The sequence below is a fragment of the Patagioenas fasciata genome, chromosome 1 (assembly GCF_037038585.1).
Source record: "Patagioenas fasciata isolate bPatFas1 chromosome 1, bPatFas1.hap1, whole genome shotgun sequence".
In the NCBI taxonomy this organism is placed as follows: Eukaryota; Metazoa; Chordata; class Aves; order Columbiformes; family Columbidae; genus Patagioenas; species Patagioenas fasciata.
The window spans coordinates 70,760,351-71,048,708 of record NC_092520.1 but is presented as its reverse complement, the minus strand read 5'-3'; the positions used below and the strand labels follow the sequence as shown (position 1 = coordinate 71,048,708).

General features: G+C 40.3%; 1 protein-coding gene and 1 long non-coding RNA gene across 4 annotated transcripts; one reads left to right on the top strand and one right to left on the bottom strand.

The window, feature by feature from the left end:
• Positions 1-141,141: 141,141 nt before the first annotated feature.
• Positions 141,142-269,499, top strand: ALCAM (activated leukocyte cell adhesion molecule). Of its 3 annotated transcripts, none has more exons than XM_071808581.1 (17): positions 141,142-141,513; positions 233,260-233,360; positions 236,114-236,333; positions 240,377-240,441; positions 240,861-240,948; positions 241,791-241,973; positions 246,657-246,784; positions 248,421-248,550; positions 254,423-254,535; positions 255,363-255,498; positions 255,574-255,707; positions 257,139-257,271; positions 258,019-258,057; positions 258,361-258,478; positions 260,413-260,469; positions 265,401-265,515; positions 267,212-269,499. In XM_071808581.1, exons 1-16 carry the CDS (start codon positions 141,408-141,410, stop codon positions 265,486-265,488), a joined length of 1,839 nt encoding a protein of 612 aa, XP_071664682.1. In that variant the 5' UTR covers positions 141,142-141,407; the 3' UTR covers positions 265,489-265,515; positions 267,212-269,499. The 3 variants fall into 3 exon arrangements, with proteins under 3 accessions (XP_071664682.1, XP_071664679.1, XP_071664687.1); XM_071808578.1 differs by having other exon boundaries at positions 260,344-260,469; XM_071808586.1 differs by lacking the exon at positions 260,413-260,469 and having other exon boundaries at positions 141,143-141,513.
• LOC139827976 (uncharacterized) lies at positions 237,009-250,621 on the bottom strand. Its single transcript, XR_011739124.1, has 3 exons — positions 250,501-250,621; positions 238,564-238,764; positions 237,009-237,472 (listed from the first exon to the last, which is right to left on the bottom strand). It is a non-coding gene; the product is annotated as an uncharacterized lncRNA (long non-coding RNA).
• Positions 269,500-288,358: the final 18,859 nt, after the last annotated feature.

Below are 288,358 nucleotides of genomic sequence, written 5' to 3'. Positions count from 1 at the left end.
ATTGTTCTCCATTTTCTCTGACTGCCGGCCTAAAACTAGCCCTATGACTGGTCTCCTACTTGGCTTCATGATGTTAGTTCTGGCAGTTGTGTCTAAAATGGGCTGATATATTCAGTGTGCTGGAGGTGGTCTGCATTAACCTGAGATGCCATACAGCTGGCAGGACATAAAGGAACACAGCATTGCCATCTTATTCCCAGCTTGACTGAGTGTTGGTTGTAAGAAAAGAATCTCAGAAACACAAAAGCAGTAAAATTTTGCTTTCCATCTCTCCATATACCTCAGCATTTCATTAATATCAGTACTCATGCTGTTAATGCTAGCATTATCTGTAAAACATAGCTACTTTTACCACTTTTTTAACCCCTTTAAATACAGGGAAATTATGTTTTTATGGATTAGTGCAATGAATATAAATCAGGGATTGTCAGAAAATGGAAATAAACCCCTTGATCTTCTCTGTTGTAGTTTATATTCTGAGTATAGTTAAATACATTTAAGAGTCTAGCTAGGGAAAAATAGCAACTAGAAACCTGAACCCTTCTGGCATTTACATTTATAAACTCAGTGGAAGGTAATGTTGTTGAATTTTTTCCTTCTTTCTTTCATTCTTAGCACAAAACAATAAAAAAAAAAAAATAAAACAATAACAACAACTAGAAGCACTGAATCCTGCATGAAGTAGAATCATACAATCATACAATCATTTTGGTTGGAAGAGACCCTCATGATCGTCGAGTCCAACCATAACCTAACTCTGGCCCTAAACCATATCCCTAAGAACCTCCTCTAAATGCCTTTTAAACACCTCCAGGGATGGTGACTCCACAACTCCCCTGGGCAACCTGCACCAACGCCTGACAACCCTTTCCATGAAGAATTTTTTCCTAATATCCAATCTAAACCTCCTCTGGCATAACTTGGATACATCTCTGCCTCAAGAAAAGGCATGCAGAAGCAGAAAGAGACTGTTAAGTGCCTAACTCCTATCAACTTTAAGTAGGATTTGGGCGTGTCTGAAAGTTTTTCCCTGTATACGTGATCTAACGCTCCTCCCTTACGGCAAATGCTCTTCTGCCAACTTCTAATAATGTCTGGTCCAACAAAGGCTCTCAGTTTTGCAATAAGCAGCTTGTTCAATTATAACAAATACCTGCTGTCAGAGCGCGGCTTGTATTCTGCACTTCTGGGGACCACAGGCTGAAAGAAGGTGGCTGGCTGAGGAGCACTTAAGTGAAAAGGTGTACAGACTTTCTTCTGGGCACCCCAGCTAACAGCAATTTCTTCAAGCAGGCTCTGGAGGTGAAGGGAGGAGAGAAGCAACCTTTGAGAAATACTGACAGATGTGTGCCTTCCCTCATATTGGAAAAGATCTGATGCATTTGGTTGAGCTTCAAAACATATTTCCTTTCTTCTTGACCTAAAACTGGTGGCTCTGCTGATCAATTTAGTTGGCTAAAAAACTGAAGAATAACTCTTGGTTTTGAAATAAAAGAGGAGAAAACCACCACTTGCAGTTCAAGAATATGAATTCCTCCCCATTTGCCACTGGAGGACACATGACTCATTCCTGCAGCTCTCCTGAGACCACTGCTGCTACATAGCTGTCAAGATCCAGAGCACTTTTAACCTTACCTGAAAGCAGAATGGATAGTCAAAAATACCTGTAATGGTACGATCTGTAAATGAGAGAACTGAGGGTATAAATCAAAGACTTTTGATTCTCATTTTGGTGAAGTGGAAAATAGATTTGTACAGTTTGAAAACAGAGAAAAAGAAGAACAGAGGATTTGGTATAAAGGAGTTGGACAATAGATTACTTTAAGGATTTAGAGAATCATCTCAGGAGCTCAAACATATGGCTTTATAGTATACCTGAGCATGCTCAGAGACATATCCAACTGCCTGAGTATACCCTGCCCCAGCTTTCAATAGTGCAAGGATGAAAATAATAAAGGGTTCAGATTTGAAGACAAAAAGATTGTGCTGAGAGAAGCAAATCATGTTCTTTCTGAGTACTAATTTCTCCTTCTGCCATTCCATCAGCCAAGAAACAGACACAGCCTTTAACCTCATTAAAAACCGGTATTGTATAAAGAATATCAAACATGTACTTCACATTTTAAAAAAGTGTAAGAACAAAATGTTTCTTTTATATTACATCAACACTGATATAAGTTTTTAAAACTCAATGAAAAGCTGATAAGTTTTTCAAAAACAACTTAAATACAGTTATACAGTAACACATTCTTACATATAGAATCACAGAATGTTAGGGATCAGGAGGGACCTCGAAAGATCATCTAGTCCAATGCCCCTGACAGAGCAGGAACACCTGGACGAGGTTACACAGGAAGGCATTCAGACGGGTTTTGAATGTCTCCAGAGTAGGAGACTCCACAACCTCCCTGGTAGCATGTTCCAGTGCTCCATCACCCTCACTGTGAAGAAATTTCTTCTCAAATTTTAATGGAACCTCCTGTGTTCCAGTTTATACCCATTTCCCATTGTCTTATCATTGGTTGTCACTGAGAAGAGCCTGGTTCCATCCTCATGACACTCACCCTTTACATATTTGTAAACATTAATGAGGTCATCCCTCAGTCTCCTCCAGGCTAAAGAGACCCAGCTCCTTCAATCTTTCTTCATAACGGAGGTGCTCCACTCCCTTAATCATCTTTGTTGCCCTGCACTGGACTCTTTCCAGCAGTTCCCTGTCCTTCTTGAACTGAGGGACCCAGAACTGGACACAATATTCCTGATATGGTCTCACCAGGGCAGAGTAGAAGGGGAGGAGAACCTCTCTTGACATACTAACCACCTGCCTTCTAATACGCCCAAGGATGTCATTGGCCTTCCTGGCCACAAGGGCACATTGCTGGCTCATGGTCATCTTGCCGTCCACCAGGACCCACAGGTCCCCTTCCTCTACGCTGCTCTCCAACGGGTCATTCCCCAACTTTTACTGGAGCCTGGAGTTGTTCCTGCCCAGGTGTAAGGCTCTACACTTTCCCTTGTTATATTTCATTAAATTTTTCCCCGCCCCACTCTCCAGCCTGTCCAGGTCTCGCTGGATGGCAGCACAGCCTTCTGGCGTGTCAGCCACTCCTCCCAGCTTGGTGTCATCAGCAAACTTGCTGACAGTGCACTCTATTCCCTCATCCGAGTCGTTGACTAATATATTGAATAGTACTGGTCCCAGTACTGACCCTTGAAGCACTCCACTAGATACAGGCCTCCAACTAGACTCTGCCCCATCAGACCACAACTCTCTGGCTTCTTTCCTTCAGCCAGTTCACAGTCCACTTCGCTACCCGATCATCCAGACCACATTCCCTCAACTTAGCTGTAAGGATGTTGTGGGAGACTGTCAAATGCTTTACTGAAATCAAGATAGATGACATCCACCTCTCTGCCATCATCTATCCACCTGGTTATATCTTCATAAAAGGCTATGAGGGCGGTTAAGCACGACTTCCCCTTGGTGAAGCCCTGTTCACTGCCCCTAATGACCCTCTTATCCTTGATATGCCTTGACATGGCACCAAGGATAAGTTGTTCCATCACCTTTCCAGGGATGGAGCTGAGGCTGACCGGTCTATGGTTACCTGGGTCCTCCTTCTTGCCCTTTTTGAAGACTGGAGTGACATTTACTTTCCTCCAGTCCTCAGGCACCTTTCCCATTTCCAACAACTTCGCAAAGATGATGGAGAGTGGTCTAACAAAGATTTCAGCCAGCTCCCTCAGCACCTGCAGCTGCATCCCATCAGGACCCATGCATTTATGAATGTCCAGATTGCTTAACTGGTCCATAATCCAGTCCTCATCAACCAAGACAAACTCCAACATTGTCCTGACTTCCTCTGGGGTCTCAGGTTAGGGTCCTCTTCAGAACAGCTTCCAGCAGTATTGCAATTACACTTTTTATGGCATTAAAATTATAATAACAGAATACACTGTTTTTTTTCCAGTAAAACCTTCAGAAGGTGTCATCGTTTAACCTGAACTAGCAATACAACCATGATAGCCGCTCACCCACCCACCTCCCCAGCCCCTGAACAGGGGAGAGAATCAAAAGGGAAAGGAGAAACTTGGATTAAGATAAACACAGTTTAATAAAATAACAAAATACTAATGCACTACTAGTAAATACATAAATAAAAATATAATATAAAAGATACTCAACGTAATTCCTCACGAGCTCGATCCGTACTGAACAGCCAGTCCCAGGAAGCAGCACCCTGGTCCTGAACAGCTGATCCCAGAGAGGGAAAAAAGGAAAAAAAGGCAGAAATACCCATAGATGTGTGAAAACCAGCAGGACGGCAAAAAGGCCGAACTAAACGCCATGAACAGAACTCCCCCAAACAGGCCAACAAGAAGAAAAAACAGAGACTCGCCAGAAAATCCCAACTCTCCTTAAATATGAAGCATGACACTAATGGGACACAATACTCCTATTGATCAGTCTGGATGTCACTCAAGCTCTGCCCTATCCATGGTCCTCTCCCTGGCTGCCTCACACCTGTGGGTGGAGCACTCAGAATGTCCTTGGCTCTCAGACCAGAGCAATTAAAAACATTAACTCTGTTCTGGGGTGTTATCTCTTGTTCTCAAACTCAGTTCAAATAAGGACCATGCTAGCTATGAAAAAGAAAAGTTTCTAACTGCATTAAGAAAATCAAATTGTTTTCAGTCAAACCGGCACAACCAGAAATTCCTAGCATTCAATGCCTTTACTGGGATCATTTTGCTCCATATGAAAATCTATTACCAAATTCTTGATGTTGCAGCTTAAAAAAAGCCCCAGAAGGTAAGGCAGCATCAAAGCAGGAAGGTGGGCATGGAAACAGAAAGTTTCCAAAAAAAGCCTCCGAGTCAAGAGACCAGAAGGTGTCACAGGAGAGTGCAGATGCAGGCACCACAGTGCCAAATAAGAGAGGACAAAAGCATTTTTATTCTTTGATGTCATTTATTCTCCGGTCACAAATCTGCGGCGGCCAGGCCGGCGGTAGGGAGCCGGTCGTGCGTTCCTGCGACGCTGTTTGGCACCATGTCGCGCAACGGAGCCTGGATGGCTGGGGAAGTGATAGGTCATCCCTCTGGCAGGTGGACCAAGTGCCATGCATGGTTGTTCTTGAGGTGGGTCCACCTCCATGGATTCCATGCTGCTGTTGGGTGGATGAACAGCCATTGTCCCCATGCCGTGCCCCGGTACATGTACCTCCATGGGCTTCATGTTGGCCTTTGGTGGACTGGCAGGCCTGGGCCTCACACCGTGCCCCAGCAGATGGACATGGCGGCGCACTGTGCTGCTGCCCCGTGTGCCCACAGCTGCGCAATGGACGACATCCATCACATGAGTGCGGGCCATGGCTCTCATGGTGCGAGAGGGGATGATGTTCCTCTTCCTCCTCTGCTCCTTCGTCTTCTTCAGGCTCCCGTGAGGTGTCTTAGTCTTGGTTCGTCGCAGGAACCGTCTGCGTCCCGTCCCACACCAAGGTGGGCAGCCGTCCACTTTGCTACTCAGGCTGCTCCCTGGCAGGCAGACAGGCTTGGGCTCCACGCCGGTCTTCGGTGGGCTAAGAGTCATACGCTCCATGGCGGCGATCAGAGAATCGAGGCTGATCGCGGTCGTGGTACGAGGGGTAAAGCTGCAGTTCCTCCTTCTTCTCCGCCTCCGGTGCCTCCGCCTCCTCCTCCTGCGCTGGGTCTTGCTCCTTTGCCGGTACGCGGGGCGGCTCTGCGGTGTCCCAGTCCAAGGTGGGCAGCCACCCACCTGGCTGCTCTGGCTGCTCCCCGGCAGGCAGACCCGCTTGGGCTCCACAGCATGGCACGGTGGGCCTATAGACATGCGCTGCATGCCATCGATCAGAGCATCGATGTCAATGGCGCTCGTGGCCTGAGGGCTGATGTTGCTCCTCTCGGGAGCTGCCTCCCCACTCTGTGCTCTTGGCACGCTGCTCTGTGGCGTCCCACCCTGAGGTGGGCAGCCACCCGCCTCGCTGCTCAGCTTCCTCTTCCTCCCAAGCATGCTTGGCGTCCGAGGGCCTCGCACTGGGGGCCAGCGGCAGAGGCCCCTGCTTTTATAGGGCTGGAACAAAGGGCAGTGAGGTGACCGCTGACAGCACGAGGCCACTGTGATGGCGATTGTGACTGTGGTCGATGGGTGTGGTCCTGGACTGAGGGTCTGGGCGTGGGGGCCTGTGGCCCGAAAGATGCCCAAACGTGGGAGGAGGAGGAGGATGGCGGGGTCTGAGGACCTGTTTCCTGGGGCTCGCTCCTACCTGCCATGTTGCTTGCCTGAGAGAAAGGCTGCCTCTTGGGCACCGGGGCCGCTCTCCACCTCCCCTCGCGAGGCCAGGGCTCCAGCCCCTCCTCATCCCCCCTCAGCCTGGGATCCCTTCAATGAGATGGTGGCAAGGAAGTTCCAGGAGGGTTGGGGGTCCTCAGTGATGCCCCATTGACTTATGCTGGAACCTGGAGTTGTTCCTGCCCAGGTGCAAGACTCTACCCTTGCCCTTGTTATATTTCATTAAGTTTTTCACTGCTCAACTCTTCAGCCTGTCTAGGTCTTGCTGGATGGCAGCACAGCCTTCTGGCATATCAGCCACTCCTCCCAGTTTGAAAGGAAGGAACTATGATACCTTATACACCCTCAGAACTACAGTAAAGAGGTATTTTTCTTTGGTCCAGCAATAGCATTCTGATGGGCTTGTGGTAGACTATAATTAATGCATAAGTCCTGTTTCCAACTACACATATTCATGACCAGGCTTTTTTTGAATCATTATATTTCTGAACCTTCTCAAGAAGAAAAGACAATAAGACATGAAGTCTTCCTGTGCCTCCTTTGGCTTCTGAGCTCATGTCTTTGTACTAGGTATTTTGAATTTTGTAAATCTGACTACCAAGAGTCGTCTTCATTAACCCTTCAAGATAAGTTAGAATATACATTATTAATTGGTTGTATCAGGGTAATTTGCTCCATTAGTTCATGTATATGAATAGAAAAAAACTTCTGTTCTGAAGTAAAAAAAAAGGGGCAGGGAATAAAATTTCAGTGTACATGGACGTGCATGTGTTAGGCTTAGAAATTAAGTTTAGCTGTCGCCAAAGCCTGGGCATTGATTCCTTATAGACGTTGTGGTAAAGGTATTCAAGAAAAAAAGATACAAAATTGTCTGAACAAACCCAAGCAGAATTTCTTTCCCTTCAAGATTTATCTTTCTCAAGCATCACTTATCACTCGTGAAATATTACTTATGACTTAAATCTGAAGACTACTTTGAATCTCCATTGTCAGCATGAGTCATGTTTCATCAAGAAAATAGCTCCATTTTTAATAACTGCTCAATTTGTTCCCTCATTTTTTCCTCCGTTTAGAAGTCGTAGTAATACCACTCATGAAGTCCATTCATTGAGGACACAGAAGGTGGAAGGGTTCCAGTGTCAAGACTTGAAAATTAATTGCAGGATTCATGATGTCTGTTGTTGCAGCCAGAGCATTCTATGCCTTGCTCAGTTGATTCAGAGCTTTCCTTAAAAACTTGTAGCTGTCATGTTTGTGAAGAAAGTTATAAGAAATTACTAAAGTCTACCCTAAATTCTCGCAAACTTTTAAAAATACGAATAAAAATTAAAGCAAGGGAAAATGAGGACACAAAATTGCCTGTCTTAAGGAACCTCTATTACGTTTTGGAAAAATGAGCATTACAGACAGGTTAGAGAGAGCAAGGTTTTAGCTCCATCTTGTACAAGGCGAAGGAGACTGGAAGTATCAGGCAACCCCTTCTTGGTCTGATTCACCTTCAGATCTGGCCCATAATGACACATGATGATATGGTGAAGAATTTTCAACTGGACATACACGATCATAATAAAAACAAACTATACTTGAGTATATAAGATTGAATACAGACTTTTCTTTATTGAAGATCACTGAACCTATTAAAGGACTTTGTCTCTTGTTAAATGAATGTTTGTGATGTTTATTGTAGGATTTTAATTGTTCTTCTGAAATTATAATAGATCCTCAGGACTCTTGGACTGATAAACAAGCATACTGGACACTTCTAAAATGTGTTTGCTAAGCTTTAGGCTTGACTTGTCACTTGAAGGAAAATAATGCTTCCAGCATATAACACAGTTTTTATACTGCCTAATATCAATGTAGTTCTAGGATGGCTTTTTTAATTCAGTCTCTAAGGAACCGAGCTAGGAGGGTTTTTCTGGCTCACTTGTCAATATAATGGTACTCAACCATGCTATAATACATCTAGGGATTAATTTATTGGTATTAGCAGATCCACCAGGGAAACACAGGTGGCTAGGAAAAAAAATTACCTATCAGAAAAGGAAGAATACCAAAACCTTTTCAAGTAATGAAAGAAGAAAATATATTGTAACTGAAAATGACAATACTGCTAGAGAAGACTGTCTATTACAGGTGACTGCTGATGAGCAGAAGCACTATCCAGCCAGTGATGAAGCAAAACTAGAGATATACCTCTGATTTAAGGGACGAAATCATACCAATATAACACAAGAAATCTCTAGGGAGAGTAAATATGTCTATACTGGAGTGATCTCAACTTGTGTAACCACACATAAGTTAAATTTAAGATAGCTAGGCCAGGTATTTATAGTAATGTAGCCATGGCAGCATAAAACACAGCTCAGACTGAAAAAAGCCCCACCTGCTCAAGGAGTTGCATAAACACTCACCATTTGGCCCCACAGAGCCCTGTACTACCATAGTTACACCTCTAATAATATCCAAGTTAGATATGCTGTACATAATAAAGACAGTATAGATGCTTCTTCAGATGAAAACTCCCTTAAAATGATCCAAAGCCCTTTGGTATCCCTAGCAGATTTTCCATTGATTTCAGTGAACTTTGGTTCAGGTCTTTGAACGTTAAAGATTAATGTAACACAGTAAATTAGAGAACAAAGTACTTGGTCTTAATAAGAACAAATTATTTCTTCAGGGTAATAAAACTGATACAGTTTTAGTGAGACAACTGAGAAAACAGACTCAGGGAGAACTAATTAAAACAACTTTAGTGCCAGAACTAAGTTTCACCCTTCCTGACATAAGAAATTATTTTCAGAACTTTTGTAAAACATTTATTCTCATATAAAGTAGGCAATAAAAGTGATGTACGGTAGCTTTCTCTCTAACTAAGATCAAACTACCCACCTTCTATGAAAGGGAGCAAATTGCCTGGGATGTATCTCTTGAACAAAGAAAAAATTGTTTGCTATTGAAATGTGAAAACCTATTGAGTGCTGAGCTGTGATTGTTTTCCAATTAGCTTTTACAAAGTTCTAAGGAAAAAAAAAGAAGAGATGGTTCCCCAGCTTGCAAGACAGCTATTAGATTTCTACTCAAACAAGGGTCACCAGAAGATTGTGCTTTGTTTCATGTTGTAGACAGTTCTCTGTTAAGGACAGAAGGATTTCTCAGAGAAATCACAGGGCAAAGCTAAAGGTGAGATGTTCTTTAATTAGGAAAAGCCGTGCTGGCTTTACTGAGGGTCAGCTTTCCCCAGCAATAAACAGGCTTTTGCAATAAATCTGTGTGGGTATCAAGAAGGTGTTTGATTGTGTTGAATAGAGCTGTTTGGATGCCAGATTGGGAGGAAAGAGTCTGGACTGGGGAAGCTTTTGGGCCTGAACCAGAGCATTGCATGGCAAGACAAATGTCAGGGTCTTTGTTGGACGGGAAAAGTAACTTGTTAACATGATCACCAGAAAAACAGAACAAGCCCCCCCCTTCCCATGACTGTCGTGGATACTTCAAGCCTTGAAGCAGATGGGTTAGATTTAAATAATCATTTATGCTGGTATTTAACTGCAAATACATGAGAAGCCCTGTTGACATTGCCAGGCTAGTTTCAAAGTGAAGAACAGATTTAAGTGTTTTGCTGGATGAGGGCCAGAGGCAGTTGAAGTGAGCACTAAGACCACTTTGGAGACTTATCTTTACGTCTGAATCCTCAGAACACGCAGACCTCTTCCTGGATAGTCTTGGAAAGGATTACCAAGGTAAAACAGATCTAAAATAGTTTTAAAATAACCTGGAACAGAACTTGAGACACTAGCTGAACTTCTTTCCACACCAAAGAGGGAAATTTTCTTTAACCCTTTAAGAGAATTTTTTATTAGGCTTTCAGACAGCTTTTGAGGCTGTTTATTTAAAGGTTATTTGTTGATTGAGACTTTTAAAACAAAATACCAGGTTCAGTTTTTAGTTCTCTCATTGGAATTGCTTTATTCTCTTCCTGAGCTTATTTTTCAGGTCAGAAAAAGAACTATGTCCAAAAGCATTTGCGCAGAAACTGAATTGTATCAAAAGATGTCAGCCACATATACCAGATCTCCACTTTTTTTCAGATGCCATCCTATTGTGTTTTCAGGTGACATTTGAAATAAGTTACCAAACTGGGAAGGACTGTAAAGTGTGTCAGAAGGTGGCCTCCAATTCAACATAATTGGCTTTGGTGCTTTCTAATCCCTGGAAGAGAAATTTTCTCTTTAGTTTTATAAAGCTTTCTATCAGGGTGCTGCTATTTGCATCTAGTTCATTTAGATAATCAGGAAAATTCCACTTCAGCCATGGCTGACTACAAAAGTCCTAATGAATTCACAAGAGTCAACATTTTTCTCCGGTAGGGCCACTTCCTAACCCCTGGCTCAAACTGATAGGAAAGGACAAATTCCCAAACTCTAAAGAGATTGAAACTGTTATGGATAAGCAGTTTACAACCAAAGGCTCTATTATTCGTACAGATTCGTAATGATGCACAGTTACAGTCTACTAATTTTTGCAATTTCAGAACATAATGCAGTGCTAGAACATCTTTGTTACCATTCATATTTACTTCTCAGGTCTTACTTGGAAGTGATAATTATATGACTTTTGCTCTTTTTGCCTCCACTTCTTAAAAAATAGGCTATGTTCCTGCTGAAAATGAAGCATTCAATACAGACTTCACAAATCAATTTTTGTTCACGACTTAACAACAAGTACAGGTTTACAGAAGATTTCTTCAGTGCCATAATGGAGCACTCTCTGTTTAGTCCTACAGTTTATGGAGAGTTCGGGACATGGATAGTGCACATGTTCAAAACAAACTCTTGCACAGAAAAATACAGCCCTCCTGTTCTACAATACAGATTTAGAATATATTGAAGTCTATCCTCCGTCGTTTCTTAGCTGGGACTTTGGGAATCCTTAGCTGATTGATAGTGAAGATTAGAAAGAATAACGTTCTTTCATGTTTAGGGGAGCTACAAAAATCCAGGCAGTATGCCTCAGCATTCCTGTGACATCTGCGTGCATAAATAGGGACAACATACAAAGTGTGGTTCTGGGGACTTATGATTGAGGGGAAAGGTTTTGACTTAGATTTACCCCTGTGTAAAGATGAAAAGCTGAATAATTCAGCTGATATTCTTGTTGGGACATTATTTCTCTTTGCTTGTTGCTGCCATAAGTGTTCAGTGTCCCAGCAATGGCACAAGGGAGACATCTTTCTGCAGGCACATCAGGGATCTTCCTCTCAGTGTGCATTAGCCATCCTCAGTACCAATGTCTGCATGGAAGCTAGACCTTCTGTGCTCAACAGAAAGAAATAGACACTCAGCACACAAATCATTTGATCATATGTTGACTTCTAGATGAGATAAACCGTATTATAAAGCTGACTGGTTTTCTTCATTGACTATGAAAAGGGCATGGAAGTTGTTTCTTCTGGTCAGGTGAATTCCCACAGGTATCAGTAAAGTCAATGGAGAAGTACTACCCGGTTTGCCCAGAGATTAAATTAAGATAAATCTGTTTGCGATATTTCTATTAATGTGGTTTCACATTAACAATTAAGCTATAAAAGAAAGACTTTGATTTGAGGACATGTCTCTCTGGCACAAAAAAACTTTGCATCCTGCCAAAGATCTTAGCTGCAAATACACTAAAATCCATGTTCCTTCCTGATTTAACATCTGAAGTTTGGCTGTGATTTATCCCTAACAGACTCAACACCTGCCAGTGTTTCTTATTGCCTTGCAATTTACAAATGTTTCTGACAAACATTATTTCCTCCCTCTGAAATATGTAAAAAATATTCAAGATAGGCATTTATTTTAATTAGTATTTTTAATACACAATTTTTAATTAATTTTTTTGTGTTACTTGGTTGACATTTTCAGTGAGTTTCCTTTGAAACCATTCATTTGGAATATTTGCTTCTCTGAAGTGTGTTCTTCCCCACACTCCTGTGGCTCTCAGCTCATGTCTATGGGCAAGAGTAGTGCACGTACATCTTCTCGACACCTTGGGAGGCTGGCTTACACAATTGTTGTTCATCACTCAGATCTGTGCTCCAGCTGGGGATTCTTAATCAATTCAATCTCCAAGATTTTCCTTCCTCACAGAGCTTCTCTAAGCCTGGGCCACTTCAGTGTTTATGCTCTTTAAAAAATTAAAAAATAACATTTTTTTAAAGATTAAGGTCTCAGTTGAAAGTGAGTGCTGAGCTTTATGCAGAGTTTGATATGTTGCAACTATTTTTGTGAAGTATTATGACCTACAGTGACACATCACCTTTAAAAACACACAAAAAATGCTTTATTTTCAAAAGTCCTGGGCACTTCTTGACTCCAGCAGCTTTGATGGGAATGTTGGGTCAGCTCTGGACTCCACTGTAGTCAGGAGGATTTTTATCAGAGAGTGAGTTTTGACCTATACATTTCAGCAGTACGATCAAATGACTTTCTTTTTTAGCCTAGATATGGATTTCAGTTCCTCAGTTTAATACATTCTAGTCTGAAACAATTGGTTTTTGCAACTGTGAAAAAAGAAAATGTTCAGGGGAGAGTTGTACTTTATGCTGAAGTTGAACTTCATCTCCTAAGAGGTCTTTTATTTGTCTGTTAAGCAGAATGCACATTTATGGTGCTGTTTAAATAATTATAATAATAATGCTATCAACTCTCTGTATTCTGTTTATTGTAATCTCTATTTTGCAAAACTCAGCAATGAAAGTAAAAACAGCCTCGATATGTTTTCATTGAAGATCCATAGCCATTTTTATTTCATACAAATTTGTTCTTTCTTCCACAATGAAAAAGCAGCTTGTACTTAAAGGTATCAAAGGAAAATAAAACTAAAAACAAACAAAACCAAACTAAACAAACAAACAAACAAAAAATATCAAGTCTGGCATCATTAAGTAACTCAACTCCATAAAAATATGAGGCCGTATCATCCAATAATGCTTCTAAGTACTTCCCAAATCAAATCAGTGAAGAGTTCTACCTAAAAATTAGCAGTGATCGATGGCCCAATGTATTTAAAAGTTGAAGTGAAACCATACAACTCAAGGAATTAGTCATAAGACAGAGAATCTTTTTCCTATAAATCTCAGTTTGAAACCATCTTTATTTCAGTAAGTAGTAACACTAATTCGGGATTGATGGCCTGTAGGGATCGACATTAAAAGACAATAGCTACTACATTGTGGTATACAAGATATTAAAGCTATTTCCCGTATCTAAAAGAGGAAATCAACAAAGTATTCAGATATTAATGTTGGCCATGGTTTGTGAAATGAATAGGTTTGACCTCAGTCCTTCCTCTTTTGTAGCAAAAAGGCGACACTGCAAAAGGTGTCTCCTTATTTGTGACCTTGAAACCACCAGCCCTGTGGATGATTAACTTAGTGTGGAGGGAGAAGGAAGACAAGTACTTTGGTAAAGGGGAGAAACACAGAGGAGTCTTTTAAAGTCTGCTGCTCATAACTACACCTTTTCCATGGATAAATAGTTTTTCAAGCTCTTAGGCTACCAATCTTGCTCTTTTATCACCTACAAATATATTTATGGCATATAAAAAAAGTCTTGAAATAATTAAGGGAGAAAATATGAACTGACAGTCTATGCATTAATCAAGCTATTTTATATTAATCTAGTATGAAACTCACCACTTTTAGGAATTTTCAGTTATCACACTTCCCTGTTTAAGCAGTTCACAAAGGATTTGCAACAGTTTCCTCATTTCAAGGCTACGGAATTATGACAAATGCAATAATAAACATTGGAAATCCCTAACAGTGCAATTTTAAAAGCAATAAATGCATACTATAGCACAAGTTGCATGTAATGCAGTTTCTCACCTGCAGTATCTTTTTTTCCTTCCTTATTTTTCCTCTGTAAGCTAAACATAGTAAAACCACATCCTCCCATGTGACTAAGGCTGGTTGCTGCATATTCTAGCATCTATCCAAATCCAATACTTGCATCACTTCCGATAGCTTTTGCTACAAAACCTTCTGATACATTTTTGTTCCATTTAAGACCTGTCAGTCTTTTGTTCCTGTCTAGCCCTTCCCGGCCCTGGGTTGAAGAATCTTATTAAAAATTCCTTACAGACCTACATTAGTATAATTTAAGAGGTAGAGGACATTATCCTGCATAAAGTGTGACTTTTTATTCAAATAATTCTATTAGCATAATTATCTTTCTGAGAAATTAAATGTACATTATTACACTTGATGTGCTACAAATTATAAAAGCAAAATTTCACTTGTAAGGTTGTATAGTTCTCAAGCAATTAGCCATATTGCACCCAGCAAACCAAAATTAAAGACATAAATTAAAACAGCAGGGGAGATAATAATGTTAGAAAGGGGGTGTAGACTTTATGCGGTTTGTTGCTTCCGAAGCTCCAACTAAAGATAGTTCTGACAGGAACAGGTCAGACAAGTGGGGTTAACAGGTTTCCCCACATTTTTCTAACTTGCGATGTAAAAAACTTACTTGACAGAACAATTATGTGAACTACTTTCATCAAGGATAATAGCATAATCTAAGCAAGTCATTTACTTGTGTGCTCCGTATATAATCTTGCAATATGCCCCTGATTTTTACAATATCTAGCTGTTATTGACATTTTAGTCAATAGGTACATTGGGTCTGAATTCAGCATTCATATTCTTTCTATTATTATTGAATGCCTGCGGTTGCATCTATATGCAACACAAAAACATGCAACACTTTTTAGACACACCGTCTATCCAGCAGGCATTAATTATTACAACTACTAAAATTTGTCAACACACATAAATATTTCCAGGGTGTCTAAGACATTTAGATAACAGCAGTAAATTAAATAGCATGGAGAAACACATGAATGCTGCTGAACGGGCTCAAAAGGTCTCTTTCACTCACTAAGCTCACGGAAATTCTTCTAGACAAGCTTCAACACAGAAAATGCCTCATGTTTGAAAAAATAAATGTTTGCCTTGCCATGTAAAGCTAAATTAAGGCTGAGGAAATGCTGGAAACCAGGAAAGAAGTTGCAATGGCTGTCCTAGACCCCGCCAGCTAAAGGGCCCAGCCTGTCCATTGCTGTGCAAGTGCACACTACGATGATGTAGAAGAGCCTTACTCCTTTGCTATCCAGTGGGTCACAGGTAACAGGTACCAAGAGAACTTACAGCACGTTCTTCTGTCTGTCTCAGAGGAAATGTTCATTCAGTCCAAGCCTGCGAGTTGATTATCCTCTGCATTTTATACAGTTCTTCCCTGAAAAACTGTAAGAATTCCCTCTTTTTCCTGCCTTTTTCATAGGGCTTCTAAGAGGAAACAGATGACATGCGTTTATCATTAAATGTTCTGGGGTTAGGGTAGTTTTCTAGCATAATTTAGGCTATTTGCTTTGACCTGAAGAATACTGAACTGTTTGGATGCTGACTGTTTTAGGGAGCATCTGTCTCCTCATGGTGCTGCAGTACCATGGTGATACAGAAGGGATTTGCCAGTTAGGGGAGATTTCAAGAGAGAGACCTTTGACTTGCTTTTTCCTCACTCCTCCGTCTTTTAGCATACCAGGGTTTCTACTTGTTCAATTGTTCAATTCCTTATATGTATTTAAAATAACTTAAGGTTTTTTGCACTAGCTGATGAGAGAAAGGGGCAAAATTAGTGCTTTCCAGTGTCTGTTATAACAAAAGGAAGGAAGGAAGGAAGGAAGGAAGGAAGGAAGGAAGGAAGGAAGGAAGGAAGGAAGGAAGGAAGGAAGGAAGGAAGGAAGGAAGGAAGGAAGGAAGGAAGGAAGGAAGGAAGGAAGGAAGGAAGGAAGGAAGGAAGGAAGGAAGGAAGGAAGGAAGGAAGGAAGGAAGGAAGGAAGGAAGGAAGGAAGGAAGGAAGGAAGGAAGGAAGGAAGGAAGGAAGGAAGGAAGGAAGGAAGGAAGGAACTCTCAGAAACTATAAGGTTCAGCATCTTAGACCTTTCTAGGTGTGAATAGGTGACAACTGACTACCCTTTCTAGTCTTGGGGAAACTGGATGTCTTCTACAAGCAGTGATGCCCAAATGAGAGGTTTCAAGATTTCAAAGCTTATTGCATTGGTTAAAACACCAGTCTTTTTTCCTCCTATTGATGTAACTTTTCCATAATTGTTGCAGATGCCACAGTTTAGTATCTTGTTCTTCACCACTCTATCCACCAAGTACCAGAGATTGTGACATATGGAAAGAACAAACATATGAACAACATATATCTCAGTCCCTTTCTTCAGGAGTGACACCTATTTTACCTTCTCTCTTCAGTGGCAGTAATACCTCCCTGGACTAATACCTCCCACTAGCCTCCTTCCATGTCTGCTGCATGAAACACAAGACTAAAAAGCATAATAATATAGAAAAAAAGAAAAAAAAAAAAGAGAGGAAACAAGGGGAAAAATTTTCACAACAGAGGGAGGAAGTTGCCTGAGGGATGAGTTGGAAGTTGTCTAGATTGAACTAGAAGGAAGAGACAGGGAAGGCAGCAGGGGTAGGGAAAGGACAAAACAACTGTCAGGTTATCAAGTGAAGTTGCACCAGAGAGAGTGGAACCTTTTTCAATACTGGATACAAGAAAGGGCTCTGCAGCTGTTCTGTAAAGAAACAACAGTCGCAATGAGAAAACAGAGGTGGCGTGATTTGTCTAGAGAGTGTCACATACATATAGACAAAATAATCAGAAATGCTCACATAAATCAATGTTAAAATCTTCACCTTTCTGCAATGTTATATGCAGATTCAACTTGCAGACCTTTAAATATTTTTGCAAAGAAACCAGTGTGATGCCATGTTGTGATCTATGCATAGAAGAACATACCTCAGAATGTTTGGGGGCTCTTTCTCCTCTCGCTATTTGGAGAAGAATTCTTTAAAATCAGTCTGAAAACTATGTATAAACTATGTTTTTGATTATTATAGCATTAACAGGAATAGGTGCTATAAGTTCAATAAAACAGGATTTCTGTGTTTCTCTAACGTTTTTTAGTTATTTAGTACAACAAAGAAATAAATGGTTTTGTTTGGAAAGCATGCAAGGGAGCTTGCCAAAACTGTTGAGTCCAAGTCATGTAACTAATATTTAGGAGCTATGATAAGGAAATGGAGAGCTGCAAAATAGTGCATACCATATATAGATGTCTCACAACACCTTGTCAAGTATAAATCCTACATCACATATAAAGAAGCTGTGATACAGAGCTTACATGATTTTCTGATGGAATTTTTGTCAGATGCAGATTTTCCTGTCTACTATTACCTTGACCAGTAAAGTATGCTAACTTAAAAATTATTGTGATCTACTGAGATCTAACTGGCCTTTATCAATTTTTTTTTTTAAATTAATATTTTAAATAAATAAATGGAGTGTATTAGTGATATGTTAATACAATTGTTGCCCAGGGCAGCTAGAACTGGAGCAGGAATCAAGAGAAAACTTCAGAGTAAAGATAGAGGTGAAATGAAAATGAAAAAGATTAAAACCAAAAGCCTTAGATAATCATATGGCTTTTAAAATATCAGGATAGCTGGGAAGGGGGAGTCTTCTAAAAGCTTGTCTCACGCTTGTGATTAAAACATTTAGGGCATTTACCCGGTAAGGGAATTGCAAGAAGTCTGTGGGTGGCTGTGAAGACAACCCCTCAAGGTCCCTTTTGATTGCAAGCTAAAGGTAAGCAGGAGGAGGAGTGTGTTAGACTCTGGGATTAGCATCTAAATTGGAGTGGCTGAAGAGGTGAAATACCGTGTACTTATGGCTCAGATGGATAATATGGGCAAGAAGAAGTAGCAGCTCCCAACAAATGAAAACAATGATTGCATTGCCCCACTTCTCATATCCTTGAAGGGACATTCTTCCCTCACCCTACATGGTTGTGTGGGGTTAGACTTTTGGTAGTTTAGCTGCCTGTGCCCTAGCCACGGTCAGGCAAGTATGGCCTGTGAAGATGGGAAAAAGTTGTAACTGGTCTTTTTAACTACAAGTAGAGAGTTCTACTCTTAGCCTTTCACTCACCCTCTTAGCTGTTGGAAAATTCTTAGCTTCTTTCAGACTTGTTTTATCCACTCTGGTCATACAAAGCATTTCTAGTGGCTTCAGCACCAATGCTGGATCATTGTCCTTAGCCTGACCCTGTGGAGGTGAGCCAGGTGCACCAGGCTGGACTTGCAAATGCATCTTGGAGTGTCACGGTGAGTCAGGTGTCTATTTACCCATGAGGATCTGGGCCTTTCCATTTTTAGAACTTGGGAACATGACTGATCTATGAAGGTTTAACAAATAGAGGCTGAAGGTCCTCAGAAGCAAGTGCAAATATAAGGAATGAACAGGCAGACTCTTGTTTAAACAAATTGCCTGGACCATGCATTCTCCCTCAGGTGTTAATTTTAGGGAGAAGAAGTATGAAATGCTGTGGTCTTGCATCTGTAATTTCGGAGCAAATTGTGTCTTTACAGGAATGAGATATAATGTCTTTGACATGCCCATCTTTCTTTGCCAGTGCTTGGTGTCAGATTAGATTTGTCCAGGGGTGAACTGATTAAAAGCAGCAAGTCTAATTATCTGTGTGACACTCGACCTTCTCAAAGCAATTCAGTACTAAGGCTACATTTGAAGATACATTCATTAATTTTCAACAAAATTCAGTGCTCAGAAGATGGCAGAAGTACAAGTTTGCCCAAAAGAGCTAGAAAAGAGTAAAGCACTTCCTGCAACTTGATAAAGTTATTTTAAAAGCTATCTTGGGTGTTTCTTAATATATAGATTCAAGAGACCTTTTTAAAATTATTGTCTCTAGAACAATGAAAATCAGTATTATATGAAAGATTGGACTCCCTTATTAGCTAATTATTGTTCCTATCATTAACTGAGAGCAACAAATCACACTGATAAATCTTTAGAATAATTGACTGATTGAAATAATGACTAGCTTTCAAACATATTTGTCACTAATTTGTAGCTCACATAGGTGAAAATATGCAATAATTTCAATGGCTGCTTGGATTCTGAAGTAAGAGGACAATGCTCTTTCTATTCATGTCCATGTCACACTGCTGTGATGAAGCAGCTTTTTAAGTGCTCCTTGGGGGAGTTTGCACATTTAACATTTTGTCTCTAGTATACTCAACTTTTCCCACAGAGGAGATCAGCAGAACAAGAAAGAAGAAGGCCGAGTCAGCATCCTAAAAAGGGGAAGATACTCCTCTGTTTATTTGAAATGTTATTCATATACTCTCTAAATTACAAGCTGGTTAAAGATGCCAAGTTAACAGCCTGGGAGACTGGAATTTGTGTTCATTCAAAGACTATGGGAAAAACAGAAACTACCTTATTTTAATCTATAGCTGGTTTCAATCTTGAGTGTTTTTCCAGCAGAATGGTTGCTTTGCTAGAAAACACTGCTCCAAAGGCTATGTTCAGGCTATTAAATCTTGGGGATTAAAGAAAATTTGCATTTTCAAATCATGCAACACAATGCTTTTTCTACAGATCTGAATTATGATATACAAGGGCCAGCCACTGCCTGGTAGAGAACTTTCCACAGGTTTCAGATTTGGATTTGCAACCACAAAGTTAGAGGCTACTCTTCTCTGAGGACACAGAAATGAAAAAATGGGATGAATATGGGGTTATTGCTAATCTAGAAAGAGAAGCAAACATTAATCAGGAAAAACTTAAGAGGTGGTTTCCTTATTTTGGTGTTTCACTCCAAAGACAAACTCAAATTCACAACAGAAACATCCCTTGTAGAGTTGCCTTCCAAAGCTGGTTGAAGAAGAAAGGTGAAGAAGAAAGGCAAGGAATTTAGACCTGAGATCCAGCTAACTCTCAGCACTATGCTGACTTCAATGGCATGCTCATGAGTAACACCAGAAAATAAGATTAAGATTTGGCCTGGAAACAATTTCCATATTTGCACAGGGTGCTCTGATTTGGGACTGCAGATACACAACTTGGCCAGACGTCAGGCCTGACTGCATAAGGTTTTTTTCCCCCTTCCCTTTCTGCAGTGGCCAGGATGGTTTTTGTGCACAGCCTCAGGGTTTCCATCAGCACTGTCACACTGCAGGCTGCAGACTCAGTGGCTCCTGAGCATGATGAAGGCAAACACCCAAAGGCTGACAATAGCCCTCACCACCACTGAATGCTGGGTCCTGCAGCCCAGAAACAAACACATTCAACTACTCAGCTGCCCAGACAGGACATTTTTAGCCCATATCTGGTCTAGACTTCCCATTCCTCATGGCAAGTGCTGTTTAGCCCTCACTGTTCTTCCGCATTTTGTCTGCCTTTGTGACGCTGGAATAGTGCAACCTCTCTCTCAAGTCTGCAGTCTGAGCAGTCCTACCAGATGTCAAATCAGTTTTCAAAATATAAGATCCAACTTATAAGGATCAGAGAAAAATAACAAAACCCCATCTGTGTGACCAGGCATCAATCACTGTATTATTTGACGACCTCACAAATAAAGAATGTCATTCAGAACATTTGTTGCCATTTATCTCACGGATGTTGTTTGCAAAATACCTAAAGACATTTGAATCAAGGCACAGAGAACAAGGTGAGCAGTAGCAGTAGTTATTCAGACCTCATGACACTTTCCACAACTGTCAAATAACAATGTCAACTAATGAGATAGTCCATACCTGTGAAAGGATTCATAAAGAAAAAGAACTGTAACTTCTCTTCCTACACTAACCTTTCAGTTAATTGTTGAAAGGCTCCAGCTAACCATCACAGAAAGTCAATTCTGTGCATGTAATTGTACCTAAAGCAAAAAAGCCCAGCACACCATAAAGAAAAGATATAAGCCTGCAAGAGAGGATAAACACTTCTCTCTGTCTAACCCACCACAGTAGAATTCAAGCACACCAGACCAGCCTCAGCCCTGTTACAACCCTGCGTCCAGAGGATCCTAATTCCATTTTTTCCTCCATATCTCCACCTTGAAAACGGGGATAACTTCACTCATTTGACTCACCCTGCACATTGTGAAGAATTTTTAAAAATCACTTTCAGAAACATGACAGTTGACATTTCTGAGTTTTAACTGATCAGAATTTTTTTTTTATTTATTTCAGATAACAGGACAAATATGATGCAAAAGCAGTAGGTGGCTGAAAATGTTTCAAGTTTGGATTAAAAGTACGTAGGATGCAGACCACTAGGATGAGCCCTCCTGCGGGAGGTGTTGCAGAAATATTTCCACTTCCAGGCAACATGCTGTACTAGTGCAGAAAATTTCATTCCTTAGTCAAACACTGACCCTTTTTTTGTCTCTCTCTGACTAAGTTGCACCCCAAGGGGCCAGAATTCTAAGTGTTTTTTCAAGCAATTATACATAATTACATAGTGATGCAAAGTGCCATAAAATGAATGAGAAAAGACATTTGCAAAGAAGTGCTTTTATAATCACTGTCATGGTGTACATGGAACATTTTATCCACATTCATTTTTCATATTTCCTTAAATTTACATTATACATCATAGTCATGTTATAGGCAATACAATCTATTGAAATATGCATTAATTACCTTGGCTTTGCTTCTAGGCAGAGGTCATATAGCTAATTATCAAGCAGTTGAAGGAGTCAGAGAAGTCCATTCTTATCATGTTCTGCTCTATAATATTCATTGTGGAATTTCTTCCAAGGAAGGTGCAAGGACTAATCTTAAAGGAAACAGATACACATACCATTATTCTCTAAAAATTACCATCTGGGTAGGTCATACAGCTGTGAGCCAAAGAAGCTTACACTAAACAAGATCTGAAGCTGTCCCATCTATTCAAATGGGGCAAGCTCCAGTGATATTGTTGGTACTTTATATGGCGACACTGTTGAGCTCTGCAAAAAAGACAAAGGATTAAAACTGTCATCATGCAAAGGAGACAAATTACTTATCCTGTAGGTTTGGCTACTCCTTGAAGTAGGAAGCATAAGGATATTAATTTATATAGCCTGACCTACCTCACATTAGCTGTATAGCCACATTTTCTTACTTGTGGTAAATGCAAGATAAATTTATAAATCCACATTCCATCATAACTGATGGAGTCTTGTTTGTACACAATTCCCCAAATGCCTGTTCCTTAGAGGAATCCTTTCACCCTACATGGTAAATTGCCGGGGGCTGTGACTCTTTCTGGGGATTCTTCTCCATGCCAAAGACATGCACATCTCAGTACTTTAGGGAAAAAAAAAAAAAAACACAACATTACAGGCAGAAAATTTATGTTTCGTTCAGAAAAGAAAAGAAACGAAAAAGGAAAAATCAACAACTGAATCACAATTTATGACTTGTTAAATGTTTTTCTTCATAACCACAATCTGTTTACATGAATTGCTTCAATGTAAGAGTCAGAAAGTTAATTGCTCAGTTGCAGGAACCTTAGATAAAAGCTTGTACAGTAACTATAATTCACTACAGCCTACCAGAACTCTGGAAGTAAATAACTTCACACAAAAGTAATTCTACTGCCCTCTGATGATTCGCAAGTAACAGAAGGAGTTTGAACTAAAAGAAGAGAAGATTGCCTCACAAGAGGGTATGTTACTGATTGCAATTTATTCCAATCAAACCTCCCAAGTAGCATTATTTCTGTGCTCTTTCACATCTCTGAGTGTCCATTTCAAGAACATCCTAAAGCTTGGCTCAAAACTTAAAAAAAAAAAAGTACCTGTGCTGCTCTGCTCCCCAGCCATATTCAGTACTGATAACACCTAAATGCCACAGCTGTACTTCTAAAAGTGTACATTTTGCTATATTCAGTGGCAGTCTAGGAGTCTTTAAGATAACATTCAGAAGTGATTACATCATGTTCTTCCTTATGCTTCCCATAAACTGAAATGTCATCTCTCTAAACTTCTACTTCCTTCACACCCTCTGGGCAGCATCTCACTCACTTCCCTTGAGACCAAGGGTCTGCAGAAGCAGTAACTCCCCAACAGCTGTTTGCACTTCAGCAGTTGTTGTTGCCCAGCTGGACGAGGACTTTGGGGAAGATGCAGGCTGCACCCCTTGAGGGCTATATTGACACATTAGATAGCATGTTGATAGAGCCCAAGCCCAAGCATCACAGTATCACAGTATGTTTGGGATTGGAAGGGACCTCAAAAGATCATCTAGTCCAATCCCCCAAGCATAAGCAAGCGATCTTGACACTCAGTTTCCTTCTCTCCCTGTTGCATGATTAGGCAACTTTTTCTTTTCTGCCCAAGATCGGTCTTTTGAGGGATTGCAAATCTGTGGGACTGAAGACTCCATAGGGTGAGATTCCAGCTTCCGCAGCATCCCCTCTGGAAGCACATCTCAGAAAGTGCATCCCTGTGCACTTGCAAGAGCTCGTGGAGGGGCCTTGGATTAGCAGGTTACAAAGTTGTCACTTATATCCTCTTTGCCTTTGTAGCATGTATGGGCTGTGAATCAATCCAGGCAACTGATTTGTCACCTTGAGCTGGCGCACTTTTGTCCCTTTACAAATCCCAGTCACCTCTGCCCTGGCACCAATGTGAAATGCAACAACTGTATTGCAGATCTTAAAAATAACAGTCTAGGCTTGTTCATGAATGCCTGTTGTGGACATTGAACTCAGAAAATAAGTAACTCTCACTTGTATTTGCCCTTTCTCCGTCTCCTTTACTTTGACAGACACATTCCCAATATCCCATTATCTTACATGTTTGTACTACAGTAAGTAGGCATAACTGATTTACCTTTTCTCTAGCATTCATTGCTCTCTATACTTCCATCCTGCCCCTACTTATTCGTCTTTTCTTCTGAACTGAACAAAGGAGTTTGTTAGAAAAAGGAGAACAAGATTACCACTGAAAACTACCATGAATCTTTCTTCTCTTCACTGCAAAGGCTCTGCCTAAAATTCTTCCTCAGCTTTCTATCATCTCTCATTTAAAGGAACAGCAGCTTCCTAACCAGGACTTTTTCCTGTTCTTTCCCCACATGGGCTCTATCAGTGCACAGGGCCAGATGACTTTCCAGCACCTTCATCTTCATAGTGACATCCCACATCAGCCCTGTCCCTGCTGTAATAGCCTTCAGCCAAGGGGAGCAAAAGACAGCACAGCAGAGTTATATCAGAGAATTATTCATTAAATGCTTTCATCTTTTTAGTGCACTTTAGCAACTAAAAATCAGAAAAAGTGTAAGTACCGTGTCACCAGCAAGGTCTGCCAAGCCATAAGTGTGTCCCACTTAAAATGATAAGCTGTCTATGGGGCCACAGCTTTAGGAAGCCACATGTTGGCGAGGGAATTGTATTATGCACATGACGCTTCCTACTTGTTATAAAGAGATTTTTTTTTTTTAAATTTCTCTAAAGAAAGAAAATTACCAAACAGGAAGCAAAGAAGTTTAAGAGATAGAGAGGGTTATAATCACAGAATTACAACCTGCACAGAAGTCTTCAAGAGCAACTGCACTTAGGAAAAAATTATTCAGTAAACATACAAATCTCTGCCAACCTAAGAATATGATTCATTAGGTACCAACTGACTGCCAGTGACTACTCTTTGTTTGTTCTTGATTTTTATTTATTTCTTCTATCTCAGGTAAATAAATCTTGTTTCGACCCTAATGTGTCACTCACTGTTCTGTAAAAAAAGCAGGTTAGTAGCAGCAGTTGCCTCAACTGGGAAGCATCAGGGCACCTCTCTCTATCTCTCACCTCTTTTGTAAGACTAACTCCTTGGTGTGGTGATGATAAGAGAAGTGCCATTCAAGAGTTCAAATGCTCCCAGTGAAACTAAAAATTAGTGCCAAGAACAGCCCCAAATTGAAGAGCAGATGTCAAAAAGTTCCCCTCAAACTATATGAAGGTGTAGGAAAGAAGCAGAGGAAATGAGAGATAGGAGGATGACCTGCTTTTTCTGTGCTTTTTCACAGAATTATTCCAATAAACCTAAAGCTTTCCTTTTTTTGACAGTAAATAGAATGTTACTTCAATGAAGCCCTTCACCTACAGCCATTGCATTCATTCGCTTAAAAAAAAAAAGAAATCCTTTTGCCAACCTATAAAGGTGAAGGAAATTAACGTTACAGGGATTAGGCCTGCTGTGCCATTTCTGCATTCATTCACCTCCTGATTGAACTTCAGTCCTGCTGCAGGGCATGGCTTGGCATAAAATTGGGAACCAGGATAAGGGGCAAATTTGTCCCTCAGTTTATTGCCTGTAGGCAGCATGGGGCTAGAAAGAGTACCAGTACTGCTCCTGGTGACCAGAGATGTAAATGCTAAAACCTGAGGCTGTTGAAGAAGATTGTATTGCCCACAACTTGATTGCTTTGGTTATGTGCAGAACAGCTCAGGTTTAGTAGCCCTATCTGGATCCCAACAATCTCACTGGACTCACACAGGTACACTCCATTTGCTCACGAAAATATTTTTTCGCATTAAGGATGTTTCCTTCTGTGAAGGAAATGAAAAGAGGGTGTACAAGTTCCTGTCACTACATCAGGATTTCAGCTTTCCAGTGCTGACACTGTTTCTGCAGAGACTTCTACTCTGGAACTGAGGTACTGCCTAATATAAACATCAGCATTGGCCTCGATAAGCATGTAACTAAGGAAATAATATTTATATGACTGCATCTAGTAAGGGATGCAAAGTCTTCCAGGATTTAAAATTGACTTAGTTAATGATGCAAATCTGTGTGTACATGCGTATTTCTTTTCTATGGTCAGATGTGGCTTCTTCTAATTTAATCAAACCTCTTTTTCATGTGCATTTGTATGTGTGTGTATGTGTATGTATATATAACTGAAGTAAATTGCTCTCACAGAGAAAGAATATGTCCTCTGTCCCCACAGAAGCTGAAAACTATTTTATTGGTTGAAAGAAAATGAACAACAAATTGAGAGGTAGCAACTTTACACATATGTGATGCTTTCGTGTTTTGCAACCTTGAAACTACATCTTCATGGACAATGCACTTTGAAATTTCAGAAATCCATTTATAGATGGAAAAGCTCTTGAGGTCTTTTCTTATTTTCATGTCATCCACAGTATTGCACACAAAAAGAAAATATGCAGAAATGTATTGAGAGTGAAGTGGGAGATGCTTCAGACTGTTCACCCAAGAGAACTACATTTGAGGCCCATATAGATTTGTCATTCTTTTCTGGCAGTTCGTTTCCTGCTTGCTGTATCTTTATCATGGGAAGGTAGGATGCATAAGCAGTTCTAGATATTGTTCTAGGTGATCTGGAGATCATGAATTATCCTAAGTCTCTTCTCCACACCAGGCATCTTTGTGAGACTACAAGTATTTAGGTGGAAGTATTCACTGTTAATTTTTTGTTATTGTTGCTGATTAGTGGGGTTCTTTATTTTGGGGAAATATAATTATTCTTTATCTGAGAATCAAATTAGGGGAAAATACAACGTTTTCTATTTTTCCCCTTTCTTTTTTTTTTTTGCGCTTTCTCCTAACCTCACTTTGAAAAGCACCAGCATTCTCATATTTCAGAGAAACTGTGGTCATCCTGTCCAGAATGTACCTTTTCCTCTCTCAATGAATAAAATTCCCTAATTTCATTTCATTGTAGTCCATTGAAAGAGAAAAAGTATCTCTGAGTTCATACATGCAGGAAAAATTTAAGTAAATGCCCAGGTTTCAGGACTTTGTTTTCTCAGATGCCTGCCCTGTTGTACATGAGCCAGTCCAGGACTGAGGTGAGTTTCTTGCAATTAAATCACTGAGAAAGCAGTGTAGTTCAAATGCCAAAAAGACTACAGGCAAATCTTAGATGAGTTGTTTTGGGGGAAAAACGTGTTTGTAAAATAGAATGGAGATGAAACTGCAGAACCAGAGGATAATTCAGTAGGAAAAAGATTTAGGCAGTTCCCTAGTCCAACCTCCTGCTGCAAGCAGGGACGCTCAGGAAATCAGACCAAGCTTATCAGAGCTTTATCCAGTTAACCTCCTTGAAAATGTGCAAGAATGGATCCTGCACAGTCTCTCAGCAACCAGCTCCACAGGTTGGCTGTTCTCACAGGGAAATGTTTTTCTTTATATGCAGGCTGATCTGCTTTCACTAAACCACCTGCCCCATTCAGCAACAGTGCCATATTTTTCTTGTTTGGCCCTTTACTGATAACATAGCAGGGAAGCTCTTCTTGTCTTCCTTGACATCCCTCACAAGTATCAACCCCACCTGAGCTTTGACTTTCCTAACATCATGTCTTGCTACCCAGGCAAAGTTTATAAATTCCTCTTTTGAACCCATTCCTGCTGTCCAGCCTTTGCATACTACCTTTTTACATTGTCCAGCCACCTCATGGCTGTGCCTGACCCTGGTTTCCCTCACTGGGCCTGAGTGGAGGAGGTGGGGCAGCAGAGATGGGAGAAGTGGTCAGGGAATGGACCAGACAAGATGTCAGAAACAGCAAAAAACAAACTTTCTCTAAGCAGAAAGTGATTCTTCGTATTTTATTTTCTGGGTATCTGACTTCATGCCCTGGGCCCTGATTTGCTGAAATGCTGAGTATTGCAGCTGCAACAGAGCTCAATAGGACCTGAACTCTGCTTTAAACAGATAAAGCTGAGCACACCGGAAAAAATCTGGTCATAGGTGCCTCAGACTGGAAGATCAAATTTTTGTCTGTGTGAATTGGTAAAGTAGGGCTAATAATATCCCTTATTCTCACAAGGGTCTCATATAAATAAATGCATTCATTGAGAAGTGCTCAGATACCATAGGGATGAGCTCAATAGAAAAGCCCAGGAGGCAACTGAAAATTCTGTCTTTAGAGAAAATGTGAATAGTGTGCATTAAATAAGGCTTGGGGCCTCTCATCTTATAATAAGGAGTAAACAAGAGGCTGAATAACTGCTGATTAGGTAAGCAGAAACCATCCTGTGTGATGAATGAGGTAGGGTCCTTTGGAAAAAAAATCAATTGGCAACTATGTCATTAACAACTACGTCATAATACATAGGCACAATTGAGGGGGCAGATTTATCTCCTATATGATTTTAATTCTGACATTTCCTGGGCTTTTTGCTAACGTGTCTCTGCAGTCATAAACCTAATCTTTTAACATCATTTCTGCACACATTTGTATGTATGTTTATTTAAAAAAGTGTGGTCTATTTTTGGCATACAGTCTCTTTCCCATAATGTTGATAAAGCAAGAAATACTGTCACAGTTTACATTTTCTATTTGTTGTACTAGTTTCTCCTAGTGCACATGAATCCTTCTAGCCTTATGAGTGACTGGGAATTCATTTCTTGTATGGTTTTGTAGTTCCTATATTTAATCCATTGCATCAATAATTGTATTACAAATGTCTGTGCTAAACGTGTATCTAGCATAAAACTGGCAATCCCATTAGTTAAGGAAGCTATGTTCATGTCTTTGTATACAGAAAAATCCTGGATGATGTGTTTGTCATAAACACTTGTAATGAGAAAGGAAAATTGGGTTGTGGGTTGCTAAAAGGAGTTTAAATAAATTTTTTATTGCTATTGAAAATCTCAAAACTAAGAGGCTTTCTAAAGCAAGGTGCAGCACTGCTCTCAGGAAGTAATTTAATTTTTTTTTCTGTTAAGCCATTTTTTTTATTCCATTCTAATTTGGTGATGCACCTGCATTCCAAATGTCTCCTACTACAGAAACAGAGGAATTCATGGGTTGCTTGCAGTTTGGCTAGGCTTACTATTAACTGTACTATCCTCATACAACTTATTTCTGTAGAAGGCAACTCACTGCTAGGGATTTACCGATCGGTTCTTGGGCCACCTTCTCTAAACACATTAACCAGTTTTCAGCAAGGATTTTTTCTCCCCTTCCTATTCATAGGTGCCAGAACTAAGCTCTGCTTGTTTTGTCTACCACCTGGGAACAATGCAAACTGACTGCCAAAGCATCAGGAGAGCATACTGCTGCATCTAAGGTCCACGAAAACCCTTTCAGAAAATATGCAAAAAATTCGAACCAATCCATAGCATCTGTTACTGTGTATTAATTACAACATCACTAAAGCAAATGAGGTTCTACAAGGGAAAGGAAAAGCATGATTACATGAAGATAAAGTGTCTGAAGACACAAATAAGTGGCACCTACAAGAAGGGCTTTAAAGTTCATGTCCGGTCACATCTAGCATGAAGAAGAGCAGATGGTATGTCAGCACCAGAAACAGCATCGATATTTTGGGATTAACCTGGCTTTTCTATAGCCAACAAAGTACAGAGATTATCAGCTTTCAAGACTTTGTTTTCCTCCCTGTACTTTAATATCTCACAATTTCACAGCAGCTAAATATGACAGACAATGCTGCTATCCCTGTTTTGGATTTCATATTGGAATGTTATTGGAAAATTCAGGAAAGAGCTGAAGATGGCTTAAGCTTTCAACATCGTCCTTGTCATCAGACCAAGAACTTGTGCATGCACAAGGAGGAAAGAAACGTTACAATTAAGGGGGAACATGTATACAAATATTTTGATGTCCTATAGTTTTCATTCCTTGGGAGGCTTTAAGAATCTTGCCACACATTTACAGTCAGATTAAAATCCTGCTTCTAAAGTGACCTCTGCTCCCTCACTGTACACTCCACCATCTCTGAAAGCTTCTGCCCCTGTTGCTGAGGTGGCTAGGTGGTTTTTGAGTCACCTCTTAAACATCATTGCTCAAGCAGAAGAGGCGAGTTTACAGGTCATGGAAGCAAGGGCTGGCCACTTGGGAGGAATATAAGGCTGCTGTTAGAGGATGTAGGAAGGCAGCTAGGGTAGCCAAGGCCTCCTTAGAATTACAGCTGGCGAGAGGGGTCAAGGACAGCAAAAAGAACTTTTTCAAATACATAGCAGATAAAACTAATACCAGAGGCAATGTAGGCCCACTGATGAATGGGGTGGGTGCCCTGGTGGCAGAAGATACAGAGAAGGCAGAATTGCTGAATGCCTTCTTTGTCTCTGTCTACTCTGCTGGAGGCTGTCCTGGGGACCCCTGTACCCCTGAGGACCCAGAGGAAGTCAGGACAATGGAGCAGTTTGCTTTAGTCAATGAGGACTGGGTTAGGGAGAAATTAAATAGTCTGGACATCCATAAATCCATGGGTCCAGATGGGATGCATCCGCGGGTGCTGAGGGAGCTGGCTGAAGTCATTGCTGGACCGCTCTCCATCATCTTTGCCAAGTCTTGGGAGATGGGAAAGGTGCCCGAGGATTGGAGGAAAGCAAATGTCACTCCAGTCTTCAAAAAGGGCAAGAAGGAGGACCCGGGTAATTATAGACCGATCAGCCTCACCTCTGTCCCTGGGAAAGTAATGGAACAGCTTATCCTTGGTGCCATCTCAAGGCATATCAGGGATAAGAGGGTCATTAGGGGCAGTCAGCATGGCTTTACCAAGGGTAAGTCATGCTTGACCAAGCTCATAGCCTTTATGAGAATGTAACAAGGAGGATGGATGATGGCAGGGTGGTGGATGTGGTCTACCTTGACTTCAGTAAAGCCTTTGACACAGTCTCCCACAGCATCCTCACAGCTAAGTTGAGGAGGTGTGGTCTAGACAATAGAGTAGTGAGGTGGGTTGCAAACTGGCTTAAGGAGAGAAGCCAGAGAGTGGTAGTCAATGGTGCAGAGTCTAGTTGGAGGCCAGTATCTAGTGGAGTGCCTCAGCAGTCAGTACTGGGGCAAATATTATTCAATATATTCATTAACGATTTGGACGAGGGAATTGAGTGTACTATCAGCAAGTTTGCTGATGACACTAAGCTGGGAGGAGTGGCTGACACGCCAGAAGGCTGTGCTGCCATCCAGCAAGATCTGGACAGGCTGGAGAGTTGGGCGGGGAATAACCTGATGAAATTTAACAAGGGAAAGTGTAGAGTCCTGCATCTGGGCAGGAACAACCCCAGGTTCCAGTATAGGTTGGGAAATTACATATTAGAGAGCAGTGTAGGGGAAAGGGACCTGGGGGTCCTGGTGGACAACAGGATGACCATGAGCCAGCACTGTGCCCTTGTGGCCAGGAAGGCCAATGGCATCCTTGGGTGTATTACAAGGGGGGTGGTCAGTAGATCGAGAGAGGTCCTCCTTCCCCTCTACTCCGCCCCGGTGAGACCCCATCTAGAATATTGTGTCCAGTTCTGGGCCCCTCAGTTCAAGAAGGACAGGGAACTATTGGAGAGGGTCCAGCGTAGGGCAACAAAGATGATTAAGGGAGTGGAGCATCTCCCTTATGAAGAAAGGCTGAGGGAGCTGGGTCTCTTTAGTTTGGAGGAGACTGAGGGGTGACCTTATTAATGTTTATAAATATATAAAGGGTGAGTGCCACAAGGATGGAGCCAGGCTCTTCTCGATGGCAAACAATGATAGGACAAGGGGTGATGGAATCAAGTTGGAACACAAGAGGTTCCACTTGAATTTGAGAAAAAACTTCTCAGTGAGGATAACAGAGCACTGGAACAGGCTGCCCAGGGAGGTTGTGGAGTCTCCTTCCCTGGAGACATTCAAAACCTGCCTGGAAATGTTCCTGTGTGACCTCACTTTGGCCTTCCTGCTCCGGTAGGGGGATTGGACTAGATGATCTTTTGGGGTCCCTTCCAATCCCAAACATACTATGATACTGTGATACTGTGATCATATTTTGCGGGGCGGTAGGTTGCCATGGATCAAAATGGATTTACATTAACATTAATAAGCCTGGCTGTTGAGTGCTCGGGTTCAGGAGAAGCCCCACAGTCCATACTGTGGGGACAGAAGTTTCCCAGAAATGGGTAAGGCAGAAACTAGAGATGAAAATTGCTTTGCCTTTCACAGTTCAATCTGCTGCTGAACATATGTCAAAGCCTTCAATGGAATATGATGAAAACTTAAAAAAAAATAAAACAAAAAAATAAAAAAGGAACCTATCCAGAATAATAAGATTCATGTGGTAACTCAAGACTCATAACCTAACCCACAAGCTCTTATCCCTCCCAAGAATTATGTCTCTTTTCCCAGTGACACGGATCACATAAGAAGTCATCGCTTTTGTGAACATGGAAATGTCATCTAAATCTAAGTGCCTAACCTTTGAAGGGAGCTTCCTAGGCAGCGGTTAAAATTAAAAGGAGGATAAAAAGGTTGAATGACTTTGTTTTATTAAAACTAAACATAATCGTGGATAGTCTAAATATTAATTTCCAGTTTAAAAAATAAAAATAAAACAACAAACAAAATACAAACAAAGAAGTGAACCAACCCCAGATAACATCTTCCTTCCTCCCTCCCTTGTCTTTAGGCTGGATCAACAGAAAAGAGGGAGAAATATTTAAGCTAATAGGAGGTAATTACAGCAGTCTAGCTTTTCACACCCACCTTTCATTCCCTCCCTATGGTGTATTTGCCACCCAGACAATATCAAGGCAAGATATGCAATCCATTGTTTCAGTAATGATACAGGTGGGTGGAACAGGGCTGTTCTCATGATCCCACGACTGAGAAAAACCCCCTCTCACTACAGTGAGCTTGAAATGCTGTGTCTGACAACTCTGCCTTGTCCCATCCCTTCCTGCTTCAACATCTCCCTCCCAGTGCTGGACCCCAGGGACAAGGCACCAACTCTGCTTGATTTCCCCTGCGATCTCTCAGCTGCTTGGCATCAGGCTTTGTGCACTCCTTCATGTGGCACCCCCAGTCTGGCACCAGTGCATCTGGACGGAGGAAAAGGGGTCACTTTCCAGCTTGTGGATGTGTTTCTAATTCCAAACATCCTCCCGCTGCCAGGCCCAAAGTGCCGCCTTCTGTGCTGGTCTGAAGCTTTCAGCCATGCGAGGCTGTCTTGTCCCAAATGTATCCCAGAGGTGTGAAAATGGTTTAAACTCTGCAGTCCTTTGCGTGATCAGTGATGCCCTGGTCTTAGCTGAACAAGAGGGATGAGAATCTCCTAACTGGAGCGTACCTATGCTCCAAACACCACATAAGGTTTGCTTTCATTTATAGTAATTTTATTTCACCAATGCAATGATAGAGCCCTAACAAACCTCTTGCTGTTGTATCCCACTGCTTGGACTGCAGCAAGGAGAAACTGAGCTGTAAGGACAGCGTTGGAGGTCTGGGGATCCCAAATACACAGCCAGAACCTGTGGCACCAGAGTACCCAGACTTTTGGGGGAGCTTTGTGTTGACCACGCTGCATGATTGCTGTGAGCAGACCACCTCCCAACACTAGGCAGCAGCAGTCCTGCATGGCTTAGCAGAGACTATTGAGATATGTGCCACGGAAAACATATTTGTATCGTAAGGAAAGGCAGTAAAATCAGTAGAATAAAGAGCAGATGGTTTCAACTTTGTTTTCTCAAGTTGTATATTCTCCCACTCCATAAACTAGAGGCAAAGAAAAGTAAATGGTGACTACTAGATAGCAGTTTTAAAACATACTAATACATACACTTTAGAATGACCTAAGTTCTTCAATTGACATCTTATTCTAAAAAGCAGTACCCTTTTCCCTTGCATTGTAGGGGATCTGAAAAAGCAGTCTTCTTATCAGATATATTAATCCTAAAATAAGGAACATGTAGAGCCATAGACTTACATAGGGTTATTGGAATGGAAAACGGCACCTACTTCTTGAAAACAGATATCTTTGTTGTTGCCGGTCTGTAATAGAAAACCACATCTGGAACCCCTGCTCTTGTGGCAAAGTCTAAAAGGAAGCTTTATTTCTTCAGTAATGAGAGGCAAAGCCATGCGGCTTTCAAGCCGTTGCAAATTTTGCGTGCTCTGTGCAGAGGCTGCTTTTAGAAGGCACTTCACCTATACCGAACATTGCCACAGGGCAACAGCATAATGGAAATTTCAAGTCCTCTGCCCCTTGCAGGACCTTTCTGGCTGCCCAGTACAGGGTTCAGTAAGCAAAGATGCAATCCAATAACAAAAGAGAAAATGCTTTTATTTATTTTTCCCCAATCTCTAGGGTTTCAGTGACACTCAGTACATATTTCCCAAATGAATAATTTAAATCTTCATGGCTCATTCAATTTCAGTTTACACACTGTGTTTTATCTAGCTCAGGCTATGTCAGTATAGTGCAAGAGAGAGCCATCCAAGATACTGAGTTACTATTCTCCATATATGTAACATTGGCTAGTATTCAAGCCCGGAGACATAACAGAGGCTTTTGTGCAGATATTTTTGGCTGATATTGGGAACTGCTATGATAAAGAGGGATGCAAGCCATCTGCAGAAAACACACACACTCATACACAAAAGCAGTTTTACTGGTCAAGGAATCCAAGATCAATGCTACACTTGAGCTCTGGATATTATCAGAGCTATGCAGGAGCCAGAAATTCTGTCCCAGAGACAGCCCAGGATTTTGAATCTTTCCATATTAGATCAGAACAGAATGTTTATTTTCAGAATTTGCCCTACAAATGTTTTTAATTAAAATATTACTTTCTATTTTGACACTTGTTGTTTATAATTTTTCATTTAAAAGAAAAATTTGCAGTGAAAGCCTCTCCAAAATGGAGCCAAGGGGTTCCAGTCTGATCAGTTTCAGTCTTTTCAAAACACTGTGTTACAGAAAGTAAGGAGGTTGCTTTATTACTTTCCATTTTGTTCAAAATGAAATATCAGGATAATCAATATTTTCTGCAAAATGTCCCAGTTATAACAATCTGATACTATCTAACATAAGGCTGCTTCCACCATACATTTTTGACCATATCTACTAACAAGTACTTATCTACACAGGGATAATTTAAACACCTGATATCACTTCTATGCAATCGTTCTTGTTTCTGCCTTCCTCAACCTTGTTTCTTATTAAAGCCGCAAGAGGAAGCAAGTTAAAAAAGCTGCAGGGGAAGGGGAAAAGACCTAGTGGGAGAAGCAACACCTGATAGAATAGAAAGAAATGCCTTATTCAGGGACACCACTAAAGCCAGCAAGCACTCCATTGCACACATTCCCAAAGGGCTGGGGTAGTATGGCTTACGTGGGAGGGATGAGCTGAGGTGAGTCAGTCGTCTCACTCATGCAGGCTGTGTTCAAGGGCTCTGGATCCAGTCTGACTGAGCCCTGAACTTGGTTGAAATGAAATATTTAGTACGAGAGTCAAGAGAATCATCTCTGCACCAGGCACAGACTCTGGCATTTTGCTCATCCTTGCCCTCGTTATGCGCTCTTAGAAGCAGAAGCAGAGGCACTGTGCTGATAACACATTCCACAGGACACATCCAGCCAGGCTCCCTAAGACATGGCAGGGACACCCTTGTCTGGAAAGAGGCATCAGCTCAGCTTTCAGCATAACAAGGACTCAGCTCCTCCACAGCAATTTTGTGTGGGATCAGTCCCTGCTTCCCTCTGCCCAGCATCACCAGCAGCGATGCTGAAAGGGTCAGATGTCTAGAAGGTGCTGCTTAAAATTAATTAAGATGCAAGCTCAAATCCTCTCAAGAAGCACAAGAAAATTAGACCCTACAGAAAAGCGTACATATTTAGAACTGGAAAATTACTGTAGGGAAAAAAGCAAAACATTAATTTTAGAAACAATGATAAACACAATTATTTATGTCCTAGTAAAGTGAAAGACTTAGCCCACACACCGCAGGAGAATTGAAGCACAGCTTTCCTCCTGCTACTGTGTCCTCTGGACAATTGACTTCAATCTCTTTTTTCCTTCCCCAGTCTCCACCCCTAGTCAGGCTGCCCTGCGGGCCTGGGAAGCTCTGGGGGATGTAGGACAAAGCCCAGCTATCCTTACCCTGCCTGTGGCGCAAGCTCTGCCTGGCTTCTCTGCCTAGCTACACACACCTGGATGGTGGCTTAAGGCATGACTTGACGGCAGTGAGTTTGTGGCTACTTCCATGCTTCTTCCTTCTTTCCTCTCCTCTCTTTTCCACACCCTGCATGGGGACTGCATAGATGGCACCATAGTGTGCTTCACACATGCAGTAATAGATATTTTTACATCAGCCACAGTGAGGTGGGTGATGACTCAGGGATGTCTCTCGCTGCGCCAGTGCTTCTGTCTGCAACAGAGTGCAGTGACAGTTTGATTCAGAAACTTACAGTGTAATTATTGTTTATGTATTGCATCTCTATGAGTTCATTCTGCACTGTAGCAATCTTCGAGAAATTCAGGGCCGACTTACAATTTTTCCAACTAAAGATACCACAATCAGGGTTCCAGCTGTGACGTTGCACTGTACAAGGGCAGTCTGATCTTAACTCCCAATTCACGCCACAAGTACCTCAACCTTTCAACGTAAGAGGTCTCCAGTGTGCATTCAGGACATGTTTAGTTCTTCTTGGTAGGACAAGTGTAAAATATCAGCGTAATGGAGAATCTGGAGCAATATTGTCTTTGGCTTTACTTTTAAGTAGAATATTTCTTCTTGCTTTTAAAACAAAACATGAGGACTGTTTCCTCCCTATCTGAGGTTTGTTTTGTAGTGTTTCAGCACAGACTGGGACTCGTATGGTGTATTATTAATACATGCGATTAATAGGAGTTAATAATGGAAGCACAGACACCTTAGGGAGTGAGATCATTACAATTAAGAATAAGAGGAGCCTACACAAGAAAATGAAACCTTACATTGCTTAAACAGCTTATCTAATAACCAGTGGGTTTCTACTCATTAAAATTACGTATCTGCATCAGAGAGATGGTCAAAGAAAATATATTCAGAGATAAACTGAAGAATAAAACAGGGCAATGAAAGGAGAATGAGATCACACTTCTTTCTAAATATGCAAATAGATAAACATCAGAACAATAGATTTTCTTCTGTTGCATTCACAAAGGTGCAGTTTGCTTATCTGAGATCACTCTGAGGCTGGTAAGGACACAATGCTTAATACAAAATCTCCCAGAGGCAGACAAACAGTTTGGTCAGGCTGGTTTTGTTGTAGTAGAATTCTTTTTATATATGTACACCTACACATACACACACATATGTATGTGCATATGTGAAAAGCTCACACTTATTTTTCCCTTCCACTACTGTTCCCTTTATACAGAAATATAATTACACAGCTAGAAGAGTGGAAACAGGGAAACAGCTATTCTTTAGCTTAATGGGATTTACACAGCCATATAAGGATGTAATCTGTGTGACATGTATAACTAAGTTTACAGACCTTCAAAGTCTTCAAGTAGCTTTCATGTGTCGTCTTACCTGTGGTCATGATAAGCAAGTACACATTTCTTTGCAAATCCAAGAGTACAGGTAGTAGCTAAACCCTAAACAGAAATAGCATCCATCTGCTAGAGGTTTATATCCTTCCAAACATGCTGGTCTTCTGCTGTGGTTTTAGAAGGTCTGAAATGATGTTTTTGCAGGAGAGCTTTGATGGAAGACTTTGTTCCCAGGCTTTCCTCTTGGCTGATAACACTTCAAAACCTGAATGTGAGCTGGCTAGTTGGATCTCCCCCTTTTCTTTCCATCTACTCTCTACGTCCATTGTCCTTTCATTCAGAAAAGATCATTCCTGCAAGTTTTGTCCACAGCTCACTGCAGCCCAGGGGTTCCTTCCTCTTGGTTTGCAGGGGCTAGCAAGTTTAGGTATTGAGCCTGTGTGGAAGAAAACTCAAGCAGCACCATATAAAAGAGCAATGTGTGAGGGTTGCTGGTGGTGACAGAAGGTCTTGCAGCCAAGGTCCATGAAATTGGCATAAGCTCCACACTTCTCAAAACTGAAGTCTAAGGCGCCTTATTTTTGTTAAAACTTGATGGAAGCTGCATGCTGAGTTTCTCACATGCCTTTGAAAATCCAGGTCTTGGCTGTTTCTTTCCATCATATTCTCAGAGGCAGAGTGCCCACGCAGAAGCAGGGCCTGTTCTGTGTGACATGCACTTGGATTTAGTGTCATTTCACTGCCTCTGAGGGTGACAGGGAAATGCATGCTGGGAATGGTCAGACCACTCATATATCCTGTCACCTATTTACAGCTGGTAACAGCTTCTCCCCCATGTATGATCACCTACAGGACCCATGCAGTGAAGACAGGGTGACATGGGCTTTGCTGTGATCTGGATAAAGCTTCCAGGACCCATTTGGTTCTGAGGTCTGGACTACCACGTCTCCATTGCCATTTGCTCCTGTTCTAGCTAGACTGAAGGTTGTTCAAGTGTGAATGCCCATTCTGGGGTCATCCCTTCAGTTACAACACATAAAATTCACACAGTTGTGATCCCAAGTTTGCCATTTGGTTTAATGAAATAGGATAAATGGTCCCTTCTCATACTCTTTTCATGCTAAGTTTACTTCAGAAATTTTTCTTAGTACATACCACATTCAGATCCTGAAAAAGCATAAGATACAACCATACAGCAAACCTGTGGTTGCCTTTTAAAACTACACTCAAATCCATGTTGCCATCCAGATGCTGAAAGCAGGACTATTATTCACCTTTTTGCCTTCCTCGTTACTTTACCTTCCCTTACAAGAACAGGGAATTAGAGGAAGTTACAATACAAAACAGCGTGGCAATCTTTTCAAAGCAGCAAAAAAATAAGTTATCATGTCTTCCGGGTTTTCAGTATCTTTTACCACCATTAACTAAACCTGTTTCAATTTTTGAATGAAAAGTTCAAACACTCAGATTGTGCTAGTGTCAAAGACTGGAATGGGAACTGATGACTCTGTGTCTGTCTCACAAAAGTTAATTCATAGGAGTCATCTGTGTGAAAAATAAACCGCAACAGTATTCATAAAATATATTGTCCGTGAACAAACTCGTGGCAAATGTAGCCTGAATAAGTTTTCACCACCACTGTTTCCTTAGAAAGATATGTCAGTCCTTGAGAAGGATGCATGGTAAGTGGTGCTGAGAGCTGCAAAGCAAACGCACAGTGACTGGGTGCCAACAGCTCTACCAAAAAAATATTCCCCAGACAAAAGAGGAGTTGTCATCCAGAAAACAGCAGTCAGTACAGATAAAAAGACTGTTTTAACTAGAGAATCAGTGTCAGTAGAAAACAACAATAAAAAATGAGCAAAGATATACATATAAATGTGGAAAAATTCATATTACATCATTCTGTGTTACTGGAGCAATGATATACATAGTCAAAAGGTTTGGGGGGCGGGAAATGGCCAGAACAACCAAGAGGGGAGAACTGTATTCAACTTAGAATGTCAGTAGTGAAAAAGAGGCATAAAAATCTGAGACTGGAGGGACCTACATAAATTAGTATCTCTGGTATTTCATCCATATGCTTTTCTTTTTTCTTTTTCTGTAGATATCTCTATCCTTTGCACTAATTAAAAACTTCATTTACATGTACTTTGTCTCCCTCTTTCTCTTTGCTACATCACTCTGTTCTGTTATTTTTTTTTTTTCTCTATCATCTTTTATCTTTCCAGATACCTTTTAAATTAATTTGTCTTGAAGGTCTTTTTTTTTCTTTCCAGTGGTTGTCCTTCATTCTTCTTCTTTCTTTTCCTATCTCATTTATCGTTTTTTGCTTTCACTCTTCACATTTTATCACTCCCTGTGTTTGATCCCTGGATGCTCCACTCCATCTTCTCTTCTACCCTATCTCCTCTCTTACCAAAATTTTCACATAATCCTTTTCCATAGCCACAAAAATGTTGATTCCAGCCTCTCATCAAACACGCTCTCCCCTCTTTGCAGCCTTTTCTTCTCTAAACATCTCCTAAATGCATTACTGCTTTGTCCCAGAATCTACCCACAGCTGCAAACTTCCTTTCCATCAAATTTACTCAAACACATACATGATGTGTGCATAGTCAGACTCATATCTTTTTACTCTCTGTCTACAAATAGAAATAGGGATGAAGTATTCTATCCTCTGCTATTGCAATTCCACACCCAGCTAAGATTCTCAGAATTGGAGGTTTCTTTTCTGACCATCTGAGCCTCTGCTGACTGGGCTAAAAAGTCCAGGTCTGTTAGGTGAGACATGAGGAATATGGGCCTGTGTGTCCTGCTCCTCCTGAGATACATACTGAACAGACGATACAGGAATATGTAGAGAGACAGGTCTTACCTATGTTGCTGTTTATATGAGTCTTATTGTCAAAGCCCTTTGAAGACCGCATAATCTTGGATGAATATATCTTGGCCCAACAGCTCCACAAAATAGGGACATCAGAAGCGGTAAAGTATTGAGAAAACAACTAAACAATGTGCCAAGAGCCTATAAAAGAGCCAGGAACTCAGTTTATGTCTGCTACTTTACCCAGCTGTCCTTCCTCAGTCTCCCACCCTAGGCCATACAAACCTTCTCCAGCTCTCTCCATGCAATCCAGATCTTCAAACACATATAAGCAGCCTCCTGTTTTTCTCAGGAAGACATGCAGCTCTCCACTCCTCAAACACATCTAGTCTTCTTTGCTCATTCTTACATACTCCTCTCTTATATAAACTCTTCCCTGCTTCTTGTCCTTTTCTGCACTCATGTTCCTCCAAATTTTTGAGTGCCTTCCTAAATTCACACTCAATTTCTAGACCTCTTTTCTCACTTCCAGCTTTTTATACTACCACTAGCATCCAGTAACAGCTCAGTCTAGTTAAGGGAGCTAAATGCAGGGCCAAAAAGAAAAGCATAACCTTTCCCGGCGCTGTGAGCATTGGGACCTTGTCAAGTTGGACAGGAGGCTGATAGAAGCCACCAAAAATAAGGAAAAGTGACCCACGCTGGATTCAGAAGAAGAAGTGGGATAAGCTCCTGAATTTATGATGGAGCAAGGGGTGATGTTTTTAAACTAAAGGAGGGGAGATTCAAGCTAGACATGAGGAAACAATTTTTTACAGTGAGGGTCATAAAATACTGCCCCAGGTTGCCCAGAGAGGTGGTAGATGTCTCATCCCTGCAGACACTCAAGGCCAGGCTGGACAGGGCTCTGAGCAACCTGATCTAGTCCATGCTCATGGTAGGGGGTTAGGACTAGATGACCTTTGAAGGTCCCTTCCAACCCAAACTATTCTATGATTTTATGTTTTTTTTTTCCTACTGACTTTGGTAGATTTGAAGACAGCAGTATCACCAGGTTGAGGAAAAACACAAGATAGTAGCGTTTCTATGTCAATTTACCAAATGCTACATGGGCAGGAACCATGTGCTGAGGTCAGGTCAGCAACCTCTGGCATCACCGTACTTGCAGAGGCTCCTGTATATGTGTTCTTTTAGCATGGCTTTCTGGGCCATTTAAATATGCAGTCAGACGTAGCATAACACAATGTAGTCTGTTTTCAGCCAGCTGCTTTTTGATCTAGAAGCAGCCTGTTGAATAGTCAGTGTGAAACAATTTTGTGTCTTTTCATGACACACCTCTGCTCACTCACTTCACCCAGATACTGGCACGTGTTTGGCCGCTAAAAATGTGTCTGAATAAAAAGAACTGGAACTTTAAGGGAGTGATTAAGAAAATCTCTGATGGTTTCTAACATACCTTTATTACCTCTGCAATGAATTTTTATTGATTTGACACAAGCAGGTCATTATGAGTGTTTTTAAATCAATTTGCAGCCCAGAAATACTCATGGAGTTGGCACAATGACAGAGCGTTGGAGAGCCACATGAGGCAGTGCTGCCATGGACAACGGCCCATGTTGTGGTATCACACCAGACGTACTCATCGAGTGGTGGCTGCTCCTCGTTAGCTGGCTGCAGAAAGTTACAGACAATCAGAAAGACCTACAACTATTTTAAATGAGAAACTAATCCTATTCCCTCTTTCATAACACTGATAGTTTCAAGCTTGCGGTAGATGTTCAGGTAATATAGGCGTTTTAACTGGTTAGGTAATATGAACATTTATTTTCCTTGCTGCTTTTCTCCCCTTGGTGCTTCGATCTGTAGAGGATTAGTTTCTTCCATTTCACATACCAGCAGCTAAGTGATGGTTGTTGTTTCTTGCTATTAGACACCACAGTTTACCAAATGACCTAGCGTATTTTTTCACTTGTCTGTCTTGCGCACTATGGCCCTGTTTTTCACCTTTTTTTTTCCTTTTCCAGTGAAACATTTGCTTAATTCATGAGTACAAGGTTAATTTCAGCTGCTCACTTCCTCTATAGAAATCTTCATCCACAACAATAGGTCTGGAAAGATGAGGGGAAGCAAGAAAAGAGCCCTGATGCAGTACATAAATCAGAACATTAGCAAACCAGCCAGGTTTTGTTTGTTCTTTCTCATTACCATTTTTTCTTCACCGGTTCAGTAGCGAATTTTAGCTAACTGTTCCTTTTGAGATGAGGCCCCTAAAACCTTTTCTCCTCCCAGTGTCACATTACTTTCATAGTTTTTTAATCTCTATTTATCTAAACTGCTTTTAAAATGTTTTTGAAGGGATCAGCAACCCCTGAAGTCAGACCTCTCACACACACTGTCTTCATGTTCATTCACACCTAAAATTCATCCTTGAAAATATTTGTTAGCTCAGGAAAAACATATATATATATGTATGAAAGCAGTCTAAGTGCTAAATGGAACCTGACCCCAGGGGAATTGAAAGCTTGGAGCCATGCTGCTGTCCACACTAAAGCTAAATCATACCTCCCTCATTTATTTTTTTTTTCATTCACAATTATTATGGATATTATTCTCTGTTTACACTGTGGCAGCATCTAAACCTCAATTCAGGATAGACGCAACTGCTGTGCAACAATCCTGCACCCAAAAAAAAACCTAGAGCTACTAGAAATATCCAGAGGGAACACAATGATCCATTGAACTTGACAGGTTGTGAAGAAGACTTTTGATTTGAGGGGAAAAAAAAAAAAAAAAAAAAAACAGAAAAAGTAGAAGGTTTCAGTTTTCCCAGAACTAAATGTCTTGATGCTTTGTTTCAACATAAGTTTGTATTTCAAAATATATTACATATTACCATATGTTAAAAAGTGTAAAATAAGCTAAAATTAAAAGGTCCAAATTCATTCACAGTGCTTCAGTTTTAGCATAAAAAACCAGATCCATGCCTAACTTAACATCAAACTCTGTGCAAGCATCCCTTTTCATCAGGGATTTTGAATTTTCAGCATTTTACTGCAGTTTGGAGTAGAATTATAAAAATATAGGCTTTTGGGTGTAGGGATGTAAAGTTTCTACATTTCAGGAAGTGAAAAATGCTTTGTGATCATGAGTGACATTTATTGCTCAGAAAAAGAATACTGCAGAGCTATAAAGGAGCCAGTTATGAACTGAGTGATGTGCTATTTTGTGTCATGTTTGCTGAATTAATATTTTGCTCCGATACATATGTTTGATTTGAAGAGTTCACTGCTCTGGAGATTTCATAATTACTCAGATATAAAGATCCAGATTGAAAAAAGTGATATTTCTAACATTCAGCCACAGTCAGACAGAGTTTGTCACCAGCCATAGGGAACACAGCCTCTAGAAAAAGTCCCATTATTTAGTAGATAAGGACAGAAACTCACAATTATTATACTTTCTTTCAATGTTTTAATTTCCATTCTGTGTTTCAGTGAAATTGAAAGTAACAGTGAAGATAAACCAACCCTGAGCAACAGCTCCTTGCCATTGCTCCCTAATAAAAGGAAATGTATCACTCTCTACTGCTTTGACCTTTTGCAATGAGATGTAATGAAGTGACATAAAGAGAAGGGGATATGCAGCTACCAAGTTTGCACTTGAAAGACTTTATAGCAATGCTCAATTGACATCTGAAACTTCCTTCTAAACAATGTGTTTGCTGAGGTCAGTGAAGGATGTTCTCTTGACTTCAATAGATTCTGGTGAGGCTTTTCAAAATTATTGCACTGGCTACCTGAGTACCCACTGTATCGAACACTGAATAAATACAGAAAATGGATGAATGCAATAGCTATGTGAAGAAAGGGGAAAAAAAAAAAAATAAGAGTTTGAAATAAGAAAAGGCAGAAAGTTAAAAAAAAAAAGGGCAAAAAACAGAGACCAACACTTTGACGGGTGTTTTCTTAATTAAAGATTCCTGTTTAATCCTACAAAACTGTTGTATTTTAGCTGCATCAAACAAGCAATGTAATGAAAATACTTGTTAATCCTGTATTGTTCATCTTCTCTACTGTTAAAACTACCCAGAGTCTAGGTCTATTTAGCAGACAGAATTATTGATTGGTTCTGTTTTGCATTTAAGAAGGACAAAAACACCAATTTGGAATTATTTAGCAAACTGTCTGACTTTTAATGAATGTATAAAAAGGTAAGAAAAAGGAGATAAACTGAAAAACTAGTCTAGGCACCTTAGAAATAAAGAAACTCTCCTATCTTCAAACAGCTTTTGGCAATAACAGTTGGCACATAACTCTTCTAGCTGCTTGTTCTTGCCATATTGATCACAATTTGTAGTGAACCAACAAATTCAAAAATAAAAATTTTCACTTGACAAAATGTTTCATTTACCTAAATCACAATTTTTAAATTCAAATCTGAAAACTTTATAAAATATTGTTGTTACTTCTATGTCAATCAGATAAATATTTCTAAATGAAAATTTAATGGAAATTAAATTTTTTTAGATTTTAAAAAAAGTGTTGATTAAGTAATGTCACAAATAAATGTGTAGATTTTTTTGATGTGCTCATTTTCATTATTGACGTTCAAAAATATTTCCAGTTTTGATGGCATAAAATGAGACCACTCTACCTAAAAAAAAAAAAAAAAAAAAAATGTTTAATACTTCAGCAGAATTGCCAAGTCAGCTTGAGTCAGCTACTAACTGAAAAACACAGGACAGATTTTTTCACTGATTTCCTTGAATTAAAAGACACGGTACTGATGGATGTCGTCTATGTCTCCATATGCATATCTGTAGTATGTATGTAGAGGTCATCCATAATTACCTTCTAGGTTGGACTTGCAGTAGGATACAAGGGAGAAAGCTGAATTTGACTTCATTATTTACAGCTCTGTTGTCTGTTAATTTCCTGTAGAAAGCTTCAGGTGCTATTGGTACAGTTTACTGCTGCTCTTCTCTCTTTACCATTGAGGTGCCTGCAGTGGCTAGATAACTAGGAGAACATGTGATAAATAAGTGGAAAAATGATCAAGTTTGAAAGCGCATCAACATTAAGTCCTTACAGAAAAGTCTTTAAAATTACACAGAAATCCTACAGGATCAGAGGACTTCTGCACACTGAATCGGGATTCATGCAGAGGGGTTTAAGTTTTGTTTGGTTGTTTGGGTTTTTTTTAAGACACAAAGTCCATTAGTTTGCTGAAAAGCTGTGTAACGGTGTGGACACTATAGTTCTGGGACACATCAACATGGAAGGTAGGGGATCCTGGAGGTGCTCAGGCCCTATAATGATAGGTCGTATAGCAATGGTTGCTGACACAGGGCAGCTGCATCACATTCTGGACCTCACTGTCTCTCTACACTGAATACAGAGAGCTCCTGTATGACCCAAATGACCAAAGGTAGCTGGGATGAATCTAGAGCTGAAGGTCATTACTTCCATGCACTAATGCAAATAAACCCAGGCTATTATCATAATGTAATTAATTCCGTAAGATTACCCTAGCAGTATTTAAGACGATGTAAAATAACAGAAAAATGGTACACAGGTGCTCATTTATATAAACTTCCCTATTTCCTTCCTTTGGACAATGTAGATGTACAGCAGAATACATGTACAGATGTGCCTATCATGCACTTGATATTCAAATACTAGGAGATTATCTATAGTGACCAATATGGCTGTAGAAAGCATGTAGATTAGTATCATATGAAAGTTTTTTTCCCCTTGATTGTTTCTGAGCCTCAGTAATCGCAAGCAGGATCCAGGAAGAGTTTAAAATTGTCTCCAAGTTGTATATGTAGTGTTTTAATAGGTTTTCAAACAATCCAAATAGATGGTCATTTTAAAATAGTTCCTCTGTTTTGCTGTGGCTTGGGACGACTGCAGGAGAGAACTGACTGGTAATACATGGACATCTACTCTGGGAAAACTTCAAATAAAAAAGCAGGAAACAATATGTAAACAAACAGCAGATCATTTGCCAGCATTTTGTGCTTTTCCCCTACTGAGATCGCAGGTTTTAGAATGAAATGAGATTATTTTCCCAGCTTTGCTTGGAGTGGATTTCTCACTGAAGTCACACTCCAGGGTTTACAACAACAGAGACCAATAACACAGGATGGAATCCATGAGCCAAATCTCTCTTCCTGCAGAAAAAACCTTGGGAGATAGAGAAGATGTAAAATAATAAAAGGAAGTAGAACAAAAGCACTGGGAAGAATAAATAGTCAAGGGATAATTTCTTCTAACAATGAAGAAGTTGCCACAGCCTTCACAATGCTGTACACAGACAAACAATGCTGCTTGGGGAAAAAAGTGCCTGTTTTCTTTCAAAACCTTTCAGTAGAAAACAGTGTGCATTTGTGCACACTTCAGGACGTGCCATAGGCTCCTACCAGAACCACTAGGACATTATTGAGGATGACTTTTTGAAGAACAGATTTATTCAAAGCATCCTATGTCTACCTTGTCAAAAACTTATATTCTGGATCTTTTCACATGCACCATGCATAAAATAATTCCCCTTCTTCCATTGTGACCTTGGAAAAGGTAGCTCCGACCTCTTCATTTTTTCCCTGTGCATCAGATCAGTCACAGAAAGTTCAGACCTCTAGTGTCCTATTTTCCCAGCTTTGCAGATGTCTTGCTCACTATTCCTCCCCTGTCAGAACTGAGCTGCAGCTTTCTAGTGGCTATGGCACAAATTCCACAGCAGTGGAGGGTGCTAAGGAAAGGAAAGGACTAACTTTCAACCTGGGGAAAATCAGATGTGGCGAAAGCAGAGGTGTTTGTCTGGCCTGGCCCAGGAGTTTAAGTAGAACCCATGGATCAAATCAGCCACTGGGAGGTGTGGAGGTTGTTTAGACACAGACACAAGACTGCTCCTTCCAGAAAAAAAAAAAAAATAGCTTGTTTGGCTTAGATGAAGACCACTTTCCCTTTTCTAGAATTATCTTCCTTTTTCTTAGTTTTCTTTTCTAATTTCCCGCGTGATGCTGGCAGCTGAACTCCCCTAAGTTTTTCAGAGCTGAAAAGCTTCTCACCTTGACCACTCACTGCTTCAGGAAATTGGGCTCATCTCACCTCAGTGTAAGCTGAAATGACATCAGATATATAAGCTTCACTGCCTCTTACCTAGGGGTTGCCTTTGGAGACTGGTAGGCTGAGAGAAAAAATTGAAATGAAACATTTAATATTCTCTAAAAAGTTACCAGATCATTGTTTCCACTGTAGTGCCTTATTAAGGGAAGGCTGCTCCTGTCCATCAGCAGTAACAGGCAGTGCACCACTCATACGCTGATGCTCAGAAATCTCAGGTAAGTAGGTAAAAATAGAGGGGAAAATGCCAAGTGAAAGTAGTCAATTCATGACTCTGCCTTTCCATATTTGTTGGTTTAGTTAATTGAATGTTCAATTACCCAAACACTTTGCCTTCTGTTCTAATGATGTTTCAAATAATAGATGAAAAAAAAAAAAAGTCCAGCTAAGATAAGGAAGCAAACAGAGAGAAAAATATCTTTTGGGGTAGGAGATAGAAAAAAATCAGATATTCATTGAGGAAATATTTCCTCAGGTAACATCCAATTTCACATATGATTATTCATAGAAGACATATGGTTGCAATTGAAATGTAAACACTGTTTTTCATCACTGGTTTAGATAAACAGGGTACTGTCATTAAATCATAATGGCCTCTATTTAAGGGCTGCCTGTGTTAAATACTAGCAAAAATTTTACTTATTTGTCTGCCCAGTGTTAAGAGAAGATTGTTTGTTGACTTTGAACCTTAGCACAAGGAATTCCTTTTTAGAATTTTAAAATAATACCTTCTTTATTATTCTTTATTAAAATTTAAGCAGATTGAATAATTTAGTGAAGAGAATAATCCTCTGATTTCACTTTAATGGAGGTTTTGTAAGTTGAACCCTGCAGAGTTTTCAAAATTGTGTCATGAAATACACAGATATTAAAATCAGGGCCTGGGCATTAAATACAGCAATGATGTGGTTGTCAAGGCACTTCACTTTCAGTTAACTAAACCATGGGCAAGTCACAAAAAGAGCTTCAGTGAAACCAGTTCCAAAGTCAGTGAGACGTCTGTAAGGTTAGGCCTGAAGAGTGAAACTACCCAGATCCTAAAGCACTCCTGCCAAAAGCAAGAGGAGATTCAGCACTTACTACATGACAACTGACTGGAAGTGTTCAGTCCCAGGAAGCCAGCAAAACTCTGCTCAATAGGAGGCTGTACTGAGGCTCTGGTCCCAGTACAATCCCTGTTTATCCATACATACAGCACATGAATTGAGGTCAGTAGACTCCAACTTTACATTGAACATTAAGCACACACCAATGAGTGTACAGAGAGGTACTGAATGAGTACATCTAAGCTCATATTCTGTCAGGTCATAAAATAACCAAGTACACTTGGAATTTTGGGCCTGGTCGTACATAACTTTCCTAAGCACAACCCAAACAAAAAAAAACAAAAAAAAAAGCCGACCCACCCCCCAAACCTACTTTCCCAGACCATATAATGACATGCATTCCAGCATAGTTCTGCAAATCTGTTATGCAAGAACTGTGTTCCCAAAAACAGCCTCTGGTTATAGCGGTCCTGAAAATATGTTGTTGTCTTTTTTATCAACCAGAACAAGGGGAAAAAAACCCTTATTTATAAAAATAAATGTCCAGGTTTTCATTTATACAGGAATGACTTTGTTGTGTGGTATGCCCTTCAATAAAATTATAGCTTAGGTCCACAAGTGTGTGCATGTTTTGAGGTCTTACATTCACTCTTATCCTTTCTTCATTTTAAAGGTATTCAATATTGTTATCAACCAGGAATGTAAATTACACACATACATGCTCATGTACATTGCCTACCTAATTTTACAACTTCCTATTAAGTGCTTTAATTACATAAAATGGGTTATAACTAATGAGCCAGAAATACATGCAAATATTTTTTTACAGCAACACCAGAAGCTATGAAACTCCTTAGAATAGGAAAGGTCCTCACTGAAAAATTGCTTTCAAAATTTACAAATGAAAAGTCTTAGAGAATTCATACCCTTAGGTAGGATCGCAATTTTTTTACAACTTTTAATCTCACTTTGTATTACATTAACAGAATTTTAAAAGGCCTATGTTTTAAGGGTCTTGCTGTTCTGTTAGTGTGCTCGCATATTAAAAACTACAGTAGAAAGCTATTTCTTTTACCTAATTATGAAGAGAACCAAATTAATATACTTCCTCATAATAACTCAGCACTCCTCCAAATGCACGTATTTTCATTATTTGATTGTACATTGCTTATTTCTATCCCTTTGACCTTATTTCTTATAAATATGTTCTAACTTCTTCAAGAGTATGGAAAGAATACTTAATACAAAGAAAAGTAATTACAATCTGAAGGTTCCGAAATATAAATTAAGTGTATCCCTAGGGTTATTTCCTGATAATTAGGTATGACATAAATAATCATGATTAATTATGTTTCTGGATAGTCATCTGCCTCCAATGAAATATTGTAATCTCTGATAATGCTTAACATAAAAAAACCCAACAACTAAGTGTGTTTAAATTGAATATATTCTTAAACCTTATATTCAACTCAGCTATGCAGGCTATAAATGGCTTTGATGTTGCTCTGATATATTGTGCCACTGGAATAAAAATTCTCCATTTCTGACCACATTAAATAATATTGTCTGGTAATAAATCAAAATCCAGGAGACCACAATTACAGCAAATAATTTTATTTGATGAGTTTTTGTTAAATTGGTTTTGAATATGGTCTTGATTTTTTTTCATCTAGTTTATTAAAGATGTGATAAATTGTTTTTATCTCTTTGTAACATACCTCTGTTTGCAGATATACCAAGAAACAGTACAGGCAGATATGTGGACCAGAGAGCTTAGACAACTGAAGATGATTTTAAAGAAAATGCCATTGATTTTTTTACAATAATTTTTATGAGTACCAAATGTGTTTCTGGATCAAGAACAGAATTATTCTTTGAAAGAATGCCAAGGCCTTTTCTGTTTATGTCCAGCACCTCCATGTAGTATTATTAATACACCAAGAGTGACTTGAATCTCATATTAAACTGTACAAGACAGTGTTCTGCCAAAGGAGTCTGGAAATAAAAATGAAAAGTGAAGAGTATGATTAGCAGCACTCTGCACATGAAAAAACAAGGCTCAGGGGGTGCTTCAGAGCTTGACCTTCAGAACCAGACTTCAGGTGAGTACTGACCCTACCAAGAGAAGCTGGGCTGGACTCGAGCATGCCCAGCAGCACACCTGGGTTGACCCCTGGCGAACACCAGCAAAGTCAGCCCCAGAAGCTTGCTCACTGGCCTCCCTGGCTGTCCTCAAAACGGGAGCATGGGCATGAGGCAGACACCGTCCTGCTTCTGGGGAAGATTCAGAGAGACTCCTGGGCCCCACAGAGGGCTGGGCTTACCCTGCATTCTCCAGGAGGGTCATATTCCCATAAACAGGCATAGACTTCTGAAAACCCAGAAACTTAAGCACATGTCACTTCAAGACTTTGTTGGCCAGTCCTTTATTCCTTCTTTTCATTGGCTGTCATAGCCTTGACTAGGTTAGCCCCCTCTTTGACGGGGACAAAGGACGCAGAGTCACCTTCAAGCTGTAAGCAGCACAGTTGACATGAGCAAATGTAAAGACAACTGGTAATGCAGCAGGGTGATCCCTGGAGATCCACTGCTTCAGCAGGCCTGCAGCTGGATGCACAGATCCCTAACGTTAAGGCAGATGAGGTGGCGGAAAAATGAAGAGCACTCAGGTTTAAAGCAGTAGTCTCAACAAGCCCCAAGGTGGAAGCAGAAAACCAGAGGGGATAGCAGCTGTCAAGATGAGAAACAAAATGGCTAAAAAGGATACTCAGTTGGAAAAAAAATAAAAATAAAAAATAAAATTAAAAAAAAAAAAAAGCAGGAAAGAAGGGGGCATATTCTTAAAATACTGCCATGGACCTAAAGAGGGGAGACAAGGACTAAAAGAAGGTAAAATAAGAAAAAGCTAATACAACACTCACCTGCCAAGACTGTCAACAAAATGATAGGAGCAAAGGCAAAGGACTAAAGGACTTTCTCTTGGCAGCAAGAAGCACATATGGTCAAATATAAAAAACATGAGAAACATGAGCCTATATGGGTTTTTGATCTGTGTTACATTTCCCATGAATGAGTGCACAGGAAAAATGTGTACCTGGATTATGTTCAGTGTCAGTAAACTATGGATCTGTATTCATGAATATTCTCACCATAAAGCTATGTTAAATATTTTTAAATCCTGTTCAGTTAGGTATGATAGAAGAAACATAGAGTAGCAATGTATTTGGTGAGGTGAATTCATACAAAGTGGGAATGGAATTGTGAAGAATTCTGAAGAGATTTATTTTAAACATACTTGCACTTAACGTATCTACATGTCAGGAGTTGGGTAAAATAGTACCTAAGCTAAGCTGGAAGCAAATCACAGAATTAGAAGGCATTACTAGTCACTCTGTGATTTTGCTAGAAGGCATTCCTGTGTTTAACATACAAATGTGTACTATTGTCACTCACATAATCCCTGCTTGTGCAAATATTCAACAAATATGCTACAAAGTTTCTGCCAACAGCTAGTTGCCAAGGTGCAGCTGAACTCTGTCCATGTGCTTAGTGAGAGTATTCTATTTTTAAAGCTGCTTGAAAAATAATTTACATTGCAGATATAACAAAGCCACACAAGTCTACCTGCCTTCTTCAACCGTACCTTAAAGCCTAGTTACATCATTTGAAGAAGCATCTTTCAAAGAGACAAATTTCTGAGGACAATGAAATCCCAGCAGAATAGAAACTGGTGAAGGGACCATTTCTGCAGCCTCTAAAAGTGAGGAAGAATTGGGAAGTCTCTGCTGTCTTTGGGAAGTGCAGAACGGTGCAAATCCTAGCCCTTTTGTCAGACAGTGAGCCTGGACTTGTGTCCTTATCAATGCTTTAGAAGTAGCCCGGCCAAAAGCCCTTTCCACATCTTTAAAATGATGCTGAAGAAAACTATTTTCTCGGTTTTGTTTGCATTCCTTTTCAAGAGGAACAAACTGTTTTGAGGCTAGGAAGGCTTCCAGAGCACCCACAGCTTAGGACTGAAGCGTAGAGTCAATCAAAGTGATGCTGTAAATATGCAAATATGAACCCAGACCAAGTTAGAAAAAGGAAGTATCAAAACCTATCTCCATTCCAACATTGATGTGGTCATTAGAAGTAAGTTATACACTTTTTTCAGCCATGGGCCATATACAGCCTTGCAATATGTTTAAGCATTGTGCATTAATTTAAAAAAAAAAAAAGTTGTGCAACTACACCTATGATCTGAAGTTGTCCCTTGAAGGCAGCCAGAGCTCTCTTTTAGCACAGAATTTTCCCTGATCATTTTTTCTTTTGTTGTGCCTCTGTACTAGTTGGTTTGGTCAGCATATACCTCCTCCCTTCTTTGTCATGTTGTTTTGTAATGAACTCCTATTTCAGCATGGGGCCGCTTCTCATTCTGCCTTATAACACAGGCGTGTGGTAATTGGCTCCAGGAAGGAGCCAAAACATATGTTTCCTTATGACACTAATTAATTAATCATACACACACTCAATACTTAATTGCTATTGTACATTCTGGCCTGTGTGACTTCTGTGAAAATAACTGACTTCACACCTATCTCAGTCAGAAACACATGCAAAAGTGAAAAGTGCCTGTAGTTTCTACAAGCGAGAGAAGCAAAATTTTACTAGTCACACCATTAATTCCTAGCACATCACTTTAAAAAAAAAGTACTCTGTGCTGTGCTCAATATATCTTCTAATGTAACCAAGCCTGGAAGCATAAAGCATCTGCACTCTGCTTAAAACTGCTGATACGACGAAGAAAAACCTCTTCCTCAGGACTACTGCTCCTCTACTGTAGCATAACAAGTGCTAGTCAACCACAAGTGCTCCTACGAATGGCTACTTTTAGTGCTTTTTACCAATAACAGGCAGAGGTTTTGCCCATTAAGGGTTTTATTTTCCATCCTACAATAGTGATGATCATTTGGAGTTTTGCCCATACCTCTCTGTGCTGGATTTTTAGGTATTTATAACATTTCTATGGTACTTACTGCCATATTACTGAAGTCCCTCACACTCATTAATCTCCAGTATAAATTGTTCCTTTGTTCATTTTGTAGATTACTTAGATCAAGACCACAGCCTCTTAAGTAGATCTAGCAAGAAAAAAGAAATTGAAAGTAAATTAGATATTCTTATTTTTCACATTACTTTTCCTGAAATAGCTAGAATGATTAAAACAAACAAAAAAAGCCACAAGGCTAGAATTTATGCTTAAAAACGTGAATTTGGAGCTACTGGAGAGACTCCAGTGGAAGGCCATGGAGATTAGTAAGAGACTGGAGTATCTCTCCTATGAGCAAAGGTTGAGAGACCTGGGGCTGTTCAGTCTGAAGAAGACTCAGGAGGATCTCATCAAATACCTGAAGGGAAGGTGCAAAGAGGATGGAGTCAGGTTCTTCTCAGTGATGTCCAGTGACAAGACCAGAGGTAATGGGCACAAACTGAAACACAGGAGGTTCTCTCTGAAACACTTTTTTCCTGTGAGGGTGACTGGGCACTGGCACAGATTGCCCAGAGAGGGGGTGGAGTCTCCATTCTTCAAAGGGAGACATGGTCCTGGGCAGCCAGCTCTAGGTGGCCCTGCTTGAGCAAGGGGGTTGGACCAGATAACCTCTAGAAGTCCCTTCCAACTTCAATCATTCTGTGATCTTGTGAACTCTATAGGACCCAGATTTGAATGTGTCTTCAAACACAGAATGCAGATCATTCTATTTTAAAAACAGGGTAAAACACTGCATGCCTTTCAGGTCGTTGTGCAGGGTTATTCTTACATATTGAAAGTGCATGGTTAAAGATAATTCTGAGAGTTTGTAGGTTATTTGGTGTAATAACACTAGTAATAAACTAAACCAAATAAATAAACCAAAACTTTTAGATGCACTGGATTTGTGAATGGAAACCTAGATGGGCAGAATAACTAATGAACCCAAAATATACCCACACACAGGGACCTGATATGCAAGCAGAATGAATTACGAAGGAAGACTAGTGATGCTTGCCATCCTTAGCTGTCCACCTTCTTGTCTCTGAGGTCCCAGTCCTCCATGGCCACACAATCCTCAGCTGTTCTTGAAGCAGTTGCTGGGTGACCTCAGTTTCTAAGCCAGAATAGTAAACAGGCTCCCACTTTTCTTAATATGTCAGGGTGCTATTTCTATAGCTCAGAAACGGGTAGGCAAACAAATGGATGACCTTGTAATGAGGGAAGAATGGCCAGCTGATGCGCCAGTTAGAAACTACGCATACCAGGACGCAAACAGAGTTTCACGCAGAGGCAGAGATCTTGTTCAGGAAGAGCCTGGCCAAGCAGAGAGCTGACCTAGGCCGCCCTCTTTATTCACCATTGACAATTTATCGGAATTACAGGTACGGGCCTGGACTAAGATGTTTACAAAAGGTGTTTTTTCCACTAATTGTTATTAAAAACACACTAAACTCATGTGATGTTTGTCTCACTTGTTTTTCCACTCATTCACAGACCAGGCCAAGGACATTCACACATCCCATACACTTGGGGGCAGTTATCCGGCCCGAGATACCATTCTCATGAGTCTGGGCTATAACTCTTTACAATTATGAGAAACGTACTGCAAAATAATCTGTCCAAGGCCCTTTATATATTATTGTGTTAGTATTATGTCTTTGACTGTCCAGATGGTCATGTTAAGATTGATCTTCCTTTATCATCCAGGTGGCTGGAACCCCACATATTGCTTTCCCACATTTTACTTTCCAACAAGCTGAAGTGAAAACTTTTTCATACCAACAATACTAACCTATGCCTGGGAACCTACAGAAGACTGAATTGTTTACAAGCAAAAGAATATGTACAGAGTAGCATGATTTTTTGCAGCAAAAACCCGATAACTCAAAGACAATATTGCTCAGTTCAGGGGTCATAAACCTGCATCTAAATTCAGGTTTGTTCAGGATTTGCTACAGCACAAAAATATGTAGCAACTTTGGATCAAAGTAAGATTTTACACTATTCCATACCATTGCACCACTGCACAACATGAAAATTGACAGTTCCCAGTGTTTTCTGAACCTCAAATTGCAAGCATAACTCAATGCCTGAGTAGCCCGAGCTGGGCCTAATTCCTGACAATCTCATATCATGTCATCTACACCTGTGCAATGACAGGAGCAAATGGAACACTGAAGGGTGATATTTTTCTCCCACTCCTTACAGAGATGTAAATGAGTTCAACAAAGTGAAGGGCAGTGAAGGCAGCATTGCAAACTCAGGAAAAATGAGTCAGGAATATAAACCCCCTATATTCCTGCAGAAGGAAAATTATCTAACAGAAGCAAATCAACAGGCAAGTGTACAGAAATGGCAGTGAGAAAAGAAGAGAAAGTACTGCAATTTCAAAACAACCACAGCAAAAGTTCCTTATGAGTCAGAGGACCAAATGAAGAGCAACAACTAGTGAGTGGAACAACCTACTCTCTCACTGACAATAAACATCACAGCTGTGGCTGCTGGGGTACAACATCTGAAACAAATGTAGCCTATAGCATTTTTCGATAGAAAGTTGATTGCAGCATTTCTGCTACTTAGGAAAAAGAAACTGGAAACATATTTTGTGAAAGATCATTTGGGAGTGTTACTGTTTAAAGAAGATACATCCCAAAGAAATATGTATAGGAAGCCTGATTATCTAAAGTGATGGGAAAGAGGGACTTACCAACGACCTTAAGTGATACCGACTTCATACAAAAACCTGTCATCATCACGTTGGCCACTCTGCCCCTTTATTGACCCAAACAGTAAAATCAAAGTTTAATTTTAGAAGGTGATATGTCCTAAGAAAGTGAGATTATGAGATTTGAAAAGGCTCTGTTTTTTCTACACTGAAAAACTGTGCTGTCTGGAATTTCATTTTACATCTCTGGCAACAGTGCTCCAATGCATGAGCTAATCAGGTTGGTGAATAACACAAGTCTGGCAACATCAGTGGTGGTATGTCTTTACATCCTACCATATAGCATGAGGATTTGAACTGGCACATCTTCTATATATATATTTTTTTTTAATAAAAGTTAATTATAGATCATGTTTGAAGACCCCTCTGCCCATGTTTTTGTTTTAATTTTTCAGCAGATCTTGAAGTCAATAGATCTACAGTGCCTGAGTAGCTGAGCCTCTGTGTTCACTTCTATTGTTCTTATATTGAATGGATAATAAGGACACTGGGAGCAATTAAGTAGCTAGTTTCAGCTGAAATAGTAGTAACTTCCTACATGTCTTGGAAAACGTCCTTCCCAAAAACTCAGACTACTCCTATGTGCCCATTAATTTGGTTGGAATAGTCAGTTCTCATAGTTCTTTCTGAACTCAACCACTTCACTTATTGCAGATTCAGGGCTTAAACACCATTCACACTGCCAGAGGACAGAGATTCAGAGGGGACAAAATTTCATGAATGAGGAATGCACTGCTCTTAATCTGATTGAAAGAACTTGCTTCATGTCAATGACTCTCTCAGTAAGAATATGCCTGGGGTCTGACTCTCCTGTGGGCACAGTCTATGCAAAGAGCTCTCAAAGGATGCCAGTAAAGTGAATTGCCCTGTGAGGGACCACCACGACCATGCTCTCAAATCTAGGTGTGTTGCTAAATTAGTATTTCCTCAAAGTGATTGTATTGCGATGTTCCAAAGGGCTGATAATCTGCTCAACTCATGAATGTCTCCTTAAGATGCTCATTACCCCAATGCAAAATAATCAAGTTTTGAGGGCATTTCAGCACTAACATGAAGATGAAAAACATATGCAAATTCACAGATCAAAAGATTACGGATATTTATGACTTAAAACTATGATGACTTGGTGTAGAATGAAAACAGCTCATCTCCTTCCTGAGTCTATTTGCCTTGGGAGATAATCAAAAGTTCTCAGAAGAGTTAATATCTAAGGAGGAACTAACACTGAGTTTAGGGTTAGGAAGGTATAATTCTATCTTTCCCCCTTTCTGCATTTCCTTACTCAAGTATCCATATCCGCAGCTACTTGCTTGGAGGCTACAGGTGATGGATGCTTCGTACAGGATTCCTTACTATGCTGTGGAAGAGACCACAAAGGCCAAAAGTCTGCTTTCTTTTACACTTATAACTCACTTCACAGAAATTTAGCATCAAATACTGTGAGGGTAACAGAGGACCAGAAAATAACTGTCTGAAGTCCTGTTTTGGACATTTAGTAATGTTTACTGGTTTAGTTCTTCCAACTTTTCAGTTTCATTAACATAATACAACACTGCCTGCTGTTCAGGCAGAACTCTCTCTTTATTGTTCCCCTGTTGAATCAGTCTCACAATAATTATGTGCAAAGACTCAAAGTGAAATTACTGTAGCAAAGGTGCAAATTCAACCCAGAATGAAAAGGGGCATCAATTTCAAAGTCTGTAACTAGGTACACTTCAATATCAAATGCTCAGCAGGAGGCCAAGAACTTCAATATTTATTGAGCACATTGTGCTTTCTCATTACATAAATACAGTCCTGTGCTACAATACAAACACTTTGTTTTTACAAGAGACTTCAGATGATCGTATTTGAAATGTTGCATTAACATTCAGTTTAGCTTTAATAGCCAGAACAAATGGATTAACTCACAGACCCTAAGGTCACAAGCTCTCCTAGAAAACACTTACATTTACTATAGCTGTATATATATATATACATATATATATAAAATATTTCTAACAAAAAGTAATTTAATATTTACATTTCAAGAATGGATAAATTGGCAAAATAAATGTTATCATATGATCTGCTAACCTCTGCTGAGTGTGCCAATTGCCCTTTGCAGAAGTAATTAAAATAATTTGCAGCAATGGAGAATGAATATGAAATTCATTTCCATCGCATGGTCATTGATCAGTGGTAAAGTAGTTGCACTTGAAAAGGATATTCTGAACATGGTAAAAATGAGAATTTTCATCATATGGAGCAATTTAGCTTTTCTGGTATGTTAAATTGATCAATTAATGTTACATTTAGCATTTTTACACTTGCCCAGACTTGACAAGGAATTTATGGTAAGCTGACACACCATTTGTTTTTGGCAGATGTTGATCACTCCTGTCATTATTTTAAAACAGAAAAGAAATTACAATTGCAAGAAACAGAGATTACACCATTTTCAATCCAAATCAAAATACATTCATGATTACCTTTATGATGCTGTTGGCTGTTTTTCTCATATGTTGTTTACATTATTTACTGAGAAAGTTTTTGTTGCTGTTCTGGCAACTTTCTGGGGATAAAAAATGCAGGAGATAAAATATTTTCCTTTATGTCTCTGACTAAAGGATGCAATGTTTGAATGTACATTTCCCTGACTCCCTGAACATCTGATGGTAAATACTAATAAACATTCACACTAATTATAGTAATTCAGGTCACTCTAGATATAATACCAAGTTATACCAACTCAATGAAGAGTTTTGGTGATAATTGTGGAGATTTGTCATATTGCTGTGAGCAGACATATTTCACTCTTCCCATGAATGGGGACAGGAATCAAGATATGAGGCAGCTCTGAATTAGAAGCTATTTAATTAAAATTATCACCATGCTGAACCCAAATTAGCAAGGTTTACCAAGAGGCAGCATATATTATCTTGAGCTCAGCATGGTGATAGGGCTATGCGCTTCTAGACAAGTTTGCATAGACAATGATCTCCTACAGCACAATGTCTTCTGGAGGACCCAGTTGATCAAAGAATGAGCAAGGCTGAAAGAGTTAAAAGGAAGAGTCTATTACCTCTTTCTTCTGTATCACAATTTTGAAAAAAGTAAAACAAAAACAAACAAAAACAAACAACAACAAAAACAAAAACAAACAAACCCAAACAAACAAAAAACCCCAAACAAACAAAGCCCAAACCTACAGCCCAATTATTACATACAGCATTTAGTATTCAAACCCTGTTATATTTAGAAACACGATTTTAGTGTTATTGGACAATCTATGCAATTGAAGATCAGAGGAGCAGCAGTCTCAACAACTTTCTTTTTCAGCCCAGTCTTTACTGGGGATACTGATGATTCTCCTAATGGACAGAATTCACTGACCATCAAGATCTATTTCAGTTGTTACAGAAAGAAAGTCATCTCATACGGGAATATCTTTATACCCCAAATATCCACTACAGTATGGCTACAGGTACCAGTTCTTTTAAGTTCATGCATTCCAAGCAGAGGAAAAGAAATGACTTATGGGAAGCTGAAGAAAGCATCCTTTCTCATCCCAGAAGAAGTATGCAAAAATTGTGGTCTTACACTGCTTTGATATGCAGGCCAGGGTATTGCCATTAAACTACCACGTATGGCTGAAATACTTAGCATATAGACAATCCTAATTATCTGTTAAGCGCTGTATAAACATCAGAAACAGCCATGATATTCCTACTATACAAAGCAGTAAATCAAGGAAACAAAAGGTTATTGCTGTTCTAATACAGCAGGGAACTATTTAGATTTTGATTGCTCTTCTTGATCATTCTCTTTTGGTTTATTTCTTTTCATCTGCTTTGCAACTTGTTTAGGGAAGAACTATATCTAGACGCCACCTCTAAAGTCATTTAAATTTCATTCAAATCAGCAATCCAAGTTTGAAACTTGATCCAAAATTTATAATTGTTGTTTTTCTAAGGGTCCAAACTTTTTCCCAAATCTAAGTAGCTTCAAACATTGGGACCTCCCTAGTTAGATACTCATTTTTTGTTATGGTATAGATTCTCTTCCTGATGAAAAGGAATATGTTATGAAAGTACAACCTGGATGGGAAGATAAGCTTGAGGAAGAGAATGGTGTATGTCAAAAGGTTAATTTACATCTTTTACTAAGGACCAAGGTGAAGCAGTCTAATCAAAATATTTTTATTTGAAACCATTTGTAGTTGTGGAGTTTTCTTAAATTAAAATCAAAATTGTCCTCAGAAACTTTATGTTAAAAAATATATATATATATACACAACACAGTCACTCACAGTAATAATAAGAATATTTCAGGCTAGAGAAGTACTTCCAAAGCATTTAACAGGAATGAGCATTTTGTCTTCAAGTTTGCCAAAGTATTTTGTCATTCACATTTCTAAAGTGAAATGGAAAATATGCATCAGACTTGGATCTTTAAAAATAAACTTCCTCACAGGGAATTTCAGCTGCATAATCTAATGCTTCCTATTTGAATTTCCACAGGGAAAAAAAAAAAAGAAAAAGGTGAGGAATGAACACAGAATTAGTTGTGTCAAAGGAGACTTACGGGTTTTCATAGCAATGACACATGACATGCAATTTTCCCATTGCAGAGATAACAGAAGACATTAAATTAGCAAGAAAATCAAAATAGCATCTTCTTTAAAATGTAGAGTACAAATGAGTATCCAAGACTACAGTACATTGGACTTCTACCTGAGTGAGTTCAAGTCTTCAATCTCAACTCAGGTTGTGTGAGGAGTTGTGAATACCACTGAATTCCACCATTCAGTATTGAAAATGTTATTTTTTTTCTGCAGGACTAGTGATGCACATTAAAAAAAAAAAAAAAAAGGATGTTAATTATCAGTGGTAACAATTATACATGTAACAAGTTATCATTATACTCCAAAAAGTTCACACTAATATGTGAATAATTATTGGCCTAAGCAAGCATCTGATATTGCATCTACACACAAAAAGCAAACATTAGTCAAGAGTGTGACAGTGTTTTTCACGTTAGATAAAAGGAAGAGGTAATTTGGATAACTAATGCCCAGACTGAATTTATTGCACACAGCTCAAAAAGCAGGTAATTTCTATCCTTCAAAACATTTTTGGAGTATGTTTTGCCCTTCCGTCTCTCTTTTCAATGTAGTTTTCAGCTGCACACACACACACATATATATATGTATTTATTATTTTTTTTAGTTCACAGAGGTGAAATCAAAGAAGAAACCTCAGGAACTCCAGAAAACAGAGGGGTTTGTTGTTGTTTTTTTTTGTGAGTGGGAGAGGTCTTATACAGTCCCCCTGTTCTGAGAATCCATCAGGTTTTGTGTGCTAGAACACAAGGTGCCTTATGGTATTTCGAACTATTGGAGCTGACGAAATCATACACCAAACAAAAACATCTCTCACTTAGAAACAGAGATATATGATTGTAAACATTTCATGAAAATCAGTTTAGGATGCAGCACTTCACAAAGAATGGCTATTGTTACAATGGCTTTCATCGGTTTTTTGCTTCTGTATTAATTTTCCTTCTACCATTGCACAAGGTATATAAAGCCAGGTCCTGAAATAACAACCATTTATAATATCCACATTGTCATTTGGTCCTCAGCAATGGAGGGTAAACTGCAGGAAGGAAGACAAAGCCTCTCTAATATCCTGAAAATGCCATCATTTCACAGTTTTCCATTTTTATTATCATCTGAATTAATTCCTTGGGCCAAGATTACTACATTTGATCAAACATAGCACTAAGTCACCTTTGGTTGAACATCCCCCTGTCACTGGCCAATGACAGAAAATTATACAAGCAGCCTATTATATCAGCAGCCTATTTCTATGACATTTTCCCAACTGAGCTTTGCCCCTTTTCTCCCCACTCATGACAGAGTTCCCTTCATGCTAGACAGGCTGCATAGTTGCTTCTGCCATAGAGCCATGGAGCCTATGGAAAATAACACTGTCCCTTTTACTGTAGCTTTTCAGGAATACATAAAGCTTTAGGACAACTTATTTGAACAGAAATGCAAAATAGTATATAAACCCATTCCTGAGGCTGCCAAGCCCTGGCCCAGCTGCATAGCTTTGTATCAGTCTGTGCATCTCGTATCTTTCTGTGTGTGCAAGACCTTGAGAGAAACATCAGGATTTGCAACATTCCAAAGTGAAGCTACTCTAAATTTACCACTGACGATTAACTCCTTGTACTTTGGTTCAAAAAATGGCATCTATACCACAGCTCTGAACCTCTGAATCACCTGCTGCTCCCCCCATATCTAGCCACAAGACTTCAGTATGTGCATATTCAAGTCTGTTTTAAAACCTCTTTGAAAAGCAGAATGGAAGCTTTCTAAAGTTTCCATTTTAGAGCTTGCAGGACCAATACACAGACTACATGCAACCTCAGGTACATTTGTTGTACAAATCCCTATATGCACACATTACCCTCATACCAGTGTCTAGTAGGAATCATTTTCCATCAGTTTCTAAAATGAAAGGGTATTGGAAAGACTGAGAACTGTACTCTCCCTTGCACTCTTGGCAACTCTGTTACACGCTGAATAACTGAAATAACATCCTTAACAGCTGAAATTGAATCCTTCTATACTTGTACATACAGATTCTATCAATAAAAAACATCAAAATTTTTAACTAACTTGCTTTTCTTACACCCTCCTTCTGTCTTCTGATTATTAAGTATCTTTCACGAACCCCAAGGATGCTCTCGAAATTTCTCTCTTAACTCCATATGAGGAGCTTGTTTGTGGTAGCGATTAGAAGTGCCTGGAGACAGTCTTCTGAAATGCAGAGAACCTGGAGAGAAACAAGGCTCTATATACTACAGCCCAAGAAAGGTGGAAAATTGCATGTACCTGCTGGAATGTACTTAAAAAACTTCTTCAAATCCCTGTGCAAAATCTAAAGTAAAGTACGGCAAAGATTGCATCCCCTGTATTGCTTTCACCTGAACACTGCCCCATCCATGCTATGGGTACATTAGAGCACTGTGGAATGAACAAATGAATGACCCCACTTCAGCAAATGCTCTAAATAAGGGTCCAATACTCTTCCTTGGATACCAGTGCACTTTACATCAGCCCATATTTGCTTCATGCTGATCAGTTTGGATGCACCCTTTCTATTCACATTAGTACAACTTGACCGTAGCTTTCAAGTTGAGCACAAACTTACATTTTGAGCATAGGGACAGGCTTTATTAAACACATAGTATAAGCTTAAGCACAGAATCTAAAATGTTTTTTGGAATCAGAGAGTAATCAATAGTGGGGGCATGTTACCTAATATGTTTTCTTGTGCCTACATTTTTATTATGTATTCCTCTGTCTCTTGAAAAAATCATGTCATGTTTCCATGTTTTTAAGTTGGGTTAGGGATAACAATGGAAACATCACAGAATCACAGAATGTTAGGGATTGGAAGGGACCTCAAAAGATTATCTAGTCCAATTCCCCTGTTGGAGCAGAAACACCTAGATGAGGTTACACAGGAATGTGTCCAGGCAGGTTTTGAATGTCTCCAGAGAAGGAGACTCCACAACCTCCCTGGGCAGCCTGTTCCAGTGCTCTGTCACCTTCACTGTGAAGAAGTTTCTTCTCATATTTAAGTGAACCTCCTGTGTTCCAGTTTGCACCCAATGCTCCTTTTCTTATCAAAGGTTGTCAACGAGAAGAGCCTGGCTCCATCCTTGTGACTCTTTACATATTTATGAACATTAAGGAGGTCACCCCTCAGTATGCTCCAAGCTAAAGAGACCCAGCTCCCTCAGCCTTTCCTCATAAGGGAGATGTTCCACTCCCTTAATCATCTTCGTGGCTCTTCACTGGACCCTCTCAAGCAGTTCCCTGTCCTTCTTGAACTGAGGGGCCCAGAACTGGACACAATACTCCAGATGTGGTCTCACCAGGGCAGAGTGGAGGGGGAGGAGGACCTCTCTCGATCTACTAACCCTTCTAATACGCCCCAGGATGCCATTGGCCTCCCTAGCCACCAAGGGCACAGTGCTGGCTCATGGTCATCCTGCTGTCCACCAGGACCCACAGGTCCCTTTTCTCTATGCTACTCTCCAACAGGTCATTCCCCAACTTATACTGGAACCTGGAGTTGACCTTGCCCAGATGCAAGACTATACACTTTCCCTTGTTATATTTCACTAAATTTTTCCCCGCCCAACTCTCCAGCCTGTTCAGGTCTCGCTGGATGGCAGCACAGCCTTCTGGCGTGTCAGCAACTCCTCCCAGCTTGGTGTCATCAGCAAACTTGCTGACAGTGCACTCTATTCCCTCATCCAAGTCGTTGACTAATATATTGAATAGTACTGGTCCCAGTACTGACCCTGGAGGCACTCTACTAGATACAGGTCTCCAAGTAGACTCTGCCCCATTAGACCACAACTCTCTGGTTTCTTTCCTTCAGCCAGTTCACAGTCCACTTCACCACCCGATTGTCCAGACCGCACTCCCTCAGTTTAGCTGTAAGGATGCTGTGGGAGACTGTGTCAAATGCTTTACTGAAATCAAGATAGACCACATCCACGTCTCTGCCATCATCTATCCACCTGGTTATGTCTTCATAAAAGGCTATGAGGGTGGTTAAGCACAACTTCCCCTTGGTGAAGCCCTGTTCACTGCCCCTAATGACCCTCCTATCCTTGATATGCCTTGACATGGCACCAAGGATAAGTTGTTCCATCACCTTTCCAGGGATGGAGCTGAGGCTGACCTGTCTACAGTTACCCGGGTCCTCCTTCTTGCTCTTTTTGAAGACTGGAGTGACATTTGCTTTCCTCCAGTCCTCAGGCACCTCTCCCATTTCCCACAACTTAGCAAAGATGATGGAGAGTGGTCTAGCAAAGATTTCAGCCAGCTCCCTCAGCATCTGCAGGTGCATCCCACCAGGACCCATGGATTTATGGATGTCCAGATTGCTTAATTGGTCCGTAATCCAGTCCTCATCAACCAAGACAAACTCCAGCATTGTCCTGACTTCCTCTGGGGTCTCAGGTTAGGGTCCTCTTCAAAACAGCTTCTGGCACTATTGCAATTACGCTTCTTATGGCATTAAAATTATAATAAAAGAATACACTGTTTTTTCCCAGTAAAACCTTCAGAAGGTGTCATCGTTTAACCTGAGCTAGCAATACAACCACGATAGCTACTCACACACCCACCTCCCCAACTCAAGCTTAACTCCGTTCTGGGGAGTAGGGGAAGGCAGGATGGAGGAGCACTACCTTGTGCTCAGCAGGACAAATCGCAGCCGTGGGCAGCTGGTGGGGGTGGTGTGACTGGGGCTGATGCTGGTGACGGTCTGAAGGAAGGGCCTGGGTGGTGCTGAGACAGGCTAACTTTGGCAAGGTTGTGGGTGTCGCCTCCCACCTGACAAAGGCAGGGCAGCTGATGGAATTGTCCTTTGCCATCTGGGGAAGGCAGCAGCTCGATGCAGGCCAGGCCCTCTCCTTCCCTCTCCCTTGGGGCTGAGTGCAGGAGAGACGGCAGATCTTCAAGAGGGGTAGTGGTGGGGGATGGGAAGGAAGGGTCCACACAACCCTTGACAGTCAAGAAAATACCTGTTTATTGCTGGGAGGTGTTGCAGCTGAGCCTGCACCAAGTACATAGGGTTGCTTTTCAGTTCAACAACACTCTCCCCCTTTTTCTCCTGTGTTGAGCAATGACTGCTTATGACCTACCATGACCAATGACTGCCTCGTCTCTCAAGCGTTTTTCAAGAACTACCAGAATGACCGCCGTAATTTTACCTGGCACTGAAGTGAGATGTATAATTTGAAAACAATGGTCATGGTTTAACCCGTGTGATCAATGTAACCTCGATATCTGCTTGCTCACTTCCCCCTTCCCACCCTGAACAGCGGAGAGAATTGGAAGGGAAGGGAGAAACTTGTAGATCGATATAAACACAGTTTAGTAAAATAACTAAAGAAGACTAATACACTACGACTACTGCTTATATACGTAAAATGGAAATAGAGTATAAAATAAGAGATACTCAATGCATTTCCTCACGAGCTCAATTCGTACCGAGCAGCCAGTCCCAGGAAGCAGCACCCTGGTCCCGAACAGCCGATCCCGGAGAAAGAAAAAGGCAGAAAGCCCCAGAGGCCTCTGCAAACAGCAGGATGAAAAAAGGCCAAACTAAAGAAAGTCCCAAACAGGTCTCCGTCCAGACCCCAACAGAGACTAGCCAGAAAATCCCAACTCTCCTTAAATATGAAGCATGACACTAATGGGACACAATACTCCTATTGATCAGTCTGGATGTCACTCAAGCTCTGCCCTATCCATGGTCCTCTCCCTGGCTGCCTCACACCTGTGGGCAGAGCAGTCAGAACGTCCTTGGCTCTCAGACCAGAGCAATTAAAAACATTAACTCAGTTCTGGGGTGTTATCTCTGGTTCTCAAACTCAGTTCAAATAAGGACCATGTTAGCTATGAAAAAGAAAAGTTTCTAACTGCATTAAGAAAATCAAATTGTTTTCAGTCAAACTGGCACAACCAGAAATTCCTAGCATTCAATGCCTTTACTGGGATCATTTTACTCCATGTGAAAATCTATTACCAAATTCTTGATGTTGCAGCTTAAAAAAAGCCCCAGAAGGTAAGGTAGCACCAAAGCAGGAAGGTGGGCATGGAAACAGAAAGTTTCCAAAAAGAGCCTCCGAGTCAAGAGACCAGAAGGTGTCACAGGAGAGTGCAGATGCAGGCACCACAGTGCCAAATAAGAGAGGACAAAAGCATTTTTATTCTTTGGTGTCATTTATTCTCCAGTCACAAAGCTGCGGCGGGCGGGCCGGCGGTAAGGAGCCGGTCGTGCATTCCTGCGACGCTGTTTGGCACCATGTCGCGCAACGGAGCCTGGATGGCTGGGGAAGTGATAGGTCATCCCTCTGGCAGGTGGACCAAGTGCCATGCATGGTTGTTCTTGAGGTGGGTCCACCTCCATGGATTCCATGCTGCTGTTGGGTGGATGAACAGCCATTGTCCCCATGCTGTGCCCTGGTAGATGCACCTCCATGGGCTTCATGTTGGCCTTTGGTGGGCTGGCAGGCCTGGGCCTCACACCGTGCCCCAGCAGATGGACATGGCGGCGCACTGTGCTGCTGCCCCGTGTGCCCACAGCTGCGCAATGGACGACATCTGTCACATGAGTGCGGGCCATGGCTCTCATGGTGCGAGAGGGGATGATGTTCCTCTTCCTCCTCTGCTCCTTCGTCTTCTTCAGGCTCCCGTGAGGTGTCTTAGTCTTGGTTCGTCGCAGGAACCGTCTGTGTCCCATCCCACGCCAAGGTGGGCAGCCATCCGCTTTGCTACTCAGGCTGCTCCCTGGCAGGCAGACAGGCTTGGGCTCCACGCCGGTCTTCGGTGGGCTAAGAGTCATACGCTCCATGGCGGCGATCAGAGAATCGAGGCTGATCGCGGTCGTGGCACGAGGAGTGAAGCTGTAGTTCCTCCTTCTTCTCCGCCTCCGGTGCCTCCGCCTCCTCCTCCTGCGCTGGGTCTTGCTCCTTTGCCGGTACGCGGGGCGGCTCTGCTGTGTCCCAGTCCAAGGTGGGCAGCCACCCACCTGGCTGCTCGGGCTGCTCCCCGGCAGGCAGACCCGCTTGGGCTCCACAGCATGGCACGGTGGGCCTATAGACATGCGCTGCATGCCATCGATCAGAGAATCGATGTCAATGGCGCTCATGGCCTGAAGGCTGATGTTGCTCCTCCCGGGAGCTGCCTCCCTCCTCTGTGCTCTTGGCACGCTGCTCTGTGGCGTCCCACCCTGAGGTGGGCAGCCACCCGCCTCGCTGCTCAGCTTCCTCTTCCTCCCAAGCATGCTTGGCGTCCGAGGGCCTCGCACTGGGGGCCAGCGGCAGAGGCCCCTGCTTTTATAGGGCCGGAACAAAGGGCAGTGAGGTGACCGCTGACAGCACGAGGCCACTGTGATGGCGATTGTGACTGTGGTCGATGGGTGTGGTCCTGGACTGAGGGTCTGGGCGTGGGGGCCTGTGGCCCAAAAGATGCCCAAACGTGGGAGGAAAAGGAGGATGGCAGGGTCTGAGGACCTGTTTCCTGGGGCTCGCTCCTACCTGCCATGTTGCTTGCCTGAGAGAAAGGCTGCCTCTTGGGCACCGGGGCCACTCTCCACCTCCCCTCGTGAGTCCTGGGCTCCAGCCCCTCCTCATCCCCTGCATGGGATCCCTTCAACGAGACGGTGGCAAGAAAGTTCCAGGAGGGTTGGGGGTCCTCAGTGATGCCTCATTGACCCGGAGCCCTGCAAGCAGCACAGCCCCCCACACTTAGCAGCGGCTGAGAGGGGGCAAAGCATCCAGACATCCTGCCGCGGGCAAACGGAGATCCCAGACACCTGCACGGGGTCTCCCATCATGCCATAAAAGAATTGCTGACTGCCAAGTGTTGTGTGGACTCTTCTTCCCTGGAGTCTCCTTCCCCTGAAGCTTGGTGAGGTGCCACTTCTGGTGCACAGACCCCCAGGGAGAGGGGAGGAGGGGGCCTGGCGTCCTTTGGGCTGCTGTGCCAGCACCACGCGAGGAGCTTGAGTGAGGCCACAGAGGAAAGCCCTGGGGGCCCGGAGATGGCAGTGGGTCATTTCGAGGTGCACCCTCTGTCTGGTGGTCGGTATGAAGGACCAAGCTTCTCACAGTTTTTGCAGTCTCTTGCTTCCCCATTCTGAACAAGAACTCTCCCATTTTGTTGGAAGAATCAAAGGCAGCTCCAGAACTGGAGTCTGCCAGCAGATTTCCAGGAAGAGGCTCTTATCCAGCTCAGCCCGCTGCCAGAAGATGACACGGAGGCACATGAAGGTGACAAGGTGACATCAGGCCATGGGCAGCACAGCTTCAACAAGAACAATGTGTGCTGGGATCAGCACAGAAGCCTTGCTTTGAGGAGGTGACTCACCTGGCGGGAGAAGGGGAGAGCACTGACTGCCATTGACTGTGCCTTGAGCGAGTGCCGTGACACAGCCTCTCACAGGCTCCAGATGTGTGAGATGTGGAGAGGAGAAGGGAACCACATGGATGGAGGAGCACTGCCTTGTGCTCAGCAGGACAAATCGCAGCCGCGGGCAGCTGGCGGGGGTGGTGTGACTGGGGCTGATGCTGGTGACGGTCTGAAGGAAGGGCCTGGGTGGTGCTGAGACAGGCTAACTTTGGCAAGGTTGAGGGTGTCACCTTCCACCTGGGGAAGGCAAGACAGCTGATGGAATTGTCCTTTGCCATCTGGGGAAGGCAGCAGCTTGATGCAGGCCAGGCCCTCTCCTTCCCTCTCCCTTGGGGCTGGGTGCAGGAGAGATGACAGATCTTCAAGAGGGGTACTGGAAGAAATATTCTCTCTGAATTTCAGGATGAGTTCGCAATACCTGCAGGTTTATTGACATTGGGCTTTACAGAGGTTGCTTTTGCTTAAGCCTTTAGCACCATTAAATTGCTTCTCTTCATTTCACATTGTATATAGCTGATGGGAATTATGGGGAAAGGCAGTCTTCAAGGCATTAACCCTTTCTCTCCTCAGGAGGTTTTTTATGCTTGAAAGGAATTTGATTATTTCAGCTTTCTTCTCCTTCTTAGCTTTGCCTCCATTAGGATTGCTTGAATGAATAAAAGGTTGCAGAAACTGGCCCTTATATTGTAATGTAATCACAGATTGATTCAGCTCTGCAATCAGCCTCTCATTGGTGATCATTTCAGGGTCCTGCCAGGAGTTTCTGGAAGGTTCTATGCTAGCTCTCTACTGATCACATAAACCACTAAAAAAGTTCCTTGTATATTACTTTGCAGTAGTTCATATATGTTGTTCTGAGGGGAGGGAGAAAGAAGCAGAAGTAATCATAAAGAAAACTGCTTCTGAATATTAATAAAATACCTGTGCATGCCAGCCCCAACAAAAACAAACACTAAAAATCTGCAGATGCAAATAAAATCTGTTGGGAAAAAAAAGGAAAAAAAGAAAAAGAAAGACTGGAAGAAGACAGAAAAATAATAAAATTTAAGACAGGAAGTGGTTAAATGGTTTGTGGTTTGGAATGTGCATTTGGGGAGAAAAAGGATATCCAAAGATCAGCATGTCTGAGAACAGCACATTTAGCAATGTCTAAACAGCTAATAACTGAATGTACAAGTGCCTTCTCGACCTAATAAAAATGTACTATTATATTATTTACTACAACATAAACTTTTAAACATTAACATGAAGAAGGTAAGCAGAAAACTGAGTATTTCCTGTGTCAAAGGCTAACATTACTTTCCAAATTTTGAGCCAAATATTGCTACTAATAATACTGACAAGAATATTTCCAGTGACATGAGTGGAGTTATGCTCAGTTAAAGAGAGTATACCAAAGCACTGAATTTTGCCATTTGTTCCTTGCTTTTTGACGTCCATCTCCACTGACTCCCTCATGCTTTGGACACCTGGATAGACCAATTGACTCTGGTATTAGCTAATGGCTAGGACTCTCAGTTCTGTATATGGGGTGCCACAACATCCTTTTATTTCTGGTACACCTACTGCCCTGGAAGTGCCACTGCTATTTTCTTGTTCAACAGTTTGTATCTGGTACTTTCAACAAATGCTGCCCTCACTCTCCATATCCTAAAATGGTAAGTACATCACGTGGAGGCTGTATTCAACAGTTCATGCTTGGCCCTTCTCTCTTGAAAGATGACATAACACTTCAGAAGTGGGAAATAAACATCCATAAGGAATTCTGAAGAGGGAAGGACACATGCAAGTGCAAACATGCAGTATTTGCATCTTTAACCACAAAAATGTCAACATCCACTTAAAATACAGGTCAACCCTACAATGAGTCATGAGCTAAATAACTTAATATAAAGCACACAAAGCCACCAGTGGTAGAAATTCTTTGTATCTGCTCAGTTGTTAATAGTTTTTCTCCAAATTGGAATAGTTTTCCATGGTGCCAATAGAATGCTTTCCAGATGCCTGCAGTGTGGCTGCAACACTGATAATTGACCTTCCCTTATCAACATACACAGTCCAGACACTTTTACACCTGACACCTCTCTTTCCTAGGGAATGTCTGCTCCACCACATACGAGTATAATTTGCTCCATTCATGGTGGAGAAGACTTGCTGCAGCTGTGTGCTGATTTGTCACTCAACCTGTGTTACTAACTTCACCAAAAGATAGATGTATTGTTAGTGCAAACCTGGAAGGTGACAACGTAATTTTCATAGAGTATTCTATGATTCTCTGGCTGTCTTGGGAACATTTTTTGGGCCAAAGAATCTAGACTGGGATTCATCCCGGAAGTCTAGAAATTCCTGACATGACAAGTTGGGTCTTGCATGACTGGAAAAGGACACAAAAATCCTTTAGAAGACACACCTTACACTGCTTACTACAACATCTGGACACAGAATTTTGTACCAGTGGTCAGAAGTGTACCTCCTCAAGTAAGAATATCTGTTTTATAGCCAGGGGCATGATATGATATAATTATTAAAGGGCAGAAGAGGTCTCAGCTCCCCTTTGTGAGCAGTATCACTGACAATTCATGTGAATTACTGCTTCTCAGCAAGGAGGCCAAAACACTTACAATCCCTTTTTATCTCCAAAGCAAATAGCAAGCTCTCATATCCAACAAATTTCCAGTCGTATTTTCATTATGAATAATTTGACCTGGTTTTCCTCAAAATGGGAAATACCAATAATTCTCAGACTCTGAAAAGCTTTTCACAATTAACCCATTTAATTGCTGTAAGGCCAGACTTTGAAAATCTAAGTTGCATTTTACTACCCAAGTCTTTCCACTGATCCTATGGGACTGCTCTTAGCATGTGTTATCATTTAGTGTGAGTGAATCAATATCAAGTTGGCCATGAATTGTACTAATAGATCAGATTTTACAGTGGTAGTTCAGAGGTGAATTGCATGGGGAAGCTTATCCAGTTTTGAAAACTGAAGCAAGATATAAAGGTATTAAAATACAAGACTCCTTCTTACTACCTTAAAAAAGGTCTGAAATTATTAAAACTTTCAGTAATTTCTCATTATTTCTGTAGATTGCTCATAATTGGATCCAAGAATAAAGAGGAAAAAAAATCAAGCCAGTACTTAACTTGAAGTATTAACTACACGTTGTTCTCCTGTAAGCACTCAACAGATCTCTTCTTGTTAAAATTATGGCAAATTGGAACAGTAGTCCCCTTCTGAATCAACATTCATTTGTTTCTCCTTCCCTTCTGAAGACTGTTACATTTTGAAGTCACAAATGATTATTTATTTATTCCACTATAAAATGCCTGCATGGTCCCAAAAGCCAGAATATAACATTCTGTGTACTCACAAATGCCATACTCATTATTACAAATTATTAGATCACTTAATCTTCTTTGCCAGTTCCTTCTTTGAAAAGAGAAAAAAAATATCACAATCCTCCAATGCAAGCCTAAAACACAAACCAATAAAAATAATAGCAATAATAATGATATGTTTGCTTGGTCTTTTATGGCGCAGAAAACAAATGACTGCTGACTTGTGTTGCAGGGATATGCACATTACAAGTTGATACATGGCTGAGTCAGTCAGTTCCTTACCCTGAGGATGCTAAGTCTGGGTAGAAAACGCTCACTTGTTTTTTAGGATCTAGAAACAACTATAGGAACCAGAGGATGGAGTAACATTTTTTTCTGCTTTGAATTCTTCCCTTTATGATGAAATAAAAGTCTCAGATCTTTGGTTCTGAAGACCTCTGTACTGAGAGTTGGATCATTTGGCTGCACCTGTTTTCTTTGTACAACCGACCATACATTGCCTGGAACAGTGAAACAGTGAAACATCAGCCTCCAGGCTGACACCAAATTCCACTCGGGATGTTCTCCTTGCCCTGGCTTTGTAGCTTGTTTTATTCTGTTCTCAAACATAGCTTCTGTTCCAAAGATCTATTCATTCACTTGACCTTTCCTATTAGTCCTTTCTTGTGTGTCAAGGGCTGTTTTCTTTCCATTACAGTCAATGAGAGTAAATGTCTGATAACAAAGGGAATTTCTGAGCAAGAACAGACAAAAGCAAAGGCGTGCTCTGCATTCTCAATCACCCAAATCATGATACAAGTAACAAAATAAAATCCAAATTCTTCTCATTCTCCTGGAAAGAGGTTGTGATCAGAGGTGATGTAAAAAGAATATGGACTGTGCACGTCCTCAGAAATCCTTACAATGGTGATGAAATCAATCTCCTAAGACTTCGTGAAGTGAAATCACTTTATTTATTTTCACTACCAGTCAGATGAATCAGGTGAGCTCCAAAGACTTCATACTTCAGCTCTGTACACCAACTGAAAGTAACAAATTTCTGGTAGATGTAAATCATAGAAATCATAGAATATATTGGGCTGGAAAGGACCCATAGAAACAATTAGGCCCAACTCCCTGCTCCTCACAGAACTACTTAAAACTAAACCATATGACTAAGTGCATTGTCCAAACACCTCTTGAACTCTGATAGGGAAGATGCTATGATCACTTCCCTGGGGAGCCTGTTCCAGTGACCGACCACTCTCTCAATGAAGAGCCTTTTTCTAATGTCCAATCTGAATTTCCCCTGATGCAGCTTCATTCTATTTTCTCATGTCCTATTGCTGGTCGACACAGAGGAGATTAGCACCTCCCCCTCCCCTACCCTCCTTGAGAAGTTGTAGACTGTGTTGACGTCACCCCTCAGCCTTCTCTTCTGCAAGCTGAACATGCCAAGTGACCTCAGCCGCTCCTTGTAAGTCTTGCCCTCGAGATCCTTCACCATCTTGGTTGCCCTCCTCTGGATACCCTCTAATGGTCTGATGTTCTTCTTATACTGAAGTGCCTAAAACTGCACACAGTACTTGAGGTTGGGCCACACATGCAGTGTAGAGTGGGACAATCACCTCCTTCAACCAGCTAGCTATGCTGTGCTTGATGCACCCCATGACATGGTTGGCCCTTTTGGCTGCCAGGGCACACTGTTGGCTCATGCTCAACTTGCCATCAACCCAAACCCCCAGATCTCTTTCTATGGAGCTGCTCGCCAGTGTCTCATTCTCCAACTTGCGTGTATGACCAGGATTACCCTGTCTCCATTATAGAATCTCACATTTGCTCTTGTTAAATTTCATTCAGTTGGTGATTGACCAAGCCTCTAGTCTATCCAGAACGGTATCCTCCAACCCTTTGGCCCAGTTTAGATACCAGAGAATTCCTTGCATGCAAGGAAAGAATGTTCAAATAAGAAAACACATCTTCATATCTCAGATCTCAGGAAACTCTACTGCAACTGATGTGGTGATGATGGAAACTAACTCACAATCCAATTGATTCTTGGGTTGGATATCTCTAGAAAAAAAAAGAACCATGGAAATTATAAATTGGGCATTCCTTCACTTTTAAAAAGTCTTTGAGTTCCTGCAGTTTTGTCAGTGTTACTGTAACATTGAGTATAATTAGGTCAGATAATCATAGAATTTGTTATGATTTGTATTGGTTGTGGCAATAAGAGTACACCCATGCACAATAGTCATTGGCAGCAGTAATCATTATTTTATTGTGTCATTGTACTATTTATTCCCACACCTGAGGGAGTCAAAGTCAAGACCAATGTCTAATATGGGAACACAAACTTGCAGGTTTTTACAGTATGGGAAATGCAGGTTCTGTCTCAGAGTCTCTGTACTTACATTCTGGGAGAAGACCCTGTCAGGAGCAACATCTTCTAGAAATAATCTTTAAAAGACACTCTAATTAGTCACCTGTTCTGACTTTATTTTACTACAAAATGGAGTAAACCTCAGGATCTCAGCACAGTTTATCACAGTATCACAGTATGTTTGGGATTGGGAGGGACTTCAAAAAATCATCTAGTCCAATCCCCCTGCCGGAGCAGGAACGCCTAGGTGAGGGCACACAGGAACATGTCCAGGCAGGTTTTGAATGTCTCCAGAGAAGGAGACTCCACAACCTCCCTGGGTAGCCTGTTCCAGTGTTCTGTTACCCTCACTGAGAAGAAGTTTTTTCTCAAATTTAAGTGGAACCTCTTGTGTTCCAGCTTGATCCCATAACCCCTTGTCCTATCATTGTTTGCCACCGAGAAGAGCCTGGCTCCATCCTCGTGGCACTCACCCTTTATATATTTATAAACATTAATAAGGTCACCCCTCAGTCTCCTCCAAACTAAAGAGACCCAGCTCCCGCAGCCTTTCTTCATAAGGGAGGTGCTCCACTCCCTTAATCATCTTTGTTGCCCTATGCTGGACCCTCTCCAGCAGTTCCCTGTCCTTCTTGAACTGAGGGGCCCAGAACTGGACACAATATTCTAGATGGGGTCTCATCGGGCCGGAGTAGAGGGGAAGGAGGACCTCTCTCGAACTACTAACCACCCCCCTTGTAATACATCCGAGGATGTCATTGGCCTTCCTGGTCACAAGGGCACAGTGCTGGCTCATGGTCATCCTGCTGTCCACCAGGACCCCCAGGTCCCTTTCCCCTACACTGCTCTCTAATATATAATTTCCCAACCTATACTGGAACCTGGGGTTGTTCCTGCCCAGATGCAAGACTCTACACTTTCCCTTGTTAAATTTCATCAGGTTATTCCCCGCCCAACTCTCCAGCCTGTCCAGGTGTCACTGGATGGCAGCACAGCCTTCTGGCGTGTCAGCCGCTCCTCCCAGCTTAGTGTCATCAGCAAACTTGCTGACAGTGCACTCTATTCCCTCGTCCAAATTGTTAATGAATATATTGAATAATATTGGCCCCAGTACTGACCCCTGAGGCACTCCACTAGATACTGGCCTCCAACTAGACTCAGCACCATTGACTACCACTCTCTGGCTTCTCTCCTTAAGCCAGTTTGTATCCCACTTCACTACTCTATTGTCTAGACCACACCTCCTCAACTTAGCTGTGAGGATGCTGTGGGAGACTGTGTCAAAGGCTTTACTGAAGTCAAGGTAGACCACATCCACCGCTCTGCCATCATCCATCCACCTTGTTACATTCTCATAAAAGGCTACGAGGTTGGTCAAGCATGACTTACCCTTGGTAAAGCCATGCTGACTGCCCCCAATAACCCTCTTATCCTCGATATGCCTTGAGATGGCACCAAGGATAAGCTGTTCCATTACTTTCCCAGGGACAGAGGTGAGGCTGACCGGTCTATAATTACCCGGGTCCTCCTTCTTGCCCTTTTTGAAGACTTGAGTGACATTTGCTTTCCTCCAATCCTCGGGCACCTCTCCCATTTCCCAAGACTTGGCAAAGATGATGGAGAGCGGTCCAGCAATGACTTCAGCCAGCTCCCTCAGCACCCGCGGATGCATCCCATCTGGACCCATGGATTTATGGATGTCCAGACTATTTAATTGCTCCCTAGCCCAGTCCTCATCGACTAAAGCAAACTGCTCCATTGACCTGGCTTCATCCGGGGTCTCAGGGGTACAGGGCTCCCCAGGACAGCCTCCAGCAGAGTAGACAGAGACAAAGAAGGCATTCAGCAATTCTGCCTTCTCTGTATCTTCTGTCACCAGGGCACCCACCCCATTCATCAGTGGGCCTACACTGCCTCTGGTATTAGTTATATCTGCTATGTATTTGAAAAAGTTCTTCTTGCTGTCCTTGACCCCTCTCGCCAGCTGTAATTCTAAGGAGGCCTTGGCTATCCTAGCTGCCTTCCTACATCCTCTAACAGCAGCCTTATATTCCTCCCAAGTGGCCAGCCCCTGCTTCCATGACCTGTAAACTCTCCTCTTCTGCTTGAGCATACCCAACAGATCCCTATTCAACAACACAGGCCTCCTGGCTCTCTTCCTTGACTTCCTGCGTGTGGGGGTGCTCTGATCCTGAGCGTAGAAGAAGCAATCTCTGAATGCAATCCAGCTCTCTTGGGCCCCTTTTCCTTCAAGCAGTCTTGCCCATGGGATTTCCCCCAGCAATTGCTTGAAAAGGCCGAAGTTAGCCCTGCTAAAGTCCAGGGTTGCAATTCTACTTGCTATTCTGTTCCTGCCACACGAGATGCTGAACTCCACCATCTCGTGGTCACTGCAACCCAGACAGCCCTCAACTTTTACTGCTTCGACCAGACCCTCTTTGTTAGTGAGGATGAGATCCAGCAGCGCACCTCTCCTAGTCGGCTCCTCCACCATCTGCATGAGGAAGTTATCATCAATGCACTGGAGGAACCTCCTGGACTGTGGCTGGCTGGCTGAATGGTCCTTCCAGCAAACATCAGGGAAGTTAAAATCACCCACAACAACCACAGCCTGTGACTGTGAGGCCACTCTCAGCTGCCCATAGAAGGCCTCATCAACTTCCTCAGTCTGATCTGGTGGCCTGTAATAGACACCTACAACGGTATCACCCCTGCCAGCCTGTCCCTTGATCCTGACCCATACACTCTCGACTCGCTCCTCATCCGCTCCTGGGCAGAATTTAGTACATTGCAGTTGCTCTCTCACATAGAGAGCAACTCCACCACCACGCCTGGCTGGCCTGTCTTTCCTGAAAAGGGCGTAGCCATCCATGACCACATTCCAGTCATGTGAACTGTCCCACCACGTTTCTGTAATTGCCAACAGAACATAATCTCCCAACCGAACATAGGATTCTAACTCCTCCTGCTTATTCCCCATGCAGCACGCATTGGTGTACAGGCATTTCAGAGAGCGAGCAGAGCACACCAATTTCTCCCTAGGGGCATAGGAGGCCACCCAGTCCTCATCAGTTTTAGAATGCTGCCCCACTGGGACAAGCCCAGCTACAACCCCTTCGAGCCCAGTTTAAAGCTCTCCAAATGAGCCCAGCTAATTCCTGCCCCAGCATCCTTTTTCCCCTGCGAGATAAACCTTTCCTGCATAACGCTGTCCGGACTGGAGTCTTATAAAACCAGCCATTATCAAAAAATCCAAAGCCCTTCCTGTAGTACCAGTCTTGGAGCCAACCACTTAGAGACTGAATTTTCCTATTCCATCCCACATCGTCACTTGAAGATGGAAGGAGTGAAGATAAGATCACTTGAGCCCCTGAGTCTTTCACCATCCTTCCCAAGACCTTGAAATCATTCTTCATTCCCCTCAGACTACAGGAAGCAGCTTCCTCCCCATCTGTCTGGAAGACCAGCAGCGGGTAGCAGTCTGTCGGGTGCACCAGTTTGGGGAGCTCTCTAGCGATATCCTTGATCTGGGCTTCAGGTAGACTACAAACTTCCCTAAGATGAGGGTCAACTCTGCATATTGGGCCCTCTGTTCCTATATATATTCTGACAGAACTCTGCTGCAGAATCACATATGAAAAATAGGTAAGTCAGGTTTGAAAGCCAGAATCTGAAACACCAGATCAGCCTCATGAAACTAGAACAAGGTAGGTGGCTTGATTTATAGGTAGCATTTGTGATAGAACCTCTCCTTCTACCTCCTTTGTCAGGCAAAGGCAAAAACAACCTTTTAAATAGGCTGAAATTCCTAACCCATTCTTTCACTCCCACAATTTCAGTACCGGTTAGTGCATCAAACAATTATGCAGGGACTCTAACACAGGCTATGTAACATATGTTGGGGGCATACAGTAAAATAATCTTATTAGCTGGATCTATTAGCTGAAATGAGCAGGAGCAAAATAGTAAGCTGAATTTTAGGTGTGGGGCATTACACATCCCACTGAGATGAACAGAGAAAATTCACACCTCCTAAATGCTGCAGGAGTGTAGGCTGGAGAGGGCAATACAGCACTGAGTTACACAAAGATGAGGCACTGTGCAACCAGGAAAGCTGGAAACTTAAGCAATACCACAAAAGCTGAATTTCTGAAGCTAAATTTTGCAACAGGGTCAGATTTCCATGTCACTAGGTAGCTGGAGAATTCCAGAAGATAGACAGCCATGCACAGTGCAGTACATTGCAGGTCTTCAAAACCTTCCCACAGAAATCTGCACGGAACAGGGAGACTTTGGCCCTTGCACACCTCTATATTTCTTGTACCTGTTCCTCATATCCAAAACCAAATAGTAACAGTTATGAAGGACCAACCACAGAGATGGCATCCATCCTTGTCCCATTTGCTATTTAAGTCAGAAAACCACTGAAATCCACAAGTGCCACAGGTTCCTTTCTGGATTTAAACACAATGGGAAGAAAGAAATAAAAGCGGAGCCAGGGAAGCTCTGAAGTCAGACTTTCCTGAAGAGAGTATGAGAGTTGGAAACAAAATCTTGAAAACTGTGTGATTTCAAGAACAGACTTTTTGGCTCCTGTGTTCAGACTGAGAAATGGAGACAAGCCACACAGCAGAACACTTTGTGTTAATGGTCCCAGAGGCTTGACACAGGGAGAAGTTCCTTGCAGAATTTGGGCTGTAACTATTGCTTATCTAGACAGTAAGGGAGCAAATCAAGTGCTGCTCCTCACACATGGGCTTCACTTTACCTATGAGTAAGCAAAAGGAAGGACTTTCGCAACCTGGGCAGGACTGCTGCCCCTGCCAAACATACTGAACCACAAAGCAACTTTCCCCAGGGATTCTCAGTTATTTTAGAACTGTCTAAACTGAATTGACAACAGCAGCTGCACCATTCAGAATGGTAAAAAGGCTTACAGTGTCTAGCCATCTACCAGCATCTCAGCATGGTTTTTTCAGAAAAGAATTTGAGTTGAAGGAGGGTGAATTTGAGAATGCATGGATTTTTCCTGCCTGAGAAATTCAAAGCTTAATTAGAGAATAACCTACCACTGCTTTATTGCTGCAGGAAAACAAGATGTAGGGGTTTGTATTTATCTCTTGCATAGAAAAAATGTATTGATTGGATACTTTTTTTTTCTTTTTTTTTTTTTTTTTTTTACAGCAGGAAGTCCCTGCATACTCATTAGGTTCTTCATGAATGAGCTTGACTAAAATTCTATGTGACACATGTATTCTCAGAAGTGTTCTTAGGGGTTTGTCTTATCTTCATTAGCAGTTCAACCATTTTTAATACCAATTTTGGGGACAGGTGAGGAGGGAATCTTTTGCTGGCAATTACTGTTGACAATGTAGGAGTTCTTGGTTTTGCTTTTTATTGTTTTTGTTTCTTTTATGTGGAACCAGCTTAACATGGATCAAAGCGTATGTGAAGCAGTTAGGAAAAAAATGAAACCTCTCCATAAAGACACCTGTACTTGTAGCTTAGAAAAATATCAGTCTTGTCCAACAAGTATCTATGGACAAGTACAATGTGACAGCTATAATACTAGCGTCACATTCTTGATCTAACAACTCAAGTGGAGAAAACAGTAGGATTTTTTTTTTTTTTCTGAGCACAAAAGTGAATGAACTCTGGTCTTATGTAATTTTGGTTATAAAAGATATAGAGAAATTTTATTGCTATCCCATTCATGGTACCAGATCCTCCTCCCTAGCACACTTCACACTTGATATGATATTTTCTGACTGTATAATGCCGATGTTGATGACCTGACACTGCATGTTCCTGAATTCTCTTCCCCTTTCCCAAGGTGCACAGACAGCTCTGACAGCCTCAGACAACCAGGGATCCATCTGGGATCCAGTCATCACTGTTTTACATAAAGCAGCCCAGGAATGAGACAAATTCATTCAGGACCCAAAATAAGGAGTAGAAAGGTGCAGAAATTCATTCTTGTCCACCTAACGAAAATGGTAGGCACACTCTCCACGTGTACATGAAGAAGTAAATGCAAATGGCGTATATCAACTTACTTTAGAGTGCAAAGTCTACTGACATTTTTGTCATGTCTATGGAAGATCTTGATGCATCTTAATGGAGAGCGTGACCACACAAACACATCAAAGGCAATTTTGCTCTGGAATAGTTTTTACACAGCACAGAGGAGCACCATGCAATGGATGCAGAGCCAAGAGTGACCTAGCCAACTCCAGAACCAAAATACTCACACCTACTGAGGGCCCAACTCTCAGTTAATTAACTCTTTTGAGTGGTTAGACTTGTTTTCTCATGCACAGTGAAATATTGTGCTTTTGGAAACAAAGTTACTGTACCTTCATCTGATTTTTTGCTGGCTCTTACCCAGAAGGAACAGCTTCACTGATACTGTCCCTTCCACGCATGATCTTGCTCTTTCACTTTAAAATGAAGGTATTGCTTGAAGGAACTGAGCTTAATTCATGTGTGTAAAAACAGTACTAGATCAGAATCTGGTACCTATTATTTAAAAATAATCAGATTTTCTCTTTCTTTGCAGAGAGAGGTAAACACTTTATTTCCCTTAGCAGATCATTCAAATTAAAAATGTTTACAATTTAAATCAGATTAATTTTTATGTGAAAGTACAAGTATATCTATTTTACTTATTAACATATTTATTTTGTACAACTCCAGTTATAAATATTTATCTGTTTGGATCATTAACTGCAGTGCAGTTTTAAAAATAGAATTATTAAATTCAATAAAATCTAAATTTAAGAATAGCAACTTTAGGCTTTTAATACAGCAACCATCATATTAGTGCAAGCCAGATGGATTGCAGAGGAAACAGCAAGTTGAGGCTGTTTTCCACAGCAGCTTCTGAAATAGGGATTACAAGTCTGCCATTCAGCTCTTAAAAAAGAATCATGGTTTCTTCTGCTAGTTTACTAGTGACAAATTGGCTTAAAAGAGTTACTTTAAAATGATAATATAGGATAGCCTGTGCTAAATGTGTTTACTAGGTTTTATGAGAGCATTAACCTTAAATGTAATATGAATTCTTGCCCATATACAAAGTCACTAGTGTGAATGGCACTTGGTGTTACAACTGGGCTAGATCTCAGAGCCTTCTGCATTCTGTGTCATCTAAGAATTGCAGGCACTGTACCCTTGCTGTGGTCAATCAAACCTTTAAAGACAACAAGGGCTCTGAAAGGTTAATGACTATCTCTCTGTCATTACCTTGTAAAGAAGGTAGGAAGCTCAGGTGGTAAGAGATGCATGCACAATGAAAAGAGAAAGGAATTCCACTTTTCTAGCATAAATAAATCCATTTGTGTGCATTGAAGAGAATTGCAGCAGAGGAAAAGGTCTTTGCATACTACCCCTACAACCCCAGATTGAACAGAGTAAGGTGTGCTCCCTGAAGGAGGAAACTAGTAGCCTCTCCAGACAGAAAGTGGCAGCTTTAGGATCCTGTGCCTTCCTTTCATCTTCCAGTCTCCGTTGTGCAGGTACATGCAGCACACAGTCCGGAAGATGTGACCTGGCACACAGCAAATGAGATGTCTGTTGAAAACAAAAATTTGAAGCAGTCTAAAAGAAGCCATCATTTGGCTGGATGGATGAATGAATATTTTTCTTGGGTTGACCAAAATTTACTGACATTAACTATAATGTCTGGAAAGGGCATATGTAGTCGAACATTTCACACATTATTCTCCTTCCTCTCCTTGCCAACTGAATTTCCCACCTATTTGGTGGAATTACAAGCGATGCAATATAATTCATATTTTCATTCCTTATGTTTTCCTTAAGGTTTTGGTTGATCATGGTCGGAGCACAGTGACTACAAGATCTAGATGGCACAGGATGCTGGGTGGTGTCAGAGCTAGGGGTGAAAACAAGAAAGAAACATGAGTTTGTTCAAGTTCTGTCCACAGCAGAACTGGTATTGATGTTAATGGTTGGCAAAGAAGACTCAAGGAGAACTTTGTGATTCGTAGAGTGAATGTCGTAGGAAAAGTGATCATCCTCCTGTTCACATGTGACTGTGGGTAAAGAAATGATGCACAGCTGAAAGTAACCTGCACTAATGCTTCCATGTTTGGTACATGATGAGTGCTGAGAAGCACCCTTCAATTTATGACTCCCACATCAGACTGGTGCCAACTGCTTCTGAAACACCTGAACACTCCCTTTTACTCAGGGAGGAATGAGAAAAGCCAGTCCAGCTGTTGCATGGTCTGATATTCGACAGATAGCAAGTAGAGGCTCACAAAGTTTCCTACTTGCTCAGCTACTGTCCTCTTAAAACAATTCAATGCAAATAAATGCTATTTAAATCAATAATGTACATTCACCGACAAAATTGGTTTAAAATTTATTACATGTCATGGCTCACCATGTCAAGACAACACAGCAGACATTTTTAAAATAACAAGCAGGTTTTCTTAAAATAATCAAGCATTCAATAAAAGAGGTTTATTGTTGCTTTCTTTATTTGTTGGGATGGGGAATGGATTTTTTTAATCTTCCTCTTGCAAGCCCAGGTATGTTAAATAACCATGGGAAGGATATGGGAATTTGCTTTACTAAGTTTAGTAATCATTTGAATTGTCTTTGAATGTATTTTAATCTTGATTTAAATGTGTACTGCGGCATATTCTTCTCTATACTTCTTGAATTGCCCAGTTGCCTAAGAAAATACACTCCAGAATATGGTCAAAAAAGAACATAAAGGCTTTGAGGGATTTTTAAAAGCAGAGACATTATAATGGGAAGGATATGGGAATTTGCTTTACTAAGTTTAGTAATCATTTGAATTGTCTTTGAATGTATTTTAATCTTGATTTAAATGTGTACTGCAGCATATTCATCTCTACACTTCTTGAATTGCCCAGTTGCCTAAGAAAATACACTCCAGAATATGGTTAAGAAAGAACATAAAGGCTTTGAGGGATTTTTTAAAAGCAAAGAGACATTATAATCTTCATTCACTGTAGTAGCTGCATACTTCAAATGTAGACATTTGTGTCACAATTATTATGGTTGCCATATACAATTAAAGAACAGCTTGTGCTCTTCCTCTGGCTTCCTTCAAGCATCCACCACATAAGATATTATGAAATAGGTAAATTAAGAAATGCTAAAGGCTAGCACTTATATGCTCTTTATTTCCAAAACGCCTAAAATAGTTCGCAAAAGAGGGGCATTTTTAACCTATATTGTTGTGAGGAGGACAAGTGAAGGACAGAGACATCGAAGGAAAAGCATTCTCCTATTTAAGATGGTTCCACTTGTAGGTGTTGTACATGGACAGCACAAGCCTTTTCAAAGGCTTTTCACAGCACAGTGAAAGGACTTTCAAAAAGCTTTCAACAAGCTCTCCCAAAAGGCTTTTAGTAAACATATTCAAAAATGTCCCAGAAAAAGGAGGAAAGAGTGAGAAGACAAATTTGTTAATGTTAAATTATTCAAAAGAGTGGAAACGAAAGGATGCTGTAAAGACATAGAGAAAGATGGCACAAGAGTGGAGGATAAAATGAAAGCTGAAATGCAGTGTTGGTACATGTGCAGTGCTGCACCTATGAGACACAATTGGATGTATGCAAGGATGGGCTCTGAACTAGCTGCTGCATCTCTGGAATCAGAACTCCCAGTTACAGCAGCTGGTTCCATGAAAACATCACTTGGCCCAAGAAAAACAATCAGGACACTAGGAATTATCAGGAAGGAAACAGAACCAGGCTGAAAATGCAATTAAAACCTTTGTATAAACCCATGGTGTGCTCACAGCTTGACACTGCCTGCAGTTCTGGATTTCTGGTCAGAAAGGTTGTACTAGGATGAGAAAACATACAGATAAAGGTATTACACAGTAAAGAATAATGTCCAAAGTAGAAACAGTTAGAGTAAGACTCATTTGCAGAGAAAAGAGGCAACCAAGGATAGATACAACACAAATAGAAAGATCAACGACATTGAGAAGAACATTAGGAAATTATTACTTTGATTTTTCAGAGTACAAGGAGTAGGGGAAACAAATGAAATGATCAGGTGACAAGCTGAAAAGAAACAAAGAGGCACTTTTTCAAGCAAAACAGTTAAACTGAGAAAATCCTTGCCCAAGGATATTCTAAATACTGTTAATTCTTACCAGATCAAAAAGCAACAGGGCCAATTCGTTGAAGTAAGCCTACCAAGGCTGTTAAACCTACAAATAACATTTATAACCAAGGAATATGCTAAACTATGGATTGCTGGAAGCTGGGAAAATATGCCAAGGAATCACCATTGTATACTTGCTTTATTATTACCTCTTCCGCAGGCATCCTGTACTCGACTACTGTTGAAAACCAGATACAGGACAGATGGATTTTACCACCCCTCAAAAAATGCATCAGAGGTTTGAAGACGGCTTCTAAAAATATCAGTACTTGTGCTGTTTATTGTGGTCAGTGGGCTTGCTCAAAGACACCAAATGGATCTCTGACAGAGTTTGACGCCACAGAAGATGCCATTGTCTATGAATGATTTTGTCTTGGGTGGAAGGACTGTGCTGAAATCAGCAGGAATTTTGTCACCACCTGTGATGGAAGCAGGATCTCACCTTGTGCTACCTGAGTCGCAAGGCTCAAGTACATGTGACACATCAAGTTTCCCCCTGTTGACTGTCTGAATATTCAGCATGAAGCTCTAAAGTTTTCATAGCACAGAGCTTTGTAGCATCCTCTTCAGCACAACATAGAGAGAACAGTGTAAGAACTATAGGACTTCATACTAAAATAGCATACAAAAATGTACTATCACAGTCACTGTGGTCTGCTACAGTCACTCTTATCGACACATTGGCTCTGTTTTAACATTCAGACAGCCAAGGCTGGAAAGCAAACCAATTTTGCATCTTAAACAGGGAAAATAAAAATGTTTTATAGGCTTTCACACTTTATTTGAAGTTTATCATAAAGTGAGATTTTTCATATTGCAGTGACTCTAAACTATAAACCTTTTAAAACTGCTGGCAGTCATCACAATTTTTTTCAGATAATGATCTGGTCTATATTTTTATCAGAATTGAAAGTATCAGAGCTTAAGTAAAAAGCCCACCTTTTAAAATGAAGATCTCTACCTAACTGAACAAAGTACCCTGAAAAAAAAATGTATTTATATATATTCTGTCATCACATTTTCTCTGGCCTTATAAAATTATTTAATTCAAAAGATTATTTGATTTTTTAAAAGTGAACATGTTACTGGATTTCAAACCACATTTGATATAGTACCACTTAAAGGCTGAAACATAGAGTTATAAACTACAGAATGAGTGACCAATCCCATGCATCAATATGTATTTGCTGTATTAATATTTACTTGATCCATACAAACAAAGTAAAAGAATCAAAACAGAATCCTGCTCGTTAATCAAACCTCTTCATAAGGCAGTGTTTTCTGCACACACCTGACATGGGCCCATTTATTAGCTAGAGAGATTTCAATATTTCCTCCGAAACAGCAATTTGCTTAATTGTGGCTGAGCAAGATGGCTGGAAGGTGCTGAGATACAGAGAGGTTTTTAACCAGGATAATTCATGAGGCAAACTAATCTCTCTGTGATGGATGAATTAAATTTTTGGACTTTAAATACAACAAATGAAGCTAGTCCACTGGGGGTTTTAATAAGAAGAAAGGGGATATGAGAAGGAGTATATGGCTAAGTCATTGTAACTAGAAAGTTGAAAAGGCAGACACAGTTTGCACTTGTACAACTTAAATCTCATGAAACCATGTAATGGAATAAAAACCTTAACAAAGAATTAAAACAAAGATGGAGGACTTTAATTGAAAACTTGATCAATTAGCACAGAGGCCATAAGAAGGAGGCAACAGAGCATGAAATTTGATTAAACAGAACCATACGTCCTACTTCATTTTCAGTGATGTCGCAAAACTGATGACCTTGAAAAGAGAAGACATTAGAAGAGTGTAAAATAGCAGTTATCTCAATACTGGTTAAAATAGAGAACTGATAATAAATATTGTACAGTAAGGAAGCCTTAAATTAAAATCACATACATATTCAGAATGGTGAGATGGATAGCCATAAATTTCAGAAATTGACATGCAATCCAAATTTATTACAATGGATCTAGGCAGAGAGAATGCAAGAAAGTGCCCTAACTTCACAAATTTGGCAAATGGAGCGGATCACACTCTACCTCACTGACTAGCCAGGTTATGTTTCGACAGTTGGCATGAGTCTACTGCACTAGATGATCCTTTCATAGTCAGTAAAGTAGATTAAATTCTAAAGTTACACTCATCATCTACAGCAACACAGCACTGGAATCACGGTGTGTTTCTTCTCAGTTTTGCCCCAAAATGAAATCACAAAAGGACACTCCTTCACCCGCATGACACTGTCATAAAACTATGAAGACTTTTGTCTATTGACAGGTGAGGTAACAGGTGAACTTGACACATTGTGTTGAAAATAATGATGTCCTTGTTCCTGTTACAAAGAGGTTTGGCTCCATGATTGCTCTTGCAGATTGCTGTAGTACCTGCTCACCCAGATATGAGTCCATATTCTCAAAGGACTAAATGCAACTCAACCACATGGGGCTTACATCTTGAGCTGCATTTCCTCTTTATCGCAGCTGTGAACAGACAAGTAGTGCCTTTCTGATATAAAACCTATCAGAACAAAAGTTCCTCTAATATTTTTGAACAACTTGAATTGACAGGGAGACACTGTACAGGTTCAGCACTTGGAGGGTTTGGAGAGGAAGTTGTATAAGGAGCGGTTAAAGTCATTTGTGTTCAGCCTGGAGAAGAGAAGACTGAGAGGAGACCTCAGGGCAGCTACAGCTTCCTCACAAGAGGAGGAGGAGGGGCAGGTGTCAAATTCTTCTCTTTAGTGACCAATGACAGAACCCCAGGAAATGCCAGGAAGATGTGCCAAGGAAGGTTCAGGTTGGACACTAGGAAAAGGTTCTTCACCCAGAGGGTGGTGAAGCCCTGGAACAGGCTCCCCAGGGAGGTGTCACAGCCCCAAGCCTGACAGTGTTCGAGAAGAGACTGGACAACGCCGTCAGACACATGGTGTGAACTGTGGCGTTCTCATATGCAGGGACAGGAGGTGAACTCGATGATCCTTCTGGGTCCCTTCTGACTCAGAACATTCTATGACCCAAAGATTCTATGACTATGTCATGTGACCATGGTGTTTTGATTCTCTGCAGAGTGCCTTAAAATTAGATTTACTGTCATCTGGAAATACAGCTTAAGTCATTCTAAGGTGGATTTTTCCAAAGTGGCATGTCCTTGCAGCAATGGAATGCCAACAAGATTCAAATGAGGTCAACACTGAGTGCTTTTGAGAGTCCCACTTATTGTGAATTACAAAATAAAACAATAGCAAATGTATTAAAATAGTGTGATGGTTATACCATCAGCAGTCTTCCAAGGAAAAGCTTTATGGGTAATGTTTCCGTATAAGAAATTTGAAAAAAAAAATATTAGCTTGAAGAGGATTTACAGCTTGTCCCACATGTTCATAAATACTGCTGATCTCAATGTAAAACAAACTGATACCTGGAGGATAATATTAGTGTCATGTCATTTTCTGCTACAATGTCAAAAAGACAATGAAATAATATTAATTTTATTTATGATGGCAGAAAGTGGAAGGAATTTCTGCATGCCATGTAGCAGTAAATGTTGCAGTGTACTCTCTTGAGAAGAACTAAATCTGTCAAACACAATGAACTAGGTTGTCTACTAATTGTTCACATTGGTGCTTCTTGCTTTACTGAGCTTCCTCCCTTTGAAAAAAATAAAGAGACAAGCACTGGTGTAACACTAATCTGAAGTGGTCAGGGCTCCAGCAGATCCCATCCTGGGTTATCAGTGCCAAGCACATGGAACACTGTGAGGAACAAGTGTGAGGAATGCTTAATTCTGTGGAAATCATTCATGAGAAATCTTGCTTTCAATATATTTATTTATTTTTAATTCTCTGCAGGAGGAGCCCAGATCCTTTCTAATCCTCTGTTCTCCAATTCTTTGAGAAATGGAGAAAGTAAACTTGCATACACCGTGCATTTGTTCTGATACATTTGCTTACAGTTTCCTTGGGCTTAGAGAGTACCAGCAGAAGCCTTGATATTTCATTAAGGCTGTTTTATTTTTTTTCTTCTATTCTTCTTCAGTGTGTATACAACCTTCTCTCTCTAAAGAAATGAAATACATCGCCATCCAGTCCCATAAACACTCAACTAAAGAATATCAACACGCAAGAAGGAGAAGTATTATTTATGCAAACTGATTTTCCTTTCCTTTTGTTCCGATGAAGCTTGCATCAATTTGCACTAATCTAGCTTCTAGGTGTCCATAGCTAGTTGTTTCTTGTCTCTCCTTTTTTTTTATTTTAGCTTTCTTATCTTTCTTTTTAGCATCTAGTTCCTTTCTAAATTTCATGAGAGGCATAATGCATTTGTTCTGAGATACTACTACTTTAATACACTGCACTAAATTAAGTGTACTGCAAAATACCACTTTTTTGACATTGTAGTGGGATATGTGAATAGACATTAAAATGTTAACATTCATGGGCTATTAGGAGGAGGTGCAGTATGTTAATGCAACCATCTTACAAAAGAAAATTCCAAGGAAACCAAGACTTAATGTTCTAAAAGAAATAAAATAAGCAAAATAGATCAGTAATTCACATTCTTCAAAATTCACAGGCACCAGGGAGAGACTGTCATCAAGTTTAAATACACACTGCTGATGTATGGGCTGTAAGGGCAAAAAAAGCCCAACAGTCAATTCCCAGAAGGCACTTTTCTCATCAGCCACACCCAAACTTTACACTGGCCAGTGGCTCCTTGTAGGTAGCAGGTCCAAGAAAGATGCAATACAAGTATGTGAGAAAAACCTTTCCAAAAATCTCTTTCCTAGCAGACATCACAAAATCAATAGAGCACATCCAAGGAAGTTCAGTAGATGCACTGAGTCTGCACACAATCAGCACAATCATCCATCTCCACTAGCCAGGTACCTACAGAGACTTTGCACACTTACAACACAAGCGGGTGACATGTGAAGCTCCTTCTTCCTGCTGACAGGCATGAGAAGTACCTTACCCTGCCTTCAGACAAAGCCTAGAGAGAAGGAATGACCAACATTTCCATCTGTAGGACTATCCAACCAATTATATTCTTTGTTTAATTACTGAGAACTTTCTACATTAAGTCACTGGGTGGTTTCTTTCTGTGGATTCCACATGCTAGTTCTGATGTAGGAACATCACATGGATTTTTTAGAACACCATATGGATTTTTTAGAACTGGTGAGGTTTGCTACAGACATTTAACTTTTTGTTAGAAGAAAACAGAATGCTCCAGCATTTCTTGGACAACAAAAGCCTATGAGTCAATGCAAAACACTCTTTCCAAGAAGAAGATGGAAAAGGAAGAAACTGGGCTTGGAAATGAGAAGAACAGGAAGAATAACTCCAGGAATGTCCCTTCCAACCCATACCATTCTAAGATTCACTCCCAAAAAGTCGTTCTACCCTTAAGTCCATGTTGTTGCACACCTTGTAAAAGACACAGATGAGGAACAGCTGTATTGTATTTTGCACCTCTTTCAGGATATGCACCAGCCAATCAGCAAGAACTCTGATTCTTTTGCTTCAGCTACAGTGGACAAGAGGAACACAGGGGTTCTAAAAACTTGGTGCAAGTTCACGTGGAACCAGAACAAAGACTTCCAATCTTAATCTTACTAACTTTTGAGCTCCAGCTTGCTTTGTATCCAAAGCGAGCTTGAGAGAAGGCTATTGCAAAGCTCCTTTTATTCTCTGAGAACCCTGCAGAAGCAAATAAGTCTGAGACAGGTCTTGATATTGCATGCAGCCAGGCAGCATAGGAATTATAGACAGCCTGGCTCACAAACATCTCCAGACAGCAATGCAGATGCACAGACAAGCTATACCTACCTTATCAAGTATTGCAGACCAATAAGGCCTGCAGACAGAAACAGCTGGTGCTTAGGAACTGATATCTGCCCTAACCTCACTTTGGAGTGCTTTCACTACAAACTAGTTCTAAGTTGGCTCCATGCACTGAGCCCACTGCATTTGAAGCATGATTGGACTATGTCTCCTGGTTTAGTTTCATCAAAAAGATATCCACTTTGAACACTTTGAGACTGTTCCATGATGTGAACGCTTGCCAAGTGTGGACAATGAGGACGTTAACTCCAAAACCAGTCCAAAGTAAACCACTTCTGTGGACACATCCATGAAGTTTTTAGAACAAAAGTAGGAAGCATTAAGACAGCTCAGTTACATGAACTGATTCGGATGTCATCCCACTGGCTCGGGGAGCTTAAATACTTCTTATCTACGAAGCCTGATTGGAGGAAAAGAGGTTTCCCAGACCTGGAGCTGTTGTTTTACAATTTGCATGGCATAGTTTGTGATATGAAATACATATCTAGCAATACTCTTGATGATACCTGACACCAAATTAAGTACCAATATCAGTTTAGAAAAAAGGCCTATATCTTACTATCTGTTTAAACAGTGATATTGAGTAGAATCAGATATCTTGTCTGTAAAATATGTCATAACCATACGGGATCTTGGATAAGAAACTGTAACATGAAATCAGGTAAATGAGGCATTTCAGGTCTTAGTTTTCTGCATTCACTTTTTTTTTTTTTTTCAGATATTTCCATCCCAATTTAACTACTACCGATGTTCAGGTTTTTTTGCCAAATGCCCATATGTTTATCGAACTTTTAAGAAATAAATTTGCTCATTTTGTTGTTAGTGTGATGTCACACTAGCTGTTGACCTCACACTGTGGCTTCACTTAACTGGCGATTTACTAATCTTATTTATTATTTCAAAATTATCAACATAATGTTTAAGATGTTTCTTGAAAGAATTAGGGTGAATATCATTCACATGAATTCTCCTTTTCAAGTGGGTACAGCAGATATTTTAATTTTTCCCATTTACTATATTTACTATAAGGCTTCAATTTTAGTAATTCTTATGAAAAATTCAATAACTACAGCTATGGTTTCCACTGCAGCTTCCAATTTATGATTCACCACCTTTGGAATACCAGACTTAAGATACCCTGCAGCTAATTTTCAGAAGTGCTATTCAGCCCACAGGTGCTGGTGGCAGCTGCTTGATGCTAGTCTGTCTTGAGATTGGCAGAGGGATGGCATGTTAAGTATTAGTGTACATGTAGTAGCAATATTGCAGAGGCCCTATGTCAACCCTGAGCTGAGGAAACCAGGTCTGAAGAGTAGACTGTACAATTTAATAAGTCAGTATGGGTTTGAACATGTCATTCCACCATAGCTCTCTGTGAGAAGTTTATTACTGCCACAGATATGAACGAAGTACTTCAACACATCTTCAAAGACATTAAGCTTTCACAATAGATTTGAGAGTCGAACAGTTTAGAAAGCACATTTCTAAGTAAGCTACCTCTCTCACTGCTCATAAAAATGTCTACACAACAAGGTAGTTTGGAGTACCTAGCTTAAGGGTGGATTTACTGCTAAGAAAATGTATCTGTACTCTTACCTGATATTCTGTGCTCTTATTCTACTAATATCATTCAGTGTGGCACTTGTCTTTCCAAAACATATGACCACATGAGGTCACACAACCATTTCCTCCTTCTTCCCTAGTGTAGAAAGAGTTGTGCACATTGTAGTTTCATACTCTAGCATTGTATAGCACTAACTTTCTGTGAAAAAAAAAAAGGCCTACGAATGAGAAAAGAGCTTAGTTGCTACATTCCTTTAACACTTGATCATTCATTTAGACTTGCACCTAAGCCAAGCAGAGTTTCTGATACTGCCAGTTAGCCTGCAGAACTCTGACTGAGAGCTGTCCCCTCTATTGTAAGGAAGACCTGCCAGCAGTAATGCCCAGCAGTCACTGCCAGAGTCAAACATGCTCTGTTACTTAGTGTGAAGGAGCCAAGCAAAGATGTGTTTTCATAACAAATAATGTATGCTCAAAAGCATTTTCAAGACAACTGTTTCACATTGGGAAATGCTGAATTAAAACAGACACATGCCAGTTTTCATCCTCAAATAGATAGAAAAGTATAAAATTGAATCATGTTTCACCTTTTGCTTTGATTCAGTATATTGAAATATTGTGTTTTGAGAAGTGTGAAGCATCTGATTTCATTTCATTTTACCATTGCTTTCTAAGGTCTCATAGTATTTGCATGTAATTCTTTAGACTTGTGGTTCAATATAACATTCTGCTTCAACATTATTAAAATAAAGCTGTTCAGAGTTTCAGAATAAAATAGATCAGAATTTCTAGTCTAACTGAGATTTTCACTGCAAAAAAAGCACTTTCACTAAGGAAAAAAGTACACTCTGAAACTCCAGAATATCTTGTGGCATACAACTTTCTCACTTGCTTTGCTTCTGGGTCTTTATTAATGTTAAACATAAATAAGAAATACAAGCTGGTAGCTCCAGCAAATGACAATGAAATTTTACTAAATCTTCATTCAGACACTATTTCCATACCTTCACACATAAAAAGAAGCTGTGTTTTTTACCAAAGATCAACACATCACATAATCATGTCAGTTGCCATAGCTTTCTTTTTCTTCATTAAGTTACAATAACACCTAAGTGCTGGACGATAATCATAACTGCAGTTTACAACTGGTCTTCATCCCTAAAAGGTCCCAATATGCTTTGGAAGTCTGCATAGCAATGTGGTTTGCCAGGAATATTTAATCTACCACTATAGTTCAGACACCCCTGGCATGAAATTTGGCAACTGTTCAACAGCCTTATCACACAGAAAACTAGAACTGAATGGGTAATTTGCAGGTCAAAATATAATCATCCATCAGAGATGAGACCAGAATTTCAAGATTAATAATTATAACATAACCAGACCAAAGCAAGTTAACATACATGTCAGGGGTAATGGTCCCTATTGAGAATGATATGGAGCTACACAGACTCTGGGAGTACATTACTTTCTTTGAAATGGATCTTTCTCCATACCCTGCCAGTGCTGCTGGGAAAAGTGGAAAAGTGACAGGGCTGTGGGAAGCCTCTTCCCTATGATATGAAAGTACTGCTTTTCAAGAAGACTTGGAAGGACCTGGCTCACTTCATTCTTGTCACGGCAGGCAGACGCACACAGCCTGACCTTTAATGAACAACAGTTATCTAGACAGTGGCTTTTTAATATCACTCCATTTCATTAACGCTTTGTGCTCCACTCATCTGATCACCAACTGCAGTTAATTATATGCTGTCATTACAAAGGAGTTCTAAAAGGCCCCCTTGAAACACTGATTCCTAACATTTCCAGACTGTGATTCCTGAAAACGGTCCTACATGTATAGAAATGGAAGCTGTTCATTCCAGGACTTAAGACCAGGTATCCACATGTACAACTTCGGCATCTATAACCTTGCTGTGATCTTTCGCCTCCTACCCCCTTGTGTTCTGCCTTTGCTGGAACAGAATTGATGGTATTTAGTACAAAGGAGAATGGCAAAAGCCTGTGCGATGCACCTTCCCCTGCAAGCCCAGCAAAAAGACTTAATGAAGAACATGGCACACTCCGTAATGATGCGACATTTGCTACTGTGAGTCAACAGACTGAGTCGCACCTGTCACATACAGAATGCAGGTGGGACCTCTCCTTTCCTCTTGCCAATATCAGGCTCTGGCAATCTGTATACATGTGGCCAAATCATCACTGAATATTCCACTTGCACCTGCCTTACTCAGGATCTTGGCTACAGATCACATCTGTTAAAAAGACACTGAGTTCAACGTTGCCCTCATTACATATATGAGCATACTGTGTGCACTGAGAATGAGGTGTGCTCATCCGATTGCTCACTGACATACTGATGCAGTATAAAAGAAATTATTTTTTTTAATATAGGTTAAAATCACATCCACCTCAGTTTCTTCATTTTGTGATTTAATTAAGGTGCCAGGGCTTAAATGAACAACTGAAAAATGAGACATAATTCTAGCTATAACACCATTACTATACTGAAAGTTAATGGCCCATATATATTGTTAGACTAACACCTTGTTTTGATCTGCTTATGAATTTCCAAGGAAACACACTTTGAACTAAAACTTTCCAGATTTGGTGACCTTTCACATGCCCATTTTGGTTTTGTAATTTAGTTTTTGACAATATGAACAAGAATGTTACAAACATCATTTTACTACAGGGAAAGTGAACAAAGATAAGATTAGCTCTTTTGTGTTTATTAAAAAAAAAGAAAAATATTTCTACATTTTGTGAGTTCTTGCGCCAGAAAGACATAAAGCTAGAAAAATTACAAATGTTTTCATGTGTGTTCCTGTGAGTGAGAGTCTTGCTGTAGATAGGACCTGGCTGTAAACAGCGCTCTATGAATGCACATAGAATACAGAGTTTTACATAGGAATAAAATCTTCAACAAATTTCTACAAAGTCCTCCAAATCAGTAGAAGCCTTTTCAATCATGATAATAGGCTATAGGTTGAACAGAAATATAGCTTAAGCCATAAAGATATACGAATTTGCAGGAGAAAAATGTTTCTGTTCTACAGGTATTCAAGGCAGTTGTTCCTCCATACAACTTTCCCTTCAACAGACCCTATCTCTGGATCTGCTCTATGACTGGGAAAATGCAGCACCAGCCTTGGATATGTCTCTTGCACCTACTGTTTAGCACACCTGCACAGTACAAAAAGAAAACTCCAACTGGATCACCAGAAGACCGGAAATCCTTGATTTTGCTTCTAATATGTCTGCTTTCTACGCATTTTGTTTAAAGAAAACAAGATTTAGAATTGCTGGCTTGAATGGAAACAAGTCTCCAGCTGGTGACTCACTGGCAGTCTGCAGAGACTCACAGACCACCTCAGTATCCTACGGAGGCTCCAGAGTATTTTCACACCTTACAAGGTGTCGCCTTTACAAATTCTCACTGGAGTCTTTACCCACTTCTTTCAGAGCCACCAGCCCACGTGCTGACTACAATGGGACTGACCTTGCTCAGCAATTGGCCAAGTACAATACCCAGCACCAGACATCCAGGTCAAGTACAACCTCTCCTTTCATTCCTGCCTTGACCTAAAGGTCCAAGAGTATTTCTTGGGCCATGGTGCTGTGTTATCATCATCCTATGGTAGGGCAAGAAATCATGATCATGTGGCTCAGCAAGGTGGCAGCTCCCAGCCTGGAGGATACCACTCAGGGGACTGTGCTCTGCATTAGTCTCACAAACTGAGCAGCTAGACAAATTAGGGCTGTGCCTAGTTGTTCTTGTACAGTGTAACATTTAGCACATTTCTGTCTGAATTTTGAAATTTCTTCTGATGAGATTAAATGAGACTATCAAGGGCAAATTTTCAATGCAAAAAATACACCCATTACCTTAAATGGAAGCTGCACAATTCAGGCTGCATACTTACTCTCTAATATTGTTTTAGAAAATCCTTTTTTTCATTATGTTTTCAATACTAGGGTCCCTACACACGTATTACAAATTCACAATGGAAACTTTCAAGTCAGTTTCCATGAACCCTGATAATTCTTGGATGTCTTTTCCATTTTTAGCCTCAAAAGTTTGTCTTTTTTTTTTACTTACTTCCTCTCAAAGGCTATTTGATAATCTCTTGTACATTCAGGAATATTATTATTTATTAAGGTTAACAGTGCACTTCGCAGACTATTGTTGCAATGGCTTATGTAGATTAGCACCATTCTCACTGTACCACAAGATAAGGCATCTAATTTAATACATTACCTCTCTTCTGTTTATTTGCAACCGCTGGGATACAGATATGTTTCCCTGAAGTGATTGATTTTCTGTTGATGAAAGTTTATTGGAAATCCTAAGACTCCAGAGGCTGTTCAGCTGATGGTTCTGAGTCCTGAACATGGATTTAGAAATATTTCTTTCAGTTTCTAAAGGAGTCACTGAGAATTAGATCTCCTTTTAAAACAACACAGAAAAAATGAGATACAAACTTAAGAGTGGTTGATTATGAGAAGTAATTCCATTTGAGACTTTGCATATGATTGACATAGTCTATGCTTTTATGAGATTAAAAAAATCTCCAGAGATAATCGCTCATAATGAATCATTTATTATGTATATCTCTTAATTCTAGAGGGGTTAAGGATGAGTGAGCATGAAAGCCATGGACACAGTTTTATGCATTCCATAAACACTCCTTGCAGATATTTATGTGTCCTCAAGCACCTCTGCCTGAAATACAGGAATCAAGGACACTTGCCGCTTTTCCTAAAAGATGTTTGCTGTGCAAAAAGTGTTGGCTCTCTTAGGTCTGAATTCTGCCATGACCCCAGAAAACAAGGTGGACAAGAACATGGGGAACACCAGCAGCATACTTACAGAGCAGAGATCCAAGGTGAAGCAACCCTTTATTTGTGCTACACAAGAAAAGGTGCAGGATGGGTAGTACAGCCAGGCTCATCCACTGATTTACCACAGGGCCAAAAGGCAAGCACATTGTGCAGGAGGCTGGGAACCACTACTGATGATGATATGTCAGGGAATACACATCTTTGGCTTTCTGCATCACCTCGTCTCATTACACGCACACATGGAGCAATATTTCTGTTCTGTAGGGTTTGATCTGGGGCTCAAAGCACCTGAATTGGTTTACATCTAAATACTCCCTGACTTTTTTAAGATTAGCATGGGCCTAAAATTTCCTATCCTTCAACCAATTAGACATTAAGCAAAGAATTTCTTTTTCTTGCATACATTCTTACAAGGACAGTCTCTTCAACTATTTCTTCCAGGGTCACACACCAAATTTTAATTAGTTTTCATTAACTATAAAAGGAAGATTTTGTAGCTAAGCTGTTTGCATACCTTTCTTACAAGCTGGCATACGTACAGTCAGCAGGTGTCTCTCCAGAGGGACATGCATAATATAGAGCTCTTGTAATCATACAACACTTACCATCACAAACATAGCCTGTTTTACAGGCTGCCTGATGACTTAGACAAAGAGCCATCATAATGACTTCTCTGGCTCTGTAATAGCTCCATTTACAATTAGTGATAGGAGGCAGCACAGCTCACTTTTGTGTATGGAGCTGATATAGATTTATTAGATATGATAGTCTGGTGAACAAAACAAACCTGGGTGACAGTCTGCAGAAATTCATGCTCTCATTGTACAGTGCTGGTTACTTGGATTGTTGAAAAATACCTGCCTGTGTGTTTTTGTACCTATGCATTTGGTCTGTAGCACACCTCTTAAACTTTCTGACTGCGGCTGTTCACTTGGATTTTAACATTCACCTTTCGATGTCTGAGCTGCAAAGTTGAGATTTAGAGTGTATTGTCTCACCCTCATCAATGGGGAAAAATGCCAGAAATTACTAAAGGAATAAAGTACAGCTGGGGTGAAAGTCTGCAGGCTGGGATACAGGGAGATGTCACATTCACAATGCACCCCTGGTCCTAAGCCCAAGACTGGGTTTACTCTGTTTGGGGTGGAAAAAAGTATGTCTGGATGACAGCAGGAACTTCCATTAAAAATGTGCGAAACTATAGGTCATAATCAACAGTAATTTTCTGTTAATAGAACCATTTATGCCCGAGTTTTATCACAGGTGCGAGATTACTGGGCACAGGCCAAGGAGGTGTTTCCCTGGTGGTGTGTGACACACGACACAGCAGTGCTTCCTGCTTCACACTGGAGTGTGCTGCAAATTTCCAAATATGAAACAACTTTCAATAGCAGCGCTCCAAAAAATATCTCATACAAAAGGTGCATAAGACAGGCAAATGTTCTAACATCTCCAATCTTCAAAAGAAATACCTGTAAGAGTTGCAATTATTTATTTTTTCTGCCTTATAGTATTACAATGCTTGTTCACTATTTGTTCTTTCATCTACTATGTTTAAACAACATACACTGTCCCTATTGTCTTACTTCTTCCATCTCAGGATCAGGGGTAGGTTATTTCCTAAGCAAGCAAAAGACTTCACTGGAATCCACACGAAAACATCAAATATTTCAGCTTACCAGAAATTAGTGAAAGGAAAACAGGATATTGCTCCTGTTTATCTTTTGTCCTGTTTAGTTTGTTTGTTTGTTTCCTTGCTTGCTTCACAAATGATATAAAATCCCCTTAAAATGTTCCTCTCAACCTGCCCATTATCTAAACCAAACCAATAGCTTACTATTAATATCACTTAAAATAGACTTGAATGTGGAATTATTCTAATTTGGTGACTAAAAGGTATTACATACTATGAAAAACAAGAGTGGAATATGTTGAATATAATAGAAAGGTGATCAAATGAAAATAAGTCTATTTTTCCTCTAAAAATCAAAATACATAGAAGTGTTTATAAAGTGAATACACTAAGCACACAACTCCTAGTGTATATACAGATTTTTCCTAATAACACAATAGAAGCTATTAAAAATAGATAAAAACATTAATGAGAACATTTGTATATGTACTACATGAGATTACAGTGTGTGCAAAAAGTACAAATAGCTTATTTCAAAATAACTTATAGGAAGAGAATATACCCATTTACTAAAGAAATGGGGTTTTTAATCCCTTTTTCTCATATCATCACAAATGAAGAATGGAAAACATCACACAGAACTGGAGCAACCTGTGTCAAACTGATTTCAAGATATGGTATCTAGTTATTGCACAAGTCTGAAAAGGCACAGTCTACTAGGTCTCACTCTTTGTGAGCATGGGTTAGATTTTTTATTTCAACTGCTCCAGTGATTTAAAAGAGTCTCTAAGCAGAGCTCAGGAAAGAGATGACCTTCCTCAGAATTAGCCAAGGGCTCCGTGTCCTACACTCTCTTATCCTACATTCAGTCCTTCTTTCTCTAAGCAAACATTCACCCTTGATCTTCACCAGCCTGAAGGGTCCTCTCCTGTAACTTTTAGGCACATTGACTGCTGGTCTACTGTCAATGTGTATGAGGCTGCTTTGATGAGCGCATCATGTAGGAAGAGCTTCTGAGTTTTTCAGGGTCTGTTACAAAAAGTCTGAGACCCCAGAACTGAGAGCACTTATACAAGAACAAAAATATATTCACATGCACACAAGCATTGCCACTGAAGATTTGCATAAAATTTTTCAGATACAGAAACTCAAGATCCTTTCCCTAAAATAGCTCTTGACATACTTATCTTTAGGGACATTTCACCTTGTGGATGTAATTCCTTAATTAATTACTTCATCTTCTGTCTACAATCCCGCAAACCTCTTGGCAGATCTGTTATAATACAGTTACATATTCATGTGATCCAAGCTTTGTCTCAGTCAAATGTGTTTTTTATTAATAACAATATGGATTATTATCACAGTTCTTTTATTTTTGAAGTACTAGCTCATCAACACACCTAGGCAACATAGATAGCTGGTTAATAAAAAAAGATAAGTAAGAGTTAGGCTGAAACTTCGAACAAAAACACATTTAAATGTACATGCATTTAAAAGTACCTGTTCCTAGATAAACAGCTGCTGCACTTCATTCATAAGTAAGGTATTTACCTCTTTACTGTAGTGCATAGATTACAAATACTTACGCTTTTCTACAGTCACTGAGATAGATACAGCCCCTATGTCAATGGTGAAGGCTGCATCACATGATTTGAGTTCTGTGTACAGCCCAGGACACATGGGAAGGATACATGGTGTCTGTTCATAAACCTTCGCTGACAAAACTTATAGCAACTAGGAAGTTCATCTTCTAGGTCTTCTAGAAGTACAGTTGCAAAACAAGTTTGCATAAGTATCCATTTAGCTGGAAACATATTTGAAAACGTAGGATTCCAAGTGGCCATCAGCCCACATGGGCATGCCGATGCAGGTGTGGATGTACCCATCAAATATAAACACAAAACCAAGAGGTAAACAAGAAGCTTTTCAGGTTTGAGTTCCAAATTAGAGAAGATAGGATATAAAAGAACTTCAAGATGACCAAATGACACATTCTATGAGGAATAAGTAAATTTAACACAATTTTGTCCTGTATGTTCCTTCCTATTAATCTACTTGTGCATATTACTTTCAACTCCCTACTGTCTAGATGCTGGATGATTTTTAAGGAAATCATGATTTTCCTCTGCATCTTCTTCTTTCTTCTCCTTCTGAGGCTTGAGATTTGGAAAAATATGTCGGTTGTTAGAATGCTAAATCAAAGGAACAAGCATGTCTGACAGATCTCCCTGGGCTGATACTCTGATTGCTTGCTGAAATAAATTTTGCAGCTGACATAGAGGAGTATCCTGTTTTGCGTCCTGAGATTAAAAATTTCATTATTACGGCAGAAGTTCTTATAAAAGATGATGTTTTTAGAGAAAGATGCACTTCAGTAGCTTTGGCAGCCAGTGTGACTTAGCTGTTTGGAAACTAGTCTGAATGTCACAGGATTTGGCTCCATTCCTGGCCTGTTTTTTGAACTTGCCCAAAAGTCATCACTCAGTCTGATCCTCTTATTTTGTTTCCTCAGTGGTGCTCGGGGAGGGACTGTCCAGATATAACTTTGCAAACTACCTAAAATAGTAGGTCCCTATTACAGCTAAGAAAAAAAAAAAAAAAAAGGCAAATCCTCTGTGAGGTTTTGAACACGAGGCAGAAATCTTTAAGTTCATTCTGTATTCAGTGGTGAACAAAGGAAGAACAGAGCACTAGGGAAATAAAGTTACGGTTGCTTGTGTTTCTAAATAGACAAGTTGCTGAATTCTATCATCTTGGGCCGTTTTCAGACTGGATAGCTATATTTCCAGATAATGAGGTGCAATTTCTTCAAAGCAGCTTTAAATCCTGCTGCATACGATGAAACATTGCAATTCTTTTCATTTTCTTGTTTGTGTTTTGCAAAAAAAACCAGGAGGACAATAGCAAGGAGTTGATTGGAAAGATACTGGGGAGTATCAGGCACTTCAGGAAAAAATCTCAAATCCTAAATATGTTAATACCTACAGTTTTCTAAAATAAGCAATTTTGTGGCATTTACTTTACTGCATCTTCATTAAAGAAAACTTTATGAGAGTTAAACTTTAATGCATTTTTTTGTCTCTGTCGACAGTTTGGATGGGGCTTGGGATTTGGTTTTGTGTTTGTTTATTTATTTCTTGTTAATTGGATTATAAATGTTCACAGAGCCAATTCAGTCCCTAGAGTCTATGATTTAACGATGTTCTGAATCTGTTACTGAAAGTTACCCACAGGGGAGCAGTAGTGAGAAAGATGCCACCTTCTCTTTTCACAGTGTAATTAAACTGTACCTGACTACCAATAAATTAATTTACAAGGTCTTCCTATAATTTAAATGAAATGTGAAAATTATCCCTTCTTTGACTTATTTTCAGCAAGCTGGATCAATGTACTTTAGGAAATTAAGTGTTAGTCCGTTGCCTCTAGACAGTTGATCTTAGAAACACCTCCAATACTTTTCTACTAAAATTGTTACATTTCATGTAGCTGAAAGGTTACCCAGATTTTACTACTGCCTCATAACTAATATGCCACTACACAATACGGGACATACCCCTGCAAATGCAACAAATGCAGAGCAACAATTCTTCATTGGTGAGTTTTAAGAGATGATTCTTTTTTATTATTATTAATTTAAATTTAGCTCTTTACAATGTGCCAGATTGGCAGCCATCAAAAATAAATCTTAACCTATAATTAAGTGCAGATACAGCACATGCAGAAGCAGCATGGGTGGAGTTCTGCCAATATTGCCAAATATTACTCCAACCAGAGAAAGAATTTTGCCATGTGCTATGTCATGTGGACTAGGCAACAGAAAACAGCCCCTGGACCATTAGTAAAAATGAAGCCTTTGAGGCCATGTCACCTCTGAAGAAAAGCAAATATCCCTAATAATACCATTAGAAGGGTTTTCTGGTACAGTAAGTTAGAACAGATGTGACAGTACCCAAAGAGAATGCTTCTTCCCGCAAAGCTCTGCTGGCCATTGGGATTGGACCCAACCTCCCAGCACACCCCATCAGTCCTCTCCCTTGATACTGCAACGGGTGGTTGCCAGCATCTACTCGCCCATGTGGAACTTCAGAAGACCGTCTCCTCATTGCTGAGATCAACCCCTAGAGGAAAGGCTTATATCTTGGCTTTCATTGCAAACCATCTCTTTGTTAGTGCCTTTTATATATCCTACACCACAGGACTGGCAAAGGTGCTCTGTTCAATTGTTTGTATTATTGCCTTCAAGGAGAATGGAGTTAGCCCACAGCACACCTGTTTTTATTCCCTTGATGATTTATCTAAATTGCAGACACAGTGGTCCTACCTGCATTCCTGTCGGAGACTGTTCTTGTAAGAAAATTTTCAGTAGTGAGTGAACTTTAAAAGCGAGCTTCCAAAACCATAAGGCTGTATTACCGTAGTTTAACTAAACTTACATGTTTAGGAGGAGACTTCAAAAGACTGAAGGATTTAAGGCCTCATTACACTGAAACTAGCTGCAATTTTTGTGTTCTTGAGTTTCTGAGAAGCTTAGAAACTTTTATCCTCAAACTTGAGACATAAGCAAAGTTGAATCAAAGGAATGAGTGTCTGGATCAAGACGAAGCCATAATTCCCAAGATGTTGAAAGGAAAAGAGATGGAGATGGAACTGAGTGAGAGACCCAGTGTTACAGCTCTGCAGATTTGCCTTTGGTGGTCTTTTTGCTATCCAAGGAACAGAGAAAAAGCCCAACAAAAGGTGCTGCCCTCCAGCCCATCAACCACCTATCTTCAGCTTTATTTAAAGCTGTAGCCAGCCTGATTTTGCAGTGCTGTGGCACAGGCAGGGCTATCAGGAGGTCATGACCACATGACGGCTCTAGATCAATCTGCTATCTCAAGCAACTATTTTTGCCTATACCTACAGAGAGTTTGGCATTCAGGTCTTAGTGAGAAATGGTCTACAGGTACAGAGATGCAGAACTGGTATCCACCAAAACCACTAGAATGAACAACTCAATTTGTTGTAAATGATAATGCTCTTATTCTTTTAATTCAATGCTAGGTAACTTTGAAGCAAAGGACAAACGAACACAGTAGGAAGATAATGACCATAATAAAGTAAGTAAATGGTCAAATAAAACTGCAATCATATGGTACAAAAGAAGAATTTTAGTCAAGACTAAGAAAGAGGAGAACAAGAGAGCAGAGATTCTTATTTTATTTGTACTACAGATACTAGAAACCATGACACAAGCAGAGGACAGAAAGATTAGTCTCTACCTCAGATAACTTACATTTCAAACCAGAAAGAAAATCCTAAAGAAGTTTTCAAAAAGGAGGAGCAAATTGTTTATTGAAAAAAATAATGCAGGTGATACTGATTAGTTACATGACTATAAAAGATGGGCATCAAAAGCTGTTTGCATAGTTCAAAACCTTGCCAGATCTGTTTGCTACGTGTAATAACTGTCTAGGAGTTTGAAAACCAAACAGATGCAAAACCCTATAGAATATTACTGATTCTGTGGATGTAGTGTTTCAGAACTTATAGGTAATACTATGACTTGGCTAGCAACTCCTTGTGTTTTTGATGACTCTTGCGGTCTCGTAGATGAGATCAAGCTCAGTGGAATTATAGACACATTTATAGAGGTACAGCCACTGCCAAGCAGAATTCAAGCTATTGGGAGAGTGACAGAAGTTAAGCTATAAATAGTCCCTCCTTTACATTCAGGATATGTATTTAGTGTATCATCATCTGTGCCTTATTTCTAAGTCACTAAGCACAGCCACATGCTTTATGTGACTTTGTACATCACGCAACACTATGATAAGCCCTGTTCAATTCCCCTGCATTCATCTCTCATCTGCTATAGCAACTTGTGGAGACTCTTTGTCTGCTGTCAACCCTGCACATTGCATCTGCCCGAGACTGAAGTTTCCTCAGCCCCTTAGGAATAGCAGATGTGTCTGCAGTGTTAACATGTCACACAGTACATCCAGATGTAAGTGAAATACCAACCTGACATGTTTCTACACTCTCCAGATCTCTTCGTAAAAAGTTATTAGATCACCTTGTGAGGTCATTTCAAAGCACTGTTGAAAATTAAAGGATGTTGGCAACTGAGCTGAAAATAACTCTCATCAGAAATATTCTGATTTTAGAAGTAAGCCGATTTGAAAATGAGAATCAACCTGAAAACATGCTTAATTCTATGAGGGCATTTTTGCCAATTTACTTTTATAGGTGATTTCTCCTGCACCATTTAAGTTAGCAACAGTCTAGTGGGTTAAAGACCCAAATATAGGACTTGATCCATTCCTCTTCTGAACCTACAGAAAGGCTAAACCAAGTTTTGCAAAGGTTATCTGTTTACACAATGTCAAACTAATGTAAGAGCTATGTATGATAACAAAGAAAATTCAGAAGGGTTGATGGCTGAACTGAACAAAGGCACCTGGAATGTTTGTCTACACTGAAATGTCTCGCAGCCAACAGCAATAGTTGAGACAAATTTTTCAAGCTAGGTGGCCTGAATTTAAGCACCCACATTCACGTGTAGGCAAAGACATGAGTGATTTGAGCTACAAAGGATTCAGGTAACTGCTGCTTCCAGTGGAATCACTTATCAAAAATCCAGCCATACACTTCTCAGCCTACGTATGGATTTAATGCCTAAATTAGGCAGGAATTTTTGGAAGTCCTGACTTTAGAGTTCTGTATCTTAAAAATTCTAGAAGATTTTAACATAAACATAGTGACAAGTCCTCATATACAGTAAATCAGCATAGCCCTATCAGCATCATGAAAAAGCATTGATTTTTAATGAGCTGAAGAACTGGCATTGCAGTCCACTGTGGCATCTGTGTACCCATGTATGGATAACTCTGTATTGGCAGGAAGAGTTGGAGAGAAACAAGGGAATAGCCCCAGACAGCAGGAGTTACGGGTTCACGCCAAGATTTGCAACCAGTTTGCTCTGAGATCTTGCACACATCACTGCATTATTCTGTGAATTTCCCCAAACAAATATTCCCCTCTGGATACCTGTTTAGACTGTAAAACTCTTCTGACTGTGTACTCACTCAATGCTGAGCAGAACCAGGTTCTTATTTCAGTTTGTGTCCTTATCTATTATTTCAAACATTATCAATATTAAATAAATCTTAATTTATAAAACCAGCCCAGACTCTTCAGCTTGACTGGGTAAAATCTGTCCCTGACTCAGCAAAGGAAAAATACACCTGATGAGCCTTGAATCTGCATCTGCTTAGGTTTTCACAGACTCCATGAAATGGATGTAACTGCACATGAAATGTTGCAATGACAATAAATACACATAAATCCACTGAAGTGATGAGCATTCAGTCAGACCTGATTAATGATGCCCTCAAGAACAGCAACAAGCCACATTTTCATCCTAAAAAGTGAAAAGCAACAGTTTTAAAGGACATGAAGCAACACAGAGAGCCATTTCTCTTCCAAATCCTTGAGAAGTATTTCCAGCGTAATTCTGCCCTTCATTACAAGAGCACTGAATGGCAGCTAGAGCTCCAGGAGGTATGAAGCCCCATCAGCCACTCTACCACAGGAAGGAAAGGAACATAATCTCTGCTCCACAGTAGTAAAGGTCCTATCCAGTACCTGAACAGATACTTAGAGGAGAACCCTCCACCCCACCCTGCCGCAACCCTGGAGCACTCCTGCAATAAAGTGAGTAGCTCTCCCTAGACAAAGGTGCAGCCTTTTGCCCTCCAGACTAATGCATCCAGGCACAACATCACCACAAGGGCTGAATGAATCAGAGCTGGTTTTCATCCAGACAATGCAGATGACCACAGTCTCTGATCTGCCTGTGCCCATTTGTGTAGGCATGTCTAAAGCGAGGCGCTGAGACCTGTGGTTAGCACGGCAATCAAACTTTAAGGATTCCCATAACCCCTCCTGCACTCAGACCAGCAGCTCTCTCTGCTAATCACACACAATTTTACGCTGCCAGTGTAATTTAAATCAGCTGAATTGGTTTTCAGAGTGCTTAATAAATATTGCCCGCTGGCATAAATAGGATTGAAGAGCTGGAGATCTGAAAGAGCCAAACATCCTTTTTGGCACCTTTGTTCTAATGATGCAACTGTGTCTCTGCCAGTCTCTGCCAGTCTCAGCAGACTGGCATTAAAGTGACGGTTTGCACAGAAAAAAGTAAATAAACAGATTATGCTCCATCTGATCCATAAACAGTGGGATCTTATTAAAAGCCACCAAATGCAACTTCAAACAGCAAAGCATTGTATCCTATGATTCATTTGCAAACCATTGGCCAAGCCAATAAAATCTGCCTTTGTGCAGTATTTTTATTTTAAATACTATGTGAAAAGGGATTTCTAATTGTTTTCTCTTGGGAGGCCAAAGTAGTTCTGATAATTAGGCTACCTAGTTAATTACTGATCCTCTACAAAAATGCCTAATAATCTGGTTTGTCAACATAGCTTAATAGAGATGGAAATGAAATGTACTTAATTTTCCTAGCCACAGTACATTCAGAAATGGCAGAAGTGCTTATCCTCCCTTTTTCTTCCAAAGAGCCAATGTATCAGAGGTCATGGCAAGATCCTGGTCAGAAGCAAAACTAAATTTTGATCCTGAGCACCATTAGCCATCCTGGCATCTCCCTGCCCTGGTCTATGCCTCTGTGAGGTAATTTTAATACTACTTCCAGGAATAAATATCAATTCATTGCAGTTTGTGAGTTCCTCATTGTTACACAATCTCACAAAATAAAAACAACCAAAAGCAACCCCTAAGTTTTGGAAGGTACTTGACATAAAAACGATTTTATAACATGACAGATTTTTAGCCTTCATTCTAAAGAGCCAGCTTTGGAAATTTTCAATATGACAAATAACTCAAGTTTTTCAAAGCAATGCACTGTATTTTAGACATAAGACTGACCCTCAAGTCATGTCTCTTTTCTGATCTATAGGACCATGCAATGGGCTGGGACCCTGGTGATTCATGCTCTATTTTACCCATTCAAATGTAATCCTTAAGGTGTATCGCTTCCCTTCTCCATGCTAGGGCCAACAGCTGCAAAATTAAGGTAAAGCTAACAAACTTCTTTGTGAGGGATTGAGATTTCCACTCCCCTGACCCCTTCAAATGGTTACAGAAAACTTAACCACTATTATTCACTTCGAAAAAATTGAGTCAAAATTCTTATTCTAAAAACAGAATGGAAAGATCAATTGCTCTCCAACTCATACGCACGCATTCATATTTAATCTGGCCTTTGCAGAGACTACTACCTCCCTTTTCATCATATTTTAAAATTAGTAGTGATGTCGCTAAACTGACACTCCCAACAACAGACCCTGACTAGCAGATTTATGTCTTTGCTTAGTCCAACAAACCTTGCTTTTACCAGCTCTGCAAGACACGGTGCAGAATACAGGACTCAACTGCCAAAGGTCTCAGCCCTTTCTCCTCCGCCGCTGGTGCACACATTCAGAGCCCAAGAACATTCAGCATTAGTTGGGAAGCAGTAACCTGAAGAACACAGGACTGCAGACTTCTCTGCAGAAGGATGCCACTGAGGTTGACTTGGGATAGTAATTACAGACTGCACTAGCAAGCAGGAAGACAGCAGGTGCAGATGAGATGGTGTTGCTGGGATTTGAGTTTTTCTGAATATGTAATTTTTACACTTACTAATATGACAATTTTTATTTGCATTGTAGAAGTATTCAAGAAACAAGAGCTGCAGTTACCGAGCACATAACCCAGCTGTTCTTGTTGCAACCCAGCAGAAGATCCTGCTCTGAAGAGCTTACAGTCAAAATAGACAAACTAGCCAAAGCTTGAGCTCAGCACAGGTATAAAGACGTGACGTGTCACCAACCTGGCAACTGGTAAGGTCTAGTATCTGGAGAACTTTTCTCACCTTTCCACATTGGATATTAGCACAAAGATCAGCTAGGCACTTTTAATGAATCAGAAGGGAGATAAAATAAAAATACTGTCTAATGAATAGTCTTCTTTTATCATCATTAGATTATCAGAAATATAATTCTAACTTTCTCCTCTTTTTTACATTCTCCTAACTCTGCACCTTTAATAGGTTTTAAGGATAACATTTCACAGTCCTAACTTTCAGCCTGCAATGGATAAGGCTGAGTACTTTTATTACAGTTTAATAAATTGTTAATATTGAATATGAATAATGAAATAACTACTGTCATGTAACCCCTAATAATCGTTACAAAAATATGCTTTCTGACATAATTTAAACATATTACTAAAATATGTATACTTGCCTCTACACAGGCAAAGGTAATATTTCTGACATAATTATTCCTAATAATAATTTTGTTTAAAATAAAACCCTGTTTTTTCTAAGAAATATCAGCTTTCATTCAAATAAAACACTTTTACAACCAAAGTGCTAGCATTCTGATTCAAATGCAGCTCTGAAACTGCATCCATCTGTTTTGCACTGCTTTAGATTTGGTACTGAAGATGGTAGAGAGCTATTCCATGCCTACACTGAGGCAACTGAAGAGAAATCTTGGCCACTGTTTTACACGGGGACATGTAGGCCAGTTGCACCAGTGTCAAATTCCTGTGCATGCTGACTGGATGCCCATGTATATATCTAGCATGTAGGTTCAGAACATTTGAAAAATTTGACCTAGATATTCTGGAAGTGTATCGTTCACACCTGGAATTTTAGGAGGTGGGTTGTATGGGTTTTGGTTGGGGTTTTTGTTTTGTTTTTTTTTTAAATTGCTTTTCTTTTTTAATTTAGCTGACTGGTAGCTTCTAACCTGACTTAAAATTGTATCAAGCAAAAATGCCTTTAGATAGTCAAGATATCCAAATTACTGTAAAATGTGTTTAAAAGACTCTGCCAGGAACTAGTTTTTTGCAGCTATCAATGTCCAGTCATACTCAGGGCTAAAACAAGTGAACCAAATTATATTGATACAGAGTTTTGTTTATAGCTTGACATTGCCATGTTTATGTCAATGCCACAGAGACAGCTGACAGAAGTCGACAAATGCCAGTGAGCAAGATTATGGCCATCCTGGACTCAAGCTGGCCTTCAGCTGTCTTCATCAAACTTATGGCTTCCATTCTAAAGACTCACACTGCAGCAGCTACCCAGTGGCAGATGTGTAATTCCACACTGTGTACAGCACATGAGTTTTCTTCGATATTACAATTCATTTGAACTTACACATCTAACTTCCCTCCAAATTAACACTTGAAACATCCATTAAAACAAGTTACAATTTTATGAAACTCTAGTGCTGGCCTATTACTCACTGGCACCTTTCATCTGATTCTCCATCTCCTGCTTTAATCCTGAATTTCAGAAAACAAATGCACATGTTTATACATTGAACAGTCCCATGACTGCAGCATAGCTATTGATTTCCTATGCGACAACCCATATGCCTATACTCAGCAGAATCCAAGCTGGTGTGATAATTTCTGAAAAATTCTACTTTTCACTTTATGATGGATGTTTGGAGAAATAGCCTAGTAGTTTTACGCAAAATACATTAAAACTGGAAAATAAGGTCCACTCAGCTACAGCTCTGCTTTTATTGCTAACCTGTCTTCAACCAGAACCTCATTTGGAAGTCCTCTGTGGGGGGAGCTGCAAGAGCCCAGCTGGAATCTGGGAAACATCCTCACTTTTCAAATTTATCACTTTCTGCGGAGCTAAACAGAATCTACTGAAATGCCATATGAAAAACAAAAACAAAACAAAAACAAAGACAAAAACAAAGACAAAACCACAAACATAAACACAAAAACGAAAACAAATAAATATCAGCAAACAAATATCAGCAAACAAACCAAAACAAAATAAATGGAGTATAATCTGCTTGGTTTCCTCCTGCCTCTGCCCCACCACTTGTTTCATATACCAGGCTGATTTTTTCTTTGAGGGCAATTATCATTTGATTGTAGTCTTACTTCTCTTCTAACAACATGATTAATACAAGCACATCTTTACTTTAGGTTCTATACGTTCAAGATTAAGCGAACTGTTATAGATGCCCCCAAAGTGGTTAAATAAATCACATTTACAGTATTTTCGTTATTTGTCCAGAGGCATTGTAACACCTCAGGCTGCCAAAACATGAGCCAGGTCTCAAGGTTCCATTTGCGTTGATGGGAAATAAAATGTCATTTAACAAAGACAAAAAATGAGCTTGAAACCTTTCTACTAGAAGAATTATTTGGTGAACTGGGAATTCCTACAAGAGATAATTGAAGAAAGGAATGCTTTATCAAATACATTTTTTCTTCTACTTCTTTGTAAGAAGCTGGCAAAAACGAACCAAAGTATACTTTAAAGTGAACACCCTATGATCTATGATGTGAATTTTACTGTGTTCTCACTCAGCCAAAAAGTCTTTCAGAATAGGCAAGATCTGGATTTTTTAACTGTAATACGAACAAGCAAATAAACAGAGCAACAAAGCTAGAGGTCTTCTTTATACAAAAAGATAAAGGTGATGCTCATCTTTAAGAGAACAACAAAGGACAATGCAATTGGAAGCAAATATTCACCTATATTCCAATGAACGTGGAACATGACATGTACCACATGAAAGGGCTGTAAATTTTCAAGGGAACTGCAGAATTCATGGAGAACTTTTAATTGCATACACTGAGAGCATTACACATTCCGTGAGAACACTATAACTGAATGTATATGTAAATGTGGTAAAGTGCAATGCCATGAGGGCATATCCTCTCTATTTCCAGCCAGAAGGTAAGAAATACTAAAAAAAATACTGGCCAGGGCACACTTCAGGATAGTAGTTTGGAAACTACGCTGTGCACCTGGTGATCAGTAAAGCTCAGGGTCTGAATGGAAATACACGGCTCCATTTTAAGAGCTTCCAGTATCCTGGGACATAACACAGTACACACTAAGAAAAAAGCAAACTGAGCTCTCATGCGTTTTTCATAGCTTCCAGGTGGAAAAAGGCCAGGGCCTCTTTCCTAGGGCTTTTCTTGGAACAGACACAGATGTCTGGCACAAAACATATGTTTGTGTTTTTACTGGATGCCAAGCTGAAGCTTGGCTTTTCTTGATTTCTCTTTAGTCATTCATCATATGGATGGTCAAGTCATTTCTCTCTCAAGAGCTCCTTTATCAGTTTACAAATACCTGACCTTCTGTCAGCCCACGAAACCAAGCCAGGAAGCAAAGGGCAGAGATGCCTGCCATTTGTAGGTTGAGACCGGCAGGCCCTGGCACATGGCGAGTGGTTCCGCTGGACAGACAGCACTGCCCTGCTACCAAGGAGCAGCCATAAGGACTCAGCCACCAGCAGGCCTGGGCACACGGAGTGGGCTCCGGCCCTTCAGCACCTCAGATTTTAGTCACATTGAGGGCTTGTGGCAATAGAACCAGACACTCAGCTGGCCTCCTGTTGCCTTCAGAAGTGGTCAGGGCTTCAGTCATTGACTTCTGCATGCAAAACACCCTGATTTTCTGAAATGAAAACTATTTCAGTTCAGAAACTGACTGGAGGAGAAGGAATATTTAGGGGCAACACCACCTGTGAAAAAAAACTATGTGGAAACAGCATCTACTACCACATTTTGTTCTGCCACTTGAGCAATCCCTCTGTTAAAACAGAGATAATAGTCACTTCCACCAAATGGTATGAATAGAACTAAGAATTCATGAAGCGTTTCTAAATTCCCAAGTCAAAACCACTATATTGAATACATTATTATAAAATATGCAATTATCAGATCCTAAAATCTTAGTGAAAATGTCCAAAAATAATTTGCATTCTCATTTTCGAAAGGATTCAAAGGCTACATGCTAGATTTTAATACCACAGACACCAACAAAAAAAATTGAATGCACATATGTATCACACAACTAGAAGTTCTTGCTAAGCACTAAGGATTGAAATAAAAGCTTCAACAAAATGTGAGTAATCCATATAATAATACTATCTTTTCCTTATCTCTATCTTATTATTCACAGAACAAAGCTGTATTAACAGTGTCAAAAAAGTAATTTGAAGAAATATTTAATTAAAAATTCCTAAACATGACAAAATAATAAAATAATACTTCTAATACTTTATTAAAAGCTGCAAGTGAATTAATACATTGAAATCCAGTCTAAGCAGAGTTTAACAGACACTGCACATTTTAATAAAGGTCTTGCCAGAATAGTGTAGTACTGTCTGCAAAATGTCTGAGTTCTTACTACAACTCTGTGGAGAGTGAAAATATCACACTTCCATCCCTTTCTCCCCATTCAAAAATCCACGTGTTATCTGATTTTTAATGAAATCACTGAAATTCCTCTGAAAAGGACTGAATTGTTGCATGAAATTGCAGACCAAATTGGACATAACTGATTTTTATGTATGGAAATTTAAACTGAGGCAGTTCATGTTTAGAGTGACAGAGAAGTAACCATGAACAGAAGTATGTCTGTTAACACATTGCAAAAGCTCATCTCTGATTAAACTCATCCAGATTTGTATATGAGGTTACCCTAAGATGGCCCTTTGGGGCATAAAGCAAAACTGAAGTTTGTCACAACTTTTCACTTCCCCTCACATACCAAAAGTCTGATGCCAATTACAAAAACAATTTTGCTGGAAAATTGTTTCCTGCTTTCTATTCCACGTGATTTTTGGATGAGTTTTGATATTATATATACAAGACTGAAAAAATACGGAAATATTTTCCCCAGAAAAGCCCAGTCTGAGTTTCATAAGTTTAGAATCCCTTGTCCAGCCTTTACCAAGTGAAAACAAAGAGCTTCAGGTAAAAATATAAATCTGTGGTCTACAACATGGAGTATGACTGAATCCCTGAAATACCTCTCAGTTTGTTCTATGGGAACAAAAAAATAAATTATCAGAGCTTAAATTGGAGCACTAGACTAGTGATGGCCAAGTTACATCAGTCTGTCCCCAAGCCACCTTACTATTAAATTAAATATCTTCATATTTTTATAAGGCTATACCTTTCTAGAACATTGTGGTGTTTTGAAATTGTGAAGTCTTGGTTAATGGAGAAAAGAGCAGGAAATTTCTACCGATTTCAATGGAATGCAGTGAATCTAAAACAGTCTTCAAGAGCTGTGTGCCAGGACACGCTGGTGCACTATGGCTTCTAGTCCATGAGAAATAACACCATGCTGCCTTCTCCTGCTGTATCTTCAGACTGAAGAATGACAATTTGTGGGTTTTTTTAACAACAACAACAACAAAAAAGTACAAGATGAAAAATACATTAATGGAACAGCAGCACAAGCTTATCAAAGCACTTAGTTTGCTCAATTTTTTATCAAATACATACATACAATAATCTATAAAATGTGCATAAAACAATACAGAACCAAAATGTTAACATTAAGAGAAAATACAGCAAAAATCCCAAAACAAAACCACCTTTTTTTTCCATTCAGAATATTGATCAGACTGTTTTTTTCCTACAACATGTTTCTATTCAATCACATCAACATTTCAAATACCCCCTCCCAAACTATTTAAACTACTGCTAACAGCAAACGTACACGCAAAAGCTAAAGCATCATGCTGGCTTGCTACACTTACTTTATATAAAGATACACATCTTTGCCAGTGACTTATTTCTCACTTTAACTCTTCCTGGAATGTGACTTGTCCAACAAAGCATAACCACAGAGCTTTGGAGCAGAAGGAAAGAGAGGAGTGAAAAATACTAAAATAGCATGAAGGTTCTGAAAATATGGTCCTAAAGCCAATGGCGCAATATCTACACAATCCAGAAGATCAACAAGGCGCAGAAATACTTTCTTGCTGAGCAGGGGTGAGCTGGAAGCAATTGGGGGGGGGAGGGGAACACAAAACAAAACCCACAAAAACACACACACAGAGAAACCCACAACTCAGTACAGAGTGACTTACAAGTGTGAAGCACCAGTCATGACTAAAGCAGAGTGAATCGGCGCCTGCCACAGCCAGCTGCCATTTCGAAAGCAGTGCTTGCTTGAATAGTGGTTTGTGGAAGGAAGCCTAAGATGGATAAATGCCTTCAGGAGCCCCAGGGAAATACAACTGCTCCACAGACATTAAAAGCAGCAGCGTGAATTCCTGCTCTGACAACACAGCTAGTGGAAAGGTCTTTGGCCCCAAGTAAATTATAAACGGATACTAAAAACCTGTGAAGCTCTGTAAAGTCCCACCCTGGGCCAGCCAAGCAGATCCCACAGGCATCCTGGCTAGAAACTGAATGCTGATGAGCAAAAGCATGAAAAGGGATACAGTTTGGAGATAAAATGGAAAATTAATGTGCTGAATAGAAAGCTCTGCTTGGCCTCCTTAATCCTGGCAGGTTGGAAGTAATTGCAGTGATTCTGTAAAGCACTGTCACAGAGGGTGCAGCGGTTAGCTGGTCAAGTCTTTTGGCGGGTAGTGGTTCGTATTAATAATGTTCCAGGCTTTCAAAAGCAGCCTGTATGTCTAAATCAATTAATTCCCACAGCCTTTGTGTGCCGTAAGCAAGCAATGCTATCTCTTTTCTGTGATAAGGAAACCAGAAGGAACCGAAATTGTTCCAACAGGAATGTGAAGCGGACAGGATAAGGACCCTATATTTCTTCTGTTTAGATTTTGTGCTTTGAAGAATCTCTCCAGTCCATTTGTTACTCTCCTTTTGTGTGATTCAGTGTTATCTGTTCAGATCTCAACAGTGAGATAAGCACCAGAAAATGTACAGAGGTGGTGAAACTACACCAAAAAGGGCTCTGGGAGCCTTAAAAGACCTGCAAGGTCTTCCCTGCAAGAGAAGTGTTTCATGCTGTGGCCTTGCCATTTAAAAAAACCCATCAGGTGATGTTTGCAAAGAAAAACATAAAAAACATGCAAAATGCAATTTTAATTTAGAACGAAAGCTGATACTCAAACATGTAGCTAGAGTAGCTGGACACTGAATAAAGCATTCAACATCAACAGTAATATGATACTTGATACCATTTTACCTGAGAAAAAAACCTAAACTTATTTGAAAAGCTTGTTCCGTTAATCCTCAAAGTTACTTCAAGGGAGGGATTTTAATATGATGAGGATCTGTTTGCCTGGCCCAGGGTAAGACTTAAAAGGGCTTCTCAGGTTCTTAGTATCTGCTTGTAACTTGGGGCCAAAGACATTTCCACTAGCCTTCTGGAAGCCAGGTGAGATGTGTGTTGTTTAAGGGGACTAAGGAGATTTATCCTCTTCCTTCTGAGCAGCATGATTTGATCAGCAGTCCCACTGGACATGCTCATGCTTGCCATTGCAGTTTCTCCAGGGGTATCTTTACCAAAAAGCATAGTGGATGGAATCCCAGCTCTACTGATGCTAATGGCAAAACCTGCCAAGTATTTTGATGAAACTTGTCTGGTATTAATTTCCTGACTCATGCTACAGTTTTGATCATTATTTGGGGGAAAATACCAAAATCTACACAATAATCTTTGTGACCAGATGGGAAAACTATTACAATATAGGAAATACATCTGGTATGGGGTGTCCATGCATGCAGTCTATAACTCAGAGGCATTATAGAATAATTCTGTAGCGATATGTGAATTACTATAGAAGCAATCTAACCATGGTAGTACAGGTGTCTACCCTGGCAAGAGAGTTTAAATCTAGCTCAGATCTCTCTGTGCTTTGTGGAACATGCAGTGAAGCCATTTCCTGACTGACAAAAGAAATTTACATTTAACCCCTTTTATCAGGATGATATGTAAGTTAAATTAGAATGTAAACATAATTTGATGCAATAACAAAGACTTGTAATTGGTGCTGTAAGAAAGACTTCTTATACTGGTTTACTACAAATCCTCTCCACCTCTTTTTAATATCTGTTCTGTGTTAGCAGCAGATAACTAAGTTTTTTTTAAACAGTAATAGGATTTACCAAAAACATGTTTCAACCCATCATGTGTTATTTCTATTTTAAATCAGAGACCTACGGAAAGAAGTGAAAGATGAGGATCTACTCCATGCTTCGACCAAAAAAAATAAAACAAAACAAAACAAACAAACAAACAAACAAAGCTAAAAGTATTGATAAAATAATAGGAGAAAAAAAATCAAGAAATATCTCTGAAGTCTATCACATAGGGTGCTTCACTGTTTCAATACAATATAAAAGAACAAGTTGGTGCAAAGCCCAATTATTGCCTTGAGTGCAGCATCAATACTGCTTATGTCTTCAAACAATTTTCTGAATTTTCCAGTAAGTTCATAAAGCAACAGCAGACTGCCTATGAACTGGTAAAGAACTTCACTTTCTGAGGCAAAATATGATGTCTGCATCAGAAACAGCTGTGTTAGGAGGTTCTGACAGATTCCTGTTGTCCCAAGGGTCATTTCTTGGTGAGGTATATTTGTTCCTATCACTGAAATGCTGCAGGCAGTATCCTCAGCTTGCACAGATGTTTTGTGCAGCATTGTCAGCAAGCAGCCTGGGCTTCCTAACCAGAATTAATGTCCTAATTTCAGGGGAACTATGCCATAAGCAGCCAGTTCCCCACAATGTGGCTCTGGAATCTTCTGGTCTAGAAGAGAGCTCACGCTGCTGAAGGTGTAGGTAAATCCAAGCAACCAGCACGTGTGTGTCAGCTAGGAAAACTCCAGAGTAGTCACTGTTGGAGGGACCCATACTTGGTGCCCTGATTCTTTACCTAGTCTTCTCTTGCTGACAAAGGACGAAATGTGACAGTTTACACGGCGCAGTAACAGAGTGGCCAGGGTTGGCAGGAATTATGTACTCTGTTGACTCTGCAGATAGCATTTGAACCACAAATACAAAAGCTTAGCATTAAATGGAACAAGGTACAGAGGTGAGGGTTTCAGCCAGGAGCAGGCAAGGTGCATAGGATGAGACCCAAAGACATTATCTTAATTTCTCTGTCTGAATTGGCTTATATGAAACCTTTGGAAGGGCAAAATAAACATACCATGTCAATGCTTCAGAAATGATCACGCGGAATGTCTGAATTCTCATTTTGGCTCCGACATTGATTCCCTCTGTGTCCTTGGCAAGGCAATAAGCAGTATCAAGTTACACTACCTGGATTCATGCTGCATCACTCCTTATTCTGCAAATAGCCCTATATCAATTCCAAGAAGAAACATATGAAGTGACATGTTACACCTGCTTTAATATTTTCACTCATAAAGGCAAGATATTAGAAGAATAATATATACACTTCCTACTCTCAATTGGGTTATGAGATTAAAGGTTTTTCCAGTTCTTTGAAAATGTAAAAATTGCCACTGAAATTAAGTATTTATATGCCATAAAACTAGCATGATACTCACAGATATTCAGCAAGATGCCCTATTACCTTAATGTAATTTTTCTCAAACAAGGTGTAGATTATCTTGTCTGAGTGTTGTAGGAGGAAACATGGTAGGATTATTCTGGATACTTCTCTGTCTGGTAGATCATAAGCCAGACCAGCAGGTAGGCAGTGTCTTCCTCCTTGTACTGGTCCCACCACTTTGATACTTGTCATTCAAACAAGTCTGCACTTGAACCACCAACTCTAACTCACTAATATACTACTATATACTCCAAGCAATAAGAAAATGAGATTCTAGAGGGTTTTGAATAACATCAAGTCTAAACTGCAGTGATTCTTCTGAACACATGAGCAAGTGTAGCCCTTCTGGAGTGACATTCTCTCTGCTAAGTGAGACATGTACATGCTAGCAAGACAGCAGAAAATATTTCTTCTTTCCTAGGGCCTGAAGTTCTACGATGTGCATTTGGCCAGCCTGCTCGTGTGCTTCTGAAATCTTATTTTCAGATATCCACATCTGGGGATGAGCCCCTGAAGTGTTGGCTCTGATGGTTATGAGCAAGACTGTGCGATCCCTCACACAAACTCCAAAATACTAGCACTGAGAGATGCTCAGAAAGCACCTAAATCTGAGTTTTGAGAGGAAGAGCAGGAATAAAGGTTTTGACAATAGCTAGAGAAGATCAGTTGCCAAATGCCCCTGCAAGGACAGGAACCATCGCAAATCAATCCCATTCTTGCGTGTCCTCTGTCAGGGGCTTCCCACACACATCCCCGGTACACTCAGGGATCCTTTTCACATGCATTTTGCATATAAATGTGCTTTTACGTGTGTTTTGGTTTCTTGGCAAAATACCCTGAACACCTTTCGAGTCACAGGGCTGTGCCAAATTCAACATGTCCAAAGACTGTAAGCATGAGCATTACATAAGAAACTGGAGAAACTGATATTAAAGGATTTAAGTATTTAGTACTAATGCTGTGTAAGAATTGAATTTAGCCAAAATAAGAAAGGAAGGAACACAAAATGGTGAATTATTGGATCCTAAGTTCTAGGCTGGCATATCTGACTCTTAGACTTTTCCTCTGATGCTCTTACAATTTTATGCTTTATGTCCTCTGCTCTCCATTCTTCATCTTCCCTCCTCCTACCTCAATAATAAATTTATAAAATTTCTTGACTACAGTCTGGAATAGCCCCTCTTGTACAACTTGCAAGAAAATGGTTTTGTTTGCTGTTGCTATTTGCCTGAGATGCTCCATATGTAGAAAAAAAGATCTTGGAAGAGGCTCTGCCAAGTGAAATTGAGTAATATTGAAACTGTTTTACTACCATGTTTTGAAACTTATTATTTTCGTAAGAAGAGCCTGGCTTCCATTATGCAATTGCTGTGAGAGTCTAAGACAGTTTTTACTACAACAGGTACCAGATTTAAAGAGCTGAACATAAATGATACAAAGGAAAGCATTTATCATCTCCTTGGACAAATGCATGTGCTCATAAGCATATGTGTAGGCATGTGAGTGTGTGTATCTTTATATTTCTGTATATATGCATGTGTTTGTATATTTCCCTCCCTCATCCTACTAGCAGAAGGCAATGTTGAAGCCTATTTCAAAACAAAACAAATTGCCTGCTGGCATTTCCATTTTCAAAATGTTTCAGTAAATTGTTTTGTTAAGAGGAACATCATTGCCATCTCACTTAATCATTATTCTTCTAAACAGTGTTTCCCTTTTAAAAAAGCACTGCTTTTTACTACTAAGTTTTACTGATTTATAAGCTTCACTGTCCCTAAAGTAGCAATATTGCAGAGCGTGCTGATTACATGACTAGATTTGATATTGCGAAGCCTGAACTTCTTTCTGAAAATGAGGTCTGAGCTACAAAGGCTGTATTGTCCTTACCATGAGTGGAGACAATAACACAAATAACACGGAAATTACCTATTTATGTCAATAAAAAAGATCTTGCTCACTTAAAAAAATGTGTAAAACACATGCATTGCTTAAAATAACCTCTCCAATAAGACTTATTAATTTCCTTTTTAATTGAGTGATGTTTTTTCTCTAAGGCATCAGGAAATCAAGAAGGGAAAAAGTGAATTGCTCTTAAATTCAAATACTTGTACATTTTCTGTATTAATATGCCAACTGATAGGAGTTCACTGAGACTAAGGCATATTGATTTCAGTCCTGCAAAGGCAAATACAGTTACCATCACTTTCCTGAGCCTGATTCAAACATCCGCACTCTAACTACTCACTTCCACAGACCATGAACCAGGTCCAGATATGCATGTTAATTGTGTGGGATGTAAGTTTGGACTGGATGATCCTTGAGGTCCCTTCCAACCTCTATGACTCTATGATTCCATGGTGGGGAACTAATGTATGATAATTCACTAATGAAGAAAGATGGGGACAGACTTTTTAGCAGGCCCTGTTACAATAAAACAAGGAGTAGTGGTTTTAAACTAAAGAAGGGGAGGTTCAGCCTGGACATGAGGAAGAAATTTTTTTCAATGAGGGTGGTGAAACACTGGGACAAGTTGCCCGAAGAGGTGACATACTCCAGCCCTGGAGACATTCCAGGCCAGGCTGGACAGGGCTCTGAGCAACCTGATCTAGTTGAAGATGTCCCTGCTCATTGCAGAGGGGTTGAACTACATGACCTTTGAAGGTCCCTTCCAACCCAAACCATTCTATGATTCTATGATAATCCTTATTCCAAAGCCCCTTTTTTTTTTTAATACTGCAGCTACATCAAAAGTAGAATTGCAAAAGAGTATAAAAATGCACAATTCAGAAACACATGGGCTCTCTTCTGAAATTCATACACAGATGCAAATTACAAGCAATGAAAAATACTAAGTGCTGAATTCAGCTTTCTGCCCTGGAACATCAGGTAGTGAACTCACAACCACAGCAAGGACTATACATAGGAGTGCGGTTTCATGCAAGACTTGATCCAGCCTTCTGCATCAGTTTGAACTGAACTCTTGGTCAGATGTGATATCTGCAGCCTCTGTAAATTCCTTGGATGAGGTAACATGGGTCAAACTACTGAGAAAAAAAAAAATCCATATCCATTTCAGTTTTCCCCAGCTGTTCTTTTGTCTGCTTTACAAGGTTTATTCCCCCCATAAAACTGTACAGTAGTTAAATTCTTAACAAACAGGATGTGTTGGTAAATATATCTAAATTAATACATCCGTTAGTAACCTTAAAAATTATTATAATGAATGCGCTAATAGTTACAAAAATTATATTAATAATGACAATGTGCATACATTTATTTAAAACAAACTCTCCTCTCTGGACCCAGCTAAACCCTGAGCGAAGTCCTCATCGGTTTTCCTACCTACATTTGCAAAGACCATTTCTTTGTACTTCATCATGGGATTTCTGGAAGCGCTTTTTTTTTTTTTTTTGCTCGGGTTAAAAAAAAGCCTGAACAGAACACCTGAGTGATTCATCCAAATCTTTGACTACATGTTCTGAAAAAGCCAGGTATTTCACCTAAATCAAAGATTATATAATACCTCTGTGAAATCACACTCCTTGTCATCAAGGGGTTTACAGAGTAAGCAATATGGACCACAGCATTTTGCAGTAAAGGCTTTCCACATGCTACCACATTCTGCCGTGTCACTGTTATCTTGTGGTATATCTCTCAACTGAACAGCAGGTGTGTGGTGCCTTTCACTTCAATTACGTGCGCACCCTGAATGTTCGAAGTGTTTCTGACATGGTGTGTGTGCGTTTCCTTTTTCTTTTTTTTTCCTGTGCTGAAGGAATAGCTAGAGCCATCATTGTCATTCATAGCATCTAGCAGCTTCCAATCTGGCATCAAATCATTCTTTGCAAACGTGAAATATCCACTGGTCATGATGCATGCTATTTCTCATCTCTGAAGAAGTGAACATGCGTTTCAGATGTATACAGACATACTCTGATATCTGTTGAGGGTGAGTTTGTGAAACGAGCAATGGATAGTAGGTCAATGGATAGCAAAATGACTTTTTTCCATAAGAATTGTTATAGTAAAGAGAACATGCATTCAAGCACTTAATACATACAGACAGGGACAGTACATTGCATTACATCTTTCCCACTCATGTGCCATTAACATTAACCAGAAGAGTAAGATCTTAAAGGCTCAGATGCAAAAGGAAGATGTTGCAGCAAACCATGCTCCAGACAACCCACACAGTTTTATGAGCAACAGTGTGTTACACAAACAGTATTGAATCAGAAAAAAATGCTGTACTGTACACAAGACCATCCATCTTCTCAGCACTCACTTCATATGTGTAGATGTTTTATTGGAACGAGAAACACATTCAGCAAACTATATGGAAGAAAACATAAATGCATAGTAATGACAGAGTAAAGTGTCATCCACATGTTAAGGTAGTTCAGTGAGATCTGCTGCTGTTCATTAGACCTGCTTCAATGTGACTGGGTACCTCAGGGAAGTATTTTTATAGAAGATGGGTGGTGGAAGGGTGAAAGATGGAAAACCAAGATAGTAGGCAGACAAGTACAGATAACAGATTCTTAGTGTCTGTGCATATATTCAATGTCTGTGCTTTGGGGAGGTATATATACACAAGTGAAAGAAATGGCATCAGTTTTAACGCACAATAACCATCATCGTTAAAATATATGTTGTTTACATAATGTAATTTTAACAAGCCTTCTAAGATGCATATAATTGTTTCTGGAATGCCTAAAATGAAATGAATGACAATTATATTTCAATAATTTATTCTACTATGGAGATTAAAACTAAACATGTCCATCAGGGAAAAGGGCAGGTGTTATGTTACTTATATCATGTTTGAAGTGGAAATCACCTAAACATTTTTCCAAAAGGCAGAAATTTTCTCAGTGGTTTACTCAGCTAATAAGATCCATTTCAGTTGAAATCTATTTTCTTGTTGCTACTATATGAAATTTTATTCCGCCTTCATGGGAATATCACTACAGTAAGAAAGACTTTGAAATAATAGAATGTGCAATAATTGAGCTTTGAGGTTATGAGTGTTATTTGGAAGTCCTGAAAAAATTATTGTTAACTTCCCTCAATTAGAATAAAACACAGCAACTCCTGTTTCCAGTGATTTCAGCTACAGATGCAGAAGTGATAGAGGTATCATCATTTCTATCCTATAACGGTTTTGCTGTCCTTCCTTAAAAGTCTGTGTTGATTTAAGGTTCTTTTCCCACACAAAATCTTTATAGTAGCTAGCTAGCATAGCTTTCAGATTTTATCTTGCCATATGTTTCAAGTTGTGTGCTCCAGTTTGCATCTGCTGAGTATTTGCTACAGCATGGCTACAACATCAACACAAAACAATTGGGACTACAGCCTTTATAATAATTACTCTCTGCAGCTGCTGAAATCAGAGTCTTTTAAAAAATCTAAAAGCTGTAGCTTCTCTCCTTCTCTCTCTCTTTTATTTTTATCTAAAGCAAAAACAAGCATATTTTTATGGGAATTTTTGAATTGAAAGATAAAAGCAGATTTTTTTTTTTCAAGGTATAACATAAACACAAAATGCTTTATACTACGGAATAAAATTATATCTGGCTTTTGCCGTGACAGATGACTTAAAGAAAAACCCATGTAGAAAAAAAACCAAGTTGTAGTACAATACATTTTAGGTTTCAGAAATCTCATTTGGAAAATGATATTGACTAAATTCTGCTTTTCAAAAAAAATATGCTGGTTGCCAGAAACTGAAGAATTTATTAATGGCTAAAACCCGAGAAATCCTAAGCTTCTCTTTCTTCTGGTTTATGAAGGCATTGCCAACCTCTTTATCTCAACAGCTAGACAGCAAAAACAAAATCAACCTGTCTTTCCAGCAAATATATTCAAGCACCTGCATGCCGTTAGAGGTGGCATCACTACAATGATTCAGAAGTTATAAAGAAACTTACTTACAGTATCAAGGAAGGGTTTGACTCTGTAGTTCACACAGAGCTGCTTGATTAGACTAATTCATTCGCAATCTGAATGCAATAGCCCTTTTTAGCTGATCCAGCAGTATTATTTTAAAACTGCTGTGATTGAAATGGTAGGCTCACACGATTATACAATGATTCAGTTGTAAGGGACCTCAGGAAGTCAAAAGCAGGCTCTCCATCGAAGGCAGACCAGGTAGCCCACAGCTTTATTCAGTCAGGTCTTGAAATCCTTGAAGAACAGAGGTAGCAAAGCCTTGTTGGGCAACCTGCTCCACTGCCTCACTGTCCTCTTGGGGAAAAAGCTTTTCCTTGTATCCAGTCGGAACCTCTCTTCTCTTGTTTAGACTTTGGTCCACTGTCTCTTGCCCTCTCACCATGCACCACTGTTAGGAACCTGGATCCACCTCCTCTTCTCCCCTCCCCTCCCCTCTCTGCATAAAGCTGCTATTAGGTCTCCCCAGGCCTTCTTTTCTCCAGACTGAACAACTCCAGGAGTAATAACATAAAACAACAACAACAAAAAAGCTTTTATGTACATGTAAAAATAGTAACAGTGAGTGCAGGTAGCATTATTACTGCTGCTAAAACACAACCGTAAGTCGTCACAGTTAAATAGGGGACAGTGTGTTCCTACCCCAAATGAACAAGGGTGCAGATTTTCAAAGGTACTTAAGGCAGCTAATTTTCATTAGATCTGGTGGATGCCAGCGATCTAGATAATTTCAGATATTCAGCCATGACACTGTAAGAAAACACATTACTCTTATTACAACCTGAGCCCCTAAAAGTCCATCAAACAGACCAATTTACTGTAAGCATGTGAGCAGCTACACCTAGAATACTTTCAAACCCACAATGAGCATGTTGGCCAGTACCTAAAGAAAGATAGTGCAAGAAAATAAAATGGGAAGACAACAAACCTAAGGACAAAGGACGTGTTGGACGTGTATGTGATGTTCAAGAATACATTTTAATAATAAAAACAGCTGTTTTCTTTTTTAGTGTGTTAACAAGTCTGCCAAATTAATCTCACTACTGTGATGGTAAGAAACTTCATTTTTAAATTTCAAGACTAAATCAAGAAGCAATGTCAACACTTCTGCGATTGCAATGTGCTAAACAACATGCAGGGTGAATTGCTCTAGAGGGCTCTTACCCCAGTCACCAGTTGGAGAACTGAATTTCAGTTCTTCTGGTTGTCTGATTTCTAAGTGCCAAGAGTTGAGGAGAGTAACTCCACCCTTTAGCCTTATATTAGCAATGGCTCTCAAACGAGTTCCTCAATACTACTGAAAGTCAGCCTTTTCCTTTGTGCATCAGGTCTGGATGCAAGATTCAAATTATTAGCACGGTTACTATAGAACTGCTGGGAATCTTTTTGAAATAGAAAATAAGCCTTTTGGTTTAGTTTTCTATCTACCTGATGATTTCCTCTCATTTTAAAAGGATGCTGCTTTTGGTGGGATTTATTACATTTTCAGATATATGCCAGAAATATCTAGAATGATCAGACAGGTCTCTTTCTGTTACTGTTGATTTCCAAACTTAAGAAATAATAACTTATAAACAAATGCAAAGCTAATTACTGCCAGACCATTAAATGTTATATCATCATTTTATGAACATTAATGACAATTAAAAAAATGTTGAGGTTCAAGCCACCTAGGCAAACTCTAGCAACAGTTCTGTTACCTAATTAAACCTTGATTACCTAAAAAGTCAGCCAGCCAACATGTCTATATGTGGATGAAGTTATTCATTTTCTGCAGAACCTGCACCATGTAATACAAGGGTATGAGTTTAGAAGCTACTTCAGAGACACTGAAAGAAGATGCACAGGAAATGTTTTCTTTCCATTATTGAAGTATTGTTTAAAAATCATGGGAACAAAAGATGTACTGCAGTGAAGCTGATGTGCTACTAACGTAAGGTCTACATCAGGGGTAACCACTCCTACATTTATACAGTCTTAAAATTACATTTGGCCCTTTGAAGGCAACGCAAGGCTGCTGTGGCCCCTGGCAAAAAGGAGTTTGACACCCTTCATTTATGTGGCAGAGCATTAAATGATGCATTCTGATAATCGAGTTCACCTGAACTCAGTTCAGAATAAATTATAGACATTTTCTTTCTCCTCTTTTGAGAAACACTGTACAATTTTTTTCTCTCTCTAAATACATACTTCTATATCAGTATAGGTATATTCAGTGAAAAAAAAAAACAAACTATACTAGGACAAACAACATTATATCTATATACAAGTGGTGTCAGAAATGCACGTGTGCACTAGATCCAAGGAGCACTACTTAAGAAAAATGTATGTAAAAACCTACAAAAAAAAGAAGCAGTTGATCCCACTAAGCTGATGGCTGTATTTGAACTCTTTCTGGAGTTCATTGTCGCTTTTCCTAATCTTCGAAAATTTCCACAGGAGCTCCATGGTGAAGGCACCAGAGCTGGGCAAGAAGGCTGCTGCAGTTTTTGTTTTAATGAATGGGTTTCCAATTCTTAAAGCAAGATAGCAATCAGATATTTAAATAACAATAGGATGCTCTATTTGTTTTCAGGAACAGGGTAAAGATGGTAATTATATGAAGCAAGTCTTACTCTTTCAAGGTTACTCTTCCCTATTCTATCTGTCTACTTTTCCTCTCCAACTAAATGTAGACTAGAAGCACATAGAGAATAATAAATTATGGATAACAACTTTAATTCATAAACCTCATAACAGAGAACCCTCAGTGATCTGCACTTATTCTCCTATGCACCAGCAAATAAGCTATAAATCTTCTGAATGTTGTTACTAATATCCCTATCTTTTCCAGTAATTACAAGCAATATCTCAGAAAAATAGTTGCCTTATTCACTCCCAAAGTATTGTGGAACAGTTTGATAACCATGGATTTAGCATTAGTGAGGAGTTCAAATAAAGTTTCAGTCTCAATAGAAAATTGAGATTTTAGTCAGTTACTAGGACATATATGAGTTCTTTGCTTTGCTTACATTTATTTGGCTATTTTTTTCCCCAAATAGAAGGTGATCACATAGGAAAATCAGGGGTAAAAATGAAACTAGAAATGTTACCAAAATGAATACTGGATAAAATTATTTGCATCTTAATTAACCCATAATCTTGTTTAAAATAAATTTTACTTGGTTAAAAAACAGGTAAATACAGCCATTACTTGTAGAGTACCGGAGGCATGCTAAGTAATCCATGCAACAAAAAACTTCCACAAGAACTGTGGCCTGCTGAGAGTACTGGCAAAAGGTCAGCATTAATTTATACAAAAATAATGGTGCTTTTCGACAGGCAGGAAAGTTTTTATATAGATAAATTAATTCCAAGTAAAAATTTCAATTTCATATTAAACTCTACCACAATCTGTTCATTAAGATCAGATTTCATATGCTGCACAAGAGTGTTAAGACTAAGTTTGCCCCTTGAACATGCCATTGGAGTAAATTTGAATAACCAAAATAAATCAGCCCTGGCAGCAGTTATGCAAAGATTACCTTCCTAGGCAAAGTTTTATGTTAAATGATATTTTTTTTCTCAAACTTATTATACTAAAATAGTTCTAAAGCTAATAATAAAAAAGATCAAAACCAGTTGACAGGCATACAACGTACCTCTGCAATTCTTTCTCACTATCGTGTTTTTATATTCAGCCTCCTACCAGCTGTAACCAAATCATTTTTCCAACTTGTTAAAGTTGGTTTAGCTCTGAAGTTAATGTATTGTTGATCAGAAGGGCAAGGAATTTCAAAAATTAGTTCCAATTTACTCTTTCCCTTATACACACATATACATTCATGTGTAGCCACTGCTGCTCCGTTCCATGTGTTCAAACAGTAGGAGTCATCAGTAACAGCAGATGCTCTGCATGAGGAAGATGGTATTCTTCTGAAAAACCAAGACCTGGTTCCTACAGACCTTCTTCTGTGAACAGCCTCAACGCTCTGAATCACACCAAGAGTCATGTGTTTCCATCCACCTTTTCCCATGAATGTTCAACAAGGATGATTGTACTGCCCATCTTCTGATCAGGACTCAGTACCTTGGGATGAAAAGGTCAGAACACATGCAAGTAATTATAATGACTATCGCATTAACGATAATAATCACCCAACAAATACCCGAACAAGAAAAGTACCTCTGTCCCTCATGGTTTCCAGATAGCCTTTGCTATTTCCAGTTTGTTTACAGGTTAATAGCATGTGCTAGAGATTGCATATGCAAGATCTCAGAGATGTTTTTTTCAAAATACAAAAATCCAAATCACCTAATCACAGGTTATTTCATTACATACAGATAAAAATCACATTTAACTAATACTATCTAAAACTTCATGTTTCAGCAGGACTTATCTTCAGTAATGTCTTTGAACAAATACCTTGAGAGGGCAATCTGCTGTCACAGGAGGATAATGCACCCATTATGAAGACCTTGTGCCAATATATTAGCTCTCCTTCTGTCATCTCTGGCTCAGTCTTCCCCCTGCTCTTCATTCTGGTCCTTGTGGTTGGCAGCTATTGAAACAACAAAGACCACAGTATATGACTTGAATGCAAAGGAAATAAATCAGCATGCTGCCTACCTCCTAATAATATTGTTTTCCAGATTATCCAGGGTTTCTGGAAAGGCTCCACATACACTTTGGGAAGGGCATGAAAGATTCAATACTAGAGAGAAGCTGGATTTAAAAATTCTCAAATTCGGACTTCTTGAGGTTTCTTGAAGAAGTCAAGTGGCCCACTTCAAGAGTTTCTCTCAAGAACAGATTATTCTCAAGCAACATTCAGAGGAAGAAATATATGGTAAAGATTACAGGGCAGTATTAACATATATTGGACATTGTGGGTGTTCCTGAGTCTTTTACAGACCTACTTGCCAATTTAGGGAATCACACTGCATGACCTGCCTCAGTTTCCCAATTTGAAAAGTGTGACTAGTGATACTGACATCCTTTCTTAAAGTGCTGTTGAAACTGTGTATGATGAGCTCTTCATAGAAGCTGTGCCTAAGTATTATTATTATCTCTTTTTTTTTTTTTTTTTTTTTTTTAATTTGAGAGGCACTTAGATTTGAGTGAGATAGATGTCATCTCCGGGACCCTCTTAAGACCTCAGAATTTGATTCATACAATATAAGAATTACATGGCTGCGCCATCCTCCATGCCATCAGGTAGCATTTGAAAAACGCAACATTAATTCAGAATGAGCTCAATTAGAGACTCAAATCCTTTTGGTTGCCTTCTTAGAGGATTTTGCTTTTCAAGGGGTTCATTCTCCTCCAAAGTGATATGATTGGCAAAAAAGAGCCCACAAAGCATGCAAAGATTAGATGCAGTGGTTCAAAAGAAAGTGGAAACCTTTCTGCTTAACAGCAGCATTCACTTCAGTAATCTACTACTGCATTTATGCCTCTCTAAAACCTCACCCCAATTCACAGAAAACTGAAATTTTGTACACTGCTGCCCTGTTTCATTCAAGCAAATTCTAATTTCCTTCCCCATCTAACCCATGAAAGGACTGTTATTACATTCTTTTCCCAGTTCCAACTGATTTTTCGTCTGTTTTGACCCTTTATTCATGTGAGAAAACAATAATGCTTGAAGAGCAGGGGAGTGAATGTGTGTAAGATGCAGAAGTGTGATTAATGCATCCATTCTCTGATATGTCTTTGTTTGTTTAAATAGATTTTACAATTGTGTTACAAAGAACAGTGAGCAAAAGTTTAGATTGAGGATCAGATGGACCTTCACCATGCATCTTATACTTGTAAACATCCTTATCCTTGTACCAAGTGCATCTTAATATCTTGGACTACATATGGAACATACAATTTTGCTGGTGAAGATTTGGCATGAATGCTATTCTGTGTATGTTGTTATCTATTAATAAAGCTATAACAAGCCTGTTTACTTGTAGTGACTGTATAGCACCTTCAGTACAGAGTGAATCAAAAAGTCCAGAACAGAAAAGAAAATCAAACAACGGGCTAGAAGTAATTCTGGAAGGAACAAGATTTATTGTGGGTGAGCCCTGGAAGGCAGCTCAGGCCCCAGCAGCGTCTCACTCATTCCTCCTAGCAGGGTAGGGGAGAGAACTGGAAGGGTAAAATTGCAAAAACTAGTGGGTTGAGATAAAGAGAGTTTAATAGGTAAAGCAAAAGCTGTGCTCGCAAGTGAAACAAAACAAGGGATTCATTCACTCCTTCCCATGGCAGGCAGGTGTTTGGCCAGCTCCAGGAAAACCAGGCTCCGTCACATGTAACGGTGACTTGGGAAGACAAATGCCATAATTCTGAACGTCCCCCACTTCCTCCTTCTTCCTCAGCTTTTATTGCTGACCATGACTCCATCTGGTATGGAATATTCCTTCAGTCAGTTGGGGTCAGTTGTCTCAGTTGTGCCCCCTCCCAACTTCTTCTGCGCCCCCAGCCTACTTGCTGGCAGGGCAGCCTGAAAAGCAGAAAAGACCCTGACACTGTGTGAGCACTGCTCAACAATAACAAGAACCATCCCTGTGCTGTTCACACCATTTTTGTCACAACTCCAAAACACAGTACCATAGGAGCTACTATGAAGAAAATTAACTCTATTCCAGCCCAAACCAGTACAAGACAAGAGGTGAATTTCCAGGTAACAGGAGAATCCCATGCTGCTGAGTTCAGCGTCCAGTGAGTAGGTGACTTATGGTGGAAATGAAAACCTGAGTTAAGGGTTTCCTGATCATGGTGAGCGCCAGAGGATGGTGCACAGAAAAGAGTGGCGAGAAGAACTGATTGGCAGGTTGAAGTTTGCTGTGGGCAAGCAGACATGTAGAAACCTGCCTGTGGGCTAAGACAAATGACTTGAAGTGCAGGAGGAACCAAGAAATAGGGATATGTATGGACTGGGAGTGGCAGAGAACAGCAACAGAAGTAATGGGATGCAGGAGGAACATCTTGTCAATATGAGACACGGAAGACTGTTTGATAATGGGAGAGCAGGGTGAGCAGTAAGTCTGAAAATAAATCTGAACTCTGTGTAGCAGAATCAAGGAAATAAATTGCCCTCTGAAAAGCATCATGGACTAAAAACGTTAGTTCAAATGCAAGCCAGAAAAGCAGATAGATCTTGATAAGTCTGCCCTTAGCAAAGCAGGTAGACTCCCTTCCTTGTTACTAACTGCAATTTTTCAGAACACTAGCGCAAGGAGAGTTTGAACCCTTTTGACTGCCATCTGTAGCAAAGAACCATTTCACACATACTGACAGAATGTGAACCTAACCTTGAATCCACTATGTACCACCTCTTGCAGAGCCTGATCCTGAGGCTGATAACAACTGTCTTTCAATCTTTAAGTTGCAGAGCACTACTAAATAGAATTGGCAAAATATGTTTAATAGCTATAGAATCATAGGACAGTTTGGGCTGGAAGAGACCTTCAAAGGTCATCTAGTCCAACCCCACTGCAATGAGCAGGGACATCTTCATCTAGATCAGGTTGCTCAGAGCCCTGTCCAGCCTGGCCTGCAATGTCTCCAGGGATGGGGCATCCACCACCTCTCTGGGCAACCTGGGCCAGTGTTTCACCACCCTCAGTGTAAAAAATTTCTTCTTTATAGTGGCCTGAATCTCCCGTCCTTTAGTTACCCCTTGTCCTTCAGTCCTCCTTTAGTCATCCCTTGTAGCTATAGGCCCTGCTAAAACATCTGCCCCCATCTTATAGGCCCCTTTTAAGTTTTGCACCCTTACCAGAAACTTTCAGCACTTTGTATGAAAAAAGTCCCTGCAGTATTGTTTCTACAATTGCAATGATTATTTTAGCCACTGCAAAACCGTGGGGTGACTACCCCAGTTACCCTCCCCAGTAAGAATGCACTAGCCATTGGTATTATCTTCTAGGATATAACTCAATACTAGTCCCTAATCTAACCACCTGCACTTACATCTTCTGCCAATATACTCAGTGTTATAATTCTTCTTCCCAAAGACATCTTCACAGTTTCTTAAAGATAATGAAAAGGTCATTTTTACGAAAATACATTTCCTACTTTGATTTCTGCAAATCAAAACTTTCTTCTTCAAGTTTGATTTGATTTTTTTGTACAATTGTTTTTGGCTTAAATGCAAAAATGTCATGTGCAGAATACTGTAACCTATTAAACTGAAGCAGGATGATATATTATTGAATATTTTTCTAATGTGGATCGCTTTCATTTAATACTGGAATATTTGCTATAGTAGATTGGCAGTGTCTTAAAAATCTTTCTAGATGAATCCTACCATTTTCTTCATTTTTAAGGATGAACTGTTCTGCAAATTTTTATATAATATCTTCCCTGCAATTTTTGACATATGCAAAAATGAAGACTTCAGGGGCATTTAAGTTTAAAAATATCATTCTCCAGAGAACCATGCCAATCTCACAATGCCTCATTGACCCATTTGTAAAACAAGAATAACATTTTTCTTCTTTCTTAAACTACCCTTTGCTCATCCTGTCTACTTCATGTCTAAGCTCCCTGTAGCAGGAGCTCTTCCTTACTCCAGCAGAACAAAGCTATTTAAAAGGAGTCCAATCACTTCAGACCCTTTTGTTCTAATGCAATGTACATATGATATAAAAACAATTATTCCTACATGTCTAATTTTCACACCCCACTTCCTATCCCTCCTCACCTTCAAATATGTTGGCATATTTCTATTGATTTGACAACAAAAACCTGTTTTCAGCATTTGTAGTCATCATATCCTCCTTCTCAAGAGCTATTAATAATTTTACCTTCTAAGGAACCAGCACTGTGTTTATAAGGTGGATATTCCAATACTCTTTGCCAAAGTTGTGCCGCAATCAAAACAGTCTGGTCTTAAAAGCCTTTCGATCTTCAAGAATTTAAAAAATAATTTACTAACCTAGCCTTGGCACAGTAGCCAGTTAAAGGACAGAAGATCAAATATATTTTTTCAAGGATTTGACAACAACATGAATCTAAGGAACACGCGATCGACGGACGGCCTTTTTGTCCCTTGAGGAATGCCTGTTCCTACCGTATGTAACCGTCAGACTAGAAAGAAGTAACTCCATTCATTTACTTAGGAATTGCTCTTTCTAATGTGCAAGTGCTGATGTAGCACAATCAGGGGCAGAAACACTGCAACAAAGGTTGCAAGGAAAGAAATTGCAATGCTGGAACGTAGTCAGTGGATTCATTTTAATGGTTCTGCATATGGATAGATAAAAAAAGCACCATTGATTTCCTGCTGACCTTCCCCTCCAAGTTAATGAATGAAGGCTACTCATGTTAAAAGGCACACAGCATGAAAAGGTCTGCCACTATCATCAAGACTGTAAGGAAAAACTGATAAGCAGGGTTTGAGGCAATACCTGTCACATAACGAAACTGTGCAGGTTTGGGATGTACAGAATCCAGTGTGCTAGTACTGCAGACCAGTGTGAATCTGGTACTATCTCTTTATTTTAAGTCCCCCTTTTCAATTCTTTTCTTGTTACATCACTCAGAGAAGCAGTACTTTGAAGGAGCTGAACCCTGGAGTGTGGTACAGCAAATATACCTGCACTACTCAGCAGTAACTCATCAGTCTTCAATGCCTGATCCAGGCTCTTTGGTTCACCCACAACTAAAAGGGGAGAAAATTGCTTCTGAAAAAGGGGTAAGAAATTTCTTTTGGTTCAAGTCAGTCTTGAGTAGGAACGAAAAGCTCCAGGCTGACTGCTGTCCTGTCCATCTTCCACACAGAGACCTACAGGCTGCTCCAAATTTACTGTTTTTTTCAGCCACAAGCAGACCTGAAACCACTTGGCCTTCACTTAGGTGGATTAAATGCAGGTTCAGACCAGCCAAGGATTTGCTCCAAGTCACCTAGTTTTCCATCATTATAAATTTATATTCTGTCAAGAAACTCACTTGTATCAGCTATACAACTTGTAACACAAGATGCTGAAACACATTCAGACTAAGTGGCAATAAGTAGCCCTCAAAAAAAAATTACTTTTCTAAGTTTACCTTTCTTTACTCTTTTGTTCCCTTTCTCCTCCTTTCCATTTCAGATTTTTACTCTTTGATCTTGCTCCTGTTATCACTAAGTCCTTGTGTACTTTCTTATTTATCATAGCTAAGAATTATGTGGAGATGAGACTTGACTATCAGCCTTGCTTCTGATCTTTAAATTCATTTTGATCACCTTTCTCTACCTAACACAAGTATAAACAGAGAGTGTTTTTGGTTTTGGGATTGAGGATGGAAACTCAGGAACTCTGAATTTTGTCCTCATCACCATACCCACAGATCTGGGTAAATCTGTTCATCTCTCCTGAGTTCAGTATCTTCTCTAGTATCACAGGCTGCCAAGCACTTAAGGCTCTCACAAGTATCTAAATCGTTCAGATGAAAGGCAGGACAGAAGAGAAAGTTATTCGAGTACCTGCCTTACAAAGGTGTCATGATTGGAGGCTTAATCAGTGTTAGACCCTCAGATGAAAACTTGTTCAGTATCAGTATTCTGATTAGATTTGAACAAGCAGATTTTTAAAATTATATAGCTCATACAGAAATCAGTGATCCAAGTAAGAATTTGAAATTTTTCACTAAAACCAGGCATAGCCTCTGTAAAAAGGAATTTAAAATTGATTTTGAATGTAGTGATAATGATCTTTCATTGTTTATGCAGGAGGGGATACTTGTGGCCATGTTCATTGCTGCTTTGTGGGATTGCTCCTGCCCAGCACTGCAGCAAGGGCACTCCATGAGGAACGACTGACTTCCTGATGTCTCTAGAGCCCCCATTCACACTATCCCACATCCCAGCGGCTGTTATGCCTCTAATACTGTTCCAACACCAGCTCCTACACCAGCTCATCTGATGTCACATAATCCCCAAATGATTACAGATTGCTTCCTGATTGACAGCAGAGATAAAGAGAGGATGCTGGCCAGAAACGGTCTCCAGTCTCCTCAGTTGCTCTGCCAGATGCTGTCCGCACTTGTACTGGCAGCATGGGTAAAACCAGGCGATGGAAGCCCAGATTTGGTAGCTGGCCCAGATTATGCCAGATCTGACCTTGCAAGAATCAAGTTAAAATCATAGAATGTCCTGAGTTGGAAGGGATTCACAAGGATCATCGAGCCCACCTCCTGTGCCTGCTTATGACAACCCCACAGTTCACACCATGTGTCTGAGGGCATTGTCCAGTTTCTGCTTGAACACTGTCAGGCTTGGGGCCATGACACCTCCCTGTTCCAGTGCTCCACCACCCTCTGGGTGAAGAACCTTTTCCTAATGTCCAACCTAAGCCTCCCATGGCACATCTTCCTGACATTCCCTTGGGTTCTATCATTGGTCACCAGAGAGAAGAGATCAGCGCCTGCCCCTCCTCCTTCCCTTGTGAGGAAGCTGTAGACCGTGATGAGGTCTCCCCTCAGTCTCCTCTTCTCCAGGCTGAACACAGCAAATGACTTTAGCTGCTTCACATACGGCTTCCACTAAACCCTTCACCAACTTTGTGTCCCTCTTCTAGATACTCTCCGGTAGCTTTATATGCTTTTTATACCGTGGCACTCAAAACTGCACCAAGCCTTATCCATAAGTGACATCAATGGAACAGATGGGGAGATGTTTCCAGGTAAGGCTGACACCAAGGCCAGCCCCACTCCACTTCATTATGAACAGCCCTGTGGAAAGGCTCCTCAGCCCAAGAAGCAACTTCACATGTCAGGCATTGGCTGAGCCCTTTTGAGAACTGTGCTCTGCACTGTTTTGAGACACATGGAAGTTCAGCCTGCACACAGACAGAGCAGCCATGGGTAAGTGTCAGGAGTTGGCTGGAGCCACCAAACAGGGCAGAAAAAACCACTGACATCCTCATAAATCAACATTACACCATGCTCTTTCTTGCTCCTTCACAGCATGTCAGCATTGCAAACCAGATGTTTTAAAAGTGCTGGCAGGATATTTTTGGCAAAACGAGACATCTTGTCAAGGATGCTCCTTAGTACAGCGGATCTGTCTGTTCCTATAGTATTAAGGTGTTTTCCTGCTACCGTAAAGTACCATCAAGGACTAGAAAGCACAGGCAGTCAGAGAATTTGGTCTTAAGGATGCTGAGAAAAGGGAAGACATAGTGTAATTATTTTAGCAGTGTTAACAATCTCATTCTTTGTATTACAGTTATTTTATATCGCCAATACATTATCAGTGCTACTCTTCACACTCTGCCATTGTGTATCCCACTGGATTTTCATACAAAAACAATTCTTTGCCTGTGAAAGCAACTTTCATAATGTAAAAAGGAGACTTGAAATCTGAAAACTGCTTACTTTTACCTGCCTCAAACCTGTTTTAAGAAAAGGCAACTGAACCTTCACAAAAGGCAAGCAGGGGGCAAACAAAGTAGATACATACTGGTCCAACCTAAAGAACTGGATTGATTTTGTTTTTTTTGTACCTCTCAGTTAACATGCCAAGCCACTGTGGCTCTTATATTTTTTGTGCATAAGACCTGCCTTTAGGCTAATATTTTTCTTCTCTTTTTTCTTTGTTTTGCTTGTTTTTTTTGTTTTTTTTTTTTTTTTGCTTTGTTTTGCTTTGTTTTGCTTTTTCTAAAGCAGATCACAAACATTTAAAGACAATAACCACCATCTATTCTTCAAACTCCTTCCTCCATCTTCCACTCATATTTTAAGAAAACTTTGTCTCAGCTTAAGGCATTTGGGGTACTTTGTATATAATGCAAGCATAATGTTATTTTAATGAATGTTTGTATAGCACTGATCTTCTAGTTAAATTATGTAAAAAACAGCTGCATTGGACATGGGTAATAGAAAAATAAGTTTGTTTCAGGAGCCTAATTGCTATGCTGGTGACTACAATACCAATACTGGCAGGCACTTGCTGATTTTTTTGAGTAGGATCATTTTTGCAGTGAATAAATACTGGAAACAGAGGTTCCATATATTCTCCCACTGCAATTTGTTGGTTTCTTGAATTTATTCCAAATATGTGGGTCTCATTTACTTAGATCAGAGACAGCCAAATTTGCAGATAGCTGCTGAAACCCCAGTAGGTCAGCTTTCTTCTTTTCCACTATTAGTCACTTTTAGCCCAAGTCTGTTTTTTGATCATTTTCTATTTGTGTCCCACATGTTCTGTTTGACATACCTTACAACCTAGAGAAACTCCACCATAGATAGTTGATCTAATTCAGAAAGACTTTGCTAGCAGTTATATTCATGTCTCAATACTAAGCACTGCAAAAGAATTCCTGACAAACAGGAGTATTATTCCACCACAGCTTACACCTTAATCAAGCAAAGTCAATTAAAGACTCTGCTTGATCTCAATGTGCTTCAGCTCAGATTTCCAGAGCCTGGTGTTTGATGGTGTTCAGGTGACTAAGGGAGCAGCAAGCACCTCATGGATTTCCCAACTGTCACAAAAATATGGCTCAAGTCCCAGATGATTCACTAAGAATTCCTTCAGCAATGTTGTAACTGGCAGCATAGACTACATTCATGCTTAATCCTTGGTGTAAGATAATGTTGCAATGAGTATCAGCACAAATTACAAGAATCTATATCCATGTAGGTATCTTGTGAATTAATATTTTTAATTTAACACACTCTGGCTAAACTAACAGAACCAGATTTACAGAAATACGAGCCTGGACGTTGCATTCAATATTTACCTTATAATTCAAGGGCAGTTTCAACAACAGAAGGCTTCCACTTTGCAGACTGTACTACTGAATGCTGAGCCAAAACAGCATGCACTGTTTCATTGACATAATATTAACTATCTTCCGAGACTAAAGCTTATTCACTCCCTATTAACAATGGATTAAAGCACCAGGAGTGCTGAGCAGTGCTCTATTCAACAGTATTCTCTACTATTCTTGCTAGAAATTTGCTTCCAAAGTAACTATCTTATGCATCTGTTATAAATCAGAAATGATATTTCAGTTTAAGAAAACCTCTTTGTTGTGATGCACAACCATTACTAACGGATTACGCTTTTAATCCACTTCGTCACGTAAATAAAAAAATCTATGGTTTGATAGGATGAAGCATTTATCAAAGTTTTTTAAAAATTATTATTAGTGTTTTTCAAACAGAGTTATTTTCTACAGATTTTCTTTTGTATTATTAAGTGTTTAAACTTCTTCAAAATAAATGTTTATTTTGGACTTTAAACGCAGGCAGTTGCTGCTTTCCCAATAGATCAGTAACTCACTCATACCCCCATTAACTTCAATGGGAGAGGAGCATGGCTGAAGAAAATAATCTGTAAAAAAACCCCAAATCTATATTCTGTCAACCCAACAGACATTAAAGGAATTAATTACAAATCTCAGAATTGAGGACAATTGAAATGACATAGCATATAAAGATATCTTTAATAATTATCTTGACAAATTCTAATCATATTTAAATTCCTGTAAAGTTATCAAAACATTTGAGTAATCTGAGCTTGAAATGTTTTCTATTTACTCAGAATTCAAACAGCTCCTTTCAAGTGAAAGGTAGAAACAGCTTTGAAGAGAAATGACAAAGGAGTGAGGGGAAACCCTAAACAAATCACACTTCTGATTTAAGTATTAAGTCCTTAATGTAATCTGCACTTCTCATATTTCTTATAGACATTAAACAACACATTCAGTATTGATCTGGGAGCAAAATGGTCATAAAAAAAAATCTGAATACTGTCTTAATCATAAATTGTAAAATGACTCTGTATGTTTTGCCTGTTTGAAATGTACGGCTGTCCAGCTCGCTTTCTAGGTTCTGCACCATGCCATTGGAAATTATTTGGAAGATTTCACAAAGACTTTGTCATCCCCATTCTCACTGACGCAAGATATGTACTATTAATTATCTGAATGCAAATGAGGGAACAGTTAATCATCTGCTTTAAAAACAAGGTGCTTGGGCATTATTTAATTCCCTAAACCAGCAAACCATTGTAAGCATAGAAATTGATCTCGACATTGTCATGTTTAAAACAAAAACATATATTAAGAGCACCAGTGAATTCTGGCCTATCAACTCTTTCCCCTTCTATGTTTGTTTGGTTCGTTTTTTTTGCATTTGGAAAATTTTTAGAGTTTGACTTTTCTGTCTTTTCTCACAGTCACAATCCTGTTAGCTTCAACAGGGGTGCCCATATCAACAACGGTGGCAGGATTAGGCCCTTAATTTGTAACGAAGCCCAAGTTGTTGCAAAACCAGCACATACAATTAAAAGCACTAGGAGTTAAAAAACATGGTAGGAATACAACTTGGAACTGGATTAGGTGGTCACCTCAGTGCAATTCTATACAATGCCTCTCAAGAATTTGAGGGGGTCTCCAGGCTCTACAAAAACAAAAATAATAAATATACCTACTAATGAGTACTCTACTGCTTTTGAACATGCAAGGAAAAAAAAAACACTGAATGGAAAATATTAATCAGCCTCAACATGAAGAGAAAAACATTATGAATCTTAAAAGTAGTATTTTTTTTAATCTGCTCATTCGTATGACCATAAAGAGAAATCTGCTGAGAAAACAAATGACGACAGAGCTCTGCTGAGCAGTAAGCTTAGAAAGCAAAATATTTTTAAAATTGACTGCATAGCATGGCTTACACAGTAAGGAAGATTACAATAATAATGTGGAAGAACTGAAGGATATTTTCAATTGAAGACAACGCTTTAGACTTAAAGTTCTAAAACTGAAATATCCTTACCCCACTTCACAGAAAACAAGTGCAGTATATGACAAAAAAACCACACAGGCCATGTTATTCTAAACCTACTCTGTATCATGGTAATGTTTAAGTGTTCTTACTTGCTAGTCATCATGAAAATCGTTTTGAGAATAGCAAGTATATTTACAGAACTGACTGGTTCAATTTGCCTTTGATTTCCAGGAGTTTTGGGGAAGTTCCCGTCTAAGAATTCACATCATCACGTGGTGAAGTAAGATAAAGCACTTGACACTTTGGATTTTACTACTAGAAAGTCCCTCTGGAGAGATCAGATGATGTGCATTACTCATAGTTTTAGATTTTGAGCATCAGGCTTACTTCATATGGCAGCATGTGCTATACATTGATTACATTGTACTGTCAGCTGAGAAACTTGCTGTGTGACTTCAGCGTGCTTACTTCCCTCTCTATGCAACAGCACTGCTTAGTCAGACTGAAACAGCAGGAGAATAAAGCACTAGGCTTGAAAGTGCCGTTTCTGGATTACATTACTTTGACGAGGAACCTTTTTGACCTTTAGGGCAGCCGACTTCCAGAAGTGCCGAATGATCCCTCCTTTGCCCTTCCGCGCGTTTCTTCATGCGACGATCAGCGTTGTGAGCTCCTTTCCCTCCCCTGATCATCCGCTAAATTAGTTAAATCAGATTAATATGTTTGTTATTATAGCTGATTTTTTTAAAAAAATTTGACTAGAGAGAGAATAACACAGGACCCACCACATTTCTAAACACACAACGGCATTGTTACTATGATTTTGATTCGAAATACCGGCATCCAACACGCACCTCGGCCACCGAACCGGAAAAGAAGCCCATGCCCCGAGTAGATGCAAGGGAGGGCTCGGCGAAGTGAGGCTGAGCTTGCCCCGCACGTCGGCCAACCCCGCCACTCAGGCCCCTTCTCCGCGTCCCCCCCCCCGCTTTCACAGCGTCGCCCGGCGGGTCCCGGGGCAGCGGCGCATGCCCCGGGCAGCCGGGTGCCCAGCGGCAAGGGCGGCTGCAGCCCAGCTGGGCGGCGGCTGATGCTACCAGCAAAGCTTCCCCCGCCCTGCTGCCTGCGCGCCCTGTGGGGGGACGGCGGGGGCGGGGGCACGGGAGGGCCGGGCCAGCTCCTCCGCGGCCTCCCGGCTCCGCCTCTCGCGTCGCAGCTCTCAGTCCTGGAGCGCCGCTCGGCTGCCAGAGGGTAGCCACCTGCTCCGGTGTGGAGTCGCTCCTCGCTGCGCGCCGAGAGGGAGGGAGCAGCCGCTCCGCCGCCCGCGCCCGGGAAGTTACCGCTCCTCCCGCCGCTGCGGGGTAGCTGTCGCCGCCTCCCAGCTTCGGAGGGGATAAGTCGCCGACCCGCTCTGCTGCGAGAGAGAAGAGCCCCCAGGGGCGCAACGGTCCGTTCCGCCTCTGCTTCCCGGTCCCACCGCGGGCAGGCGGGATGATGGAGCCCTCAGCCGCCGTCGCCTGCGCCTCCTGCCGCCGCCACCCGCTGCCGCCGTCGCTGCTGCTCTGCCTTCTGCTCGTAGCCCTCTGCTTGCCGCCAGGTGAGCGCCCGCCCGCGGAGAAGGGCGACCGCGCCGTCCCGGCCGCGCGTAACTTGGCGGAGGGGTGGCTGGGGCCGCAGGTGGCGGTGTCCGCCCGCGGCTTGCTGCTGCCGGCGAGGTTTCCCTCCCTCACCCGCCCTTCTTTCACCGGAGCTCCCCGGCGCTTACTGCGGGGTCCCTGTGCGTGGCCGTGTGTTACTCCCGGTTGTTGGTGCTCTCCGTATCCTATTTTGCCTCTGCGGGAAGCGGGTGGGGGCCGGTCCCCATCTGCCCCCGCCGCCGGCCCTGGGGAAGACGGCCGGCGAGGCGAGCTGAGCTCATGCCGCCTCTCCTCAGGGAGAGGCAGGAGCTGTTCTAGAGGTGGCGGTCTCTCCTCTCCCCGTGGAAAGTGGCTGTGGGGTTCCTCTGGGGCGTTGTCACCGGCTGCCGGGCAGCGGGCGGGCAGGGGCGACGGGGCTCGGCTCGGCGCCCGTTTCACTTCCAGGCTGGGCGACACGTCTCCGCAGCGAGCCGCCTCCAACTTCGGCGGTACAGCCTCTTCCCCTTTCCCCTTGTTCAGTGCCGCCCGTGGCGGTGCCCGGCTGCCCGCCGCTTTCGCGCTACCGGGGAACTAGCGCCGTCCGGGAGCCGGTGGGTGCCCGGGAATGCCGTCGGTGTCGTGCCGTCCAGCAGCCGGCCGGGTGCGGGGAGGAAGCGAGGGGGAGCAGCCCCGCTGTCGGTGTCCCCTGTACAGGCAACCGGTGGAGCAACGCGGGGAAAGCGCGTAGTGTCAGCCCTGCGTGGGACGAGGCTGCTCCGGCGGATCGGGTTCGCGTGGGTAACTTCTCTCCAGCCCCGGTTCCGTACAAGCACTCTCGAGGCGTTAGGCAAGTGGAAAGGCACAAGGAGTGCTAAATACCCTGATTGTTCTGGGAGTATTTTGGCCATGAGGTGTTTGTAGGCTTTATTTTGTAAATATTGAGCGTGAAAGTGAAGTCTGAGGGAAAAGCTGTGAAGTGAGGAGTTCTGCATTCAACGCGGAGTCCGTCTCATTATTCTTGTAGAAAGAGCGTCAGCCTGTGGTAACGTTTTGTATTGCTTTAAATGGCTTTGCCTTTACGTGCCTGCCTTTGCAACAGCGAAGGGTTTGCAGAAGCGTTGGAGTTGGTGGTTTTTCATTTCTGGCCTCTGCCTCGTTATTACGTGTTAACCATTTACGAGCAGTATGCTGTCATCGGAACGAGAGATAAGAACAGACCTTTATCACTAGATGTATTCATGTTTATTTTATGCAGGCTCTAGTTAAGTAGAAAACGAGCTACAGCAATAAAGTAAGGCTGCCAAAGCTTTAATTTCAATTAGAATACTAAAAAAGCTCTGAACAGAAGCAAAAGCAATATTTGAACCATAAGCAATATGTCAGGCTGTTCTCCTAGGCTTTCGCTTTGGGAAATACTGTGTATAATCACTGCAGGACATAAAAAATATCAGTCTTGGTGGCAGTTTACAAAGAATACTGGTTTCTGTGATGTAGAAAAAGTCTTCAGGAAAGATTGCTCATTTTAAGAAATCTAAAAGGCATGTAGAGTATCCATAGAGATAAGCACCTCAGTTTATCACGACTTGTCCCCCATGGTGAGATTTATTCCAGTAAATATGAAATGATCTCACTGATTGTGTGACTGTCTACAGTTTCTCATTCAAGGAAATGTGAAATAATAAAATATTTTATCTCAAGGGTTTTGATGATGGAAGTCTATAAAGAGATGGGACTTAACTGCCCATGATCTCAATAGGTTGGAGGTAAAACCATTTACCTGATTCTTTCTGCTCTTCATGTCTTCCTTGCCTCCTCAAGGAGAAGCTCAGGCAAACTGTTCAGAGTGCAGGCAAATATGTGTGGGGAAAAAACCCAGCCCCACCTCACCTTAGAGGCTTTCCCTGCAGTATTGAAAATGCCTGGAACATCTAATACAAGACTTAAGTCTCTACTTCTCAGTTTATTCTTCAGAGTATAAAAGATAGTTAAATATAAAAATATCTATAAAAAGGTCTTGATATTACTGTGTACTTCACATTTATTTCTCCTTGCTGTCACAGCTATTTCAGATTATAGGTAGTTTGCTATCATCCACAAGAAATTCTGGATATATTACTCTATCATGGTGCTTGGCTTTTGGGAGTTCCATTTCAGGTTTGCATATCGAAAGCAATAGATAAGCTATTAAAAGTATATTAAAAGTTTATGTGCATTAGATGTAGCTTTCTCCAGCAATATTCAAGCTGACTGGAGATCCCTGTGAGAAATTTTGTATTTCTTTCTTCACTGAATAAACTGCCTAGGAAGATACCCATTGATGGGGAAAAAAAAAAATAGGAGGGCATCCAAGTCTGTATCTGGTATTAGGAGACTAGCTCTAGGTCAGGCTAAATGAGAATATCAATTAAAATCTCATACTTTTCTAGCGGATGTGATTGGATATGAAAAGGAAGCCGATTTTTAATCGGTACCTAATCATGACCTTTGTAAAGTTTCTGCCTCCCCTTACCTTCTTATGTATCATAACTAAGTTCAGAGTCTCTCATTCTATGTTTTATTACTAAAGACTTGTTACATATTGCTATATTGTGTAAGCCTAATGAGACTGTAATATATAGTCTTATTCACGAGACACTTACTGCGTTCTCACTCCTGACTACCTGTTTTCCCTGATATATCTGGTGCGACATTGATCTAGGGAAACAGTTTTTCTGTATTAAGATCAGAAAGTTCATGTTTATTTTTTCTGAGACAAAGTCAGGAAATGTCTTCACCATGTATATATATTTTGATATGCTATGTGTCTGTGGTGCAATGCACAGGTAGCAAAGTCAGACTAAATTTTAAGTGAGTTGTAAGTAGTTAAATCCTTTGCTTTGGAAAGTGTTTGATATGTTGTTGTGGTTTTTTTTTTTTTTTCCCCCTCTTGGTGTGAATATGCTAGAAAAGTCTCACAATGTGAATTATTTTTCTTTTTGTGTTCTCATTTCTGCAACAGCAGAAATCATCCAAGTCTGTAAATCTCTGAAATTTCAAGCCCATTGATTTTTACTGGGCAAAATATATGTTGTTATGTTCATGAAATAAATACCTCTGTCATAAGTCATATTTAATTCTAAGATATCTTATTTCCACTTTCCAGCCTATGTAAGAGTAATGCCCTTCCTTACTGTACCACCCATTCCCCTTGCTGAAAGTAAACTGGGATGCTAATATGTAATCCAGGGTATATAGTTTCAGCTGTCTTCATAGTAGATGTTAAGCTATTTCTTGGCTTATTTCCAATGGAAAGTTTTGGGAACAGAATCTAAATATTTATGTGAGATGACACATGAAGAGGAAAAATAAAGAAAATAGCATTAAGAGTTTTACATAATGCAAATTACATCTGTGCTATCAGGATAAACCTATCTTCTCTATTTTTTTACAGATATCCTACATCTGTAGCATGGTTTATACTCTTAAGCTATAAGAGTGCTCACTGCAGATTTCCATAATGTCATATCTGATTACATAAGGTGCAGAAGGACCTCATACAAACCCAAGTATTACTGTAACGGCAATAGCTTTAATGTCTTGGCCAGTCCACATCACACCACCACGGGCTTTTCTTAGCTTCCTGCCACAGGGACTTTCTGGACTATTTTGTGTCAAAGTAGTTTTGGACCAGTTGAGTGAAACAAAATAGATTGCAAGATAGGAAAACAGCTAGGGAGGAATTGGGCTTACCTGTATATGTTTTGAGCCTATTAACAGTTGAGAAACTGAATGTGCTAACTTTGTAAGAGCTCTAAGTTGTAACTGGATCTCCTAACACAGGATGATTGATATTCCATTTCCTCTTTTTGTGACCTGTGGTATGTGATTGTAAGCATGATGGTCACAGATAAGCTGGCTGAAGGTCTGGTTGGCGGTACTTGTTCTACTGCTATTTCACACATGGGAGGGTTTGGGGTTTTTTTGGTGTGGTGTTCTTTGTTGTTGTGTGGGGTTTGTGTGTGTTATATATACATATATATATGTGTGTATATATATATATGTGTGTATATATATATATACACACACTACCATGCTGACTGTGGAAACTGTTTTTCACATCACTAGTAGTATGGGTTTTTTAGTATGGTCTTGTGCAGTTCTGCGAACTCTGGTGGAGGGCTAGACTTCATGTACTGGTTTTCGAGAGCTACTACCGTATCTAAAAACTGTAATCTTCAGGCTCTTTGTTCAGTGCTCCTGAAGGTTCCTCTGGTTTGGCTAGTGTACAGCTTTTTTCTCTTGTAACTCAATCATTTTTTGATTAGAAAATGCGTGGAAACTACAGTACCACGCTTGTAAGAGAATTGAGGACCTGTTGCAACGTGCTGATTTCTCTCAAGTTCCTCCGCTTTCAAGAAAAATAGTTACGCTTCCATGCATCAGTGCTCAAATGAGAGACTCTTAAATGTTGTGGGGTGATAATTAGAATTGTCTCAAGCAGAATGGGATTCTTCCAGGAAAACCTGAACATTAATGACACCTCTTGATTTGAAATTGTTGAGCGTTATCTTCCCTGAAGACAAGGCTTTGACATACACATTCTTTATCTTGGTGTCTTTTCTTTAATAGGAACAGGATGAATATTAGAGGAGGCTGTACATTCCTGTCTTTAATACACTTCAAAATGAATCTCATCTTGTAGAGAGGAGATTGCAGTGTGACTAGTATGCTGGCAATCCACTACTGGCAGTGATCGGATCAAGTTTCATCCTCTTTTTCTTGTTTTTCTTGTTTTGTTTTGATTTTATTCTTCCCCAATGTGTTCCCATAAGGATGGCTTGAAAAGCAACCAGTCCTACCCTAGTGGATATTAATCCGCTTCTCCAAAGCGGTGGCTCTTTTGACGAATATCTGCCTAGCTGAAGATTAAATTGCTTTTCTTATCATGCATATAGGTCTCCAGAAAGGCAAATAAATATTTACTTATTAAAACAACTGCTGCTTCAACTGAACTAGTATTTTTGTTGTTGATAAGAAATGTGCCTCTTTTGGGAGGTAAAAAAGGGGAGAAAGTGATAAAACAGTCGGGAGAGTGTGCCTGCAGCCTTAGGGTATGATTTTTAGAGGTTATCAGGGGTTAGAACAGTTCTGTAATGTTTGGTTAGAAAGCATTTGAAGTGCTTTCAATGGAAGTGGAAATACTAAGCTGTTCCCTTGATAACAAGCAAAAAGTGTTTGGTGATTTAATGAGTGTTTTAGCAGTCTATATATCCATATCATCTGCTTTCAATTAGGTTGTACTCTGTATTGTTAACCCCTTATTGTGAAGAAAAACTGAAATGCTTGAGCCTCCTTCATATGTTGCATTTTGTGCTGTGGTAGCCCCATTTGTAGAACCTCCTGGCACTGTGAAGCGTGGGTCACAGCAGTTTTGGTCCTGAGGGAAAGTCATTCAAACATCATTCAAATTAAATATATCCCCTTGAGTCTCATGGACAGCAGAAGTCCCCAGGAATGGAGCCCTAGCAGATTGGTGACATTTTGACATGTGTCAGAAGCTCCGTGCATTGGCTGCACCCTTCCCTTGGCCTGTTTTCTCACAGAGTGTACCTGATGGGTGTGTCCCAGCTCTTTGAACTGCAAAGTTTTGGGTTTTTAACAGAATACTGATGCTGACCGTAGCTGGCATCTTTAAAACTTGAAGAGATATTGGCAGCTAACTCAATAGAGGGAGCTCCACTACCTTACTGTTAGAAGCAGCACAACTCTGCTTCTCCCAGACCTCTGGCTTTAGCTTGAACGTTATGTTAAAAGTCTTTGCTGCCTTGGCAGTGTTCTATGGTGCCAGGTGTTGTTTCTGAAAGCATCTTATTGTCATCACAGGCTTCCTGTTGCATGAAAGAGAACGAAGGGCAAATCTGAATCATGTAATAGGCAGACTCAAAAAGACGATTCAATTAGAGATATTTCTCTTTTGCAGCAAGGAATTGTATGTGTTTTAAATTGATATGTTACAGAATCCTGTTTTTAAATGACGTTTCCTTGTCTGGAGGGGACTTCATGGAGAAACACAAAAAGAACTGGAATAAAAAGAAGGTACTTTCCAGGGATGAAGTGGACCAAGAGTGGCGTTGCATGAAATAGGGTAAAAACATAAGGGCATGATTGCACTAGATAGACCATTGTGGTGGGACAAAACTAAACACTTTCAATAAGATATATTAAGTAGGACCTTTATTTAACAAAATTGATTCTTTCAGTAAGTTCTTCTAGGATCACAAGGGAAAACTGGAATATGTATACCATTCTATAAACAGTCTGGATTCTGGGCTATTGTAAAATAAAGCCACCTTAGGTATGCGCTGCTATGCTTTTAATCCCTTCTGTGTCTCTAATCCAGAAACACACACACACAAAAAGCTGTTTGGCTTATTCTACTTGTTTTGGAGAGCAGAAATTGACTTGATGGCCATACATGCAACAGAAAAAACAGAAGATGAATAACATGACATTTAGGCAAGATTGGGGGAACTTCAGTGTAGCTGTCTAACTTCAGAAGAGAGAAGGATTCTGAATTGATTCCTTCATTCTTGATACTGCACACCAAGTTTTCTACCAAGTGATTGCATGTAGACAAGATGATAGGGTATTAGCTTAAAATTCACTCATTGACACAGCATTATGGGATTTGCTTTCTCAAATTGGGGAAGTTGTAAGTTTTTGGCACTGCTAACAAAGTGGTGTGCTGACAACTGGTGACGTAAATCAAGAAACTATTTGCATCTCACACTTGACAGCTTGAAAGGTTAGCAAGAGGGTAATTTTTCCAGCTTTAATTCACGACTAAGATTTTCGTCAAGTTTAACATTACTCCTCAGTTCTCGAACTACTGCACAACTTACTGCTAGTCTTGAACCCTACCTACACACAGGAATAAAGACGAAGTCAGTGTAATGAGTGTCCTACCAACTTCCACTTTATATACGTAAATTACATTTCCTGTTGTTCTGTTTCTGCACAGACAAGTAATGCAGAGCTTGCTATGCGGACGGTTCTGTGATTTGAAACAGTCACTAATACATAAGCAAATAATGACAATGACTTCATTTCGCACAACTACATTTTGCATCTTTGTTGCCAATATGAGTGTTCCTTTCTTATTAAATATTTAAAACTTCAGGAAAATATTTTGCTCTAGTACTTTAGCTCTTGACGTGGCTTCTGTAACAGAGCTTTGCCTTTTGGAGGTGCAACTGTTCAACAGTTTAGTTTGACCTTGCTCGTCACACTGCTGTTGAATGATGCAACAGATTCTGTCTCAGCTTTGAAGTTTAAGTCCTTAGTATAACCTTTACTCTAAAGGTTTAGCCCCAGTTAATGTCTGGTGCCCCAGAGCAGCAAATTCCTAAGTGTCTATGTGAATCTCTGATGTCAAGTAGGGCTTCTGAAAGTTCACCTACAGGTTTGGTAAGGGTCAGATTCAGTTGTGTCTGCAGGTCATTTCTTGTCGTTGCTTATCACTTTCTTAAGTACCCTGCAGTGTTAAATCCAAAACTTCTGCACAACTTCTGGGAGCAGTAGGGGGAAGAAACTAAAGCTTTTGAGATAGTGGAAAAACAGTGGTATGTTGCAAAGGTCATAACCATGGATGTACAGGAAGCAGGTTAACTTTTTTTTTTTTTTTTTTTTTAGTTGAGGTGCACAGAAGCTATATGGCATATTCTGTTCATCTTAACGTAGTGTGCTTGCTTTGTTAGAAAGTTATTTGCTTATCTCAAAAGAGCTGTAAGCCTTTGGTGTCTGCAGACCCAAGGAAGTTCTTAGAGGATCAAGGAATACAAACTTTCTGGCCTATGTATCCAAATGTTGGTGTATCAGAGGGCCATAAGAGGGATGTATTGCATCTGCCTGAGAGCCAAAGGGGTAGGAGTGGTGGGAATGAGACTTGTGGGTGGTTTGGTTTTGTTGTTTGTTTGTCTGTTTTTTGTGTTTGTTTGGTTGGTTGGGTTTTTTTAAAAGGTCTTGTTGTAGCTGGGTGTCAGCATTAGGCTCTGTAGAGCAGAACTGTCTGTCATTGTCCCACAGATGGGAACCTGGAGCATAGATGGGAACCTTGGTGGGGGCAGCTTTGGAGTTATTCTTGGACAGCATGCAGTTGAAGAGACAGAGGTCAGAAACTCTCAGTAATGGTGGTCACCTATAGTGGACATGGTGGCTGCTTCCTTTCCACTGAGTAAGAAGGGGAGGGAAGGGTCTGTATTCCTCCCAAGCTTGAGAAGTTACCTGCTTTTGCTAGCACCATACTTCCCCTGTGAAATGCTGCAGAAAAGTATCTACTTATTTTGGGAGTGTTGATTTGTTCTTCTGCTCTGAATGGTGTGCAAAGCATTCTGTGGATCACTTTTTAATCATTATGTCCATCTGCAAGTACAACAGTGATAAAGAAGGATGAGCTTCAGCATACTCGGTCATGATCTTTGGCTCTCTTTCCATTGCATCAGCAGCACAGGGCACAGAGGAATGAATAACACAGTGTATTTCTTTAATGAATGCTGAATGGGTGAGTGTGAGCTGCCAGAAACTTCAGCCAAAAAGAAGCAGGGTGTTGTGAGGAGTGATATCAGCACACAAGGGAGGAGATGCAGGTGAATTGCTTTTAGCTGGAATTCACAGTCCAGTTTTATGATATATGGGAATGGTTTTGAAGACTGAAGTGGATAGTTTGCCCTAAAAGCTTGTTATTTTTTCTGGGCAGAAATCTTGTGTTTAAACTGTTTCTTGAAATGAGTTATTGTTAAGATTTCTTATATGGTTACTCCTTAGTGCCACACATAAGCTCCACATTTGGAAAGTGGTTTGTGTAAGTACATATAAAAACCTCTCCTTGGTATGGTTGGTTGCCTTATCTTAGGTGTGGATTCTAATTCACAAAAGCTTGTAAATCGCTTGCTTTTTCTTGCCTTTGAACTGGTTGCTAGTCCTCCTTCAAGATGTCCTCATCTGTAAACAGCAATCATTGTTCTGAAAAGCTTTTCATGTAATCGTGAAAGAGCAGAGCGCTGAGTGTGCTGGGGACTGTGACTCCTTGTGAGGAGGCTTTCTTCATGCAGTACAATAAATATTTGTTACTTTTTTGGACGTAATGTACAGCAGACTTTTTTCATAGCCACAGAAGGAGCTTGCTGGCTCATAGTCTGGAAGTTCTGTGACAGATCGTGGTAAATGCTACGAAAATCTTGAGGGACACTGTTACTTGGAAATCAGTAATAGAAGCTTTAAGGGGCAGTATTGTGATGAAAATCTTTATTTTCTTGCTAAAACTATTTGTAAAGTTTGGATGAAGGTGCTTTTCTGGTGTGTGGGGGCTTTTTTGTTTGTGGGTATTTTTGTTTGTGTTTTTGTGGTCATTGTGTTTGTTTGTTTTTTAAAGATGTACCATGACTCTATCTTCAGGAAAGGAGGGAAAGATAGGAACTAAAAAACCAGAAGTTTTATCCAGGCTTGCATTAATTCCAGACTCGAGGTTAAGACCTAAATCTTCTATCTGCTAATAAAATGCTTGGGTCAGCAGTTTCTTAGTATCTTCCACAATGGTAACTTTAAATAAAAAAATACAAAGTGTCTTTGATTCCCTCTGCTGAAGGAAGACTGAGTACTTGATGTAGGTTGAGGGTTTATTGGTTGTGTGATGTTTGGTTTTCTGTTGATGTTGTGGGGTTTTTTGTTTGTTTGTTTTGTTTTGGTGGGTGGTGTATCTTTGGTTTGTTTGTTGTTGTTGTGTTTTGGTTTTCATGTCATTTCATGAAGGAAGAAATTCATCAGTGGTCTCTGGAGTAAGTGGTGCTATATGGCTTTTCAAACAGTCATGTTTGTAGGCAGAAGGAAACTTTTGTGAATTGGAAATGATAGTGTCTTGGGAGAGCTCCCTTTGCATGTTGGTTCTTTTCCCCTTGGACATACCAGTGCTCTCGAGGTGTCAAGTCAGAGTGGAAGTACCTTGGCATGCGCTTCATGTAAGAGGATTTGAGTGGTCTAACTTAAACTCTGATACTCTGGTGGCAAAATTATGATTGAGTTTTGTTTATTGTGGTATTTGCTCGAGCTAAACCTCACACATAGCGAGCACCTTGTGGTTGTTGGCTGCTCAGTAATGCTTTAGTTGCAACTGCAAGCCTAGAAAATTATGTGAGCTGCTTCTGTAGTGGACACACATCTTTGGTGATTGCTATTGCTAGCACGCTGATTGTGAGTCCATGGTGCTTAGCCTTGTACGAGTTATATTTGCAGATGTACCAGATGAATTGTATGTTAAAGAGCGCTCTCTGTGTTGGGGGTAGCCAAACCTTGCCCTGGGAGGCTCAGAGGGTGGGAATTGATGTGTAATCTGAACATGAACAGCACTTGCCCAGGTCAGAAAGCCCAGGGAGGTCCAGCTCCTGATGGGACTCAGAGCAGGGACAGTGATTTCTTTGAGAGGGTATTTCTTCCCTCTGTTATAGGAAAGGACTAGGCTGAGTGTTTGGTGACTCTCAGGGCAGCCAGGCACCGTCAACCAGCACCAGCAACTGCAGCAGCTGAGGAGCAGCAGTGGCTGTGATTTAGCCCTAAGCCCTCATGTGGGCTTTAACTGTGCCTTCTAGGTGCTGTGTTTTGAATTTTGCCAGGTGCAATCTCTCCTACTCATGACACATGTGAGTGGAGGCTTAAAATTTTGCCATGTGAGGTGACATGCAGATTCACAGTGAAAAATCTACTGCTTTCTGCAATTTTGTTGTGAGGACAATCTGAATTTGTCTTTCCGAGATCATAGAAAAGGGAAAAAGATACAAAAACGGAATACTGAAATTCTTACCCACTGATTTTTATTCTTTTAGCATATGATGTTTAAGGACAAAAAAAAGTGTAAGATCTTTGGTTTAAAGAAAATAGAACAACATAATAGAGACATTTTTGCTTTATAAACTCCACTTGAACATCAAAAGATATTTGGGAATGTTTCAGGCTGAGAAATAGGAAATATTTTTTGCTGGCATATTGTTTGCTAAACTTCACTGTCATTGACTAGTATATGTCTCTCCGATTTGTAGATTTTGGAGAGTGAAGGTTTTAGAGATGAGAACAATTAAGGAAAGCAACAGTATTTAGAACTGCAAGAGCAGCACTTTGAGTCTTTGACAGGGTGTATTAATGTGAAAAGGAAGATGGATTGGTTTTATGCTTAAAAGTTCAGTTTTTTTTCTCACTGCTCTGTAAGCTAATGCTTTTAACTGGAGCACATATGAACTAGCTGAAAGAGAAGTTTGCTGTCAGCAACTGATGACTGGGCCAAAGACACGGATCAGCATCTCTGCAGGGAGTGGCATACACAAATAAAATGCAGATAGCTCATTTCCAGTGTATTAAACCAGGCATAGCCATAAGGCCTGTGAAAAGAAATATGGCAAAACCATGGGAAGGGGTCTTTGCAACAGAGACCAGAACGGATGACATGTTGTTTGGGAAGGCCTGTAGAAGGATGCTACCTGGACAGGGGACGTAGCCATTTTGATGGCTAGGAGAAGCTGTAGCTGGCATATTTCTGTTTCTGTGTGAGACTTGCACATCTCACAGGTGCGAGTTTCCAGAGAACAGTCAGCTGAACCTGAGGGGAACCCAGCTTTTTGGATCTGGCTTGTCATGTCCACATCGGTTGACAAGGCCATGGGAAGTGGCATTTGCGGTGGGGAGCTGGGGGGGTTTGGTTCTGGAGGAGCTGTCTGGAAAATGCTGGGGTTAAGGAGAAGCCTTGATATAGGAGTATTTTGATGGGAGAGGAGCAGAAGCAAGTAGAAAAGATACCAGTGAGCAGGGGAAACTCAAATACCAACACAAGTAGTGTCTGCTTTTCCCTCTCTGTATTGCCTGCTGTAACGAGCAACCCACCCTCCTTGATCAAGACTGTGTATTGCCACGACACCACACTCAACTTGTCATGTTCCCCTTTTGTCAGCCGTATATAATTCAGTGGTTTTTCCTTCCTCAGGAAGACATCTGCTTCCCCACAGGGATTTCTCAGAGCTCAAACGCTCCTACCATGGGCTTACATGGCCTGTGCTTGTAGGGCAACTGCCTGGACCAATGCAGCCTTCATGGGGCAACCTCCTCTCTCTGTTTTTGGGTCAGTATGGATAGCCAAAAAGCTGTCCATGCTAAAAGTATTCTGGGGAGGAAGGGAGTATTTCTTCTAGTCCTCATGAGAGGCTTGGTGTATGAGGTAATGTGTCAGGGAAAGAGCATTGAATGCTGAGTGTAGTCACTGCGTGACCTCAATGTCTGTCCTGTTGAGCCATCAGACTTTCTCGGGAGTAATGCATGCCTTACTGTGTGGTTATTCAAGATGATCAAGAAACTCATCTCTGGAACAAAGCAGCTCATATTCTTGCAATGCATTTTTAACAATTCTGAAGAAATATGTTTGTTGATTAAAATGTAATGTTGCTTGTTTACTATGAACACTGTAATAAATGTAGCTGTACGACCTACTGCTGCTGAAATTGCAGCTGTCAACCACTTCTCAAGTCTGACCTTTTTCATGGTCTGTCTATAACTGAGGTGGGGAGCGTCAGACTCTGGTATTTGACAGAAAGTGTAAACCTAGAACAGGAGTTGTGCTAAGTCACAAAATCCAGAAATTAAGCTAGCGCAATAGTTTTGGGCCATGATCAAACAGCGCGTGTTTGAACACTCAGCTTCAAAATTGTTCAAGTATTTAAATATATTCTTAAGGACGTAACTTTTAGGCTAGAGGCAGCAGAGTCCATGCAGAGGGGGCTCAGGAGGACACACTAAGCCGTAAGTGATGGCACAGAGGCTGTTAGGGTGCTGGATGCTGTCTGTGAGTTGTAGCATCTTTCTGCTCCTTGCAGAGGATGTTTGGCTAGCACAGCTTGCAGAGAAATGGTTTAGGTTGCTCTGATTCAGTCTTCCTGAATATGATGCAAGTTCACCTCTTCAGCTGACTTTTTAAGCCTCTGTTTTTAAATGGTGCACACATGGTTTTTCCATATATAAAATATATGAGAGGATTTTTTTTTTTTTGTGCCTGTCAGCAGGGAATATACAGCTTACTAAGCTTTCTTGAGTATAATTTTAAATAGAGAAAATGCTTCTATATACACTGAGATTATCTCATCACAATATTTTTATGATTGTTAATTAAAATGTGAGGAAATCTTTTAGAGCAGATTTGCAGTTTTGAGAGTTTTATGAGACTTAACATGAGAGATCTATTTTTATAGTTATGCTTTCTTATAAGTTTTGAGATTAGGATATGTTTAAATGCATAGCAATCAAATCCTGTGATGATTACTTGTTTGTTTTGCAGTGTGGACTAATTTAGTTATGGTCCCATTTATCTGTTGTTGGTGTTCCACTTTTCAAAGAGATACTGTAGTGCTTTATTTTTATTGCTATTTAAAATAAACTCCAAAAATAGTACTAATTTGAGCTTTTTTGTTTTCAATAGTAACTTTCAGTGAAGCATATTTTCTTATATTATTGTGAATTATTACCATTTTGGTTGTTGCAACTCCTGGATATCCATTTTCATCAGTCTGAAATACTGTAAAATGTGAGTGAAGGATCAGCATAACTAGCTACAAGAGACTGAAATAACTTTTAAAAGTCTTGACATAAGTGGAAACCTGACAAGTCTTGACTTGGAGTGCATAAAACTGTGATAGGAAGCAAGACCTATAGGAAGTTTACTGGAAGAAAGTGGGAGTTGTGAAGCACCAGTGTGTGGACTCTGTTCTCTTTGCAGCAAACAGGCCTGTGAGTGGAAGGTGTTTTGTTTTTGTTTGTTTGGCATGGTGCTTTCTACTTGAACTCTTTAGCTCAGGCTGAAGAAAGAATTGGAGCCAAGATCTGAACAGGGTTGCGGAAGTATTTTTTTTGGTCTTGCTCTAACTTTGCCTATTATAACATGCCAACATGAATCTTTTGATCACAGGCTCATTTGTCATTTCCGGCAACACGGCAGAGCAGTTTGATTGCAGAATTTCCCAGTCTAGGAATAATTAAGGCATGGTAAAAAGTGATCAACTGTAAATTGTGGTGGAAGTCTGTGTCCATCTGAAGTGAACGTGATGAGGATTCAAAGACCTCTGTTTTGACCTATTTGTATTGAGTGACCGTGTGGAGAGCCTTGTGCTCTAGGCCAGCAGGAGGCTGTGTAAAGGAGAGAAGGATGCTCTTCTTTTCTCCCTGTGGGTCATTAAACACAAGCTTTGTTTTGTTCTGGGTTTTTTTGTGAAGATTTAGAGAGGCAACACATCAGACAAAGTAGCAGTTGAAATAATCAGGGCTAATTATCTTACAGATTTTAAAGGGAGTATTTTATTAGAGGATCACATTGCTCAAGAATAAAATGTATGTTTCCCTGATGCTTCTATACTGGCCCAGGTGCTAGCGTGGATGTGCTTATGTGAGCAGACTTCTCTGTCAAAAGCAAAGCAAGGGAGAGGAAGGAGGAGAGAGAATTGTTTGCTATGCTGGCAGGAATACACATGCTGATGTGAGCTGTGTTTATATTAGCAGGCTATTCTGAGACAGCTAATTAATCAGAATTTGTCTACTAAATTATGCATCAGAGACTGTAGTCCTTTTGCAGGTGTTAAAGGAGAAAACAGAGAATGGGTGGAGTCTCACTGTTGGTAATGTTTAATAGAGGAAATGTGTTAAAGGAGTTGTGGCTTTTGTTTTTCCATAAGCACATGGAGAAAAATGAGAACAGGAGTCGAAACAAGAAAGAAATTAGAAGGGAAAGCAGAAATCTTTTAAGAGAATACGTGGAAAAAATAAAGACTGGAGTGTTTTGTGTGTGTCTTCTGAGAGAAAGTCATTGAAAGGTGATGGGGAGGTGGACATCTATCTGTGTCCTCAGAGCTGTGGATGTAGCATACCCATTCCCTTTTTGGACCTGCCTGAGCTCTTGGTGCTCTCTCCAGTGGCAGTGCCAGGAGAAACACAGGATTACAAGATCTGCCAGATTTCTGTGACACAGATCTATTTGGGAGACTTGTGGGACAGCGACTCCTGGATTCCCTCCCAGGAAAGTAGTTCCTTTTATTTTCATTCTTGCACTGTGGAAAAGTTTATTTGCAGTTTTGCTTTCTTCCTGGAGGGACTTTCCCATCTCCTGTAGAGCTTCTGCCTACCAAGTTATTTTGGTTGTGTACGTGTTGGCACAGATTTATGACTGCTGAAGTAATTTTTATCTTAGACCAAGTCACTCACTCTGGAATTTTCCACTAATAGCCATCCTTCAGATTTCTGGTGTGAACTAGTGATGCAGCCTGGTTTTGCATATTCCATGTAAGATGTGCTCAGTTGAAAAGGGGCATTTGGGATGTGGGGTACTTTGCCGATTTTGAGGAGGGAAAGGAAGGCAGTACAGCTACTTGTTTTTCTTAAACAAAAATTGAAAATAAAAATAATGTTACACAGTATGGTTTATTCTTCTGTCTACCTAGTATTAAAACTAGGTAAGAGTAACTTCTGATAACCTTACATTTCATTTTGTCTTGGGTGATTTACCCGGTAATAATACCAAATGCACTGAAGTAGTCCATATCATTTTTTGTGGTGATTTTAGTTCAGTCTTTACTCATAGAGGGAAAGTAGGCAGTGAAACAGATGAACTGTTAGATAAAATATCAGTGCTCCACATACATACCTTCATATCAGTGCAATTGGATACACACTGAAAATGAGAATCAATTATATAGCTGCTGCTTATCAGAAGTTAGCAAGTGGTAAACACAGTTTCATTTTTATAATCAATTACCTAGCCCTGGAACTTGTTAGCAAATGTTAGAAGCTGTAATAATTTTCAATAAATGCCTACACAGTGTCTCAGTGTATTTCTACACACTCTGTTCTAGGGAGACGAGGGAGAAATTTTCTCTTCCCTGAAAACTTTTAAACTGGCTTGTGAAAGATGAGGATCAAGCCCTTCCAATTTCTAAGCACAAATGGCATTCAGCCCATGGTAAAGATGATGGTGTATAACTTCTCATTAGTCACACACTTTTTTTTTTTCACTTGTAAGCATAGATGACTTTGTGAGTTTAAGATTTGTGCCCTGTGTGGTTAGTTTATCCACATCATCAGTCAGAATTAACAGATAAGGGAGGTAGCAATGAAAGATAGTACTTTTTTTCTTTTTTTTTGGTTATTTTTATTTTCCTCTTTCTCTACAAGTATCTAAATTCTTTGAGTGCAGAAGTTATTTGTTGCTGGTGACAGGCTATGAATGCATTGTGCCAGAAAATTACTCATCTTCCAGTCCTACTGGCCCATTCAAGACAGCATTTGCTGTTCATACACAAGCTTTCATGTTCCTATTCTTGAAGTACCTTCTTATCAAACACCTTTTTATTTTTGTTCAAATGGTATAGCATCATTGTTTGCTTATTGACTCTATTATTGTATTTCTGGAGGCTTCTGCAGGCTTTTTCTGTTGCTTTTCTGCTGAATATCCTGTCACAGTTGCACACCTCTGCATTGCTGCTTTCACTGGAGTGTTATTTTTAAAAATAAGGTATTGTGCGCAATGTAACGCTCAGTTCTTTAAAGTTCCTAGTATCTGAAACTGCGGCTACCAGAAATGGTGGGATCAAGTTGCTTTGCTAGCCAGACCAGAAAGGCTGGCATTATTGCCAGTAGGACATTTAATTGATTTGTATTTCTCTGTTATTTTTCTTAGTCTAAAATTAATTGTTGTTGAAATTGGTAGTCTTGCACCACTGAAACTGCTTATTGTGTCTGAGTTTTGCTCATTTTAATTAAGAAAAAAATTCTTTCTTTATGTTAATTTATAGTTATTTACCACAACTTTTTGTTACCTCTTGCTCAAGGCTAGCATTTGTGAACCAGTTAGTTTCTGAATCATGATGTATTTTGGCCTCTTATTTTTTGAAGAACCTTTCATTGGCCCTAGTCAGGTTCTTGTTAACTTATTTTTCTGTCTCAGCATGATCATATATACATTTTTTTAACTGAGTGCTCCTCTGCTTTTAAAACCGATGGATGACATTTATTTGAATATTTGTGGCAATAATCAGTCTTTCTAAGCCTGTGGACTGTTTTTTTTTACTTCCAAGTTCTCACTGGGAAACTCGACTGCCAGCTGCAGATTGCAGCAGCAATGAAAATGAAAGCATTTTCTAGGTACACTTGATGTCTTTATTTAGCCGGAAATCTTTATTTAACTGGAAGCAATGCTAAGAATAGCAACCTCTGCTAGCCTGAGTGGCTCAATGTTCATGTAGTTTTCAATATCAGTATTTAGTGGGGCTGTTTTTCTCTGTTCTCCAGGGTTGTGCAAGCCTTCTCAAGTTGCCCTGATGTTCTGCACAAATCACAGTAGGGAATCCAGGTCAGAGAGATGATTTAACAAACTCTTTGGTGGGCAGCAGATTACAGGGCAGGACAAGTTTCTTCTGGCAGTGTTTTTTCTGGAATTCTGAGAGCTGCCTGGGACTATGTAAGGATCCTTGAACAAGCCCAGCATCTGGTGTGATGAGATGGTGGCTGCATGAGCAGTAAAGGTTGAGGGCTGCTTGGGTTGCAGTGACCACGAGATGGTGGAGTTCAGCATCTCGTGTGGCAGGAACAGAATAGCAAGTAGAATTGCAACCCTGGACTTTGGCAGGGCTAATTTCGGCCTTTTCAAGCAATTGCTGGGGGAAATCCCATGGGCAAGACTGCTTGAAGGAAAAGGGGCCCAACAGAGCTGGATTGCATTCAGAGATTGCTTCTTCCATGCTCAGGATCAGAGCATCCCCACACGTAGGAAGTCGAGGAAGGGAGCCAGAAGGCCTGCGTGGTTGAATAGGGATCTGTTGGGTATGCTCAAGCAGAAGAGGCGAGTTTACAGGTCATGGAAGCAGGGGCTGGCCACTTGGGAGGAATATAAGGCTGCTGTTAGAGGATGCAGGAGGGCAGCTAGGGTAGCCAAGGCCTCCTTAGAATTACAGCTGGCGAGAGGGGTCAAGGACAGCAAGAAGAACTTTTTCAAATACATAGCAGATAAAACTAATACCAGAGGCAATGTAGGCCCACTGATGAATGAGGTGGGTGCCCTGGTGGCAGAAGACACAGAGAAGGCAGAATTGCTGAATGCCTTCTTTGTCTCTGTCTACTCCGCTGGAGGCTGTCCTGGGAAGCCCTGTACCCCTGAGACCCCGAATGAAGCCAGGTTAATGGAGGAGTTTGCTTTAGTCGATGAGGACTGGGTTAGGGAACAATTAAGTAGTCTGGACGTCCATAAATCCATGGGTCCAGATGGGATGCATCCGCGGGTGCTGGCTGAAGTCATTGCTGGACCGCTATCCATCATTTTTGCCGAGTCTTGGGAAACGGGAGAGGTGCCCGAGGATTGGAGGAAAGCAAATGTCACTCCAGTCTTCAAAAAGGGCAAGAAGGAGGACCCAGGTAATTATAGACCGATCAGCCTCACCTCTGTCCCTGGGAAAGTAATGGAACAGCTTATCCTTGGTGCCATCTCAAGGCACATCAGGGATAAGAGGGTCATTAGGGGCAGTCAGCATGGCTTTACCAAGGGTAAGTCATGCTTGACCAACCTCATAGCCTTTTATGAGACTGTAACAAGGTGGATGGATGATGGCAGAGCGGTGGATGTGGTCTACCTTGACTTCAGTAAAGCCTTTGACACAGTCCCTCACAGCATCCTCACAGCTAAATTGAGGAGGTGTGGTCTCAACAATAGAGTAGTGAGGTGGGTTGCAAACTGGCTTAAAGAGAGAAGCCAGAGAGTGGTGGTCAATGGTGCGGAGTCCAGTTGGAGGCCAGTATCTAGTGGAGTGCCTCAGGGGTCAGTACTGGGGCCAATATTATTCAATATATTCATTAATGATTTAGACGAGGGAATTGAGTGTACTATCAGCAAGTTTGCTGATGACACTAAGCTGGGAGGAGTGGCTGACACGCCAGAAGGCTGTGCCACCATCCAGCGGGACCTGGACAGGCTGGAGAGTTGGGCGGGGGATAACCTGATGGAATTTAACAAGGGAAAGTGTAGAGTCCTGCATCTGGGCAGGAACAATCCCAAGTTCCAGTATAGGTTGGGGCATGACCTATTAGAGAGCAGTGTAGGGGAAAGGGACCTGGGGGTCCTGGTGGACAACAGGATGACCATGAGCCAGCACTGTGCCCTTGTGGCCAGGAAGGCTAATGGCATCCTCGGGTGTATTACAAGGGGGGTGGTCAGTAGATCGAGAGAGGTCCTCCTTCCCCTCTACTCCGCCCTGGTGAGACCCCATCTGGAATATTGTGTCCAGTTCTGGGCCCCTCAGTTCCAGAAGGACAGGGAACTGCTGGAGAGGGTCCAGCGTAGGGCAACAAAGATGATTAAGGGAGTGGAGCATCTCCCTTGTGAAGAAAGGCTGAGGGAGCTGGGTCTCTTTAGTTTGGAGAAGAGGAGACTGAGGGGTGACCTTATTAATGTTTATAAATATATAAAGGGTGAGTGCCACGAGGATGGAGTCAGGCTCTTCTCAGTGACAAACAATGATAGGACAAGGGGCAATGGGATCAAGCTGGAACACAAGAGGTTCCACTTAAATTTGAGAAAGAACTTCTTCTCAGTGAGGGTAACAGAGCACTGGAACAGGCTGCCCAGGGAGGTTGTGGAGTCTCCTTCCCTGGAGACATTCAAAGCCCGCCTGGACACATTCCTGTGCGACCTCACCTAGGCGTTCCTGCTCCAGCAGGGGGATTGGACTAGATGATCTTTTGAGGTCCCTTCCAATCCCAAACATACTGTGATACTGTGATACTGTGAGTGCAAGGCTGTGCTAGGAGTTGGTTTCTGGAGGTGCTGCACATCTGCATTGTCAACAAGGCAGTTTTCCTTCTAGTTCTGTTGCTGCCGTGTTGAACACCAGCTCAGAAGTTCCTGAGCTATACAGAAGCCATTGGAGTCTTACAAGACTCTTTCCCAAAGTCCTAGCTCTGCACTGTAAAAAGAAGAGGTGAGAGGAGGCTTTGGGATTTTGCTGCAGTTCAGCACCATCATCACCACCTCCTCCTCATCCCACCCAGGTGGGGTTGTCCCACAAGCAAATGCTGCTGCTGCTGCAACTGGAGCAGTGCTGCTGCAAGGTGGCCTGGGGGAGCAGTAACCAACTGGCTTGCTTCAGGCCAGGTAGAAAATTCAGTGGCAGTTGTTCTTGTCATCATCTAAAATGACAGAATGAAAGAAATTAAGGAGCCTGTGAAGGACTCTTACAGGATGAAAGGACAAATTAGATTGAAATGGAAAAGCTAATTGAAAGGTGAAGGAAAGGCAAAACAGAGGGAATGAGGGCTGCTGTAGAAGTCTTTCATAAATAAAGGAAAATGTAAAAAATCTTTTACAGGCATTAAGCAATAAAGCCTGGGAATAGTTTCTTTGCTTGCTAGTTTAGATTTTGCACAGCTTATAAAAATGATATAACTTTATTTCATTTATGTCTATCAGTACTGAGACTGTAATTAAGGCTTTATTACCAATAAACCCTTGTGATTATGTGCGTAGTGAATATTATTAAACCCCATTTTTGTTATAAATTTGTACTGATGATCAGTTATGGAAGTATTTTTTTTTAATTTAAAAATCGATGAAATAAAGCCTTCTGTTGGCTTTTTTTTTTTCTATTTTTGAGAATGCAGAGCAGAAGAGAGCAATGCAACAGAGATGATGATCCAAATACTGTGCCATCTCTTTTTTTTTTCCTCTTGGTCTTGTTAAGGAAACAAATGTGGGTTTAGGCATGCTGATAGAATGTGTTTTAAACTGTCTCTAACGTTACTACGTACAAATGCTTTGTTTTGCTTTATTCCTCGAAAGCTGCACAAGTTCAGATGCAAGGAAAGTAAGTTCTACTAGAGAATTTTATAAACTGATGCCTACAGATTAACTTGGACTTCTGCAGATGCCACCTTTTCTTGTCCTTAGTTTGGGATACAGGGTTACTTGTATGGGAGGGAGTGATGAAAGATGCTTTACAAACAACTGAATGGCCACCTAAACTGCTTAGGAAGGCAGTCATGCATCTTAAAAGGACAATTCAATAAAAACAACTCATGTTACTGATTTATATAATTTTCCAAACTTTCAATTTCTTTCGACACTAATGTTCTAACAGACATTAAAATACGTAGAGAGCAAGAAAAATGTAGTTATTATCTAATGATGTCAGTTCGACTCAAAATAATTTCCAGATTATCGCCATTACAATAAATTTGGAATAGATGTGAAGAAAGAAGATGCAATTGGAAGAATAATAATCTTGGTAGGGGAAGATAACCAATTTACACTTAAAAGCCCCAATGTGTTATAAGTAAGCATAACTAAAATACAGATACTATTTTAATATTTAAATTTTCATTTACTGTAAGGTCACTTTTTGATTCACGAAGTAGTTTTGATGTCATTGTAGACAGCCAAGTTGGAACCAGGAGATAAAATAGTAGTAAGTTATACTATATAAATTTGTCCTTTAATCTCTCTGTTATTGGTGAACTTTCTGATCCATTTGCCTAATTTGTGCTCTAATATTTTTGTAGCATAGCAAAGGCAGAATGACTGACAGAAAAACCTACATGCTTAAGGTCAAGAGCTCTACCAGGAAAAGTGTTTGGTGTGGATGCAGTCGTGAAAGTGTTTTGCTGGCATTATACCTTTCTTATACTTTTTTTTTTTTTTAATACCACTTTTGGTTTTTATACCATTTCAAACCTATGTTGAAGCTGTGTCCAGAGAGGAGGATTCATTACAGCAGTGCTCACAGTCTCCAATCTGGACTCAATGCTCTGTGCCTTGTGATGTGTTCTTCTGTGGTTGACTGTAGATGTTGGAGGGTGTGGGGGAGCAATTGTGCTGCTCCTCTCCTGCTGTAGCTTTCCCCCAGGTGTAGTTGTGCTTCCTCCTTCAGGGATTATTTCTATTACCATGTGTCAGAGTAATGCCAAAAGGTACAATGATGTCAAGGTTTAAAGTAAGGTGACAATGAACCATGGTAGGCGCTCTCTGTTACCACCTCACCCTCCCTCCACCTTCTCCTTTAGATTGGAAAGATAAGGAAGATAAGAAGGAAGGGAGACGTAGACTTCAAGTTGGAAGGTTTTAAAGGGTTTTACTAATACTACTAATAAATAGAGAATCTATATAAAATATACAAATCCAATCTTGAATGCCAAATATGGAGTTGGCGTCACTCCAGCGGCGGCAAAGCTGGGTGTGCGGAGCTGGTGTGGCTCCAGCAGCTGCAAGGTGGGCACCCAAAAGTCACAGGTGGGACTCTACAGGAAACCAGAAACTGGATTTCAGGGATGCAGGGCCTGAGGCCTTCCAGATTGCAGGCAGGTAGACAGACAGGGTCCTGTCTAGATGCTGGCCATGGTCGAACAGGGCCAAGACCCTTGTGATCTTCATTTTATATAAGGTGTATGATGATTATGGGATCAAATACTCAGTTGGTCAGTTTTAGTCACCTGTTCCATCTGCCCCTCCTTCCAAATATGTCCCATTATCAGTTAACCTTTGTTACCATAGCAATAAATCTAAACATGAGCTTCTTCAGTGTTCTGTTGGTCCTCTTATCAGTAGTGTGTCTGAAAAACATGCAGGCACTTAGAAGGCACTTAGCTGAGAGGAAAATTCATTAAAAGAGAAACTGGTCTTGTTTTTAACAAAGCCAGGACAAGTGACTTGACTGTTTTGAACCACGAACAGCAGGTAGAAAGGACAGAACAGCCAGGCCTGTGGTGTTGCATATTGCATCATGATGGACTGGAAAAGTCTAATCTGTCAGTTGCCCTGTCACCTTGATGTGAGAGGGCATGAAGGGGTTCTGTCCTGTGTCTCAAGCAGGTGAAACAGTCTGTTCCTTAGCTGGAAAGCATCTCTCTGAATGAGAGTAGCAGCTTGTTAAATTGGCCTTTGCCTAGAGTTACAGGTAGCTTCTTCCTGAAATAACCATGTTCCTTCTCCTGTAAGCACTTTGGCTTTCTTAGATGATCAGTCTGATGGTGATCAGTCGGAAGTAGTAGGGCACAGTGTCAGAAATGCCTGGGTGATTCTCTGTCAGCTCAAAGAGACACAGAAGGTTATTTCCATGGCCATATTAAGAGATTGCACAAACTGTGGAAAGACAAGCTAAAGTTCAGTTTCAGCCATCAGTGGAGCTTCTCAAAGATCTTTGCAAGTGCCACATCTGGGATAGGCCTCTCACAAATAACTCCTTCAGTAATTTCTCATTTCTGCGAAGGTGTTGCTTTATCTTCAGAGTTTTAGATGTTGGACCTCTAATTTTACTAAAAAGTTATCACAGAGTCAAAACCTACTTTTGATCAAATCAAAAGTCAACTGCGGATCATTTGGTTTTGATTTATCTGTATAGCAGTCATGTCAGCTACCTGTAGATGTGTAATAGGGTTCTATTGCAAGAAAGTGACTGAAGGAGAAGAAATTTAGTTTAATCTAAGGTTTTGGGTGTTTTTTTTTCCTTCTAAGAATAAGGTACCTAAATGCCTGGCAAGGGAGGCAGGGCCATTATACGGGTTCATTCATTTTGCTGTTACCTACTGTTGTCCAATGGGTAGTTTTATGTGGGCTAAGAATATGTTTGAGCTGTTGGGGCTTTTTTTGGTTTTGTGTGGTTTTTTTGTTGGTGGTGGTTTGTTTGGTTTTTTGTGTGTATTTCTTTTTTGGTTGGTTTTTTTGGTATGCTAATAGAAAAACGTGTACATAGGAACTGTCCTCTTTTATTGTGCTCTTCATCTGGTACTTACACAGCCTTCCATGAAGTGGATGTGTTCTTGCCATATTAATGAAGCTAGAAGCTGTCTTCTGTCTGTTACCATACAGTAGAAACATTATGAGGAGGGGAAAAATGTAGTGGTATGAGTGGACTCCTGATCACTGTATTTTAATGTAGTGCGTGACTTATTTCCTGCATACTTGATGCTACTCATAGTTTACTTTTGCTGTCTGCATTTTTTTATTGAAAATATTAGTTAGATGATATTTTGAATTGGAACTTGACAAAGCAGAACATACCACTGCACAGCAATGGTTTCTGTGCGAGCGTGGTCTGTCCCTTGACATCCTGACCCATTTTTTTCTCCTACAGAGTGACTTGTTACCAAAGTTGGAGTTACCACTTCGAAGACACTTGTCCTTAACAGCATACCCATGCTTCAGACTTTTTGCTCTTTCTCACAGTTTGGGGAAATTGATTCCCAAACTACTTTTTCCTCTTGTCCTTTCCTCCCTTCTTTCTTCCCCTCCTAGTCACTGACAATCTTGCTGTCTTATTCCCCTCTTTCAGTACAGCTCTCTTACAGCCTTGCCTCATCAGGCAAGGTAATGAAGAGGCACATCAGGCTGCTCTCAGGATGCACAGTTTCCAGCTTATTGTGTGCTCTTGAGTTGTCCTCTTAAGAGTTTGTGGTTTTTTTGTTGGTTCCCCTCCCTCCCCCCCACCCAAGGTGAACTATATGTCCCTTCACAGGTGGTTTCAAAGCTGTCCAGTACCTTCTCTTCTTTTACATGCTGCAAAAGTGTAACATCCTAATATACACCTCATCACTTGGAAGGTCACTTTAGCAGCTCTTCCAATTAAGTTGTCCACATCAGTAAAACAGGTTGTTGTTTTTTTTTTTTTCCAGATTTTTATTTGACTAAGATGAGAGTCTCTTGTGTCCTTTTGGCAATCATTGTAAACTTCAGAAAGTGAAGAAAAATAGTGGCTTCCTCATGTAATCTACTGTTCTTTCAAAACTACTCTGATGTCAAATTATTGTAGGCAGTGGTGTCCTTAGTAGAAGCTGGTGATGTGTAGCTCTGCCAACTGAAATCAAATCACCTTGCCTGCTGAGGTTTTGCTTGCTTGCTTTGTTGGTTTTTTTTCTTTTAAGTCCCAGTAAGAACTTGTCTTAATTCCTTTTGCTGATCCTAGAAAGTATTTAATTTTTGTAGCAGTGTGAATCCTCATAGTGGAGTAACTCATGCAAACATGTAAATTAAGTTTCACCATTTCAAATAGTGGGAGTTCTTTGTATTCGTTACTTATTATTAAGCATGCTAAATAAACAGGTAAGTCCCTGAGAATTTCAGGTGCTGGTGAACTAAGTCTGTCCTGTTATAAGGTGGCAACTCTGCCACTGAGATCACAGTGGCCTGATACCTGCTTTGTGTGTTGCATGTTTAACTTATCTATTAAAACAAAACATTAAACTAGTGAAATTCTGAACTGGCATATTATACATGCAAAATGACTCTAAATTATAAATTAGTACAACTGTTCCTGTCTCTTCCAGTCTGACATGAGAGCTGTCCTTTAGGTTTTTTAGTGCTTAGAGCTGAATAACCTGCTCTAATACATTCAAGAAAATGTTTTGGTGAAAGCTTGGTATGTTTGTGTAAGATTGATCTCTGTACTTTGCCCTTGCTCTTATGTTCTTGTGAACATTCATTTTAGTTTTGCCCTTCAGAAGTTTTATTAGGCTAGTTCATAAGTGACAATATAGTACCTTAAATGGGTGTGTTAAATATTTCCAGGTGCTATGGTGCTTATTGATGTTTGCAAGCTGCACTAAATATTGTTAGGAAAAAAAATAAAGCTAAGAACAAGCAATCTTTATGAATAATTGTATGCTTTCAGAAGTGTTATGCTTAGCTTAATGCACACTTTAATTCTCCAGAAAGCACCCAAGCAAAAGATACAATGCAACAAGCTTAAGTTAATAACTTTGCTCCACTTTGAATAATGTATATCACAGCATCTCTAGTTTTTCTGCTGTTTTTTTAATGCCCAAAAGGTGTGTGCAGATCATAGGCCTATGGAAAAAATACAAAGAGTCATACCGGAAAACTTGTGATAAAAGGACATAAATAAGGTGGTGAGGATATTGGTGCAAATACATGAAGTATGGGGAGCAGGAGAAAATATCTCAAAATACATTTATGAAACTGCTCCTTATATAAACTAAAATTTATAGGACAAAGTATATCTAACTGTTCAGTGGGAAATCTGGACCATATAAAACTCTCTTCCATCAAAGTATAATTTGCTAAAAGCTTGTGTTTGGTATGGGGTTGAATTTGGCTTGTGATGGTGTTTGACTAAATAGAAGGCTTCATTTACCTGTTTCATCTTTACCCAGGTCTCTTGATAGAATTTTTTTTTTTTTTTTTTTTTTTTTTTTTTAGATGTTGTAAAACTAAAATTAGGCTCATGGTGGATGGTAAAATGCCATCCATTCAAATACTGTATGGAATTTCTTATTTGCTTTTCTGTTTTATGTTTAATCCTTGATCTTTGAAAATCTGCCAAACTGTAACATTAGTCTTCCATGGTTACAGGTCAGCAGAGACCACTGTATTCAAAGTCTTTTAAATTCAGCCTGTGTATAATACTGTAAGCGGGAGCAAGATAAGTATTTGTGTGCAAAAGGAGGAGACATGTATTTTGCTTTTGATTTAGGTGCCCTTTCTGAAACAAAATGACATCTGTATGTTTCTCACACAAGATCAGAGCATCTCTTTGGGGACCTGGTGAGATGTATCAACCTGTGAGCACACAACCTGGAACAAGATTCACGTATTTTTAGGAGAAGAGAGGCCAATGATGAATTATTTAAGCTACTGCATTAATTTGGCTTGTCACTGTCAAAGCACACAATAGTGTGCTGAGGGAGCTCTGCTGCCTGTCACTTGGCTGGGCTACCAGTGGCTGGCATCTGATGAGTGGTGCCAATGGACACACCTGTGAAACGCTGGTTTAAGTAGGGTGAGAAGTATTGTCCAGGAGAGGGTTGGCTTTCTGTTGACCAGCCACCTAACCTGTGGGAAGGATCTGCTTGCTGTTGAGCTGTGGACACCTGCTAGAAATGGAGGTATGGGTTGCACTTCTAAAAGTCTGGGACTCTTGAGTGTGGTGTGGCACTGCTGGGGTGGCTCAGTGTGTCAAATTGCTGCAGAGGCTGCCCAGTTCAGTGCAGGGAACAAGCCTTCCAAAAACCCTTTGACTTGGAAGGAGTGGTTGTTTGAAGAATTTAACTCTCAAGTAGATGAAATTTGAAAGGTGTTCACAGAAGCTAAGAGCATGAAGTAACTTGGAAGTAGAGTAGAAGCTGCCATAGTTAAGATTAAGGACCTCTTTTGACCTTGCAACTACCTGTGGTCATACCAGCAATACCAGTCCAATACCAGATCTGGAATATCAGATCATTGCTCTGTGCTTGCGTGTGGGGTTGTAGTTCTCTAACTCAGAGGAAAACTCTTCACAGAAAGTGACAAAAATGATCATGTCTGTCACTTAAAGATGTACTTACAGCATTTGCGGGGGGGGGGGAAATTCCCAGAGCTCCTCTTTGTCTGCTCTTTTTGTTGCTTATTTTAGTTTATCATATGCATCAAGGACCATGAAGTCCAATTTGCATATGCCTCATCAGGGTTGGTTTTTTCTATCTAGATTAAAACATAAATACGTAAGTATAGGAAAGCATCCATATTAAAAATTCAGCAACTGCCTTGTTATAATTGAGTTTGTGTCTCAGACTGGGCATTTGTGCTTTAGCTAGTTGAATTTGCATTTGAATGAGCAAGTAGAAACTTTGAATTGGATACCCAATTCGAAAATGGTATGCAGGTACATTCTTCCTTATTGCAACCTCCAGGAACATGCTATTTATCTGTGGAAGACCAAGCTCTAGATTTCTTTTTTTTTCTCTTACCAATCTTAAATCTAGAATTTCCAGACTGAAATTAGAACTTTGCCCTTTGCATTGATGTGGATGGTAATAGGTTTGGTATTTTACTTGTTAGTGGTCTTGAAAAACAGTAATATGTGGTATATGAGGTATGCAAGTTAAAGCAGAGATGGTGCACTGACGAACCCCAATCCACAGAATAAAATTAGATTAAATTTAATCCAACTGAGCAAAATAAATGTTTCTTTATATTTTTAGAACATGTAGGAGAAGATACATAAAATTAAGTATTTAATTTGGAAGTTAGTTTAATGCAATTTGGGAGGGGGAGAAACCTTACAGTTTGGCAGCACCAGCATCATTACTGACAAATTGCAGGTGGAAGATACAGGAAAATGAATACTTGCTGTTAAACTGGCTTATTAAATGCTAAAAAAGTAACAGCGTGTGTGAATTCTAAAATGTCAGTTCAGTAAACTTTTCTTTCAGACACGTATTTCGAGATAAAGAATGAAGAGCAGGAAAGGGGGAGGAGAAGGCAGTGTGTGAAGCATGACCCAAGATTAACCTCCACCTTCTCAGGCTGGTGGTGTGTCCCCAGTGCGGCATGGAGAAGCGCTGGAGTACCAGGCATATAACGTGCTCCTGGCAGCTTCTACAGCTTCTGCTTGAAGCACTACTCTAGAGCATGATGTTACAGGCTCAATAAATTCAGAGGGGACAAATAGATATTTTAAACAAGAAAACATTGAAGACATGGGATACTGAAGCAAAGTTTGGTAGATCTGTATTAAACGTATAACAGGCTGTAGGCAGCAACAAGTTCCTTATAGGGGAATTTGTTTGAAAATCCAGCAGACTGGAAAATGGAAGTAGGCTCAAAGGAGTCTTAATGTTTCCAGTTCAAGTGCTCATTGCTAATTTCAGACCAGAGGGCACGGCATGTTCAGGCGAAACAAGTGGTTTTTGCCCACGTTGGAATTTCCGTTGGGAAGATTTATGGTGATGTTAGCAAGAAAGAGGTGCACACTTAAGACTGGAAGGTCCATCTTGGGTCACTAAGTCTGTGTCTGCATAGTCACAGATGATACTATAAATTCCATTTTTTAATTTACTGACTCCTTTAAATAAAAAAGTTTTCTGACATTGCTTCTTCCCTTCAAAAGGCTAGAAAATGTTGCTTGTCAGTATACAGTGATAAGACACTCAAGTTTTATGGCAGTATTTGAACTGTAGCTTAAACAGGTCTATCCCCAATGTGTTTATAGAACAAAGTCTTCTCAATCTTCCCTCATATAATAGACTCTCCCTTTGTGTAAGTAAACAGTCTTTTTCACCTATTCAGGTTAAATCAGGGCTTCTTGAAAATAACATGAACAGAAATGTGCTGTTGAGATGAGACCTCAGTGGTTGTTATACAGGGAAATTAATATTTTATATCCTCAGATATAATTTAGGTTTCTATTTCTGTTTCCATTGAGCTGTCAGCCCATAGTTGCTGTCATTATCTGTCATGCCTAAGTTTGCCTGCTTATGTAGTGCTTCCAAATGAGGAGTCTTGAAGGCCTTGCAATTCTGTAACTTTCATCCCATTTCTATCGTTCTCCTCCTAAGGTAATCCAAGATCTTTCCATATGGTGTTCTCCTTTTTCCTGATGGCAATGTCTCTCCACTCTGCTCAGCCTGTGGGTCTCACTACCACACTGCAAAGAGCATTGATGAGAATTGAAATAAAGCATTTTGGTGTCAAGACAAATATTTCAAGAAGTCCACTGATAACCTCCCATTTGTGGTTAGACTTCATTTTCTATGTGATTAACGTAGTGTTCATCCTTGCCACCTTGCTTTGAGAATGGACACTGTCACAGGAGTAGCAGAGCTGTTGACTTGGTTATGAGCTGCATGGCACCATTGCCTTGACTAAAGCTGTGATACAGCATTTTCTTCATGCCTTAAGTCCTGAAGCATACTTCAGAAGGTTAGTTCATTCTTCTAGTATCAGACATTATCTAGTGTAAGTACAAATATTGTGGGCTTTGTGGACAAAACTTTTGATTAGAGGAGAAAAATGGCTGATCTGTGAAAATGTCATAAATATAGCAAGATGTATGTGGATAGGAAAACTTGCTGGCCATTTGTTAAGGCACATGGAAGTGCTTCACTTTTGTTCTAAAGACTTAGTTGTATCTGTTTACACATGATTTGTCCTGCAGCTCCATTTGTCTTGCAGTTTCTGTTTGTCATCAGTAATTTTTTTCTGCTAGTTTGCATGTGTGCAAGATTACATGCTTACTATAGCTGATTGAAAGGAGCTTATGAATGTACAGCTGGCTTCGGGTAGGAGGAAAGAGTGTCTGTCTTCCTACTCAAAGACATCCTGGGGTCTAGGATATTAGATCTCAAAGTCAATAACTGACACCTCAAGGCACAATTCAGCTCACTGTGCTGATGTTACCTTGTCCAAGATGACCTTTTTTTTTTTTTTAATTGAGAAGAGAAGAATTTGCACAGTTGGAGGTAGAAAAAATTTTTTGAGCCAAAGAACATGTAAGAATTTTGTAAGTAGAGGCGTAATCACTTTTTACAGCATTTCAAAAGTAGGAAATAATTTCATTGCTCTGACTATATAATTTAAAGCAATTTAAAAAATATTTTAAAATATCAGTTATATTAAGGGCTAAAATTAGTGCATGAATGTTTTATGGAGTGAAAACTCGATAGAGAAGGTAGCATAGTGAGAGAAATTTGAGGTAGATGACATGGGAAGTCAGTAAGATGTGGTTTCCTGTATTTTACCAGTGTCAGATCTGCTGATTTCAATAGTCCTACAAACAGCATTTCTGTAGGACAAGAGAAGAGATCTGAGCAATCTGGAGGCCCAAACGTTCGAAAAAAATAAATTGTTCCTTATGTTGTTGAGGGAGCAGAGCAATGAAGTGCTGAGGTAAGACAGGGTGGCTGCATGATTCACCACAAGGAGGCTGGACTGAAGGCTGCCCAGTTTCTTGAGGGTCCACCTACTCTTTTTTTCACAAGTATCAGGATACAAGTATCAGTAACAGCTGCTTGTCATTTAAGGAGGGAGAATATCTGAGAAAGTAACAAGACTAGAAGACAGTGAAAGAATATTCATTCCCAGCCAGCATCTTGTGAGCAGGATGATGCTGAATGTATTTCCTCCAGCACTCTGTATATTCACCAGTTATTTTGTCCTTTGTTTTACTGAAAATAACCAGTCATTTTCCTGAGTGCCAGTAAAGCAATGCCCTGCTATTTCTCACTTAGCTGGAAGAAAGGTTGCTCATTTTACCACTTATGAGCCGACATAAAGAGCTGGTTCCAAACAGCCAGGGTCTACTCCCTTGTAATTATGAAATTAGGACTAATGGCTTTCCTTTTCTTAACATGCATCATTTCTTGCCACTACCCACACAGCCAGTGTAAATGCAGTGATAAAATGAAAAAGTAGGGGAAAAAAATTGTCTGCTAATTGATTTAAATATTGGATATGTATAATTCTTTGGAGGAACACACAGCTAGACATAACTTTTAGAAATGGTATTGTAATGAGAGTCATGTTAGCTTTAAGTTTGCCTGTCTACAGTTTATTGCAAAATATTTTTTATCATCTATTAATTCTACAAAGTATTAGCAGGCCCTGGCTGTTTTAGTGTTTATAATAAATTGCAGAGGAAGTAATTTCTTCTTCTGGATTTCTAAGGAGAGGGGAAAACAAACAAACAAACAAAACCCCCAAACCAACCAACCAAAAACAACAAAACCAAACAAAAATATGAAAAAAGAACAACAACAACAAAAAGCAAAACAAAAAAATAAAAAGGCAAATGAAAAAAAAACCCACACAACCCCAAACAATACTATAGGGTTGTTGTAAGGCTTACTGCTTTGGAGTTTGATGTTTGACTTTGGAGTTAGCAGTCAAAACTCATGTTTTTTTTCATAAGACAAAGCAATATAAAAGATAAGTAGAATGTCTTGCTTTTGTATTCATTTCTCCCCAGCAGAGGGAAATTGGTGTTGGGATGATACAAGATAAGGCAACCAGCGATGACTGATCCTGCTGAAATCTCAGCCTTCTTGGTTGTAAAAGCCAGTTTCCTGCAGTAGCAGGCAGTGACAACCTATGCATGTAGTATTTCTCCCATAAAGCAGGTAATGTGTAGTATTGAAGTGCTAAACCGGTTTATTTTAACTTGCTTGCTCAGTTCAGGTTTTTTTTTGTTTGTTTGATGTGTTTTTTCTTAAATAATAAAGGTAACCCTGAAGAAGTGTAGAAATATTTTGAAAACGCTGCACTGACTTTTCTGGGACATGGTAAATATCACTCTTTATGAATAAAATATGTATATAGTGTGGGGGATTTTTTTTTTTCCCCAGTAACAGTTTAAGAAACAAGTCAGGAGAGTAGGCTATCAAGAAAAAAAATCCTTAAATCTCTGTATTTTATGTTCAGACACTGAGCTGTAACATGAACAGTATAATATGACTTTTGAGTTTTGGTGGCTAGCTGATAAATTCAGTTCTGGCGTTTTTCCTTGTGCTGAAGTAAATCTTCAAGGAAAGATGGGGTTTATACTGAATAAGTGTAATGTTAATACACCCAGCTTCCAAAATTGTGTTCAAATAGAGCTTAGAAACCTCAAGGGCTGAAACTGGACATCTCTTTCATGTTTAACATGATTGCAGGGTTCTTTTTGACAAGTCTTATTCAAATACTGAGATTATAAACTGTGTTTTTATGGTTGTGTGGGAAGAGACTGTTACAAGAATAAATAGCATGTCTTGCTGTCTTTTTTCCACTCCCACCTTGTGTGGGAGGAACATGGAAGGAAAGGACAGATTAAGTGATCAAATAAAGCCGGCAGAAAGCGTCCATAACACAACCGGGTTACAGATCTCTCTGCTAAAAGGACTATGTCTGGGTGGATGAAGACTTTGGACTTCAGGTATCTAATCCAGAAACTAAAAAAAAAAAAATCAGAATTTTTCACCAAAATAAAAGCTGAGGTACTTGAAATGAAACATGTCAGAAGTGTGAGCAAAACCAAAGTAAATGACTTAACAAATCACAGAATCACAGAATGTTAGGGGTTAGAAGGGACCTCAAAAGATCATGTAGTCCAATCCCCCTGCCGGAGCAGGAACACCTAGATGAGGTTACACAGGAATGTGTCCAGGTGCGTTTTGAATGTCTCCAGAGAAGGAGACTCCACAACCTCCCTGGGCAACCTGTTCCAGTGCTCTGTCACCCTTACTGAGAAGAAGTTTCTTCTCAAATTTAAGTGGAACCTCTTGTGTTCCAGTTTCAACCCATTACCCCATGTCCTACCATTGTTTGTCACAGAGAAGAACCTGGCTCCATTCTTGTGACGCTCACCCTTTACGTATTTATAAACATGAATGAGGTCACCCCTTAGTCTCATCTTCTCCAAACTAAAGAGACCCAGCTCCCTCACCCTTTCCTCATAAGGGAGATGCTCCACTCCCTTAATCATCTTTGTTGCCCTGCCCTGGACTCTCTCCAGCAGTTCCCTGTCCTTCTTGAACTGAGGGTCCAGAACTGGACACAATATTCCAGATATGGTCTCACCAGGGCGGAGTAGAGGGGAAGGAGAACCTCTCTCGACCTACTAACCACCGCCCTTGTAATGCACCCCAGGATGCCATTGGCCTTCTTGGCTCTCTGATGATGCTCAGCAATTAGCATGATTGTTGTTTGGCCTGAGAGGCATGGTGTAAGCTTCTGAGGAGCTGGAGATGCAAGTCCAAGTCCCCTTGGCCTGCAGCGTGGGGAGGGAGATTTGAGCAGCCATCCCAGGTACATTCATATGCATTTGCTGCAGTGGAAATGGAGCCTGTGGGTGTCAACACCTGGGAAGCTTCTCAACCTCCAGAAGAAGTCATTGTCCATGCAGAAACAGCACATCAACAAGGGGCTGAGATGGTCAAGGCTTTTTGTGGTTTTCTGGGTGTGCTACAGTGACGTGCCAGCGTTGCTCTGTCCAGCCAAAGAAACTGAACCTGAGTGTCTGAAACACCCCCAAGAGTTGAGGAAGAAATAAAAATGCATGCGTTTACCATTTTGTGATTGGTATTCTTTGTAATGGGCCTGTAAAAAATTGGTGGAGAGTGGGGGCTTTTGCGGTGCTTATGTGTTTTGTTTTGCTTTGGCATGGTATTTTTGTTGTTGTTGTTTGTTTGGGGTTTTTTTGTTTGGGGTTTTGTTTTTGTTAGTTTGTTGTTTGTTTTTAATGTAGCAAAACTAGCAAATTTGGTTGGGGGAGTGTTTACTTCTGGAGTAGGCTTCTACTTGAAGAATTATCAAAGCATGAAACAGCTACTGCCTGGCCCTAACTCCTCTCTTTCAAACCTTCTGTTTGTGCCAACACACATAGTGCTCTTGTTTCTAAATTGCAGATTATAGCTGTGGTGTTCAGCACGCTTGCATGAATCTGACAAGAGAAAAGAGATTTCTGTTGGAAAGCAAGATCCTTGGAGGCATGAGCCCTATGCTTTGATTTTTTTTTTTGTTTTGTTTTTTCTCCTTACTGCTTTTCTGTATGAAGAGGAGAGCATGAGCCCTTGCTCGCTATACTGACAATACAATGTGGAGGCTTCTTTGCCACTGGGAGAGCCCAAGGAGCTCGTATGTTCCCATATGGAAACACGGTCTGACCTAAAATTTGAACAGTTTATTGTAGCCAGTATTAGATTAACAGATTGCTGTGGTTTTCTGATCTGTTGCTTCAGTGTCAGTTAATTGTCTTGTCTGTGCCTATAAAGCACAAAAAAAATTTGGAAGTGTATCAGAAGAAGAAAGAAATCACTTGTTCACTTTCTTCTAATCTCTTCTCAATGGGTAGGCAAAGACTAATTTTCGGATGCTGTTAAAAAGCAATGAAGGAATGGGAGGATATTTTTTCTCTGCCATCTGAAAGTTAGAGGAAAAAGCTCTTTGTAAAACTGAAATCACCACTAAAATCTTAATAAATTGACATCTGTCTCTATTAGTGAGCAGAGGAGGCAGGAATTATATGAAGTTATTTTCTTACTGCTAGGATTTTTTTTTTTTTTTTTCTTTACTCAGAAGCTGCTTAGATTACTCTTTGGAAGTCCAAAGATGCAATCTTTAGAATATATAGATTGTGGGGGTTTTTTGTTTTATTTTTTTTTCCTCCATACAGTGGAAATCCATTGTATAAAGGTGATGTCAAGATCCAAACTGTTAGACTGTTTTTTATCTGAAGTGTTAATACTCATTTTAAAAGCTATTGTGAAGCACCATTCATATCCCACAAAGGTTAAGTTTTATAGCTTTCCAAAAGTGGTGTGTGTTTAGGTTACAAATGCACTTTGAATTCTCTAGTACCATCGAAAATGTTAGTGTGGTGAAAGATACTGATTCTGAATAAGTCTTTTCTGACCAATGACCAAAAAACAGTGAAATGTAATTTTTCTCAATAGACAGCTTCTCCTTTTATAATAAAAAAGTAAAATACTTGGGTTTGAAGAGAGGAAATGGACACTGTTATGCAGACAGATCAAGTATACTTTGTGCTATGAATTAAAGTACTTGAAACCTTAAAAGTTACATGAATAAGAAATTGTGAGGGGGGAGAAGATTAGAGGTGTACACTTGCAACCTTCTGAAAAACATGTGGTCTGATCTCTCAACATCTGTATCGGGCTGAACGGGATCACGTTGGCCAGTTCTACCTGGTGAATGACTTTGGAATTAGCAAGAAGTGAAAGCAAGCGCATAACATCTGGCCAGTGAGGAGGTATTTGTGTATCTCAGCAGTTCCTTTTGCATTTTCCTTCTGATAATGCCTCTTTGTGTTTTCTTGCAGAGGGGGTTTCATTGGGGGTGAACCTTGACCTTGGACAAAGAATTCTGGCTTTTGTCACTTGTGTTCCTTATGTTAAGAAATGTACAGCTTTGGCTATAGTTAAGGGGTATGTTTGTGTTTGTTTGGTTTTTTTAACTACATACCTTTGAAAAATAAAGCTGATTCTAGGTATTTTTGTCATCATTGGTGTTTCAGTATTTTTCCCAGTACATACATACACAAGATAAATAAAAGAAACCAAGACAGACAAATGTTTTAAAAGCCTGCTGTCTTTCTTGAGCAGAATGTGCTAAAAGCCACAATTCTGGTGGTGGGGTGTTGGTTGGGTTTTTTTTGTGTGTGTGTGAGGTTTTTGGTGCTTTTTGCTTTGTTCTGTTTTTGTGTGGTGTGTTTGCATGGTTTGTTTTGGTTAGTTGGGTTGTTGTTTTTTTGTTTGTTTGTTTGTTTGTAAGCACAAAAATGTGAATAGTGGCTCCTGACAACCTACAGAATATTTGAGAAGCTATGACTTAACATGTTTTATGTCACTATTCTTCTTGTGTATCCCAGTAACTAGAAGTGGCTTTGCTTCTCTAAGGCTGTGCAAACAATTGAGTTTTAGAATGCAAATGGGTAACAGTGATTAAAAATAAAATCTTATCTATGTGTGCAATACCTAATTTGATTAGTGAAATTCTTCTTGGAAATGTTACTATAAGAATTTCATCAGTCTTCATTTAGTCAGCGTTGTCATCTGCCTTGCAGAGTGTGTAGCTGATGATGACTGTGAATGATTAGCCCTTTTGAAGGGCAGGGTAGCAGTAAAAGATGGGGATATTTTTTGTGTCTCTGAAAATGGGCGCATGTAGAATCCGGCAAACTTTGGCAGAGACCAGCAAAGAAACACTTTCTGCTATACAGAAGCAGCTTTTCTGGTGCAAAAAGTGTGACAGCTTTTGTGTCCTCTCTTGACCCAAGGCAGATGGGCTGGAGCTAAATCTTTGCTCAGTGAGAGATGTCACTTGTGACACAGAAATAGGGGAGCAAACTCTCAAACAGTGTTGCTGGACTTCCAACAAGAAGTGCTGCTCTTACCCCCTCTAACTTTTCTATCCCAAGTGTGTGTTTTTGTTGTTTTATTTTGGATTTTTTTTTTTGTTAAATTTACAAACTGTAGATAAATCTTAGATTTAAAGTGCCCTGTCACATGTTAGGAAGCCTGCACCAAAACAAAAACAAAAGCCAAAAAAAAAAAAAGTTAATGGGGCCTGACTTTCTTAAAAGCAACTGTGATTATATAGTGTATCTACATACGAATGACTGTGAATAACCATCTATTTGAACAGGTTGTGTGTTTGTAACAACAGATCTGTTCTTTTTGTTGGTAACCATAGTGAAATGCCATTCAACTTTTCAGGACTTCAGAAGAAACCTGGGAGAGATCTTTTTATGGCTAAGCCATTTGTGTAACATAAGCTTATGATCTGAGCAAAACTAAAAGTCATATTTAGCAGCATGTTTTGTGATGCAAAACATGCTCCAGAATAAATTCTTTTGTGCTACTTGATGGCTGGCTTGTTATAAACTAGTATGGTGAAATTTTAAATAATATTAATGTTGTTGCTTTGAACAGATTTGGAATGCCTTTCTATATAATATTTAAAATGAGTGTTGTTTCATAATGGTATGGACTAGTCCAAGTACTGGGAGGAAATTTTCCTAGTTTATCATTTTCAGGTGCCTGCATTTAGTCACTATAATTCTGTGTGTGATAGCAATTGGTTAGTTACAAGTAAATGAAAGCACTTGTTTTGTTAAGAAAGATGGATTGGCAATAAGCAGACTTTTTTTTCCCCATATGAGTCAAATTACAGTAGGTTTGAGAGTTTTTACTGTTCAGTAAAGCTGTGAGTGTGGGTTTTTTTGTGATTCCCTTGTTAAAAAGTGTACAGTAGTTAGTAGAGCTACAAAGAGAAGCACTCAAGCAACATAACATTTAGTTGAAATTGTTAAACATTTAAAGGTACCAATGTTGGAATGTGCTGGCAATTTTGTATAATTCTAGAAAATGTGGGGTCACAGAAATGTTTTGGATTACTTACCTCCTTCTATATGTCTGAGTTTTTAATTTCAGCCCAGTGGAGTATTTTATATTTCATTTTTTTAAGTTGTGTTGTAAAAGAAACATACATAAAATGTACTTCACTTTTCAGTACATGACAATTATTGTCAAATCTGTAGAAATTGGATAAAAAAATCTCTTAAGCCTGTAAAACTTCTCCGTATTAATTTATGCCAAGTCTAGAAGTTCAATAAGCCCTACTTATGGGAATACACAAAGATAAAGTCGTCCTGCTAAGAAGTTCTCACTGTTGTACTTATGAAGCAGTAATTTAAATTGCAAAGTAAGTATGTAGATTTAGTTTATGGGTTATTACAAAAAGTGTAGTTCAATACATCTACACTTCACAGTTTTGTTTTTTCTTTATTAGCTCCTCCCGTTCCAAGTCTGAACCAACCAGAACTGAAGCCATTTTGTATTCACATGAAAACAGAGGGTCGCTGGGGTAGTGTTCTCAAATTGGATAACACCTCTATTTCCATTTTAAAACTCAAAGACCCCATGGATTATATGACAGTGTGCAGAAGTATGTAAGATTTTTTTAAATTCTTCTGAAAACTGGATTAAAGCATTAATGTGCAGAGGTGGGGTAGGAGGAGAGTCTGTTAATGATCTTTAATCTCAAAGACTAAATGTCAATTGCTGGAAAAGAGAGCTCAAACCTCTGCTATGGTTTAACCCCAGCTGGCAACTGAGCACTATGCAGCCACTTGCTCACTCCCCCCGATGGGTTGGGGAGGAGACTCAGAAGAGTGAAAGAGAAAAAACTTGTGGGTTGAGATAATGTAATAGATACAGCAAAAGCTGCACACGCCAACAAAACAAGGGATTAATTCACTCCTTCCCATTGTCAGGCAGGTGTTCAGCCATCCCCAGGAAAGGCAAGCTCTGTCACATCTAAAGGTTACTTGGGATGACAAACACCATCACTCTGAATGTCCTGTCTTCCTTCTACTTTGCCAGCTTTATATGCTGAGCATGATGTCATATGGTGTGGAACATCCCTTTGGTCAGCTGGTGTCAGCTGTCCCCACTGTGGCCCCTCCCAGCTTCTTGTGCACCCCAAGCCTACTCACTGTTGGGTTGGTGTGAGAAGCAGGAAAGGCCTTGGTGCTATGTCAGCACTGATCAGCAAGAACTACAACATCCCTGTGTTACCAACACTGTTCCCAGTACAAATGTAAAACATAGCCCAATGATAGCTACTATGAAGAAAATTAACTCTATCCCAGTCAAAACCAGCACACCCTCCTTTCCTCTTTTTTCTTATTCTCCTTTCCCTAGAGAGATTGTTTCCTACCATCTGCCTTTCTGCTTCATCCCCCTGCCCTCTGTTAGGGTTGGTGCAGTCTTCTCTGATTTCCTTGCACTCCCTCCTGCGGCAGCATCAATGCTGGCCCATGCAGAGGGCAGGTGGTGGAGCATGGTGTCCATCCAACAGCCAAATGTCCTGCTGGAAGCCAAGTTTGCCCAGTGAGGTTTTGCCTGACTGGTGCCTCGGCACAGTCACATTGTGCAGGAGCATGGGCAAAGCTGCCAAAAGGCACAGGGGCAGGGGAACCCTGTGCCCTGCTCTGCTCACTGCTGTGAGTGTAGTCTGTGTAATCTTACCCTGCTCTGTCCTAATTTATCATTAGGTGATTACAGCAAAAAGAGGAGGAGATGTCTCCATTAAGCTGTTTTAAAGTAGAAGCTTTTAGTTTTCCAAAGATTTAACTAGAAGGTAATTTCACCTTTGTGGATCCAGTGGTTTTAGACTATCTAGTTTGGATATCACTATGTGACCCTGTTCAAGTATTTAACCTCACACACATGAGCAGTAAGCTGCTATTCAGAAAAATCTTTCGGTTTATAAACAGGTTGGGGTTCTGAGTTCTCATTGTGACCATTGAACACAAGTGTATGAGCTTACTGGTGTGTGTTTGCAATAGTGACATACGTGTCCAACACAATTTTTTTTATCTTTACAGACCCATCAGTATGTAGTCCTCTAAGCATGAAAATGAAAATCTGACACAAGCTTGAAACTTCTAAAATTTCTCAAATATGCCTCATACCTAGGACATTAGGTGTTTTGGAGAGGTTACCTTGATGAATAGAAGTTTCTTGCTCACAGGTGCTTGGTTCGAAGTTCAAACTGAAGCAAATTCTATTTGAAATAGCAAGATTTTTGTTATTATTTCAGTCTTCCATTACATAAGATGCCATGTTTCTTTGATTTTTTTTCCACAACTCCTGTTTACAAGTTACTTTGCAAATTGCAAATACCTTCTAGCTTGTAGTGAGAATCTAACACCAATATTAGAGGGGAGGGGGAGAAGAATGGGGGGGCGAGGGAAGGCTAGAAAAGCTAGAAGATGCTTCTATTTTCCCTGACAGTAACCTCACTGGATGAAGATAGTTATAGGCAACAACAGAAACAGTGTATTTAGCAAATACACAAATGCTGTATAGTTTTGACATTGTGTTAGACATTTTTACCCAAGAGTAATTGCCTTAATCATCTTTATGTAGTTCAGATATTTACTTTCTGAGGCTTTCACCCTATAAACCTACAATTAGAGCACTTAGGTACTGGCACAGGTGCAATTTAGAGATGATACAATAAGGATAAGAATGAAGCCAATTTTGTGTTCAAAGGGTATTTTAAAGTAACTGAATTTCATAGCAAGACATGTAATTATACCTGTTATTGTCAGGAGAAGGTTTTGAGGGTAGTGCCAGGTTACAGTACACTGAATTCAATGATCTAAGTTTTTGGTTATTTTTGGATAATGAAAACCATAAATCTTGAGCTCACCTGTAGCTTTTTTTCTTAACAATGCTCTGCTCTTTGTGATACATAATCCATCAAAAAAACCCCGCAGATGTGCTCTTTTGAAATTGTGTGGAATCATCAAAACTTATATGCTTTAACATAAACAGCCTTACCCAAAATTTTGCCTTTTGATACATGTGAATGTCATCATGAATGTCTCTTGGATTTAATATTTGGGCATTGGTTTTGGTGCAGAGTATTAAGAAGGTATGGCTTTGTTGAACAACAGTGACAACTTCATTGCTGCTTCTCAAATGAGGATTGTGAGGAGTCTGTTTGTAGTGTTAGGATTGCTGAGATTACTTACACCATGTGTCTTGTGTTGGTTCTTAAATAAGCAACCACCTTCGTAACACAAACTCTAAAACTGGGGATTATTACCCCCCACACACATTTTTTTTTTTTTCTGATTATGTGATACAGGGATAATAACCTTTTCAGATATTTCATCAAGAAGGAATGTATAGCTGCTCAATGCTTACTGCACATCTCTGTCTCATTCGTGATAAAATGTGCACACAACTTGTTTCTTGTTAGGGGCTTGTCCAGGCAGGTTTGCTGGGGAAATTTAGGGCAAGCCAGTTTGAACAGGTTAGCTCAAGAGCTTAAAGCCGTTCTCTGCTCCAGAATGGGAAAAATACGTGGAGGTTTGCAGTTGTCTGTATCAAATGCACTTGTTCAGTTGTTTCGTGGTATTTTTCCCCAAGAAACAAGCCCTTGAAAAGTGCTTTGAAACCATGGAGCTTCACCAGGCATTTGAAACAGAAATGAACCACTGTCTGACACGTTTTACAGGGGTGGTACTGACAGAGGGAAGAGCTCTGTTCTCCATCTCCTGACTGCAGGTGTACACTCGTGCAGTATCTGGGTATCATTTGCTGAACCGGTGAACTCCTACACGACTGTTCCATGCTCTTGGTTTGGCACGTATGCTATGAGAACTTCCGTTGGCTGTAGGGCATGTTAATACAGCCTTTTTAAAGTGCCTTGGCTTGGCAGTTTGAGTGATTACCTGAAGCCCATTTACTTCTAGTTTGTGAAAATGCTCTGTGACGAATGCAGTGGAAAGCTACCTGGAAGAATTGTGGTGTTGCAACACAGCATCATGGGAAAGATGGGAAAAGGTGGTAGAGAGTAGTATTAGCCACAGAAATCTGCAAGATAAGTAAAAATGTTCTCTTTTCCTTAGCATATTTTAAAGAACTGGAATAAAAATTGCTACATGATTAAAGAAAGAACCAAGTGTGTTTGGTTCCTATAAAATTAGCTTACTTTTCTGTGTCAAAATTAAGGAAACCAGTTAAACTTGCAGTACAAAAGTAGCAACTACAATAACAGTGTAGGAGGCTAAATACCTATGCTAAATCAATCAGGGAAAAAAGTATGGAAAAAAAAATATAATCTTTGCATCTGGACTTGAAGCAAATGTACAGTGAGATTCTTTTTTTAATACAGAGTATTGATAAATTTCTGTTTTAACAGTGATGGCCGCCCAATGTCTTTTACAAGTAGCTCTTGCCTGCCTTTTGGTTGATTAAATAAGTTTTCTTTTAGTGAGTGGTAACAGCTGTTGAAGGTAGGCTGCCTGCTTTAGCATGTGCAGAACAGGTGTTCCAGATTCAACCTTGTGTGAACATTGCATGGGAATGCAAACACTGCTAACACTTGGAAATCCGAGGTGGTGAAGAGAACTGTGCTCACATGGGTCCAGCAGTGGGCTTGAGAATTTGTGGTTGCAAAAATGCTGTTGGTATGTGAGCATGAGGTCTGTCTTTACAGGGTTGGTAAATACATGAATGAAACTCAGTGTTCTTTGGATGTTCTCACTGTTCTGCTGTGTGAAAATTGTTTTCGAAAGGAAACAAGCTATTGCACATTTCAAGATTCTTATGAAAATTAGCCTTCCAAAAGACAGTTCTTCAATGTTATGTAATTAACCACTTTTCGAAACAAGCAAAGACAGATTTTTGAATGTGTAATTTACACTAATGTCACAGAATCCATAATTCAGGAGATAAGGGATGGGATTGTTTGTTCTTGATTGATTGTAATTGCAAGCAGATTAAAAAGAAAAAGGCAAAGAAAAATTCTAAAGGTGATTTTAACATTTAAAAAAAGACCTTGGCACTAATATAAAACTTGTTACTTTTACAACAAAAGTTAACCAAATCTTAAATTTTATTACAATATTTAGTGGTGACATCAAGCAGCCTTTGACCTCTCTTCGTGCTGATCCACTCTTGAGACTCTTGTGTTTTCAGCTTCTCTAGGCACCTTCAAGAAGTAGTTATTTGAGGGTGGGGGAAGATGAGTGTGCTGGAGCTGTCAGATCTCATACACACCAGCTCTATGGAAAAACCGCGATTTGCGGCTTGTTGTGGATTCTTGTTGTGAACTGGGGAAGATGTGTAGTTAGAGGGCACAGGGTTAGCTGCCACAACATGCTGGAGCTTCTTGTCTTAAACCAGTCTCGTGACAGGGAGTCTTTTAAAACTAGTGTAATATAGATGAAGAATGGATCTGTTTAGATACAGAGGGGAAGTTTGAACTGTCTCACTCGTAGTTGAGAAGAAGTTTAATGGGAGATTTGATTGTGGTTGTACTGGATATACAGTAGCTTATAACAAAAGAGAAGTGCAGGACAAGAATAAACATTTCTACTTGGGACAGTTATACTGACTATATTTAGAGCCTGACTATATTTGGAGCAGACTGACGAAGTCTGCCCATTAAAATGACTAATAAATCTTTCTATGGCACAGTGGAAATCCTGGAGAAAGTACCAGGGGTTGGGTAATGCCATTGGACTTTTTCAGTAATTGTTGCCTTTGGTGAGGCAGAGATTTATTTTTTTTTTCCCTTCCTTTTCTCTTCTCCAGGAGAGATGGCAGACATAAAAAGGGAAGAGTCTTCTCATTGACCTCTTGGTATGAATCAGACAGGGTTGGCAGATCTAGGAGGAGAACTGATGACATTTCTGCAAACTGCTGTTTTCAGTGACTTAGGGGAAAATAATAGTGATTCTGGAGTTTCCTTCTTTCAGAACCCTTCCTGGAGCATTTTAATAAAAAAACTTATCTGAACCATGATAAGAGTAAGTCAACTTGCCCCGTTGCTTACAAGGAAAAGACTTTGGTGTGTGTATGGACAACACAGGAGCTATATGGTGAGAACACATTTTAGTATTTATCTTTTGATATTGTCAAATGGATAAATGAGTTATGTGATGATTTAGAGGAAGCCATGAAAATAGCTTTACCAGATGGAGAAGTGCTGCAGTTTTGGGACTGGAAATTCAAACACTGAAGCAAAGATCCCTGGAATGAGAGACTTGCTGTTAGACAGAAGAGCTTGTAAATTAGAGAAAAAGATGTTGATTATCTCTGGGTCTGAATCTAGTCCTGTTATAGAGCTATAGTGTTTAGAGTCGATTGCTTGCTTTCTTTTAATGAAGGCTAGCAGCTGTTTGCAATGCTGAATTAAGTCCTTGGAGACATGCATTAGCAAGCAATAGTATTCAAAAATACATGATAAATGAAGGTATGGCTGCTCATTCAGCATATATGCCTATGTGATGACCACGCATGAAGCAATATTTATAAGAATACATTTAACTTCAAGGGAAAAGAGCCATAATAGGCAGCTGGGAAATACAGTAAATGGTCCTGATTACCTTCCTCTCTCATTTATTCAGGTTGAAGTCTGCTGTGTGGCAAGCAAGCAGTTAAAAATAAAACTATGAATAATTGTGTTAATCAGTGTATAATTTATCTTTGTATTTGTTTATTGCCTTGGGTACTTGATTAGACAGCTCTAACATACAATTAATCAGTAACCTTCAGTGTTAACTTCTCAGCACTGTTTAATTAATCGGTTCTGTTGCAAAGGCTCTGCTGGCTAGGAAAGCCAGGAACTGTGCCATGTAAACGCTTTTGTTAATGTCAAGTGAAGGTTGAGATATGCTTTATTTTTTTCTTTATTAGCTTAATTGAACTAATCAACCTTTCAGGGCATAGGTGCAAGTTCTAGGTGCAGTTCTAAATAACTGACAAAATACATTACATGTATGTCATTGTAGTGGGTTGACCCTGGCTGGACACCAGGTGCCCACCAGAAGTATCTCTGTTGTTCCTCCTCCTCAGCTGGACAGGGGAGAGGAAATAGAATGAAAGGCTTGTTGATCAAGATAAGGACAGGGAGAGCTCACTCACTAATTACTATCACAGGCAAAACAGACTCAACTTGGGGAAATTAGTTCAGTTTCTAGCAATCAAAACAGAATAGGATAATGAGGAATAAAAACAAATCTTAAAAACACATTCTTCCCTCTCCTCCCTTCTTCCCAGGCTTAACTTCACTCACAATTTCTCTCCATCTCCATCCAGCGGCATGGAGGAAAATGGGGGTTGTGGTCAGTTCATCACACATTGTCTCTGCTACTCCTTCCTCCTCAGGGGAAGACTCCTCACACTCTTTCCTTTGCTCCAGTGTGGGGTTCCTCCCACGCGAGACAGTCTTGCACAAATTTCAACGTGAGTCCTTCCCATGGGCTGCAGTTCTTCACAAACTGCTCCAGTGTGGATCCCTTCCACAAAGTGACTTCAGGAACAGACTGCTCCAGCCTGGATCCCCCATAGGGTCACAAGTCCTGCCAGCAAACCTGCTCCAGTGTGGGCTCTTCTTTCTATGGGGCCGCAGGTCCTGCCAGTAGCCTGCTCTAGCATAGGCTCCTCAAGGGGTCACAGCCTCCTTCAGGCACATCCACCTGCTCCGGCATGGAGTCCTCCATGGGCTGAAGGGGAATCTCTGGACTTCCGTGGACTGCAGGGGACAGCTGGCTTCACCATGATCTGTGCAGAAATCTCTGACAACCTGGAGCACCTCCTTCTCCTCTTCCTTCAATGACCTTGGTGTCTGCAGAATTGTTCTTCTCATGTTTTCTCACTCCTCTCTCTTGGCTGCTGTTGCACAGCAGTTTTTTTCCCCTTAACTATGTTATCCCAGAGATACTATCACTGTCACTGGTTGTTTTGGTCTTGACCAGTGATGGGTCTATCTTAAGAGCTGACTGGCATTGTCTCTATCAGGCACAGGGGAAGCTTGTAGCAACTTCTCACAGAAGCTGCCTCTATAGCTCCCCCTACCCCAAACCCAATACAGTTGTATAAATGCTAGAAAGGTTTTGCGCCCTAGATTTTATCATAAGTCTTTTCAAGTGTACTGATCATCACATGTTTGTTAAGTACCAGTACAAGGTAAAGACCAAAGTGAAGTCAATTATGCTATGATAGTTTTTTATTTCATTAACACTGAAAATGTGAGGATTAATTTTTTTTTTTTACCTCTTCTAGACATAGAAAAAAGCTACCTGCAGATGTAGTAAGTGTGGAGGGTTTTCATCTTGGCACTGCAGGTAATTTGTGTAAATGGAGGTACTGATGCATTTTTGGTATCGAATCTATGTGAAAGAGATTTTAAAATTCTTCCTTGGATTTCTAGAAGATAGTGAAGATGCATTTTCGGGTTCTGAGGTTTTACAAAGAAGCCATCGGTCAAAGTTAAGCCTTGCACACCTACAGTGTTATTCAGACCTTCAAAATACGTGGATGCAACAAATACTGTTTCAAAAGTGAGAAGTCTTGATTCCCTTGTAACTGTTGTGTGAACTTGTAAAGAAAATTGCACATTTCAGTCTTAATATGTTGAATTTGGTTAAATTTATGATATCTGTATGAATGAAGTACAAGTGGAAATGCTGTGCATACCTATGTGTTTTTTCTGTGAAAGTGCCAAAAGAAAGACCAGGATGAAGGCTGCAAGGAACAGCCTGTCTTGATAGCAGCAGACACCATTTCTAGTAGTAAAATTGAAGAATAAGGCTTATATCAAGACCAGAGGGCTTGAACTCTGATAAGACCACAACCTAGACGACTACTCAGAACACAATGTCTTTTGCTGGCAACATGACAATGATGCTGAAGCATATCACTTCTATGATTTTTCTTTCCTGTTAACTTGCAAAGAAAAAGCAAACATATTTTAAACAAAAAAAGAAGAAATAAATCTTAGGAGGGGTTGCTGCTCATTGTTTATGGAAGCTGAAGTGAACAACATCTTGAAGCAAAGGATGATGTTGTAGAAAATGTTAACCTCAGCTGGTCACATAAAAAGGACTTTGTAGCCAGCATCCTGTATTAATTGTGGTGCACACAAGAGATCCTGACCAGACAACCTTGGACACATGTACCTTGATACTTCAAAGTCTGCAATTGCAAGAACATGAGTGAATGAAATCTGTGAGAGAATGGAGGTGATAAAATCAACTTAATGATACAGTAAATAAACATCACTTCCTCTTTCCATATGACCTCCCATAGAGTTATCTTGCAGAAATTTTCCAATGATAGTTGTCAAGGATGGTCTTTCCCAGACTTCACAATTCAGGACATGTTACTGTGCATCTTGATCATGTTGGTTAGAATATACTAGTTAACATATATTCCCAACTCAACGTGTTCATCTGCAGACACAAGAAATAGTGAAGTCTGTTTTCCTACAGGTTCCTATTATTTATACCACACCTCTTCTCTACCTCCTCAAATTGCTGAAAACCTGACCCACTTCCAGAGAGAATCAGCCAGGCATGGATTCATTTCTGCAAAGGGAGACTAATTAAAATGAATTTGGGCTTAATAGTCTTCCCTGTTAAGTGATAAAATTGTAAGCACTTACTATCCTTGAGATTGGTAGCTGTGTATTGACTGAGATTGTTTTTTCAGGGCAAAGTAACTGGGGCTCAGCTGATGGAAGGACAGATACACAGCTCCCTATGATGCCATAGGTTTTGTTTCCGTAGGATACTGGGCTCCAAATATGGCAGTGTTTATTGTAGGTGAGCAAAACCTGTTGTGGCTTTCATCCAGTGGGATGATAGATGGGAATTCTTCACAGAAGGAGAATGAGAAATAAGTGGCAGTACTGACAAAAGTGCCAGACCATGAACTGAAACGGTGAAAAGGTGATATTGCAAAATCAATGCAGCTCTCTCACAGGGTAATATAGAGGGGTCATCTGTCTTCTTCCTAGCAGACAGTTATCTACATCAGATACAGCTGAATATGTTAAATGGAAGCCTCATCCAAAAAAAGTAACAAGGATGATACTGCTAAAAATACCAGTGTTACTTGTTGTATGTGAAAGTTAGCTTGGGCTGGACTAGAAAGGTTGTTCTCTGTCACACAAAAAGCCAGTGCTGTCTAGAGGAAGGAGGGAAACCTTTTGCTAATAGTAAACTAGATATAGAGTGCTTTACCTGTGAAGGAAATATTCTCCTTTACCCTACCTCATTCAAAAGTGTGTTATGCAATAAAAAAGGAGAATCAGGCACTTTTTTGTTTAGCATGACCTACAAATCTACCATATATTCAAAAGTGGATTTCCCTCTGCCAGCATTTATCTTGTGTAAAGGGTATATTCTTCTAATATTCGCAGAGATGCTGCAAAGTAGACATTTTTATTCATTGCATGCATCTGGTTACTTTAGATAAATAGAGTAAAAAGAGGTGAAATACTGATAACAGTATGTTTTAGCTTAGTCTTTATTTCCCTGTGCTTTGCCATAAGCTTCAGTACCAAAGTGTTTCTTAGCCTGGAAGTTCATATTACATTGTTTTTCTAATACATGCACTAATCTCAAGACATTGAAAGGCTCATTTCTGCTGTGTTGATACAGTGACCACTGCTATCAAGTGCAGCTCTGTGTCTGAATTCTTATGGTCCCAAGGAAATAAATGAGCAAAGTAGCTAAAACAAATTGCTCAAGTATTAAGAGACTTTAAAGTCTAGAGGCAGCTTAAATGCATTTTTCACAAATCTATCTTTTACACAAGATTTAATACCTTAGAATTATAAAATTGATATTGTAGCAGACTTAGAATTACTTTTTTTTAAACATGGACACTAACAGACCATCTAGGGCTAGTATTTTCCTGATCTGTGGCTCACGAATAAGGAGAAACTGGTTGGTGATGTGATCAATAACTGTAGAAGCCATGAAATGTTTAGGCTCAAGATCCTGAGGGATCTCAAGTGACCTGGCAAGTCCTTAAGGCTGACATCTCCCTCCTCCAAGCATGAAAATGTTTCACTGGGTAAGAGCATGTTACCTGGAGAGGTTGTGAGTGCTTCATCCTTAGAGGTTTTAAAGATCTACCTGAATAAAGCCTTGAGCAGCCTGATGTGATATGGCTGACCCTACTTTGAGCAGGGAGCTGGACTAGAGACCTCCTGGGATCACGTCCAACCTGAATTACTCTGTAACAATTCTGTAAAACAGGTTAATCTCTGGATCATTGTCCTTACTTTGCTTCCCTTCTTTGTTCGTAGTCTTGATATTGGATATACATGAAGATTATGTCCCGTGTGTTGTTAGGGGAGAAAAAGATCTTTTGAGACACTGGTTTGGAGGGTTTGTCCAATAGTAAATTGTGTTTGAAAACTAAGTAATGCTGATGCAACATGATATGCTTGGAGTTAGTAGTCTGAATTGTGCCTTTTTGTTCCTAATGGCAGCCTGTTAGCAATATACAATCCCAGCACAATTCAGTGATTTCCTTATGTATTTGGGCAATGTATTGTGTTCCTTTCTGACTTTTCTCTCCTCGTATAATTTACTACAAAGGCCTATGTCACAGCATACATTTCTTGTTGATACAAAATAGCAGGAATCTAATACCATGTACTTGATAGGCTGTGTATCAGAAGTATTAGATACCAGACACACTGGTGCCAAACTAACAAAATCATTTATCAGATCACTTTAGGGGTTTTCCTGCGTTTGCTCTACTGCTCTTTGAAGAGTGATGTAATAGGCACTGACTGACTTCTCAGCGGGGAATATACAATACAATGTCTAGCTTTTGAAATCAAACCTCCAAGGGTATGCCCTATGCAGGGAGCTGTAATGTAATTCTTGAATTCTCAATATCGACAAGTCCGCTTTCATAAAAAGGCAGTTTAGTATGAATGACAATGCAAAGCACTGGAACTAAATGTCTAGTATTTTCCTCCTCAGTGTATCAAGAACCATTTCTCATCTCTGTGTCTTTCACAAAAGGAATGACTTAGGCCGGATCACTTGAGTCATTTGAAGCAGACAAGGTGGAGAACTCCTGTATACTGTATATGCTTATATACTACTATAGGCAGTTGTTTTGTCAGGAGAATGCTCTAAATTGTTGATCTTTTTTTCAGCGTGGCCTCTATTTTACATATAAATGTAGAATCGTAATGTTGTCCTCCTAGCCAGCCATGACTTCTTTGTACCTCCCTCCAACAACGTTGTATGAAAACATCAATATAAGGAAAACTGTATGTATCTTTTGATGTATTTAGTCTGCAGGAGCCCTCACCTTCACTTACAAATGGATTATCCAAGTAGTTTCATTGAAATAAGCCATTATGCTGGCTGGTATCATATACTTTGTCCTTCTAAGAAAACAAAACACAACACTGAATTGCCTATTTCTTTGGTGTGTTTTGTTCTGTGGGTTTGTGACTTCCATTCTTTAACATTTCTTCTTTGGGCAAAAATAGTTTAGAGGGTAGAGTTTGAGAGTCTCTGTGCTGGAAAGCTTGACAAATTTTACTTGCAAGTTTTTAATTTTTCAATTGTTTGATTCCAACTCCTGAATCTTTTATTTTCAGATCGTCCTGAGAAGTTGTTGGCACTAAAGACAGTAGTATTCAACATTCTCTAAATGTGCCAGTAACTCTAACCTTACTGTTCAAGGGTATTACTTCAAAGAAGTTGTTAATTTCAGTTGATATATCCCACTCTCATCTGGATTCAACATCAAAATTAGGTACCAAGTGTTGTACTTCATTTCTAAAAATCTGCCAAAGCTGAATGATGATGATTTTGAATAACTGGAGCAAAATTTTCATGAGGGCTCAGCAGTGTAAGCTGGAAGATTAATTTGGTGCTATAGATGGATTTATCACTGCCTGGACATGTATAGCCCAGAGTCTTATACCAGCCTTACTTTCAGAGATCTGTAGTTTATCCTGAGTATGTAAACCTGTGTTCTCAAATTCTTGGGCTTTAATCTAGGGATTATGTGATCTGAACAGGTTAACTAAATATTCTGGGTTCTCATCTTGTTTTCCTTGTTTGAAAAGGAGTTTCAAACACCCTGGGGGGTAACTCTTGTGCCTACTTAGAAAGCAATAAATGTCTTACTCCATTTGAAACAGTATGAAGTTAAAGGACCTGAAAACTGCTGGAACTAATGCAGCAAGGTCAAGTCCCATTACCTTCGTCTTACTTAACAGACTGAAATTTGTAACATTCTTAATGTTTAGCTTTTGGCAGTTACAAGCAGAGAGAGCCACCATTTCGTAGAATCATAGAATGTCCTGAGTTGGAAGGGACCCACAAGGATCACTGAGTCCAACTCCTATCCGTGCATATGACAACTCCAAATTTCACTCCATGTGTCTGAGGGTGTTGTCCAGTCTCTGCTTGAACACTGTCAGGCTTGGGGCCGTGACACCTCCCTGGGGAGCCTGTTCAGTGCTCCACCACCCTCTTTTCCTAATGTCCAACCTAAACCTCCCCTGGCACATCTTCCTGATGTTCCCTTGGGTTCTGTCATTGGTCACCAGAGAGAAGAGATCAGCACCTGCACCTCCTCCTCCCCTTTTGAGGAAGCTGTAGCCTCACACAGCTTCCCCTCCAAACCCTTCACCAACTTTGTAGCCCTCCTCTGGATACTCTCTGGTAGCTTTATATCGTTTTTATCCTTGGTGCCCAGAACTAGACACAGTGCTCCAGGTGAGGCCGCACCAGTGCAGAGCAGAGTGGGACAATCACCTCCCTCACCTGGCTGGCAATGTTGTGCTTGATTCACCCCAGGACATGGTTGGCTCTCTTGGCTGCCAGGGCATTTCTTTTCCAACTGCTTTGGAAATGGGAAGAGCTGGGGATACCCAAGCTGCCAAGAGATGCTGCCTCCCTGGGCTGTGTAGCCTGGTACTTCTAAGGTCCTTCAGTTGCACCTCGTTTTCCTGCTTGTTGGTCCCACTGATGTCAGGCTGGTGACTAGAGATGTTTGCAGAAATGCTTGTGTCTGTCAGGCTGCTGATCCTGTACATAAACACCCTGAACCATGTGACCTTTAATGTTCCATGTTCAATTGCAAGTTCATTACTCTGCTGGATATGAAGTCCAGACTCTCTAAGCTCAAACCTCTGTTAAACAGTTGATTTTTTCCATTTTGTTCAGCTTTTGTGCTTGAAAAATAGAAAAGGTAATACTGCTCTTTTTAGGTATTTATATAGATGTAGGAAAAATTCCTGTAAACTGGATCATTCAAAAGATCTTTGTAATTTAAAAATAAAATGGTATGAAATATGTATCAAATACACGGAAGTCCTTACATTTGCAAATTTTTATATTGACTTCAGCATTTTTACAGTACAGTGGTACACATTTTGCAATTAATTTCAAATGGAAAAAGGATGAAAAGGCAATTTGTTTCTCCCTTTGTCAGCTAATTCTTTTTTCCAGCATTGTCGAAACCTGTGTAGCACATGTGTCATGTTGTCTACTGGATTTATAAAGCAGGGTGTAATTAATTAAGATGAATCTCTCCACAGCTACTTTCTAGATCAGGTGCAACCTCTGGCCTTGTCCTCTGCTTTTAATGTGTTTATGCACCTTTAGTGGGTGAAACAGAGACATCTACAAAAAACTTACCAGCTTTCATTTTGTTCAGAACATCTAGTTTGCTGCTTGGGGAGGGGAAAGGGCAGGAAGAAGAGGAAATGTGGCTGGATGAGCTGTCTGGTCTTGCTTACTTTTCCCCACTCTAGTTTTGGAAACTTTATGGCCTGTGCTTATGTATAGGAAAGAGGTAGCAGGTAGATCAATATGATATAGGGAGCTGGAAAGCAAGACTGGGAACAAAGGACTCACCACTGAAGCTCTTGATGCTTCTGTGACCTGATGTTTTTCCCTTGTCTCTTACCAGATAGAGCTCAGCAGGGCACTCTTAAGGCCTTTGGACAGCTGTGTATTGGAGAATTGATCACTTGGGTGATCATTGCATCAGAAAATTAATTTTGACCAGATCCCATATTAGTGAGCTAGTAAGTATGTGGTGTTTTTTCTTAATTTGCTTTTTTGAATCTCTGAGGGAGGAACCAGTGCACTTAAAATTGCCCCCAAACTTTTTTTTTTTTAATTACCTCATAAAGTTAAACTTCTTTTAGTCTTGAGTTGTTACGATAAGGGAAGACAGCCATGTCCCAAGTCTCTGTAGAGTACTGTCTCTTTTCTGACTTTCTTATGCATTTCCCATGGTACTGGCATAGAAAGGCAGGGGAGTGGCAGTTAGCCTCCCATCTCTTTGCTCGTTTCATGTTCAAGAGCATGTATCGTGATCTTGAAATGAAATGTTTAATTTTGTTGAGCATAAATAATTGACTACAAAACAGTTATCTACCAATAAAAAATGAAAACCTATGCATACCCACTGTATCCCAGTCTGTTGGCCTTTGTGAATATCTTTTGTCATGCACTCTAGAGATTTGTCCAAGACACAGAAGGAAGAGCCAGCTCTGCTCTCTGCATCTAACCCTTCTGGGAGAAACTGCTTTTATGCTGCACCTCAGCTACTGAATTTAAAAACTGAATGAGGCTGTGGAAGACAGCCAAGGGTAAAGTCACAGCCCTAAAATGTTACAGTCTGTTGTCACATACCTTAACAGAAACAGCTTTTATACTGCAGAAGGGATGTAAAATACAATGGTCATAACAATGATCTGTTTGCTCTTGACTTACACAGTTTCCACAAAACAACTGGAAAGGTATAAAGCAGAAGGAAATAAAACTCTGGAGAGAGGACTTGTCCAGCACTCTTAATACAATACATTGGTATAATCTGCACCAACTCTGCTTTTTTCCAGCTTTGATTCTTGGATGGCAGCACACATTATACTTAAATAATCTTATTAAAATGTTACTTCTTTTTGCTGTGGGAAGAAAATGCGGACATAGGTCAGGGTATGTAAAATCCATTTTCATCCTGTCAGTATTATTTTTTATCATCAGTTAAACCCAGTTAACAACACATGGTACCATATAAGTTATCCATGTTTGTATGGAAGGTGGGGGGAGAAGGCAATCATTCCTACATGTCATTTTTGTGATGTCCCTATGAAGAGCCACATATTGGTTAATGAAGTTCATGAAGTTACTGGTATTAGTGACAACAGTCAGTCAGTCTGTGCAGATATGTGAGAAAATGAAAATATCAGCTACTTTCCCTGGTCCGTAGAGCAGATAGGTATCCATGCAAATATCTAATCCTGATATTCTGAGGAGGCAAAATAGCTGGGTAGTAAATAATGCAGATACTTAATTTTTTTCCCAAAGGGCCAATGGTGCTGATTCAAATAATGCTGATTCACTAGCAAAACAAACATGTTTAGGTGTTCTGTTAGCACAGTCTGCAAAAAAGTACCTATTACAATCAGACATCAGTCTGAGAGAGATGGTAGCACATTTAAACATTGAAACTACAAGTTTCTTGGCTATGACTCAAAGCAAGTTCCTTCAGCTCTTCACCACTTTGAAAGCCTTAGTCATAATCAGTTAGAGTAACCTTTTCTTGAAAAAATGCTAGGAAATTTGAAAAATCATGTGTATCAGAAAGGAAGTTTAGGTCAGGAAGAGATCGTCATGAAGAAATCACAAAGTCAACAGCTCTGTACAAGATAAAAAGTAGCACCTTAGAATGCTAAGTGTGTGGAGAATGACTGTTGCTTGGGATGGTAGATAGAAACAGGTGAATATTAAACTGATGTGTTGAAATTGCTAGTCTCACCAAAATGTTCCTTGATAAACTTGGTTTCAGAACAAGGGAGAAAAAAAACGGGATTCTTATTTTAAAACAGAAGCTAGCTCTGTCCTTTCACACAGTATCACACAGTATGTTTGGGATTGGAAGGGACCTCAGAAGATCATCTAGACCAATCCCCCTGCCAGAGCAGGAACACCTAGGTGAGGTGACACAGGAATATGTCCAGGTGGGTTTTGAATGTCTCCAGGAGGGGAGACTCCACAACCTCCCTGGGCAGCCTGTTCCAGTGCTCTGTCACCCTCACTGAGAAGAAGTTTCTTCTCAAATTTAAGTGGAACCTCTTGTGTTCCAGCTTGATCCCATTACCCCTTGTCCTATCATTGTTTGCCACAGAGAAGAGCCTGTGAGTTATAGACAAAAAGGTTATTATCTTTTTTCCTGTGTTGGAAAGTAGTGAATAGGAGAAAGGAGTTGTTTTTTTAATCCTATTTTTATCGCAGGAACAGACTTTCCTTTGAAAAAACAGCTGTTCACAAGTTCTTAATTGTTGCAGTCTTAAAACTATGAACTGATTTTTTTTCCTCATTTATTTTACAACAATTATTTACTTATTGTCAGGGCCAAATCTGCAGTGTCATGACAGTTCACTAGGACATTTATTTGGTATTTGCTAACAGCAAATTCGTGTCATTAATTGTTGTTATTAATTTAATTTGAAGAAGTAACAAAACCAACTATATTTTATGGTAATAATAATATATTTCAGAAATTATATAGATTTTTAGCTGAGATATCTAGAGTATATGTTTATATGCATTGATCTGTATGAATGTCTCAATTACAAAGTTTTATATATTGATGTCATTGTTACATCTTCTAAATACTTTGAATGTTTTAATACTACGGAAATGCCTGTGTAGTGTTCTCTTCTGTACTCAGTGTCTGTGAAATAACTACTGGTCTTTGGGGAAAGAAATCCATCTTATATTATCTGTGAAAAGTTGTATTCTTAATACTCATCTATTACATGATTTTGGAATATTTTTTTGTCTAGTTGTATAACTTTAAAGATACTGATAGCACTTGCAGCAAGTTAATGTCAGCATTTTTACTAGAAACCTTTACTTGCAGGCAAAAATTGCAGAATATTGAAAAAGCACATTCAGCATTTCAGCTTGCAGACGAGTGATTCTAGAAAATCCAGCGTATTTGTACCAATGTGGTAGAAATGAGGATGCTTTTTTATAAGCGTGCGAAGCATAACTTGGTAAATAAGTGGACAGTCATCCGGGTTCCATAATACCGTGTTGTTATTCTGTGTGTGTGAACCTCCTCAGGTGCCCAGCATCACTTGACTGCACAGCTAAGAGGGCAAGTCTGCTGCGCGAGTAGGCTCAGAGCAGTGGGGAGTATGGGTTTGCTGGGTACCCTGGCTCTGTAGGGAGGACTTTGGGTACATAAGTGGTACCACCTGAGGCAGGGCTGGGAGCAGCCGCAAGCTTATACACTGTATATTCGACCGTCACCTTCTAGCGAGAACTTTATAGTGACTGTGTGTCTGACTGGTTGGGTTTTGAGTACAGTAGACATAGGAATTTATCTGACCAGTTGAGTGTGAGTACATCTGAGCCAGCTGTTCAAATGGTATTTGCAGTAAAGAGAAAAAGGTTGTGATTCACCTTAAAGAAGACTATTCATTATTAGTTCCCTAGAAGTGCCATTTTCTCTCATCTGAGCATAAAGGTGATTCTAGAGTGGTATAAAAGCCCATATTGAAGGTAATTGCAGTTAGGTGAGAAAGTCTTACCTGAGATTACTGCTCTATTAATTTTCTTAGAGTAAGAAAATGGCTGTTGGGGGTTGCAAGAATATAGTGTGATAAATGTCCTGAGTTTGAGTTCATGACTCTCTGTGTTTTAATAACAAATCAGTTGGTAAGCTGTGTGTCAGCATATAAAAAAAATATCAGTGAACTTTTCGAAATGCCTACTTAGCCCCGACAATATTTACCTTTTAAAGTGAGAAAAGCAGGTGTTGTAGTTTAAAGTAGTTGTTGAGGAGCTGAAACAGCAATTTTGCATCATGAATATAAAAGGCAAGAGTGGTGGTGTGTTTCAGCTGTATTTTTGTTGTAGATTTTGTGTATACTTGACACTGGTAGATGCAACTTGTACAGCTCAAGAAGGACTGTTCATGAATCAGGATTAATTTGCATGCTAATAAAAAAGAGGATTTTGACATTGCTAAACACGCAGACAACGTTGACAAAACCCACATCACTAAACCACATTTTTGACAGATACACAAAAGATGTTGGTCTCAATAATTTAAAAACTAAACAAAACAGAATTTTGTAATGTCTTATAGTACCCAAAAGTCTCTTTACAGATTAGGAAGCTTAAGATACTCAAAGTATTTAGTGATTTAATAGAGCCAGAAGAAATCAGAGTTCTTAAGTTTTTTTCAGTGTTCTTTGAAATTTTCTTTTATAGCATGAAACGTTTTTTCATGGGACCTACTCATTTTGCTACTGCTTGGTATCAAATCATATTCAATTAAAAATTCACCGCTAAAATTTTTCGTCATCTAACTTCTCATTATTCAGGTGCTTCTGCTTCCTCATTTTTTTTTAAGGATATTTTTCTTGTTGATGCTATATTCATATTTGCCTGTTGCAGTGGTCTTTATGGAAGGAACCTTGAGTCACAAAACCAGCAAATTTCAGATTGCCTCGAGAGTGACATTAATTAAAATTAGCATTTTTTTTCCCTCATAATTATTTTGGAGATGTGTTTCATTTGATTTGCTTCAGATCATGTTACAAGAAATGCTATTTCTTAGCGTAATAAATGCCATGGCTAGTGATAGGTTATGATATTTATCAAGTGAGGCATTTCTTGAAGGTATAGATTGCATCCTGTCCGTATATTGGCAAGATAATGATTTCTTTCATGATCAAGTATTAAGTTCTTGACTTCATCTTTTGGCTTCAGAGCCTATTTCTCTTGCTTCCTAGCATCAACTTCAGAATAGTTAATGACAACCTCAGCAGATGAAGTGCCCTCCCAGCTTTTGCTCATGTGTTTTGGAGACTGGTAGTCCAGGCATATCTCTTTCACATCTGGCATAATTCTTCCTAACAAGTAGATGGTGATCCTGGTTCCCTACTAAGAGTCTTTGATAAAATCCATAGAGCATAGAGATGGCTACTTAAAGTGCAAATAGCACCTATTTTAGCAATCAGGTGCAGAGTTCAGGGGAAAAGAAAGCCTTCTTTCACAACTTGAAGTCACATTTCTTTCTTGTCTCTTTTTTTTTTTATTAAAATACTCCTTTTAACACAAGTGACATTCAGAAGATCTTTCTTCCCTGTGGTATTAATCGGACATAGAGTTTCTTAATGGAACCACCCTTTGAGCCTTCCAGTCTTGATTGGTTATAATTCTTCTCTTTCCAAGTGCCTTTCCTGTAGTTTTTTTGTTCTGCTCAGAGGGTGTTTCAGATCTTTCTGTAGTCTTCAGGAGAAAAATTTTCCTGTTTCTCCCAACTGTTCTTTTTCGAGTGTCCCAGGATTCAGAGGAAAAGTTAACTTGTCCATGACTTCATCAAGGCCGTATTTTGCTTTCATTCTCATCAATATCCAGCACATCTTAGCTGATTAGGAAATTGTTAAAACAGATTAACATTAACTGTAGATTAAGGACGTAAAATGTTTGTTCTAGTCCTGGAGGGAGAGCTTTACAAGTTTAAGAGAAGAACCTGCCCTCTTCAGTTAACGGCCAACTGCTTCTTGAACAAACTTTGAGATTGACAAAGCCTTAATTAAATTGCTTTAATTCTCAGATGTGAATCTGATCCAACACTCACTGAAGTTGATTGATCTCAGCAAGCTTTAGGTAGACCTAAGGTCTAACACGAAAGAGGTATTCGAGTACCATCTAAACTGTCTCACAATAATTATAAAACAGCTTAGCTGATTCTTTCTGTGTCCACCTGGAAAACAATGTGGTGGCTTTGGTTTTGCACCAAATGGCACCTGGAATACAGAACTTCTGGGAGGTTTTGCTCAGGTCTGCAGAGCTGTGTTTTTATTGGTATTGTTATTATAAAACCTTGGAGCAGGAGTATATTGAGTGGTTTTGAAGCAACTTTTTAACATTACTTCTAATTTCTGTTTTGAAGTTATGTTAGAAGCTGTCATTCCTGGACTGAAAAGACTTAATAAATGGAAATTGATCAGGATGAAAGGCCTCCATGGAAGTCAATACCTATATGGTATTTGACCATTCTTCTTACACTTGTTACCTAATTTGAAAATAAGAATTAGATAAAAATGTAGTATTTCACTGTAAATATTTAAGAATTGGCTTGACAGAGCCATAAATTACCTGATTCATGCCCTCTTTTTAATAGAAGGTTGGGTTAGATGATTTCCAAAGCCCCCTCCAACCCAGACTTGTCTGAGTCTGTGATTCTGTAGTACTGTCAGGTGCACAGTGGGTATGTATCCACCCAGAGTTGGCTAATCCTAAAGTTGTATCTTTGATTCACTTTCTGCTCATGCTTCTTTGTGCTCCCACCTCTTGCAAAAACCTCAGTGTCAGATGAAGTTCCAAGTGATTCACAACAGAAGAAGTAGGAGAGCTGCTTCTGTACTTGGCAAGAGGTAGCTTTTCAGGGCTCATTACTGTGAGCATGTTAGGCCTGCGAACAACAAGTAGGAAACCGAAGGAGCCCTGGAAGTATGAATGGACCTCCTGGCAGACACGACAACAAATACAACTAAGTGAAAATAAAGAAATAATTTATTACTTTGTTCCTTTTAAAAATTTTGTGATGAGCCTCAGACTATAGGACTGTTTAATATGACATAGGGGACCTCCGGCATGTTTAACAGCAAAAAAATACGTATATTTATACAGCTTACCTTTGTAACACTCCATTTTTAGCATGCAGCGATATCGTGCGGGGAGACTGACATTAGTGAAAAAGCATGTGGATTGGGTCTTTAATGAGTTCCCTGTGGAGATTTTTCCCCTGTAATGTCCTGTCATGTGTTCCTTCCAGATGGAGATGAGTCCAATTCAGGTTAGTTTTTAGCTGGGGAAATGCAGGCTGAGCTTTTATTTTTATGTGCACAAGGAGAGAGCACCTGGCACTCTACAGTTCTCTGTGACTGAGCAGGAAAAAAAGAAGAATGAAGAGAGTGTGGGGATTGTAACTATCAACAACTTGTCTTGTGAATCCTGCTGTGGATGGGGAGTTACCTGACAAACCTTTCAAAATCTGGGGAAAATGCTTTATGTACCCTGAAGGGCCCATGCTCTTCAGCAGGCTCCAATTGTCTTATTTTCTGAGATGTCTAAGTCCCTGGAGCAAGCTGAAGAACTCCAGAACCAAAATTAAAATATAGTTTAAATATCTTATTACAAATCCTGGTTCAAAGGTTTTGATTCCAAAAAATGTAGTTTTTAAATTTGTAGAATAGTTTAATTTTCTGCCCCTCTAGTAACTCGAGATATCTTCAGATAGTAAAAAAGAATGATGTATTTGTTCACAACTTGCAACTTTGAATTTGATGAGCTGGGATGGATTTGGTATTTTTTTTTCTGTCTCTAAATATATTAATTTGTAATTTTAATATAATTAATAGAAGACTCTATGGGTTTGCAAAATTTCACTTGTCCATGAAACTGAATTTTGGGAGGTGTTATGTTTTGTAGAGAGATAATAATAAGTAGCTATGCAATTGACTGTGTTTAACCTTGGGATGCTGAGCTCGATATCTTAGAGTGTGATCAAGAGGCAACTTCATTAAATCAGATTCCTCCATTATATCTCACTTTGATAATCCAAAAAGCAATCCGGACTCTGAATTTCTGCTAAAGGCTGTGCTGACATGCTCATACAGAGATATATTTCTGACTGAGTTAATGTTTTAGAGGAGGAGTCTGATTTATAAATGTTCTTTGTTAATTATTAACTGTGGCTTATTAAGGCTTGGTGTTGTGTAGTTTCTGCTATTTTTGCATGTTCCTCTCTATTTAAAAAAAAAAAAAAGTTTTTGTCTAGGAGCAACTTTATCAGCTGTGCTTCGTTTTTGTACACTTTTCAGATGGAAAGCATAAAGTTGAGATGCATGTGACTTACAAGTAGTGTGGATACCTGTGTTAAGTGTTCAGACCTGCAGAGCAGAACCGTACATATCACTGTGTGTTCTGTTGAATCACTTGCATATAGCTGATCATCCTGCACCAAGGGATGCAGACTGCATCCTTCATAACACTTCATTTTTTAGCACCCCTGGTGGTGGCATCCATGGGGGTTTGCTAACAGGAAACCATGCAAGGAGGTGTCATTTGTGCAAGCCAGACTTAGAGAAGCATGAAGTAGCTATTGCTTTTAGTCTCCGTTTTGTCTGACTGGACTCTTCCACAGCCAGCCTCTGTGCTGTCGCAGAGCTTGTGGCTGCAAGCACTGTGTGTAATGGGTTTTCAGATCCCTTGAATCTGTGAAATGTGCTGTCGCTAGGCAGAAAACTGTTCTTGCCTCTTGCCCCTTCCCCTCTCCCTCAAAATGCCTTTTTGCCATTTTAAACAAACCAACCAAGGCACCACACAACTGGCATATTCAAAATTGAATTCCTGAGTTTCTTTCATTGGAGAAGGTAATTTTAGTCGCTGCCCCCTTCTAACAGGCAGGTCTGCTCTTTTGCACAATTTCATGCCTTGACTTGAGGAAGACCTTAAAGAGTGAAGTTTCCAGCTTCCTATCTGCAGATGAGACTCTTTGTGAGAAGCAATGTGACCTGTTCTGCAATGACACGTATGTGATGTGAGGTCTCTTGGCAAACCCCTAAGGCCAGTAGCAGTGGCACATGCTTTGCCATTCCCAGCTCCACAATTTGAAACCAAGTTGGCATCTGCTCTTTGGATCCTGATCCCTGGCTGCTTTAAGGGTAGGAAGGGTGTGGGAAATGGGGAGGAGAGAGGGAAGAAGAAGTGTTTTACCTTTCATCTTTTCCCTCTGCCATTTGCACGTATCACAAGGTGTTTGTGTCAGTCTGCATCCAGAGATGTGTAACACCTGGTACGGTGGAGGCTGAGTCTTCAGGTTGCTTGGTGCTGCTATAATAAGAGCCCTAACAACACCAACATTTGAAATGCAGAGACAAATTGTAGTACCTTTTATCTGAGCAGTATGAAAAATTGTGAATCTGTAATATTGGATAAAAAATATGCTGACGTCTATAAAATCAAGTAGATTATATGTGTGTTTTAATGCTTACTCTGCTGACTCCTTTTTGCTGTCACATAATCTTGGAACAGAAAATATAAAAGCAACCGAAGAGAAGTAATTCTGATATTTGCACACAGTGATTTTATGTATAAGTAGAATAGCATTAAGTTGTTAGAAGACCTGATCAATGTGCTATAGTGGAAATGTTTTGAAATCTTGCTTTCCATAAGTTTCTGACAAGCAGGTCAGTCAAATTAAATTGTGTTTAGAACATGAGGTTAATACATGGGAGACCTGAAATTGTGTTTGTAATATCATTTATTATCGGTTTAATTTAAGTAGCCATGCCTACAAGTGGCACTTAGAAGCAACAGTTTAAAGTTGCCTCTTCCCACCTCACATTTCATGAAGAATGAGCTGAAAACAAAATCTAGTTTGTTTTCCCAGAACAGAAAATGGCCTTTTGTTTTCAAAGTTCGGCACCAAATTTTAACTTTTTTTTTTCTTACTGTGATTAAAGATAGAGGTTAGGATCTGATAAATAATTCATGTTTCAACTTACAATACATATAGAATGACTTAAAGAATTACTAGAAAAATTGTCTTTTCAGTTTATTTATTCTCCAGATATATAGTGTTGCTTTGTCTTAAAATTCTGGAAGAGTCCTGCAGAGTTGTCACTATCAGACCAGTTTCAGATTTTTCTGGGGAAACTGGTGAATTTTTATACTATTTCTTTATACCATTTTGCAATGTCAATGGAAGCTAGATTAAATAGCATCTTTCATGGCAGCTATTTCTGTAGTACATATCCCCCCCAGTGCAAATACAGATCAGCCGTAGTTATAATCGAGTAATAAAGGATTGGATAAAACTTGGTGTGTGATGGTAGACCTGGGCCGCTGACATTGTTTCCTGTGTTGTTCCGTCTTAAACCTGAATGCATTGGCGTGTTTTGCCAAAAGTCAACAAAATCCCTTACATCTCTCTTAGCTTATTGTGAAACAAGTAATTAATCTGAAGTGATTTGAATGGAGTCATGTGGGTTACTCAGGCAGGAGGAACCTTTGGGCAAAAGATGTATTTATTTATCACGGGTTTTTTGGTGCCAAATTGTGTGGACATTAGCAAATTATTTCTTGTATAAGTTTAGGTAGATATATTTTAAAGCAACCTGTTTTAGAGTTCATTTTGATCTTCAAGATCCAATCTTCTTCATCTATGGGTAAAACCAAGACTCAATAATGAATAAATATATCTAAGTGGACTATATACATCTGAAAAAAATGGTGGATGAGAAAACTGCCGTCCAACTTCCATCTTCCAACTTGAGCATCTGGCTTAGATAGGGATACACTTGAAAAATGTAAACAAATAACCATATGAAGGCAGAGTTTTCAGCTGTATTTTAGAAATACTCTCACTGTAAATTAGAATTGGTTGTGCATCTTGGTTCACTTCGACTTCTTATTGTAAAATACTTAGGATTTGTTGGGGGGGTTTGTTTGGATTTGGTTTGGTTTTTGTCTGTTTTTAATTTTCACTTGACTGTCGAGATGCACTTATACAAGCCTAGACAACTGTGTAGAAGCTGTTCTCCTAAGTGGAAACTCTCACAAATGACATGCACAGGATCTAAAGTGTGTGCAGTGAAAAGCAGACAGACCTCAGACAAAGGTGACTACATTAGGTAGACGTACTGACCTGTAGCAAACTCTTCATGGACAGCAATTAGAAAGTTATTTTCTTAAATGTGGCAAAGAGATTCACTGTTGAGGAGTTTCACCCTTTGCCTAACCCTATTAACACCTTACTTCTCACGCAGGACTTCTTTTATTTTCATTTTTTTAATTTCTTTTCCACTTGTGGCTCACCATTTTTGTGGGTGTCACCATTCTACTACTACTGCTAAGCTTTTAATTTTGGGGATATGTTGTTTTCTGTGTGTTAACTTGGGACTATTTTATGCATAGTTTGTTATGAGTTGGTTTTATTGTGCCGTTCATACTGAAACTCTAATAATACAGAAATTAGAGTAATTATTTCACATTAATGAAATTCAAGTATTTGCCTTTACTTCGGAATACTTTGTCATCATTTATTGAGTATGCAAACTCAGTGTTTAACCTAGCAGAGTTTAAAACTAAATATTTAATGGAAACCAGAACTACATGCATATCAGTAATCAAGTGTTAGATTATTTTGCTGTACTAGCAGAGTAATGATTTTTAATAGACTGTTTTATTATTTAATCACAAAATACTATATAGTTGGTATAAAAAAAGTTTGAAAGCATTTTGCCTCAAGTGCTGCATGCACGATCCATTTTTTCATGGCAGAATAAGAAAGTGAGTGTCCTTGTTCCCTGTTCAGATCTTTAACCAAAGTCTTTTCTTTCTGTAATACTCGTTAATTGGTTGTAGCCTTCTGCTGATATTCCACTTGTTACTCTAGATATACAATATAAAATTTTCCTCGCAGTAGTTCTTTCAAATGAAGGTATTTTGGCTTATGTAAAGTCCCTCAGTCCAGGAACCACACCCATCGACCACAGTCACAATCGCCATCACAGTGGCCTCGTGCTGTCAGGGGTCACCTCACTGCCCTTTGTTCCGGCCCTATAAAAGCAGGGGCCTCTGCCGCTGGCCCCCAGTGCGAGGCCCTCGGACGCCAAGCATGCTTGGGAGGAAGAGGAAGCTGAGCAGCGAGGCGGGTGGCTGCCCACCTCAGGGTGGGACGCCGCAGAGCAGCGTGCCAAGAGCACAGAAGAGGGAGGCAACTCCTGGGAGGAGCAACCTCAGCCGTCAGGCCACGAGCGCCATTGACATCGATGCTCTGATCGATGGCATGCAGCGCATGTCTATAGGCCCACCGTGCCATGCTGTGGAGCCCAAGCGGGTCTGCCTGCCGGGGAGCAGCCCGAGCAGCCAGGTGGGTGGCTGCCCACCTTGGACTGGGACACCGCAGAGCTGCTCTGCGCAATGGCGAAGGGGCAAGAAACACCACAGGAGGAGGAGGCGGAGGCACCGGAGGCGGAGAAGAAGGAGGAACAACAGTTTCACCCCTCGTGCCACGACCGCGATCAGCCTCGATTCTCTGATCGCCGCCATGGAGCGTATGACTCTTAGCCCACCAAAGACCGGCGTGGAGCCCAAGCCTGTCTGCCTGCCAAGGAGCAGCCCAAGTAGCAAGGCGCATGGCTGCCCACCTTGGCGTGGGACAGGACACAGACGGTTCCTGCGACAAAGAAAGATGAGGACACCTCACAGGAGCCTGAAGAAGACGAAGGAGCAGAGGAGGAAGAGGAACATCATCCCCTCTCGCACCATGAGAGCCATGGCCCGCACTCATGTGACGGATGTCATCCAGTGCGCAGCCGTGGGCACACGGGGCAGCAGCACAGTGCGCCGCCATGTCCATCTGCTGGGGCACGGTGTGAGGCCCAGGCCTGCCAGCGCACCAAAGGCCAACATGAAGCTCATGGGGGTGCATCTACCAGGGCACAGCACAGGGGCAATGGCTCGTCATCCACTTGACAGCAGCATGGAACCTATGGAGGTGGTTCCACCGCAAGAACAACCATGCGTGGCACTTGGTCCACCTACCAGAGGGATGACCTATCACTTCCCCAGCCATCCAGGCTCCGTTGCACGAGATGTTGCCAAACAGCGTCGCAGGAACGCACGACCGGCTCCCTACCGCCGGCCTGGCCGCCGCAGCTTTGTGGTCAGAGAATAAATTGCACCAAAGAATAAAAATGCTTTTGTCCTCTCTTATTTGGCACTGTGGTGCCTGCATCTGCACTCTCCTGTGACACCTTCTTGTCTCTTGACTCGGAGACTCTTTTTGGAAACTTTGTTTCCATGCCCACCTTCATACTTTGGTGCCGCCTTACCTTCTGGGGTTTTTTTTAAGCTGTATCATCAAGAATTTTATAATGGATTTTTGCATCGAGTAACGTGATCCTGGTAAGGGCATTGAATGCTAGGAATTTATGGTTGTGCTGGTTTGACTGAAAACAATTCAGTTTTCTCCCTGCAGTTAGTAATGTGTCTTTTTCATAGCTGACACAGTCATTGTTTGGACTTAGTTTGAGAACAAGGAGGTAACAACCTGGGACACAGTTAATGTTCTTAATTCCTCTGGTCTGTGAGTCAAGGATGGTTCCGAGTGGTCTGCCCACAGGTGTGAGGCAGCCAGGAAGGGGGACATGGATGGGACAGAGCTTCACTGACATCCAGGCTGCACAATAAGAGTATTCCACCCCATTAGCATCGTGCCTTGTATTTAAGGAGAGTCCAGGATCTTCTGCCTAGTCTCTCTTGGGGCCGGGACAGAGACCTGTTTGGGTTAGTTGTGTTTGGGACTTTTTTTAGTTTGGCCTTTTGCCGTCTTGCCGTTATCAGAGGCCTATGGGCCTTTCTGCCTTTTCTCTCTCCAGGATCGTCTGTTCGGGACCAGGGTGCTGCTTCCTGGGCCTGGCTGCTCGATACGGATCGAGTTTGTGAGGAATTGCATTGAGTATCTCTTATTTGTATTCTATTTCCATTTTTTTTTTATTAGCAGTAGCCGTAGTGTATTAGTCTTCTTTAGTTATTTTACTAAACTGTGTTTAAATCGATCCACAAGTTTTTCCCGTCCCTTTCGATTCTCTGTGCTATTCAGGGTGGGAAGGAGGAAGTGAGCAAGCAGCTATCAAGGTTACGTTAATGGCATGGGTTAAGCCATGACACTGGTTTCCAAATTCTCCATCTCACTTCAGTGCCAGGTAAAATTATGGTGGTCATTCTGGGAGTTCTTGAAAAGCACTTGAGAGACGAGGCAGTCATTGGTCATAGTAGGTCATAAGCAGTCGTTGCCCAACACAGGCAAAAAAGGGGGAAAGTGCTGTTGAACTGAAGAGCAACTCCACGGACTTGGTGCAGGCTCAGCTGCAACACCTCCCAGCAATAAACAAGTCTTTTCTGGATTGTGAAGGGTTGCGTGGACCCTTCCTTCCCATCTCCCACCACTGCCCCTCTTGAAGATCTGCCGTCTCTCCTGCACCCAGCTCCAAGGGACAGGGAAGGAGAAGACCTGGCCTGCATCAAGCTGCTGCCTTCCCCAGATGGCAAAGGACATTTCCATCAGCTGTCTTGCCTTCCCCAGGTGGAAGGCGACACCCACAACCTTGCCAAAGTTAGCCTGTCTCAGCACCACCCAGGCCCTTCCTTCAGACCGTCACCAGCATCAGCCCCAGTCACACCACCCCCACCCGCTGCCCGTGGTTGCGATTTGTCCTGCTGAGCACAAGGCAGTGCTCCTCCATCCGTGTGGTTCCCTTCTCCTCTCCACATCTCACGCATCTGGAGCCCGTGAGAGGCTGTGTCACGGCACTCGCTCAAGGCACAGTCAATGGCAGTCAGTGCTCTCCCCTTCTCCCGCCAGGTGAGTCACCTCCTCAAAACAAGGCTTGTGTGCTGGCCCCAGCACACCTTGTTCTTGTTGAAGCTGTGCTGCCCATGGCCTGATGTCACCTTGTCCTTCATGTGCCTCTGTGTCATCTTCTGGCAGCGGGCTGAGCTGGGTAAGAGCCTCTTCCTGGAAACCTGCTGGAAGACTCCAGTTCTGGAGCTACCTTTGATTCTTCCAACAAAATGGGAGAGTTCTTGCTCAGAATGGGGAAGTAAGAGACTGCAAAAGCTGTGAGAAGCTTGGTCCTTCATACAGGCCACCAGACCGAGGCCGCACCTCGGATTGAACCCACTGCCATCTCCCGGCCCCGCGGGCTTTCCTCGGTGGCCTCATTCCAGCTCCTCGCATGGTGCTGGCACAGCAGCCCAAAGGACGCCAGGCCCCCTCCTCCCCTCTCCCTGGGGGTCTGTGCACCAGAAGTGGCACCTCACCAAGCTCCAGGGGAAGGAGACTCCAGGGAAGAAGAGTCCACACAATACTTGACAGTCAGTGATTCTTTTATGGCGTGATGGGAGACCCTGTGCAGGTGTCTGGGATCTCCGTTTGCCAGCGGCAGGATGTCTGGATGCTTTGCCCCCTCTCAGCTGCTGTTGAGTGTGGGGGGCTGTGCTGCTTCCAGGGCTCCGGGTCAATGGGGCATCACTGAGGACCCCCAACCCTCCTGGAACTTCCTTGCCACCATCTTGTTGAAGGGATCCCAGGCAGGGGATGAGGAGGGGCTGGAGCCCAGGGTTTGTGAGGTGAGGTGAAGAGCGGCCCCAGTGCCCAAGAGGCAGCCTTTCTCTCAGGCAAGCAACATGGCAGGTAGGAGCGAGCCCCAGGAAACAGGTCCTCACACCCCACCACCCTCCTCCTCCTCCCACATTTGGGCATCTTTCGGGCCACAGGCCCCCATGCCCAGACCCTCAGTCCATGACCACACCCATTGACCACAGTCACAATCGCCATCACAGTGGCCTCGTGCTGTCAGCGGTCACCTCACTGCCCTTTGTTCCAGCCCTATAAAAGCAGGGGCCTCTGCCGCTGGCCCCCAGCGCGAGGCCCTCGGACGCCAAGCATGCTTGGGAGGAAGAGGAAGCTGAGCAGCGAGGCGGGTGGCTGCCCACCTCAGGGTGGGACGCCACAGAGCAGCGTGCCAAGAGCACAGAGGAGGGAGGCAGCTCCCGGGAGGAGCAACCTCAGCCGTCAGGCCACGAGCGCCATCGACATCGATGCGCTGATCGATGGCATGCAGCGTATGTCTATAGGCCCACCGTGCCATGCTGTGGAGCCCAAGCGGGTCTGCCTGCTGGGGAGCAGCCCGAGCAGCCAGGTGGGTGGCTGCCCACCTTGGACTGGGACACCGCAGAGCCGCCCCGCGTACCGGCAAAGGAGCAAGACCCAGCGCAGGAGGAGGAGGCGGAGGCACCGAAGGCAGAGAAGAAGGAGGAACAACGGTTTCACCCCTCGTGCCACGACCGCGATCAGCCTCGATTCTCTGATCGCCGCCATGGAGCGTATGACTCTTAGCCCACCGAAGACCGGCGTGGAGCCCAAGCCTGTCTGCCTGCCAAGGAGCAGCCCAAGTAGCAAGGCGCATGGCTGCCCATCTTGGCGTGGGACAGGACACAGACGGTTCCTGCGACAAACAAAGATGAGGACACCTCACAGGAGCCTGAAGAAGACGAAGGAGCAGAGGAGGAAGAGGAACATCATCCCCTCTCGCACCATGAGAGCCATGGCCCGCACTCACGTGACGGATGTCGTCCAGTGCGCAGCTGTGGGCACACGGGGCAGCAGCACAGTGCGCCGCCATGTCCATCTGCTGGGGCACGGTGTGAGGCCCAGGCCTGCCAGCCCACCAAAGGCCAACATGAAGCCCATGGAGGTGCATGTACCAGGGCACGGCATGGGGACAATGGCTGTTCATTCACCCAACAGCAGCATGGAACCTATGGAGGTGGTTCCACCCCAAGAACAACCATGCGTGGCACTTGGTCCACCTGCCAGAGGGATGACCTATCACTTCCCCAGCCATCCAGGCTCCGTTGCGCGAGACTGTGCTAAACAGCGTCGCAGGAATGCACGACCGGCTCCCTACCGCCGGCCCGTCCGCCGCAGCTTTGTGACCAGAGAATAAAAGACACCAAAGAATAAAAATGCTTTTGTCCTCTCTTATTTGGCACTGTGGTGCCTGCATCTGCACTCTCCTGTGACACTTACTGGTCTCTTGAATTGGAGACTCTTTTTGGAAACTTTGTTTCCATGCCCACCTTCCTGCTTTGGTGCCACCTTACCTTCTGGGGCTTTTTTTAAGCTGTATCATCAAGAATTCGATAATGGATTTTTACATGGAGTAAAATGATCCTGGTAAGGGCATTAAATGCTAGGATTTTCTGGTTGTGCTGGTTTGACTGAAAACAATTTGATTTTCTTCCTGCTTTCTTTAGTTTGGCCTTTTGCTTTCCTGATATTTGCAGAGGCCTTTGGGACTTTCTGCCTTTTTCCTCTTTTCTCTCTCCCTCTGGGATTAGCTTTTGGGACCAGGGTGCTGCTTCCTGAGACTGGCTGTTCAGTGCAGATGGAATTCATAAGGAACTGCTTTGAGAATCTCTTATTTTATATTCTGTTTCTATTTTATGTATATTTGCACTAGTCGTAGTACTGTATTGGTCTTGTTTAGATATTTTACTGAACTCTGCTCTTCTCAGTCCACAGTTTTCTTCTCTTCCGATTTTCTCTGCTGTTCAGTGTGGGAGTGAGTCAATGAGCAATCGGCTATCATGATTACATTGCTAAAATGGGTTAAACCATGACACTGGTTTCCAAATTATCCATCTCACTTCAGTGCCAAGTAAAATTATGGCAGTCATTCTGGGAGTTATTGAAAAACATTTGAGCGACAAGGCAGTCATTGGTCATAGCCAACGCGGGCTAAAAAGTGGGAAGTCCTGTTGAACGGAAAACAAACTATGGACTTGGTGTAGGCTCACCTCCCACCAACAAACAGGTCTTTTCTTGATTGTCAAGGGTTGTGTGGGCCCTTCCTTCCCACCCCCCGTCACTGCCCCTCATCCTGTGTTCTCCAGATAGGAAGGGACACCCACAACCTTGTCAATGGTCTAAAAGAGGCTGGTGTGAAGCACGGGTGTAGAAAGTGAAGTGCTGAAATTGAGAGAGCTTTTCTGTCCCCTCTACTGGAAGGCAAAACTAAGGTTGAATGATTCTCACCAAATTCCATGAACTTAGTTTATATCTTTGGAAGGTGACATAAACAAATCCAGCATTCAAAAATATGTCTGGTCCGTGGTTTAAACTGCACTATCTAATTCTAGTGGGATGCAGGAGAGAGGAGGTAATGTGCAAAAGACACTTAGACACTTAAATACTAACACTTTTAGTAGTTAATACAGTGTATTTTTTTCTCCTGGTTCCACCAATTCACTCTTAACTTCCATCACACCCAAGATGTCGGAGAGTGTTTCTTTTTTAAAGTTACGTGCTGTTGCTATGTGAAAGATGGACTTATTCAGGGTGTTGCAAAGCTTCTCTTTTGCACGTCTGTATAATCTTCAACTTTCTAAGGCCATGGCACCCAACAAATCATTCCTCAGCTGTGTTCTTCTATTAACCTTTTGGAGCTGCAAGTAGATAACTTTAATTATCTAGAGTCCCGCTAGTGCATAGACTATATAGCTTGGCCCTTAGAAAATTATCTCCCAAGCAAATACACAAAACTAAATAGCTGAAGCTTCAAATCTTAAAGCAGAATAAATTCTGCATTGTGGTTTAAGCTGTACTTTAATTCATCTGGCATGTGTATGCCGAAGGCCAACAATCTGGAAGGTTTTTTTAAATCTTCATCATTTACCCACTTTAGCTTGTCTTTTTTTCTTCTGAATGTTCCTTTTGGATTGACTGTTCTTATCATTTGCGTGCTTTTAAGTGGCGTTTAAAAAGTCCTTCTCTTCTTTCATGTGTCAAAAGAAAAAAAAATAGCAGAATCACTGCATCTGTCTTGGTTAGCGGATTGCCACTTTGTGGTTTTCATTCCCATAGTTTGTAAGGAAAAGTACTGCAAAGTTATCTTAATGTTTCAAATTCAAATGTAAATATTTTCTTATTCAAAATCATTGTCACTAAAAGGGGAAAAATCATCCTTGGAGACTGCTGAGGTAGGATATGGTGGAGCAAATCAAATGTTCTTAATCTTTTGAGTGGGGATGGGGAGAGGATTGTATGTTTTGTTTAGCTTTGCTTTGGCTCCAAATGATGTGGGATGGGCTCTATCCCTGTCTTTCTGTCAAAGCTTTGCAAAGCCAAGGGGTGTAGGGAAAGGCACTTAAGACTTCGACATAGAAATAAACAGCTCTGAGTCCACAGCTTTGAATGCCTACGGAGGGCAGGGCTAATGAATAAAGCACCACCACTTTTTCATTGCTCATTATTGGCATAGCCGTAGCACTCTGGTGGAGATTTAAATAGTGGCTCACAAGGATTAAGAGTTGATATTTTTCATCAGGAACTTTTCCCTAACAAAAACTGTCAGAATCGTGCGTACAGTTACAATGAGATACTACTCAGTTACAAGCTTTGTGCACTTCTGCCTTGTATTTAGCTCATGTAACTTAGTATTTGGTTTGGAGAGTTTTATATGCAGAAGTATGTCTTGGTGTGTGTTGGTACAAAATGGGTGTTTTCTGACAACTTTTATCTCTGGCAAGACTCTAAATAGAGGAAAAAAGGCAAACAATATTGAACAAAACACTGAAGCTGTACACTAGTAATGCTTGGGTGTACCAGATTTGTGTCTGTCAGCCCACTCTTGGGAAACATCCCTTAAATCATTTTAATGTCTCTTTTTTCCATTCTTATTAATACACTGTTGTTCCCTACAATGCTGCCACATTATCTACACATCAAATCTGCTCTGCTCTTCAGTCACCTCTGGGTCTTTTCTAGCACGAGTACTGTCTGTGTGTGTCCTCTTCCTTCCTGCTGACACTTCCTTTGGATTGTTTTTCCTCACAATACTTAATGAAGCTTTTTTTCTCTGGGTATCATCTAATCAGGATTTCAGTCTCATATTTGAAGTACTCTGAATAGTTCAGCATTGTGATGTTAGCACCAACACTTTCTTCTTTTTCTTTTATTAATGGAGGCTACAATAGTATCTTGACAGCTTTTTACTTTTTTTAAAGAGAATGCTGAGTAATACCAAGTTTCATACTACTGATAGCCACCCTAAATAACATAATGCATTACCTTTTATGGGCTCTAATGTTCTTTGACATAAATAGATTAATGTCTATAGTGTCGGAAGTTTGCAGTGTTTTACCTAAATAGTTTAAGAAGAAAACTAAGCAGAAATCCTTTATCAAGGCCTAGATTTCTAACAGTCTCTAAAATAATTTATAATGTGCTTCGTGTGTGAGTTTTCAAATTTGAGTGATTTCTAAGAGTGATGCTTTTTAACTCCATTAAAAAATCAGGTAGCTTGAGCTTTGTAGTCACAAGTCATGAATGTTGAGTAAGAATAAAAATTGTAACCCATTTTAACATAAAGTGTGTGCTTTTTACAATTCCCCACGTTATCTTGACAAAATGAATGAGCTTTCATTAGGAAAGTACAAGATTAAAGTTGATGAGCTAAATCAAGGTGTCCTGCTTGGTTGATTTAAATCCATGATTAAAATCAGTGATTTGATTTAAATCAATCCACTGTTCTTTCAGCCAGCCTGAAAGGAACCGTTCTTCATTTCCTGCCTAATTAGAATTACTTCTGTAAGATTAGTTAGGAATTGTGTCTTGATACAGCAAATCTGCTGCACCCTCTGAATTCATTGAGTGTCTGTTTTGGGATTGAAGGCCTCTTTTCCTATTGTTTTCCTGCGTTTCAAATAATAACTTTAATGAAGTGATACTTATGCTAGAACAGTATACCACTTATACCACTATCTTGTGGTATTCCCCTTAATATCTGGGGAATATAAAAATGGGTCTGCAATCGTAGCTCACCTTGTCTGTTAAGGATCATTTCAGCTGGATGACTTCTTCAAATACCAGGGAAGGGGTTGATGCTCTCTTCAATCTTCCTTTCCTGCCATCTGTCCATTACCCTGGGACTGATATTCCCGGGTGCCTGCCTCCCCGAGAGCTACATCTGTCCTGCCTGACGGCTGGTGCCAGTTACTCTTCTGCACAGAAACAATGGAAAATAGAGGTGTGGAGAGGTAACTAAGTAAACGAGGGGCAGCACAGCCAACAATGGCTATTTTTTCTCTGGCTTCATGCCCATTGGTGTGTCCTCTGGAGACAAAACTGATGGACTTTCCCATGGAAGCTTGTCTCTTCCTGGGAGCCTTCCAAAATTCTCTACAGGATAGTTGCTGGCCACAGTCTCTTTTTTTTTTTTTAATTTACCCCTCCCTGCCTTCATGATGCTTCTGGATACAAAGTATCTCCTATTTCCCTGTGAGACTTTAATGGAAATAATCAAATTCTTAGCGCATTGGCTTCCTATGGGGGCACCCATGAGGAGCAGTGTAATGTGAGCTTTCTTTACCGTAGGTGAAAATAAAAGCCTCTGTAACAGAGCCCTAAAGAAGGTGTATTGTACTGTGCTACAGTAGTTTTTAGAAGTACAGAGGCATCCTATGATGACAAACTACTTTGTTCTATGAAGTGTAACTAAATAGTGATTTCTGTTGTAGTTATTGTGTCCATCTTGAGAAATAAAGAAGTGATTTCAGCCTGGTTCCAAATCCCGGACAAAACCCAGGTATTTGACTGCATTTCATTTGGGCTCACAAGCTGATTTCTTCAGAAAAGCCTTTAGTTGTTGATTTTCTTACCTTGGTTGATCTATGAGACAAGTCCTAGGAAGGATGGTGTTCTGTAGCAGCAGAGAACCCAACCCAAAGCAATCACCTAGCCAAATGCTGCCAGCCTGGCCTCCATTGATCACAAGAGACTGGTGCTGCAGCTTCTCCGTAGACGAAAACGGTTATCAGTAAGGCACTTCTCCTCCTTTTATTTCTTACTTAGATTGCACAGCTCTTTAAAAAAGAGATTGCTGCATATGCAGATCTTTGGAGTGCCTAATATCATGAGATATAGAGGAGGCAATGAAGGCACCTGTGAAATATTACTTTATCAATAATGTGCAGACATACTATGCTTGAAAATAATACTGCTGCTAGTTCTAAAAGCTGAAAATTTTACCTTTACGATGAAAATGAAAAATGTGTAAAGACTTACTTATACTTATGACAAGAAAACAATGTTTTGTTAGATAAAATGTAATTTAAAATATGAGAATTTACATTTTCTAGAGAAGGAACTGCCAAATCAAATTAGTTTTGAATTCAGGAAATCTCTGTTGAGGGATTCAGACAAGCCATATGGTGCTCTCTTCAAAACATCAAGGCAAGGGAAGTATTGTGTGGGCTTTTATCACATTTTAGTCATTTTGAGAAGAAAATATGTTTTAATATTATTATATGTAAAATTGATCATATTGCAATTTAATGAGAAAGAAATTGTACCTAAGATAAATCTATATAATGAAAACCTACTCACGTGCATTCAGCTTGATTTAAGGTGCCTTGTTTTGACTGTAGAGTACTGTATATATTGAGGGCTTTTTAAAAATAGCTATGATGGATATTAATTTTCTGTTGGATTCATTTCAATACTGCAGTAGCCAATTTCAGATACTTATATGGCCTATCCAGAGAGGAAAAATAATTCTTGGAGCAGCTGTTGGTGCACAGAAGGCAGGTTCAGGTGTGATGCTACTTTCAGGGATTTGTTGGTATTTCAGCCTCAAAGCAGAGGCATGATGCTTACTAAATGGTGCTTTAGGATAGCGCCAAGGGTATAACGTGAATGGTACTGCAGGAGCCCTCTTACAACTCTGCAGCCTGGTGGTCTGTCACCTGTTTCAAAGCTTCTTTGTACCAGCTGTCCATCGCTTCTCCCTACCTGTCCCGGTCTGCCGCAGCTGGCGGACCTCCTCACTGTGGTGGGCAAAGTATTGCATGTCTGCTGACCTTCCCTGTGCTGTTTTAAAACAAAGATAAAAGCAGTTATGTTCATGGGAAAGTGCATTGAGATTCACTGGTGAAAAGAGCAATCTATAAGTGCAAAGTCTGAGATTTCTGGGCTGTTACTGACTTTTTTTTTAAAGGATAATTTTGAGCACTGTTTCTGAAGGTCCAGGCTCACAGCCCTTGTGTGCAGAAGCTGTGGGTCCCTTTTTAAAGGTTGCCATCCTGCTCTTCACGGGAAGGAACAGCTGGAGACCAGCTGGTGAGCAAGGCCTAGGCTGAAGACCTGCTCTGGGAGCTATACCCAGTGCCTGTATCTCAAAACCCAGCCTCTTCACTCTTGTGTGGTTTGGTTTAGGCTGTGAACATCTATCTTTCAGACTGAATTTGCATAGCAAAGGCATGTAATAAAAAGAAGAGCATATAAGAAAGTTAAATAAAACAATTCATCCTAAAAAGCTGATTCGTACCTGTGAGAAGCTAAAGGCAGCTGCTGCTTTGCTGGAGGGTACAACGGGTTACTCTGGGGTTTGTATGTTTGCACATGTGATGAGGCTGGTTTGGGGGTTTTTTAGTGTGTTTTGTTGGTTGGTTGGGGCTTTTTTTTGGTTTTTGTTTTTATATTTTTGCAAGACCCAGTTAAGACCAACCTAAAATTAGTTATGCTATCCCAAATATGACTGGTTCCCCTCATGCACACACAACTGATACAACACATGTTGGGAGCTCACACACATGCCGTGGCATCCCTCCGTTCTGTCAGACAAGCCAATAGTGACATCTCTGCAAGGTCCCTGATCTCTTAAAAGAGGGCTTTCTAATGACTAAAACTTTGGAAAGTCACTTTTATCTTCCCTGTGCGACATTTGTTTCCCATTAATTTAAAGTAAAAAGGCTTGTTGTCACTATCAGGGCATTAAAAACATACATCATTCCCTGAGCTGTTCAGACATGGTCAAAGCTCACATAAATAATTCTCTAGCCTTGGTATTTTAGGAAGGGCACCATCTGGCTCCAAAAAGGAAAAAATATTCCAGAACCAATAATTAGTTTTCAGGATTTCTTCAGAATAATTAGGTATAAGAGCTTTTTTTTAATATGTGTGCTAATTAGTGCGTGTTTTTACAGAAGCTGGAGACTATTAAAAAATGTTCTGCTTCTTCACAAAAGACACAAGAATAAATTTTTGTCTTTGGGGAGCAGATCCTTTGCCCCACTGAGCCAGCCTAGCACCTCTCCTGATGCTAAGAGATGGCTTGAAGTAGCTGTGGGATTGTTTTGGCCTTTCAGAAGTGTTTCCTTCCAGGTACTCAGCATGGTCTCATTCCTCTTGATACAGAGTAGGGGTTAGGGAGTTCTGTAGGTAGCGGGTGCTTTAGGAGTCCCCTCAGACATGATGACTTTGAGAGCCACAGCACAACTGGCCAGCTTGTCACTGACTGACTGACTCAGGGATGTTTTTTACTTTCCAAAGCCCAAAGCAGTCCCTTTCTGGGTCCTAGGTGAATGCTGTTTTCTCTGTAGAAAACACAAGATGGCTCATAAGAAAGAAGTAAGGTGCCTCCAATTTGCTTTGCAGTACTGTGGTATAAAGCTGCGCAGGAAGGCTCTGCCCTTCAGTAAGTGATCTGCTTCAGCCCGGCACTGTGTGCTTGGCCAACATCTGGGCTACGTAGCAAACACCTTGTCTTCGATGGCTGTTGCAAAATGGTAATGCTCTGAATACATAATTAGTGTCAAAAAATGGATAACTAGCAGTGTGCAGATAAAAGGTCCTGTCACAAATTACAATAACTCAGGAGCCCCATCTTCTGTGTTCCTGCTCAGGGACAAGTGGTGATCTGGGCGGCAGCAATGCCTAGATAAGAAATTAGTAATTATGGCCTAAATATGTAGGTCAAAGCAGCATGTTGAACCATACTTAAAAGTGCAGTTGGGCATTAATGCCATTTACAAGAGCATAATCCACTGCAGAAGCTGTCATGCTAACTAAAACACAATTGCCTTCTCCACAAAGAGTTTCTGACAGGTATATAGAGAAAGTGGCTGACTTTCACACCAAGATATGTTTACAGAGCGTTTCAATGACAGTGTAAGTGTGGCCACTCGGTGCTGGAAGCCACACCTCTAACTGAGATGGGTTGCTCTGAAGGAATTGCTGTTTACTCAACCATTCACATAGAAATCTAAAATTATAAGTATCCATGTCTGTGCAGCTGCTATAGTTTCTGATCAGGACTATGTCAAAATGATTGGCATGTAGCAAATGCATTCCCTAAAGCTAGCGTAGTGTTTTACCTGGGTGTTCAAAGTTCTTCTGTTCCTGCAAACCATGTGTCAGGTTTTGTTTGTGGCAGAGGCTTGTGCTGCATGCCTGGAGCCGAGGGCTCATTGGGCAGGGGTTACACTCTGCAAGTAACAGTGGCTCCACGGAAGTCCTGACGTTCTCTACTGAAAGCTGGGCTAGGCTGAATCACTGGACGGTCAGTTGATCCTGCCTCTTTATTTTAGAAATGGGATCCTGGACTTTCAGGAAGTTACCACAATACATATAATAATAGGGAGGGAAACCTGGACAGCACAACTGTTTTCTAGTAGTAATGCTGATGTTTTGTGCCCCAATCCTCATGCTGTAGGACTGTTTGTTCTTGAAGGTAAATATGTGCATAAATATTTGAAAAATTGAACTTCTGTATTGTTTCTGTTTGCACACACTTCCGGTAACTCTTTGGTACCTATTTGAGTGTAAAAATGTCTGCTGCTGCTTTTAAACTTTATAGCAATACTGTATGGGCAGAAAGCGATGCCTACGGTTTAAAATTCTAGAACGTAACTCGCATATGATTTAAAAAATGAACAGGAACCATACTTTGCATTTTCTAACCCTTTGTAGTTTTCTCCAGAGGGTAGCTGAGACTTACAGCAATTTGTTCAATAACTGGATAGTACCTATATGTTCTAGTGTTATATTATATTGGAAAGTTGCTGTGAGTCCATCCACCAGATTTGAGCTCAGGTTGAGTGATCTTTTTGAGCATTGTTTTATATATGCAGCATTATATTAATATTAAGCAATGGGAGATTTTTTTGTAAAATCAATGAAGAATTTATGCAAAGAAGAAAAGTATTAGCACATCAGATGCTAGCTTATATATGCATGTACATATGTATATATGTATGAGGAGGAAACAGACCCCAAGGTTTGGCAACATTTCATACCATCGCGCATGTCAGTAATACGCACAAGTAGAAATTATAGGCACTGAAGTCACATCAGCCTTACATATTTCCATATCCGTGGGTCTGTGTTTCACCATTGAATAAGAGTTTGTTTAATGTTAACTCTTTTTATATATAGTTTACAGTTTATGCTGCTGACACACCTGTTAATTTTCAGCACATTGGTTAAGAAAGGCAGGCAAAGACAAAACTTTTAGAATCAAAGGTGATGCTCATTTCTCCCGTTGCTGAAAGTGCACATCTGTTTCAGCTCATCCTCCTACAGCAGGAGACAGTTGCCAGTACCAGGGCTGGCTACAGGCATCTGTGAAATTTAAAAAGCTGTGTCTGTGAGGAGCCCATTAAATCTAAAGAGAACCTCAGAGGAGCTGTCAGTCACTTATTTTAGCATAAATCACAACGATTTATAGAATTATACTTTCAATGAGCTTTTCCCCCTTGCACCTATGTTATTGTGCTATCAGGGAAATGATAGGTCTTGTCTCCAGGTAACAAAGACCTGTTGATGATTTGAGGAGGCTATATTCATCTCATCTGTGTCGCTTTGTCCTCTCTCTTATCAGTAGGGAACGCAGTTGGAAAACAGACGGAGCAGCCAAAAGCCTGTCATCAACTGAGGGGGTGTCCATCCAACCAGAGCCATCTGATGGCACATAAAACTGATGCTTTCCATTTACCAATCTACTTCCCTAATTCAGAAGGGCTGGACGTTTTCTGTTGAAAGCATGTACAGCATTTTCCACCCACTCAGCATTATGGAAGGATAAATCTGTCCTCTATCTATGCCCTTTAAAGTTGGAACTTCTGTAAGGCTTTTTTTTTTTTTTTTTGAGGTGATTGATGCATGTTTTTCTCCACAGAAAAATGAAGGTCGTTCACTGAAATTAATATTGTGTACACATTACACACATTACAGTCACAGGTTATTATTTGCTCTGTTGGTATTTTCTAGCTGATTTCTTTGGGAATAACAGCTAAAACCAACAAGCAGCACATCTGGTAAGTGTGAGTGCAGTAGGGAAGTGTGGCAGGACACTGCCTGTTAATTAACTGTGGACCCCACAGCCTTGATGAAGGGTAGGTAGGAGGAACATGTTTCTGTGATACACAGTATTGGATCCATTATTTCAAGTGCCCATCTCGGCAGAGTGTCAGTGGAAGCTGCATGGTGCACTTCTGCAAGTTGCCTGTCATGCTTGTGTTCACCAAATATTTCTTACTTATTGCTGTGTACAGGATTATTACAGGAGTACAGCTGAAGCTTCTGCAAATGTTTCAGAGCACTGATAGAGAAGCAAAAATGGTAACTTTTCCCCCCAGATTCATCTCTGCTTGCTGGAAGCACTGTTTGCTGTGGAAGGGGATGCTGATAGCAGATAGCAAGCCTGTGGCAGAAGCTGGGGATCTGAACCTTAGGATAGTGTTGCATGAGTAAGCAAATGCCCAGATGAATGTGCAGGTAATGGAGAGGGTAAGGTTTGCAGATCTGGAACATGCTCAGTAGTAGAGATCTGGCTTTTTTTGTTTGTTTTAGGATTACTTGACAGAGCAAACCATGATTTGAAACAGAGGAACAACAAGCATGGTTAAAATAACCTACATTATTGAAAACTGTCAGGCACTGATTTTCAACTTGGAAGGATCCTAGACAGACAGAAAGGAAGTGCTGCTTTCTGCAAGGAGGGTTGTGGGCAGAACACAGACAACTCACAAGAGGAAAGTGGTCACAACAGCGTCTGCTGCTGAGAGTCCTTTGCATAGGGCTGTGGCGACATTGATTTAACTACATTAGTTTTTCTAATTTGTTGTGTTACCTTGTTTTTCCTATTTTTTTTCCATTGCATGTATTTACTTTTAACTAGAGTCATCAGTGATTTTTTTTTTTTTTTGCTCTTACTTATCAAGAAATTTAGTATTTTTTTGAATTACCTTCATAGTGGGAGATGTGGATAATTCCTATCTGCTACTGTACTGCAAGCCTTAGATTTGTTAACCATGCAATTTTCACTAAGTGGAAGTAGAAAAGGCGCAGAAAGCAAGTGAGGAAAAACAAGTTACTTTAATGCTGCTGTTGGCTCTGCCAACATGGCCATGGAGCCTTTCCATGTATTTGAGCAGGTGGGTTCAGGGTCAGACTTTCCTATTATGCTCTAGTCTTTGTGTGTACCCTTGCATCTGGCCAGTGCCAAGGGGAAGAAAATGCTGTTTATTGGCTGCTTTTCTAAAGCTAGGGTCTTGCTTGTACTACTTTTTGCTTTGTTTTGATGCAAGACTTAGAGCATAGATCAATAAGGCGTGCATTTCATAGTGCCTAACTCCTGAAACAACTGTATGTGGAAGGTACATCAGCTCCTTGTCCTCTTACCTGGTTATGGATCCTCACAGACCAAAATCTAAAGAGCTGTACTTAAAATAAAATATGTGTATATAGACAAGCTAGCATATACTTCACTAGGATGTGTGGACCATAATGTGTGTGAAAGAAAACTTTTCTTTCCCCTCTGTTTTCTGTAGCTGGAGAGAAGCACCCTGGGTCAGAGATTCAGGTGAGCTACTGTTTTTTGTCAAATGGTGATCACAGTGATGTTGCAACATGGGGCTGAGATTGCACCTTCCCAGAAACAGCAGTTGACCAAGTGGGATGCAGCAACCACCTCCTTGTTGTCTTGCGGTTGGTTCTTCTTGTTGGTTTAATCCTGTGCCGGCTCATGGGAAGAGGTTAATGGCCGTGGTAGGAAGGGAGCCTAAGTGTCTCACCCTGTGAGAAACAGTCCATTTGCTTCCTGCTGTTCCTGGAAGGAGCCAGCAGGTTTGGACCCCCTTTGCCATCTCCACTGCCGTGCCACCAGGATTGTAGCCCCATTTCCCAGGCGTCTCGCTGCAGCGAAGCAGCAGGATGCACAAGGGGAGGGATACAACTGGCAGAAGTTCAGCCTCCCTTCTCAGAAGGTCTTCTCCCTTGGTGCACTGCCAACTTGGCATTGACTTAAAATCTAGGATGAAAGGGCAATACACTCCTACTTAGAGTACCAAAACAAAATCTCTCGTAGTTCTGATATGAAAAACATGTGCTGTTTAGCCTTTTATTCAGCATTTATGTATAAATTATGTGTTTTTTCTGCACTGGTAGCCTGTGGGGAATATTGATTCATGCTGTCAATATTGAGTTATGAAAAAGCAAGAGGAACAGCTCTTTGTTTAGTTTGCTGTTTACTGAATTATTTTTTTTTAATGAAAAAAAGGATTAATACCAAAATATAATGGGGGATTTTAGATAATTAATTTTGAGCTACAGGTTTTATTTGACTTAATAGAAACTTTTATGTCCCTTTAAGCTATTTGATACACAGAAGCATTGCTGACTAGCATAACGAGAAGATAAAAAACAATTGAAGTAGTTAGCAAACAGCAAAGTGCTTTGGAAGGGCAAATGAGAAGCAACAGAAGAACACTGCAGGAGCAGCCAGAAGCTAACCTCTGAAAGAGTGCGAAGTTTCACCAGGCTACAAAGGCTTTGTTGATCCCATTTTGCCTAATTAGGTATACCATTTAAAGTTGAAACTCGTTGCAGTATTGACTCAAAAACTGTTTTCCCACGTTTGCTGCTCATCTCTTGGCAGATAGCTTGTATCATCAGACTTTAGTAAGCTACAACTCATTTCCCTGACAGATGTGCTGGACCATTTGTAAAAAATTGCACCATATGTTGGTAACTATTTTAATAAATTATTTTCAGTTTTCCAGTATGTTTAAAAAAATTAATTATACTTGCTTTAGTCATGGCTACATCTTGAACAGAAGTATTTATAAGATGATATATTGGCCATCTTAACTCTTCCTCTGAATTATGAGAACTATTCTAAGCAATGTTTTGTAAAAAATTGCATCAAAGTAAATCAACAATGGCCTTTCAGCTGCAGCATCAACTGTGGGAAAGAGCTTTTTTCCCACCTTATGATGCTTATAAAAAACACAGCTAGGTTTTCTGATGCTGAACACTGTGTCTTTTAATGTCGTTCCACCCAGATCTTGTGGAAATATTATCTCTGCTAACCTTACACTAGTTCAAACATCTTTTAAGTAGGTAGATTTTTTTTTTCTCTTATTTATAAATATTTGCTTGGAAATGCACTAAATTTTTTCCTACTTACAGCAACACCATTATATATGTAACTTTTTAAAACCTGTAAGATTTACTGAAAGGACCTGAAAATTTAAACCTGTGAATCAGCCTGGTTTTGGATTAGCACCAAATGCAGAAATGGAGTTACATAATTCTGAGGCAAAAGCTAGGATTTCCATAAAATAGTGCGACTGGAAGGCCATTGAAATCACAGGTGATGTTTTGGGATGGTGGTTTGTGGAAAGAAGCTTGGGACTTTCCCTTTGAAAGGAAAATTGTCCATGCAGTACAAAGGCACTGGTGGCTTTCATGAGTTTTCTCTACAGTTCTTTAGTCGATTTTGGAGCCTTCCTGATTTAAAAGGGACTGGATTAAAAAGCAGAGATGCACTTACTGCTGCCAAACAAACCAGAGCTTTGCTGGTACCATTTCAGGGTATTGGTCTTAGCAGTTTCCTTTGTCTTCTTGGAGCTGGGCATTGGAACAGAGGCTAAGGTAGGAAAGCTGATGTGCTGACGCAAGTAATTCATTTTGCGGTAGCATTTTGCAGCAGTTACTGAGCTTTGAACTGATCGTTTGGTCTCAAGCTTTGCAGAAGCTGATGCTAGGAACAGCTTTTTTATGTAGTTTGGAAGCTTTGCTGACTTGGAAAGGAGCATCTCTTTTACTTTAAATGACAATGATGATGCATTTAATGATGGGCATTTGAATTTTAAAAGAGTATGACTATGTACAAATTTCTTTTGCATACCTATCAAAAATTCTAGAAACTTTTTATGGTTATGATTACTGCAGTGATTATTGCTTTACATATAATATTTAGAGTTCCTCAGCTGATAAAAGGTTATTACTCATCATTATTTAGATGCAATCTAGGTGTTTTGGTACATTAAAACGGAAGCAACTTTTTTTTCTGTATGTTCTCCGGTGCGTTCCTTTAGCAGCCAGGATGATGGATAATATTCAGATAAATGCTCAGTGTGAACCTCCCTAGGGTAAAGCTTACAGTAATGATTCCCCCCTGTAAACTATGTACTCTAGCATCAACCACAAGCCCATCTGCTCTTGCAAGGACATAATTTTCTGAGACCTCTGCCTTACAAATTGAAATTTCTCTGTGTCTTTTCAAAACCTTGTGCTAAAATTGTTCCAAATCAAGCTACAAGCAAAGCTTACAGGAAGGGGGCGTACAGATGTGAAAGCTGTATTCTGGTGTGGGAAACAGCCCCTGAAATACTGAAACAGCTGGATATTTTGAAATCTTAGAGCAGAAATAGCCCTCAGTGAAATCAATAGCATTTGCGTAGTCTGGTTTGTGAACAGGCACACAGCACCCAACATTTTAATTTGGTCATGTTGTAGGACCTTGAAAACTGTGGTTGAGGTTCTCTGTGGGATTTTGGACCTGAACTCATGGAGGCCCCAGCCTTACGGCCACACTTGGGTCATGCAGAAAGCCATGCTGTGTGCTTCTGTGGGAAAACTGTGCATGACTGGCTGAAATGTAGAGCAAAATGCCAGTGAGAAGCATGTATTGTCCTCTGTCTTCTTGACCAGAGATGGAGGGGGGGGCTGAGGATTTCTTTATTGATAAGATGACAGAGCCTATGCAGCCTTAGTCAGATGGGACAAGTTATCTCAGCTAGTTTCTAATTATAGGTGAGTTTTTTGTACTAATAAGGAGAACATTAGATTTGTGTGGAATTTAAAAGGAGTAGAAGCATATTAGTTGTTTGTGTTCATAGGAGAGAGGATTTCCAAAATGTTGATGTATTTTCTTCAGTATTTTTTTCTCACTTATAAAGAGAAACTCTGGGTGTTTTAAACAACCACAATGCTTTGCATAGAGTAACAATAGCTGAATTCTGCTGGTGTTTAATGCCTGTTCTCCAGCTCTGGTGCTTTCAGTATCTCTTGAGCTTTAAATACCCTTCCTGTTTCCTGATTTGTACTGTTTCATGCCTTGATGTTGCTGAGTGCCAAGCCTCATCTCTCTAATCTGCCCAGTACTTGCCAAAATCTGTGTTAAGCACATGAGTGCTCCTGTTTGTATGGATTTGGCCACTTGTGTCTTTGGACTTAAGTAGGTGTTTCTTTGGCTGGATCATCAAAAGAGAACTCAACATCTTCAGGAGTCACAACCATGTTTTGAGTTGGGTCTTGTTTCACATCTCCAAAGAGCTCAAGTTAGCAGTGATGATTTGAAAGGGTAATTGCTGTCCATTGCATCAGTGCTTATAAAATGATAAAAGGTTGTTGGTTTTTTTTCCTTTGGTATTGAAATTGCCTGCACTCTAATATTATTCAGGGTTTAAAGCTCATGGAAGGAATGCTGAGATAAAGTGTAAGAAAAAACCCTCAGCAAGTTCTGTTATGTTGTTTTACAAGTGTATGTTGCATTAAATACTGTTTAATATGTTTATCTGCAGTTTCCCTCTTGGATACTGTTGATGGTTCTCTTCTAACTAATAGTCCTTTGGAAGTCCTAGTCAGCCACGTGTGGATTTGTTTCACTATTTAAACAAGTAGAGATAAGAGACAATACACTATTTATATAACCTGTATCAGATAACATATCCATAAACACACACTCTTTTGTCTTTAATCATTTCTGTTTTATGAAAATAATCAATGTTTGAATTTTCTTGGAAGTGTTTGTCCTGCTTCCCTATTTTGATGCCCAGCATATGAAGCAAGGAATGATTGCAACCACCAAACTGAGATGGGGCCTGTCATATGCATGAATTCTGATAACACAAGCATTAGCATTTTTTTGCTTGCTTTAACCAGTCTTTTGAGATCCTGAAGTGAATCTTGTGTTTTCTGGGCTATGTCAGAAGATTAATGACGCAGAACACATCTGTGTGAGCTGTGTGTAAGAGTACCTGTTGTAGCTTTTGCAAAGAGGCCTGTTTTCAGGAGAGTGAGCTGGATCACAAGGCTTACTCCAAACTGAGCAGTGTTTCGCTCCCAGGCTGTTGCGGCTTAACTGAAAGGATTATTAAAGTCCCATTACATCCACACAGGACTTGCTGTTTTCAGCTAAATTTGTCAGGCTCAGGTAGGGAAACATGAGATCAATGACATGTTTTCTGTATTTTCTCTTCTCTGCTTCCATGATCAGTGTTGTGAGTGTCTTGATAGCTTACCAGATTTCTTACTTGAAAAGCTACTTTTTGCTAGGGAAGGAAAAGAGAGGGAGAGAAAGTAGCTAAAAGTTGAGTCCTGTCTGGAAAATCCAACTTCCATGCAGCATGGAAAGTAGCCAACTAGCTGGAAAGCAGCTTTGTAGAAAAGGTGTGTTGGTGAACACCAAGTTGAACATGAGCTAGTGATGTGGCCTTGCAACAAAGAAGGCCAATGGTAACCTCAGCCCTATTAGTGAAAGTATTGCCAGCAGGTTGAGGGAGATGATCCTTCTTCTCTGCCCAGAAGGTGGGGGCATATCTGGAGCGGTGTGTCCATTTCTGAGCTCCGGAGTACAAGAGAGAGATGGACATACTGAAAAAAAAGTCCAGTGAAGGGCCATGAAGATATTGAAGGGCCTGGAGCATCTCTCACATAAGGAAAGACAGATCCAGGCTCTTTTCAGTGTTGCCCGGTGGCAGGACAAGATGTGATGGGCACGAACTGAAACACAGGACATGACTCTGAGCATCAAGAAACACTTTTTTTCAGTGAGGGTGGCTAAGCAGTGGTACAGATGGCCCAGAGAGGTTGTGGAGTCACCATCCTTGGGGATATTCAAAAGCTGTTTGGACATGGACCTGGGCAACTGGCTGTAGGTGCCCTGCTTGAGCAGTGAGGTTGGACCAGATGACCTCCGGAAGTCCTTTCCAACCTTAACTACTCTGTGATTCTGTGAAGTCTCCTAATTTTTTCTCTAAAAAGGTCTTTTAATTAAATGGAAAATTTTTCAGTGTTAAAATCCACCTTAAGGTATTATCAGAATCAACAGCTGCGACAGTATATACCTACTGTCGGGTGTTGTCTCATTTATTCAAAGCTGGATAGTTTTTTCTAAGATGTTTTGCATTGCACCAGCAACCAGCTGTCATTCATATACTGCTTTGTCCTTAAAGAAGAGAAAAAAAAAAAAGGTACAAAAGGTACAGAAAAAGTACTGTTAAAAAAAGGTGACTTCCTGATGTGACACAGTTATTGTTTTTGTGAAATGCTGATGTTTCCTGGCTGGTACCTAAATGGATGCTCAAGAGGACCTGCATGTACGCTTGTATACCTGAAATCCTTTTAGGAAGTTGTAGGGAGGACAGAAAGAAAAATCCACCTGCTGCTACTTCAGAGCTCATAGTTTCCAAAGTAGGTGCTAAATAGACATAATAGCTTTTGGATTTGGACACTTCAATTTCAGAAGTTGCTAACTGACCTCCTTGGTTTTCTGCTGATGATTGCTGTAAAGAATCGTAGTGGCCAACGTGTCCTGCTATTCTCTGGTCATGAGATCTTGCTCCTTGAGTCCAGAAAATGTAATGGAAAGCACCATTGCTGAACCTGCTGGGGCAGAAGCATCAGCAGTAAAAAATTAGATGCAGAAGGGAAATACAGGACTTCTTTGTAGGTGCAAAACACCATTTAAATCGTTGGACTCCAGGGTGTGGAGGGAAGCTCAGCTGCCCAATATTCCAGTGGTTTAGTAAGTGAAGTAAGCTGTGTTGTGAGGCACACAAGCAGGCTGGGGAAGACGAATTTCAAGCAGTACCTCAGGTGGTAGTCATAGTTTTCAGATACAGGTTTATAGTCTCCATCTAAAAGATGTTTGTTCTGTTTTACATTTGTTACAAAAATTTTACTCCTAAGCACTTAAAAAAGGTGTTTCCAGCAAGAAAAATATTCAGTATTTCAAATGGCAGGTAGAGGAGAAAAACATGGCTACTCTCCACACACTTGCTACAGCTTTTGTTATTTCCTTGGAGAAAGAAAGATCAATTTCCTGATTTTTAGATATTCACCTTCTATTCATTACTGTTACATGACCCTGTTGATTTTAAAGTAATAATTAGTCTAAATTATGACCTGCAATCATATACTCTTGGCAATGATCTAAAATAACAACAGCCCCTCCTCTTTCTTTATACCTCTGATCAAGTAGTCAGATCTTTTTCTCACACAAAACAAAGAAGGATGCCAGTTAGCACTGCCATGAGGACATGAAAAGTAGTGTAATTAACAGTGAATGCTGTCTCAATTTGTCAGTGTCCTATGAGGATTTTTCTCTGAGTTGTAAGACCTCCTGGTGCTACTGCTTTCTTCCTGTGTCTGAACCTATGTGGAAAGATTTAATCTGACTTAAAGCAGAGTTTCTTCAGCTCTGGATCAAGGAGGAGGAAATTAGTTAAGTCACCTCAGACTGCTCAAATGTGTATGTAAAGACACAGGGTCATATAATGTCCTATGTTGGAAGGCACCCTCGAGGATCATCGAGTCCAACTCATGTCCCTGCATAGGGACATGTTTACAAATATGTGAAGGGTGAGTGTCACGAGGATGGAGCCAGGCTCTTCTTGGTGACAACCAACGGTAGGACAAGGGGTAATGGGTTCAAACTGGAACACAAGAGGTTCCACTTTAATTTGAGGAGAAACTTCTTCTCAGTAAGAGTAACAGAACACTGGAATAGGCTGGCCAGGAGAGTTGTGGAGCCTCCTACTCTGGAGACATTCAAAACCTGCCTGGACACCTTCCTGTGTAACCTCATCTCGGTGTTCCTGCTCCGGCAGGGGGATTGGACTACATGATCTTTGGAGGTCCCTTCCAGTCCTTAACATTCTGTGATTCTGTGTGATTCTGTGACAACCCCAGTGAGCTGGATTAACCTGGTAAGTATCTGCAAGTCATAGAATCATAGAATCATTTTGGTTGGAAGAGACCTTTAAGATCACCAAGTCCAACCACTAACCTAACTGCCAAGACCACCTCTAAACCATATCCCTAAGAACCTCATCTATATGTCTTTTAAACACTTCCAGGGATGGTGACTCCACCAGTTCCCTGGGCAGCCTGTTCCAATGCCTGACAACCCTCTCCATGAAGAATTTTTTCCTAATATCTAATCTAAACCTCCCCTGGCACAGCCTGAGGCCATTTCTTCTTGTCCTGTCACTTGTTACTCGGGAGAGGAGACCAACCCCCTCCATGCTACAACCTCCTTTCAGGCAGTTGCAGAGAGCGATAAGGTCTCCCCTCAGCCTCCTTTTCTCCAGGCTGAACAGCCCCAGTTCCCTCAGCTGCTCCTCATAAGACCTAGTTCAAGTGGAGCTTCTTCCAGTGTATGTGGGATGAGATCCTGCCTCTGAATTAGTGTTGTTATTAACAGCACTGGCTCAATTTTAGAAGGCAACATCTGAAAATCATGCAGGGGAGCTGGCTGAGCTCTTAATTAGCTACAGAAAGGTACATCAGAAATACAGCAAGGCAGGGCATGATGTCTAGAGATGACTTGTGGAGTTATTCCCTACAGAGGCCTTTGCACCCTCCTGTAGTTAATGAGATACAGTGGCCTTTGCATTGACCCTGTGTTGTGTTAGGGCGTGGAGCAATTTGTTACATATTTGTACATCCTGCTTTCATTTTCCTTTTCTTAGGATGAGCTGGAAACTATGTAAAGGGCTCTCAGAAAATGATGATTGATGGTAAACACTGTCATGTAGTTAGGTGGTAATTTTCTTCCATTTTTCTCTTCATCCCACCATTTTACAGATATATATAATAGCAACAGAGAGGGTGATCTCTGAATTTTTTTAAGGTATTTTTTTTTTAGTTTTGTTTCTTAATGTATAGGTTTGCAGAGTTGTTTTGTGGAGGTTACTGCAGTTCTTGCTGTGAAAGCCTGCAGTAATCCAACTAGTTTACACTCTCTAAATGTAGTAGATTTGTTGCTGCAGAGGTGGGAGGAGGAAGTTTTACGGTAGGGCCTCTTGTATGCTTCTAAGGACTATTCCTCTGTACTTAAAGTAAAACCTGTGCCTTTCTGGTTCTGTGTTAACAAATCCCTAGAAGACTGTATGATTTTAGTTTAGGCAGAATTTATGGCAAGACATAACTTTGAGAGAGAGTTGTCCGTATCAAGGAATGCTCTTTAGATTAAAGAGTTCTAAAATCAGAGGCCACTCTTTATCAGGCTACTCATCAATAACCTGTTCCAGGTGTTAAAAATGTAAATCCTTTCCAAAAACAGTTTCATTCACTCTTGTGAGGCTATTTGTCAAGTCTTTGCTAGTGTATACTTGTTAGTTTAGCAACTCGCAGGGATTAAAGGGATGTTTAGGAGAGAACAACCTTACAGATCACACAGGGTCATTTTGTTTTCCCCTGATGACAGGGAAAATCTTCTAGAAGGAGGAGTAGTTTCTCTTTTCCATGTGGTGCAAAATACTATTGCAGAATTTCAAATTGCTAAATGACACTTGACTGGAATTTGAACGGATACTAACCAGCTTTCTAATTGAATATATATTTGCAAGTCTTTTGTAATTTTGCACCCATGGGAGAGAGGAACCAAAAGGACTGCTTTTTCTAGTTTTAGCAGAAATAAAAATTGAGATTCAACTTGCAAAGCCGAAGCTTTATTGTCCCCCTCCTGGAGATCAGAATGAGGATGAGTGCAAGAGAGGGCCAAGGGAAAAATTTGCTCCAGCTTTGAATTTCACTTCCATTTATAGTTTGACTTCATGAAACGTCAGGCCTATTTGCATAATATTGAAGTTAGCTAACGTCTTCCAAACAATTTTTGTTTCATTTTTAGAGATTGCACTTACTCAGCACCATCTAGTGGACCAACTGCTCTTGTCATTTAGAAAACAGCTGATCTTCGCAAACCATACAGCAAATTAGAGCATGCGGTCCTTATAGTGCGAATGATGCACCTAAAGTATGTTTGTGACTAATTATGTAACAGAATCAGAAGAAGATATGGCTTTTTTAGTTGAAAAGGAGTGGTGTGAAGAAAAGAAAGTTTAAGATATGTGTGGCTATTGCTGCCTGTTATCTCCTGCATTCCTTTAGTTCCTCAAGCTCCAGTGGCTCCCTCAGGACTTGGGAAGAGATAAGGGGTCTGTGGTTCCAGTCTTTTGGGGGTCCATGGGGACAGGTTTGCTTTTTCCAGCTCTAGCAAGAAGGGCTGAATCTCTGCAAAAATTAATGTCTCTAGAAGCGGAGGTGTTTCTGCAGCCCTGGCTACATTACCAACATGCTACTGCTCTCTCTTAAATAGGGTTTACTTGATGGTAAGCCTTTGGTTTTGTAGCTCTAGTTGCAAATGAAAGGAAAGCAAAGGGGGAGATCCAGTGTCTTCGGGCAGAAGACCCTGACAAAAGCTGCAGATGAGTGAGTGAGAGCAGACAGCCAGTGCACTTGCTCAGTGACACCAGGCAAGCACCAGAGGCAAAACATCCGTCTGGTGTAAGGAGCAACGAGCATCACGAAGAGCAGGTGGAACTACAGAAAACAGGAGCTAAGCAAAGTTTCATTATAGAAAATGCGTAGAGTTGTAACATCTCCTTTAAACTTCCTTGCATTTTAATGTTCATCACATTAGGGCCTGTTGTTTTCATTCAATTCACATGTTTTGGACAATGAACATAAAGTGGGTCAATTTTATTCTGTAAATTTTCATGTATTAGCACAATAACATTGTGCTGAGTTTTCCAAAGAAAAGCTGTTCTTAAATAATTTGTAGAAGCATTTTACTTTCTTTTTCCAAAATCTAAATATGCGGACTACTTTTTTCCCAGGTTTAAGGGAACCCAGCCCTTAAATAACTCTCTCTTTTTTATGAAGCGCAGCAGTCAGAACATTGCTTGTCTGCTGGCCTCCTCACAATGCTGTGTTGCAACAGAACCTGTCCAGGCATAAGCAGCTGTTTTTTTCAGATGAAGAAAATAAAGTTTTAGGGATTTTTCTTTTCAAGTTTTAAGTTTGGGATAATAGCTGTGGATATCGATTGTAGCGTACATGTTTGCGCAGTTGTGTGGGTGCAGTCGTGTTTGAAAATCTACTTGGTTCCCACTGACTGCAGCAGAAAACATGGATTCAAAAAGATCATAATGTTTAGGTAAACAAATCCTGTTTTGTCAGAGGTTCGGGGCTAAATTCTACATGCTGTAAAATACCCATTTACAAAGGAGGTGGCTCTGCTTTTGTAATAGCTGGAACCCAAACATTAGCTAGCATATATGAATTCAAGAAAATGCTTCATTTTTTATTTTTTCTCTCTGTTTTTCCTTTAGCTCTGGGATTGTACACAGTAAATGCAGTATATGGAGATACTATCACTATGCCTTGTCGTCTAGAAGTACCAGATGGTCTTCTGTTTGGAAAATGGAAATACGTAAGTATAGCTTACCTTTACATACACTAGAGCTGGTATAAGAAGATGTGAATTTTTAGTGTGTGAGATGACAAGATTCTAATCGATAGGATTTCTGGCTCAGATACAAGGACATTAATTCCTGTGTTTTACATAAGACTGCGAGATTCCAATCTGCACAGTTTCTGCCAAGCATAGATTAGAGGTTTGAGGAATTAATCTCATTGTTCAAGAGAAATAATTATTCGGGAGTTCTCTGCCAACCTGTATTAGAGATCTGGCATGTCACCCAGTGGTGTCTTACTTGCTTGACAGAGTCGTCATTGTACATTTGAATACTTTTGAAGCAGGCTGTGCTACATCCCTGGCAAAGTGCTGTCCCTGGGTCTGGTTGATCTGAGAGTAACAGAATCACAGAATGTTAATGATTGGAAGGAACCTCAAAAGATCATCCAGTCCAATCTCCAATACTGCTTCATGCTTCAGTGTGTTTAATGCACGGTAAAGAATAAAGCAGAGCTGACCTTAGTAGAGTTGCTGGTGGTTTCACACTGCCATTTCTAGCACATGGAGAACAGAGGCAAAACTGGCAATGCTCTCCTGGTTGTCTTGGTCAGCCTGCAGTGGAACACCACAGGATGCACTTTTCTGATATGCCATCAGTATCCAGGGCCAAAAGGAGAAAAAGTTAATCAATGGCAAATGAAACCTGGAAGCATATGTGGAAGAAAACATCAGGATACCAAAGCCTTTTTGCTTCTCAGACTGATTTCAGGACAACTGGTTTTCCTGCTACTGTAAAGTTCATCTAAATCTCGTGCTCAAACCAAGATGTTACCAGCAAGAACAGATGTTTACTCTGACAGTGGATCTAAAACTACATAGTTCTCTCTTTTTAAATGGCATCCTCCAGCCTATTTTACAGCAGGCTGATTTGTCACTGGGGATGTTTCATAATCCCACTGGTTCCTTCCCTTGGACCTGGAAGTTTGCAACTTGTACAACCCTCATCCACTCAAGAGTTCCTGCTCCACGAACGTGTTTTGGGAAACAAAGTCAGAACTCTGTGGAGGATGTTTCCTTAAAAGGGACAGTGGAACTATTTAATGTAACCATTCAGAAGATGCAAGGCTTACGTTTCACAATGTGGTTTTTAGTCTGCTAACTTTTTTGGGGAAGAAGCCCATATGTATGAAGATGCAAATCTATTTTGAGAAAAATAAATGCATTATCTCTTTCTGGTGCATTTGGATTGCTCATCTCGAACAAGTACCAAGCAGCAAATGAAGACAGTATCGCCTCTCCTAAATAGAAAGGGACATGAAACGTGCAGAAAAACGTCTCCAATTGCCATTATATGAAATTGTTGACACAGCCCATACAACCAAGTGAAAGTGATACCCATTCTCCCAGGGCAGCTTCCAACATAGCAACATTTCTTTTTTAGCAGCCGTAAGGTTTGGTTGCGTCTTTTTTCGTTCATTGGAAGAAGGAGGAACTCCCATTTTCTGCTCTGCTGTCTTGGGAGTAGCAACTCGGGTTGCTGGTGGGAGCCCAGGAGTGTTGGGAGACTTGCACCATGGCAGGAGCTGGTGTTGCTCCCTTCGGCATCTGCCCGTGTGTGCTCATGCACGGGGAAGGCTTGTGGAGTTAAGTGCTCAGTTGCGCTTGAAAGCCAACTTTGCATGTATTGAGTCAAGGCAAAGCTTGCTTTCTGCGTGCTAGACGTCTAGAGTAGTCTGAGAGTGAAAAGTGAGAGAGGGTGAAAGACTCCTGCTCCCTTCCTGGCTCAGATACCATTCGTCTCTTGTCACAGCATCGTCATGCTTTTGTGGGCTCTGCAGTCAAGCTGAGGTATTGTGCTGGGAACACTACTCACATCAGTGCTGCAAGGTGCAAAGGATAAAAGGGAATGAAAACCCCTTCCAGCCCCCAGCACAATACTGTACGTGAAGATGGAGTCAACCTTTCACCTCACTTTATTTAAAGGCAGACATTGTATGTCCCTGCTCTGGTGGTGGCATGGCAGGGGAGGATGAAATCCTGCAGAACTCAGCCTGTAACTTTGTCTCGCATAAAAAAAAGTATTTTATATGGTAGGTTTGTGCAAGGCTGTCAACTTTATATTCCTTCTTAGGATGGCAACTGCATACTTATTAATATAAGGATGATGTCTAGAAAATTATATTTTGCAGATTATCCTGAGATGCATAAATAACAATATTTGATTTTATGTATATTCCCATGACACAAACTCTTGGGTTCTTTGAAAAGAACGGAGAAAAAAAAAGCTGAAAACTAATTTAGAATAAAATAGGCAGTTGTGCCTGATTAAATCCTGCATTTGAAGTGGAGTCTGAATATCCCAGACAAACAATATGAATATGTAAAACAATCATGAAAAAAAGGAAACTGGAGCTTTTGAGCCTAACTCATGAATGCTTCTATTTCAAATACTTTCTCGTACACAGAGTGGCAGGTGGTGCCAGAACCACCAGCTTTCATCAGAGAAAGCCCTATGCTTTGCTGAGATTGAGCCAAAGGATTGAAATTATTTCTGCTGATGATATTCTCAATGTGTACCACAGCAGTCCTAAACTAGATCTTGTATTACACTGAATTCCTTGTTTATACAGCAGAAGGTAATCAGGAAAGAAGCCATCTGATGTAGTTTTCACATTTTTAAAAATTATTGATTTGTACAAATTGCAGATCTTCAGGAATTTCTAAATGACTGTTTATGCAAAATAGAGGTGTTTGTCCTTTTATTATAGGAAATGCCAAATGGATCTCCAGTATTTATTGCCTTCAGATCATCAACAAAAAAAAATGTACAGTATGATGATGTACCAGAATACAAAGACAGGTTGATTCTCTCAGAAAACTACACATTATCTATCAAGAATGCAAGAATCAGTGACGAGAAGAGATTTGTATGTATGCTAGTTACAGAAGATGATGTTTCCGAAGAGCCAACAATAGTCAAAGTCTTCAGTAAGTAAATCTAATTGTTACTACCGTTAACATTCATCAGCATCTGAACTGTGAATTACAGAAACTTTTGTTTAAGGGAGAGGTTAAAGTCAATAAAGTAAGTTTGGCTGAGTAAATCACTAAGACTAGCAAATTTCTGCAGCTTTCAAAAATGTATTCTACTGGTGGCATTTACGTAACAGGACTGCCTGCACTTGCAGTTTATTCATGATAAGTGCTGGCTCAAAGAGAATTTTAGGCTTTGATAATGACTCACTTATGTGATGTCATTTGGCCTTGGAAATGAAAAATGTAAAATTAGCACTGATTATTTTCCATTTGTTCTCTGAGAGAAGTTTTTCTGTAGGAGGGAAGCATTTAACTGTGTGCAGTCTGCAGGGATAGATCAGTGGAGAGATTTAAACCAGCTCCAAGCAGCTGGGATGGAACCGTATGAACTGTGAGTGAGCGAGTGAGAAGCTGGAAAGGAGGTTGCTAGCCTCAAATGCTTGTTTTGTCCCCTGCTGAACTATCCGGAGGAAGACCAGTCTGCAGTTCTGTTTTAGAGCACAGCAAAGTTGATTAGCATTTGATATCACTACAGACCAATTGCAAGGCTGATCCGCAGTGCAAACCCAAGTGCTCAGAGGCGCAGCCTTGCTCTGAGCTTGCTCAAGAGCATGGGCAAACCTGGCCTCTTCCTAGTGCTGATCCAGAGCAGACATGTAATCCCTTGAGTCCTGACTCAGCTTCTGGGGGTGTCTCTTCCTCCTTTTTAGGGGCACGGGTCTGTTGAGGTTAGTGTTTCTAACCTCAAGTTTGTATCCCTGTGACTGCAGTGGATATCTTCCTCAGCTTCATGGGTTTATATGGCTTTTTTTTTGGTTCTTGTTGCTCTTCAGAGGTGTATTTACACAGTCAAAGTAAGCCTCTGTTGTGGGAACACGTTGCTTGCAAGGATGGGCAGTGTCAAACAGATCACGCTTCTGCTTGGAAAACATTCATTCATGTTTTGGAAGGGCATCCTTACTCTTATCTCAGGGAGAAGGTGTCAAGGAGTTGGTGGTGTCTAGGCAGAAGTTTGTCCGTGGCATAAATGAGTTTGAAGCTAGATTAGGAGTCACCAGTGATTCCTTTCCCTCATTTTGCTTTCAGTTTGACTGCAGGAACAATGGGATTAATGACAACAGGGAGGAGTGTGCTGGGAGCACGCAGTAAACACAGTGCTTCAGAGGAAATGACAAAGAATTATCCTGTTTACTCACTGCATAGCAGTAAATATGTAGATGAGACAGTGGTATATGGTGAAACAAAATGCTAACTGCTTGAATTACTGCGTACTGTACTAAATATTAACACAATGCTAACTCAGCCATGGAGCACAGCTTGTATGTTTTATTGTATGCATTAATACTAATAGAGAAAGCTTCTGTTTACTAAGGAAGACAAGAATAGAGGATGCCACACATGCAATATGGCCAACTTAGGACTGCAAGAAAAAATTACCTTTGCAGTTTTTCATTTTGAGTTCACAACTTTATTTAAGGTTCTCTTAACATTTCCTTGCGCTTAACTTCCTTGAGTCTGTGTTTTGAGGTTTCATTTTTTGTTGTTGCTTGCTTGCTTGGTTCTAATCAGGAAAGAGTTAAGAGTAGCCTGCTTCATGTATTTAACCAGTGTAGTTTCTAACTCCTTGAATCACAGACACGGAGCTAGGCTGCAGCAGTGCAAACCCTCATAAACTAAGAGTCTTGTGTACCTGGCACTCATCTGTACCCCAGAAGTTGTGACTGAAGCTGAGTTTCACTGGAGCTTGTCATGTCCTGAGCTGTGCTACCTGATTAACTCAGAACTAATGAGCCGAAATGGCGCATTGCACAGGTACAGCCTGCTAGTCCCACTCGCTGGACTACTTAAACAAGCTCTACCAGTTTTCCAGATGGATCCTGTCCGATTTTTTTGTTTCTGGAATTAAATGGCCGGTTTCCAGAGTGGAGCAGCCCAGCAGATTTGAGCTGCTGTCCTGCTACACTGATGTTTGACTTATGCAGGCAGTGAGCTCTTTTCCCCTCTATTATAGGGCCTATAGAGAATTGTAGTGCACTCTGGCAAGCTCTTAAGCCAAGAGATAAGCAGTGTGCTGAAGCTGCAAACCCACCAAAGTGGGCTCTGCTGCTGCCAAGTTTAAATTTTCTTCTCGCTTCAGATGCTGAGCTAGTAAATGCTAAATAAGTCTTTTATAGTGAATTACCTTGGTGCATATGCTGCGGCTGTGGAAATCTGGCGGCACGTGTCTGCTTCGGGAGGCTGCTCCGAGAGAGGAGGCGGTGGCCTCTTAGAGGGAGCACTGGCTCCATCACCAGAGCGCTCATGCAGGAGGTTCCTCCCTTTCCCTCTGCAGCAGTATTGTGAGGGGTGTCCAAAGCACAGAGCAGGTCTTCTCAAAGCAGTCCTGGGGGAGATGAGAGATGAAAGGAAGCAATGCCAAGGTGGGGGAAGGTGTTCTGGTTTGATCAGGTGGTGACTGTGACAGGCAGCCTGTTTATGGAACCTGAAAATCTGAACCAGAAGGCCTGTTAATGGTCTTGCAGAACCTCATTTACTTGAATTGACATGAAAAAGCATTGTCCTTGACAGATTCCTACAGAAAATAGGTTAACCTTTCTCCTTTAAAACTAACAAAAGAGAAATAAACATGTACTTATCTTTGAAAAAAAAATAATCTTTATTAGCCGTTTGAAGAAACTGTGATGGGTTTTGTATATGGCTTTGACTTTCTTTTGGTTTTGGTTTTTGCCACAGGCAAAGTTGTTTGAAAGTGTCAAATGAATAGCTTCTGTTATTGTCTTTCACTTTTGGGCTCTTCTTATTGCATCCTGGTGTAGTCTTCCAAGTGAAGAATATCTGTATGTTTGTGTGCACACAAGCACAGGCGCACACACATGTGCACACGTAGAGAGGAGGATGGACTAGTCTGGAAACATGTGGGCTTGCTGTCTTGGTGACAGCAGGAGCAGTACACCTGTATGTTAGTAACTTCATCAGTGTGTAGAGATTTTGGCAAGATGGTGTCAAGTTCACTTTGGGCTGTAATTACTGACACACGTACATTATTTCATAGGGAGCTTGATTTCAGAAAAAGGTTGTGTGAGCTGGCATGGTTAAGGATCTTTCAGTCTGGAAAAGTATATACCATGTATGCTTATTTAAGCAAGTAGTATAGCTAGGGTGTAGAGACTTTCTTTCACTATATAAATATTGATTTATTTTTTCCCCTCACTCTTCCCCTCTTATTTTAAAATTATGGGCAAAACTGTCTCTTTTGGAGATAAAAATTTGCATTCTGGGCTTCAGGCCAAACTATTTTAACAGACAAGTTATATAGTCTCTAGAAAGTAGTTTTTTATGATGGAAACACTGATAGATTCTCCACTTTGGCAGGCTAAGAGGTCCATCTACCATAATAAAAGTAAATAAGAGGACATACTGGCACTGAAGAAAAAGTTACTTTTTTTTAAGAGAGTCATAACTATCTCAGAATCAGTTAAAGTAATTATATTTATCTGTATCATCTGAATTTCTTAAATGTAACAGTCCCAGTTAGGAAAAATAAACATTGGAAGAATTATTAGGTTGAATTTGTTCCTTTATAATCTGACAGCTCAGCTACAGTTATATCCACAGTAAAGCCGCTTTTCTGTTGCTATAGTTTCTGTACCACTGGTTCCTTCTCCAGCGTGTATATCATATAAATCAGACAGATCAGATCAGGTTCTCTCCTCCCAGGTGCTGAACTAGTCTGCCTGGCTAAAATATATATTGTCAGAATGCATGGAATCCATTATGGAAAGTATGACAGATTTTAAGATGATGATTTTTCCTTTTCAATCCATTTGTTAGAAGTATCTCACTTTTTCTTCTTTTAATGGCAAAGTGTAAGTAAGAAGACTATACCAAACTAGATTGTTCTATTTAGTCTCAAAGTCCATGTGTTTGTTAGTAACTTGTTTTTCAAACAGCTGTTTGTGCTCCACATTAGTACTTTTATCCTATTTATGTTTTAGAACAACCCTCTCAACCAGAAATCTTACATCAAGCAAACTTCCTGGAAACAGAGAAGCTACAAAGGGTAAGAGCAGCGTTCTCCCTCAAAGTTATGTACCTGATGGCTGCCTGAAGTCCCTTTGAAGTCGAGATGGCGAGAGGTGATGGGGTGAGGCTGAGAGCAGAGGATGCGTATGTGCACCCCTGCCTGTGAGAGATCACAGCCTGTAACCAGGCTGAGTGCAGAGCAGTTCCCTTCCCACTACTCTGTTAGCCCTGCCTGATTCTGCAAACATCCTGATCTTAGACCCACCACCAAACCCTCTTCCAAATTTAACCTAAGCCTTACTGGTGGGATTTGTCCTATTAAAAAAAAAATAATAATAATAAATGTTCAGGCTAAGCATTTGAACTTTCTAGAAATTTTTACTCAAAGCAGCATAAGCAAAAATAGAATTATAGTAAAACATAGTGGAGAAAAACTAATTCCTGTGTGGTTTGCAGCTCGGGGAATGTGTTGCAAGAGATAGTTATCCCGAAGGCAATGTTACGTGGTACAAAAATGGCAGAATTTTGCAGCCGGTGGAAGAAGGTACGTTTCAGTAATGGCCAACATCACTGAATCCAGAGAGCGGTGGGTGCATTAAGAACTGCGTGTGTACGAGTTACTCTAATTTAGTCTAATTTATTGCTCCTTTGAGGAGAATTACTCATATGGAAAGATAAAACTGGAGGGAAACTTCTAGGACTTTCAGAACATCAAGCCTATACCATATGTTTTCTCTCAGTTCCGGCTTTAAAACCACATCATGGGGAGGAGGGTTGCCTTTGTTAATGCTATTGCAAAGCTATTCTTGAGCCTATGTAGCTAGTAGAAACCTGTATCTAATTTCCAACTTGTTATAAGGTATTAACTGTCTCAATTTCACACTTGCCTAATATTATGGCTTGGACAACATAGATCATTGTCTGCTTATACAGATATTTATTTTCCAGGATATTTAGGAAGAACATTTTTTTCCCCCTGTTGCAACTTTTGACAGGCTGATAAGACTACAATATTTTACCTTCAATGAAATAGAGAAGGGTTACAAAATTAAATTATAAATATTATTCTAAAAATTGGTTTTGCCAGCACTTTTGGCCTTTATCTATCTCACAAAGTAAGCTGAGATTTTTATTTAAAAAATGCACCATTTTTCAATTAGGTTTTTGTTTCAATTTGATTTGAAATGTACAGTATGTTAGAAGGATGTTGTTGATAAAATGTTCGTGGTATATGTCTGTGGCAACACTAGAGGAAAACTGTTTGTAAAGTCTCTTGTGTAATTTGTTGTGTTGCAGCCTGATAATAAATACAGAACAAGCAAGAAAATGTAGGAAAAAAGTTGCAAATTCTATCTGTGTGACACTGAAACGGTATTTCCTTTTCAGCTGTGGTCATAAATTTGCAAAAGATTGTAGACAGATCAACTGGACTCTTCACCATGACATCATCTCTTCAGTACATGCCAACAAAGAAAGATGCAAATGCCAAGTTTTCTTGCACGGTGACATATTATGGGCCATCTGGCCAGAAAACAATACATTCTGAACCAGTTGTCTTCGATGTTCACTGTAAGTTATGACAAAACATCTATTGCTGTATGAAGTCTACCTAGGGGGAAAAAGCAAGATCAGAGGTAGTTTACGAAATTAAAAGAGACATTGCTGCTCAGCTGTGGAGATGGTTTCTTCAAAGGTGGTTTGCAGCAAGAGGTCCAGGTACATTGTCTGTAATTTTTACATATCTTCAGATTTATCTGAGATTTATTTCTTCCCAACAGTGGAATACTGAGTATTAAGATTCCATTGACAAGAGGAAGGTGGCAACCACAAAAAGTTACAGTGAAACAGGCTTTTCAGAAGTTTGACAGAAGATAGAGTGGTTGATTAGTGACTCTCTGTGCCCCCTGAAATACGGAATAAATACACAATACAGTTTTTAGTATACTCAAATGTTTTTCATTTTTGCAGAATCAGCAGCAAACAGCTAGTGCTGGCAGACTACCTTCCACAAAATATAGTAGCTTCTCTACACCTGTAAGATGCTGATTTTTACATTTAAAATGTAGCATTTGCATACTTTATATATTGGTAGTACAGAATTTTTATAAATAATTATTTCCAGCTCTCCAAGTCCTAAAGCAACTCCCTTACTGTGTTACTGACCGATGTGGAAATCATAATTCTCCTTTGAGTAAAGAAAACAGACAGCTGTCAAGGAAAGGTCGGAGAGGGTGGTAGCAGTTAGAGAAGGCAGAAGGGGCATTTCAAAATCTTGTAAAATGACACTTCTGAAGGACTGTAGAAGGCAGCAGGTCACAGCAGAATGAAGAGGAACAGGAGATATGCGTGATACTCAGTCAGGTGTTATCTTTCTGTACACTTCAGGTGGTATCTCAGCTTATAAATGCCTCTGTTTGAGGAGTGATGGGCTCTAATTATGCAGTCCAGACATCTAATAGAGCCATAGTGTACACTGTGTAACAACTCTGTAATCCATTTGATTACAAAGGGAATTAGCAATGCAGACTGGATTTCTGCAGCCAGCAGGTGTGCTCCATTTCCTTCAAAAATAAGTGGCAGGGTATGTTCTACCTACATGATTAGTTACTTCTCCTTCACATGTAAGGTTTGTTGAGCAGCAGAATAGGGGATCCGTTTTGACCTTGGTCAAATCAAATCAAACCAAACCCTGGAGCAGCTGCTGCTTTGTTTCACCTGGAAAAAACAGTGAATTAAGGTCACCTTTTCACCAGCCATTTCTCCACAATGACAACTGGCAGAACTAATGGAGAAGAAAACCTCTGGGGTAGTAACATTATCCTTTGAAATAACATAGCTTTCAAGCCTGGAGACACCAATCCCATCACTTTAAAGCTAGAGATTTTTTTTTTTAGGTTTTGTTTTTAAGTTGGATACCAAATTTCACTGTTTTGTTTTGGTTTGGGTTTTTTCCTGCCATCTGTGGAGCCCCATGACCATGAATAACTCCTGATGTGAATGGCAGATGTTCACAGTAATGTCACAGAAGGGTAATCACCAGAAAACACTTGTTGCTGTTACTTGCCAAGAGATGCTCTGCTATCTCCATTTCCCTACCACTTCCATGCATTAGGCTAGTTCACCCGTTGAGGATGAGGCACTTGCAGATTTCTGTGATGCACATACTAGGTGCATTTGTGATTAAGAACTCCTCAATGTGAGGGGAAAAAAAAAGGCTGCAGAGCACTGCAGAATAGTCACTGCACCAGATATTATGTGCATTCTGTATTAAAGATTAATGTTTGCTAGACTAGCTCTTTTAATCCTGGTCTAGGAACACACAATTTCATTAAGATAGGTCTTTCTCCAGAGATGGGCAGTATCTTTGTACTGTTAATTAGCTGACAGTGGGAGGCAGGCCCACCTTTCAGTAGCCCTTCAGTACTGAAAAGGCCTCAAGTTTATCAACTGTGTTTGGCTTTAAAGTATAGGGTTACCCAGTTCCTCTGAGTATTTCCATTTGCTGCAACTTCTATGTCTTACTCTGCTTAAATGCATCTCCAAAGTAGTTTTTGAAACTCTTTATTAATAGATGTCCAAAGCTTCAACAGATGGATTTCTTGACTGATGTTAGACAAATAGAAAAAAAAAATGATAAAGACATTGTGCTGTTCATACTGGTATCTAGTGAGATTCCTTGCAACTTGCCCATTTATCATAAAGAAATGGGGAGAGTATGCTTAGAATTCTGCCTGCACAGAATTTTTTTTTTTTAAGACCTGTTCTGTCAGGATTTAAGAAATGCTTTACTGGTTTGGTTTTGGTTTTTGGCTATGCATTAGTGCAGTCTCTAGTACTCAAGTGTTTAATAGCCAGTTGACATACTGGAAGCAGCCAGCCACTGTAACCTAGCATAAGAGGAGTAGTGAATTAGTGCCTACCAAGCTGGGTGCTAGTTGGAAATGGATAACTTGGCTCAGCTTGCAGTAGTTACCAGTGATTGACCATGGGCTCTGGTTTGCAGCTGTAGCAAGCAAGCTTCTAAAAGTAACATGAGGAATACAAGAGGACTCCTGGAGCTGGATTGTTAGATGGTATCTCAGATATCTTAATTATTTAGCCTCCAGTTGTATTGGGCTCTGCTCAGCATTAATCAATCTAAAAAGATAATGTTTGTCAGGCAAACTTTCCAATCATGCCCTGTTGTTAAGCGTCTGTCTTGTTATGAATAAACTCATTTACGTAACAGGTTAGACTCAAAGACACTTTCTATTCATGCTGCTTCCAACATTGTAATTTTTCTTGATATTATGCAGAATTATGTCAGTTGTGGCCATAACAGGTGTGGGATAGCAGCATCCATTTACTGAATAACTGCCCTTTGGTGCTGGCTCCCAGAAATTTGCTCTTGCAGAAAGCAGATACAAAGTGTCAGGTTTACAAAAGCACAAGGTAAGATGGGCCAAACCAGGGATGTGTGCCACTGGGAGGCAAGATATACCTGCACCAGGCTGCTCCTGTTGATTAGTGAAAGCAGGGGAGCACATTACTCATGCTAAGCAGCACTCTGCATTGCATTGAACACTGTCTCTCCCTGTCATCAGGTTTTGTCTTCCCCAGAAGGGTGACCTGTTCAGCTTAGAGAACAATTTAATTAGTCTTTTGCTATTTACTTCTGTAGATTCATTTTTCTTTTCCAGTTTAGAGAATTAAATTAAAAATTTGCTCCTGGTTGATTGCAGTAGATAGAAGGGTAAGATATTCCTACAAGAAAGACTGGTGGTTTGCAAGAATGCAATTCTTATTTAACTGTGTCCATTTTTAATTCATTTCTGTTGATCTCTGTGGGAAAACCTGTTCCAAATAAAAGTGCTGAAGTCCTTCTCATTATAATTCATTCCTTTTCAGTCTTGAGACAAAGCCTAAGCAATTCCAGGGTATATCTAGACATCCTTTTTCACACTTGCTCACATACACTTGACAGAAGGAAGGGCAAGTTTCTACAGCAGGCTAGCTTACCAGGCAAGCCCCCGAAACTAGTTTTTTGGCCCAGCAGCCGGCAAGTGTAGGTGATTCCTGGATGGCTACTTCACAACATTTGTTGTATTCCACACTGGAGGAAAGGCTGGACTTCCCTTTCCTTTGCAGGCAGAGCTGTGCTTTAGCGTTGAAGGTACTGAGATGGAAGGAGGGAGGATGTGGCTTGTTGAAGCCCCAGTACCACTGTTCATGTGGGGAGGAGCGAGATGCTGTGCCAGGGCTCTCAGCCATCGAGAGGCCGCAGCAGAAAGCAGCTCCTGTTATTGAGAAACCTCGTAGCAGAAGACAGACATGATGAATGCCTTAAGGGTTGGAAGGGCTGTAGAGTGCACACTTCACTAAACACACAAAATCAACTGTCAGGCAAGGGTTTCTCTGCTGTGTAAATTTTTTTTTTTGTGTCTAATAAGGTGCATTGTACTGTGTCTTAATGCAAGACTGGCATCTTTGGTGGAATCTTATTTCTTTTGGTGGAATTTAATTTATTCATTGAAATTAAAACACTGAGCATTATCTGTGATATTATTTGCTTTGATTTTGTTCATTTTACTTCGTTTTGAAAAATTCTATTTAGGCTTCTACTTAGAAGGAACAGCATCTATTAAGGTATACTCTGTCTTTGCCTTAAAAAAATTATCAAAGTAAAATGTAAGTTATAGTTCAACTTCACTGAACATGACAGAAGTACGTTACGTTTATAGTTATGTTGACTATGTTAAGGGTCCTATTATGTTCACCAAATTCATCTTCATGAAAGCCCGTAGTGATCAGCATATAGAATAGGCTGAACACAGTTGCTTGGTTCATATTTCTTTCTTTTTAATGCAAGAAGGCTATTATCTACTACTAATGTAAGGCGTTGAGAGCTTCAGTTGTTTTTCTGATTGCTGCAGTCCTCCAAAGAGTGAGCTTCACAGAGGACAAGTTAATCCCTCATAATGAAATCATACCATGAAACTGTTCAGGGTTTTTTCTTTTAAGCACATGACATGGTTGTAATCATTGCTGTCTTAGTTACAGGTATTCTGACAAAGAAAAATGAATTTTGTATCATATGGCTTCTTTGCTCTTTCTTCACTTGCAAAAATACATCAGTTCTTTTATAAAAAGATCTACACATGCAAATACCTTCACCTGCTTGATGATAAAATCGCATACTCTTCAGCAATGAGTATCATATGCATAGTGTGTGTATTTTGCAAAAGCTCTTATATGTGTACATTATTTTCACAGATCCAACAGAGAAGGTGACTATTAAAGTGCTGTCACAAAGTAGTACCATTAAAGAAGGCGATAACATCACTCTGAAGTGCTCAGGAAATGGCAACCCTCCTCCACAGGAGTTCCTGTTTTACATTCCAGTAAGTCCTGCCTTGCTGTCACTGCATAGTGAAATACTCTGTATTATCCCTTCCTACTGACATTGCTGTGTGTCAGTGTATACGTGATTTTATAGCAAATGAAGGAATTTGATGCAACTAAAACTGAAGATAGACATCAGCCATTACATCAGACTCTCTGAGAACACCTCAGCTGAGTTGGCAAAATATTTTGAAAGAACCTCTCCTTTGGGTGTGGTGGGGAGTAGATTTTTGAGGTTTGAACCTACTAAAAATTGTTAGGCTTCATTTCCCAACATCAGATATTTTGATAAGAAGCAGTTTTGGCAACAGGGGTTAGGCAATTTGAATAAAATCACCTCGTCTGTTGTCATAAAAGCCAAAGATCCAGCAGTGAAAACACAGGAAATTCAACCTTTTTTGGACTTCCCCTGGTGAATCTTTTTGCAATGTCTTTTAATTTTTTTACTTTTTTTCTGGTTGCATAACCATAAGATCCAGTGCAACAGCCCAGGAGACAGCTTAGGACAAATCTGTCAAACGTGTAAGATACAAATTGAGAAAAATAAAGGCATTGGTTCCATTAAGCTTCATAGTATTGGTGAAATCCACAGACACATGTGGCTTCACATTCTAAAATTCCTGGTCCTGCTTGCCATATCTTGCTTCTCTCTCCTGTTTTCTATCCTTTTTTTTTTTTGTTCCTACTTGTAGTAGTGAGCAGAGTTGATCTTGCCAAGAGAGAGGCCAAAAGCAGTGGCATTCTTTCAGGTATTTCAAAAACTGCATATTGCCCTCTGAACATATTCCGCATCTACTTTGCACTCCTGGCATGTTTGACTTGCTGAAGAGCAGCAAGGGAAACGAGGTGCTGAAGTCCTCTTATCTCAGAACAGATATTTAGATTCAGTGAGTCAACTCAGGAACTCACTATATGCCAGGGAAAAAAATGTCCGGTATCTGTCCGTGCTCTACGATCACAGTGGGTGAGCTAAACACCCAACCTTGTCTTATCTTCAGTCCCCTTGCTACCTGAGACCAGTACTTTCTCTCAAGGAGAGCTGGAATTGGTGATTTGTTTGCAAGACCAAAGGATATAATAAATCTGGGGAACTGGACAGCCAGAAAACAACACTTGCTAATTCAAAACACCAGTTTCTATAGGTTATGTAAGTCAGTGAATACACTACATGGAAGGAGCAAGGTTTGTTTGTGCTGTTTAAAAATGTGTAGTGCAGCACACTTCATTTCATGGATTTTCCTAAACTGAATGTATCATTTCAGATACAGATTTAGAAACTTTTTTTTTTTACTGTTGTGATTTCTCTGACAGTCTTATCTGGAGCCTGTTTCAGTCTTTTGTTTTCTTCCTGTTTTCCTACTGCTAAACTTTCAGATTTTGTATTTTAATGTCCTGTTAAAATAAGTTAGTCATTCAGTTAAATAGTAAGCTTTTAATTGTAGGTGTTTTCTAAAAATATGTCGTTATGCAGGAAATAAACCTTAAAATTACGAATAGGCAACTACGCTTCAATGACACTGTGTCTATACATATTTTGGAGTATTTTAGGAACCTTATAATAATAAAAAAAACTCAACAAAAATGAAAGTTTTTAGGGGGCTCGTTTACAATAAATGTTTTGTTTTCCATCCACAGGGAGAAGCAGAAGGTATAAGAAGCTCAGATACTTATGTAATGACAGATGTGAGACGAAATGCAACAGGAGAATACAAGTGCTCTCTGATGGACAAAAGCATGATGGACTCCACCACCATCACTGTTCACTGTAAGTGACTGCATTTTGCATTCCTAGTTAGGCAAGAAACCTACCTGGTACTGTCTGAGATGGCCTCTCTGCTAGACTTTGGTAGATCGATCCAGTTAACCTACAGAAGAACTGAATGATGTGATTGATATAAAGTAGTGTCAGGTCTTTGGGTTTGTTTTGTTTGCCTTTTTTGTGTGTTTGGGGTTTGTTTGTTTGTTTTGTTGTTTGCTTGGGTTTTGTGTGTGTGTTTTTCTTTTTTTTATTTGAATGTATTTCTGTTTGAAAACCTTAACTTTCTCAACTCCTTGGCTTAGATACAGATTCGCTTTATGTAACCTTTGTATAGTATATGGTATTACTGTACTGTCACATACAGTGAAAATTCTGGTGCTTTATATTTCACTCATGTGAACATATGTATGGAAAATTATTCTGCTTCTGCTATGTCTTAGAATGTACTCAAAACACACAAGCTGGCTCACAGTTGTATCACTGAAGGTCATAATTCATAGTCAAATTCACATAGTCTAACATGTTTTCATCTTGCCTCAATGAGGTTAACATGTAAGGAGTCTAGAGAAGAATCTTAGGAATTTATGTTCACATAGGACAAGTTGCTTTTTTCACTTTTCCCAGAATAGTGAGAGTTACAGAGCTCAGTAAAGTTCCTGTAGCTGGATACTAGAGTATTTACACTTTATCAGCACCACTTTCAAAGCAGCCATTGAACTAGCTGAACCATTGGAAGCAATGGTTGCTTTACAAGGGTTGATTTTAATCTCTTTATGTGAGAAAACAAGAGGAGAAACTCTTTAAAACTTTCCTGTACTGTCACAGGCTGTGACATGAGATTCAGACCAATGCTACTACAGTTCTCGTAAAAACATTGATGGTCTGAAGTCTTCCCATTAGCATAAATACCTGTAATAGTTTACAGGTTCAGAAGGACATGAGGGGTAATGAAATTTAAAGGCTTCCACAGTAGTTATACTCTACATAAAAAGAAACATCAGGTTTGTATACTTGGTTTTGATTTTTTGTCTTGAAAGATGTACAGTGCATTCAGAATACATCTGTACCTGAAGAATTACACTATTACATTTAATGGATATTTTGCATTTAGTAAGTCATCTGCTGTTTTCCTACCCTCACCTTCTCTTTGCCAGGAGTCAGGGTATGTAAGGTCTGAAGGGAGCTCCGTACTGCTGCCGCTAGCTGCCCAATATCAAAGGCAGCTTGCTGGGAGTTTGCTGTGGTATAACTGACCCTTTTATTTTACTCCAAGTGGATTGCATGTCTACTTGTACTTCCATAAATAGTTGCTCTAAAGAACGACTTCCTCAGCTCCAAGTTATTTATAACAAGCCAGTTTTCCTTTCTCTACTATTTTGTCTGCATGTCAGAAGAGCTTTACTACACGAGAGAAGCATGTATTTTCTTGACAGAAGTCTTTCCAGTGTTGGCAGCTAGTGCAGCTATTCAGAACTCATAGGTACAATCTAGTATCCTACTGCTTCTCTTCACTTACAGTTCATTTTGTTTTGTTTTCTTAAACACCTCTATCTGCAATAAAATCTTTGCTTAAATGAGGCACAGTGGCCTGGAGAAGTTCTGTAATTCCTGAATGCCCAGACCATGACCCATCTTTAAGCTACTTCCATGTCTTGACTTACACTGGTCTAAAGTGTTTCAGCAGTGTGTTTGGTTGTGAGAATTCCTCTGAGAAAGTCATAAAACTTGTGGATGCTTTATAATATTTGCTTTCATCTTTCACTTGCTTACTTTATATTAATTTTCCAACATAGCTCAGTAATTTTTAGTGCTTTATCCTTCTAATGTACTTAGATATTTTTGATGTTAGATCTTCAGATTTTTTTTGGGCCTCCATGATGTTTTTCGTCCTTCAAATACTACTTGTTAACATCTATCAAATCCTACTTTTTCTCCCTCTTTTGCTATACTGCTTACCTTTTCACATATGGATGAATATTCCTGTCTATGCCATTGCACTGAAAAAGCTTTCATTCTGAGTCAAGGCTTTTCATTTCCTCATGTCTCATCTTGGCACTTAAGATTTTTTCTTTTATTTTCACTTTAAAAAGAAAAAGCAATACAATATTTTTAATTTAAATCTGTGAAACGATTTATAGTATTTTGTTACATTTCAACTGTAGAGCTTTTCCCAAACAGATTTTATTGAGCACTATAATTACACTGGTTCCTTTCAGGGTCTAGGCAGGAAAGGCTTCATGCTAGTATGAAAATACATTAGCATATTATATCCCTTAAGTATTTTTGTAGCAGAAAAATACCAAGCTCTTTTTTTTTTCAAGAGGAATGTAAATTATGAGATTCATAGAAAGCTGAAAATTAGCATTAAAGCATCTGAGTCACCCGTAATGTTTAGGGAAGTATGTTATTTATAAAACAAATTGCAGGGGGAATAAAGAGTTTCTTCCTTACCCACAGAACATAAGGGACAAACCAGAAAACCTGGCCTCTTGCCCCTCAGAGCAGGTGCAGAGTCTGTGCAGCAAGGTCCTGGTTTAAAGTCCAGCAGAACTGAGTGCTTGTGGTTGGCATGATTTGTCCCTCAACAGAGGGAGCAACGGAACAGGATTTATCTTGGGTGCTTGGTTTTTTAACACTAGGTTGTTAATTTTCTGCCAGCTCCATTCCTTGAGTGATTTTGCCCAGGATCAGATGAGCAAACCTGGTAGAGGCCAGGAAGGAGAAGACAGGGGCAAAATCTGTTCACAACCACTTAAACTGCTGTAGAAGTACAACCTGTGCAAGGCAAGGAAAGTACCTGGCAGTAAAGGACGAGTGTATCTTGCCTCAGCTATAATGAAACTGGTGACTGTTCCAACTCACAGTCCATTTTCTTTATCTCTTGCTATAATTATTTCTGCATGTATAACCCTGTACAGAGTAGGTCTGTGGAACTTCCTCTTTGCGATGCTTTCTGTTCTGCTAAAATGTGTCTTCTGGGGAAAAAGATTTGCAAACCTTCCAGTAAATTAAAGGTTTTAGTTTTTCTCCATAGGTATTTTTATAGTCTTTTCTTGTGCTACAGACACACTGAAAATACAGAGGAAATCACATCTTGAATGTTCCATGAAAAAAAAAAAATCTATTCTCAATATATTAGAAGTTTCTGGTTGCAGGATAGTACAGGGTGTTTCAAAAAGATGGACGCAATTTGAAATTACCATGCTTTGAAAATGGGTCCATCTTTTTGAAACGCCCTGTATGTTTGAGGAGTTCAGACTACAGGCAAGTGCTGTGCATAGTTTTCCCAGTCACAGCACAGTATTCTACTGCACACCCCCTTTAAATGCTGGGAACCTGTCCTGTGTGTATAATAGAGTTTCAAAACTGAAATGTTTGCTCCAGTCTTCCCCACATTAATTCCATACCTCTCTCCCATGATGTGGCAATACATGCAGAATGCACTCTTTGCCTCTTCCCTGTGCTATTTGGTATGCAAAGACAGCACTGAAATCAATGTAAGACTTCAAGTGAGACCACACTAAGAACCAGCATATATTGAAAATGGTGTCTGATGAGAAATTTGTTTATGATGAATATTTCAAAGACAGATGGGAAATGTATGGAAAACTCTTGCAACAAAATTTTTCTTTCAGTGTCAGGGAGAAATTAATTTTGACAGTCTTCTGTATGCAAGAAATATTTTCTCCTCATACTTCTGTACCAAGAAGAGATTATTTACTAATGAAGCATATAAGTTGAGAGGTAAAAGTATCTACATCACATTTCTTTATGGACCCTACAGATAAACTGGCAGAATATTAATCCAAATCAAATTCCTCTATATAGAGCTCCTAGAGGGGATCCTATGTCAAACAGTAGCTTAATTCTGTACTTACCTCATAAATCATGTTACAAATACTGCTCTGTGCTATGCAGTTTATCTCATGCACTGTAAATTTTCCTGAATCTCTACAGCAACCAAGACTACTGTGTGAGAGGGGTTTACTCCCACTTATAGCACAAAAAGGGGAGGCACAGTGGGGACACAGCCATGCTACTCCAGAGGAAGACTGGCTTAAGGATTGATCTGGGCTCCATGTCAGCCTTACTGAAGATGAAAGCCAAAAATCTAATACATGAGAGGAATTCCTCTTGTATGGTCTTTGGTGATCTCTTGGGTTTGAGGTGCTACCTTGCTTCAAAGAACAAAAGGTTTAAATAGATGTTGAAGGAAAGTCAGCTTGAGGAAAAACATAAAATCTTAAGTGTTTCTTGAGCACATACTACAAAGGGTGGCTGTAGAGTAATGGAGCAAGAAGAAACACATCCCGTGCACCACCTGAATCTATATACAAATGCTCACTGGCTGAGTCTTGTCTTTTTTTTTTTCTCTTGTGGAAGCAATGGTAAGATCTGGAGTACCTTGTCACTTGGGTTGCATTTACTTGTTTGGGGAGGCAGGGGCAGAAATCCCCGTAGAAATACGGAACCAAAACATTATACCATTTCTCTCTTTGGTAAGATCTTTGCTTTACTCATGCACAGATGAAAGTGTCGTTCCTGTGACCTCTTGGATTAGGCATTAGACTCGTGACACAGATGATAATGCAGACTAATAGTACAGGATGGAGCCTGGTTGTTTCCTGAAGTTCTGCCTTTAATTATAATGGTGTTCCCAGGGCAACCACTGAATGAAGCCAGTAGCTCTGTTTGCTGTTTTGTTAAGGAAAACTCACTATTTTCCCTTTCCCCTACCAACGGTGATTTTACCCTAAGATTTTTTTAAACTGCTTAAAAGCCAAAAGGATGTTTCGCAGTCCTTTTCCAGCAAGTACTGTATTTGTAATAAAAATCATACAGGCTTGCCATTTGACTCTGTGTATGTCTGTGTCCGCATCTGTGATCATCATTCAAGCAGGCAACTTGGCTCACAAGCAAGGGACTGTGAGAGGGGAAGCAAAATAGAGGTTTAGCTCGGCAAACCCTGCTTCAGTGTAGGATTTTTTGTTTGGTTGGTTTTTGTTTGGGTTTTTTTTTTTTTTTTTTGACAAAGAAATCACTAGCCTGCCAAATCCACATACTAGGAAAAATCTAGAGCAGTGTTTCCTGACCTTCCTGTTACTGGCTCTCACCTTGCCTTGTGTCAAACACAGCTATCAGTGACTCTGCAACTTCCCTGGAGCCAAAACAGGTCAGGCAAAGCTTGGACTCTGAGTTACACAAAAATGGCTTTTTAAGTTACAAATGAAAACAAACAAATGAAAGGCCCTCATGCTTAGCTCCCCAACCCTGTAATTCAGACCCCTTGCCGCTTCAGTCAGTATCATGTCTCACACACCCTGTATTGACTATCCTCATCCTTTCCAGACGCTGAGTCTAAAAATCAACTTGTTTTATGAGAGTTGGGAAAGTTACCACTTGTCCTCCCATCCTTTTCTTCACACTTAAAGTTTAGGTTAATCTGTCCCACCTGCTCAAGTCCTCCCCTGATGGCATTTCTGCTTGGCCCTTAGCAAGCTGCCCTCTCAGCAGTCTGTTTTTCCCCTTTCAAGATGCATATGCTGCTGTCTGAAGTACCCTTTCAGCTTCTTGTACCTCCTCTGTCATTCTTTCAGCAGTAGAAGGTGAAAAAAGTGTATCCATTTGTCTAGTGATTAGTGACTTTTTGCTTTTCCTTTTAGCCTGTAATTACAGTAAAAATGTGAATGTTCTGCAGTGCCTATTTTAGAATAATTCTCTCTTCTCCCTTACTTGTAAAATTGATTTAGATTTTATTGAATAACTGAAATCTTTAATTTAAGGAGTGCAATTAGTCACGTTTTCTTTCCTGGGTAAGCCTTTGAAATGGGCCGGGCATTCTGAGATTAACATTTGACAAATGTTCTTTTCACCCCAGATTTGGATTTGCAGCTTACTCCAAGTGGCGAAGTCACAAAACAGATTGGAGAGGAACTGCGTGTGTCATGCACGATTTCTTCTAGTAGAAATGCAACTGTGTTTTGGATAAAGGTCAGCAATTCATCTCAGTGTTCGCCTCTTCATATTACTGCTGCTACTTCTGTGTTTTGAAAGGAAGCAGTAGTTCATTGGGCTTTTAAAGAATATTGTTAAAATAAGTCTTGCACATATTACTAAAATGAAAGCTACTCAAGCTGATGAGTGAACATCAGTTACTGTAATTGATTCAGTTTTCAAGTGGAGAGAAGTAATGCCTACCGTGATGCCAATATAACCTTTTTAAAATGTCCTATACAAGGCTTGAGAATCAGGTCCCTCTAAGAAGGAAAGCCCATTTGGAGGAATTTTGATTCATAAATTATTTTCTCAGAAGCAAGGCATGTTGAGAAGTTGAATGTTAGCAACCGGTGTTCAGTGGCTGGTAGAAAAGGTAGCTACCATAGAAGGTGGGGTTAAATTAAACTTATACTGCTGGAAACTAAAAATAATGATACCTGATGTTTATTTGGTAGCATAGGTTGATCTCATCAGCCTGAGCTGTCTCTGTCTCAAACAGGTTGTACCACTAGTGTTTTTTGCCAGCCAACTAGAAAAGCTCAGAACAAACAATTCATCCCATCTATGCCCTTGATTTGAAAGCAAATTTTTTCAAGAGAGGGGAAGGTGCCTTATATAAACCTCCAGTAGTTTCCACTTTTCCTGCTGTTATGTTGCTGTTGGTTATTTCAATATAGTTGTTAATGGGGGAAAGCTTTCAGAGTGAGGCTCTAATCTACCAACACGAGTGAAAAATTCTGTTGATAGTAGCCACATTTGTAATTTAGAAGTTAATGTACTCTGAGTTAGAATTCACAGGGATTAACTCCTTACCTTATCAGGACAATATGAGAATGCAAACAAGTCCATCATTTTCAAGTCTTCAGTATCAAGATGCTGGAAACTACATCTGTGAAACTACTCTCCAGGAGGTTGAAGGGTTAAAGAAAAGAAAGACACTTAAACTTATTGTTGAAGGTAAGGAAGCAGGTAACTATGATTATTAATTGTCTTTTTCAAACAAAATTGTTAACTGTAATATTGTTCTTGTAGGAAAACCTCAAATCAAAATGACAAAGAAAACCAACACAAATAAAATGTCTAAAACAATTGTCTGCCATGTGGAAGGTTTCCCCAAACCAGCAGTGCAATGGACAGTTACTGGTAGTGGAAGCATCATAAATAAAGCAAGTATCCTTCTTATTACTTTATTCTCCAAAATATAGTGCATAAGAGGTGTGATATAAAATTGGGGAACATTTCCCAGATAGTAAGATTAAATTAAAAAAAAAAAAGAAAATATCTGTTTCATTTATCTAAGAGGTTAAGTGGCAGCTGTAGTTACATGGTACTTACATGGATGATTTCTGACGATAAAGATCCTTTGAACAGAGCAGGTGAAGGCACAGCAGATCCACTGGCTACAAGCCAAAGCTGGAAGGGAAAAGAAAAGCTTAAAATTGACATATGCATTTTTAAGTGAAGGTACTTAGTCGTTTTATCTGGGTAATGTGGTGATTTTGCCATTGCATAAAGAATTTACAAATAATGATGGAACTATAGAACTTACATTTGAAAGCAAATGGGTACTTGATGTAGGCATTAACTGGGTGAAATGTAATGAGATGTGGCAAGTACAAGTTAGAAAATACAGTCAGTATAGTTCCTTATGGGATTTGCAGTTTTTATCCTAATTTTTATAGTCATTTTTATACGGTTATAAAACTTTTTATATGGATAGCAGGAAAAATACCTGAAAAAATAAGCAAAAGGAAGTATTTTCATATTGAATACCAAATGATGTGCAAAGCATTGCCGCATTTTGCCTCAGTAGGCAAAATAAATGAGACAGCTATACAAGCAGTTAGAGACTGGAAGTACAATGCACAGCGCTCCTGTAGATTTAATTATTCCATTAGGTTTTGCTTTAATCCTACAGCTATTATGTATGGCTGTCAAAATTTGTCTGTTTATTTGACGTTAATAGGGCAGGAATTGTCTCAAAGCTATATAAATGATTGAAAATAATTTTCTCTGGACATTGTATTAATCTAAGAATGATGTACAGCAAATTTAAGGAACAACTTCACATCCTTATTACAGTACAGATACTGCAGGTGCTACTAGATACATGTATCTTGGCAAAATAATGCTTAGTGTTCAACTTGGTATTCTGGAAAGTGGAAAACTTTACAGTGATTATTTTTCCCTATAAAGACATAAGTGAAAAACAGCAAGCTGGAAATAAATGAGAACTTAGAAGTTTCATTTTGTGATTTTCTTTAAAAAATTTGGCATTCAGAATCTTTTTTAAATAGTCAAAAGAAGCAAAAGCAAATGCAGAATGTGGTTAACTTTCTCAAAAATGTCTCTTTATCAGTGGTCTGAGAATGCACACTATACAAATGTAGCTCTAACTGGATACCTTGGCCAAAGTGTTTTCTCGCAGATATTCACATTAACAAAATAATGCATTATTTCTATTGTTATTGTTCAGAAAACTGAAATATTATAGTTGAAAGTTATTCACCTCTGAACATTTTCAGTGTGTAATACAGGTAATGCATGTGTTCCTTGCATTTGTCAAGAACACTAATCTTCATTTTTTGCCTTTTCAGACAGAGGAGACCAAATATGTTAATGGCAAATTTTCCAGTAAAATTGTAATTGCTCCTGAGGAAAATGTGACTTTAACTTGCATCGCAGAAAATGAGCTAGAAAGGACTGTGACCTCCCTGAATGTCTCTGCTAGTGAGTGTCTTGTAGAGACCATTTCCTGAATGTTGTAGTTTTCACATAAAGTGCCCACACTTCACACTCATATGAAAAGTAGGTCTGCACAGTAATGTTGATACTGAGATATTTGACCTTTTTTTCTTAAGTCAAGCAATTGTAAATCCACTCTGGATCAGTAGTACATAAAATGTAGTGATAGCTTTCTGGATGAAGTCACTTAGTCTCCATGACTTTCTTGGCTAGCTATCTTATGTGTGCCCTATATTATTTAGAAAAGTAAATAATGTTACAAAATGATACTGCAAAGTAATAGTACAAAAATATTGTGAAATAATACATTATTTTTGTAGACAAAGGTCCTAATTACTAAATTAACATCATCTTTTGGGCTCCGAATTCCAGTCATTATTATTATTGGTATGACTTGATTCAGAACAGCGATCAGCCATACTGGGCTTTGATCAAATGCCAGTTTTCAATGATCAAAGGTGGTGAGAAGCTACGGTTTGTGGAAGGGTAATACAGAAATATTCAGTCAGAAATATCTGTGACATTAATATTACGGGTTTTGAATAAGATTCTTCAATTGGATATATTACAGTTACAAAGGAAAGACTTCTGCTTAAAGATTAATTACCTTGTTTGGCAAACACCGCATTATGTTTCATTGTTTCTGTCATTGCTGTAAACAGGCAATTAAAGGTGATGTTCAGGTATAACACATTTTGGTTTTAATTTAATTTTAACATATTTTTGTTACAGTAAGTATTCCTGAATATGATGAGCCAGAGGATAGAAGTGGTATGTATGGTTTTCTGTCTCCATAACCCCTTGTGCTGATTGTCTCAGCTCAAGACCTATGTAGTATTAATGAACAATTTCCACAGTCCCTCAAAACTGGACTTAATTTGAAATAACTGGTGCCATGATTAATTAAGAATGTGACTTTCTTGAAGCCTTGAATGTGTTTTAAAGAACAATGCCTACTTTTTTTTTTTTTACTTTCTGACCCCCTTTTTTGTTTCTAATGGAAATTCTTTAGAAATGGTGTAACGCTTTACTTTTATCATAGGTGACCTCATTAACTTTTCTTCTTTGCTTCAGATGACAATAGTGAAAAGGTTAATGACCAGGCAAAGCTAATAGTGGGGATTGTAGTCGGTCTTCTGCTGGCTGCTCTGGTTGCAGGTGTTGTCTACTGGCTCTATGTGAAGAAGTCAAAGTAAGAATTTATGGAAAACTTGATACTGAATTGAAAAAAACAATTCATAAATGGAAAAGTGTGCTTACCTGTTTTCCTTCCTGCAGCATTCCAGTAGTCTGAGTGGGGAAAAGTTGTTACAGTAGGTGAATTTAATAGAGAAAGAAAACTTGGTACCTCTGATGGGCTTGTCCCAATACTTAACAGAACTCATCCCCTGAAGGTTGGGCTTTGAAACTTTTCCTAGATCATCACCTGTAATGAGGTTCTGTTTCCTGACAGCTGAGTCTGTGCTGATTCTTGCATTTAAATATAGTACCTGCCACTTAATTGTGGGATGTTACCTCTGTGTGGCTTTACTGGTACTAGAAACTGTCTTCATTTAGAAGTTGGGTAGTTCATTTGCTCTAAAAATTGAATAAATTGCAGAATAAGTCTAAACCATCTCAGTGAGAAGACAGATATTTAATTCATTTGTTCATATATACTTTGAGATATCTGAAGTCAAATTGGTAAAGACCTTGTGAAAAACTGGAAGCTATCATCCAAATCAATACGTATTAGCCGTCCTAGGCACAGAACAGGATTTGGCAGTGAGTCCTGCTTGCTTTCAGATTTCTTTATTACCACACAGGCTCACTTTAGAAAATAAACTGGATGATGTCAGAAAGTAACTGTGTTTCTCCATCCTTTTAAAGTTGGCCATGACTATATGCCATTTGGCCTTACCCCGTACATTTGCCTCCAGGGAGAACTGAGGACAGGCTTGATCTCAGAAAGGTTCCTTACAGCTGCTTCTTAACAAGAAAGATTAAGGCAGTTATGCATAACATGCACGAATCAGTGCAGGTATAGAAGCAGTCTTAAAGTTCAGTTGTTCTTTCTCTGACCTTTCATTAAAATTAGGTCAAATCAGGTCTAAAATATACCAGCAGGATTTTACTATGAACAAATGTGTTTCCATTGATGTGAAAGTACAAGAAGGAATTCTCCATCTGCTTGCAAATATTCTTTTTTGGATAATACATAAGGTTTTTACTCCAACCATAACTGAGCAGATTTGCGGAGTTTTTCAAGTAAAGAATTGCTATAAATTACCCAAGCACAGAACCATGTTCAGATATTATACAAGGGGGAAAAAAAAAAAAAATTGCAAAGTTTACGCTTCTTTTGGTAGAAATTAAAAAGTACTGCTAATGTTGAGCTCCTCCTCCCACACTTGGCTACCTGTGTAATAATACCTAGAATAATTTTATTTTCTCTTTCCTTTTGAATGTGAGAGCGTGGAATCATGAAACTGTGATTCACTGGTTTGGGTTTTTTGGAAGAGGTGATTTGGGTATACGGAAGGCAGAGAAGGTGGCTTTTTCTGTACCACTGTGTAGTATGGGGAGAGCTAACGAAAATCTTGGAATATAACATGTCCTTTGTGGAGATGAGTTTGACTTTTTCAGCTTCAAAGGTAGGATACAGCGTATACGAAATGGACAACCTGTTTTCCTCATGCTCAACTTCTCATCTACAAGCTTAGGGTGAAAATTAGAGCTCGAATTGATTAGCCAGGTTCACTGGGAACAAAATAAAAGTCCCTTTATAGTTAGATAATAGTCTTTATATTTGAGACATGGTTGCTGGCCTCTGAAACCCTTAATTGATGCATCATCACTGACAATCACCTGTTCTCAGCATATATATAAGTGGATCCGTTGTTACCCTCCCAGCTTTTTGCACACCATACGTGCAAGAGGAAGCAGAGTGTCAGTACCCATTCTGATAAAGTTTTCAGCACCAATTACAGCCTAGAAATCAAAGTAGACCTTGCAAAAAGCTCCTTACACCTTTAGACACAACCTGTGTCTGATGACAGTCCCTCCATCTCCACACAGGCCAACAGTTAGTAGTGATTCTTTGAACCCACCCTTGAACAGTAACTCACCTAATCTCTATCCTCAAAGTGACGCCAAAGGAAAGTCTGAGAAGGCAGCAGCACAGAACTTTCCAAGTCTGCCGAGGCAAGAAAAGCATTATTTTTTTCATTATTGGTGTTGTGGTTTGTATAATCTTCTATTGTCTTGTCATCACACTAAGTAGGAATTATACTTGTAACCTTGAAATATATTCACAATAAATCACTTCTGTAGTTATTCATTTCCTCAGCCCCACTTGATGCAAAAGCCACATATTCTTTTCACTATTAATATTATCCCATAAATGGGGGACTCATCTGTATTCCACATCCTGCAACCAGCCCATTTGAGTAAAGAGTTGAGGACACCTAGCCCAGCATGCTATGTTTCTCCTTCATCTGAGCAGAAGGCCAAAAACTTTTCTACAGCTTTCTCCTTTTTCCAAAAAAGGATATTTTAAACTAATTTGTGCCAAGCAGAATATAACTTATCGCTTCAGAATCTTCCTAATATTTTTGTGTCAAACCTCACCTGAGTTATTCTAGAACACCCATTTTCAGTAAATCCTTTATATATTTAATTTTCACCTTGCCAGAAACAGGCAAGAACACAGCATAAATTATATGTTTAGAATGAAAATAATGCACCCAGCACCATGTATCCCTGCACTTTTTGCAAGTGGATTGGACCTTTGCCCCATTTTGCTCCTTGGCTCTGGAGGTGCACAAATTTCAAGTCACATGATGCGAGATCAAGGTTAAAAATGTGGTGAGGGAAAATTCAGCTGGGCATATTGAAGCACAGTAGCTGTCTTAAGATTGTTCATACTCAGAGCACACCAAACTCTTTAAATTCATAGGTCAGAGTAATCAAGAATGTTACTAGTATCTCTGACACTGAACACTTGAAGCATAGTAATTCTGCTTTTCTGATGTCTTGTAGGAAACTAGCATATGAATACAAATGTGGCAGGCCAAACACATAGGAAACTTGCTATATGTTTCCAACAAGACTCAGCATTTGTAGTTTTTCATGCAATTCCCTTGCAGAGACAAGACAGTTCAAACATCCCTGAAAGTGCCAGTTTATGTCAGAAAACTTCTATAAAAGTGGCACAAATTAAAAAACACTCACTCATGTATTGATAAATGGAATATTTTTCTAATATCTCTACCTTTTTTTTTTTCCTGCTGATGGGCATTTGAAAATAATTGGAGGAAGTGGAAGGCAAGATAAGGGTGAATAGAAAGAGGCTGCAGATAATCCAGGTTTGGATCTATGAAACCTTTAGTTCCTTGAAGATCTTTTGCAACAGTGTAGTTGAATGTCTAATATGACTTTCAAAGGTAATGCAACCTTTAATGAAATTCATGGCTCTATTGGGTATTCTCTTACCCATCATTAACACAAGCTTGGGGAGCAAGGACAAAGAGCACTGCAGAATTTCTTCCTTAAGTAGTATTGGGGACTGAGGCCTAGACTTGTGAGAATAAAAGAAATCAGGAATTAAAAACCAACAACAATTTCTTGGTCATCTATATATAGTCTATATTTACTGTACAGTAGGCAAAAAAATGGAGTTGGAAAATGGTCTTTATATTAAAAACCATGCTATGAACAGCATCTAAACAAAATCCGTGAAAATAATGGCCCCTCAGCGTGCGCACACACACTCTAAAGAAAACTAAAAAACTCACCTTGGTACAAGTTACAGAGAGATTTTGATTAGGATTCCCTGAGGATAATTATTTTCCTGAAGAGCAAGCATAGATAAATGTAAAATATGAGTCATAATTTTAGCAAGAGCTTGGAATGATCCATGTTTTACAAATGAATTTAAAAGAAACAGTTGAGAGACATAAGTAGACTCATCTTCGTGAAGCAAATTTCTCATTCTTCAGAACAACATACCCAGAGCATGCTGAAGTATGGGCTCTGTGGAGCTGTGGGTAATGTTGAAGTATGCGAGATGGCCTGGGCAAAGTGGGCTGTCCTGCCCTTTTTGGCAAATCCTCGGGAATATTTCATCCCTTCAGACCAAGTTGCCCAGCTGCTGAGGTATCAAATTGCTCTTGAGTTGCAAAGGGAGCAAACTGGCAGGAGTTAATGCAGCAAAAAAAAGTACGGAACAACAGTTGTTGAATGTTAAGCACGCAAAGGACCATTTGTCCTGTGCGTCAAGTCACCTCAGGAAGAAACAGAAACCACATTTTGAGCCATTTCTCTGTTACAAACCCAGACCACGTCTGTGGAGCCCTGAGGACTGGTGCCATGCCAGGGTGGCCTGTTCCTCTGCTCCAGCAGAGCGGTGCCAATGGGTCACGCTGCTGCAACTCTGTAAAATTACTCTTCTGTCTCTTAATAACACTATTTATATAGCACTAAAAAAGGCAGCAGTATCGCTTGTGCTGAGGTGGTGAATCTGCCTGGATGTCAGTATTTGGGGAACCAAATGAAAAAAAAAAAAAAAGTCAGCAAGATCACTGAACCATTAGAATTAAACTGCTGCATTTCAGTCTCGGGCACTGAGAATCTAAATCCATCTGATTGTCAGACATGAAAAACTGCTCCTCTCATTTCAAGCAAGTAGTATATACCGTCCTCTAAAAGAGATCTGGATTGCCTCCCTCTTGCCAAGTTTGAGTGCTGCCTTTTAAAAATCTCCCATTTTCACCCATTTTGGCTTTAGGAAAATAGAGCTGACATTTAGTGAGGGGAACAGTTTCGTTGAATGCAGAACTAAAATAGAACACTTTAATTAGGCTGGAATTGTTCAATGACTAAACCTGGGAGGTTCTGCAACACAATCAGGTTTTGATTTTTAAAGACCAGTAATGCCAGTTCCTTCCACTGTTAAGTGTCAGGTCATGTGAAATCCAGTCTGCTTGGGGCACTGTAAAACTCTTGATAAGAGGCCAAAAAAGGAATCATGCTGAGCCATGCCAATAGTCTGTCCAGTCCACTCTCTTGTCTCCAAGATCAGACATAAGCAGTTACACGAGAGCAGATGTGCATGATGCTGCTTTCTCCCCTCCAGCTCATTTCAGCTCAGGTAATTGCCCGAGTCCAGGTTCTTTCAGCTTCTCATCTCTTTCCCAACTATCTCAAATTTTGTAAGACTTATTTATGGAACAAACTCATCAGCCACATGACAAGCCAAATCTCATGCTCTACCTAAACCAAACTTTTTTTTTTTCCATTAAAAAAAAAGTTTGTTAGTTTTCAAGGGATTGATTTATTTGGAGGGTTGTTTGTTTTTTACTAGGATTAAAGAGATCTGGGAAAGGTTATTAAGATCACAGAAAGACAATCCTTACCAAAGCACTATATTTTCTTCTTCATTGCATCTTTCCTTCTGTGCACATCATGTGTTTTAGGTTTTTAATACCAGAAGAAAGTAGAAAGTTACTTCACAATGAAAATTTACCACTGTAGAACAAGTTACTTTGTGATATCTCAGCATTTTAAAAACTAGTTTTGCCTGCAATAAGCAGGAGTTCAGGTCTCTTCAGTAAGTGGGTTTTCAGCACAGACACCTTCCTCTCAGCCACACAAACATAACAGAGGCATTCTAAAACCAATAGTATAAAATAAATGCAGCTTTGGAGCATTAAAACTTGTAGCCACACAGAAAATAGCCGATGCTAAAATCAAAACTATTTTGGAATGGTCCCAGTCAGTATAATCGCTGGGATTTTGGGCCCAGAATCCCTTTTTCTCCCCTGGCACTCCACCTCCCAGGCTGTTCACCACCCCCCTGAACAACATTTCAACAGCACTCGCAGAGGGGTTGAGCGTTAGGTGCACTTGCAACCCATCAGCAGCTCTTCTGAAACAGGGACTAAGCTGGACTGTTTCACCACTACCTATCAACTCAGGGCACAGGTAGTGCTTAGCCACTGCTAGCGGCCTTTGCTCAGATGGAGGATGTGCACAGAAACACCCCTCTAGCAAACATTCGGCTCAGCGGTTTTGGGAGGTACATACCTGCATGGTGTCAGCGTGACATGTCACACAATCTCACCAAGTTATGTCTTCATTGTATTTTGCAACTCAGTGTCACTGTGGGTCTATACCCTGAAGCAAAGGTGAGAAAATGCATGAATCTGTCACATCGGACGTTACTTTTCTGTAGGGGAAACAAATTACACATCCAGAAAACATGTATCCGATAATCTGCTTTGACACAAGGGATTTACTTCGTCCCACACTCAAACACATTTGCTCATTTACATTTTAAAAATTGTGGCCTTCAGAATGTTATCGCAGCTCTGCAGGAATCTTTCACCTTGGCAGACAGTAAGGCTTCTCACACATTAAATGAATGGCTTAGTGGTTTTATTGTGCTAAGCTACACTAAGCACTTAACTCATTAATTCATCTCCACTACTCGTATTAAGGAAGACCTGCTATTTTAAATGAGGCATACCTTTTTTTTCTTTTTCCTTCCCTTCAAACATTTACACAATCATCTCTTCTTTACCCAAAGCTTGTCAGTCATAGCTAGCACAGATCTGGAAGCCAGAGTGGGTTTTTCTCAGTGTTGCCAGAATTTCCTTTATTTTCTTTACAGTTAAAGAGCTTCCGCTTGGCACGGGCTCTGAAAGTCAATTACTACAAGTACACAAAAGATTGCTATGTTGATCAAGATATCTTAGCCACATTTGTAACATTTTAGTGTGCCTTAAAGCAAACTCTTGTTTATTCAAACAAGCTGCACAGTCAAAAAATGTGGATCTGCACAACTGGTCTAACTTAACTTTACTAAATGTCTGCTAGCTCAGAATGATTCTGAATTCCTCAAGAAGTAAAACACACCTACGTAGCCCTACTGCAATACTGACTGTGGTGCCAACACCAGTGGGGGAACTGGTTCTGTTGGCCTATTTACAAACACACACAAGCCTATTGCTCTGCTCAGAACAGACATGTAAGAGTTTTTGGTATTACTGAGAGGGCAGGAGACAGTGTCATTAATGTGAGAATGGAACAAAATGCTGCAGACATGCAAAGATGACCTGTATTTTTCATTATAGGACAGCATCAAAACACGTAGACAAAGATCTGGGAAATATAGAAGAAAACAAAAAACTAGAAGAAAACAATCATAAATCTGAAACTTAAGAGAAAATGTGTCAGTCATCATTCCAGGTAAGTGTTTCGTATTGCAGTGTTTAACCTTTATCCACCATTTCTCCATAGGAATCATAGTGGCAGCTTGGAGTCTGTTGCTTACCTTTCAGAGGTTAGGCAGCAGGGTGATTTTAAGTGGTGTGGTATTAGGACAGACAGACTCAAGCCCCTGGCCAGTTAAGAATTCATACCTGCATACTTAAAGAAGCCTGACATTCAGACCTAAGTTAGTACTTGGCTTTATTTTAATCCACGCACCTGGGATAATGACAATGTGAAGTTGTGTAGTATTTCACCATGGTGTATGTTTGTGTTTGCGTGTATGTATGTGTAGAAAGAGTATGTTTAGGTATAGTTTAGAAGGTTTTGAATTATTACTCAAAACATTCACAGTAACTTTCTTCCCTTACTAGAAGCAGTAGTTTCTAAGTCCTTTGTCAGCTTTATTCACCGTTACTGCAAGAGGTATGAAACTTTCCTTAGAACAAAAATCATTCTTTCACTCAAGATTTCACATACTCATACTATCGATTTTATCTGGAAAGGACACTGAATATTAAGTTAGTAGCAATGCAACAGGTATGAAAGTTCCCTAGCTGGGATCCATAGGAAATAAACTGGATACACATAATTAGCTAGATGCAGAAGTTGTATTAGGAATTCCAGGAGCATTACAAAGCACCAACAGCACCACCCGGTGTTCACATATATATACACCACTGCTACATATTTACATGCCACTGCTGCATCTCTTCCCTTAGTACCTGAACTGGGGGTTTACACCATTTTTCTGACCAACTAAGGCCATTTTAAATTAGCACTGTGGTAGCACAAGAGTGTGGAAACAAGCTAACCGTATTGAGGTTTCCTGAGTTAGTGGTCAGCTGATCTTAAAAATGTGAGTGGTAACTGTTCAGTGGTGGTGCGTTTTGAGTGGAAATATCACATTCCATGTTTAGATTTAAAAAGTTCCTTATTTAAATAAAGAAAGGTGTCCTTATTAATAATTTCAATGTGTTATTATTGTCTGAAATTTTAAAGTATGAATAACTGTTTTTGCACTATATATTCAGAATTCACTAGGTAGAATGACTATATAGTATATAAAGAGATGTGGCATTGCTGTATGCACTCTGCCAGCAACATCAGTTTTACTACTTTGAAAGAGGGAATTGAGAACTCCAAAATTATACCCTATGAATGATTTAATAGTGGAAGATAAATTTGGATCTTGAAGAAGTTGCAGTGTAAATACCCAGCATTTCTACTGCAAATCTGTGGGAAAACTCTGTAATCCTTTTGGTTAGGACTTGTTTTGTATTTTTTTCTGGACCTGGCACCTTCTGCAATATTGCAATATTGCGGTGATTAGGTGAAGCTGAAGTTAGCTGAGGGTATTTATTGAACATAGAAGCTCAAATAACATGTGCTTTCGGCGCAATCTTTTACTCTAATTATTTTAATTGTTCAGATCAGCAGAGCTACATAAAGGAAAGCTTGTCCATAAATCCATTGCTTACCAGATAAACTTGCTGGATTTACCAGGAACAATATTGCAATGGTTATTCTTATCCTGAAAGAAAGTATTCTCATCATTGAGCGGCAGAAGAAAGTACTATTCATGTAGCTATTTATTTGGAGGTTAGATATTGAGTCATTATGTTGCTTACCATATCTTTAAATGTTTAACTGGCTTTATCTTTCATATTTTCAGAGAAGACATATAGACCAATGGAAGCATGAACGTGGATTGTATTTAAACATATACAAAGAAGTGACAGCTATTCATGGTTCAAGTATTAAACAGATCATACTACCAGGTTTTCAAAGGATTTTAGACACAATTATCTCAAGCTTAAAAATACCTGCAAACTAATTTTGGCAACAGCCATGATAATAGGTCACCATGTTGTGTTCTGTTTGAAATATTTTTTGTAAATGTCTGCACTGAAGATTGCTTTTTGTTTGCCTTTATGTAAATTTTTTACGTAGCTATTTTTATACACTGTAAGGCTTTGTTCTGGGAGTTGCTATTAATCTGATGTATAGTGTAATGGTTTTATTTCAATTGTTTTTATGACAACCTTTGAGCAGGTACATGTCTAATTCTGATTGTTATCAGTGAAGCCTCTGCTTTGTAGCGAGTACCTTGAGTGTTAAGAGTGTCTTAAAGGAAAATGTCAAACTCCTTTTTCATTCTTTGGAATCACAGTAAGGAGGAAGGGTGACAGCTGTGACAAGAATAAACCAAACTGTTAATAAAAGTGAACATCTAAAAAAACCTGCAAAGCTAAACAGCCAGAAAGGGAATAAAGAATTTCCACAAAGAAGTCTGGTTATTGAGCAAGGAACACGATAAAAAATTCCTAGCTTACATATGGTGGCTAATTTTCCTTTTCTTCTAGAGCAAGACACACATTTTATTGATATGTTATCAGCCGTCTTTCATGTTAGAATTAGGATAAGGAACTGGAATTCTGGATTTATTTTGATTCCTTTATGTTATCCGCTGCCTTAAAGTACTGTACCTTTTCTTCATTTCAAAAAGATACCAGTCAGAATTGGAAACTTTTTTTAAGAAGTGGTCATATCAAAGCTGCATTTTTTTTTCCACAAAAATAGAATATATATATATATTTTGTGTGGTTTTGTTAACTATGCTACAGATATTGAATGCACCTTGAGATAATTTTAGTGTTTTTAACTGGTACCTAATTTATCAAACAGTACATATAATTGTAACAATGAAATGTCTATGTATCTTTAGTTACATTCAAGTTTGTAACTTTATAAACATGTTTTATGCTTGAGGGAATTTTTAGAATGGTACTGATAAGAAGAAAAAGACAAGATAAATGGCCAATAGAAAGTTGTACTTGGGAAAGAGAAGTTGATCTTAGGGACAAGGTCAGTTTCTGGAAGAAAGTGACAGGTGGATTTGATGGAGAGGAACAGTAGAGTAAGCAGAACATCAGGTTTCCATTTACAGATATCCAGGGAAAAAGTAAGTTTTTATAGACTTGTAGGCAAAAAAAGAATAAATAAATAAAATAAAAGATGGATGTTAGGAAATGTATTTTGCCACTTTGGAATTATTTAGGGGGAAGAAAACACTGTTACTTGTAAATTTGTAAAGTGTTAAATGTCTGGGCAGTAGTGACTGATGTCTTAATAAAAGCTTCCTGTAGTGCATTGGCATGGATTAAATAGATAAGATGTCCTATAAACTCTATGCTGTATAAAATATTAGAGGGAAATCCTGTTATATGCCTCTAAACTTTGATTTGTTACTGTTTTATTTGGCGAAAAAAATTAGTATCTTGGTCAATATTTAAACCAAAGTAAAATGGGGGAAAAAACCAAAGTAATTTGTTTTGCATGGCTAAGCCATTCTGTTATCTCTGTAAATATTGTGATTTTTTTCTTTTTAGAATTTTGTTAAAAAAATTCTAAAATTTTTAAACACCTGTTTTTCCAAAATAAAACGTGAACACACAAAAAAGTTACTTTATATACAAATATATCTTTTTCTTTTGGTGCGAGAACACTGCCAAGTGATAGACATTTTTTGTTTAAACTGCAGTGGGCAGGACTCCAAACAGGAAAAGCTGTAAGAGAGTCCTGTGAAGGAGTGTGCAAACATCACCTGTCTTTGTTTATGACACTACAAATGTTTCTTAAACATAGAGAAGAAACCTCCAAAGATCGTAAGAGAAAGCATAGGGAAGGGCTGAAAATTTTCGTACCACTGTCTGGGCAATACAAGGGAGAGGAGAAGAGAAAAAGTCCTTCAGCCTCCACAGCTATGAAGAAGGAAAAACAACTCCTCCTCATCTCTTGGGATTCTGCTAGATCTCCTATGCACTTTAAATCATGAATCCTAGGAGCCGGGTTTTTCACTGCTCCGAGTTCACTGTAGGCACGATTCAAGAGCCAAGAGTGCAAAAGAAATTAATGTTTCTATCCATGCCTAAACAACAATAAAACTGACGTGTGTCTTCACTTGCTCGTCTGCAATCTCAGTTTAGAAGAACACATATGGACACGAGGGAGGGCATTACCTAGAGCTCGCGCTGTTGCCGACTCATCCTGCAAATGCGCCACCGTGAAGTCTGGCTGGGAACCCAGCGGGGCTTGATGTGGGGGTGTGGGGCTCCCCATGGACCGGAGTGTCGGGACCTAGAGAGAATGAGCAGGCAGAAGACCGTGCGCCCAGTAGGCACGTGAAACCTCCCAAAATTTCATCATCTCTACTTGCGATCTGGTGTCGAGGGTTAAGATTGCGGGGTGACAATCAAACCCTGGCAGATGTATTGTTAACCTCCTCTCCCCACCACTTCCCCCCTTTGCCCCCCCTCCCTCTCCCCCCTTCCCACTCAGGGCAGGCGATCGGGAGGGACAGAAGGACAGAGAGAAGAGAGTTGGAAAAGTTAAAGATGTTTTACTAATGCTACTAATAAGAATAGAGAAAATAATACAAAATATACAAAACCAATCTTGAAAGTCTCAGCAACTGCAGAGCCAGCACCCAAAGTCCTGGATTAGACTCCGTAGCCAACCGGAGCTGGATTCAGTCTCTCACTAGGCCTCAGTTCGCAGGGACGACCAGCAAGGTCCTCTCCTAATGTCAGCCATAAGCAGAAGGGAAGGAAAAAGGGCAAAAGGGCTGAGATCCTCGTGATCTCCCACTTTTATATGAAGTATTCACGTGAATGGAATGTTATACACCGTTGGTCAGTCTCTTGGTCACCAGGTTCTCGTTGCCCCTCTCGCGAGATGTCCATCCATGCTTATCAATAAGTTTGCATTCCATTGCTAGGTTTAACCAAAACCTGTATCGGGTTCTCCAGGAAAATGCAGCTAATACGAAGGCTTAAGCTGACAGGCAAAAATTCACTAAAAGAGAAACTTTTTTTTTAACAAAACTAGGACATCTGGTTAAAAAAAAAAATACCCTAGCAATGAATCTTACAAAGCTGCTTTAATACACACCACCAGAGTTCAGCTTCATTCAGTTTACTACACATGGGAAGACAAAAATAAAAATCCCACTCAGATGGTTTAAAACATGACAAAGGGGACTGGGAGAGAGACGATATTCTTGTTTTTAAGGCTGGGAAATTAACAGTTTGTGACATCTGTTCCTGGCTGTACAGGAAGCTGCCACTGAGCTTGGAACAAACATGTTTGTCTGTTTGTTGCAAAGGTGGTATCACGCAAAATACCCTCATGGGCTTCCCAAGCAGCTAGGTTGTAAGTCCCCAGAAGCGATAGTACCAAAGCTGGAACTGTATTGCAGCACATATGAGCCACTATTAAAACACAGAAATGCAGTAATGGTAAAGCCTTATGAAAAAAAAATAAGCACTTCGGGTCACTACAACAACAGGCAAAGCACCAGGGGCATTTTTGTACTGGTTCCAAGTGCTACGGAACAGCCACAGTTCTTGGGCTTTACTGCACCTACGGCTGCTGTGCTACTGGGGTGAGCAGCTGGTCAGAGCCTGAACTAATGTTAAATGCTTACCAGGCTGCTTGCCAGTAAAACAGCCAATTCACACCTGTATATTATCCATTACTTGCAAACATAAGCCCAGCACTACAGATGGTTTAGGCAATATGTTACACCTTTTCCTGGACAGAGTGTTCATTCTGTCATGTTTTGAAATATGTATACAAAGAACTCTAAATTCTAAACTCTAAATTGATTATTACCTCAACATTACAAGATACTAACATGAGTTTTATCCATCTTGGTACCAGCCCAGAAAGACAGACAAAGAAGATATATTTCTTAAGGGAATATCTGACATTCACCTAATATCCTCAGCTGCTGGCTGTTACTGTTAAATCTGATTTACTTGTAGTACCACATGTAGCTGGATACCTTCCTGTTGACTTCATGTTTAGACAGCCATATGTATGTAATTATCTCAGCTAAGATTAAGTAGTGACATATGAAATGAGATCATGACCTCCCGTGTCAACGACATCTGCGCAAATGTTTCCTGGGTTTTCTTCTGAGGGGCCTGCATCTCCATCCAGGTGTCTGTTTCCAAGAACTGCCCAATACAGGTTTTTCAAACAGATTTCTCCTCCAGACAGAAGATGATGGAGGGAACACAGGCAGTACATACATAAGTTCTAGTTACGTGCTACTCCTAAACCCTGAAGAGCTCCCACACACTTCTGGAAAAGAGTCAAATCCTCAAGTTGGCAGAGGGGGAGGGCAGCGCCGCGTTACAGTGAGAGAGCAGGGAGGGTGGTGGACAGGTTGCAAACCAATCCACCCACCCCTTAACTGTGCACACACATACAGTGACATTTTGCTACATTTCAAATTATCTGAGAATCAGAAACTAAGCATATTTGTTCAAGTCAAATCTCTGAGACTTACTCTGTCCACTCACAATTCTTTAAATGTCCTGTAAATCCATACGCTTTTTTCATTTGCATTCTAAATAGAGGAATTCTAATAGAAGCAAGGCATTCACTTCGGTGTAGTAATGAAATTCAGCTTGAAAACACAGAGCCACACAACTTATTAGGAAATTTTGTTCCTTAGTGAGAAAACAGTAATGTGCCTCCCACCACCCCCATATATTTTGTCTGTTCTCATGTTCTACCTAATGAAAAAGCTAAGGCTTCCATCATCCTCTGTTCCCCATCTTAGTGCTTGTTTTCATATCTCCTGTTCAGTGTAGATTTGTTCTCTGCTGCCCTCACCAGCGTTTGTTTATTTGTTAAGACATTTAGTTCAGAATTGCCAAAGCAACTTGAGGTAAATACCAGAAGTTTAACACAACTATAAACATAAAAAGGGCTGTGAAACAAGAAAAAAAATAGAAACATAGTCAATTTCTCATACTTGGGTTTCTACATGTTTGTATCCATTGTTCTGGAGTCCCTTGGAGTTGCCTCATTTTGTAAAAATTCCACTAAATCTAATCCACCCTACAAAGGCCCAGCTGTAATACCATAACATGTACCTATAGCACCAATGTACCTAAGCCCTTTTTTTTCCTTTTTGGCTAACCCTTTCCCTGTCACTCATACAATTAGAAATAACATTATATAAACAGCATTAGGAATCTTTGTACTGGATGCCAGCACAGGTCTTATGTTTAAGAATGTAAGCTTTTTTTCCCACATATTTCAGTCCACGTAGTTGTGATGCGAGGATTTATTGCATACTACCCAGCCCTGGACTTGAGAGAGCAGAAGGAAGAAAGTAACATCCTATTGCTCTAAGAAGAGATTAAATTATGTTTAAATATAGTAATTTCCATCCATTTACTACTTCTAGGAAAAAGCAGTCCCTCTTCCAATACAAACCTACATTCAGAGAAACTGTCCATACAATAAAACGTATTTTAAGAGGCCAACTACAAATCCGGAACAGGACCAATGCTTGCCTCAGCTGAAACATCGTCCTGATCCTTTTTCCCCTGAGATCCTCACTGGAGCAGTCAAGTAATCACCTGCATGGGAATATCACTGATGACAATTTGTTTTCCCCAGACATCATAGAAAGCAAATATGATTTCAGATTGTGTAGTAGGGATTCAATGATGTCTACACACCAGATCTGAGATTTCATTAATATTTGCATCTGTCACAAAAGGAGTTAGCCTAGCATGGACAAGAGGATACATTTAAAAGGAAGAACATAATTGAATCTAAATTCAGGAAATGAAATGAATTAAAGAATCAAATAAAACCTCATATAGACAAAATACGTCCACAAATTCAATTTCCGTGATGTTGATATAAAAGCTTGCTCTGTTTTATTACTCCAAATAAAGAAAGATCACACTCATTTCTACGAATTTAAGAAGTAGACCCACACAACAAACACAACTGGCCAAAGTGACTGCACTTGCTAAACAGAAAGAAGCAGGACATGGAAATCAGATCAGACAGACTTTCTGATAAAATTAGAGTTAGCAAGATTACCAGTGTGTGCGATAAGGGAGTTTCAATTCTATATGCAATGTCTTTCTAACCCTCCACTTGCTGTACCTTCAAGTAATCCATTTTGCAGTGCGGCCTGAGCTTGCTACTTGTCTTCTGCACAGTGCTGCATCCCATGTTTTCCTAATCTAAACTATATTAGAAACAACAGTGGAAAAGCATAGTGTCTCCTCTGAAATGTTTACACATATTATAGGCAGGGGTAGGAAGTACAAGTTTAGGGACAAAAGCCAGTGGTGGTTAGAAGCTCATGAGACAGTAACATTTATGGATCCCCTCCTTTCACACAAGGGGTGAGGGAGAGAAGGGAAGAGTGAAATTGCCAGTAAATAGGAGCATAACCCACCAAAAGCTCTCTTTAGCAACAGCCAGATCTTTTTCACGTGCAAATCTTTAACAAAAAGAAAAGAGAGGGCCGAAAGAAGAAGTTGGGATTGGAATGTGGCTGTGGTTACTGCCCTCCAAGGATGTAGCCCTGAGGTGCAGCGCTCCATGCTATCTTTACTGCTCTCTCTGGAGTTCTTACTCAAACGTTTGCTCTCATTTTGTATATGCTTTTCTACATTTGCTAGCTAGAAGGTGCTGATAGCTATCACCACAAATGGATCTGGATCCCAAGGCAGTCAGGGCTGTTACTTGTAAAGCTGCTACACTCAGTGGACATCATGTAGTTCCAGAAGACGAAACCATCAAACCTCTTTATATAGCTCCAGAGAGGGCGCAATCTGTAGTATTGGGCAGTGGTAGATTCAACAAATTAGCAAATCCATCTAATTCCAGTGGCAGAAGGACAGAAATTTAAATGCTGAAAAGTAATTTTAACCATGACAGGAAGAGTTCAGAGAGTTGGCATTAAGCAGGATATATTTGCTTCCAAAGTATTAAGAAATGTCTAATGGCTGAACCAGCAGAAGCACCTGGAGCAGAACTTGAAGCACTAATCCAGCTTCAACATAGCAGTCAGTACCAAGAGAACTTTTTAAACATTTGCATTTCTCCAATCAGTACAATTCAACTCCATTCGGAGATGAAACAAGAGAAGAAAAAAAAAAAAAAGAGAAAAAAAACCCCACTTTCTTGTTATCTGTAAAAGTAATCAGTTTGGACAGGGTGAGACTCTTCAACTCGAAGAAATAGGATGTCCAAACCAAACAGCTCAGCTCCTCACTATACATAATACTGTTTTTATTATAATAATTCAGGTTTCAACGAAAAAAAATTACATAAATTTACATGAGGAAAAGGACTCAAGTGCATTTCAAGGCATTATTAACTGATAAACCTTTCTCCAATGATATTTTAATGCACTCAGTTCTTTCATCCAACTAGATCTTGACACAAGACACGTATAATAAGTAACCTGGCATAAAAATGCATTTGTCGCCATCCCTAATAAATCCAGTTGAAATATGAGACATGGCCATTTGGCCATATGTTGCTGCCTGGGCATAAGGAAGAGACATGGCCGAAGAGACAGTGAATGTGGCTACAGTAAACAGCAAAGACAAATTAATAAGTGATCATACTGACGAGATGTTTAATGTGAAGATATCACAAATAGCACACCCATTATGTAGTAATGATGCTCATCCACATGGGAAAAACACTAAATTCTGGCTAATTCAAAAACACAGCAGGACAGAAGTAGTAAGAGAGAAACTGTCAGGAACAGAAGAATTGAGATAGAACAATAATACAATGATTCATAAGACATTAAAACTGACCAAGAATCATTAGAAAATATTCAAAGGAAATTCAATCAGGCATGAAAATTTTCTCAAACAAAAATTAAAATAACATCTGTGAATTTCACAGGAAGAAAAAATAACATGATATGCAGGAAAAAAAAGAAAACACAAAACAAAACAAACAAACAAAAACCAACCAAACACTACCCTGTCTGCAATGGCAGCTATAAATTATCTGAACAGATTTCGAAAGCTGATTATGAAGTTCCAAGTAAAAATTTGCAATCCCCCCCACTCTGAAGCAAGTATCACAATCTGATACTAACTAGAAGCAAAATATATGCCAGAACATATGAGACACCAAGGCAATACTGACCATGCAGGAACTAATGAACTGGGAATAAAAAGAGTTTTTAAAATAAATATATCACTTAAAGGAGGGATTAAAAAGATTGCAGACTACTATGGAAGACAGCCTCAGTGGAGGAGGAATCAGACTGATATTTAACACATGTTTACAGCACTTGTTTACTCTCTTGGGTTCTACAGAGGCACAGTCATGCAAGGTCCAGTTTCAGAAGAATTACCTACTAGTTTGTTGCCTCAGGGTCTGACTCTCCTCCTTTACACTGCGGACTTGAGACATAACTGATAGGGACTATAGTGCTTATTGATTTGTCGACATATTGCTAATAATAAACCAAATAACCTAATTAACTAATAAAGGGACTACTATTATCAACGTACATTATTTGGCTTGCTATTACACACAGCTACAAAGCTAGTTTATCACTGTTAAATCCTATTAACACACAACTACTACTGAAACATGAACCTGTCACACTTCTCTCCCTGCATCATTTAACATTCAGGTACAAGTTCATAGAATCACAGAATAGTTTGGGTTGGAAGGGACCTTCAAAGGTCATCTAGTCCAACCCCTTGCAATGAGCAGGGACATCTGCAACTAGATCAGGTTGCTCAGAGCCCCGTCCAGCCTGGCCTGGAATGTCTCCAGGGATGGGGCATCTCCCACCTCTCTGGGCAACCTGGGCCAGTGTTTCACCACCCTCATGGTAAAAAATTTCTTCCTCATGTCCAGCCTGAATCTCCCTCCTTTACTTTAAAACCATTATCCCTTGTCCTATCGCAACAGGCCCTGCTAAAATGTCTGTCCACAACTTTCTTATAGGCCCCTTTTAAGTACTGAAAGACCTCAATAAGGCCACCCCAGAGCCTTCTCTTCTTCAGGCTGAACAACCCCAACTGCCTCAGCCTGTCCTCATAGGAGAGGTGTTCCAGCTCTATGATCATTTTTGGCTCTACACTCCTACACCAGGCCTTTCCAAAGTAGACCTGATATGTAGTCTAGTGAGCTGTCCCCAGGGTTCACTCTGGCATCCTGTGACCTTGTGCCTGTGGGGCAGTTTAACTACCATCTGTGTAAGTTCATACTGCAGGAAAATCTGCCTTTACTTTTCACCTGATGTTTATCTTACTTTCTATTTTTCCGTTTCTGGACTCACAATTTTGCTAGCCTTGTAGCTTCTTTTTACAGCCAGTCTCCTCTCAAATGAAGAACCTTCTTCTAATTACTTCATCTCCATTAGTCCTAATTCTGGTACATCTGTACCCAAATTCAGTCATTTTGATATCAGTACTGAGGCATTACCAATGCAGTCACCTAACCAAGGGTGGCCTTGCAAGACAAACTCCCCTACAGTTGTCTGTTTTACAGCAGTTGCCTTTTGCTTACCTGCCCTCCAAGACAAATCACTCAAGCCTCAATATCACTACCTGGTTCCAGTTAAGTACAAGCACTTTCCTTTCTTCTGCATAAAGAGTCTGCACATGACAGCAACTTGTTTTTCCAGACTGTTACCATTGACACACACCACCCTGCTCTCTCTTACCTGATCAATTACAAAGCAGTGCCCTTGATGTGTCCTTTGGACAATCTACAGGTTTCCTTCAAAGAGCTTAGAATGCAATACCTGGTATTCCAGCAGGCCATTTTCCTCCCTGCCACAGGTAAAGTGATCTGAAGGAGGATAAATTCCACAAAGGTCACAACCAAATTAATCATTTATGGAATACACAGAGGTAGCCTGGCTGTAACGGAGCACAGAAAATGAGTTGATTTAAATCCACGAGGCTGAAATTCAATTGGAGAGCAGAAATATTGTTTTGTTGTCACACCTGTGACCCCAAATAAAGTTGACAGAGCATTTTTAGCTATGCTGGGTGTGCAACAAAGCTCTGTGTAGAGAGAGCATCCAAAGCCAGTTGCGTCAGTGCTTGAAGTAACCAGCAGAAGCAGAACTTACTGCTTTGAGGAGAGAGCAATGTTCACCCTCTCACACTTCTAGTGCCTGAGCTACTGTGTGAGAGCATTATCTGAGGGAGAAGTTGCCCCACTCAAACATATCTAGGGCAGGAGAAAGTCTTAGGTACTATGTAAAATCTAACAGTTAACATCAATGGGGGATTGACTGTAGACAGTTAACTTTATTAGCCAGGAAGATCAAGCAAACATCACAAATGTACCTTTCTGATCCCTAATCATTCTTGACAGCGGGTGGAATTTTGTGTTTTGAATTAGCAGTCATCCTTCCCTCACGTCAGAGATCATTTCCTTCCAGCACAGCCTCAGCACCTGGAGAGCAAGGGAGCGTTAATAGGTTTCTTTTCCCCCTACTGATGCTGAACAGCCTATGATTAATCACACTGTCACCGGATCCTATTCTGATGAGAAAAGTAAGCTAAGCATTATTTATATTTCTAAATATGTTAGGCATTTACAATATGGTTTTAACAGTTGATACACTGAATTTCTGTGGTGCTGGCTTGAATGGCAAAATGGCAAAAGATTACTACGTGGAGATCTGCTAGCTATTTCTAAGACCTGGCTGAAAGTACCCAGGTTCAATAAAAAAAATTACAAGAATTATTTTCTCCTTTTCTTCTAAAATCTGTTCTCAGTAAAATCACGAACTCTATTACCATTCCAGGTAACATTATGTTGGTAGCTACTTCTTGCATGTAATTAGCCTGTTCACAGGGTGCTGGTGACGTTGCTCACTCTAACACTTTCCAATAGAAAGGTTCAATTATCAGAATTGTTGAGAATTTTTTCAGCATTAAACCGGGCTGCAAACTGCGATGCATTCACCATTTCTTATACGTGCCTATATTCTGCAAAATAAAGCCTTGTACAACAGTGAGCTCAGGGCCCGTCAGCTCACACATCTGCCCTCCTGAGTGATCATCTCAGGCAAACGGCAGCAACCTATCAGATTTTTCCAAATATACAAGTTTTACCTCACTCATTAAAGGCAAAGTTTTCCCTCCTCCCTTATTATTATTTTTTATTGCAATTAAAAGATTTTATAGTCTTCTGCCTGGTTGTTAACTAAGTCCTAGTGCATATCCAATGATATTTAGCAATTGTCCCAAAGTCCTGTATCATGTTCAGAACCTCACAAGGAAGTCAGATGCTATAATTTTGTTATCAGCTTCTTATTGAAAGCAGAACATCGGACTGAAGCTAATCTATTCTGTTGACACAACAAGCTTCAAACTCCTGGCTTACTCCTTCCTAATCAGAAGCCTAATCAGATTTTACTTGTTAATATGATCTGATTATTAACCTGCTGAGGAAGGAAACATTTTTTCTCCAGTTATTCAAGTCAGGACCCTCCTGGGCTCAATGCCTAAATCCAGACACCGGCAAGTGGTGGTAGAGACCTGCAACCATGTTTTGCTGGGGCGAGGTGTTGTCACCTCTTAACCAGTAAAAACAACCATAAATGAGCAAAAGCCCAGCAAAAATCGTGCTTGTGGAAAGGCAAGGGTGCTTCCATAGTTGGCACCCCAGGCTACACTTAGCATCTCCCAGATCAGTCCCACTGTCCGATGGAGCTCCAGGTCTCCCTCACATGTCAACCAGAAAGAGGCATGTGTTGAATTAGAGCCTGCTCCTTAAGCTGCCCTCCTGGGACTCACCTGGCTGTGATGGGGTGGCCAGGAGTCAGGGACAGATTCACAGAATGGTTGGGGTTGGAAGTGACCTCTGGAGATCATCTAGTCCAACCCATCTGCTAAAGCAGGGTCACCTAGAGCAGATCGCACAGGAATGTGTCCAGGTGGCTTTTGAATGTCTCCAGAGAAGGAGACTCCACAACCTGTCTGTGCAGCCTGTTTCAGTGCCCTGGAACCCTCTAAGTAAAGAAGTTTCTGCTCATGTTTAGATGGAATTTCCTATGCTGCAGTCTGTGCCGAATGCCCCTCATTCTAGCATTGGGTACCACTGAAAAGAGTCTTGTCCCATCCTCTTGACATCCACCCTTCAGATATTATAAGCATTGATAAGATCCCCTCTCAGCCTTCCTTTCTCCAGGCTGAAGAGACCCTGCCCTCTCAGTCTCTCCTCATGAGAAACATGCTCCAGACCCTTAATCATCTTTGTAGCCTGACACTGAACTCCCTCCAGTAATTCCTTGTCCTTCTTAAAATGGGGGAGTCAGAACTGGACCCAGTACTCCAGATATGGCCTCACCAAGGCAGAGTAGAGGGGGAGGAAAACCTCACTCAATATACTGGTCACACTTTTCCTAATGCACCCCAGGATACTGCTGGCCTTCTTGGCCAGCAGGACACATTGCTGGCTCATGGTCAACTTGTTGTCGACCAGAACTCCCAGGTCCTTTTCCACAGTGCTGCTTTCCAGCAGGTCAACCCCTAACCTGTACTGGTGCCTGGGGTTATTCCTACCCAGGTGAAGCACCCTACACTTGCCCTTGTTGAACAAGGAGGGAACCTTGTAAAGAAAGGGTCTGAGAGGAAATGATACAAGGCAGCATCATCAGACGCATCAGGGAGCAAGGGGTGCAGGTGACTAAGAGCAAAGGAAGGGGAAACGCTTTCCAGAAAATAAGGGAGAGAACCAAAACATATAGAAACCCTGCAGAGCGGGAAAGAAGAGGAGAGAGCAGAGATCTGAAAGAGCAGACTAAACATGCCAGTTCCAACCATAAAGAAAAGGAAGGCTGGTGAAAGAGAAAACAACACAGGACGGGGAAAGTGGCTGAGTAAACAGTAGCAACCATCAGCAAGATAGTGAAACACTACTGAGAAAGGACACGCTGCTCTGCAAAGGATAGAGAAGGAATGACACAAGGAGGACAGAAAAGAACAGTTTTTGAGGAGATGACAGGAGATTAATATCCTCAACACTTGTACTTGTTTTGTGCAACAACCGTTAATATTCTGCACTAAAAATATACACTAGATTTGTATGTGCAAGGAAGCATTACAGTAAACGAAAATGGAGATGGAAGCATGGAACAGAGAAAAAAAATATTGCCCAGTGAATTCTACCTTGTGCTTCAAATTTTCCATTGGGAAGCACTCAGAATGGTTGAGGTGACTTTTTTTGCACTCCTGAGGGTACAGTGCTAATACTTGGAGATTGGGGGAGGGAAGGAAAGAGCTTTGAACATTTCTAAATAATGTGCACTTCTTCAGAGCACAACCCCTCAGAAAAGGAAGGAGTGACTAGAGTGAGATAACTTAAAACATGCTCCCTCTATCACGTAGCAACAAATTCAATACAAATTATTTGATTTTTCTTTTTTTTTTTTTTGGAAGAGAAAAGCGTAAACAAATCCATCTGATGATAGATGGATGTCACCATGGAGAGTTTGGGAAACAAAGTATTAAAAACAACAGAAAAAAAAATCATTCTAATTACTGCAAATCTTAGTGGATTTAAAGCATTTAGGGGTCATCTATCAAAATTAAAGCATGCTGTGATTAGAGAACCGCATTAGGACAGTACATGTCTTGCATTACAAGGGAGTTTTCCAAATTAGAAAGAACATACAGGGAAAAACGTCATTCCTTTGGTCTTTTACTCAAATCTTTGACAACTTGTAATTAATATGCATGCACAATGACTTGTAACTTGGTGGGTAATATCACTGTCTTGCACGTTCTTAAAACTTGGTAATTCTAATGTCATTTTTATTATTATGATTAATGCAAGCCAGTTTGTATAGATGTGAAGAAATAAATCAATGTGGAGAGTTTTTGGAAGCAAGAGGACATGAGCTGTGTGCTGTGAACAAGCCAGAGCTTGATGTGGCTGCGGTGCAGGCTGGGACCTACAGGGAAGGTTTTTCTGGAGACACCGAAGACAGAAGGGAAGTAAACAGAAGCTGGTCTGCCCTCGACCCAGGCTGCAGAAGGGGTGCCGTCGTCACTGCGCATGAACAGTTCGTGGACGGTGCCCTGCAGCCAATCACCATAGGGGGGCAGAAGAGTGACTGCAGAGAGTAACCAATCGCAGCCTGCGCTTGCCATGTGGCCATTGGGTTAAAGAGTATATAAGGGTTGTAAAAACGTGCACCAGCAGACATTGATATTCAGTGTTGTTAAACGTTCATTAAAGGGCATTGATATTAAACTCGTATTGAGCCCGATTCTTTACCCTTGCCGGTCTGCCCGCCGCGTTCAGAGAGTTCTACTGTGCAAAGTTTTTTCATTCTCCAACAAATCAAAGTTAGCTGTCTGCTTCATTTAAATTCAGATTGGTAGGAATGTATATTGCTCTGGCCTAAGATATCAAAAGGAAATGGAAAAACAAAACAAAACAAAACAGAGAAAGTGAACCATTACTTACTGAAGTGTACTGGAAGTTGTCAATCATTTAATGGAGCTTGTTCAACCATATTTAGGGACATAATCATAACTTCTGCAAAATGTCGAGATAATGGATAAAGACTTCAAAGGAATGTTAATAAAATACAATATTTTGCAGGCTGTAAAAGAGTTTTAGACTGACAAACACCCTCCAATAATGTGCTGGAAAATTAGAGTGACAATTTAATCCACACTGCCCACACCCAAAATATCTGCTGAAATGTGGGGTTGCCATTTATGAGAAATGAAATTTTCTTTGATGAGTTGAGACCTTATTATAAATAAGTATGGGACACTGCAACTCAAACTCAAAAAAAGAGGAGACAGAAGTGTCTGGCATCTCTGAAAGCCAAGCCTGTAGTGTCTTGGATTGAAATCTTGTAGACGATCGTTTCCACTTGGCCAGACTCCCTTTGCTACTGAAGAGCACTAGAACACAAGTGATCCAAATATGAGCCACAAGCCTACATGGAGCTTACCGGGACAACTGATATTCACAATGCAGCACTGCTCCAAGTAGCCCCTTCTCCTGGAGCTGTGCTCTCTCTCAAGACCCCCACAGCTCTTTTCCCCTCCCCTTTCCTGCCTGCCATGGCACAGGCATGGAGGAGACGTCTTGTGCAGGCAAGCAATCCTGCAGAAAGTCCATTTTTCTTGTGTTCGCTGCACATTTGAAGAATGCATGCAGAACTGGCCTTTCTATTTCAGGCTTTACTACCACACATGCAGTAAATCCTCTACACTCAGGAGGATGTGTCCCTCATGTGCTCCTGTGCACACACACAGAGCGGTGGGCTGAATGTACAGTAGATGGGATTTCTCAGTAAAGCGCTGGGCAAAGCTGTGTATACACACAGAGACTGGCCTGTGCAGATGTGTTCAGTTCACCTTATCAGGAAGCTCCTTCAGGGGAGGACACAGGCTCCTTATTTGTAGGACACCAGCTTTTAGTAAGACTTGGGTCAAACAGTTCTGAAGTCAAAAGGACAAAGCACTACCCATATATTCAACTAATTCTGAACTCTGATGGGAAAGTCTTCACAAAGAGAAAGCTGAAAGAATGAAACCAGTGCTGAAGTGCGAGTCCACATGGGTGCACATGAGCATTATAGATATTGCATCAGTACTGAGTTGGTAACTAAGGCGGACAGTCAAGGCTTGGAAAAACCATGCCTTTGGATAAGGTTAAGTGCACCACACAGTCCATACTTTGGTGCTACAACACCTTCGGAAGAGCTGTGCATCCACCTATTAGCCAGTTCCTGGACTCTTTTTTGCTTGTTGTTTCTTCATTAACAAAACCAATCACATGCAGGAAGACTCTACTTTCCCTCTTCCTCTGCATCCTACGTGTTTATCTTTTGCCTGATCTCCATCCTGGAAAGCTTCCCTCCAGCTAGTTTTTCTCTTGATAGAAAGTACATCGAAAACAATCAGTCTTCCAACAAAAGCCTTTTTTTGCCTGTCATTAAATTCCCTTCAGAGCATCTCAATGGTAATAAATCTCTCCCACCAGCTTTATGTATTTGCCGTAATTTTATCTTTATCATCAATGCTGCTGCAATTCTACTTCCTTTCCCTCTTCAACTTTGCTTTATTTGATTGTTATCCTCCATTTGTTTTTGATCTCATGGCCATAGATTCGGGTAGTGATGTGACTTCCAGTCTTCCTTAAGCATGTGATTGGCACAGGTAATTAGACAAAAGGAGGAGGAAAGTATCCAAGTTCTTTCTTGACCCACACACTCTCAAAAAAAGATCCCAGTTACTGAGGGTGCAGATAACATTAATATTGCATTGTTGGGAATCACAGCATCCAGGGTGCATGCAGCACCTTCTGCAACGGACAGACAGAAACCACAGCAGCTGCAGAGTTTATCTTCTATCAAAGCACATTTAAAGCAAATTCTCCATTTCCAGGGCAGAGACAAGATATCAACCCTCCTGTGCAGGCAAGCAATAAACAAGAAGATTTTTAAAAAGTAAATTAAAATACTGCAGATATCCCCAAAGAGAGGTGGCATACCATTAAACAATCTTGCAAACATCAGTGACCAGCTGGAATCCTCCCCTGTTGAGTAACAACCAAATTGCTACAAGGTACAAACCAGATCATTTCGAAGCACAAAACATACCATGTTTCATTATCGAACTAAAAATTTGCTAAAAAGGGGATGAAAATTAGTTGCAGAAAAAATCCAAAAGCAAACCAAACAAAAACCCCTCAAAGCCACCACCTGGGTACATTCCCAGTCTATAAAACTAGTCCCTTCTCTTTAATGTCATCTCTCTGCACTACTGCAATCTGCCGGCTCTTACATGCGTGACCTGCTTTTCATCTGTCTAGCTCAGTGGGCTCAGGTTACAGTGAAACTATTAATAGATGCTATTAATAGTCACTGTGGCAAAAATCACCAAGTCAAGTAGATGAGTTTCTATCATTTGAATCTTGTGATTTGCCTCAGGAAAACAGCCAGCACCACAGCCTTTCCTGGTTATCGGACTTTACTACAACCCACAGGACACGGTAGTATCTGCATTTTTATTTGAAAACAAGCATTAAAAAAAACCAACCAAACAAACAAAAACACACCATCAAAGCAACCCACCAAAAAATCCACAAAAAACCAAAACCAACCAAACAAAAAACCACCACGAAACTCTCTCCTTCAATAACAAGGGACCAAGATCATCCACTTAAACCTGCTCCCAGAGGTGGCACACCACAGTGTCCCTCTGCCCATTTTCATATGAACTTTCCCAATTCATACTGGGAAGAGTGAAGTGAGCACAAGGCCTGATGCAAGGAATAATAAGGGAATTCTTGCCCAGACAGTAATTGCATTTTCCTCAACTTTGTAGCCTCCCTTCAAGTAACAGGGAAACAGGATGCCTCAGGCTGATAAAAGCAGTCACATCCGTGTTGCTTGAAGCAGCAGCCTTCATCTGGAATCAGCAGAGAGGAGTGGTGCCCAGATCCATGCAGCTGTAGAGCCCACAGCCTCAGCAGCTACACCGCAGCTCGTACCTTAGCACAAACCACGGCACGCCTTCTTCCTGAGACTCCCCTGTGAGTCTACTCAGCTTAATTTGAGAGATCCCACAGGTTCACAATCTGAGGCTCCTGCAACCAAGCATTTCACCTACAGATTAAGAGTTACTGCTCAGTAACATGGAGAACACTGAAAAGATGACAACACTATAAAAACACAGAGGCAAGTATGATTCCAACTGCCAAATACTAAAAAAAAGAGATATAGAGACAAACCACTGACAAATTTAAAACCTTAAGCTTCTCAACATTGCATTGATATTTGACTGTTCAGACAAGAAGACGCTGCACTTAAGGCAACACGTAGAGAGCCGGCCAGGCAGCTACAGGCAGCCAGGTACTTCAGGACGGCACAAACAGCTGAGGAACAGGTAGTAAACAGCTTCTAATGAGATGAGAGCTACTCACTCTGGAAGACAGAAGGGGCAAGACAGAAGGAAAGCACTATCATCACTGAATGTTCCCAGGCAATGAAAATTGTAAAGGAGGAGGAGGAGGATCACAGTGTGACATGTCATGGTCTTGAAGAGAGGGGCACAAGCTGTCACTAGGCTGCAATAGCCAGCAAGGGTGGGAACACATGATTTCAAAATTTACTGACGAAAGTCTTAGTAACAGAGGAATAGTTTCATCATGATCAAAGAAAAGGGATGAAGGAAGCTTAAAGAATATATAAGAATATGTTAGATGAACCAAGAGAAACATGTGAAGCACAAGACTGAAGAAACTGAGGGGAGACAACTAGCCAAAAACTGTGAGAAAAGAGCTGCAAGAGTATAATTCAAAAATGTGCACCTGTTTTTAGTGAGAATGAGACTGGAAGAGAGAATGGAGGTTCTAAGAAAGAGTCTCTTCCTAGAAGAGCTTTCAAAGCATTTTGAAAACCACACAAACCAAATCTTCTGGAACCTGCCCCTCTGCCAAATTAACCTGATAGAGCTGTCATAACTAAACCAGCTCCTCCCTTCCCAGTGAGGAAGGGAACAGTCTAACATGTCAGAATCCATGGATTTTACCCAACAGAGTTTAAAGACTAAGAAATACAAGGTAAAGAATTCAAAATAATTGTCAAACCTCCACCATTCAAACCTGCACAACCAAATATCCTGTCATTATCTGATACTTTTAGTTTCAGTCTCAAAGTCCAGCTGTCTCTAAACTCAAAGGCAAGTCCTTGCAACATTTCCTCCTGTCAGGATATGGCTTTGTAAAACTGATCCCTTGGTTTGAATAAGGTCTGATTCATTGATGCAAACGCAGAATGAAAAAAAATTAAAAAAAAAATAAAAAGAAATAAAAGTGCCCAAGTCTTAAAGACTTTCCCCTTCTTTCTTATTCTCTAATCCAAGAAAGCCCACTGTCACTGCAGCTTCAAATTAGCTGACACGCAGCCCAGAGATCAGGCAAGCATTTCTAAGCTTATTATAGGCTGTTTTTTCCTGGAGCCTCCCTCTCTCTACATGTTATTCAGTGGACATGCAAATGAAGCATTGTCCAGTTTGTTCTCCAGTTTCTTACAGAAATGCAGGAGTGCTCTCCTTTGTACATTTGTAAACGACCTTACCCGCCTGACTCACAAATTTCTTGTCTCTAGATGTGTTTCTGTGTGAAACACACAGAAAATACAACCTCCGCAGTTTAGAGAAGTCTCTAAATTGGAGAGACATTAAATGTTATAGACAGATGGAACTCAAAAGAGGGCATCTCTTCCGTCTTCTGCCTTCTACACACTGGAACACCTAGCAAGGGCACATTGCAGAGTTTCTCTGGATAAATTTGTTTAAATTGTGATAACAAAAGCAGCTACTGATTTTAAGTGTATGGACAATTTTAAATAAGCCAGTTGAGAAATCTTAAAATATGATGGATGATCAGGAAGTCACTTTTGAAACCGGACCACCTGAAACTGAGGTGTCCTAATTGCCCCCAAACCAATATCATTATATTTGTGCAATAATAATTTTCAGCATGCCTGATGGCTGTATGAGTTAATGCCAATTATGAAGATAAAGCATAATCACAGCATGACTGCTCTGCAGTTGGAAGATTATCTCCACCACTACATTGAAAAGTGAAACCCAGACTGCAATGTTGAGAAAACCCATCTTGCATTTCAAAGAATAACCTGTTGCGGGTTCTGCATGGAGGAAGAATGAATGTGTAACTGTACTGCAGGCTTCTGGTACTCAATGCAGGATAAAGTATAACCCTTAATATTGTGGTAATTATATGGCTGGGTAAAGCTTAAACTGACATTCCTGTAGCACACCATTCCAGCCCCGAACTAAAGACACTATATTTCCTACATGCATTATGAGCCTTCCCAAGACTTGGGCAGAAGTCTGCTGCTGTAGTAAGGTCCCAACATTTCCTAGATTTAACAGGTTCTCTGAACTGGGCTCTGATACAAAACTGCCAAATGACAATGAGGTTTGCTTTGCTTACTCCATTCATTTGCAAGATTTGGTGAACTTTCTCACTATCATTTTCAAACCCACTTAATTGTATAAGTATTTTCTAATCTTGGATATTAACTAAACATATTTTTGTTATAAAGAACAAATGAAAGGCCCATTCTTTCTGTCTGACTTGCTGTTAATTTAAAACAGCATTAAACAAAACTATTAAGTTTCATTATCTGCCATCATTTGTGTTTTAGCTAATGATGTTACTTACATTTCTCATTTACTTCTAGTGAAAGAATGTTCATCAAATGAACAATTTCCTTTCTTCCTTTTTTTTTTCCTTAAGAGTACTTTTTTCATCTGTTTTCATTTTCTTTCTTCACAGGTACCTCTGTCACATCCCTCCTTCCTGTTTCCTCTGATAAACCGTTCTACCTTGTTGCCAATGACTTGCTACCAAGAGATACAGAACAGTCAAAATGTTGAACGAACATCAGTAGGTTGGTATCATTTCAGAAACTACACAAAGAGCAGAAGTTTTTTTCAGTTGCTGATTAGCCAAAGAGGAAAAACATAGTTGGAGAATACGTGGCTCCGTCAAAGCCACTGTTCAATACATAACTTGAAAAACAAGGGAAAAGAGTACCAGCATCTTCCTTTCTTTGAAGGCATGTGTGATAGCTTTGAAAACAGCCCTGAAAGCTTTTCCACCAAAAAATTACATTATCTTGAAAAAAAATAACTAAAGATATCAATGTTTCACCTGAAATTCCTTTTATCCTACAAACACATGCTACTAATAAATCAGCCAACCAGTCCCCCTCCACACGCCCCATACAGCCATCTTGACAGACTTGACTACAGTCTTAAAAGGGAGAAGACCAGGCAGACTCACGAGGTGTGGATATTACTGTAATGGAGAGTGCTTAAGCACAATGATGATACAGTACAAATAAGACAAGGTCCCATACGGGCAGATGACTGAAAAATACATTGCAGCTCAACCAACCAAAAGAAATCAATCCACATTGCTAAGACAG

Coding starts and splice junctions, on each gene's coding strand:
- ALCAM (XM_071808578.1), top strand. CDS start 141,408: ATGATGGAGCCCTCAGCCGCCGTCGCCTGCGCCTCCTGCCGCCGCCAC. Junction 236,334..240,376: donor AACAATAGTCAAAGTCTTCA/GTAAGTAAATCT, acceptor TTTATGTTTTAG/AACAACCCTCTCAACCAGAA. Junction 240,442..240,860: donor AAACAGAGAAGCTACAAAGG/GTAAGAGCAGCG, acceptor TGTGGTTTGCAG/CTCGGGGAATGTGTTGCAAG.